Below are 288,358 nucleotides of genomic sequence, written 5' to 3'. Positions count from 1 at the left end.
TTTTGCATTTGTTTTACTTGTTTTTAGATGCTATAAAAATGGAATCATGCTGTTTGTACTCTTCTGAAATTTTATTTTTCACTAAAATTTTATTTCAAAACTTTTCAAAGTTTATTTGCTTTATTACTATGCAGTAATCCATTGTGTGAATACACCACAATTTACGTATCCATTCTAGTGTTGGTAAATATATTTTAATCATTTCCCATTTTTAATTAAGAATAATTTTGCAACGAATTTTAATGTTTCAGTAAATACTAGAGCAGTGGTTCTCAACCCAGGGCAATTTTCCCACTTGGGAAACTTTTGACAATATCCAGACATGATTTGGGTCATCATCCTTAGGGCGCCACTGGAGAAGGGGAGCAAAGGGCTGTTACTGGCAAGGGGCTAGCAGGCAGTGTGCTGCCAGTCTACAATACACAGGAAGACCCTACATAGGCCAGAATTATCCAGCCAAACCGTCAAGAGTGCTGAGCTTATGAAACCATGCTCAAGAGCATAATCAGGTGAAATTGCTGAGTTATAAGCACATCCAGTTTCAAATTTATAAGATGGAGTCAAATTGCCAAGTTGATTGTACCAATTTCCACACTGCTCAGCATTTTGTCTCGTTTTTACATATTTTATCCACTTTTTAAATATCTTACCGGCTAATCCAACTGGAACAAAATGGGTAGACTATACTGTTGACTACCAATGATACTGAACTACTGTCATATGAATGTTGGCCATCTGTGTTTCCTCTTTTGTGAATTGCCTGTTCATGTCATTCCCTTATTTTTTTTAACTCTTCACATCTGTAATTCCGTTAGTTTGTTGATGTAGTTCATATAAATTTTAGGGGTTACTTTTCTACTTTGTATATTAATCACAATTTCTTGTGTCATAAATATATTCTCCCTGATATTACTCTTATCTTTTTGAGGGTACCTTTTGAAGAAGAGATTGTTAATTTTAATAGTAATGTGATTCAATTTATCTCTTCATTTTAAGTACTTTGTGACTCTTGTTTAATAAACCCCTTCAGACCTTGAAATCACATGGATCTTCTTCCATATTTTATTCTTAAAGTTTTAAGGTTTTTGCCTTTCACGTTTAATGCTACCTGGAATTGATATAAACTATGGCCCGAAGTAGAATGGAATCTTTCAAAGCTGTCCTGAAACAACTTCTCAAGGCCAATTGAAAGCTCTTTCCCCTAGGACAGATAAGCCATGGGCTTTACTCAAGGACATCAGGGTAAAGAGAATCTGTGATCTCCTCTGCTGGCTCTGTCAGAGGGCTCACTAAATTGCAGATTGTAAGAAATGAAAACACTGACCCCAGATCATCTCTCCAACCTTCTATAACCACGTTAGTGCCTTGGCCCCTCTCTAGACCCTGCCAACTCAGGACCTCTCTCTCCAGTCTAGAAAATGAGCCCACAGGAAAGTACTAGAAACTTACCACTCCCAACCCAACAGCTCCCACTTTCTTAAAGGACTCCAGACAGAGAAGAAAGAATCATTTGTTAGTGGTAAAACTCCAGGCATGGATAAGGGGAGTTGAGAAGGACTGCCCAGACGTACTTCAGAAAGAACAGGAAGCAGCTGCCTATGTGTAAGAAGGGAGGCCCAGCTCACTATAGGTCCTGTGGCTGTAAAGGAGAATGTGACAGCTCAGCCTGGTTCCATTCCACTGTCCCCTGTGGCTCCCGCAGCCCAGTTTTCAATAGCTGGCATGGTAGCCAGAACCAGTGGTGAATATAAGATCAATGGTGTGCTTTGCTGGTAGCACAGGCTCTAAGGAGCCAGTTGTATGCATCCCTTCCCTACTTCACAGCTTGAAATCAGCCATCATTCTATCATTTGCAGCACAGAATGGGCAAACATCACAAATGCAGCCTTATCCCTCCTCCCAGAGCCTGCTGTTAAACATTTACCAGCACACCACTGAAAACCCTCTAATCCTACCTATCCAGCACCTCCAATTGCCATGTTTGCTCAGATAATCTCTGTTCATGGGACTACCTCAAGTCCAAATGTGGTTTGTGTCTCCTTATTTAGCCTTAGATCCTTCAAGGCACAAACTGAAGTTATTTTCCCCCCTTGAATAGGTAGAATATAGCTCCCAAGCCTTATGTTTTCTTCTACTTACATAGAAGGAGTGGCCTTTCCATTGAATTCTGCCCTGGACCTTGCCTCCTTTATCTCTGGGACACCAAGACTAGTGTACCTAGGAGCTTGGAATAATTAACTCTGAAGAGGAAGTGATTATCTGAGGGGCTGTTATCCTCCTCCCAGAATAAATCTGAACTGTATTATAATAGGTGATATATGATATGTTTTTGCTTTTTCTTTTTTTTTTTTTTTGTTGGTTGGTTGTTTTGTTCATGCTATGTTTTATGGTTGTTTGCTTATTTTTAAGGTAATTTATTCAAACATCTGTATTTTGGTGAAAAGAACATCTAAGACAGATGTGATTCTCATCCTTAACCACTAACTCATTCTGCAGTCTTGAAACCCCTTTCTGTCTGTCTCTCAATTTCCTTAATTATCAAGTGAGAAGTTAGTTTAAACCAATGGTTTTGCCCTGATTTTGGACAGTAAAACCCTTTTATAGAATGCCAACTTGTGCCCAATTCCAACAATTGAAAGAGAAAAATGGATAATGCTAGGGCTAAAGGAAAAGCTGAGCTAAGCATTTGAAAAGGAAATCAAAAAAGTTTACTGAAAACACTGGGAATGTAACAAGATGTTTAAAAAAAATGTATTTTCCAGAATTCTTTCTAGCAATACAGCACGTTATTGAAAGGAACAGTATTCGTAATTATAAGGGAAGGAGGTGAGCTCTGGATTTCTCCAGTACACATTAACAGCCAACATTGCTAAACTACTTTCTAAGTTTGCATGAGGCCTATGACATAGAGTTTTCTTTGACTAAACCAGTTTGCAAGTGTGAGGCCAGAGCAGAATCACTCATGAAAACAGAGGAAAGGCTAAACATCGTGTCTAGGGCTTTCTTCCCCAAAGACAAGGTCCTCTCTCATCTCTGAATGATGAATGAAAATGTAAAAATATTTTATTTTTTCAAGAGATGTAACATTATGAGCCTATCTAAGATGCTCCAGACCTCGATCTGGTTGAATGGAGGCCATAAAGGTAGGTACTTTACCTCTTCAGTTCTCTGCTTCCCTGACCACCCTTGATGTACTTCTTCTGATCCTTAGGGCTTCACACTACCCAGGTTGAAAAATACCAAGTTTCCCCAGATTCTCTATTGCAACTTCTTCTTAGCCTAAAACACCATAGTTTCTTTCTTGCCTGAACCACTATTGTAATGGCTTTGTAATGCATCTACCTGTTCAATCTTTGTGCCTTTCAGTCTATTCTCCACATTCTCCTCAGTCTGTCTCTTTGAATCTTGATCACAATATTTTTTTTATTTAAACCCTCCAAGGGCTTCTTATTGCGCTTGAAACAAAATCCAAGGCCCTTATTATCAGTCCCCAACCCTCTAATTGATCTACCCTTTCCTATTTCTTCTAACAAATTATCTACCATTCTCTTCCCCTCTGTAAGTTCAACCACAAGGACTTTCTTTCCCTTTCTTAAACTCTCTGTGGTCTTTGTGTTGCAGTTTCCTGAGCCAGGTACATTACCCCAGATCTGGATGTGGCTGACTCCCTCCCTCTTATCTCAGTATAAAGGTCTTCAATCCCCACGCCCACAAGGCATTCTCTATCAAGCACTCTGTTTTATTTTCTCCCCATTCCTAATCACTAACTGAAGTTATATTATTAATTGCCATTCACTTGTTTCTTGTCTGCATTTTCCTCTAAGAATTAAGTGTTATAAGGTCAGAGACCCTGTCTGTTTTGTTCTAATCTGTGTCTCCAGCATCTAGTACAATGCTTGGCACATGATAGATGCTCAATAAATATTTGTTGAGCAAATGAATGAATTTAATGTTGTTGATATAGTATCTTGCTGTGAATGGAGGCACCAGAGCTCAATCATGATTATCAGGGATTTTCATATTTCTTATTGCTGTTATCCTCCCACTGAGAGGGTTCTTCTTGGTATTTATATTTCTATCCCCTGAAAGAAATGTTAATGGCACCCTAGACTGACTTTAAAAATTCAGAGAAACTCAATTTACCTTACACTGCAAATAAAACTCATTTGCCTTTTTTTTTTCCCCTTCCTTTTTAGGACACCAAAAGGATCTGAGATCTAATCAAAGACAATGATTTATTCTCCATAAATGAAGCTCCTCTGCTCAGAGAGCTCCAACCTATATTCTTTTCTCCACAACATATTCTCCCACTTCAGAGCTGCAAGCTTCTCTCTGTGTGACCTGTGCTGTGTTCTCCTTCTACTTCTCAAACTATGCATATGTGTCCCTAGCATTCTGCAGCAATTGCCAGAAATCTTTTAATCTTCTTTGGATATCAACTCCTGTTCTATTTTAGTCCTCAGCTTCCCGCCACCCCAATTTCAGAAGAAGCCTAAATTGAGCAAAGCAGGTTTGGTTTGTATATTTTCAAGTTCACCTAAAAGGAAATCTTGGTGCAAATCAGATTAGAAGATGATAATCTTCTTTCCTCATTCTAAAAGAAAACCCCAGTGCCTGGTTGTGACTCCAAGAGCAAGATCTGGCTTTTAAGCCTAATACAACCTTTAGTCCCCTGAAGATCTCTTTGTTGATCAGCTTTTAAAACACATTGTTAAAATGGAATGAATCTAACCTAACATTCCGATTTACATATACGAATATGCCACAGTGAATTTCACCATCATGTGTATCCACAGATGCTAATTTAAAAAAAAAATTTAAAAACTAGAAGTAAATAGCAGAAAGATCAGTAGATGGAAGGGAACAGTGGATGGGAGGAAAGGAAGAGAAGGAGAAGTGCTGGGAATTGTATTAGAACAAATTATATTCCATACTTTTGTAATTATGTCAAAATGAATTCTATTGTCATGTATAACTAAAAAGAAACAAAAAAAATTAAAAAAAACACAAATAAATAAGAAAGAAAGTGCCATAAAACTTTGCTGTGACTATAAGGACAATATACTCTGCCCAATGCACATTGTTCTTGATTATGCAAAAAAAGTTTCCTGAATTTTTTCTCTTCCTCAATTATGAAGCACTTTGATAAGAACATTGTGTTCTGTGTAAAAGGGCCATTAGGGGATCTTGGCAGTCCCAACATTGCCCCAAGTCTCTCCCCACTACACTAATAACCTTGATAGGTTGGAAAGTGCTTTGAAACAGACCTTAACCTGGGTGTGGTGGCTCATACCTATAATCCCAGCAGCTCTGGAGGCTGAAGCAGGAGGATCATGAGTTCAAAGCCAGCCTCAGCAACTTAACAAGGCCCTAAGCAACTTGGCAAGAGACCCATCTTAAAATAAAATACAAAGTGGGCTGGAGATGTGGCACAGTGGTTAAGTGTCCCTGGATTTGATCCCTGGTACCAAAACAAAAGCAAAACAAAAAACAAAGAATAAAACCCAGCCTCCTACACTAAAAACCTACATTACACCCTTAATATTTGCCTAAATATGCCCTAAAACGTTTGCAATTCCTTAACTTTGAGACTATCCATGGCAGAGAAGTGTATATTTAACCTTGCAATGCAATCCTCGTCTTACTTCATCTCCAAAGTTGTAATGGACCACTCCTTTCTCTTTGAAATATTTTCCCTTTGGTTTCCATGTTGGTGGCTTTCACTTAGTTTGTTTTAATCGGCTCCACCTCATCCCCCATACTGATAAATATTGAAATCTTCAAAGCATGACGCTGAGCATTTTTTCTTCTCACTGGACATTTTCGACCTGCAAAACCCAAAGGTACTTCAAAGACCATCCATTTGTCAATGACTCTAATAATTATATCTCTATTCCAGATAGTTCATTTGATCTTTTTTTTTTAATTTGTATTTATTTATTTATTTTAAGTTATACAAGACAGTAGAATGTATTTTGACATATCATACATATAATGAAGAATAACTTCCCATTTTGGGGGTTGTATATGATGCTGAGCTACACTGATCATGTATTCATATAAGAACGTAAGAAAGTTATGGTTGATTCATCCTATTCTTTCCTATTCCTATCTCCCCTCCCTTCCCTTCACTCCCTTTGTCTAATCCAGTGAACTTCTCTTCTTTCCTCCCCCCACCCCACTTATTGTGAGTTAACATTCACATATCAGAAAGAACACTCAGCCTTTGATTTGGGGGGATTACCTTATTTCACTTAGCATGATAGTTTCCAGTTCCAGCCATTTGCTAACCATAATTTCATTCTTCTGAATAAATAATGACTTGAGTAATATTCCTTTGTGTATATGTACCACATTTTCTTTATCCATTCATCTGTTGAAGAGCACCTAGGTTGGTTCCATAGTTTAGCTATTGTGAATTAAGCTGCTATAAAAGTTGATATGGCCATGTCACTATAGTATGCTGATTTTAAGTCCTTTGAGTATATGCTGAGAAGTGAGGTTAACTGGGTGAAATGGTGCTCATTCCAAGTTTTCCGAGAAATCTCCATACTGCTTTCTAGAGTGGTTGCACCATTTTGCAGTCCCACCAGCAACGTATGAGTGTATCTTTTCCCCTACATCCTTGCCAACATTTATTGCTATTTATATTCTTCACAATTGCCATTCTGACTGGAGTGAGATGAAATCTCAGTGTAGTTTTAATTTTCATTTCTCTAATTGCTAGAGATATTGAACATTTTTTCATATATTTGTTGATCAATTGTATTTCCTCTGTGAAATTCAGCTCCGTAGCACATTATTGATGAGGTTATTTTTTTGTGTTGTTGTTGTTATTGTTGTTTGTTTGTTTGTTTGTTTCTTGGTGTTAAGTTTTTTTGAGTTCTTTATATATCCTGAGATTAATGTTCTATCTGACATGCAGGTGGCAAACATTTTCTCCAATTCTGTGGGCTACCTCTTCATGTTTTTGATTACTTCCTTTTCTGTGAAGAAGCTTTTTGGTTTGATACCATCCCATTTATTGATTATTGATTTTACTTCTTGTTCTTCATTTTAGAAATCCTCATTGGCTTGTACACACAGTTCAATTCCATTTAGCCAAAGTACCTTATCCATATAGGTATGTGTATTTGTATATGCAGTTTTGTGCCATGGGCAAGCTATTTAAATTCATGACCCTGAGTTTTCTCATCTGAAATAGTCTTTGTGAAGCATTTGGTATAGAAAGCCCTTAAGTTGATAGTCATTATTAGGAAAAAGGAAGATAAGATTCATAACTAAATCTCCCTCTTTATATTTTACCTACTTTCTCCACATTCAAGAAGATCTCACTTTGCTATTACTAACAGTCAAGATTTTGGGTTTGTGAGTACTGTATAAATCTCCTTTTCCCACTCACAACTTTGTTCTCTCCAAAACAGGCATTCAGGGTTGGGCAGTGGTTAAGAAGTCACCTGGTCACGGTAGCGTACACCCAAAATCCCAGCTCAAGAGGCTGAGATAGAAGGACCATAGGTTCAAGGCCAGATTCAGCAATTTAGCGAAGCCCTAAGCAACTTGGTGAGAATTTGTCTCAAAATAAAAAGGGCTGGGAATGTGGCTCAGGGCAAAGCATGCCTGGGTTCAATCCCTGGTACCAAAAGAAGAAGAAAACTACTCATTCTGCTATAAGACCATGCTTTGATGCCTTGCAAAAGTCCTCTTTTGGGACATAAATGCTTTTAAAACCACATGTTGTTATCTCAAGGCCTGGCTCCTGAGTTTTAGATAAGCAGGGACTTTTCATCAGTCTCCATTCTGCTCATGGTAAACATCACTTCTTTCAAAGGGTGCCCTGTTTCTCTTGCAGTGCTCCATACAAGTCAGGTATTCAATCAGAAGGCCCTGACACTGCCACAAAGAAGGATGGCTCTGGAAGGGATTTTCCACATTACATCAGATTTGAAGGTCAAAGGTCAACTCGGACAACTGAGACCCTCCATCAATAATTTCATCCAGGACAGAATCATCAATTCCCTTCATCTCAACCAAGACCTCTGTTCACTATGTTGGAGACTGAGCCAATGCCCTTGGTTGATCCGACATTCTTTCCTTTACTAGGTTACCCTCAACACATCATGGGCCAGTAGGATTTAAGGAAAGTTGGGGAGTTTCCAGCTATATGTACAAAACAATTTCTTTACAGTATGAGAGATAAAAATGCAGGGGAGAGGTAGGACTCTGTGGAAAAATTTATTGAGCATTTTTAAGGAGTCATGGTTAAGAGGTTCAAATGTCTCAAGCAGGAGCCCAGGGGGAAAAAATCACCTGGATATTCCTTGGTGTTCCGTAATTAACTTAAGCGGCAGATCTGTGTAAACAAATCAGTCATAAAACAACAAAAGGTAAAGAATAACCCTTCCATTTTTAGCAACATGAGAAATTTATGCTCGCAGATTATGGTCCATTGGCCAAACAACATAACCCTATCAGAAAATTTTTAATATAATGATTATGTCACTCCTGTCTTTATTGCTCATTTTAAAACAGCAGAGTTTATAAAACACCTGGTCAATATGTAAAATGCTGCAAAACCAGTCAATAAAAACTCTGTACCAAAAGAATCTCGGGTAAATCTGGTTTCAGTTATTGGGGAGCAACAGGTGCACACATGTGAAATGAAACAAATGTAGTCTGTGACTTTGGAGGAATTGAAATCAGAGATATTTAGGGAAAACCATTTGTCATCTGCACAGCAAGACTGGTGCAACACATGCCACTTGGGATTCATTCTGTGTTGGTGACAACATGAGAGAGATGGGGAGAGTTACCAGGAGATTTCTGTCCTAACAAGATTACTGCTTCCCTGAGTCTTGTGTGTGTGTTCATGTGTTGTTTTAAATTGATCTAAGGAAAATAAAAATGATTTTTTAAATGCTTTTATTTGTTAAAAAAAAAGAAAGAAAAAAAAATTTACTTTACAGAGCTCTTCCATATCTCTTCTTGTTTCATCTCCTTTCCAAGACCTAGCTGAAGACCTGTTTGTGAACTGAAAGATCTAAAAAGCAAGTAAGGCTCCTGGTTTGGGATGGGCCCAATATGGCCACCTGTCATAACTAGAGTTTTATGTCTCTTCAGTTACCTTCTACATGATCCCAAAGAAAGGAAAACAAAGTTACAAACAGAATTTAATGTTTTTATGAGGTTGCTATAAGTAACATTTTGTTTCTAATAGATTATGCAGAGAGATAGAAAATATTCTCAAAAAATATTCTGAAATAGAGCTAGAGGTTTAGCTCAGTGTTAGAGCACTTGCCTAACATTTAGGAGGCCCTAGGTTCAAATGCCCAACATCACAAAGAAAAACAATAATAAAGTCAAAAATGTTCTCAAATATTCTCAAAATGTTTTTCTGAATACTGAAAATTTGTCTCAATTATTCTGAAGCAAGAAGCCTTTGCTTCAGAAGAGGAGTTGGAGAAACACGTTCAAATTTTCAATTTCCCTTATTTATTCCTTCACCTCTTCCCCTTTGATTTGTCCTTTATTTTGTAATAGCCAAATCTCTAAGTTGTTAGATTTTTAACTATAATATATTTTTTCAGAACTGTACTGTTAGTTTATCTTTATGCATAACATTTAATTTCTGAAAAATATATTCACATTATTATTTATTTAATATTCTAAATAATACTTTTTAATGCAAATAGGAAAATGTGAATCATTTTGTAAAAAGCTATTTTTTTTCCAAATCAATCTTCATTTTTTTATATTCCAGAGCAGAAAAGATGAAATATGCTATTAATTTTGCATTATGAGATGATTAGCATTATTGGTTAACTCTTTGTTTTATTCTTAACTCCCCAGTTTCCACATGAACCCTCACACAATAAGATAAATCTGTATCCTCAATTTTACCTTTAAGAAGTAAATAATGGGGCTGGAGGTATAGCTTAGTTTGGTAGAGTGCTTGCCTCTCATGCACAGGCTCTGAGTTCAATCCCCAGCACCCAAAAAAAAAAAAAGATGAAGAAGAAGTAAATAATGCAGACACAGGCAACCAAGTTTTATCTCAACCCTCTTTTCTTGCTTTCCAAAGGCAGCAGAAACAGATAATAAAGAGGAGAGGGCAATAGAAACCTTTCCATAAAATCAGATGTGCTCACAATGTTCCCCCTTCAAAACCCCCATCTCTATCCACAGCCAAGAAAACAGCCAACCCTTTAAAGAAGAATTCAGAAGCTCCACACTCTCTCTTCTTTCTCTGTTCCATTGCCCATCCTGCGTTTTGCTCCAGCCACACCAGGCTGCTAGTGCCTCTCCAGACACATTCAGCTTTTTCATGGCCAATTCTCTCACCACTCAGTAGGCTTCTTGTGGACAATGGCTGGTTTTGTTAGCACAGTCATTATTGCAGGATATGTGAATTTAATCAACCTCAAATTGAAAATATTTAGAAAAAAATATCACATCAGTACTGAACATACATAGAATTTTTTCTTTTCATTATTCCCTAAATATGCAGTATAACATGCAATCATGAAGCATTTACATTGCATTAGGATTAGAATTAATTGAAAGTACACAGGATGATTACATGGTTACCTGCAAATGCTGCACCATTTTGTGCAAGTGACTCGAGCTTATGCACATTTTAGTCTCCAAGTGGGTCCTGGAAACATACCCTGTGGATAACAAATGGTGACTGCATTACTATTCTCACCAGCTTGCACAACACCTTACTCAATCTCATATGAATGTTTACCAAAATGAAATTCCTGAACAGTATTCAAAGTCTCCAAATTTGTCAGTTTTTTCAACCTACTTCCTATTAGAAAGTTAAGAACTCTCTGTGCCGGTTGAAGTATGGAGAAATGCCCACTGGAGAAAGTGTAAGTTAGTATAACTTTTCTAAAGAGGAACTTAAGGATATATTTTCAGAAGTGACCTGGAAGTTCTACTTCTGAAAACTCATCCTGGGGAAATAATCCTTATACAAATTAAGCAACTTTACCACAGCAATGTTTACAATATCAAATCATAAAAAACAATCAAAATTCTCAACAACAGGGGACTCATTAAGAGATAACAACTCATCTGTCCAATGGAATGAGAGCACATACTCAATAAATGTGGAACCAGGAAAGGACAAGTAAAGTAGAAGTACTCACAGCCTTGGAAAAATGATGAGGTTATATTAAGAAGTAAAAACCTCAGTCTGCATATTATCCACCATTTTTTGAAACAAAAGAAATGTGTTTTATTCATAGAAAATATTCAAAAGAACATGTGATTACATTTAATTACTTGAGTCACTATGAAATTTAAAAAAAGTAATAAGATACTGTAAAGTCAGATAAACACTAGATTGTAATAGGAGCATATCAAACAGCCCTGGGCAAGCTTCCCTCCTCTGAGCAAAGCAATCAGGAAAAAGACCAATAGCCTCATGTGTCATAGTTTGCAAACCATTGAAAATTCTTGGCCATGTCAGTGGGCCACCACAGGCACATGCTAGAAGACTTCCCACCATGTACAACTGAGATATCTCCATTGCATAAGCAATAATTGTCCTTATATCAACTAATGCATTTTTTTAGAGAACTGAAATTTTATTGCCTCTTTTTTTCAGAACTTTTCTGACTGCACCCATCTCACCACCCACATTCTCAGCTCATTCTATTCCATCAAAGGGAGAATCAACTGTTTTCTGATATCCTATCCCCCATTCTCATCTCAACAGAGTTAGTTTGAAACCCATTCATCAACCAGAAAAATCTCAACTGGAACATCTTAAAAACATACAGAGAAAGATAAACAGAAAACTTAATTACAATTTCTTGGACATTTCAACCCCCAGTGAGCTTTCAAAGTCCATTTTCGGTCGTTATTGGGTAGCTTCATTGATTCACTAGGACATGGCTGAAAACAGAGCTATGGTCTTGAAGAATGAAGATTTTATCACTGAGAAGGTGAAGGGGCTGGAAGACAGCTGGTTGCTTTTACAGGGACTGATGTATCTGGAAGGAAAATCAGCCTGGCTTCTGAATGTAAACAGGAATTAGTAAAGTAGAAGTAGAACAAATAAGCACAGTGATTGAGAGACCTTTCTCAAAGAGCAGGGCCCTGTGAAAGAGCGGGGTAAACACTCTCAGTCCTCCCTGAGCTTTCCAAAGACTCGGAGTCAGAAGGAGGGCGGGCTTTGGAGCTGACAAACCCAATTTAGAATACTGGTTCGGCCACCCATAATGGAATGTGCTAGGCAAGTTACAATATTCTCTGTAGATCTTTTTTTTTTTTTTTAATTTTTCCTGCTGGGAAAATGGGTGCAATAATGTCTACCTCCTAGAATCGTTAGGAATAATTAAAGCTAATACAGAAAGTTAAAATGCCCAGCCCACTGTGAACACTAAATAAATGACGATGTCATTATTTCAGGAAAGGAACAGAAGTCAGGTGGGATGTAGGGAACATTTTTAAAGAAAAAGATTTCTCAATATTCTTTTAACTCCAGCAGAACAGCCAGCATCCAACAGACAAAATAGGAAGGGCCAGTTAAGCTCACTCTGTCTTCACCCAGCTAGAGAGGTCAATGTTAATCCAATCTTTCTGGGGAAGAAAACAGGGTCCTATTTTTAGAGACTCTGTCTGCCTCTCTAGTCTCACGCTCTTTGTTGTCTTTTCTTACAATTTCCAGAATGGATTCACCATCATGGGTAAGTATCCTCCATGTCCCCAGAAAATTTAATCAAACCCCCACTCGTAGCTGTGGTTTGAGGGATTTTGAGGCCTAGATTTAAAAAATAAAGGAGGAGGGGATTGAAGAGAACAAGAATTACCAGTTAGAACTGGCATTCTTCACGGATGGTGCATTTGAGTTACTGGCGTTTAATCATAAACCCATCATTTGGAGATGCAAAACTCATTGATGTTCATGGGCTTGACAGTTTTCATCGGACCCACTCACTCCCTGACAAATGAGGGCTCACTTGCTTGAATGAGGCAAGCAGGGAACCAAGGATGTTTCCAGGACCCTCCCTCGTTTCCCATCATCTTGCATACCAGAAAACTCTCTCTCTCTCTCTGTGTGTGTGTGTGTGTGTGTGTGTGTGTGTGTGTGTGTGTCAATCTCTCTCTTCCCTCTCCTCTCTCTCCCTCTCTTTCTCTCTCTCTTCACTTTCTTCTCTGCCCCTCTGTCTCTATCTCTGTCCCTCTACCCTCTCTGTTGTCTCTCTCTGTTCTCTCTCTCTCTCTCCCTTCCTCTCTCTCTTTCTCCCCCTCTCTCTTACACACACACACACACACACACACACACACACACACAGCCACAGTTCCCCCATGAGAATGATAAAAGCAATGGTTAAAGCAAAGTGACAAACAGCCTTCCTGAAGCAAAAGGCTCATTGGCCTGGAAGGAATCACAGACATCATGTCCCCTATCTGTCTGATAAGATTTCATCTAAAATCCTTCCCGGCTGAGTGGAGATCAGGCCAGTCCAAAGGATCACCAGAAAATCGATCCCCACACACTCACTCATTCACTCACAGCAAAGGATAATAATAGTAGAAGCCAATATTTATTTAGCCCCTGCTATGCTTAATAAAACAGCAGAGCAAAATAAAACCGCTTGGACAAAGCAGGCAAGGTGCATAGAACTGAAGGCTTTCCATAGGAAGAAGACATCAAAGAAATAACTAGAAAGAAAAGTACATAATCCATTCTCTTGGAAGGTGAAGGAGAGATTCAGAGAGCTCTTTGAGTGTCCCACATGGAAACCCAACTGCACCCAAGGAAGACGCATATGTTCAAGAACTAAAGGAAGCCAGGGTGCTCAGAGCGGGTAGTGCAAGAATCTAGAAAGGTGGGTAGGGCTGACCACACGGGTCTTACAGAGCATATAGGACTTTAGCCTTGATCTTGGAAACGTGGGGAACATATCTTAATAATATCTTAAAATAAGTCAGACAGCACAGGATTCATACATATCTACTTCACCAGAACATAAGCCTCTAGGGTCTACTGAGTCTCCCTTAAAGCTAAATAGTGTCACCTGGAGATTACATTCTATATGCATCCCCATGCCAGACACTCTTTCTCAGAGGCCCTATTAGTCTACAACCATTTGAATCTGTCACATTTATTAAATCCTCCCCACCACCACTTTCACCACACGCTTGGTACTTTGTTGGCAGCTGGGGAAAGGCAAGTAGTCAAACGAGACATGGATGAATAAGCAAATCCAACGCAAAATAATATGGGTGCTACAAAGAGGTACTGCAATGCAGTCATGAAGGACAGTAGGGTTTGACAGAGACAGGACTTGGACCCTGGGTGAAGTGGTCACTGTGCCACTTACCAGCCTTGTGACCTTGGGAAGACACCTCTGTGGATCTGTAGTGTTGAGTGCTAGAAAGACTTTTGAGAAATTTATCTTGGATTTTTAAATTAATAACCAATTTATTAAAGTTATAAAGTTAAAATCATTTTCTCCCTGGGTTTTAAATTTAGCTTACAAATCTTACTCTTTTATCTAAAACTAGAGCAAATTTTAACCATCCTTGTTAATCACTTTTAAAGGAATCTCAGCCAGTGTCTGGCTACACTGTCTACATTAAATTTTAAAATGCATTTATAAATTAAATTTTGTTTTAAGGACGTTTACTGTCTGTTCAACAAACATCTCCAAACACTTAATCTAATAAATTATGTTTATAAATATGATCAACACGAATTTCCAGTTAGAGTTTTGTCTCAGTAGTTTGTTAGTTACACATTTTGTAGAGTAACACAAATATCATCTTAAGAGGTCAGGTTCCCTTAAGTGTTACAAATATATAGAAATACAAAATATGGCCTAATTCTTAATACAAAAATATTTACATTATGGTTTTGATTATTTTAAACATTTGTATATATAATCTAATATTTAAAATTTATATCTTAAGAAATTTAAAATGTTTACTAAGGGGGAAAAAAGGACAATCATTGTTTACAGAAATGACGATGCAAAGAATTATTTGATTGAGGCTTCCTGGGCGATGCTTTCTAAAAAAACTAAGATAACTATTAAATCATCCAAACAGATGTGGGAAGTTGTCATCTCATCATTCTTGGTGTTTCTAATTATCAAAGATTTTAATGACTTTGACGTGACACACCAAGCTCTCTTTTAGAAGTTACATAAATGATTCTGTAACTTCAAAAGGGGAATGTAAGTTATGTAAAACCCTTTATTGTTCTGTCTTCTTCCTAATGTCTGAAACTACAGCCCAGCTTGATCTCTGAATTAGACTACATATTTTCTTTGGTTCCTAAGATCTCTGCATGTCTCTTCCATCGAAGTTTATAGATTTTGAATGTAATACAATCCAAAAATAGATGAATGTCTTTTCAGTGTAACTCTCAATAACTTTGGCCTTAATGGAACTCCACCTTGTGTGGCTACTGAATTTTGGATATTAAACGTGACTTTAACTTGTAATCACAATTTATGAAGTCAATCTACATACAACCTCTTGTCTCTGAAGCCCTATATTTAGTGCCATTGCTGAGAATTGAGAAAATGCACACAAAAGTCACTTGTGAGCCATAAAACACCATAAAAATAATGGGGCTGGGGTTGTGGCTCAGTGGTAGAGCACTTGCCTGGCATGTGTGAGGCACTGGGTTCAATTCTCAGCACCACATATCAATAAATGAATAAAATAAAGGTCCAACAACAACTAAAAAATACATATATAAAAAAACAAATATTAGTGTCTGTCAGACAGTAAAGCACGGAATAGGCATTTAGATAGACAGACAGATAGATAGATAGATAGATAATAGGCAGTCATTAAAGAGAGAAGGATGATATGATTTGAGTGTACTATGAGAACAAGTGAAAATTAGTGATTAACTCTAGCTGGGCATACAAGGAAATAGTAACTGAATATGGAGCATTTGGACGAAACTTGACAAAGGTGTAGGATTTTAATTGACAGGCAGTAATGCTGGGGAAGCCGGCAAAAGTCCATTTGGAAATATTTACAGACGGCATTCAGCATAAAGCTAGTATTCACTTTCAGGAAAGTGTCAGGGTTTCTCATAGCATGCAATATTCTTCCATCCACCACCTTTCTGGCTCTCCTACACGTCTCATTTCCTACATTTTTTTTAAAAAAAAAAATTTTTAGTTGTAAATGGACACAATCTCTTTATTTTATTTATTTATTTTTATGCGGTGCTGAGGATCGATCCCAGTGCCTCATGCATGTGAGGCAAGAGCTCTGTCACTGAGCCCCAACCCCAGCCCCTCATTTCCTACATGTTAATACAGTTTTATTTCCATGTCTTTACAGCCTAGGAATTCTTCTACCAAGTAGAAAACTCTGACAGCAAGACTGCCATAGGTCAGCAACTTACTAAGTGGAAATATTCTGCATTCATTTATATCATAGGTGGTGTTAATAGGTCTAAGGAAGCTCAATTGCCTACATTTACAAAAAAAGACAAAAAAAAAATGGGCACTTGGGAGCTCCGAGTACACTGGCAAGTACGGGACTCACTGTAGGCTTCTTTTTAGAGTGATCAGGCAAGGAGCTGCCATTGTTCTGGGGGATCCCCTAAATTCCTCAACAGGAAAGTCATTTCTCTAGGCTATCCAATTTCCTTAGAGAACAAGACTTCAATTGGCTTGCCTTGGGGATAGACACCGAGCTGCCCCGAATTCCAGTGTAAGGCGGAGATCACCTGTTCCAAACAGACTTTCCATTAAAACCTTTTTTTTCAACACCACTTCTTAGGTCTACTCCTTATCTACCTATCTCAATTTTTTTTCTTTTTTTTAATTTTTTTTTTAGTTGTAGCTGGACACAATACTTTTATTCTATGTATTTTTATGTGGTACTAAGGAACGAACCTAGGGCCTTACATGTGCAAGGTGAGCGCTCTACCGCTGAGCCACCACCCCAGCCCTCTGTATTTTTTTCATTTCCTGATCTTTGCCCAGGTTCTGCATGAGCCCCCTCCTCAGCTGAGGGGTCTGTGTTTTGGCTTCTTCCCTTGAATCTTGATCTGTCTTACACCTTCCAGAAGCATGTTCTCATTCTGCCCAGAGATTGCCTGTCAGATGCTTTCCCCTCCCTCAACTCTTAGCTCAAATACCACCCGCTCAGGACAGTTTCCACATCTAAAGTAGCTCCATCCTCGACCCCCTACCCACCATCTTCTTCATATGGCATTTACCATGGTCATTTTATATCTCATCATTCATTTGGTTATCTTTATCCCCTCAGCAGAATTCAAGTTCCAGGAGAGTACAGATCTTGTCTGTCAAATTCTATATTGTGTCATCAGACATTAGGCATTTGGCAAACAGTGGGGCTTTCAATAAATATTGGTTGAATGCATAAAACCAGCCATTTATTTATTTAACAACTATTTATCAGAAGTGTATTAGGTGCCAGGAATTGATTGTGCCTATAAAGAATTTCAGTTACTTATGAAAAATACCATATGAATAAAGTAGGCCAAAGTGAAAAGTGCCTTCCTGCTCCTCTACCACTTCCTGCCTCCACTGCCTACACACACACACACACACACACACACACACACACACAGGCAGGCTCTGCCTTTGCTGCCTTATGGCTGTTCCAAAAAAACAAAGATGGAGTGACCCTGTGCCCATAGCCAACTGCAGTCCAGAGCAGATCCTGGCCTCCAGCCACACAATGGAAGCCGCAGGCTTCCTGGGCCCAACCTCGTAAATATTCAGCTGTAATAAAAGCCACGGTCCAGTGAGCAATTAGAGAAAAAGACCCAGGTGTCACTGGAGAGGGAGGTTCTTATTTACAGGAACACATGGGGCCTGGCAAGGATGCAGCCCTCCTCCTTGGCCTTGACTTTATCACAGCAAACAGGCCTGACCCAGAGCTTTCCTTCAGACACTTGCAGCTGGCTGGAAAATGAGCATGATAGTAAACACATGTTTCTTCGCTTGTGACCTGACAAATCAGATTACCTGCCTCAGACACACGCAGGGGCTTTATGGTGAGGCAATTTGGAAATTAAGCTCTGAATGTACAACTGGCTTATTGTTGTTGTTTGTTGGGGTCTAAAATTACTCAGAATGCCTCGCAGTCACGTGGAACAGAATGTCTCTTATTTTATTGTCCCCTTTTCCAAAGGAGCTAACACCAGCCTTGTTCTTGTCAAAGAGCCCAAACATTATCATTCAAAGGCTGTATTTACAAACGGAGTGGGGTGGCCATAAAACTGATGACCTTGCTGCTTCTGGAATCTCATAAAAAGTTTCCAAGCTGCTCCTCCCCAGAGCAAATAAGGGTGTTGCAGTTGCTGGTCCCCTGGCAGGGTTCCAGCTGGGGCTATTACATTCCTCCCTCATAAACTTTCCTCTGAGCTCCAAATACAGACTTGTCTGCTTGTCCGGGTGGTTAACATGGGAGGTGCTGCTGCATTTCGAGCATTTAAACCCAGAGGCAGGGTCTATACAGAAGGAAAAACGGGGAGAGAGAAAAGACACAACCTTGATTGAGACGCTGTTATGTGCCAGGCTCTATGCAAAAAATTTTTCATCGATTTCTAATTCAAGCTCAGTGACTGATTCATAGGCTAGTTCTCAGTGGAAGCTTTAACCTACATTCCATGCATTGAAGGGTGAAAAATATATGCCAGCTAAGTGCAGAATTTTTCTTGGAGCCACAGCAAACATTATTTATTAAGTGTGTGCATGCTTGCTTGTGTGCGTGCATGTGTATGTGTGTGTGTGTGTGTGTGTGTGTGTGTGTGTGTGGTTTCCCAACAGCCTTGGAAATAGAGGTGACCAGGTGATACAGAGGAGGGTGATGAGAGGCAGTGGCACAAAAATATGGGTAGGGCTTCCAGGAATCTATTGTTTTACTGATAAAAAGAATCAGGCTTAGCTGGCAGGTGTCTTTTACCCTTTCCCCTCTTGACTCTTTGGATGCAGATGTGGAGCTTAGAAAGGCAGTACCTATCCTATGATCAAAAGGGTGAAAGGTGGTAAAACAGGAAGCATATCACATGGAGGCCTCCTGGAGATGCTCCCTCAAGCCCGTTCTGTCTGAGACAGCCTTCTTGTTACCATGAAAACTAAGCCCCTTCTTTGTAGTAGAAAGAGACTAAAGGCACTGCCATGGTCCCCACCTACTGGTGGTCATGTCTTTGTGTGCACCACTTCCTTTGAATACAGGTGGGCCCTGTGACTGGCTTTTAACAATAGAAATAGCAAAGGTGATGGAAGATCACAGCTGTGATGACATCATGCCATATAAGTCCTCATCTGAGAGCAGAATTATCCTAGAAATTCTCCTTGCTGATGAGAAGGGAGGCTTCTAGGTGCTGAGAGTGGCCTTTGGGAGCTGAGGATGAGCCTGCAGTCATCAGGAAGCTGTGGTTCTCCATCTCACGGCTGTAAGGAAATACGTTCTGCCAACAACCTGCACCAGCCTGGAAGATAATTCTTCCCCATCCAGGCCTCCAGATGACAATGCAGCCCTGCTGACACATTCATTGTGCTGAGCCTGTGAGACCCAGAGCAGAGGAATCCATTAAACCATGCTCAGACTCTTGATGCACAGAAATCTTGACATAATCAATGCACGATGCTTTAAGCCACTAAGTCTGGGGCAGTTTACAATGAAGCAATAAGACACTAATATACTCCTTCACACCACTCTAGTCATCTTTCTGTTATGTGTAGCCAAAATGATACATAGTTGGTGGATACACAGGTGACCATCTAGGAAGACCTCAAAAAAAAGTGTTGGGGGATGGGAATTGATATCCAGAGCAGGTGAAAAAGAACAGGGATCGTTAGCTGTTGAAGAGGAAGTTGCAGGATTGGGTTTTTCTCCAAGTAGAAATGAGTATTTTTATTTGAAAGGCTTTTAGCTGCTTCCCAAAAATATCATAGGTGATTAAAGAGTGGAATAGAGAATAATTTGTTAAATAACGGTTTGGGGTACGTCTTTGACCTAAGGCAGTAGAGCAGACTATATATTCCTCTTTTTAAATTTTTAAGTTTTGCTAGATATAGTTTTTAATCTGAAAATAAAAATACCAGCTGGCATCTCTTTGCACCCTGTGCAAAGTACTGCATCAAGTCCTTCACTCTGATTGTCTCTTTAAGCTCCTACAAGGCAGGAAGGATTATTACTCCCACATGATAGATGAGAAAACTGAGATTCTGAGAAGTTCAGTGCAGGCCAGTAGGGGGCAGAATTCAAATGCAGGTAGTCTGTCTCCTTTTCCTAGGTGTTTCAACACTATGTTGCTCATTCAGTTATAAAAGATAGAAAATAGTCATAAGAAAGGGGGAGGAAACTCTTTCCCAGACTGCAAGCACCTAGAAACAACCACAAATAACCTTTTGATACATTTCCCAGCAAGAGAGATTAGACTAAATATACAAATGTGTGTCTTGCACGTTTGTTCAGTTAACATACCATAAACGTTTATTGTGTTGTTCAAAGTTCCTGCAAGCACTGGCAGTCTTACAGTTCATTGTCTGGATGTACCATAATTTAGTAAGTTCTTCCCCTAATACCAGACAATTTGAGATGCTGTCCATTTAGGACTATTATAAATAAAGCTGCACTTAGTGTCTTTGTGCATAAAGTGCTCGGTTTGGTTTGGTTTCCCGCATTTTGAGTTTCCACCTTAGGACAGAATCCCCCAGGTGGTATGATTGAATCATAAAGGATCTGTACACTTAAGGGTACTGACACTCCATGCCTTGCTTGGCTGTAGTTCAAAGATGTCACCATGAGACTCTGGAGACAAAGAACAAAGACCTTTATCTCGTGAACAGGAAAGAACTTTTCCATGAACATTCCTGTGGATTAGTCTCTTCCAAAGAGACCTGAGGTGCTATTTACCTTTAGAGGGTCAGATTTTTATTGTCGTGTAGAATATAGTGCTTCTTCCAGAGACTATAAAATTCAAGCCTAGTATTTGGTAAACTTCCTTCGTGTTTGTGTGTCATGAACTGTCTCACAGCCATAGCCTCAGCCCTTTTCATATGTTTCTAAATAAACCTGGGACCTACACATTGCCTTCCTGAGTGAGTAGACCCATCCTGCTCACCTAGCCTGCTGGTTCTCATTGGTACCCACCACAAGCCCCATTTTTTTCCTCAAATGCTCAAAAGAACAAAAAAGTATTTAACCTCATAAACACAAAAATATGATATGTGTTTTTTTAAGAGAGAAAATAACTTTGAAAATATTTTCATTATGATGGCTAAATGTCCCAGGAAAACCAGTTCCATTTTCTGCTGATCTGTTTTAAGTTAAGATAGTAGCCCAGATATTAAAATGAAAAGAGACTTTAGGACATTTGACAATAAAATAACTAGCATTTGCTGAACCCTGACTGGGTGCCAGGATCTAAGCTAAGTACTTCACAAGACTTGTCCCCATTTTACAAGTGGGGGAAATGGAAGGAGAGAGAAATAAGAAGTCATACAGCCTTTTGATTCTATCATTAAAATTGAAAGAGGGGATTGGGGAATATAGCTCAGTTGGTAGAGTACCTGCCTCACATGCACAAGGCTCTGGGTTCAATGCCCAGCACCAAAGGAAAAAAAAAAAAAACACTGAAAGAAATTTGAGGTTTTAAACTCTGCTCCAGAAATACAGAGACCATTGTGGGGACAAGGGCTGCCCAATAAAGAAAACCAGGGTGAAAAGCTGTTATGCACTAACTTTTCTTCTTCTATATAAGTAAGCAGAACAGTGTTGCTCCAATAATGTCCATGTTCTAACCCCTGGGGTCTGAGGTGTGTTAATTTACAAGACAAAAGAGACTTCGAGGATATAATTAAATTAAGGGCAATGAGGCTGGGTATGGTGGTGCATGCCCATAATCCCACTGGCTCAGGAGGCTGAGGTAGGAGGATCTAGAGTTCAAAGCCAGCCTCAACAATTTAGGGAAGCCCTAAACAAGTCAGTGAGACCCTGTCTCTAAATGAAATTTTAAAAGGGGGGGTGGGGGCTAGGGATGTGGCTCGGTGGTAAATCATCTGTAGGTTCAATCCCTAGTACCAAAAAATTAAATTAAATTAAGGACCCTGAGATGGGGAGATTACCCAGAATTATCCATGTGAGTCCTATGTAATCACACAGGTCCTTAAAAGTAGGAACACCCACCTGTTGGGCTGATGTGATCTGCAGTCCCAGCTACATGGGAGGCTGAGACGGGAGGATTGTTTGAGCCTAGGCTTTTAAGGCCAGCCTGGGCAACATAGGAGACGGGTCTTATAAAAAGTGAAGAGAGCGTTTCCCAGCTATGGGCTGAGGAACATGTGATGATTGAGAGATGCACCTTTCCAACTTTGGAGATGGAGGGAAGGTCATGGGCCAAAGCATGTAGCCTCTGGAAATTAAAAAAGACAAAGAAATGGATGATACCATAGAGCCTCCAGCAAGGAATCTTGGTGAATCTTCCCTGCCAACATCATGATTCTCACCCAACAAGACTCATTTGTCCTCTAACCTACAAGACTATAATGTAATAAATCTGTGTTGTTTTAAGCCACTAAAATTGCAGTGGCTTGTTATTATAGCAATAGCAAACTAGTATACCCCTGCCTCAGTCCAAAGACCTCCACAATTATATGTTTGAGATTGTCCTTTAGTGTGATGTTTCAACTGAGAAAGAACCAAAGGGGACTTTTCCTTAAAAAAAAAAAAGTTGGAAACTATTTCTTCTATCTTTTTTTTTTCATTCCTAAAGAAAAACATTTTTGCTCCAAGAGAGGATGTGTTTTCCCATCATCAAAGAGTGACAGGGCAACCTGCCTAGTGTTTTCTCCAGTGTAGCCCATAGAGTGCCCAGAAATCTCCTCTAAACCAGGTCTATAACTCTGGGCTATGCCACGTGATCCAGCACAAAATATTTGACAGAAAATTTTGTCACTTAGTCATTCAACAATATCCACCGTGATCGATTAGATGCTACAGCAAGTATTAGACTTGAAGGAGTGAATGCAACCTGGGCTCACTGGTGGTGGGGGGGTGGGGGATTCTGATAGACACTTCAGAGAAATTCGAGCTATTATATGCAGGATGGGAATGATCACAGAGAGTCCTGGTGTCAAAGAGAGGTTTTCTAGAGCAAATGACATCTAGGCCTAAGGGTAGGTGAAAGTTGACCAGACATGGAAGAGAAAGAAGAATGTTTTGTGCAGTAAGAATAGCAATGCAAGGATATAAGAAAAGAAAGAGATGACTTCCACAAGTTGAGAATGGAGGGAAGGATGGGTTCAAATGGAAGGTGGTGGGGAAAGGTCAGACTGGAGAAGTAAGCTATGGTGGACACCAGGGGCCTGGCCAGCTAAGTTTAAAATTCACCCGAGTTTACCATCTGCAAATACCAATGACAGTGAGAAGCCATGGGTGGTCTTCCTACACGAGGACAGAAGATGGACACAATAAATATCAGCTGATTTTGAATTTATTTAATTTATGTAGTTAAAATGTATACAAAATGCAGTGGGAAGCAAGGAGGAGGGACTGGTCCTCTCTGCTTGAAAGGGATGGGAAAGTCCACAGAGAGGGTAAGGTTGACCTGGCCCTTGAAGAATCAGCACAGCAAAGGGCATGTTAAATAATTCCATTTCCTCTGCAATCTTCTATTAGCCTACAGGAGAGTTTTTAGAATGGTCACATCCCTAAAGAGCTTCCCACCTTGGAAATCCTGCAAATTCACACCTCTATCCCTGGGTTTATATATTAGTGATATGTCCTAGAACTATGCTGGATGCACTTCCTAAAGGTATGTGGTAGAGACCACCCCTCTGCTCCCCCAAACCTTTTCTTCCTTAACAATAGAATATCAGTCTACTCAAGACGACAAGGTACATAGATCTGCAGGAGCCGAAGCATGCTTGGTCTAAGTCAGTCATGGCTGTTTCATTCACATTTGCCAGACACACTGTCCCAGGCTTCCTTGCAGCTAATGATGGCCATGTGGCCCAGTTCTGATCAATAGTATTCTGATCAATTAGATGTAAGTCAGCTAGGAAGGCTGTGTGTCTTCATCGACTACATGATAGTCATTCCAGGAAAGGGACATTTGCCACTCTACATCCACATGCCCTGCCACCTTCCTACCTTTGAATACTATTGTGGTATCTGAAGATGCAGCAGGCATTTTGTAGTCATGAGGCAAGCAACCAAGGGATCAATGACCTATATAAATACAGAGAATAGGAAAGTGCCTAAGGAGTCAATGATACTTGAGCTGCTCTTCTCACTTTTTTACCTGCAGATTTCCTGTTTTATAACATAACCATCTTGATGACATAGGCCACTATTAGGTTTGGGGGTATTTATTTACTTGTGGCTAAATAAATCCTAAATTATATAGGTGTTTTCAAAAAGAAGACAATTTTCTTTCTCATCATAATTATGAAACTCTTGGATTAACTAGTCATAAAAAGATCCAAGATCATGTTCCCCCAATTATGAAAGCCTAAAACTCTCTTCCTTCAATCTTCTCTTCCCAGTGATGATTTTTCCTTGTCTGGGAGGAAAGATTTGGTCCTCTGATTTCATGCCCCCAAACATCACCCATTGCTTCAATACCCTGTGCTTTGGGGCAGGTTCTTGTTCTTGGTGGTCTTGCTAGAGGGCCAGGCTGGTTAGGAAGGTTAAACTTGTCAAAAATCAGAGTCAGATATTTCTTGGCAACTGCAAAGGTAAGCTGTCACCAGCCCTGTCAACAGTCACAGCAGAAATAGAGCTATTTACGCATCTAAGACCTTCATGAGTCACAGTCTAAACATTCTGCAAACCCTCCCCTGGCAAGTCGTACCCTGCCCTGGTCTCTGGGGAAAGTGCTTCCCACCCAGCACCACTTCAACACAACAGACTCTTGGCTTTTGGCTGTCTAATCTTTGGGCTGCACAAGTGGTCATGTTATTAATGACTCTGAGTCACCACATAGGGCATTCCATCTGGAGTGTATGTGTAAAGAGGAGAATGTTGGAGGCCTACTGTGTACCGGATAAAAAGTGGGCCTTCCTGGCCAATGCCTCTGCTTTAATGTACAACTTTTAAACTATAACCATTTCTTGCATGACACAGTCTCAAATCTCTCTCTCTGCCTCTAGGCCATCCCTTCTTTTAAGACCCTCTTGTTTGTCAGTGTCAATCAAGGCTCAGATAACTGACCCATAACCAGGTGGGTCTTCCCAGTGCTGAGAGTGAAGAAGGTAGAAGAGCAGGGCTCTGATTTGTTTTAAATTTTGAACGTGAGTTCTCCACTGGCCATTTTCAACATTGTTTTAAATTTCTGCTCATTCCTAACATATACAGCAAAAGTCACTGTCTCCTCTGGAGTAAGGAAATTCCTAAGCCTTTCTGGTACAATTCATCGAAAGCGGTACTCCTCACCAACTCCTCACAAGTGTGGACATAGTCTAGTTGCTACTTCTTTCAGGAAGTCTTCCCTGATTACATCAAATGGTGATCCATTTATGAGTACTATCACACCTGCTACTTCCTCAAAGAGAGTGCATATCATACTGGTAGTTCAGTCACCCCGATGAGATTGCAGGTCAATGAAAGGAGGGTCCATTTCTTGTCAGCAATGTCTACAGTATATAGTAGGCAGTTCTTTGAGTGAATGAGATAGAAGGAAGAGCTCACCCTTTACAATCTTCTACAACTGGAAAGATCTCAAAAAAAAAAAAAAAAAGCCTCAGGCCCCTAGAAAAGATGGGGACAGAACTGATCAAAGGGATATTTCTCATGTTCCATTATTCTGTGGCCTTGACAATAGCAATATCTTAAGGACATGGATCAAGTCTTACACTTGTCTATCCAATAACAGGGAATCTAACCATCCTACTACCTCTAAGTGGCCTTGACAGCAGAGTTTGACATGTTCTTTTGAGATGACAACTCACAAGACCTTAAGTAAAATGTTGAAGAGGACGTTTGGACAGACAGCCTTCCTCCACAGTGCTGGAATAAATGTCATAGAACATGGGTAGGTGAGTATTAAAAGGAAGACTTCTTGATTCAAAAGAAGAAGAGAGTTAAAGCCTTAAGGTTCTGTCCTAAAATGCCATTAGTTGTCCTTAGATGTCCTGTGTGTGAGAGACCCTGAATGGTGCTAATCTAGGATCATATAGCCTTACCCCAAGAAATCTGTGCCCTCTTGAAATCCTAACACTAGTTGGGGAAACCTTCCCCAGGGGCAGGTGACCAAAGTTGGCAGATGGAGAGGAGGCACACCAGCCATGTGTAAGGACCTCCAAGCAGACAGGAGGCAAGAGCAAATTGTTACACTTAGATCATCAGAGCCTTCCAGGACCCCACCAGGGGAAAGTCAGACATGGATGTAGGAAGCTTAGGAGCCCAAAAACATGCTGAGAGAGGAAGCCAAGATGTCAAGCATAAATGGTCCAGACCTCCTGTTTTCTGGCTATTTGACCATCAATTAATCATTCCCAAATCCTGAACCACAGCTGCTTCATTGAGAAGGTGAAAAAATAGGCCCCAATATTATAGGCTTGCTATAAGCGTATAGGAGATCATACGATCTTACTGTTTATGAGCAATACAAGTCACAGTGTGTCTACAATACATGCAACAACTTTTTATCCCAAGCTAAGTAGGGATGAAGAACCAAAGTCAGTTTCCCTTCCTGTAAACTATTATCCTCTTACCTGAGTGTTTGCTACCAGTTTGGTGTGGCCAGGGAATTCCAGATTTTGTCTGACTATCCTCCAAGGCCTAAAATGCCATCTGACTTTAAATCAACTTTGCACTCTTATACACCATGTATCTATCCTCTTGCCCACAAATAGGTTATACATATCTACTACCTGGGGTATCTAGAACTTGGATCTTGACCATCTCAACATCTAATCTAGCTTTTAAGATTTTATATACAATCCCAATCCCTCCTGACTTCACTGGACTTTGCATTTGGACTCTCAAATATATGACTCCAAACAGCCCCCATGGACCTCCTGAGTTTATTTGCTGATGTCCCTGGGTTTAAGCTTCCTTCAAAGGAAGCCTTTGTCGGATCCTCAAATCCTCAACCGAGGCCACCAAACACCCCAAGTTCAGACACCCAGCATGAAAAATGGCACCCAGGAAAGTGTCCCAAATCCAGTGGCCTCTTGTTTCAGGTTTACTTCAGCTCACCACTTGAATGGGCTGGGACTCTAAGCCTACCATAGGTAACAGCCATCTGTCCTTTGACCAAAGGACAAAAAAATTGCTCATTGCTAATTGGCAAATGCATGTGGAAATGAACTGTTAACACTATCAACCACGCTGACCTGAAAACCCTTTCAACATAAAATGCAGCCTATCAGAAGAATCCAGAGGATAAACATATCCCAATCCAGTTTCAGGATGTGATTGACCCCAAATAAACTAATTTTCTTAGGTTCCTGATAAAAAGGGAGAAAGTTGTCCTATGCCAGACATTTTCTCATGTAATCCACACAACATCCTGTGACCTTCAAGGTCCCATTTTTGAGGTGAGTTGTGAAACTCGCAGATTAGCAAGTTTGTCCTCACAGTTAACATTAAATGGTCAGATGGATTCAAGTCCATCTCTGCCTCCAGGCCCAGAGTCTCTCTGCATTATCTATTCTAATAAGAACCATCAAAATGTAAAGCTGACTTTCTTGGGGACAGTTACCATAGACATAAGACATCGCCCTTGTAGCTGTTCTCCCCTTTTCTCCCCACTGAAGACTGCAGTGGTTCTGGCCAGCTATCAAGCAACTGAGATTTATTCTTTTGACAGCAAAAGGCAACACAACACACACAGCACATTAAATCTGCCTCCAAAGCCAGGCAGACTGTGTTCAAATCCTGGCTCCACCACTGGCCAGGCTGTATGACCTTGGGCAAGGTGTTTAGATTTTCTATGCCTCAGCATCCTCATCTATAAAGTGGGGGAAATAATAGTAATCCATCTCAGGTGTGGCTATGAAGATTGACAGTGTTCATGAAGGGCTGACACATGTCAAGGCCTCCATAAGTTTTAGCTACCAATGATACAAGTCAATTTGATAACAACTTGACAGGGGCTTTTTTTCTGTCTCATTAAGCAGAGGGCACTGAGACAGAACAGTTAATATCTTGACCACCATCACACTGTTCTCCAGAGGCAAGGCCAGGATTAGAACAAAAGTCTCCCTACTCCTCATCCGGGGCTCTAGCCTCCAGCTCACTGATCCACGAGGCAGAAGAAGCAATTAAACTGTTGATGCAACGCGTAATCTCCTCTCCCTGAAGTTCACCCTGTCACATGAACCACAAAGAAGTCACCGCAAACATCCATTTATTTATAAACCCACAATGTTAACCTCTTCACTTAAAAGCCATTTGGAAACTTGCTGGTTAAAAGCATTTCAGATTCTGTCAGAGAAACAAGTCCACACTGACATCTTGTCTCCATATGCCTTTGAAAACCTGTTCAGAGTCCCCTAATCCCTCACCCAGGAACGTTCCTGGGCACTCCATTCTTCTAAGGCTTCCACTGCTGGGTGTGGGTACTCTCTGAAAGCTCTCTCCTTTGCAAAAATTCTCGTGCTTTGAGTCATGCCAAAACCAGAGGGAAAGGAATGCTGCCAACAGCTTCAACATTTACATAAGCTCTTAATCAGCCCTCCAGTTCATTACAGTGGGACATATCAGTTTCACTGCTGTCCAGGCAAAGGAATGGGATCTCCCTCCGAGTCTGCTGTTTCGCCTTAGAGAATGTACAGGGACCTTTGAAAAGCATGCTCTCCAAGTCTTACTTAATTCTAAGAAACAGGTTCCAGCTTCTCCCTCTCTAGGAGTTTGATCAAGGGCTGTGCCTGGGTTTAGTCATTCATTTATCAAACGTTTATTGGCTTCTGATCATCACGATAAGTACTGGGGATCAAATAACAAGTAAAAAAGATGTGACCCCTAACTTCATGGAGCTTATAGTCTAGATGACTGACAGATAAAAATCAAAATAAAGGTTGCTGTTGGTAGGGTATAGAAGAGGGAAATAAGTTGGACATTGTCTGAGGTTGAGGAAAGCCTTGCCCTAGTAAATGATGATTCATCTGTGATCTGTAAGTTTGCAGGCAGAAACCTCTAGGCAGTGCGTTGTGCAAACCAGGCTCAATGATGCACGGAGAAGACACCAGGAGCCAATCACATCTTTATTGTAAAGCAACAGAAAACTGCAGAGCAGTTGGGGTCACAGTATCTAAGGGCATCATCTTCCAGGTTATTATAAAATATTTTCCCTTGTATTATGTTTATTTCTCTTTAATCTCTTACCAACTGTATAATAGCTGCCATTTTTTCTAGCATTATGTCTTTTATGCTGTTTACTCTCCATATATTATCTCAGTCAATCCTCAACCAACCCTATAAAAAATGTGCCATCATTATACTCATTTTACAGATTAGGAGAGTGAAACTCAAAAAAGGCACATAATTTTCCCAAGAACACAGTCATGAGATGAGATTGGAATCCACACATCTCTGATTCTAAAGTCCAATTTTTTTTAATTTGTTCTAATTAGTTATACACAACAGCAGAGTACATTTTGATACATTGTACACAAATGAAGTACAAATTCTTATTCCTCTGGCTGTACAAAATGCAGAAGCTCACTGTTCATGCAATCATGCATGTACATAGGGTAATAACAATGTCCAACTCATTCCAACAACATCTTTTTACCTCCACACCCTCTCCCCTCCCCTCATTTCCCTCTGTCCAATCCAAAGTTCCTCCATTCTTCCCTACCCCCCCCCCCACAATTATGAATAAGCATCCACTTATCAGAGACAACACTTGGCCTTTGGTTTTTGAGGATTGACTTATTTTGATTAGCATTATATTCTCCAGCTCCATCCATTTACCTGCAAATACCATAATTTCATGCTTCTTTAAGGCTGAGTAATATTCCATTGTGTATAGATACCATGTTTTCTTTATCCTTTCATCTGTTGAAGGGCATATGGGTTGGTTCCACAGCTTAGCTATTGTGAATTGAGCTGCTATAAATATTGATGTGGCAGTGTCACTATAGTTTGCTGATTTTAAGTCCTTTAGGTATAAACCAAGGAGTGGGATAGCTGGGTCTAATGGTGGTTCCATTCCAAGTTTTCTGAGGAATCTCCATACTACTTTCCAGAGTGCTGCACTAATTTGCAGTCCCACCAGCAATGAATGAGTGTATTAGGTCCAAATTTTTAATAATTCAATGTTAAAAGCTTCTTGCAGGCAGGAGGGGACATTTCTGATTTTGTTTGAATAGCTAGTGCCCTGGCCCATGGTGACTAGAGGTGTCTGTACCAGACTTGCCCGCTTCTCCAAACCTCCTGCCCCCACCCCACTCCCTACCTATTCATAGGTGACACCTCTTAGGCACTTACTGAATACCAGGTAGGGTCTCAGCCCTTCACACGCATGAGCCCATTTGAATTTTTAACCAACCTATGAGGTAACAACTGTTACTTTCAGTCTTTCCATTTTATGAGAAGGAAACTGAATTATAGAAAGGTTTATGGTTTGGCTGAGGATACAAAGTAATAAGTGGCGCAGCAAGGACAGAACCCGGGCAGGCTGGATGCACAGCTCAGACTCGACCACTAGAGGTGTTTTTTGACCCAGCCACTTGGGCCTCTTTATATTTCTTGGAAAACATGCCTGCTTTTTCACCTCCAGCCTTTGTGAATGCCAGTGTTTCTCCCTACACATTCTCCCACCCCCATCATCCATCCTCATCCTCCAGGACCCTTGGTGAAGATCAACTGCCCATCCTAAGTGTGTCCTATCACCTGGCTTCCCCTTCCTGGCATTCTGCATATAAATCACCAATTTCACGAGCTGGGTTGCTGCTGCCTCTCAGGCTTGACTGGAAACTGCCAGGGCAGGGTCCAAGCTGCCCAGGCCCTGTCGCCTCCATGGTGCCTGGAACTTGGCAGGGTTCAATCATTATGAAACGAGTAGATAATTCTATAAATAAATATTGAATAATTCTTTTTGGCACCCCAATGGGTTTGGCACATAGTAGGTCCCATTCAATGCTTCTAAATGAATAACTGAGAATTATTTTTTTTTCTTTGTGGTCTTTTTTTTTTTTCTCTATGTTTTCAAAGCCCCAAGAAAAATGACAGAAAAACAAAGTTTAAGCACTGATTGGTTTAAAGAAAGGGTAAAGAGCTGAGTATCCAGATTTTTTCCTCCAACTTCAGTTGGGGTGGGTATAGAATAACCTGCTTGGACCTTCAGATCTCTGAGCGGTCTGAGTCATGGCCTCCTGCACGTGTCATCTGCCTGTCCCTCCTAAGCTGGGAACCTACAGCAGCAGATCCACCCGGGGGCTCTGCTGAGAGTGCAGGAGGCCCTGAAACGGAGCACAGCGCGGAAGCTGGTGTGAGCTGTGATTGTTCCTGAGCCGCGGGGACAGTGGCTGCTCTGGGCACTTCAGGAAGTACTTGCTCCAAGAGGCCCTTCCAGCTATTGTTGCCAGGGCCAAGCATGCTGGGCTGGCACTGGTCAGGACAGGCTGCCCTCCCCAGGCCAAGGGTCTGTCCAGGGCACTGAGGGCAGGAAGGTGAAGGGGCCGGGTGGGGGTGAGGGGTGGCAAGGGGGATGTGAACCAGGAAGGAGTCTTGAGTTTTCTCTTTTCTTCAGCCGTTATTGCCAGGAGCTGCCTGCCTCTGGGTTTATTTCTGTCTCCTCAGGCCGCGCATTGCCCTGATGGATGCATCGCCCTGATGGATGGTAACTCAGATGCCGCTGAGGAGATCCCGTCTGGGCCAGCAAGAATTTTCCAATGCCATGAAAGGGACAGAGGCTTTGGAGTTCCAGCCCCTGGGCTTGAATACAGGCTTAGCTTCCATGTGTGCCCTTGGACACCTCTGAATCTGCTCTTCCTCTTCCTCTTCCATAAAAGAGGAATGATAACCAGCTTGAGAAGTTATGAGGATGAGATAAGCTAAGATTGATGAACCTGTCAGGTAGACAATGGCAGTGGGAAAATGCTGGCTTCCGCCCTCCTCCTGAGCAGCTGGACAAGGGAGGGAGCATGCAGGGAGGTGCTGGGGCAGCAGATGTCACATTTCCCAGTGTTCCTCCCCATCTCAGGCTACGTGGCCTGGGCACTGAGCCACTGCAGCCTGAATTCTCCTGACAGCTGCCTTGCTCCTCTGCGTGGCCTTGCCCATGACTCCTGGTTGAACCTAGAAAAGCCTCTGCTTTGCTCTAGTGAGAAAAAAATAAAAATAAAAAGAATGATGTAATACATGTCTTTCAAGGCCACCAGCCGTGGAGCAAGGCCAGGCTTCTAGATTGACACCCCCAGTCCATGCCCAGCTTGCAAACCAATCCCCTCCTGTCCCTTGAATCTTGGCAACCTCAGTGCCACTTCTTTACCTGGCTGAAGCTCTGTCACCCCTTTGTCTCTTAAATGAGGCCAAGCCCTGGCACCAAGGTGCAAAATCAGTCAGGAGCAGTAGAAGAGTTCTTAGATATTTGGTCCTTGCACACCAGCCATTAGTAATAATAATAAACAACTGCTGAGCATAACTTGCCAGAGGCTGTTCTAAGCTCTTTACATGAACTCATTTAATCTTCACAAACACATTTTGAGGGCAATATCATTCATGTCCCCATTTTACAAAAGACTTAACTGAGTCTTAGAGAGTTTAGTCAATGACCAAAGTCACAGAATTGACGAATTGCAGGTAAGATTTAAGCCCATCTCTTATCTAGTGTCTTTGGTTTTCCCACAATGCAATAGGCCCTCGCACCAAAAGAAACTGGCAGCCTGGATTCTGTCCCAGAGACGCTGCAAAGCAGAATTTTCCATTCTAAACACACCTTTTAAAACCCCAAACCAAGTTCAAAGAGCAAAATAAGAATCCGACTGTTCTTCAAAGGGAGAGAAGGCTAGATGTAGTCACCCTTCCCTTCCTGTGCACTACAGGTATTATCCTGGACTCTTCTGTGTCCCTCTCTGGTCCTCATCTATAAAAGGAGAAAATAAAATTAATTTGGCTTCAGATGAGCTCCCTTGCAATCCTGGCATTCCAAGGCCCTATGAAGAAAATACCATTTATGGAGATTCTCCTCGGGTCCAGAGACTGTGCTACATATTTCATATAATCATGGCCAGCATTGGGGAAGCACTGACTCTTTGCCAGACTCCCACCCTATATTATCTCATTTAATCCTCAAAGAGCTCTCAGAGGAAGGTATTATTGTCCTCTTTCCATTATGTTTTGGATCTAAAATGTCCCCCTAAGGCCATGTGTTACAAGCTTGGTTACCAACCTGTGGCATTATTGGGAAGTGAGAGAAACTTTGTAAGGTGGGATCTTGTTGGAGGAGATGGGTCACTGAGAGCATGTCCTTAAAGGGTGTATCTTGTCCCCAGCCTTTCTCCCCCAACCCTATCTTTCTCTCTTTCTTTCTCTCTCTCTGCTTTCCAGCTACCGTGAGGTAAGCAGCTCTGCTCCACCAAGTACTCTCCACCATGATGTTCTTCCTCCTTCAAAGTGATGGGGCCGAATGACCATGGACTGAAACCTCTAAAACCAACCATGAGCCAAAATAAATCTCTCCTCCTTTAAGTTGATTGTCTCTGGTATTTTGTCATAGCAAGGGAACACTGACTAATACTCCCCCTCCCTCACAGCAATTGAAGGCTGAGAATGACAGTATGAGTCCATCCAAAATCATCCTGCCAGTAAGTGATGTTTCTGGGGCTCGAATCCAGATTTGTCTAACTCCATAACCCAGGCTTTTAATCACCGTATCATTTACAGTGCCTCTTCAATGTCAGGCAAGGACCCACGCCAGGAGCAGGCCGTGTTGGTTTTTGTTTGCCCACTGGCCATCCATCTGCAGTTGCTTTTTTTCCATTCCAATAATCAATCACAGTGTGACTTAAATGGGTCAGGGAAAAGGAGTCCCCGGCTGCCAGGCATAGCTGTCGCAGCCCACTGCCCTTCCTGTTGGCCCCGCAACAAGATCAGCAAGAGTCCTACCTTTGAAAATAAACCGATCTGGTTGGGGGCAGCCTCCCTGCCTTATTTATTTAGCCATGGCTCCCCAAGGCTAAACTGCTGGCCTGGCAGCTCTGAGTATTTTCTCTGAACTGAGAAGCCAAACTCCAAGTGCTCAGGGTGAACAGGTTGGGAAATCTGAGAACCACACAGACATCAGGGAAAATTCCGTGAGTGGTTGCCTGCCGTGAAAGGACGATGTGGCCCTTAATTCACTCTCCCCAGGATAATTTGGAAGCTGTTCTTTTTCACCGATTCCTCTCCCTTTCCAAACTAAGAAACCAAGAAATTTTAGGAGGCATCCCAGCCTGAAGGAGCGGGCTCTTCCAGGATGGCGAGTGGAAGGGGATATGCCCAAGGTATATTTGAATCTCAAGGGAGTGGGTCACAGAAGTCACTGACCAGTGTGCCAGGGCCAGTCTTGCTGGCTCAGGAACAGATCCTGCTAATCCTGTGGGCTGAACAGCCCCAGCTGACTGCAGATGGGGTCAGAGATGGAGTTCTTCCCAGTCAGGGGAAAAGGGATCCAGCCTGATGGTCAGGGAGAGCTGTTGAAGCACAGTTCTTGGAAGAGCCATCCAGAAGCAGGCAGTTTGAATCGAAAGAAACTTCCAGGAAAAATACCTTTCTGTGAGGTCACTCACCTTGCGCGTTCACTCCCTGGAAACAATCTCTGCCATTCACTCAGAACCTTCTCAGGCTACCAACTGAATTTTTTAAAATAAATAAATAAATAAACAGCGATTTCTGAATCAAAACCACAAATATATCCACTTTAGAAAGCAGTGTGGGCATGTCAAGCATTCCATGGCTTGCCCACGGGAGGACTAGCCTTGACACCTCAAGTTTTCTTTCAACTGTATCGCAACATATCTATCACTTGGTATGTGTTGACTGGCCTTCACTTGTACTGGTATGGTCTCATTTCTGGGCCCTCGGGGAATCTGGAGTGACAAGGGTCTGATTTCTAACCCTAGCTCAGCCATTTTATTTCTTCGGTACCCTAAACAAATCACTGGTGTTTCCTGGGCCTTGACTTTCCCAACTACAAAATGGGACTGGTAGTAGTACTTACCTCAAGGAACTATTACGGGACTCAAAATTGTGTACAGGAAACATTGGGCTCACAGCGAGGGCAGAAGAAACTTAATTCTCTCCCCACCACCCTTTCTTCTCACACTGGACAAAGGAAATACTACAGTAATGAAAGACAAAAGAGGAAAAAAATCCTTTCTTGCCCAAATCTCATTTCTCGTGAGATTTACTATAATTCCATCAGTTTTGAAGTCCTACCACCTATACCCAAAATACCCATCCACTGGCCCCTATACTAAGAACATGTCTGTAAGTCTTCCCCTCCCAGGGACTCTCAGAGTGGCTCCCTAAATGCACACAAGGGCAAGGATCCACGTTGGGAAATCCCTGCACACAGTGTGTGTGTAGCCTTCACACAGATGCCTCTGTCCATTGCTATCTTAGTGACACCGGGGTCAGTAATGGTGACATCTTACTCCTGGGTGCCACATCCTCTTTGGATGACCATTGCATTCTTTCTCAAAGAACATCCTATCTATTTCTGCCCTACTCCATCTCTTACCCCAAGAAAGACATTAATACCACAAAGAAAGATATCTTTTAGCAAACCTAAGTGAGCATTCAGTCTCTGAAGTGAAGCAGCCTCAGTTTGAAATGTGGCTTCTTGAGAATTTATTAAAATCAGTCATTAAAATATTTAGCACTGAACCTGGAACATAGTAAATACATGGTATACAATTGTGTTTTTATGTCCTGGCCATTAAAGATTTATGCACCATTTACATTTGAAAAAGAAGCATATTTTTACAATCCCTCCACCAAAAAAGAAGAAGAAGAAAAAGAAGGAGGAGGAGGAGGAGGAGGAGGAGGAGGTGGAGGAGGAGAAAGGAAGGAAGGATAGGAATGATAAATTTTAAAAAGGAAAAGTTTCTAACAATTTTTTAAAGAAAAGCACATGGGTCTCTTAGGTTCTTCTCTAGGAGCTGTATATAAATTCTTACTCAACCCTCATCAGACCCTGTAGAGTAAATATTTCCCCACTGGAGGGGCAAAGAGAGTGACCATTTGAGAACAAACTACCTAAGTCTGAACTCCGATTTGGCCACTGAGCTACATGACCTGGGGCAGGTCATTTAACCTGAGCAAATTTCTTTGTCCAATAAAATGAGCACAATGGTAGTCAAAAGGATTAAATTAGTTAATATATACAAAGCAGTAAGAGTGTAATGCAAGCAGTAAAACTTGCATTACACTCTTAGGCAATTATTACCTTTTACAGAAGTTAAAACAGAGGTTCAAAGAGGTCAATTCATCTAAGCTTAGAGGCTGCCTGGTAAATGGCAGGAGCAGAATTTAATTCCAGGTCAATGTGACTCCAAAGTCAAAGAAAGGTTTATTACATTACTCTTTCTCACCTTCCTGGCTAAAATATATATGTGTGTGATGTGTGTGTGTGTGTGTGTGTGTGTGTGTGTGTATAAAATGTATATATATAAATATTTTATTTTATATATATTCACATATTATATATTTTTATATTATTTATATATATATTCCCCCCAGGATTTCTTTTCTAGTCAGAAAATATGAAAGCAAAAAAAAGGGGAATCTAGGCATGAGAGAGAGTAGTGGTATTTCTGCCAGAATTAAGAAACATAGAAAAAGAGAATGGGTTTGGGGGAAAAGGTAGTCAATTACATTATGGCATCAGAAGCCACCTCTGCAAATAAAACACTGTTTTAGGTCATATTGCTGCGTGTGAGTGCAGCTGGCATTCACACTAGCTTGAAAACCCTCTTTTGGGAGAGTTCCAGAGAGTTCTGTGGAGGGAGGGGAGGAGTCGTGGTGGCGTGTGTTTTGTGGAGCTGGTTTTCCTGTACACAGACCCTCCCTGGGGTCCAGCCCTCGGGGAGGCATCGTCCCAAAGTACTAAAGCAAATATGCTGGCACTTCTGCCAGGCGCAGTGCCTTCAGCTCACAGAACACAAGACCCTGGAGCCCAGGAACAATGCAAACCTGAGAGGCAGCAGGCCGCGAGGCCCAGTGTGAGATATTTAGTCAAAGACTTACTTGGGACCATCGTGGGCCGTGGGATCAGCAGGGATTGATTTTTCTCTTTAGTGTTCGCTTGAGCATTGAGCGTATATTGCTTTGGTGATTAGAAATGAAGTTGGAACAACACAGTTGAACAACTGCTTGCGGTCATCTCTGGGGTGTGGGATGATGGGTGATTTGTGTGGCTGCTTTTTTTTTTCTTTGTGTGTTTTCTGTTTTACCACATCTCCTTTGAACATGTAATGCGTTAAGGTTTAAAAGAAAGAAGAACAAACATCATTAAAACCCAAACAAGAGTGATTTCACGTGAGCCTGAGCTTTGGCCTCTCTGGCTCCTGTTACTACATGTCAGAGACAGAATTAGCTAAAGTCCTCCCTCAGCGAAGCGGGAACAGCCTTCCGGGAAGAGTAGCTGCTTTCCTGGGGTGTCGTGCACAGGCAATTCATTCCCCCTGACAACACTGAACTGAGAATCGACAGCATTTTTAAAAATTATTGTCGCTGTTCAACTGACTGACCGGATTATTTTTTACTGCATGAAAAAAAAAAAAAGTGTTTCCACCTGATTCAAATTCATGTTGTGTCAATTAGTTCCATTCTTCAAACCAGGAAGGAAATGTTCAAGTTCCCTGGAGAAATCTTTGAGAGCTATTGATTCAAATGTGTACATATATGAGCTTCTCGGGGGTATAATTTCTGCCAGGAAAGAAGAGACTGGGCCAAAGTCAGTGCTTTCATTTTTGCGTTTTTTTTTTTTTTCTTTTTTTGGTGGGGGTGGGGTGCAGTTGTGAAAATCAAGAAGAACAGTGTGACAATTAGAATCTAATGGTAAAATCCGGCACAAAAAAGGAGCCTAAAAATGGCTCTTTGTACCCCTCTCCTTTTCCACATGAGAAAGCTAAAACCCAGAGAAGTTCTGTAATTTACCCATTTCACATAGTTACAGGAAAAGAGAAACAAGATTAGAAGTCAATTTTCCCAATTCGGGGCCTGGCCCACATTGAGTTCCATCCGCTTTGGCTTTGGGTGCAGGGAGGTATGTGTGTCTTATCCGGTTCATTACAAAGGCCTTGACATTTAAAGGATCAAACATTTCGGTGATGCCCTGGGAGTACGCCTTCAAAGATAGTTCTCTCAAAAGAGGTGGATCAAAGAAGGCCAGTGGCAAGAGGGGTCTGTATCGGTCACAGTGCTTTCAACTGCCCGCAGCAGAGGAGCTGACTCACAGACTGGTGTAAGTCATCAAGGGGATCTTGTTGAAAGTGCAGGGGTATGGCCACCTTCGGGGGACACTGTTCTCAGTATCTAAACTAAACCACCAATAATTCTGTTTCTACCACCTCCTTGCTCTGCCTTGGGTGATGTCGTCTTCCTTCCCCTCTAGCCTGGGCTCAGAAGCTCATAGGACAAATCATGTTCCTTTCCTGAACTCAATTCCCTGGCCTGTAAAATCAAGAGTCAGTACCTACATGAAGCTTTGGAGCTCCTCCATCTCTGACCGTGTTTCTCACAACATGTGGATGTGTGTGGATGGCTGGTGGGTTCTTTGTCTCACAAATTCAAAGAATGAAATCCACAGACACAGGGGCAAAAGCAAAGTAGCAGGATTGATTACAGTAATAGAAAGAAAGAAAGCAGAGTTCCCTAACAGTAAGGGGTCCCAAGAGAGGGTTGCCAAGGGGTATCTGTTGCATAGGGGTTTTCATGGGCTTGATCTGTCCCTATATAGGATAATATCTGTCCCTATATAGGTAAATATAGGATTCAGAAAGGGGACCCAATCAACTCTATTTTTGTCTTCTTAGCAAGTCTAGAAAAAAGTGATTTTTTTAAAGCCTTTATAAGGTTTAAAAAGGGTGGGGGTGAGGATCTATCGACATAAGAGACAGTACTTTTTGTGGTTGGTCTTGTCTAGAGGTTATTAAGGAACTGTCCTTTGGGCTGGGAATAGCTAGAGTCAGAAGCTTGATTTCCCCATCTCTTTTCCTCCCTTCCTTCTCCACAACCCTTTTCCTAGCTGCCTATGGGTGGTCTTCTCTTTTCTGTCTCACCACAGCCATACAGAATGACCACCTAGGATGTGTACTCCAACTGCATTGCACTCCTGGCTCAGCTTCACTAAACCACAATCTCCTGGTAATATAGGAACCTGTAGTTGGAACAAGCAGACCCAGAAGGTCCTCGTACTTAGTGAAGTTTGATAAGCATTTGTTCCCAAGGCAAGGGAGCCCCGAATGGGGGCAAACCACGCCTGCTGAGCCAAGTATTGCTGGAGAGTTAAGAATGGCTTTTAGGTTTTCAAAAGATTATCCAGAAAAGCAAGACAAAACACAAAACACCAAGAAGACTGTGAAGCAGAGACCTTAAATGGCCTGCAAGGCCTCAAATTCTTACTATCAAGTTTTTTTTAACATTTATTTTTTAATTGTAGGTGGACACAATATATTTTATTTTTATGTGGTGCTGAGGATCGGACCCAGTGCCTCATGTGTGCTAGGTGTGCGCTCTACCACTTGAGCCACAACCCCAGCCCCTACTATCAGGTTCTTTAGAGAAAATGTTTGCCAACCTCTTGCCTAGAATAATGGATGGTGAAAGAAAAGCAGAGGGTGGGGGCTGGGGTCGTGGCTCAGTGGTAGAGCATTTGCCTTCCACGTGCGAGGCCTTGGGTTCGATCCACACCACCACATAGAAATAAATAAAATAAAGGTATTGTGTCCTACAACTAAAAAATAATAATAAATATTTTTAAAGAAGAAGAAAAACAGAGGGTAATCTGAACAATTTATAGGCCTGATGAGGCCAAGAATTCCTGGGAACAAGAGTTTTCAATGTTCTATCAGCTCCATGGAGAATCAAACAAACAAAAAAATAAAATGTCTTCAGTCGTGGAATTTTGTTTAAAAGCCATTTTCCCCCCCTAGGGACCTCCTGGGGTCTACCCAATATCTAAGATTAGCATAGAAGCCAGCAGCAAGGCTGGAAAGATTCAGGAAGGACGGGTGGGGTTAGCACTATCTCTTTGCCCTGAAAGCCACCAGCCAGTTCTCATCGGTATCAAGAGCACTTTCAAGGACCAGCCTGTTGTGGCTCTTTTTTAAGCCTTCCCTCCAGCCACACTGGTCAGCTAAAGATAGGGTTCTCAGAAGGCCAAACTGGGCCCAAAGGGTAATTTCCCAGGCATTTGACAGGAAAAGATCACAGTCATTAACAGACCATGAGTGAGAAAAAAATCTATGGTAGAAGCAAGAGTGGGCAAGACTGGCTTTGGGAGTCCTGTTCCCCAGTTCTGACATTAGGCCTGCACTCTCTAAAAAGGTAACCACTACCTTCATGTGGTTATGTATATTTAAATTCACAAAAATTAAGTAAAATTCAAAATTTAATATCTCCATCACAATAGACACCCTAGCTGTCACCAGTTAACTTACTACCTGCACGAGACCTGTGGCCATCACACCAAAATAAGCAGACACAAAATATTTCCAGTAGCAGAGACAACTCTCCTAGACAGCACTGCTCCAGGCAACCGTCTGACCACCTGTTTGGACCCATCCTCTGTCTGTCTTCCCACCATGCAGACTCCAATGATTTGGGAACAATTTTCTCAATTGCAACTGGCCATAATAATTTATCTGTTGACATCGTCAGGATCACAGAAGCTAGTGCAGATAAAACAATTATCACAAAATGTGGTGCATAAAAATTGCTCAGTAAACAGCTCTTTCTGCTATTGTGCACAAAATCTCATAGCCTGTTGTTGCTAATACTCTTATCTTCCTCTAAACAAATGGTTCTCAAACTAGCATGCCTGAGATTCACCTTCAGGGTTGGTTATACCCCAGAAACCTGGGGCCTTCCTCCACATTTTACGAATCAGTAGGTCTTGGGGTGGAGCCTAATAATTTGCATTTCTTCAGGCTCCTAGGTCTTACAGATGAGGCAGTTTCAGGAGACACCTTTAGAGCTGCTTTGCTGGGAGGCTATTCATGAGCCACCACTGTTTCCTTTGCAAATGTGTCCTTTCCTGAACATACCATGTTAACTTATTCCCCCAGCCTCCAAATGAGCAATCTCTCTACTTTTGAGACCCCCCCACCACCTTGCCAATTTTCCAACCCTAACTCAGACTGGTAAGACTGGCCAACAGCATCCTGTGTTGGTTCCTTTCTCTCTGCTGCCTCTGACACTTCACTTGTTGTTTGTTTGCTGTATCATAACAGTCATTTGTTTCCCTGTCTGTGTTTCTCAATCATAGGAGGTGTTCCACTGATGGTACCTGAGGCAATCTTTTGTGGTACATCAATAATTTTTGATGGTACAAAGAGAAACAAGCAACAGTAAACCACATGGCAAGGAAATTATTGTTTTCATTTCTCTCCAGACTCTACTGATTACATCGGGAGAAAACCTCAGTCTAGAGCTAATGTGACTTTACTCCCTTACTCATAACCCACCAGCTCAGAGCCTGAGTCAGGTATCATCATCATCATCATCATCAAAACAGTGGTAGCTTAACTCCACATGGGGTTTTCTTGGTACCTGGCAGTGTTCTCAATGCTTTACGTACATTTACATACATTAATTCACTTAATCCTCATAACCCTATGAAGTAGCAGAATGAGTCATTATTCCAAGTTTATAGATAGAGAAACTGAGGCACAGAGAGGTTTTATAACTTACAGTCAGGTGGCTGGGAAGAATCAGGATTCCAGCTGCGTTTGTCTACTTACTATTGCTGTAACAAAATACCTGAGTAAAGCAACTTAAAGTAGAAAAAGTTCATTTGGTTATATGGTTCCAGAGGTTTCAGTCCACGCTTGGCTAACTCCATTGCTATGGGCCTACGGCCAGGTAGAACATCATGGCAGGGAGCACATGGTAGAACAAAGCTACTCACCTCAGAGTGGCCAGGAAGCAGGGAGAAAGAGAGTCTAGAGAAAAAAAATATACCATTCAAGACCTTGTCCAAATTCTCCAACGAGGCCCTACCTGCTAAAGTTTCCACCACTTCCCAATAAGCCCATTAAGTTATGAATCCATAAAAGGATTAATCCATTTATAAGGTTAGAACCTTCACGATCCAATCATTTCCCAAAGCCTCCAGCTCTCAATCCTGCTGAATTAGGGTCGTCCATACTTTCCACACAGGAGCCTTTGGGGAACATTGCAGACTCAAACCATGACACCAACCTAGCAGAATATTCAAGGATGTGCTCTTCACCACGGTCTAGTGAGCTAGTGTTTAACAACACTGAGCTAGTGTTTAACAACATGATTTTGTTTTCATGTGATTTATTTTTACCCTCGCCTTATATTTTCGGTGTCTTAGTCCATTTGGTCTACTACTGAAAAAAATTCTATAAACTCAGTAGTGATAGAAAACAGGACTTTATTTCTCATAGTTCTGGAGGCTGAAAAGTCCAAGATCAAGGCATTAGCAGATTCAGTGCCTGGTGGAGGCCCAGCGCCGTTCATAAATGGCACCTTCTCACAGTATCCTCATGTGGTGGGAGAGACAAGCCAGCCTGTGAGGTCTCTTTTATAAGGTCATTAATCCCAATCATAAAGGCTCAACCCTTCTGTCCTAATCACCTCCCAAAGGTCCTAATTTCTAATGCCATCACGTGAGGGTTAGGATTCCACATATGAATTTGATAGCGTGGGTTGAGGGGACACAAACATTTAAACCATAGCATGCTTTCTATGTAATTGGTAATAAAAAGTTTATTTTTCTTTTCTATCTTTTTTCTTTTACCTGAATTAATGCATGGTTTTAAAAAAAAATGAAGAGAAATTAAGTACATGATAATTGCAGAGCTTGTTCTTGGACTTAATAGCAGGAGGGAGATATGTACCTGACTTAAATTAAATATTCTAAGCATCAAAGTGGTCCAGAAGCTTCTCGAGGGCAGGTTCTTATTTGAGCCAGTCAGGCTCCAACTAGGGAACAGAGGACCTATTCAAAGTCTTAATTGGGAAGAGCTCAAGGAAGGCAGTATTTACAAAGCTGTGGGCAGGCAAGGCAAGGAAAGGGCTGAGATAGTGATTTGCTAGCAACTAGCTACAGAAGTAGTCTGTTACCATCAGTAAGGGACAAAGGGGAAAAAAATGGTTTCACCAGATCATGAGGAGAGTTATGGCCAGCTGTTATAGCAGAACAGGGATCATTCAACAGAAGCTGCAGCCAGATCAAGCCAGCTACAGAAGGGGAGAGCCAGTCTGTTTCTGTTCCAGTCCTCCATTCTCCTTCCTCCCAGCACCTGCTATGGATGGAGTCCAACCGGAGGTCAGAAGGCAAAAGAGCCTGGGACGCCATCCATAAAGATCAGCCTCAAAGCAGCCCCAAGGAAAACAGGAATGGCTCTGAAGTGGCCAGCAGAGAAAAACCAGCACAATAGCTAAGGCAGCACGGTACACAAGAGGGAGGGTGCTTCTAGTAAGGGCTCAACGCACATTTGTTCCTTGGAATTGAACTGAACCAAATGGAGAAATTGATTGCAAGAAAAGGGTGCTGCATATAAAGACAACTGGACCCTGGACCTCTAGGGTTTCACTTCCAGCTTATCTGAGCCAGTGAATCATCAGATTTCACTGCCCTCTTGGTATTTGAGTCACACATGTGCAGGAGGAGCTGTGTTGCTGGTGCATGTAAAGAGTTTCAAGCTGTAATTATATCCTCCACCTCCTCAGAGTGTCTAGACTAGATTGAAAGAGCTAAAAAAAAAAAGACTGCAGCAGCTTTCAGTGGCCCTTTGAACCAGTAAGAATTCCTTCTGGGGGCCCTTTTCTCAAGTCTACAGAAGAAAATCCCCAGAAACATCAGCAGCCTCTGCTCAAAGGATGAAGATAAAAAGGGAATGAAGGTACCTCCTTTAAAAGTCTCAATAGGAAAGAGTCCTGTCAAGAACTGGCAGTCAAAACATGAAAGAATCCTGCTGGTGATCCCTAGGACAAGTTTTTATGTGACTTAGCATTAGCAATATTATTTTATTTATAACACACATATTGTGTGCTGAACATTAGAGTAAGCACTACACACACACACACACACACACACACACACACACACATATATATATATACACATATATAGTAGCATTGAATCTCTATAATATCCCTATGAAGTATCAATAATCTTATTTTTAAAAAGAAAAATTATTCTTAGAAAAGTAAAGAGAACATAGTTTCAGCTATAGTTGATTAATGATATGTGCCTGGTACCATTTTAGGTAATTTTTTTTTTGGGGGGGTGAGGGTACCAGGTATTGAACTCAGGGGCACTCAACCACCTAAGCCACATCCCTAGCCCTATTTTGTATTTTATTTAGAGACAGTGTCTCATTGAGTTGCTTAGCACCTTGCTTTTGCCGAGGCTGGCTTTGAACTCGTGATCCTCCTGTCTCAGCCTCCCGAGCCGCTGGGATTACAGGCATGCACCACTGCATCTGACCATCTTAGGTGATTTTATTAGGGCTAGGTATCACAGAGATTCGTGAAGTGAAGTTCATGGGTCTCTCTGGGTGCCCAAGATCCTTACTGGGAACCCACAAAGTAAAAAGACTATTTATAGTAACACTAAGCCATCTTTTGCCTTTCCTATTCCGTTTATATTAGGACTGATGGTCTGAAAGAAAAGTTGGAAAAAGCTGTCGGCACTATTGTAGGAAGCAAGATGGCACAAAAAGTACACCAGTGGTCATAGATTTCTTCAATGCCACCCACTTGGAGTAGAAAAAAGTGGCAGTTCACTTATGTACATCTTTGATGAAGAAGAATAATTACTAATTTTATTCCCTCTCAACCCTTGAGCACACCTCTTTGTAAGATTCTGCACGAGGAAATCGGGAAGAACTCACAATGCACTTCTACACATGTCTAAGTGCCACGATTGTCTTGAGGAGAGACCCCTGCATGATTGTTGAGTTGCAATCAAACCAAAGTCTTCATAGATCACCATTGTACTTGACAGAACAAATGAGAAACCATAGCACCTAGATTTGGTGGTTGACAGATTTGATGGTGAGAATTAACTAAGTGAAACTGTTACTTCCAGGAAAAACTACTGACAATGTCTCTTGTTAATCATAACATTTGAGATTTTAAGTAAAAATTACAAATTTGGAAAATATATTTGTCACTGTTAACTTGCTGACTTCCCAATACTTGAAGATTTTCTGAGCTGGATTGTTCAATCCCATTGCCTAGAAAAGGGTGAAGGCAAGACCTGAGTTTGATCTCCAGCACTGAAAAACAAAACAAAACAAACAAACAAAAAAAAAACCCACAGAGACAAAAAAAAAAAAAAATCTGTGACTTGTTGATAATGTATAAAGAAATGTATCAACATTTGGAGGATCTGCACAATTCCATAAACCAGTATTTTCCAAATGTCCAATATATCTTGTTACTAAATCATGCACATATAAATCATGGCTTCAAAGTAAAAAATAGCCCATGGATTTTCAAATAACATAGTATAAATTTTCATTAGAATGATTTCAGATTCCACAATACAAATAACTTTTTAAAAGCTAGTGTGTGATTTCCAATATAGCATCAAGAAGTCTATAAAATATAGTTTCTTTTTTCCAACCACAGATATGAATGAAGCTAACTTGTTTTCTTAACTGCCACCAAAACAATATATGGCAACACATTACATTCCAAAGAGATTATGAGAAATCTGTCTTCTATTAAGTCACACATGAAAAAGATTTACAAAAATGTCACTTTTTTACTATGATTTTTTTAAAAACACATAGTTATTTGACGTGAAAACTGTTAATTATGTAAAATATAGTCAGCTCATTATTATTTTTAAATAAATTTAATAATAAGCTATTTAAAAATTTCTCAGTTGTAATTTCTGGTATAATCATCATTAATTAACAGAGCCTATATTTTAAAATAGAAATCCTTGAGATCCTCAATAACATTTTAAGAGTATAAAAGGGTCTTAGAGCCAAAATCTTTGAGAGACACCATTGTGTCAGAACCTCAGCGGGACAATGAAATTCCAGAGCTAAGAGCTTTTCAGGGACCCAGAAAATATATAATACTCAGGCAGAAAAATAGTTGCTGGCTCCAGAATTACAAAAGAAAACAATAAAAATTAAAATTAATAAATGTCTGATTAAATGTCTACAAAAAAGGCACCAACATGCCTACTTCATTAACTGTTCAAGTTTGTATTCATAGAGATTTCATTACATCTAATGCAGTTTATTGGATCAATTTTCTCAACTTTAATTTCTCACAAATCCCTTAAAGTACACACAGTGATTGTCGGGAACTCCTAGCCAATCATAAACTAAATGAAAGTTACATAGAGCCAAATAATTTCTAAAACACAAACATCAAAATCCTTACAAAAAATTTTAGAATGAAAAAGTATATGTAATGTAGAATATGGGTACAGTTAGTATGCTTGATATGTTTTGTAGAGTTGAGCCTCCAAAAGTTGGAATATGTAGGGGACACGAAGGCCCAGCTTTAAGCACAGCATCTCATTTCCTTTAAATTATTCCCCTCTTGAGAAACATTTTGGTGAAAGGAGATATCTTCACTAGGCTAGGAGATGTCTTCACCAGGCGAAGCATTTCCCCCACCTTTGGCAGGACACGGGGGAAGAGAAACACATAATGAAAATACAATAAGTGGGTCAGAAGAGCAAGAAAAATCATAAGAGAAAGAGAAGCCAGATGCTGTTCTTTGGGTCTCAGCAATGGCACAGATGACCGGGCCTAGGTCTCCTAGACAGAGAGGTTAGCACAGTACTCAAACCCAGATTCTCAGTGTGATGCTTAAGCAAGGCGGGGCTGATAGCTTAGAAGAGCCCTGGGCATCCCAGGAGGGGGAGAAAAAATTTGAAAGCGAGGGCTGGGAGTGCCTTCCAAAGGTGGCTGGCTTGAGGCAGACTCACCCAGCAGAGCTCCCACCTGTTCTGGTCAGCCCTTGCCCTGGCTCCAAGTGCCCAGGATTGCAGAGGCCTCTCTTGACTTCCTTGATGAGGGAGGCCAGATTCACTTTCATTTACTGGAGCTGTCTAGTCTACTAAATAAATAAAACTAGAAAAATGAAAAAAGAAAAAAAAAACAGAATTATAAAGCATTCAATGTATTTGAAACATTTAACAAATCAATGTTTTCAGAACGCACACACACAAAACCACAATACAATAGCATTGCTCAATTGACAATATATTTTCAAGACATATGAAAAGCAAATAGTGCATTGTGAATACACTGTGTACACAATGGCCCGGCAAGGAGTCCAAACTGTAGAGCTCTATGGATGCTCCAGAAACTGGAGTGAATCTGTGCTCTCCTGACAGAGGAGATCTGATTTTGATGCAATAAAAGCTAAAGCAATGTGTGACTAATAAAATGGAAATTATTATTTCTTGAATATTTATCAAGAACTGATAACTTTACTTGTATCTTTTACTTAAAAAAATAAGGTGAATGCATTTATAGCAGAAACTATAGAAAAATCAGATGAGGAAGAAAGTAATTTACCTGTAGCTCTGTGTCTCAATGTTATCATTTTAAGATAAGAACAAAAGTTCAAAAAAAGTATTTTATTGCCAAATTGCCTATCTTAAGACACCTCCTCTTTCTGATACCACCACCAGGTTGATTGCACCATTAGCTTTCATTCCTTGTATTGATACCAGCATGTTTTCATGCAAACGTCTGGCTTCTGAACCAAAATAAAAGAGACTGACACTCTACTATGATTTTTGATTCTTGTAATACTTATTGAATTTGGTGAATATCAAGTTGTTGTTTTAAAAAAAATACTAGCTGATGGAAAAAATGTACTTCTCTCCACTACAAATTCATGTTTTTCCTTTACCCTCCTAATTTATATAATTTATATCAGTCCTGGAGATTTGCCATCTTCTCCAGGTCCACTCTATCATATTGAAGGAGGGATCAAACCAATCTATTTTCTTTGCTTTCTGTCCAACTCCTGTTGAGTAAGGCTACTACCCCTTTCTCCTACACCCTCCCCAGAAGGCAAATATGCATCTCTTGGCAGCTGCTCCTTTTGAAAATGGTTCATGAGGCTGACACCTCTTCGCATTGTTATTTCAGTTGATCCAGTTGTGAATAAGGCATCACATGCTCTTTCTCTGAACATTTAACCTCTGATCACTGAAAACCCCTGATCATGTGGATGATATCTCTGGCAAGAATTCTTTCCCATCTGCTTCTAGTTCAGAGCTGGCCTTTGACAGCCCTGCATCTCACACCATGACTCTAAATGGGTGTGGAAACTGCTTGGGTCTCTAGCAAGTTGAGTAGGTCCAAAGAGAGCTATTTACTATTCCTAGCAAGAATTAGGAGGGATTTTCTGTCTCACCATTGTGTAGACTTAAGCTTATCACCAATTTTTACAGAGCAAGTGTGTCTGGTTTGACATAAAAGAGGCTCTGTTATCAGGAACAAAGGCCTTTTAAAATGATTTTGCTCCAAAGGAACAACAGTAGTTTTAAAGATTGAAGCAGCTGGTGTTTCCATACTTCCTTTGAGGCTATCATAAAAAAAGATGTGTCTTAACCTTACTATTTCTTCATCCACTCTTTTTAGTTGAAGCTATCACTATTTCCACTCTCCTGCTCTATGTTGGGTATTGAATCCAGGCGTGCTGAACAAATGCTTTTTATTTTGAGGCAGGGTCTCATTAAGTTGCTGATGCTGACCTCGAACTTGCGATCCTCCTGCATCAGCCTCCCATATAGCTGGGTTATAGGCATATGCCACCATGCCTGGTGTGCCTTGCTCAAAGCCATCAATTCTTGAATAGAAAACAATAGCTTCCTAATTCATATCCCTTCCTCCACTAGTGTTCCTTGCTGTCTTACCTCTACTTGCTTCCAGACTGATCTTTTGGAAATACAAATCTAAGAACCACCACTGCTTTTGCTCAACTAGCTACATTAGTTCTTTGTTGTTTATAGGAGAAAAGACAAGTTTCTTAACAAATATCCAAGGCTTTCCAGAACCCCCCTTACCCATCAGCCTCCATCCCACCCCTAACCATCTTATACTCTCCATATCATTCTATGCTCTCTGGCCTCCTAAGAAGCCATAGTGGCAAATTCTACAAGGACCAAGCAGATAACCAGTGTGAAAACTGGAGGAGATAAGACAATAGAAACTGATGGAGTAACCAAATTCTCTCCGACCCTGTGGGACAAATCCACCATAGCATGTTATAAATTTACCCTATGGTGACAATTGAAGACTCACCCTACCTTTCCACTCATGCTACTCCATGTACTTGGAAGGGCCTCCTGTGCTCCTCCCCATTCCTACCTCTTCACTCAGGGCATTATTTATCTCACAGAGCTCAGTTCCAGAGCTGTTTCCTTCAAAATTGTTTTTGTGGTAGCGAGAGTGGGTCAGGCATCCTGTAGCTCTCACAGCTGTCTCCAGTCCCTCTGCAGCAGTGGCAATCACCCTGTTGCTTATCTGATGCTGTGCTTGCCTGACTCCTCCATTAGACCAGAATTTCCCTGCTGAAAGTGAACGGCCTACTCCTCCCTGAGTAAGTGCACAGAACATGTGCTTACTGTGGACCTGTGTTCTGTATTTCCAGGACTCCTCTTCCCTTTTCCTGGAAGTAGCCACTGCTACTGTCCTTTTGGAATTGTCCTTCCTGTGCTCTTTGTGGTCTAGGCAAAGCTGAGAACCAGACTACTCCACCTCCACCTAGAGGAGAGCATCTGACCCAAGATGAAGCAATCAAATTATGTTATGCAGGAATGAGCAGAGTTCAAAAAGAGAATGAACTATGTCATCTGGTGGTGCTCTCTAGAGGATTCTACTCTTAAGGTTTTTATACAAGTGCTCTTTTGCTGTGTAACAAATAATCCCAAAATTTAGTGACATAAAATAATATCCACTTATTTATCTCAAAATTCTGAGGGTCCAAAATTTGGACTTTGTTAAGCAGGGCATTTCTCCTGGTCTTAGAGGGATTTACACTTAACATCTGTAATTGGCTATAGGTGAACTGGAGGCTGGCTGGTCTACAGTGGCCTCTGCTAGGATCTGCTGTTTTTCATGATGTCTCATCTTCCAAAATTCTAACCTAAGCTTATTTGCATGCAGCTGGGCAGGGATCCCAGAAAGGGAGTAGAAACACACAAGGCCTGTTGAGGCCTAGGCTTGAACTTGGCCTGTCGTCATTTCCATTGCATTCCATTGGTCAAAGCAAGCCACGGGATCATCCCAGATTCAAGGAGGTGAGAAGTAGGCTTTTCCTCCTTTATGAGAGGAGCTACTACAGTCCTGTCCCAAAGAGTGTGAACATCAAGGGGGTGGAAAAGCACAGTCAAGTCTGCAAACTATCACAGTTTGTTATTCAGTTGCCTTTTCACAATGTATTCCTTTGTAATTAAAAGTTAATCTAAGCTTCTGTTATTTGCATTTTTAAAAAATGTAATGTGCACCTGCTTGGGAACAAATGAATGAATGAATTGATAGATGAATAACAATATGATCCAAAGAGTCAAACTTCATTCAGGGGACAGGGAGGAAGGGAGTCAGATAGAAAGGTGACAGACGTCATCACAGGGTGAAGGAAGTGCAGAGCATGCTACATGCTGACTGCCTGTGAGCATCTCAGAAATTAGGATACCACTTCCCTTCTGGCTTCCTGACTCACCCTATGGTAACTGCCCCCAATAGCTTCAAATTGTTTTAAAAGCCAGACATGGAACAATAAGCCGATCAGTTGGAACTGCTCTCTTGTCACTAGTTAAATGGAATTTGAGACCTTAACTTGTGTTTATATTAGGTGACCATCCTCAGGTGGTATTAATGCAGCCAAATATGATAGTCCAAATTGGCTTAAATTCAAGACTTAACTTTTTAAGAAAAGATATTATAAGCAAGCAAAGGTCTTAAAGCTGAAGAAATTCTAAGATATGGTCTAGCATTTCCCAATTGTGGTACTTCTCACCCCTACTCCAACATCTTTCCAATGAAAGTCTCCATTCCCTAAGGGCCAATTCCCAGAAGAAAAAAGAAATTAAGATACATGATGAAATGAGACTAAAGTAGAAATGAATGATATCTAATATGCTTCATTTTAGAAAATAATTTACAACTTTGGAGAGAAAATTTCTTAACTCAGAAAAATCTTCTGTATTCAGAATCCCAAGAAATATGAAGGTGACATTTCTCGGGAACTACCGGCAATTTCATTTTGTGGAATCGGTGATGCTATATATAATGAAAAATAGTGTCTGATTATAAATATGACTTTACATTTTTGTGATATTTAGAATTTTCATACCCTTGAAAAATATGGTTACCTTGGTTTCCAGAAAGTTCTAGATGCTAATCATTATGATAAGTTATAATAAAGAAATATTGATGAAAATGGAAACTTCTTAAAGTTTTTGTATCTTAAACCCAACATGTGGGTTTTAGGCAGCACCCTCGAATAAAGCAGAGCTCCTTCAGTTCCATGAGCACTTCTCACCATCTGTAAACCACAAAGCCATCACTCATGGTGCTGAGATTCACATCTTTGTGGGTGAGACAAGAAGGAGCCATATCTGCTCTCACCAAGTCTAAGGCTTGGGCATGTGCCAGCATGGCCAGATAGGATCTCCAGGGCTGAGCAAGATGGTGTGATGTTCCCTATGTGGGAGGCCTCCCAGGGAGGAGAGTGGTGACCTCACTGGGAAAATGAAAACGGTTCAATAGAGAACACTTATCTTGGAAATGATCTGCCTGAATTTGAGGCCAGTGGAGGGATTGTATTTCCAACACCCTTTCAAAGAGAAAAGTTATTTTCTGTTAATCTTGTATTGGAGAGAAATCCTACAGCACCACTTCTTGACTGAGAGGTCATGATTCAGAGAAAAAGGATCTCAACTCCAGCTCTTTCTAAAGACACATCAAGGGAATCAGCCCTTAAAAGAACCAGTTATAAAACTTTTTTATTTCCCCCAAAATCAGAGCAGAGTGTACTCCTGGGAAGTACATCTCTGGGGAGGAACCAGCCACACAAATCACCTCAACCTTTGACCTCTGATATTTTCCTCCTGGCTTAGTTTCTTTTACTCTGCTTATGACTAAATACCCCAGAGCAGGTAATGTATAATGAACACAATCTATTTCTCAGGTTTCTGGAGTCTGGGAAGGTTTAAGGGTCTGACATCTGGTGACAGTATTTGCTGCATTACTCCCAGAGCAGAAGACAAAGGGCAAGAGAGATTCGCATGAGGGGAACAAAGTTGAACCCAACTTTTTATTAGAGACCCACTCCCCAAATAATGGAATTAATACATGCATGAGGGAAGAGCCCCCGTGATTTAATCACCTCTCAAAGGTCCCACCTTGCAACACTGTTTTCAACCATGAACTTTGGGGGACACATTCAAACCTTAGAACCTTCCCTTCTGGGATGTCTCTCATGATTATTTCCAGTGCTGCCAGTAGAGTCAATCTATGTCCTTGACACTGCAGCCTAAATGAAGACAAAGAAACTAAGGTTAGACATTTCACAAGAGCCTAAGGTACAGAAACACAATAGGGAGATTAACCCAGAAAGTATGGAAACAAACAGGTTTCCAATTCCTTCGTGATTGATCTTTGATTCTATTCTATCCTGAGCCTTATTCTTGCCTAAAGAGCAAGGAGTTGCTTTTCTTAGTCCCCAGCCTTTGGCTGTATATGTCTCTGGATTAGGAATATTAAATCTAGTGGTAAGCAGGCTGGTGGGAATGTGTTATTCCACCACCATTAATGCAACTTAATCACCTCTTCAAGTGATATTTATGGAAAATTAACATAGCCAGACTCATTATAGTGGGGAACATCAGAGAGCTATCTCTTCTCTGTTTGCTTTTAGCAGGTTTGGCTGCAAGGCCAATTAGCAGAGGGATCTAACTAGGAGGACCCTAGACAATGTTGTTTGACAAAAAAAAAAAAAAAAGAAAGAAAGGAAAAGAAAAAGAAAAAGAAAAAAGAAAGCCAAAGTATTCTTAGACTTTATTTTAAGTCTTCTCTCTTCCCCTAAATTTCTCAGCTGTTGCAGGCTACAGATACTTTTGCCCACAATTTAATCAACAGCATTTTGTCTTCCACAACAGACCCAAGGTCTATGTGTTTCACAAACATCCATGGAGATGACAAACTTTAAAAGTCTCCTAACTCTCTCTCTCTTTGTTTTCAGAGCTAGAAAACTCAGTGCCAAATTTGCCATGGACCTCCCACACACACCCCACCATCGTCTTGGTAGTTGTACAGGCTTTTCAGGTATCAATTTCTGAATTCTAACTTTACCCCTGGCTCTTTTCCATACTTCCTTTCCTCTCTTAATTCTCTTTTACCAAATTTTGTTCTATTCCCAATTAAGTGCTTTTATTACAGCCTCCAATTCAATTTTTTAAACCAATTCAATATCAGAAAAATTATCTAAAGCTTAAATTTACTGGATATTCTCCCAGTGCCGTGCTAGTCTTGGCAATCTATTATCTGGGCTATTTTACACCTCTGTTGGGACAGAGGTTAGCTTAGATAATTTTGTACAGTAGAGTTGGAAATTTTTCATTCCCATGGAACAGATAATCTCATAATTATGGCTTATGGCCCTCTTGGACAATAACCAGTTGGTATCTAACATAGCACTTTTATCCTAATATTGGATACCTACCTTCTCAAATGTTCTTTGGACTGGTTTCAGTATCTTACAATTCCCTTCAGTAATTAATGAGCTAAGTGTAATTTTGATACATCTTATACTTGTATGAATATAATGTATGGAAAAAAATGAAACTTCTGGGAAATGTACCTTAATAGCAGATTCGAAAAATAAATGGGCAACATTACATAGTTGTCAAAAATCCATAAAACTTTTCTTCAGAGAGAATAAACCTGAATGTGTGCAGATTAAAAATAAATCTTTTAGAAGTTAGAGATATCTCAAATGGAATGTAGAAGGTGACAAAATAATTAACTGTACTGCCAAAGCATGAAACAAGACTCCCTGAAGAAGGAAGGGGGGCAGGTAACCCAAGTAACTTTGGAAATGAGCAGAGTCTGAAAGACTAAGGGAAAATGGAACTAACATAGTGCTGGATTCTAATTAACAAAGTTGTTTTCCAAGGGGGGGACAGATTGGCAATTCTACAACCATTGTACATGTAAACCAGGACCCATAATTAAGTAAATGAATGGCAGAGAGTAGGATCCAGGTTTCTTACTTTTGGACACAACCTACAAATAACTAAGAATAAGAGGGCTGAATTAAAATTAGACATGGGGTATTAATTCATATCAGGCTTAATATAAATATAGATGGTTCCATATAGAAATATTAATAAATAAATGGGTTATCATACACATGTGTACTATTTCCTCACCTAGCTTAAAGAGACTAGAAGCAACAATACCCTAGTAGCAATGAGAAACCTTGCACCCAGATCCTAGTTCCTAACACTAATCTCCAATTAAAAGAGCTAAGGTTTCCTACAAAAATGACTGGTTTTAGAATTGGGGCAGAAATTATACAAACTAAGTCTTATAGTTCCAGAAAACCAATTAAATAAATAATACAAAATGATAGGGCTATGTAAAAGGGACACAGGAGCCAAGTGAACTCACAAAATTGAAAAAACTTGAGCAACAGAATAAGTAAAGTAGGATTGGATTATAGCCCAAAGTATAAAATAAATATATAAATGATCAAATAAATAAATGAAAGAAAATAAGACAAATAATGTATGCAAAAGAATTCTAAATAATGCATAGAGATGCTCTGCCTTCAAGGAGGTGGAACATTACTCCCCACTCCTTAAATAATATTCTTAGATATATAACAGTATGGAAAGGGTGGGGAAGTGGCAAGGAACTTTACAGTGGAGGCCAGGGTAAGATGTCAATATCTAAGGTTATAAATTGTGTTGATAATATGCACCCTTTATTTGACATGGTAAGAATGGTACTATGCATCTGTATTCTTCCTACCAAAAAATCATAACCCCAATCTAATCATAAGAAAAATATCAGACAAAAATACCATCTGACAGAAGGAGACATAGCAACTAAAATTGTATTGCATTTGGTTTGTAGCCTGAATGGGATCCCAGAACAGAATAAGGATACTGGATTAAAACTAAGAAAATCTTTATAAATAGCAGAATTTAATTAATAATAACATATCAATGTTGATTCACTAATTGTGACAAATATAATAATGTAAGATGTTAATAATAAGGAAAGCTGGGTGTGTGGTGTGTGGAACTGTGTTCTATCTTTATTATTTTTGTAAAACTTCTTTAAAATACTAAAACTACTATAAAATAAAACACTTAAGTAAATCAATAGATGCATTAAAATAATCAAGTAGAGATTCATTCTACAAAGTGTCTGTCAATGCCACGAAAAACAAAGTAACACTCAGAAACTGTCCCAGATCAGAGAATTAAGGAAACATGACAGCTTAACACCATATGATATTCTGGATTGAACCATGGGACCAAAAAGACACTAGTAGAAAAAGTGGTGAAATACAAATGAAGTCTGTGGTTTAGTTGATAATATTGTACCAATATCTGTTTCTTAGTTCTGACAAATATTCCATGATTTTTTTAAGGTGTTAGGGAAAGCTGGGTGAAGGTATGTGGGAACCCTCATGCTAGCTTTCCAAATTTTCTGCAAATCTGCAATTATTTGGAAGTTAAAAGTTTCAGAACATAATTTTGGCTAGGTACTATGTGGTTCCAACTATATGACATTCTGAAAAAGGCAAAACTAAAGTATAATTTAAAAAATCTGGGAACAGCAGAGAACAGGGAAGAATGAATGAGCAGAGCACAGACCATTTTTAGAGGAGTGAAAATATTCTGTATGATAGTGTAATGATGGATATGTGCCATTATATATTGGTCCAAACCCACAGAATGTATACTACCAAGACTGAACTCTAAGGTACACCATGAACTTTGGGTAGTTATAATGAGTCTATGTAGGGTACCTCTCTGGAGGGGTATAATGATAACAGAGGAGATTCTGCATGCATAGGACCCGTGAGTATATTGGAAATCTGTGTGCTTTCCTTTCAATTTTGCTGTGAACCTAAAACTGCTGTACAAAATGAAATCTATTTTAAAAGTGACATTTTAAAAGATAGATCAACCCAAGGAATAGCAGACATGTATGCACTAAAAGTATAACACAGCCATTTGCCCAGTGGAAATATGAAATTGCCATCATGGAAATGAATGGGTTATTAAGGAAGAAATGACCACTAAGAATTTAAAGAAGACTGCCCAAGTCATAGTGATACCCCAGTGGAAATGGAAAGGTATAAGAATTCAGACAATAAATAATACATTAGCAATTTTTCTGTGCGCACTTCCAGTAAAAGCTCAGAGAATTCTGCTTTTCTTTGAACTCTTAGTGACCAAATATACCCTCCTAACATTCTCAACAAAAGTGATCTATGTGATCTCTTCCAGGCATTGGGTGTCAGAGATAGGAACTTAACCATTGAGATTTCCTTCCTACATGGTCCAGTCATCTGCTCCCTCTATATGCAGGAGGCCTGGGAGCTATTCCCTCATGAGCATAATAAGCTTTATACCCTGGACATTAAGAAGGCCAGTCTCTACTGTGTAGCCATAAATAGCAGAGATTCTGCAGAGGAGGGAAGAGCTTCTGATCCTTGCTGGGCTGAGCTACTCCTCCAGGCTTTTCCCAAGGTAGCTAGAAAGAGATTTCCTGGAATTATTTATGCGGATCCCAGGAGGTCAGCCAGAGTTCTCAGTCCTGATAGTCATTCATTCCTCCTCCAATAACAATGCCATATGCCATTTCAAAAGTACTACTCACACATACTGAAGACCTGTGCCAACTACAAAGGGAGGTGATGAAGAATAGGGAGTAGATTCAGAAAAAATTAATGATGATGATGATGATGATGATGATGATGGGATAATATGCATTTCTAACAGGTCAAGCCCTATGCTACATGCACTCACTCATTTAATCCTTAGAATAACAAAATGAGGTTGATTTTATTTATCTCCACTTTACATGTGAGGAAACGACTTCTCGCTTCAGCAGACTGAAAATCATAATAGTTTGTCTAAGGTCAAACCAGAAACATAAAAATGATCAGGAACATGGCTTTTGAAATCCAGCAGACCTAGAATCAAAGACTTATTTTGTCTCAAATTAGCTAGGTACCCTTGGACAGCTAGTTTCCCCTCTTTATCAAGTGGTCAATAAAATCAGCATGACTTTATTGAGTGTCTTGGTGCATTAATAATGTCTGCCATGAGTGTGGGGATGAGAGCTTCCTTGCATGTTGCCCAGAACCTGCCAGCATGTGCTCAGTATCTTACAGGTATGAACTCATTGTATTCTCACAACACAACATGAAATAAGGACTTATTTTCTCCATTTACCTGATGAGGAAACAGAAGTTCAGAAAAACTTAACCAACTTCTGGAATGTTCCAGCCACAGTTTGAGCCCATTTCTGGCTGTCCTCCTGCCCTGAGTCTTACTCACTCTGCTCCACCCACTTAACATTACAGAAATTACAAAATGAGTTCAATACTTTCCAGATAACATTTTTTTTTCATTTCAATCCAAAAGATTGTCTTAAATTATGCAGATTTCAAGCTGAGGAGTTCCCAGCTAGATTAAAGAGGGCTTTTCATCACTGATAGTGGGATTGCTGGTAGCAGGCACCTTGGACAGCAGAGAACCTTTCACGCAGGCGGCTAGGATACATTTGGGGAGCAAAGGAAGTGTGGAGAGAGATGGGAGAGAAGAAGGAAAGCACCAGAAGCCCGAAGGCCTAGGAAAGAGGTTCTTCGGGATTTGGAAACAAACCTACAATTTACCCAATTAACCTGCCGTTGGCCCAGCCCCTATCAAGAAGGCAATGCCTTCTGAACCTCAGAGAAATTTAGAACAAGGACAAGAAGGCCAAATAGATTCCAGCCCCAGAATCAACACGGATTATTGGTAGTAGCTGCCAAAAGACAGAGTTGTATTAAGAAGAATCATGATTCTTCTGCCCAAGTTTGGCTGGGGGTGGGGGCGGGGGATTCTTGGCCCTTTAGTAATGTCTACCTCAGTTAGGGAATAGGAGGAATCACACACTTAACCAGAATTTGCCACTCCTGCTCAGGGAATGTCACAACCTGAACATACTCTGTGGGACAAGTTAACTGGATTCAGATTGAACTATGGAGCCAAAATATCCCAATGGCACCCTGCTTCCGCCTCCCTCAAAAACAAGGGCAAAACACCATTGACAGCAAAAAAGGACCTAATTTGAATTTATTTGGTTTTAATTTATTTTGAAAAGAGAAGCAGGCCACCAATGCCAAGACCCTTTAAGAAGAACTGAAAACCAAAGAGACTTGGGCCAGCTGGAGGGGGAAGAGGGGTACTTCCAGCCAATTAGCCTTCCTTTGTGACATGGCCACCCTTTATCCCACCCTCCGGAAGCCTTAATAACACTCGTGTCAACAGGACCTCAGAAGAGGGGAAAAAGCGGTGAGCCAAACCTCAAGAGTGAGAAAGGAGAAAAAATGCAAAATGTGGAATTTCAGCCCCAAACTGGACCCCTGACTGGCTTAACTGCGTCATTATTTTTTATAGATCCCTCACTGGGCTTCCCTAACCTCCAGAAATGAGGCCTCAGAGTTCTAGGGGCCTGGTCTTCCCTCTGCACTTCCTCACCCAACGGGCCAGTCACCATCTCAAAGCTTATAGTCTTCTGCCTCCAACTTCCCCAAGTGGGTCAAACTTTCCATGGCTAGACTATTAAAGGGAAAGCAAGCCTACTGTTTCCTTTAATGAGCAGCTTTTATAGGGTGCCAAATGCCCTTTAAGGATCCCAGAAGCCCAAAGCAGTCTCCTGGGTTCCAGAAACCTCAGCCTAACTCAGAGGCAGCAGGAGGCAGAGACATAGACCCAGAACCAGTCAAATTAGTCTTCAGGGAATCTGCTTGATTCAGGCTGTCGAGAGAGCTATGAGGTACTGGCTTTACCATTAATACTGATCCCAGGCTCTGCTAGGTCCTTGCAGGGTTAGACTCCATCTCTCCAGGGCTGTGGCCCCAGAGAAGGTAGAGCAGGAAACCTCTACCACTTTTTTTCTAAACAAGGTGGAATCTATTCAATGGAAAGTCATGTTGTTCTGTTGAGCACCCGAATTGACTTAGATATGTGAAAATGGATAAGAGACAGAGTTTGAAACCAGCGAAAAAGAGAATGGCTCCACCTAATAGAATTATAAAAATGTGGAGTTTGAGGAACCATCCAGGACACAAGGTGAAAGTGATCCAGAGAGGAGAGAACCTGAAGTTAGGGTAAAGCCTTCAATGCAGTGTCTTGAGGCGGTGGGCTCTAGAAACAGGGGTACCTGATGCTCAAGTTCAAGTTCTCTGCTTTTTTGCAACTATTCCCCTACCTCCCAACAATATCTCAGATTTTCAATACAATCTGGTGTGTGTGTGTGTTGTGGTGTGTGTGTGTGTGTGTGTGTGTGTGTGTGTGTAGAGAGAGAGAAAGAGAGAAAGAGAAAGAGCCCAAACTAACTTTATTTGCATAGGGCTCAAGAAATAGGCAAATCCAGAAAAGACCTGAGTTTCACTTCTGGGTCAGTCTGAAAAAGAAAATAATGTGTGCTGGCGAATGCAGATTGCAGGAGTTAGGGACCAGGATGACACTGGGTTCAACCTTTAAGAACTGATCCCATCTCCCAGTGACTTCCCCACTTCATTATAAGTGGAAAGTGAATTGAATTTGGACGTCTCCTTCTCCCTTTCACCTTTTCTGTATGTTGTAGACAAATTAGAATATTACTAAAACAGTGAAGAGTACAAATTTAGAATTTAAACAATATGGGTCTGAATTCCAGATCCATTTTACTGGCTGTGTATTTCTAAACCTGAGTTTCCTGATTCATTCAATGAGAACAAACAACATGTTTCATTTAATGGTCATTCCCTGTAAAGGATTAGTGAGATCCTCCAGGTGATATGTCGGATTGTCATGTAGTAGTGCTCCCTGAGTGGTGTTTGCTTTTGTTCCTCTGTTAGTGGTGACCACGATGGCATGGCAGTGGCCACTCTGAAAATGACAATGCCTAATCGCAGAGCTCCTAAGGTTAGGGAAAAGGAAAAAGGTCTGGTCAAACAGAGTTTGAGACAGAAGGAAATAAATTCTGCAACTCTTCTCTACTGATCTTCATTGGCCTAAGCAGTGAGCTTGTCACTGAGATGTGAAGATTGTTTCTAATCATGATTTGCCTATGTGTTCTAACACAAGCACCATTACACATTGGCCAAGTTTACTCGGACTATGAAGATGAAGGCATTTGGTGAATTGGGTTACTACAAAGAGTAAAGTGAATGATGAACCCTATCTAAAATGTTATCACATCAAAGGTGCTGAGCATGGCTTTAAACTCCCGTGTCACCCAATTCTCTTTTGTTTCAGGTGCATGCTTTTTATTCCACATATATATTCCATGTATACTTTTTTTCCATTTATTCTTTTCAAATTTGAATGCAGTTAGTTTCTACCTTTCTACCCTCAGTGTACCTTTATGGATGAAACAACATTCCTGGTACCTGTGGCCCATCTCCTTCTGACATAACTGCTTTGTATTTCCTCTTCTGGTCCAGCTACCTTAGCAGAGACTTGAATGGAATTTAGCATGCACACATTCCCAGGTTATCTTTGTCTAGGGTCCATCATTTTGTTTTCAGTCTGAAAAATAATACCTCCCCCAAGCTATAGGAGCCAAAAGGAATTTATTTCCTTCAAAGAAGTTTCAGGAGATCCTGTCTTGCTGGCTTAGACAAATCCAGCTTGCTGACATGCATTGTCTCCTTGTCTCCCCTCACACTACAGCAAGGTTTTTAAAAGAGGGTTTAACATGAAACTGAGATGTTCCAGTTTCACTTTTTTCCATCTCACCCTCAGCACAAAAGCCCTACCTTGGAAAATGAGAGTGCAAATTGTTTAGTTAATCATAGGATTTCAGATCTTTACAGGGGGCTATAAGGAAAATGAAAATAAGAATCAAGGCTTAAAGACAACTCTGGATACTAAAAGGGAAAGGCCCTTGAGGCCAAAGGAAAAAACAATTGGCTTTAAAAAAAATAAATAAAATATGAGTGACAAGCTCTTTTGAGAGAGGAAAAAAAAGCACCATATTTCATGGCATGATTGGCATGACATTGATAAATGTTCTTTTTACTGTCTAAAGCCATTTCTAGGAGATTAGTTTCTTTAAAAACAAACCTTCTCAATACTCCATCATCACTAGAGTATTTCAGCATGTTTTTGCTAGCTATTAATCTTACTATTTGTTCTCTCCCTTGAAACTAGGTGGGAAACCTTATTTTACACAATGATGTGGGTAAAAAGGGCTTTCAAATCACCTGGTTTTGGAATCACAACTCTGTTATCCAAACTTTATTATGTTTTATTTTCCCCATATGTAAAATAAGAAAATGCCTACACGTGGAGTTATTTTAAGGATTAAATGAGAAACCATATTTATGATAGTAGCTAACACTTGTTATATGGAAAGTGCTTTAGATATGTTGATTTATTTAATCCCCTTATAATCAATCCCATGTGGCCCATGCTATTGTCAACTTCCTTTTGCAGATTAAAAAAATAGATACAAAATAAGCAACTTGTTCAAGTTTAAACACCAACCGTCAGAGAATGCAATGGAATGAAAGCCCCCAAAAATCATATCTCAAAATCTTAACCCTCAAGGTGGCAGAATGGGGAAATGAGGCCTTTGGAAGGTGGTCAGGTCTTGATGGTACACCCCTCAAGAGATGGAAGAGCGATCCCTCACCTCTCCCGCCACATCAGGACACAGCAAGACAGTGCTCTAAAGGCAGTGGACCCCCTCCAGGCACTGAATCTGCCAGCACCTTGATTTTGGACTTCCTGGGTTTCATACCAGTAAGAAACAAATTTCTGCTATTCATAAGCTGTCCACTTTAAGGTGTATTTATTACAGCAGCTCAAACAAACTAAGACATGGAGGCAGTCATGTTCAAAGGGGAAATTGAGAATGTTCATAAAAGTGTGAACAGAATTAAGGAAACAGGGATAGAGAGAGATCCAGGGACTACACACTAGAGTCTTTATCACCTTTTAGCTGTCAGGGACAAGGGGAAAGACTGAAACCAAGTGACAGCTGAACATATGGGGATAGTGGCTAGATAGAGAAACCCTCTACTGCTCAAACCACAGCTCAACAGGAAAAGAGAAAAATCAAAATCCTAACTCCTCTCCCACCCTATAATCTGCTGCCAGTACTTGCCACTTATCAGACTCAACTAGAAGTCAGAAGTCAAGGGAGCCCAGCTGACAGTGCATATAGTTAGAGGTCAATATCAGAGAGCTCAGACTGAAGCTAAGAACAGACCAGAAAGAGGTCATGGAGAAAATCTAAAAGATGGTAGAGAGAGGATTCAAACGCAGACTTTTGACCACTAGCTCCATTGTCTCTTGAAGGTAAATGAGGTGCTGACTTTTCTCCTTCACATCTGCAAAGCCCAGAGGTCTCAACTCCTTGTCTACCTTGAAAGCTAACCACCCTCTCGCTGAAAGTCATGACTTTCACCAGGAGAATTCAGGACACAAGAAGTACACTTAGGCCACCTAAAAGAGATTTATTCCCAAGAAGCTCCTCCTGTTTCTAGCCACTGAATGCCCGTTCCTCCCCTCCCCTTACCCTCAAACATTCAGAAGTTCTGGGATTTTGTATTATCTCCTTTTTCTCCACTTTCTTTTCCTTTTCTTTCTTCTTCTTCTTCTTTTTTTTTTTTTTTTTGTTTTTGTTTTTGTTTTTACGATCCTGGGGATTAAAATCAGAGCCTCATACATGCCAGGCAAGCACTCCACCACTGAGCTCCATCCCCAATGGCTTTTATTTTATTTATTGAGACATAGTCTACCTTGCTAAATTGCCCAGGTTTACATTGAACTTGTAATCCTCCTGCCTCAGTTTCCTGAGTAGATGGGATTACAGGAGTGCAGCACCACACCTGGCCCTTGCAATGGAACCTAGGGCTTCTTACATGCTGGGCAAGCACTCTAACACTAAGCTATATTCCCAGCCTTTATATTTTTTTTATTTTGAGGTCTCGCTAAATTGCTTAGGCTGGCCTTGAATTTTCAATGCTTCTGTCTCAGCCTTCCAAGTAGTTGGGACTATAGCTGTGCACCACTGGACTCAGCTCCCACTTTCTTTCTTTTCTTTTTTTTTTTTTTTTTTTTGGTGGTACTGGGGATTGAACCCAGGGCCTTGTTCATGCAAGGCAAGCACATTACCAACTGAGCTATATTCCCAGCCCTCAGCCCCCCACTTTCAATACAAAGAATGTTCTTTATTTCTAACCCTGGGCCTGACCTGACCTGCCACTCCCAGGCCCCAGAGGCTTCCTTTCACATAAGAATGGATATAAGAAAGGAAAATTTCAGCAAAGGGTATCTCTCTCCACAGAGAATTCTCACATCATCTACCTAGAAAACGCACATTCTCTATCAATGCCTATCTGTACATGAAAGAGAGCTCATGAAATAGACAATGCATTATTACTGTTATTAGTATTGTTAGTGTTAATTATTATTAATATTATTAGTATTATTATTACTATTATTAGTATCCTTGTCACTTTGTCAAGCTTAGAATCACTGTAAATAATTATGAAATTCCAAAAGGGCAAATCCCAGGCAAGAGAACATGCTTCTATGGGAACATCCAAAATGCTCCCTGGAAGCAGCACAGCCACCTCTGACACCATAAAGCATTTCAGCTCAGCCTCCTCAACACAGCTTTTGCCAACATTCCTTGGACTGCTCTTCTTCAGGATCACTCTCCTAGGCACCTTTGACCACAAGGAGATTTTTTTTCCTTTTCTTTTTGACAAGTTACAGATGTTCTTCCTTTCCTGAGAAACACCCCAATGCATATTATTTTTCATAATGCTGAGTCTCATGCCATGAAAATCGTATTCCTGGCTTTGGGTTAGCATGATATAAGAAACTTGAATAACCATGACCAATGCAGGGATAATCTCTTGTTTTTTAAGTTTTAAACAGACATTTTTGACATTGCCCATAAGTCTCTGACTCTTTCAGACATTTGTCTAAACTGAAATTCATTTTCCTGTCCAAATATATAGCAAGTTCAACTTTATTCCCATTACTTCACCTTCCTTTGCCTCTATAATCTATCAAATGTATTACACAAAGAAGACATCCAAGGCAACAGGGACCTGATTGCAGACCTTTAATTCTTGATCAATTAAGTTATTTTTATTGTATATATTTAAAGTATATACAATGTTTTGGTATACATCTATTACTACAGTCAAGCGAATTAACATATCCATGACCTTACACAGTTACCATTCCCTCTTCTTATTTTATTAAATGGCCGTTCACAATTTTCTTGTTTTAACTAGTAAACTTTGCTGCCTACAAATAGGTAATTGTGTAAGTGGCCATGACAACAGAAAAAGGGAATGAAGATAACATCACAGAGGTGAGGTATCATGAAATTAGTGGCCAAGCCTCACTGTGGAAATATAGACATTGCTTTCCATTTGCAAATTTTCAGTGAGTAACTTTGGGTTAATCCATGGCTCTGTCCAATTGTCCCCTCACCACTGTCATCCAAATTTGAGCTCCCACTATGTCACCCTGAACTATCTCTTATACTGAGACCTCTTAAGTGTGACCTGCCCTTACTATGCCTCCACTCAATGCTCCACAGAACTCCTCCTGCCCTGCTGCTTGGAATATGTGGATTGCTCAGTCACTCTGCCTCATGCACAAACCTGGCAAGGTAAGGGAGCTAGCACTCCAGTAGGGGTGACCTTGGACCAATGAGTGACAGGAATTGAACAATTCAGAGTTATCTTTCCTACCTGACCCCTTAGAGAATCTCCAGATGGCTACAGAATTTATCAGCATCTTCTACATCTTGCCTCTTTTCTTATCTGACATTTCTTAGTTGATCTCTACTTCTGTTCTTTTGATCAACTTTCCCAAACGTACTACTTACCACAAGCCCTCATTTCCATCTTGGATTTGTAGAGGAACCCAGGCTGTCACTGCCTTCTCACTTTCCCCTGCTATCCCTTTTAATCTTCTATAGACTGTTCTACAGAGTCGATTTTCTAAAATATAAACTACACTATGTCATCCTCTTGTTCAAAAAACTTCTAACAACTTTCATAATGCTCATTAAAAATCCAGGCCCTTTCAATAGCTCCCAGGGCTCAGCCAATCTGTCCACCGGTCCTCTCTGACCCTGTTTTAATTTCCTACATATCATGTACCACCACAAGACATTATCTTGTATATTTGTTCATCTCTTTGTGGACCATGGTTGGAAAGCATTCTCCATGACAGCAGAGACTCATCCATGTTAGGTACCATCATATCCCCAGTGATGAAATCAGAGCCTGACCTTAGGTAGGCATCAAGAAATACAGGTTGAATGGGGCACATGATTTTCATTATGCACATGCCAGAACCAACATTATATCAGACAAGAGGAAAGAAAATCTTGTTGTCAGCTTCTTTGTTTGAGTGGCTTTGTGATATGTTTATCCAACAATGGGTGATAAATGTGATAAAAATGGCTAAAAAGTCTGTGCCAATAATGGTCTTGGGGAGGATAGAAAAACAAAAGCCATTCCTCTTGATCAAAAGCTAGATGTAATCAAGGCTGGATTTGCCTGGGGATATTTAGCTTTATGACTCTAGACTTAAAGCTATGAAAACACCAGTATTATTGAAATGTCTGCAGGCAAAATTACTATATTATTGTGAGTAAGTGGTCCAGTCCCAATCCTCTATTTTCTCTTTGAAATAATTATTTTTAGAGTGATTTATATAAAGAGGCTCCTCAGGAATGCAATGATAACACTATAGGACAGTTCACACCCCTGCCCAATGAATGAGCTACATCTCATGTAAAAAGAAAATTTTTCCTTTGCATACAAAGGAAAGAGCACACCATGGTAAAGTCCTCAGAAATCACAACCCTTTTTTTTTTTTTTAAACAGGGTTCTATTTTTAAAAGGAGGTAGAGGACTTTGAAAAATATCCCTGTTGAGGCCATGATTATTAAATAAGAATGGTCAACAACTCCAAAGGGTCATTGGGCATATATTTGGCAACCACTGGGGTGGCCAGCCCCCAGGTGTAGCCCCAGATCTGTCACTGACCAGCTATGTGAGCCCAAATCAGCTCAATCTTTATGTTAAACCCTCTTCAGGGCCAGGGCTGACTCATTCATGTTTACCTTTAACATCCACCACTGCTTGGCACAAAGGAAATGCCTGGTCACAAGCACTGAATGAGTAGGTTGGCAGGACTAGGAGAGGTAAAATTTGTACTCTAAAAAGGCTAGTGAAACTTTTAGAAAGAATCATGATAAATTATTTCACCATTCTTTTTGAAAATACCATTTGTAAGCACCTTGTTTGCCTTCCCTGGCTAGATTATCTTCTGGTTTCAGTGGCCAAAATGATTCTTGTTAGGGTGTTTTGATTATTATTTGAAATTAGAAATGAATCTCATTCAGTCATTTTATATTATATATATATATATATATATATATATATATATATATATTTGTAATGAATTGGATGGACCTTGTGATGTGATTTGGGTTTGACGTCCCCTTGAAAACTAAAGACAGTTTGATGACAATTCATAGAAAAAGAATTGGGTGTTGACTTGGGAGATGTAAACAAATAACTGTGGACAAGTTACTTACTCTTTCTGAGCTTCAGAATTTACATTTCTGAGTTGCAGGCTTTGGGAGGTGGGTGATCTCTTCCTAGTCAAACAAGGGCTGTGACTATCATAAGCACCAGGATGCTTTTGGAGACATCAGGGGATGTGTCCATTTGGTCTGTCTGGGGGTCTTAGAGGAAGCAAGGAAAGAGGTTATATATCTATAAACTATTTCCAAATATACAAAATGTCCCCAAATTCAATGTCTTAAAATAACAATATATTGTTATATTTCCCAGTCTGTGAGTGGATTGGTGTGGTTGGGTGGCTCACTTGCTCCAGGTAGTGGATCTGAGGTCGCTCAAATGCTGCATTCACCTGTGAGCTCAGTTGAGGTAGGAATGTCCAAGTTGGTTCTCATCCTTCTGGGTCTTTCCACATGATCTTGCTTCACTCAGCAGTCTATCTTGAGCTCCTTTTAGCAAGGATCCCAGATTCCAAGAGGAACCTTTTTCCAAGAGGACATGTACCCATGTGCAAGTGCTTATCAAAACTCTGACTGCATCACATCAATATGTTCCCTTCGGCCAAAGCAAGTCCCTTGGCCAAGTTCAGAATCAAGAGAGGGGATGAGGACTACACAAGGGCATAAACATCAGGGAGTATGGCCCCTAGTAAAAGCAAGAAGTGCCAAATAGGCACAGTACTTTGCAGAGTATGATGTTTCCACAAAGCTTGATCATCATCTCCCAAGGAAGGAAACTGCTTCCTAGTTCCCCAGATTCTGCCAGGCCGTTGGAGGTTATTCCAACTGGGTACAACAACTTCTTGAACTCATTAGCATCTCCACCTCCCCAGAAACACACCCATGACATAAATGAAAATTTCTTCATTCCAGGAGTTATCTGGCATTCTTCACACGTGAAACTTTTTGCCACTATGTATCAGATTCACTGCAATAATCTTGTGGACCAACAAGGGAAGCTACATGTCTGAAGGGCTAAAAGAAGACTCAAACAATGAGATTTTAATTCAGCCTCTGGGAAGGTACAACAGCAAACATTTATTGAGTCCCTACAGTGTATCCAGAACTGTACTAAGCAAATAGAATACAAGTATAACAAAACTTCAATACATCAAACTATGACCAAAGAAGTCTTAATTTTTGGCATTACATACTAGTTACAGGAACAGCAATTATTACTGGGATTACTGCTACTATTGGGACTATTTTACTTATGAAAAAACTGTATTGTGTATTTTATTTTTTAAAATTTTTTTTTAAAGAGAGAGAGAGAGAATTTTTTTTAATATTTATTTTTTCATTTTTGGCGGACACAACATCTTTGTATGTGGTGCTGAGGATCGAACCCAGGCCGCACGCATGCCAGGCGAGCATGCTACTGCTTGAGCCACATCCCCTGTGTATTTTATATGTATTAATGCATTTAAGCTCACAGCAATCCTATAAGGAAAATGCTAGCATAGCCATTTTATAAATGAGCAACTAAGCAACTTTTTAAGGTCACTCAAGAAATTAGAGGCAAAGGTAGAATTCAAATGGGTCATAATTTGTCCAGCCAACAAATATTTACTGAAGGCTTTCTATGTGCTAGATTCTGAATTTTAATTTTATATTTTCACCTACTCCATGTTCAACAGCAGCTTCTCAAACACACGCTTAGAGGAGTTCCAAAGAGAGTGAGTGAATAGATGCTGAGGGTCAGGGATGACCACAGTGAAAGTGAGTTTCTACCCTTAATCAAAAGGTGAGTCTCTGGGATCCACCATCACAAAGCACCAGCCTTTGCCTTGTGAAAAGTTACACATGGCCTACTCTCCTCTATGAACACTCAACTCTTGACCTTCCTGGCTTGGGGCTCCTGCTGTCCCTGCTATTGTTGCCAATTATGTGGTTAGGTCCTGCCACGACTTGAGTTTCTTTGGCTTTACTGACATCTTCTTGCATCATCACTTTCACCATCACATTGATTAACTTCAACAACTCCAGCGTTGTTGATGACTATAGGTCAGGTCTTGGGGATAAAGACTGAGAGAGATGCCTAAGGATCCTATATTCAGTTAAGTTTTGGAAATGAGAAACCTTGTCCAGAATTCTGAATCCGTAAGCATTTCAAACACTCTTCACAATATTCTCCTGACTTTATTATGGAGCCATAAATAAACAATCAGTTTATCTTGGATAGAGTATAAAAACATCAGATTAGTCTTGAGTGTATATTCACAGTAAGATGCAACAGCCCTAAGGCCTTCAAGCATTCTCACTAAATGAGATCTTCTTGAGATTTGGCCCTTGGAGTTGTGTCTAGATGAAACACTGGCCATCTTTATAAGAAAAAACTGAGGAAAAATACAAGGCTGGAAAGAGTCATGCAAAAGAGACAATAAAGTCTAATAGGAATTCAGAGGAGACATAGACTAGCTGGGTGGCCTGTCCCTAATAAACATCAGTGGGAGCTGGACAGCTGCCTAGGAGTGGGAAGTGAGGACTGAGATGAATAATTGAATGAAAAAATAGGGGAAGAGTATTAAGTTCTTCTCCACATGGGATCCCCATGAGAAGGGATGCATTTCTAAGATGGAGTAAGTGGCTATTTGCTCGTTTCATTTGAGGAAGACAAACAGACCCTTCTTCCTGGTCTTCCTACAAAAATTCTTGCAAAGCCCTATTACTGTGAATTAAATGTCCACTAATGAGCCACTCCTCGTAATTCAGGAGTTTAAAAAGTTTGAAAACACACACACACACACACACACACACACACACACACTAAGGCACTGACACCCAGAAACTTACCAAATGTCATCCTGATATATGTCTTTTTTAATGGGGCTTTCCTAGATGATTGAGCAATGAGTGATATCTTCCTTCTTCTTTATATTTTTTTTCTGAAATTTATCAACTTTTATGATGATCGATATCACTTTTAGGCCCAGTGCAGTGGCACATGTCTGTAATCCCAGTGGCTCAGGAGGCTGAGTCAGGAAGATCACAAGTTCAAGGCCAGCCTCAGCAACTTAGTGAGGCCCTATGAAACTTAGTGAGATCCTGTCTCAAAATAAAACACTAAAAGGGCTGGGTTTGTGACTCAGTGGTAAAGTGACCATGGGTTAAATCTCCAGTATTTATTTATATATATATATATATATATATATATATATATATATATATATATATACACATACACAGAGAGAGAGAGATAGATATCTATCTATATCTATCTATATATACATACATATATATATATATCAGGGTCTCTTAGTGCATATATAAATATATATGCTTTAGAGTATGAGGAAATGGAAATTAGGGTAGGTTAAGCTTTGCTGAATGATGTGAGAGTTAAAGAGAAGGTAAAGTTAAAAGTTGTAGTGGAAACACCATGAAAACAAGCAAGGTACCCGAGGACCAAAAAAAAAAAAGGTAAAGGCAGAAGGAAATTTTTAAAACAAATAAATAAATAAACAACTTTACAGATTTCACATTTATTTCCCCTAAGAATAATCTTCAGAGAAAAATAGTGCTATTGAAAGAAAGGAAGCATAAACCTAGAAATGGGATCTAAGTATAATTTTAAGTCCTCTGAGAGATTGAGATAGAAGGGGGTTGGGGCAGGGAGAGTCGCTCAGTACTAGAGTGCTTGTCTAGCATGTACAAGGCCCTAGGTTTGATCCTCACCATCACCAAGAAAATGGGGAAAGCAGACAGAAGGAATTGATTCTGCAAATCCCAAAATGATTGTATGTCTCCTACTACCTACAAAGCATCTCTTGATCCCTATTTTTTGGAGAAAACAAAGTTTCTTAATAAAATATACTGATTTTTACCAGAAGAATATAAGTATTCTTTTCTTCTTTTTCTCTTTTGGTGCTGGGGATAGCAAGAATTCTTATAATCGTATGGTTTCCATTATAAATGTGAAAAACACATATTTCAAAAATGGAGAAGAAAATTTGCTCATAATTTGGCATTGTACTTTTTCCATTTACCATAGTACATAGCAGAATCAGTACATTGCTGAATAGTCTTCATGATCACCATTTCAATGTACCATAATTTGCAATTTTCGTTTTTAAAATATTGAGTACATAAAGTAAACATCCACTTGAGAATGTCATCTAAACAATTCCAAAAAACTTTGTTTTCTGGTTGAAGCATTCAACTCTTTGCTCTCTAGTCAATGCGAGGGTCTCTGTAATTTTTACTGTGGGCTCATTCTATCATCAATTTCTGAAGAAAGGAGTCCTTCCAGCTTTCTAGGGGCATCCAACATATTTGTGAATTGAATGAGAGCATTCATTTGCCTATTTATCAAATTTATAAACGACCCACAAGATGAGATGCGTAACCATTATGGTAGATGACAGATTAGGAAAATCAACAATAGCCTGCAAGAACAATAGGATGAATCAAACAATATCTCATTTTAGATGGTAAGAGCTGAGAGAACTGGGATGTTTAGACTCAAGAAAAGAAACCTTAGAAAGGACAAGATAATGCTCTGCAAATATCTGAGGGGTGTTCATTTTGAAAAGCAAATTCCCAAGAGAACTGTAATAAGAAATAACCATGACCGTAACCTTTAAATGAAAAACTTACTTCATAAAAATGAAGCTGTCAGAGTATTTGCCTAGCATCAGCAAGGCCCTGGACTCAAGCCCCATCACACACATTCACACACCAAAAAAAAAAAAAAAAAAAAAAATGACAGATAGTATGTTACAAAGTAAACCATCAAAGGGACTGGAATAAAGGTTAGGAAGAACAACTGCCACATACAGATGGTTAGGAAAATCTTTTCAGAGAGGTGACACTTTAACTGAGACCTAAAGGATGAGAGGGAGCAGGTTATATAAATAATAATGGAGTGTTCCAGGCAAATCTCTGAAGCCAAAAACAAACAAACAAAAAGAACATATATGTGTCCTAAAATCTAAAAGAAGGTGAGTGGTACTGGAGCATGGTGTATGTTGTGTGTGAACAGATTGTGAGAGAGAAAGAATGACAGAGAAAGGGGCAGAAAGTTGAGCCTTGCAGGCACAGTAAGGAGTGTGGATTTTAATCCAAAGGCAACATTAAGCTATAAAAGCTTAGGCAGCAGCTTAGACTTGACGGTTATTGCAGAAAGATCACTCTGGCTTTAGCAGCAGAGAATGGCTTACAGAGAGACTGACACAGAGGCAGAAAGACCAGACAGGAAACAATTCAGTGGTCCAGGTTAGAGAAGATGGCAGTTTGAGCCAGATGGTAGCAGTAGAGATAGAAAGAGATCAGATCCAGGATGGAATCCTGGGAGGGAGTGTGTTCCAAGTGCCCAGCAGAGTTCAGTTAGGGCTGGGACAATCACTTCTCAACAGGACCTATAGGGGGTTCCAATATCTTAAAGCCCTTTCTGATTTCATGACTCTTGGAGAAAGTGAAGAGATTCTAGAAAAGACATAGGTGTGAACAAAACCCCTCGTGGTTTGAGGCATTATTCCCATTGATTCACAAGCACAAGCCCTACTTTTTCTGAACATTTCAGCAATGAAAGACACTAGGTTGGACCAAATTCCTCCAAAGAGTTAATTACTGGCCCGTCCCCAGGAGGACTGGACTAAAACAGGAGCATGTGGAAGGCATCAAGCTTACAACGTGAACATGAGCAGCACTAATGGGAGCAGTCCACTGCCAGGCACCGTCCCCATAATGCTACAAATTAGCCAGAGCCTCAGGAATCTCGGTTCTGCAGCTGCTGAACAGATGTGTGCTCAGCTCTAGGATGGAAGCAGAGAAAGGAGGTCTGAGCATAAAGAAGGTCCCGATCAGACAAGGCATCCTAGCGTTTAAGAAGATGGCCACCATTCCTGTCTCCACAGTAAAACCAGAAAGATCTTTTCAAAATGAAAAATGTGATCACATCCTGATTCTTCTCCCCAACCTTGAACCCTGCAGTGGCTTAGCATTGTTTTTAGGATGAAGACCCAAATCTCTGGGGTCAGGGAGGAGGTTCTGTAAGCAAAGTGAGCATATGTCCTGGTTTGCTCAGGAGAGCTCAAGTTTATGTCTACATTGGTAGTTATTGATAGCCCCTCATTTTACTCTCACAAGTGTCCAAGTTTAGACAATACATTTTGTGGTTGCCTTACCTATCAAGTGGTCTTTCAGTTGCTGATCACTCCAACCTTATCCGTACCATGCTCTGAGCTGCAGCCCTCTAAAGCTTCTTCTGTTTCCTCCAAATCTCCATCATCCTCCTGCTATGGGGGGCTTTACCTAAGTTACCCTCTCTAGCTGCAAAGCGCTTACACAGCCCCTACTTTCACCTCCATTATGCCTCCTTCAGTCCCTCCCCTCAGGAGCTCTCCCTTAGGCTGTCCCTTAGCTCCAAGGATGTTCCTCTCCTCCACAGCATGTGTCTTAGTGGGTTCTGAGATTTTTTTGTTTGTGTTTTGTCTTCACATGTATTTCAGTGGTTCTTTGATTGATGTTGAATTATCCTTCACATTTGAATGAAGGCAGTGACTATCTCTTCTTTACCATGGAAAGTTGGATTACCAAAAAGAATTTGACTTAATGAATGAACAAATTAATGATGGAAAATAAATAACTGATTAATTACTGGCTACTCCTGATTGAAAAAAAATAAACCTACATGTTAGTGAATTAAAGAAATGGTGGGAGGTGACCTGATAGAGATCTTTATAACATACATTTATTTATAACATACATAAAATATATTTGTATTGTAGTCTTGAAGTAAGTATTGATTTCCATAATGGTTACCTCTTAAAACTGGGCTCTTGTCCCAAACACATGGTAAGAATTCGGTGTATTTTTAAAACTTTTTGGAACTTGTCTTAAAAAATCTCAGTAGTTTCTAAATGAATGTTCTCAATAATGGCAAGATTTTAATTTTTTGGAAAAGCAAATGGCATTGGGTGCCATGTCTGATAAATAAGTTTGATACCAGGCCAGAAAGGGTTGGTCATGTCAAAAATAAGGTGAAACTTTAAAGAGAACAGATATTCCTCTTATCTCCTAAACGAAGCAAGTCTAAACACTCTCTGAGCCCTGGCAGGAAATATGGAAGAAAGAGGCAAGTTTTAATGTGACCACTTTGAGAGATAAAGTTTCTCTGGTTGTTAAAAATATGTGAGGAAAATCAACCTCCAGTAACAAATTCCTCTGACTGGCAATCCCACATCCCAGCTGGATGGTGTTTTCCGCCTTGTAAAGTGCTTTCCCAAAATTGATCAGAGACAATCTTTTCCAACAACTGAAACATGAATTCTAAGAGACTTTGCTGTTTTCATTTTGGAGAACAAGGCTAATGGGGTTGAGGAGGTAGAGAAGTAGAATCTGAGCTCACATAGAATCATGGGTCATGAAGCCTTTAGAGAAATCTAACACCATCCAGGACTAAGGATGACAGAAAAAATAAATGCCAGCTCTCCAAGCCAGCACCAAAACAGGTTCTGTATGAGTAGACACCTCTCCAAGAGCCCACTTGTTTGTGCTCCCTCACTCCAAATCTGCCAGGGCTGCCCCAGGATTGACAAACAATAACTGGCTCTGCAATTCCCTTAGAACTACCAAAATACTCACTTTGTGTCTTCCAGGTGGGACAAGAGAATAAAAAGTATTTCCTGAGCTCCATCTTAAATATGCAAGGGCCAAGTACAAGGAGCCACAGAGCCTATGGCTTGGGATCATGTGATCTGCTTCATAGCCTTCAAACATAGTAGGAAGGATAGAGAATGAACATGCTGGGGGCTCTGGTAAGGTTGTACCTCAAGGGGTCCTCACTTTTCCACTTTTAACCATCTTGTGTTGAACTTAATTTCAGAATATTAGTGCAATTCATTGGTCTAAAAAGATTTGCCTCCTTGTTAGCACTCGTATTTGGGTGGGCGGGGGGATGGCAGAGATTAAACTCAGGGGCACTTGACCAATGACCCACATCCCGAGCCCTATTTTGTATTTTACTTAGAGACAGGGTCTCACTGAGTTGCTTAGCACCTCACTTTTGCTGAGGCTGGTTGTAAACTCGTGATCCTCCTGCCTTAGTCTCCCCAGTCACTGAGATTACAGGCAGGCACCACTGCGCTCAGCTCCGTGCTAGTACTGTAAATTGGCTTTCTACTTCCAGCTTAGAACACAAGTCATTTCACCTGTTTGGAGCACTATCAAGGGTGTTGAAAATTCAGTCTGATTGTGGCTGGAGGCAGCATGACCAGAAAGACAACCAAGACTGAGAAGTCAGAGATCAGACCAAGATTGTAGGGCCTGTCTTAGAACCAGCATCAATCTTGGAATTGCTCAAAACATGCCAGGTTTCTTACATATTCTGGAAATTAATCTTGTTGGATGACTAGTTTGCAAATATTTGTAGAGAAAGGGGAACTCTTAAAACATTGTTGGTGAGAATATAAATTGGTTTAGTCATTATGGAAAACAATTTGGGCTCCTCAAAAAACTAAAAGTAGAACTACCATACGACCTAATAGTCCTACTACTGGCTTTCCTCTGGCAATATCCTCTGGATATATATATTCCAGGGAAGTGAAATCAGTATGTTAAAGAGACATCTGATCTTGCGTGTTTATTGTAGCACAATTCACAATAGCCAAAGTATGGTATAAACTACATGTCAATCATTAGATAAGTGGACAATGTATATGTATGTGTGTATATATATTACAAAGAAATATATATAAAATATACATAAATATATATAATGGGTAAAGAATATATATATAATATAAATAAAATGGAACATTACTTAGCCATTAAAAATAATGAAATTCTGTCATTGTAACCATACTGGCTTTATGTTAAGTGAAACAAGTCAGAAACAGAAAGACAAATACACCATATCCTCACTTATATGTGAAAGCTAAAATATTAATCTCAGAGAAGTAGAGAATAGCATAGTGGTTATCAGAGGCTGAGAAGGGTGTGGAGGAGGGAGAAATGATGAGAGGGTGGGATAAATGTTATAGAGGAGCAGTTGTAAAGGAGGAGTAGCTTCTAATCTTCACTAGCATAATAGAATAACTGGAGTTGACAATTAATTTAATATTTTAAAATAGTTAGAAGAGGATAGGAAAGACAGCAGAATACAACAGACACTAGTATGGCGATATGTAAATCAATGGATGTGTAACTGATGTGATTCTGCAATCTGTATATGGGGTAAAAATGGGAGCTCATAACCCACTTGAATCAAATTGTGAAATATGATATATCAAGAACTATGTAATGTTTTGAACAGCCAACAATAAAAACAATAAAAAAAAAATAAAATAAAAAAAATAAAATAGTTAGAAGAGAGGATTTGAATGTTTTCAATACAAAGAACTAATAAATATCTTCATTGACAGATATGCCCATGACCAGGTTCTGATCACACATTTTATATATATATATTTTTTTTAATATATTTATTTTAATTGTACATATTCATGAGATGTATTACATCTCATGAATATGTACAATTAAAATAAATATGTACAATTAAAATAAATATATTAAAATTCCTGCTGATCAAAATGTTCCCAGATATCTAGTATTAGGGCCATGGATTGTGCAGGAATCTTTTTCCTAGTTCTGGACAGTGGCATCGTATAAAGGCAAGTGATATTTATTGCTCCAGCTTGTGGATTCATTTTTGTTCCATCTCTAAAAAAGACCAGCATCCCCCATGGCATTGATCAAACTCAGGACCGACACAAGTTACTATCCACACTGAGACAGTTTGGAAAGTGAAATTGACACTGTTAATCATTTTTCTGGGAAATGGATATTAATTTATTTCCTGTCCCAGGTAATACAGGACTGGGTCACCCTTCTTTGTAACAGATGTATTCCTAGTTGATGACCTCCAGCTTATTCTGTGTTTCCCAGAGAAGGAAAACAAGCAGAAAGATGCCCCTGTCTGAGCCAACTGAAACTGACATGTCCTCAGGCTGGCGTCTGGCAACATGCAACTGGTTCTGAAACCACACACCACATCACCTACTATTATTTGATAAACAAGAAGAGACCTGATATTTATCAAGACAGCCAGACATTTGCCTCCGTGACTCAACATCTTAAGGAAAGCCACCACCTCCCCATCTAGTTATCCAAACCCCACTTCTCCACCCCTCACTGCATCTATTTTCTAAAGGAGTGGAAAGGCTTCTATAACCATGCTGAAGGGAAGTATCTGTAGATACATGGGCTTAAAGGTTTAATGACAGATTTTCAAAGGATTGTTTTTAAGATGATCAATGCTTTAGTGGTGCTTCTCACACTTGACTGTCCATAAGAATCAAGCAGGATCTTGTTAACATGCAAATTGTGTTTCAGGAGGTCTGGGGCAGGGCTTGTGCTTCTCTCTTCTAACAAGCTCCCATGATGATCAATGGGCCACCTTTCAAGTAGAAAGGTCTCAAGCGTTTAGTTGAAAGGCTAATGATAGTTTAGATAACTAGGGTGCTAATGAAATGAGGGAAATTATGCTGGCTGACTCCGCTCCCCAAAGACAAGGTGGTGGGAGGAAAAAGAATAGAGGGGAGGAATATAGAGGAAAGAGATCAAAAGGAAAGTGGGAAGGGAAAGAAAACAAGAAAGGGAAGAGGAGGAAAGCCAAGAGAGAAGCAAGGAGGAGAAAATAAAAATACACTAATTATGGATTGAAGAAAATAAATAAGGGTCAAGTGGTTTCTCTGGCTCAGTGGGACAAGCCAGTTCCATCTTCATTGCCATTAGCACAGGAATAAGGTATTTCCATTTCTAAAGGTCCATTGCAAAACAAAAACTCAAGTTCCTTCATTTTTACAATTGTTGACCAAACACTTAGACCCATAAAATGCCATGAAGGTCTATAAAGATTATTGAGTCTTCTGTTCCAGTGACTTTCAAACTTTTTGCCCATAACTCACCTGAGAAATACACTTTACACTGTCACTCCATATGCACACACACTCTCGCCTCAAATGTGCAAAAAGATATTTCCAGTTAAATTCAGTGTCATACTCTAACCTACTCATTTTTTAATTCATCAAACTACAGTTCCAACTAGTGCAGGCTGGAGGCTGGTTGGTACCCAGATAACCTCAACTCCTATCCACTCCACCACTATTTGAAAACACAAATGCCATAAATGAACTTAAAGACAAGATATCAAACAATTTGGATTATGTTGAGGGGTAAGATTTTTCAAAATATTAATAGTTTCCCTGTCTTATTTTATGCTTCATCATCTCCAGCCCCCACCATCCAAGCAATCGAGATATCCATGTTTATTATCTTTGAGAAGGGATGAGACTGTGCAGAAAAGTAGAAATCACCTCTGGGTACTTCCCTAACTCTGATTTCCAAAGGCCCAAACCATTAAGGGAATATATAGAGTTTAACCACAAAGGTTAACTGTGTTGGAAGACAGACATCTCAACCCCCAGGTGAGGGTGAAGTGAGGAGATGAGAAACAAGAAGGAGTGAATGGCAGGAGGGGTACAGAGGGTTCCAGAAGGAAGAGTCCCGTGCCTTCTTTCCTATATAGGATCTCAAGGAAACACCTGAACCCAGAGACTACAAGGAATACCCCCCAAAGAGAATAGCAACAGGGTGCAAGATGGGTGCAGACAGGTGGGTCCCTTCTATCCTTGCCCTATGACCCAGAGAAGTATGTAAGAGGTGGCAAATAGCTCTGAACCTAAGGGCAAGACAGATAGGAAGAGAGGATGTCTCTGCAACAGTCAAGGTACATGGAAAACCAGGCAAGGCCCAGATGGCTCCAGATGAAGGTCCCAGTGACTTGGCTAGTTGTAAGCTCACTCATAATTTAGACACAATGTTGAAGAAAGTGAGGGATACCCACAACAGCTCAGATTTAGTTTCTATCCCACAAACAAATCAATAACCCAGAAAACATTAAGTTAACATGTAACCGTGCTCGCCTGGCATGCGTGAGGCCCGGGTTCGATCCTCAGCACCACATACAAACAAAGATGTTGTGTCTGCCGAAAACTTAAAAATAAATAAATATTTAAAAATTCTCTCTCTTTCTTAAAAAAAAAATATGTGAAAGTTAACATGTATCCATCAAGAAAGTGTTATTTCCCCTACTTTGGGGGGACACAAACATTCATTCCATTAGTAGTACTTAACAAATCATCCCCAAACCTAGTGCTTCGAGGCACTTTTTACTAACGCTGTCGGTTCTGTGGTCTGAGATTTGCCCGTGGTTCTCATGCAGTTGCAGTGCTGTGTCAGCTGGAGGTCCAAATGGTTCATTCATTTGCCAACAGCTGACTGTCAGCTGGAACCTCAGCTGGGACTGTCAACTGGATTGCTTACATGTAGCTTCTTCAGTGACCGGGGCTTTGCACAGTGTAGCAGACATGGCAATTATGGCACTTGTATTCCAAGGTAAAATGGCCTTAGAACAAGTGTTCCAGAGGGCCCAGGTGACATTTCCTGTATTAGATGCAGATCCTTGATGAGATTCAGACTCTTGTTTTTTGTTTGTTTTTGTTTTGCTTTTGCTTTTTCAGTACCGGCGATGAAGCTCAGGGCTTCACACATGCTAGGCAATCACTCTACCACTGAGGTACATCCCTAGCCCTTTTAATTTTCTTTTGAGACAGAGTCTGATCAACTTGTTCAGGCTGACCTTGAATTTGTGATTTTCCTGCTTCAGCCTCTCAAGTTGCTTGGGTTGCATTTATGCGTCACTATGCCCAACTTGGCATCCTCTTTGGCTGATATTATTTTATGATGTCAGAAAGATTTCCATTTCAAAAAAAAAAACAATGGAAATAAATAGCCCTTAAGGATTAACAAAAATTTCATTTACTCCAAAACCAGGATAGGTAACTGGAGTACAAAAATAAATATTTGATTTGCTCAAATGCTTGCTTTTTCTTTTCTTTCCTCCTTTTTTTTCCTTCTCTTTTCTTCCTCCACTCTCTCCCTTTCTTTTTCCTAGAATATAAGAAAATATCTTTTGCTTTTTTAAAGTATAGGCAGCACATAAAATGTAACAAAATTACAAGCACTCTAATAAAAGAAAAGCACTATATTCTTGTTCAGAAGTTTCCTGAGCTGAGGAGTAGGTACCCATTGCAGTAGCATGATCAGACTCCTGCAGGAAGGTCAGATTGTATCTCAATGATGACTCAAACCCCTTAGGAAGCAAAGCAGCAAGAAGGCCAGAACCGGGGATTTGAAGTCTGACACACCCCCGAGTGGGTTCCTGTGCCATTCACCTGTTAAGGTTCCAATCAGAGGGTTGCTCCTCAGGCTTTAATGGGAAAACCGAACTCCTATGAAGGCTGTTAGTCTGCAGAGTCTGATTCTGTAGTTTGGGGGTGAAGCCTGAGAACCTGCATTCTGACAGGCTCCCAGGTGATAACCAATGCCGCTGGACTATGAACCATACCTGGAGAGTGAGCCTCTAACATGCACAGGGGCCACTGTTTCTAGCCTTTAAAAAGAGTCAATCCTCTGTAAGTTTTTCCTATATGGAATGTGTTCTCCCTATTCAACCATTAGTACATCGAGTGATACTGTCACTGCCTTACGGATCCTTTTGAGTTGAAATTGTTTCCCGGTAACTTTATAATACATGGCATCAGTGACTTCCTTGGCCACAGGGTATTTATGGTAACTCACTCTAAGTAATGCTGTGTGTGAAAAAAGAGACCTGGCACTGCCCAGTGCAAAGAGCAGGCAGCACGAGTGTTTGGAATCCCACCAAGAAGCAATATTCTTGTCTCTGTCCAAGAGAAGCCAAGCTTTTACCACAGAGCAGAAGCCTGGGTGGCCTTTTAGGTTTCTAGTCTGCATCAGAGGCGAAAAAAAAAATTATGCTAATTAGCCCCCACAATATGCTTTCAAGGGAGGAATTATTAGACCCATGTTATAGGTGGAGAAACTAGAGACATGGGGAAGTTATTTTGCTCATCCAAGGCCACCCAAGGTGCCAGGGATGAAAATGAGGTTAAGAACCAAAAATATGGGGCAATCTGTCCCCAGCCTTGAGACATTTTCTATGAGGAATGTGTATACACTAGTAGAAAAGTCTGTATTAAAAGTGAAGGGTAGAAAAGCACAGAAGAGCTCTCAGTAAACTATTTTGTTATTGATTTTACTTTGCTGCAATTTTTGAACTTACTCATTTAACATAAGTCCTTTTCACAGGTCTTCTTTCTTTTTTTTTTTTTTTTTGCAAGGAGGGATACTGGGAATTGAACTCAGGGGTACTCGACCACTGAGCCACACCCCAGCCCTATTTTGTATTTTATTTAGAGACAGGGTCTCACTGAGTTGCTTAGCACTTGCTGTTGCTGAGGTTGGCTTTGAAATCAAAATACTTCTGTCTCAGCCTCCCAAACTGCTGGGATTACAGGCGTGTGCCACCGCACCCGGCTAGGGCTTATTTCTTGAGTGCCTTTTATTGTTATGTATAGACACATTATTTAACTTCCTTGTGCCTCAGTTTCCTCACCTACAGGAACTTCAGCAGAGGCCAGTGTGTGGCAGCATTATAGAAGCATTAGTTGTTATTTTCCATGCAGACAGTGAGAACCATCTCTCAATCATGACCCAAATTTGTACTTGGCAGGAGCCACAAGTTTCTTCTGTTTTCTGTGATACTGAGTGGTGCTGAACTCAAGAGTAGGCTTAAAAAGTGATTTCCTGTCTGAAACCCAAAATTCTCTGAACCGCAACTCCCTTCCCAAGTTTCTTACTGTGTAGGCATACCCCTCTAACTTTTCCAGAATGAATATTCATCCTTAAATACATGAGGTGCCTAGTAGTAGGAATATTTTCTGATTATCATGATATCCTCATATTTTGTCATCTTCAAAATGACTTCATAAACATCATCTCATGTAAATCTTACAGCAAGCCATTAGATGAAGAAGGCAGAATACTTTTTTGAGATGGGGTCTTGCTACATTGCCCAGGCTGGCCTGGAACTCCTTCACTGGCTCAAGTGATTCTCTAGCCTCAGCCTCCCTCATAGTGGGCCTACAGGCATGTGACACAGTGCCACACCTGAAGGCAGAATCTATTATATGAATGGAGAAACTGAGATCCTCTGAAATAAAGTAATTCCCTTGAGGTCATACTGATGAATAATAATAGTTAATACTATTAACATTTTAAAGACTTAGTATGAGGTTGACCGCGTGAAATGGTTGATAATCTACCATTTTTAACCTATCAAAGAAAAGTAATTTCATATTGTTCAACCAAAATGCTAAGTGTATGTCATTTAATCTTCATATCAATCCATCCATTTTATCAGGGGGGGACAAAGACTCAGAATTGAAGACATGGGCCCATGGTCAATCAGTGGAGCCAAGATTCAAGTCCAGGCTCATGTGACTCCAAAATCCACACTTGTAACAACTCTAGATTACATGGTCTTTTTATCATATGGCCAGAGTTTGTTCTGCTACCTGACTCCCTGATTGTTGATGCAACATTTTTAGAATTAAAATTATGGAATTTTTACACTCCCTTGACATAATAACCACCTAAGGAAGAACAGATTATTGCCATATTAAATATGAAAAAGTTGAGGCCAGGAAAGGTTTAATGACTTGATCCAAGTCACATAGCTAGTAAGTGTTGGAGTTGGGATTCAAACCAGGTCTGTACACCTTCAGTTTGGGCTCTTGACCATTACACCACTATCCCCAAATCTCCTGGGAATTTCTTAAAACTTTCAAAGCTCATGTGCTTTCCCAAACCAAATCACAATCACTCATAGAGGAACACAGAAATGGGGAGTTTCTCAAACTGCAGGCAATCCCACGGGCAAAGGAGCTTGGGAACCACTGTTCTCACTACATCCCTTCACACTCCAACCTACCACCTCTTCTACCACTTCCCACTTATGACGTCTGGCCTAAGGTCTCTGCTGAAGGTTAAACCCCACAGTAGTTACCCTAATCATGTTTTATGCAGTGAATTCTTATTTCCCAGACATAAATTCTGCAGAAAACTCACAGCAGCAAGCAAAATAAGCCACAGCAGTAGGACAATCACAGTATCTTCCAATTGAGAACAGTCAGGTATAAGTGAGGCTGATATGGAAAACATCTTATCAAAGGAGACCCTCAGCTCTCCCAGGTGTGGGCCTTAGTAGGTAGCCTTACTAGGTAGCCCAGCGGAGTCTAGCTGGGGAGAAGGCAGAAGGCTCTAGCCAGCCTTGCTGAGTGGGGTGGCCTTGATTACCATTCACATTGGCCATGTCAGGGTCAGAACTGTGCTACTTAAGGTAAGCAGGGAGGTGTGCATTCCCTCCAACTGTGTCCAGGCACCCACCAGCTTGGAATACTTCTTCATCTTTATAGACTTTACTTATTTTTGAAAATATGTTTCTTTGATTCCTGCAAGCCAAACTCATGGAAAAATAACGGAAACCAAATGCCAGGGAAATGGAGCCAAGGCAAACACGTTGAGCCCTGAAATAACAGGAGATACTGTGGTCACGTCTGACCTTCTGAACTGTGCTATGGGTTGAAGCAAAAACAGCTCTCCCTGCCACTTAAGGGGTGCAGGGTAATAGTTTATTTGTAATGTGGAAGAGTTTGGGTTTAGAGAGATTGCCTTGTAAAACTGTAGGGACTCAGCCCAAGGGCCAGAAATAATATAATTTTGAGGTATGTTTTTGAAAAAAAAAATGAGCACCCTTCACCTCTGTGATCTATATAAACCCAGAATCATCTGATCTTTATCTGTTAAATGATGAATATCTAAGACCTCTAGAGTTCCTACAAATGTTTCTTTTCTAATCACATCATGTTTCAGAGCCGTCTCATGTTAAGAGGTCCACAGTCTGCAACATGTAAACACAGAAAGGCCCAGATAAAAAAGTAAAATGATGACCCAGGGTCTAAAGGGAGTATGGAACAGGCTCCTGGTTTTCATACTAACCAGTTCAACCCCCAGCAATGTGGCAGCGTCAGACCCCCTGGGGTTTGCCAGCACTTAAATTCCTATGAGACACCAGTAGCTGAATTCTTGGACACACAAAGCAAGTCACCAAGAGGAATTTGTTTCATGTTAACATTACCAAGAAAAGACCACAAGCTACAAAGTTCACACAAATGAAGACTGGTTCCCATAGAAGAGATGCTTATATTAAAATAACTGCCAACTTGTTCTAAGAATGAAATTCTCATTTTCATGTTGTGTTTTTCAGATAATAACCTTCTCCTTCAATTGCATTATTTAATGCATACCTAGAAGACGTTCTTTTTCTTTCTGAAAGAGAAAAAAACACACCATAAAATTAGTTTTGTTGTAGTTATTGAGGGGGAAAGTACTCTATATATGAAATAATAGCATAAGCCTAGTAGATTTACTATGTGTTGCAACACAGTAAAGCTTAGCTGTCTTTCATGTATAAACATATGTAGTCCTCACAAACAGTAATTGCCATTATTATCCAGAGATTTTATTTTTTAATGGAGTTATATTTATCAATCTTTTTGTCTATGCTTTCTTTGGTTTAAGAATTTTTTTAACTCCTCCAAATAATAAAAATCTCTGGTAGTATGTTTTTCCTGCCAGGTTTACATATTCAATTTTCAAACTAAGGTTTATAATTTATTTGGAACTTACTTTGGATTGGTATGTGAGGTCATGGTCTAATGTATGTTTTTCCAATGAATAACCAATTTTTCTAGTATTGCTTGTTCCCAAGACCACCATCCTTTCCAGAGTGGTTGTGTCATACCTATCATCTGTCATGTTTGGTTATCATGTGGATTATCTTCTGGGCTCTGTTCTGTCTATTCTGGTCCTAACACCCACAATCTTAATTATGAGAGTTTTATAGTAACTTCATATTTAGTAAGACAATTCCAACACCCAACTTCTCTTTTTTTTTTTAATTAATCTATACCCTTTCATAGCAATTTTAGGTTCATCTGGTTAAGTTCCATGAAAACTATTGAGAATTTTTTGTAGGTAACTGGAGGAATCGATATCTTCTTAATAACAAGTCACAACATCATTGAACATGGTATATTCCTCCATTTCTTTAGCCTTTCTTTAGTAATTCATTTAGAAATGATTTTTATAAAGGTCTAGTACATTATTTCATACGTATTCCTAAATGCATTGATTTTTATGCTTATGTGATGGTATGTGTTTAAATTTTATTTTATTTTTCCAGTTGTTGAATTTTGTTCATTAATAATTTTTCCAGAAATCTTGCTGAACTTTATTAGTCCTAATAAATCATCTTGGGTTTTCTATGGACATAGTCATATTGCCTGTGAATGAAAAATGATAGGTTTGTCTTCTTAAATTATCTTATGTTTTCTTTTTTCCTTTGACAGAAGGAATCTTTGTTTTGTTCTTGATTTTAAAGAAAAAAGTTTTAACATCATATCGTTTAAAATGTTTGTAGTAGGTTTTCAATAGATATAATTATCTTTCTATTCCTATTTTGCTCAGAGCTTGCTCAAAAAAGCTTTAATCATAAGTAGTTACTGAGTTTGATCACTTGCTGTTGAGAAAATTCAATGGCTTTTCTTTAATAGTTTTAATGTCCAACTATCCTTACTTTTTTATGTTAATTCAAAATTTAATACATTTATTAATTTTCTAATCTTTGGTTTACTTATGCATTTGTAATAAGTAAGGTTGGTTTGTAATATTTCTTTCTGAGTTAGAGAATATTCCTTTATTTTCTATCCTTCAGTAAAGTTGGCACCAGCATGGCATTTAGCTGTTCTTTGAATGTTCAGCCAAATTCATCTGGGCCTGGGTTGGAGGGAAGGGGTGAGGGTAAGTTTTTAATGGTTGTTTCCTTTTTTGTAATTGATTAGAGTTCTATTCTTGTTTCTATTATTTCCTTTATTTTAATCATTTAGTTGTAGATGAACACAATACCTTTATTTTACTTATTTATTTTTATGTGGTGCTGAGGATCTAACGCAGTGCCTCACAGATACTAGGCAAGCACTCTACCACTGAGCCACATCCCCTACCCTCTATTACTTCTTGAGATAGTTTTGATAAGTCACATTTTGCTGTGACATTGATCATTTCTGCTTTTTTCAAATATATTGCCATATTATCTGTATGGCACCATAGCTATGACCCCTTTTTCATATGTTATATGATTTGAGATTACTGACGCTTCTTTCAGAATGTTTGGCTACACATTTGTCTACCTTATTCATTTCTTCAAAGAATAAATTCCAGTGGACACTGTTTGTGCTGCATTCAGCTTCTCTGGGGCCCTTGTTCTCTTCTTGCAAATTCAGGGTAGTTTTGCTTCCAATCAACAGCATGTAAAACTCAGCTTCAGAGGACTGACCTCAGGCTACTGGAGCCACTTTGCCCACCTATGCAGATAACTTACATCTGTGGGAATATGGAAGTCCCTGAGTGGAATGTGTCTCATGTGTACCTCTTATTTCAGAAATCCACTGTAGAATAAGGATCAAACTGTTATCTGTGGGACCTGGTCTGGAAGGGCACCCTTGCTGTACTTCTTTTGCCCTGACCACCTTTGACTATCCCCTTCCATGCTTCTCCAGGGAACATTTTCTTGTTGAGTACTTACTCATTTTCATCTCAGAGTCTCACTCTGAGAAACCCAACAAAATAGCAGGTTTATTTCTTATTTTTATTCTCTATATTGTGTTTTGTTTTCTATTACTGTTTTATTAATGCATCTCTTTATTCTTTTTCCCACTATTTCCCACTATTGGGGGATATTTTCTAGAATGAGATAGTTAGCTTCTTACTTTTCTGTCTCTTTTTCCTAATATAATCATTTTTAACAGCATAATTATTTTAAAATACAAGCTGTGACATGTTAAATTTTCATTATTTTAAATGTAAATATTTCCTCATTTTCACAACATTTTTTCTTTAATTTTCTTTAGTGCTGGTCACTAACATGTCCAGTGTTTTTTAGTCATGTCTCTATCATCTTAAAGTCAGCCATGGGAATGGATGTGTTTGAGCCAATAGAACATGAGTGGGATATGATATGTAGGACAGAAAACGTAAGAGCCACATGCCATCTCTTCACCACTGCAACTTTTTAATATGCAAGAAGGCCTTATCCAACCAGTGTGGGGCCCAACAGGAAGAAAACATGGGATGGATTTCCAAATGGCTTAGACTGGAATTATACTATGAATGGGAAATAAACCTTCATTGCTTTAAGATGGCCAAGATATTTCAGGCCTATATGTAATTGCAGTATAACTTATCCTGACAGTTGTACTGACCAAATAATGTTTAGAAGTATCTTTCCTTTTTAATCTTTAAGTGTAGAGAGTAATTTCAAGCATTTTTTCAAGTTCACATTTATTGGAGTGTAGTCAGGGAATATATCCTATATGTTACTGAGTGTTTGGTATCTGATGAGATTTCCTTTGTATTATGACAAGCAATCAGGTTTTTTTTTTTTATTCCATATGTGTAAACTAGATTAAGCTATTTAACTGATTAATTCAAACTTTCATATCCTTATTACCTTTTTAAATTTGTTCTAATTAGTTATACATGACAGTAGAATGCATTTTGACACATCATACATTAATGGACATGTAGATCAATGGTACAGAATAGAAGACACAGAGACAAACCCACATAAATACAGTTATCTCATATTAGACAAAGATAGTAAAAACATACATTGAAGAAAAGATAGCCTCTTCAACAAATGGTGCTGGGAAAACTGGAAATCCATATGTAGCAAAATGAAATTAAACCCCTAACTCTCACCCTGCATAAAAATCAACTCAAAGTGGATCAAAGACTTAGGCACTAAAACAGAGACCTGCACCTAATAGAAGAAAATGTAGGCCCAAACCTCCACCATGTTGGCTTAGGAACTGACTTCCTTAACAAGACTGCTTATTAACTTTTTATGTTTTAATCTATATTTGCAAAGAGAGTTTTTTTTAAACCCATTATGTATAGATTTTTAAATATCTCTTTATAGTCCAATTGATTCCTGTTTTAAGTATATTTGAAGTCATAATATTAAGTACATGCTAGTGGCAAATTGCTTATAGTAAATGGCCTTCATTATCCCTAAGAATGCATTTTTATCTTAAACTCTATTGGTCAGAGTGGTTACTTCTGTAAGGTGCTCCAAAGTTATCACTCCCTGGGATATCACTGGCCTAAAGTAAATTTTTAATATTAATTTCTCAGCTCGGGAGTTGTAGCAGCTAGTGGTTCCAGGGCCATGCACATGATTTAAAATCAAGTTCCAAAAATATGTAAGATATAACTAACTTCCTTTTCATTTCATTTTCATGGATGGTAGATTTTCTTTCTAGTCACCTTTTAGTGGATGCCTAACCTGCTGACAGTTTCAGCTCATGAAGGGATCTCAGTTTCAACTCTTCCCCTCAGGGCGGTCCACAGCCTCACCTCCCACCCCTACTCCTAGCCAGAGCATAAGCTCAGCTCACTTTCTTTCTCCTTTGGTTTTCAAGGCCTCCTCCATCTCCTTCTTCTCTTTCTCCTTTTCCTTCTCCTCCTTTTCTCTGCTCCTGAGGATTGTATTAGTACTTTTTAAAAGGAGTTTCACAGTAAGAGGATTTTACATTATCTGGTACCAGCATCCCTGGAAGTTGTCTTAATTATCTTTTTATAACTGCATGTCACTAATGCTTTTGTCTTTCTGAGCAAAAAGATCAGCAGGGTGAAAGCAGGATTTGGATAGGAAGTAGGAAGCAGATAAGGGCACTATGTTCTTGTTCTTGGGAAGATATTCTTTAGTCTGCCTACTCTAATTAAGATGATAATCACCATTACACACACACACACACACACACTTAGTTTTATTTTGTCCTTATTTCTCTATTTATCTTCTTCAGGGAGAGAAAACTCAGGGAGCTTAGAAGGTTAATCATAAATGATATGATAATAATAACAGCATTATGATAAGAGCTGACATTTATTAACATTTAAATAAGCCAGGGCCTAAGCAAAGATCTTTGCACATATTCTTTCATTGAAGCCTAAAGACCCTGTGAGGTTCTGGATCTGACAAATGCTAAGCAACTTACTCAGGTTCATACACCTAGGAAGTGGCAGAGATCCAACCTCTGTCAACTGAAGCCAGAGCCTGCACTGGCCTGTACTCTCTCTTGAATATTCCAGTTTAAATATTTAGGTTCTCATTCTTTACTTACCACCCCAATGTCTCCATCCCCACACATAATATCCACTTAGTTGTTTAGTCTCTTCTCTTGTTACAAAGCAGAGGGATATTATGTAAATACAAATTTCTGGAGACTAACTCCTGATTCTGCTGCAGAGCCCAGCTCAAAGGACACCTCCCCCAGGAGGCTTTCCCGGATGCCTGCAGGCTGGTTAGGTGTTGCTTCTCATGGCTCCTAGAAGTGCACTATGCCACAATTACTTAATTCTATGAATCTCTCCTTGTCTTTGAGCTATATCTGAGGGTGGATTCTGTCTGTCTCTTGTTCTTCTCTGTTGTTTCAGTCAGCTTTGTGCTGCCATGACCAAAAGACCTGACAAAAACAATGAAGAGGAGGAAGTGTTTATTTTGGCTTACAGTTTCAGAGGTCTCAGTTCTTAGATGGCCAGCTCCGTTGCTCTTCCACCATAGAGTGTCATGGTGGAAGGGCATGGAGGAGGAAAGCAGTTCAGAACCTGGCTAACAGGAAAGGGGTGGTGGGGTGTGCATGCTCTGCTCACTAGGGCAAAATAAAAAAACTCAAACACACCCCCCCCCCCCCCGCCCACGATCCACCTCCTGCATCCACTCCCCACCCACTTACATTTACCACCCAATCTTCATTACTGGATTAATACACAGATTAGATTACGCCTCTCATAACTTACTGTTTACCTCTAGACTTTCTTGTATTGTCTTACACGTGAGCTTTTGGTGGACACCTCATATCTAAACCACAGTATTTGAGTCCCAAACATGTATCACAAATCCTGATACATGGGGGGCCTGTGTCACACTTTTTTTTTCTTTTTGGTACCGAGGATTGAACCCAGAGACACTATCACTGAGCCACTTCCCCAGACTTTTTTATTTTTTTATTTTGAGACAGGGCCTCCTGTTGCCCAGGTTGACCTCCAACTTGTAATCCTCCTGCCTCAGCCTCCCAAATTGCTGGGATTACGTGTGTCTGCACCCAGCTCACATGGTTAACCTTTGATGAATAAATGAATGCATGAGTGAATAAATTGATAAATATTATCTTTCATGGATAATAGAGAACAACTAAATGTATTTCCAAGAATAGAGTTTCTTTATTAGTCTTAAAACATACTAATTTATTCTACTTGTGATCTGAAAATATGCAACAAATCTCTGTAGAGATTCATATTTTTCTGATAATGTGCCTGTTTCAAAATTGCTAAAGTGTCACAGAACAAGAACAAGTACACCTAGGGCCCTGCATAAAACCAGCTCACATATTCCTAGGCCTGAGGAGATCTATCGCTAGTGAGTCCAGTCTAACTCTGTACCTTCCCTCTAGGCATAAGGAACATTCTGTTTGCCTGGTGCTCAAGCACTGTGCTCTCCCGTTGTGACAGCGGGACAAGATGTTGCTTCCTCTGTGGGTGGCCACTCTTGGAAACCCTGTAAATTTATTGCAAACTGATGCATTTATTCCCAAAGCAGTAATTTGGGTGTCTTTTTATTCCCTCTGTTCCAAAAGGATATTTTCATTGGGAATGTCCATTTTAAAAAAAGTGTGACAAATCTAGGCACAGGTACAAATCCACGCACCAGGGCTAATGCTAGAAGGAAACTTCATTTCTCCTGCATTAAAGGTGATGGACCAGCTTGCTTTCTCAGAAATAGCACAGAGATGTCTCAGTCACCTGGCTCCTATTAAACCGTGCCATGTTCATGAGCCAAAGTGTTGCTGGATCTGTTCCCCTCTTGAAAAAAAGAAAAACCACATATACTCAGGAACACAGTTCTTTTTAATTAGCCCCAGATGGGATTTGTTAGTATGCCTCCTCCCATTCCATAATAAATCCTTATAATTAAATAACAGATACTTGTTATTCTTGTGCATGCAGAAGCCAGAAGCAGCTTTTCTCGGCATAGAAAAGTGGGGAATTGGAGAGCTGAGAGGAAAGAGACCAGCCAGGTGGTCGGGTTTTATACTTAGAGGAAGTAGGGAGGCTGTGTGCAAGGTGGACACAGCAATGCCCATCTGGGGAGTCTCCCTGATCCTAGATGTCTACTCTGCTGGTTGATGGGAGATAAGAAGGCTATGTAGGCTTCAGTTATACCCACTTACCTCACTTTGAACCCTGTCTTTCCAACGAAGTAGTTATGTGATGCTAAACCAATTATCCAACCTCTCTGAACTTCAGTTTGCTCATCTGTAAAATAAGAAGAATTCTTCCTACATCACAGGATTGTTATGTTGAATTAGAAATCTGTTAAGCCCTAGGTATGGTACCTGGAACATAGTACATAGATATAATAATCACATGTAATAAGACTGATTATTATTGTTATTAACAGAGAACAGTACTAGTATTATATAATGAGGAAGATGTGTGATGTGAAGTTGTGTTAAGGGACCCACAGACCAAAGCAGTTTTCTTATCCATGATCTTATCATGATGCCTATCCTCTCCCACCCCTCACTATAAAACCATTACCTAAGGGCCACCTGGAAACACGTATTTAACAGAATTTTAAAATAATGGTGCAGAGGCAGGCAGATAAAACAAGGGCTATCTATACATTATGAAAGATTTACTAAGGAGACCAGAACCTATTAGCAGCCATGGTCACATTGGATAAAACCAGCTGCTGAGAGAACTCTATTATCCAAACTTGAATGAGGGAAGAGGCAATGTATGGCCTGAGGCATAGAGATATACTGCACAGGGTAGCCTGAAGGGTAAGATCACCTATGGCTTAGCACAGGAAGGGTAGAGAGATTTAAATGGGGGATAGAAAAAGGAGGAATAAAGTCCAACTTGGCCAGTTTTTAATTTTTGCATTAGTTAAGAACTAAAGAAAGAAAAGAAATATTTTAGAAATTGGAGCTATTACTAAAATTGCTATTGAATAATCTGGTTGTGTGAAAAATTCATGAGTAATCACGAATCCTTATCCTGCATTTCGCTTAAGGATTAAGTAAGAAAGAAATGCAGGAAATCGTAAACCCCTGTAATCAAGCAGGGTAGTCTTTATGAGCAGCGACTGCCCTACTTCATCTTGGCTCATAGAATTTCTGGCAATGCAGCTTTGAACCTGGCACCAAGTTTATTCTTCAAGTCAGGAGTTAAAGGCTTACTCTGCTGCAGGAGGCAATGCCACAACACAGAGAACCCCATGTCCTGGGCTTGAATAAGTCATTTACCCAACAGTGTGTATTGTCTACAGTCTATTTGAGACAAGGGAATTGCCTCTCATGAATAAAACTGGGCTAGTGGACACAACACCAGAGAGACAACTCCAACTCAGTATTAGGAAAGACATTCTAACACTCAAAGCTGTTCTATGAGAAAATATATAAGTACAAAATCCAAATCACCAAATGTATGTCAAGCAAAGGCAACTTACAGAAACACAAATACTAAAGAGGAAATGTGACTCATTGAGTTTAAAGTTCACTTTCAATTTTTCAGTCCTGTAAAGGAGAACATGTAACCTTCAACTACAATGAACTTAAAGTTTAACCAAGAAAACAAACTGTGGACATAATGACGGATCCAAAGCTACAGAAAATGAGCCAAATCAATGGTCTAAAAACAGTACAGAAATTCCAAAAGGCAGCTGTCCAAAAAATATTTGATAAAAACCTGAAATTTCTCCACACTTAAAGAAGATTCACTCTTTTGCAAAAGCAATTGGATTGGGTTCCTGGAGGTGAGAAGAAAGATTAAATAAATTTGGAGCCAAAATATGGGGGATGGGGTGTGAAGTTCGATGGTAGAGAGCTTGCCTTGTATGCATGAGGCCTTAGGTTCAATAACCAGCACTGGAAAAAAAAAAAAAAAGGCAGGGTGGGAGGAGAGAAAGAAGAAGAAAAGAAAAATTGGCACACAGACTCTCATGCAGTCCCCATAATGTTCCTGCTTAAATGTAATACAGAGCATAATGCTTGCCAACAATAAATAACCACGAATAAACAGTTGCTTGGCAATTTCATGAGAAAAACCAGATCTGTTTAATTCTGTTCTCTGTATGTCTGTGCTCTAGAGATCTAGTCTCAATATTTTGATTTGCAATACATTAGAATTCATTTGCAATAACTTAGAATTCAAAGACACGGCTCACCAATTAATTATTAATTCAAAAGACACAATCTGTGACCTCATGATTTTCTATGGGCTTTGAAATCATTACTTATTCATTCTTCATTTCTGAAGAGTGTTAGAGGATCAGATTAGAAAAGGAATTCTTCATCCAACTAACATTATGCATCAGCCTGAAATGGGAAATAGAGATACATTACGTAGGGCCTGCCACTCGGTGTAGTCTAAAGACCAGCTGCAACGGGCATCATCTGGGAGAGCCTCAGCAATGCAGAATCTCAGCTCCTCCATCTCCAACCTCACTCCCAGACCTACTGAATCAGAATCTGCATTTTAACTAGATCCCCAGTGATCCCTGTGCGTATTCAAATTTGAGAAGTTCAAAACTAAGCAACTGTGACTCTGTTGCCCACCTTCAAACCTTCACCACCTGAAAGCCTTTAAGAAGCAGCAGCAGTTTCTGGGGGGAAAAAAAAAGAAGAGAAAATTACTCAGATTGTAATCATTCATGGAATCACTGATTAAGGTGTTTGTCTTAATCAGTGTCCTGTTTGTCCTGTTGCTAACATGGTACAGCCATGTTTAACATGGGCTGGCAGAGCCTTCTGCTGTTGTGACCCAAATCAGCTGATTAGTCTCAGTTAGTTACTAGACTTTGGGGGAATGGAGAGTAGAGCCTTAGACCCAAGTCTGGGCAAGGAAAAGCAGCTGTTTCTCATAAACTGCAATGAACAAGCCTAGGAGGGCTTCAGCATTTGTAACCTGAAAACTCCTGCCTTTCTGTCAACAGAGAGAAATCCCTTCCTGCTGTGGTGATGTTGGAGATACCAAAAGCTGCAGTGGAAGCTCAAGCCTGAATTTAGCCACGAAGGGGAACTTTAGGGGCATCCAGGTTTGAGAAATATACCAAACAAAGTATTTCCTAGAATACTTTCTCAATTCAAAAAGACCATTGATTGCAGGAAATGACATGGATTTCACAACAGGTTTTCAGGAGGGGTGGGCAATGCTTCTTTAAATGCAATGCAGATATATATCCCTATTTTCCAAAAAGTTAAATAAAGTGAGGGCAAGGTTTGTGGGAGTATATCTTAAAATCAGGAAAACTTGGTAGATTAATGCTTTTGACAATTTCACTGGCCAGTTTGCTAATGTATATTAGCAATTTAGTTTTTACATGGCTTCCTGCAAATGCGTGTTAAAAAAAAAATGATGTTCACTGTTTTCTGCAGACATTTCTTTGACTACAGGACTGAAACACAACCCTAAAAGCTATATGGAAGAGAAACATCAAGGCTCCAATTTTTCCTAATAAACTTGGGTCGAAAATTGGATAAATGTAAGAATTTGTGAGCCTACAGAATTTTGCCTTTCATGATGTAGGTCCTGAGTCTAAGCACCGAATGTTCCACACTTAATGAAGAAAGCCCAACAAGACCATGGGTTTGTATGTGAAACAGGATGTTGTTCAGAATCAGAGAGAGAAACCAAAACCCAAGTGCTACCAATACTGTTCTCAAAATACACAATGAATCCATAACATTCTGATTGCCTGACATACAAATTAAGAACATTTCACCCTGTTACACCACCTCCTTGGGACCATTCTGGCGTCCCTGGTATTAAGTCACAATTCCTTTCACTCTAACCCTAGCATGAGAAAAGCACACCAGTTAAGAACTTCAGACTGCACCATTAGGAAACCTAAAGCCAACATTAGATAATGTTCTTCTCCACCCTGCCTGGGTACAAAAATCTTCAAACAACATTGCCATGGGTCAGATTTTATAATGAATTGTTTTTGTTACAGGAAAAGTAGTTTCTTCCTAGAAAGCCCTTATGGATAGTTGAGTTTTCTCCTCCCCCTGCACCCCACCCCCCACGTTAAAATTGATTTAACATAAACATTAAGATTTCCTATGAACTAAATTTACCATAGAGAAAATGATAAAGAGGAATCCTGTGGGTTAATTAGTGGAAAAATCTGCCACAAGGAACTGTGATCATATTTTCTTTTTTTATACGTTTATATAAATTTTAAAAATTCTAAATGGGTATTTATAAAATGCAATTTTTTAAAGAAGTAATTCTTTTTTATTTATTTCTTACATACATGACAATAGTGGAATCCATTACATTCATAATTATCCATTCACAGCACAGTTTTTCGTAACTCTGTATATAAAGTAGGTTCATGCCAAATTATGCCATGAGCGCTCTTTTTTTTTTTTGCATTACAATTCTTAATACACCTTTATACCACGATTTGTCATATCTCTATTTGTATATAAGGTATGTTGACACCAAATTCACATCTTCATACATGTATTTTGTATAATGATGACCATCACCTTCTTTCATTGAGGCCTCAAGCTTTCAAGAATAGACATCTTTGACTTCTCTTTCCCCTGAGTCCTAAAGCTCCCTCTAGTGGCCAAGAATATACACCAAGTACAGGTATGGAGAGCACACATGTTCTAAAGCCTCTTGTTTTTAGGTAACACCTTGTTTCTACAGCATTTGCACATAGATCTGACTTTTTAATTCAAAACTTTATGAACTATGGTTTCCTCCCATTTCAAAGTTAAATAAACTGAGGCTGAGATGAGGTCGAGTCTTGTACAAGGTCATGTAGTTGGTGACAAGAAACTAGGGCTGGAGACCAGACTTCGTGATTCCCACACCCAGGAAGGTGTTCTGCACTGTCTCATGTCCTACAGTAACTATGCAAAGCTGTACATGAATATTCTCATTGATGCTACTACTCTTTTCACCTTCATAGAAGCACTTTCAAGATGAGAATTATGAAGCCATATTTAGCAAATGTTTCCATACAATATTAAGGAAATTCATGCACCACCTTAAAAGATAGCTACTGACTGCCCCACCCACACCCTGCCACCAGGACACATCAACATTTACTAGATACAATCTTCACACACCAAGAACCCAAAGAAGATGAACTTTGAAGTTCTTTACTCTTTCCCTTAATTACAATGCTTTCCATGCCTATGTAGTTATTCCTTCAGCCCATTATCCAGAGTATTTAAAAGGATTAAACAAATTAGTATATATTTGCTAACATTTAAGAAAAAGCTAGTGGATATTGCCACCAAGGCATTCTAGCATTCCCACAGGCATGCCTAGGATTAGTGGCAAACTGGGATGTTTCTAGGAAAGTAGCAATTTGGAAGCTTTTTTTTCCAAATGTAAGAGCACACCACAGTCTAACTGGCTGGCTCAGTGAAATGCCTAAAGAAGCAACATAGTGAATACAGAAGAGGTTTTCTCAGTGAACAAAAGCCAGTACTGTCTCTAAATTCTTACCTCTTTTCATTCTGGCATTTCCAATGGCTTTGGAAAAGCCACAATGAACAGCCATGGCTTACTAATTCACATAAGCCTCTTTCACAACAGTTCCATGAGGATTGGGACCACATCTACATTGTTCAGTCAACATTTCAAACACCCAACACTGCCTCTGGCAGTAGCGTACATTCCAAATGTTTAAAGAATGACTGTGCCAATGGTCTTTATTGAGCCAGCCCTTCTGGGAACCTGCTCATCCCTGCCCCCAAATAATCAGTGGCCTCTGGTTACCTGGGACATTTTCCTCCAGTCCTCCACAGGCAACCTCAGGTTCTGGATACTTGGCCAACCTGATGAAAAGCCCTGTTCTCTATTCTGAGACCCATTCCTAAGTCTCGGTTAGGTGCCAAACACACATAAGCAATCATAAAAGCTTCCTGCCTTAAACCTCCCAGGAAGTGTATCATAGTGCAAAAGGGCTATTTTTAAGTGTGTAAAAATGCCAGACTCTGATGACTAAAAGAACATTTCAGCATTGAGACAGAATGCTGAGGGTTCCCCAGAGCTAGGAGAGCCATTTTTAATTACCTAACACCCATTTTACTCAGTTTGCCTTTCTGTGTCTGAGCTTTGATCAGATCACTTCTCTCAGGCTTCTGACAGACACTGCCCACCTAGTGAAATGTCACCTCAGAAATGTCTTCTCCAGCTCCCACCTGTTTCTATAGCAGAGCTCACACCTTTATGACTGTGCTGACATGATCGTGATTATTTATGTCTTTCCCCCCTACTTCCGCATATTGCAGTAAGTCCAATAAGAGAAGTCGAAGATGCTGAATTAAAAAATGAACTATAGTGGCACATGCTACTCAGGAGGCTGAGGCAGGAGGACCACCTGAGCCCAAGAGTTCAAGACCAGCCTGGACAGCATAGTAAGACTTCATCTCAAAAAGAGGAAAGGAAAGGGGATGGGAGGGGAGGAAAAAGGAAAGTATCAACCATGAGGTTTAAGCCATGATACCATTATAAGATGAACACTATCTTAGGTTGAAAATGCATTAACTACACCTACCAACATCATAGCTTCACAACCCAGTCTACCATAGTGGCTGACTGTGAGAGAGCACTGTACCTATATTGCTAGCTTGGGAAAAGATCAAAATTCAAAATATGGATGCTCATTATCTTCTCACCATCATAAAGTCAAACAATCTAAGTCAAACTATAGTAAGTCAGGACCCTTTATATGCCTCTCACTCTTCAGTTTATTTTTCTCTTCTTAATTCTGGCCAAAAGCCATACTTTTTCTTGATTTTGTCAAATCCAGTTTTTTTTTTCAGTAGTTACCACCGTCAACATCCTTAGGAAGCATAGAGGTTTCTCCATGAACAGGAAGGTCTGAGCTATAAGACAGCTGGGGTTCAAATACCATTCACCAGACCTTACACCCAAAGTGCTCCTCTTCCCCCAGTCATCCTGTTGGATATCTTATTTAAATCAAATTTTTCCAAAGTTTAGGTGCTTGGGTACCATCTTCATGATTTTTGCCACAGCTAAGTAGCAACTGAGTTAATATTTACTGAATATATTTCTTTACATTAACTCAGTTTTTAAAAATATTTTTTTGTAGTTGTACATGGACAGCATGCCTTTATTTGATTTATTTTTATGTGGTGCTGAGGATCAAACCCAGAGCCTCATACATGCAAGGCAAGTGCTCTGCCACTGAGCTACAACCCCGGCCCTAAAGTAACTCAGTTTTTTAAAAAAATATCACTTTCGTAAATAATATTCATAAAATATTAAGTTGGAGATGTTATTTTTTCCCAATATGTACTAAATACAAAACTATTAAAATGAAAAAAATGCATTGAAATAAATTCATAACTTAAAATTTTTGAAAACAACTCTTGTCTACACGGCCATGAAAATCACCCCCAAGTAACATCCATAGCATAATAGCCTCACTTTGCAAAATACTCTTCTAAGCCTCAACACCCTCTTCATGCCTTCTAACCACTCCTTCATTCTCAGAAGACTACCTCACTTCCACCTGACTTGGATTCCCTCAACTTGCCCCTCACCAAATCTCCCATCCCATAAACACACCTCAGAACATTCCTTCACATGTTCCCAAACTTGTGTCTTTCTCTTCTGCTCTGAGGTGGAGTAGCCCTTCTTTTTGTCCAAGAAATGTAATTCCCTTGTATTCTCCAGCCTATTCCAAGGTATTGCCCTAAGGATCCTACTCTACAAATTAACTTCCCTCTTGCTTGTATTTATCTTAATTTGAATTGTGAAATATATAATGAAAAACATATCAACATATCTGTCGAATTAAATAATAAGAAAAATATAAGAGCATGTATGTCCATCACCTTATAAAACACTCTTGATATCTTCATTTACTTTTGCTTAGTCTTAAATTTTATATAAATTGAATAATATTGATTATATTTTGGAATTTGTTTCTTTTTCTCAATATTGTGCTATTTCATTTTAGTGTTTAGCAAGTTTACTTCTGTTGAGTATTTCATGACTAATTCACAATGTTCCTTCATTTTCATTTATGTAGACCATTTCATTACATGATTAATCCACAATTTATCATGTTACTGCTGTTGGATATTTGAGCTGTTTTGGGCTTTTTGTTATTAAAAGCAATACTATAATAGACATTCTTGTAATTGTGTCCTGGTGCATATGAGCATTTCTCTTGGGAGGTGGCTTTCAAAAATTGTTGAATACAACTCACAATAAAAAATACATTTTATACTATAGTAACACAACCACATCGATGTTCATAACAGCTCAATTCACAATAGATAAATTGTGGAACCAACCTAGATGCCCTTCAACAGATGAATGGATAAAGAAACTGTAGTATATATACACAATGGAATTTTACTCAGCATTAAAAGAGGCATTTGCAGGTCAATGAATGGAGTTGGAGAAGAATATTACGCTAAGCAAAGTAAACCAATCTCAAAAAATCAAAGGCCGTTCTCTCTGATTAATGTATGCTGATCCATAATGGGAGCAGGACATGGGGAGAATGGAGGAACTCTGATTGGGCAAAGGGGAGGGAAAGAAGGGGATGGAGCATGAGGGCAGGAAAGATGGTGGAATGAGATGAATATCATTACCCTAGGTATATGTATGAATGCACATGAGGCGTGACTCTACATCGTGTATAACCAGAGAAATGAAAAGTTGTTCTCCATTTGTAGAGACTGAATCAAAATGCATTCTGCTATCATGTATTAGAACGAATAAAAAAAAGAAATACATTTTATATGTAACAACAAATCCCATTAATATGTACAACTGTAATGCATCAATTTTAAAAATGTGGGAAAAAATTCCCACTTAAAACTAAAAAACAAAACAAAACAAAAAAATTAGCCAGACATGGTGACACACATCTGTAGTAACCCCAATGAGTTGGGGGCTGAGGCCGGAAGATTGCAAGTTCAAAGCCTGCTGGGGCAACTAAGTAAGGCCCTAAACAGTTTAGCAAGACCCTGTCTCAAAAAATAAAAAATAAAAAGGGCTGGGAATTTAGTTCAGTGGTAAAGTGCCCCTGGGTTCAATCCCTGATACAAAAAAAAAAAAAAAAAATATATATATATATATATATATATATATATATATATATATACATTTTAAACACAACCCAAAAAGATTAATAAAGCAATTAAAAACCTTACTATTAGCAACCCAAAAGATTAACAAAATAATGCACATACTTATTAACAATTCATTATGATATTTTCCATTTCTATTCTATTCAATTTAGGCCTTTCAATATTCTGTTCTAGTTCTTTTTTTTTTTTTATTGCTGGTTCACTCACCTAACCTGATTTTAAAAACTTTTTTTACATACCCAGGATAGTGATATTGCTGGTCTGCAAAACACTTTCATGTTTTAGCTTTCCTAGGTAATGACAAACTGTTCCAATGGCAAACTCTAAATCTATATTCCCACCAACAGAAAATGTAAGATACATTGTTCCAGAGACATGGTAACTTGATGACAAATGAATTTTTAAATTTCTTTCCTATTGGTTGGTATTATATTTTTCATTGTGGTTTTAATTTGCACTTCTCTGACTACTAATGAGGTGGAGCATTTGCTGTGTTATGGGCTGTTTGTGTTTCCTTTTCCGAGAAATGTCTGTTCATATATTTTGACCACTTTTCTATATCTTATATATTTATAAAAGTCCTTAATATTTTCTGACTGCTAAAGAGGATCATTGGCTAAGTTATAAATGGGGATTACTGAAGGGACACCTCTTTGTGATTGTCTCTTCCATGTATCTTCCATCCTGCAACGTGGACATGATGACCAGAGCTTCAGCATCTGTACTGGAACAAGAGATGGCTTTGGGGTTGAAAGTTCTGCACCAAAGGGATAAGGCAGGAAGACAGGAGCATAGGCCCTTACTGACCCTTGGAGCCAAATCAGCCAGAACTATTGCCTTCTGGACTCTTCAGGAATGAGAAGTAAACCTCAGTGTTTAACTCTCTTTTTCTGAAGAAGAGGGGAAATATTGGAAACAAGAAGTCAAGGCCCAATTAGCACATCTCTCAATTCTGAAACCTCAGTCATCCTATACTCTTTACTCTTCCCTGATCCCAACACCAAACAAATACTGCTGAATTTGACTCCTAAATGTCTCTCAAATTTTCCCTTATCTCTAATTTCATGCTTCCTGAATTTAAATTTCCAGCTTTATTTCTTGCTTAGAGTAACAGAGTAGCTGCTAAAGTGAGTTTTCTAAAAATAGGCTTTTCTTTTCTCCTTAAAACTCCAATCTCACCACCTATGGAATATAGTCTATGTATCTTAGTACTGCATCCTTGGCAATTCACAACAAGATACCTATTTTCTTTGCTTTCCCTTGCACACAACACACACACACACACACACACACACACACACAGGTGTATATATGTGTGTATATGTATATACACTTGTGTATACACACACATACACATATATACACACACATCCGAAGTGGTTTCACGCCCACATACCTTCACACAAATTGCTTGCTCTTTTGTTTATCTGTGTGAATCTTGTCATTTAAATTCCAATTCATGTTATTAGCTCATCCAGCCAGTTTGCCTTGATACCTTTCATCCCTCCCTACGTTTCTTCCTAAAACCATGTGAATAAGTGAAAATACATTTTAAGGAAATTAGTAAGTGAAGCATAATAATTCAAATGACTCTCAAGAAAGAATATTCCTCTAAAACTGAAGAGCTGTTTGATAGTGTTTAAACAAATTTGACATGGGAGTGGGGAGAAATCACCAGAAAGAAAATTTAAAAATTAGAACCCCACCCTCAAACAGTGGTAAGGATGAATTATGTGAGCTATGCATAACCTTGCTAAGGATTTAGCAAGGTGCCTGGAACATAGTAAATATCCCACTAATTTTAGCTATCACAATAATCACTACTATTAATTTGTGTAATTATATTATGAAACACCACAAAAGCTTGTGAAGGTTACAGAACTCCTCGAGTGGTAGGAGGAAACCTGAGACAGCCTTAAGACAACGTGCTGCAAGGAAGTTCATTTCACAAATGTGAAAAAAGGGGATTTCCTTCCTAAAAGTGAGATAACCATACGGCTTTCCTAGGTAGCAGATGTTGCTTGGGAGTGGAAGGTAGCCATTCATTTGCATGAGACCATTTGACTGTTGAAATTGGAGCCATGAGCTATGTGACCTTCCTTGTTTACCTGGATAAGGAGCCAAAACTCTGAAACTATTTCAAGAACTCAAACCCCTACAAGTTGAGCTTGGATGTTTATATACACTTTGTATGAATATATGTATAAGCAAGGCACTGTCTTAGCAGGATATGGTAGGAGTATGCGTGGAAATTGAAACAACAGACACATTGTCTAGATTTCTCTTTGTTATGAGAGTTTAAAGGACTGATCATAGCTTCACACATACTGTGTGTTTATGCAGTAATTATGTTTTACAACTCGTTTTGGTTTCTTCATTAATGCCAAAGATTCTTTTTTCGAATGTGATAAACCTTTTTGGCTCCAACATACTGGTTCCAAACATTCCTTGGCCTCTTTGTGCTTAATGGTGGAGTTTTAAAAGCCTACTTTTGTGTATCGTGTATGGGGGAGTCATAGGTAGGGCTGAGGACAAAGGAGAGGAAAAGAGAAAGTGGATCTTAGAGGACTGGCTATATTTTTAAAGTAAACGCACATGGCAATCATTTATCATCAGAAAAGATAGTAAAACATGCAAAAGAAAAACAGCCCTAAAACATAATTTTAGGATTCTAAATTCATTTAGATGACAACAAAACCTGATTACACACAAACATGTGGATACATATCCAGAAATATTTGTATATCATTCCCCATACTTTGCTGAGATATGTCCATTTGACTTGTTCCATTGATAAAAAGTAGCAATAACTATTTGAATGTATCATTGCAACAGGGTTAAAATCAAATGTGCCAAAAATTAGTTTATTCCTTTCTGATTTCACTCTTATGCATAGTTTAGATGACCCCAAATAGGCCCTATGAACCCATATATATTTTGTACCCTTATCCTTTTCCAATATTTATTTGTAAAGGTATCATGAGAAAAGTAAAGAATTATGAAAGATTGTCATTCTGTATAATACATGTAATATATATCTAATATGATATATATATATATATATAATAACATATATCTAATTTATGTACTATGTTAGGTATTTTGCTATTACTAGTAAGTTAGCTTCTCTATGTAAATGTTTTCTTCTTGGTAAAAATACAGATAATAAGAATATCTGAAAAATATGGTTATTGTTAAAATTTATATTAAATTCTTAGAACAATGCTTGATACATAGTAAATAATAAGTATCCAGAACTATTATTAATTTCTATTATTTAAATTAATCCTCAAAACCACTATTTGAAGCTGACATATTCATTTTACAGATGAGGACATTGAGATTTAGAGTATAAGGACTGTGCTTACTTATTGAGCAGATAAGGGTCAGAGTCAGACTTGGTACCCATTTCTGCATACTTTGAAGCTCATGCTCCCAATTCCATTGCATTGTCTCCCCAATCTGATAGATTTCATTCTTACTTTGGACAGGGAGTCTTTATTTCTGTGCTTCTATCTCCTCATCTATAAAACAGAGATAGCACTGCCTACCTCCCAAGGCCATTAGAGAAAGCACTCACTATATTATTATTATTCTGAGGTTTGTCCTAATGGCATTCCTTTGTAGAACTTAGGGCTATTTTAAGACTGTCTATACAAATTAAAAAAAAAAAAAAAGGTCACACAGTCAAGTGATGACCAATTTTAACCTCATCTTTCACCCAGTGACATGATCATTATGCTAAAGGTCCTTTTAATGTGTTTAACATTTCATTTCTAAATTTTTCTTTGAACCTATCTTGGAAGAATCTTAACATCTTTATGTAAAAATAACAGACTCAAACCACCTGAAATAACAAAAGTAGGGATTTTTTAAAGGAGATCTGTTTGTTCTGGAATACCATGAAAGAAGTCAGCTAATTCAGCAGATTACTAGCTTCAAAGTAGCTCAACTTGACCAACTTGGAAGCCAAGACAGTATTCATAGTTAGCATACAAATGTGAATTTAACGACTGGCCTGACAAGTGCATTGTAAAATTTGAATGTAAGAGAAAAAAATAAAGTGGGGGCCAGAAAGAGAGTGACTGCTTCGTTCTTAATAGGAGTCCCATTTATGAATGCTAACTTGTTATTTCAACAGTTATAATTAATACTTTATGAAACCCAGTCAGGCTTAAGCTGTTACTCCCAGTAGGACTCCTCCCTCCACCCCAAATATGACTTCACCTTCCATGTCTTAAATGGCTAAGAATTTCAAATGACATTCTAAAACCCAAAAGACTGAACAGGGCATTCTGTAAAAACAGTTCTTGTTAAAACACAAAATTCTACACTCTTAAGAGAATTTAAGTATCCAGACTTTCACCAAAGGATTGCTTATCATACATGGCATCATCACCTCTTGACTATAAACACTAGCAGAGGCAACCAGTGGCCCAGATAATCCAAAAATCATTTATTCAATTTTGGAATGTGTTTTCATATTTGCATTTGATCTTGGGTGTTATCTGGAGTTTTTGGAATTGGAAATTGAAACAAAATAATGAGGTCACACTATTTGACTTAAAGAACCAAGGAAAGCAGTTCATATTTTCTACCTTGAACTTGTCCTCAGCTCTTTCGGTTTCATCAAAAGTTGAGACTTCATATGCCAGTCCACCAAACTTTTTCAGCCTGCAACCTTTGTGGCTTACATCTGCCATTAAGTGAGGGAGAAAATTGCAATTGGGAGTGGAGGAATCTTCTTTACTGGTGCCTGCCAGCAGGGCCACACAATGTCAAAATATGAACAAACGGATTTTGGATGATCTGTAGTGGATTACTCCCTCTCCACCCTCAGTTTCTTTTCCATACAAGCAGGTCAAGGTGAGGGTTAAATGAGATGGTATGACAAAGCACTCAGCCTAGGGCTTGGCTTGTATTTAATTTTGTATAATTGCTTGATTACACAAGCTTGAGGTTGAAAGAAATGCTTCCTCTGCCAAGTCAATTGGTAAATCATTTTATATAAGAATTAAATATTATCCCATAGGATAAATATTTTTAACATCTTTGCAGAATAAAGAAAAAACATCAGTGCTCTACCACCCAATGACAACCTATATAAAGTAACATGTTGAAGAAGTGCAAAATATCACAAGGTCAAGAGCAAGGAAAACAAGTACATGAGGATACAACAGCCAGAAAACTCTTTGATTTTTCTAACCAAAAGCTCTTCTTCAATAGTCTGCAACTTATTGTCTTATATTATGGCAAGTTATAACAACCGGGTTTCATTTCAATTACTTACTACCAGCATTCAATGTACTATGGCACTTTTGATTCATGATAATTTCATTATACTGCTGGATTACTTATTAATGGTTTGCTTAACTCCTAATACACTAAAGTCTGCAATACCTGAATCAATGCCTTGAAAAGCCTATTCAACCCAGTGCAGAACTTTTTTATAATAGCAACAAATAATATAGAGTATTTTTTTAACTTTAGTAAACACTAACTCAGAAGGTATTAGGCAGTAATTGTTTTTCAATTACACCTTCAGCTTTGAAAGAGAAAGTAATATTTTGTTATCTACTCTCTATGTTCTTAGAAGTAACTTACATGTTAATTATATACAAATGCTTTTCAGTGGTTTTATTGTTTCATATCTCAGTGATTCTCAGCTTAGGTGGGATTTGTCAAATTTCTAGGATTTTAACTCTACATCATTAAAACTATATAACATCAGTGAAGTTCATTTGTAGATTAATAAAGATATTAACTTCCCAAACATCAAACTGAAATTATTATTCATTAATAATTTATACTGTTTATTTTCCCCTGTACAACTTAAGTTGAAATTCTAATGTACTTGAATCATTCCAAATTAAGGTATAATTTCTTCAACAATCCCAGTGATTCTCAAAATTTAGAATACATAAAGGCTCCACTCCAGTGTTTTAAAATACAGATTTCTGGGCTCAACCAATAATACAGATTCTTGTATTAGAGTATAAATTCAAAGTTGAAATTCAAGATCCCACATTTTTAAACAATGCCAAGGCAATACAGATGCAGATGAGTTGTAAGAAAGATTTTTAGAATCATCAACATACACGAATAAATTTGATTATATTTGAAAAATAATTTAGTTGCCTTAACATAACAGTTTATTTTTTCAATTTACTGTTTATTGATCCTAATTGTGAGTATTATACTAGAAAAATAAATTAAAGACTTTAAAACTTGTTCAACTTTTTAATACTGCGGAATTAGGCACAATGTAAAGGGCCATATTTTGGTTTGGTGAGTCACTAATTCAAATATTTGCACACATTCTATTTTTCTGCACTAAAACATTTAAAAAATAAACAAAAAAGTAGGCCTTTACAATCTAATAAGGGAGGTAAGATACAACCATGCAGAAGTTAAGTCGTGTTACTTAGAGTAAATGATTAAATGGTAAGTAATGAGAAATCAGAGGGGGTACTAGGAGTATGGGGGCAGAGAGGGGGAGGTAAGGCAGACCTTAAGACCAGGTTACAAAAAAGCTGGAGGAGTCAATATGTATTTGAGTGATTATACTTTTGGACTGCCAGAAAGACATGACATCTTAGCAATGCATATTTTGTCTCAGAATCCAGAGATGCCAACTATAATCAAACCCAGACATATATACAGTCACTGATTAGTATAAAGGGGACAAAGCTTTATCTCTAGTTTTAGATCTGAAACTGTACAACTTTTTAAATTCAAAAATTTAAACAAAGCTCATCTGTTCTCAGTATTTATCAGAAAATTACCACTTCTAGGGAGGAAAAAAAACAAATCTATTATAGAGTTAAAATAAAGTTACAGTAAATTAAGTTTTATACTGAACAAAATTGCAGGAATTGAAGGGAAACAGTTATGCCCATTCCCATTATGTAGGTGTGTTGGTCAGCTTTTCATTCCCAAGATCAAAATACCTGACAAGAACAACTTGGAGGAGGAAAGATTTTGGCTCATGGTTTCTGAGGTTCAGCCCACAGCTCCAAGGCAGAAACATCAGGTGGAGAGTATATTGGAGAAAAACTGCTCAGTTCAAGGAGGTGGCGGGAGTGGAGAAGTGGGGGAGGAGGAAGAGACCAGGGCCAGATAGTTTTTTAATCTTTTTTTTTGCTTAAAAAACCCTTCCCTGAACCTTGCTGCATGGGGGATCATGCTTTTACCACAAAAGCTTTTGGGGTACATTCCAGATCCAAACCATAACAGCAGACCAGATAATGTAAATGTATAAGCTTACAGGGGCAGGATGATAAAGTAATTATCACTGCCTGGATGGGAGGCAACAGGCAGTGTTAAGAACTGTGTGTCTGTGTTTGTGTGGGGGGCTGGGGATGGAACCTCTGGCCTTGTGCACATTAGGTCAGCACTCTACCACTGAACTATATCACCAGCCCTGTGTTTTTTAAAATAGAAGATACCATGACATAAACAATAGGCTGTTTTTTTCCCTCACTGACACCATGAAATTATAGTTTCTTTTCATGCATTTAAGGTGAAATCATGCATTGTTCTCTATGAATAATATTCTATTGGAAATATTTCAAACACTAGTTCTGTTTGGCAAAAGCATTAGGCTGGATGAAACATAGTCACCCATGCACATTAATAACCTGTGTTAGCCTTGATAAATTATTCAGTTTGGTTTTAGTTCTATTTAAGACCTAAAAATAAAGTTCTTTCTTTAAATAAATTCCATTTATATCTATGTGTAAATGGTCTTCTACCAAATGACAACTTATCATATTAAAATAAAAGAATACCAAAATATCCAGTATTTACTAGAATCAACAAAGCCTAACTTCTAAATTTATAGATTTTGAGGCAGCACTTTTTAACTTTTTATATGAAAATAAATTTGATCTTACAACAGTTGAGCACATACTATTATTGAGTTTCCCTGCACTTTCACCCATATTCCTCTTAGTTATAACCATGGTACATTAACACATAACCATGTATAAACATTTATATAACCAAGGTACATTTATCAAAACTAAGAAACTAACATGGCACAACACTGTTAACTCAACTACAGACTTCCACCAATGGCCTTTTTCTACTCCAGGACCCAGCCCAGGATACTACACTGCCTTTATCTTCCTCCTAAGTCTCCTTTGATCTGCGATGGTTTCTTAGTCTTACTTCTGGATTCTTTGTACTATCTAGATGAAACATTGTTTCCCTAAGTTATTTAGCTTAAGTCCTTTCTTCCATGCCCCTTCCAGAGAGGTTATTTTTGTAATACAGTTAGATCCATTTGTTAGTCTGCTTTCCATCCTGGTTAATTTTTAAAATTTTCATGCAAGAAAAAGTACTTTTGGGGTATAAAGTTCTATGTGTTTTGCAAAATGCAGAGTCATGTAATTCAACAGCATGGCACCAGACTAGCACATCACCCACAAGCCCCCTTATACAATGGGGCAGGATTTTTATGTAAACAATTTATCTCTTTAAAAATCAAATATAAAATTGACTATAATAATTATTTCTAGACTAATATTCTTTCACATTCACTACATTTAGTTTTTTTCACAAAATATCATATCCCACTTAAAGGAATCTCCATTTATCAAATTCTAAAATTCTCTCTTGAAGAGATATCAAGACTTAATGAATCCAACATGGCGGCGAGAGGGGAGGCAGCGCTTTCAGTACCTCCTCAACAACGGGGTCAGAGAGACGCATGGATACGCTTAGATTCGACCTGCTGAGAAACGCCTAGCAAAATTCCACTAAAGAGAGACCGGCCGGGAATCGGTAGGATTTTTGGAGGTGACAGTTTGCGCTAGACGAGTGAATCTCCGCCATGCAGCGCAGAGGTCCAGACCCGCCAGCCGCTGCTCGCGCGACTCAGCGACTGCCGGCTGCCTGCACACGGCCCCCGCGTCAGGGCGGATAGCCTCCGAGGCGCAGCGCAGCAGGAGCGGAGCAGGGACTCTAGGAAGAGGTCTCTCGCCAAGCCTTCATAAAATAGCGAACCGGGAGCTGAAACCAACCAGAGACAGACCAGTCCCACCCCTCCCTTCGGACACTCCGGCAAGGAGCCTGGGGCCCGCCATAGCAGAGAGGTGACATCACCAGAGTTCCGCCGACAGAATTCCTTCCCAGCGGAATCCACGTTAGCAGGTGTGTGACTCCCACCCCCTCCAGATACAAGCAGCCAGGAAACCTGGGGAATCTCTCCAGGGGCGTGTCTGTAGGGAAGCAGAGGGGATTCCAGATCCCCACCTCCCCTTAACACCAGCAGCGACACCCAAGATCTTAGCCGCCAGTTTCTGGGGGCGTGCCCACCAAAGGGGTCCGGAAAAATTAAACTGTTGGTTCCCAGATCACCCCACCACAGCACTGGGGCTTAGATGTGTTGAGAGCCACAGCCAAAGGGGCCCCAGCAAACTTCCAGCTGCCAGCAATCCAGCTGCCGGCTGATGATTGGCTCACAGCGGCCCCAGCAACATCTAGCTGATTGGCTCCTCGGCCCCAGCAACATCTAGCTGATTGGCTCCTCTGCGGTGATGCTCATTGGACTGTTTCCCTGCCCTTTCAGACCACGGAGCTGCTCATTGGGGGACTTTTTGGCTCTGCCCACGTGACCCAGCCAATCGGCCTCAAGAGCAGGAGGATTGTGGGAGGTGGAGAGAAGCTTGTGGGGGGGAGAGACAGGCTTGTGGAAAGCCGGTGGTGGCAGTTGAGGCTCTGAGGGGTTTTTCCTGAGAGGCTGTTTGTTTGGCGTGTTTGGTTCTAAAAATAAAGTTAGTTTCTTTTGACAAGTGGCTCCTGATTGTGCCCAGCCAGACTGCGGCATAGATGAATGACAGAGAGGGTGTTCGTCGTTCGGGATATAGGACACGCGGTGGGGCTGCAAGTGTAATCAGATCCTTGGGGAACCGTCTCTGGTGAACAGGACCTGGCTGGCTGGCTGGGAGGAGGAACAGGGGGAGGGGCCGGATAAGTGAAAGGGCTCTGGACTAATAGGATTGAGAGACTCCCAGGAGCCACCGTACAGGGATTTCTGTCAGCACATAGAGGGAAGAAGCTTGGCTCAGAGGGCACAGCTCTGCCTATTGGAAGAGAAGAAAATGGGATTCAGCCATAGAACAGGGGATGCCAGCATGGCAGAGATCTGATGTCATCGGAGAGCTGCCGAGGAGAGAACTTAATCGGTGCCAGCGGCGACAGAAACAGTTGGTCCCCTGGTAGGGAGGGTGAGTCACAGATACCCGAGTCTCTCTCGCTTTGTCATCGAGCCAGAGGGGAGGAGCGGGGCCGCCACCCGTGCCCGCAAGGTAGGCAGACCTGCGACAGACCGGCGGATCAGGCCCAGCAGCCTGCCAGCGTGGTACACACTTCACCCCAACTGGAGTAGGGGCAGAGCAGAGCCTTTGCCCGCACCCAGATCAGGCCAAGTGGCCCGCCTGTGTGGTGGTCAAGTGACCCCAATTGGAGTGGGGGCGGAGCGGAACTGACACCCGTGCCCGCAAGGTGGGCAGACCGGCGACCAACCTGCAGATCAGGCCTAGCGGTCCCCGGGCGTGGTAGGAGGGGCAGGGCAGAGCCTTCGCCCCCACCTGCAAGGTAGGCAGACCTGCGACAGAACAGCGGATCAGGCCCAGGGGTCCGCGGGCATGGTAGACACCTCACACCAATTGGAGGAGAGGCAGAGCAGAGCCGCCGCCCACACCTGCAAGGGAGACTTTTCAACTATACAAGAGCAATATAAATATATAGGGGGGGGAAAAATTTCAAAAACACAACAGTTTCACCAAGAAGAAAGAAACGCAAGCAGTATGAAAAGACAAGGAAAGAAAGGACTACAAGCAATGCAGGTCAACTCAACTTTAGAAGAGGTAACAGCTGCAGCAGATGGAATGTCAGATAAAGAATTCAGGATATATATGCTTCAGATGATCTGGAGTATCAAGGAAGACATTAGACAGCAAAATCAGACAATGAAAGATCACTTCGACAAGGAATTACACAAACAAATCCAGGAAGCAAAGGATCAACTATACAGGGAGATAGAGGTTATAAAAAACAAACAAACAGAAATCCTAGAAATGCAGGAAGCAATAAACCAACTTAAAAACTCAATTGAGAATACTACCAGCAGAGTAGAACACTTAGAAGATAGAACATCAGACAATGAAGACAAAGTATTTCAACTTGAAAAGAACATAGACAGCTCAGCAAGACTGTTAAGAAACCATGAGCAGAACATCCAAGAAATATGGGATAACATTAAGAGACCAAACTTAAGAGTCATTGGGATACAGGAAGGTATAGAACTCCATACCAAAGGAATGAGCAATTTATTCAATGAAATAATACGAGAAAACTTCCCAGACTTGAAGAATGAGACAGAATCCCAAATTCTAGAAGCCTACAGGACGCCGAATGTGCAAAATTATAAGAGATGAACACCTAGACACATTATAATGAAGATGCCCAACATACAGAATAAGGAGAGAATTTTAAAAGCTACAAGAGAAAGGAAGCAGATTACATTTAGGGGCAAGCCAATCAGGATAACAGCTGATCTTTCAACACAGACTCTGAAAGCTAGAAGATCCTGGAATAACATATTTCAAACACTGAAAGAAAATGTGTTCCAACCAAGAATTGTGTATCCAGCGAAATTAAGCTTCAGGATGGAAGACGAAATTAAAACCTTCCACGACAAACAAAAGTTAAAAGAATATGCAGCTAGAAAACCATCTCTTCAAAACATCCTCGGCAAAACATTACAGGAAGAGGAAATGGAAAATAACAATGAAAACCAACAGTGGGAGGTAGGACAGTAAAGGGGGGGGGAATAATCAAAGAGGAAAACAAACCATGTTTAGTAACATAAATAAACAAATATGGCTGGAAGAACAACCCATATCTCAATAATAACCCTAAATGTTAATGGCTTAAACTCACCAATTAAGAGACACAGGCTAGTAGAATGGATCACAAAACAAGACCCAACAATATGCTGCCTACAGGAGACGCATTTGATAGGAAAAGACATACATAGGCTGAAGGTGAAAGGTTGGGAAAATCATATCACTCATATGGACTTCGGAAACAAGCAGGAGTGTCCATACTCATATCAAATAAAATAGATTTCAAGCCAAAGTTAATCAAAAGGGATAAAGAGGGACACTACATACTGCTTAAGGGAACCATACACCAACAAGACATAACAATCATAAATATATATGCCCCAAACAATGGTGCAGCTATGTTCATCAAACAAACTCTTCTCAAGTTCAAGAGTCTAATAGACCACCATACAATAATCATGGGAGACTTCAACACACCTCTCTCGCCACTGGACAGATCTTCCAAACAAAAGTTGAATAAGGAAACTATAGAACTCAATAACACAATTAATAACCTAGACTTAATTGACATACATAGAATATACCACCCAACATCAAGCAGTTACACTTTTTTCTCAGCAGCACATGGATCCTTCTCAAAAATAGATCATATATTATGTCACAGGGCAACTCTTAGACAATATAAAGGAGTAGAGATAATACCATGCATCCTATCTGATCATAATGGAATGAAACTGAAAATCAACGATAAAAGAAGGAAGGAAAAAGCATACATCACTTAGAGAATGAACAATAGGTTACTGAATGATCAATGGGTTATAGAAGACATCAACGAGGAAATTAAAAAATTCTTAGAGATTAAGGAAAACACAGACACAACATATTGGAATCTATGGGACACATTGAAAGCAGTTCTAAGAGGAAAATTCATTGCTTGGAGTTCATTCCTTAAAAAAAGAAAAAACCAACAAACAAATGATCTCATACTTCATCTCAAAATCCTAGAAAAAGAAGAGCAAAACAACAGCAAAAGAAGTAGAAGGCAAGAAATAATTAAAATCAGAGCTGAAATTAATGAAATCAAAACAAAAGAAACAATTGAAAAAATTGACAAAACTAAAAGTTGGTTCTTTGAAAAAATAAACAAAATCGACAGACCCTTAGCCATGCTAGCGAAGAGAAGAAGAGAGAGAACTCAAATTACTAACATACGGGATGAAAAAGGCAATATCACAACAGACACTTCAGAAATACAGAAGATAATCAAAAATTATTTTGAATCCTTATACTCCAATAAATTAGAAGATAGTGAAGGCATAGATAAATTTCTTAAGTCATATGATCTGCCCAGATTGAGTCAGGAGGATATAGACAACCTAAACAGACCAATATCAATCGAGGAAATAGAAGAAACCATCAAAAGACTACCAACTAAGAAAAGCCCAGGACCGGATGGGTATACAGCAGAATTTTACAAAACCTTTAAAGAGGAACTAATACCAATAATTTTCAAGCTACTTCAGGAAATAGAAAAAGAGGGAGAACTTCCAAATTCATTCTACGAGGCCAACATCACCCTGATACCTAAACCAGACAAAGACACTTCAAAGAAAGAAAACTTCAGACCAATATCTCTAATGAACCTAGATGCAAAAATCCTCAATAAAATTCTGGCGAATCGGATACAAAAACATATCAAAAAAATTGTGCACCATGATCAAGTAGGATTCATCCCTGGGATGCAAGGCTGGTTCAATATACGGAAATCAATAAATGTTATTCACCACATCAATAGACTTAAAAATAAGAACCATATGATCATCTCGATAGATGCGGAAAAAGCATTCGACAAAGTACAGCATCCCTTTATGTTCAAAACTCTAGAAAAACTAGGGATAACAGGAACATACCTCAATATTGTAAAAGCAATCTATGCTAAGCCTCAGGCTAGCATCATTCTGAATGGAGAAAAATCGAAGGCATTCCCTCTAAAATCTGGAACAAGACAGGGATGCCCTCTCTCACCACTTCTGTTCAACATAGTTCTCGAAACACTGGCCAGAGCAATTAGACAGACGAAAGAAATTAAAGGCATCAAAATAGGAAAAGAAGAACTTAAATTATCACTATTTGCAGATGATATGATTCTATACCTAGCAGACCCAAAAGGCTCTACAAAGAAACTATTAGAGCTAATAAATGAATTCAGCAAAGTGGCAGGATATAAAATCAACACGCATAAATCAAAGGCATTCCGGTATATCAGCGACAAATCCTCTGAAATGGAAATGAGGACAACCACTCCATTCACAATATCTTCAAAAAAAATAAAATACTTGGGAATCAACCTAACAAAAGAGGTGAAAGACTTATACAATGAAAACTACAGAACCCTAAAGAGAGAAATAGAAGAAGATCTTAGAAGATGGAAAAATATACCCTGTTCATGGATAGGCAGAAATAACATCATCTAAATGGCGATATTACCAAAAGTTCTCTATAGGTTTAATGCAATGCCAATCAAAATCCCAACGGCATTTCTTGTAGAAATAGAGAAAGCAATCATGAAATTCATATGGAAAAATAAAAGACCCAGAATAGCAAAAACAATGCTAAGCAGGAAATGTGAATCAGGCGGTATAGCGATACCAGACTTCAAACTATATTACAGAGCAATAGTAACAAAAACAGCATGGTACTGGTACCAAAACAGGCGGGTGGACCAATGGTACAGAATAGAGGACACAGAAACCAATCCACAAAACTACAACTATCTTATATTTGATAAAGGGGCTAAAAGCATGCAATGGAGGAAGGATAGCATCTTCAACAAATGGTGCTGGGAAAACTGGAAATCCATATGCAACAAAATGAAACTGAATCCCTTTCTCTCGCCATGCACAAAAGTGAATTCAAAATGGATCAAGGAGCTTGATATCAAATCAGAGACACGCCGTCTGATAGAAGAAAAAGTTGGCTACGATCTACATACTGTGGGGTCGGGCTCCAAATTCCTCAATAGGACACCCATAGCACAAAAGTTAATAACTAGAATCAACAAATGGGACTTACTCAAACTAAAAAGTTTTTTCTCAGCAAAAGATACAATAAGAGAGGTAAATAGAGAGCCTACATCCTGGGAACAAATCTTTACTCCTCACACTTCAGATAGAGCCCTAATATCCAGAGTATACAAAGAACTCAAAAAATTAGACAATAAGAGAACAAACAACCCAATCAACAAATGGGCCAAGGACCTGAACAGACACTTCTCAGAGGAGGACATACAATCAATCAACAAGTACATGAAAAAATGCTCACCATCTCTAGCAGTCAGAGAAATGCAAATCAAAACCACCCTAAGATACCATCTCACTCCAGTTAGATTGGCAGCCATTATGAAGTCAAACAACAACAAGTGCTGGCGAGGATGTGGGGAAAAGGGTACACTTGTACATTGCTGGTGGGACTGCAAACTGGTGCAGCCAATTTGGAAAGCAGTATGGAGATTCCTTGGAAAGCTGGGAATGGAGCCACCATTTGACCCAGCTATTCCCCTTCTCGGTCTATTCCCTAAAGACCTAAAAAGAGCATGCTACAGGGACACTGCTACATCGATGTTCATAGCAGCACAATTCACAATAGCTAGACTGTGGAACCAACCTAGATGCCCTTCAATGGATGAATGGATAAAAAAAATGTGGCATTTATACACAATGGAGTATTACTCTGCATTAAAAAATGACAAAATCATAGAATTTACAGGGAAATGGATGGCATTAGAGCAGATTATGCTAAGTGAAGCTAGCCAATCCCTAAAAAACAAATGCCAAATGTCTTCTTTGATATAAGGAGAGTAACTAAGAACAGAGTAGGGTCGAAGAGCATGAGAAGAAGATTAACATTAAACAGGGATGAGAGGTGGGAGGGAAAGGGAGAGAGAAGGGAAAAAGCATGGAAACGGAAGGAGACCCTCAGAGTTATACAAAAGTACATACAAGAGGAAGTGAGGGGAAGGGGAAAAATAATACAAGGGGGACAAACGAATGTCAGTAGAGGGGGTAGAGAGAGAAGAGGGGAGGGGAGGGGAGGGGAGGGGGGATAGTAGAGGATAGGAAAGGCAGCAGAATACAACAGACACTAGTATGGCAATATGTAAATCAATGGATGTGTAACTGATGTGATTCTGCAATCTGTATATGGGGTAAAAATGGGAGCTCATAACCCACTTGAATCAAATTGTGAAATATGATATATCAAGAACTATGTAATGTTTTGAACAGCCATCAATAAAAAATTAAAAAGATTAAAAAAAAAAAAAAAAGAACCATATGATCATCTCGATAGATGCGGAAAAAGCATTCGACAAAGTACAGCATCCCTTTATGTTCAAAACTCTAGAAAAACTAGGGATAACAGGAACATACCTCAATATTGTAAAAGCAATCTATGCTAAGCCTCAGGCTAGCATCATTCTGAATGGAGAAAAATTGAAAGCATTCCCTCTAAAATCTGGAACAAGACAGGGATGCCCTCTTTCACCACTTCTGTTCAACATAGTTCTCGAAACGCTGGCCAGAGCAATTAGACAGACGAAAGAAATTAAAGGCATCAAAATAGGAAAAGAAGAACTTAAATTATCACTATTTGCAGATGATATGATTCTATACCTAGCAGACCCAAAAGGCTCTACAAAGAAACTATTAGAGCTAATAAATGAATTCAGCAAAGTGGCAGGATATAAAATCAACACGCATAAATCAAAGGCATTCCGGTATATCAGCGACAAATCCTCTGAAATGGAAATGAGGACAACCACTCCATTCACAATATCTTCAAAAAAAATAAAATACTTGGGAATCAACCTAACAAAAGAGGTGAAAGTCTTATACAATGAAAACTACAGAACCCTAAAGAGAGAAATAGAAGAAGATCTTAGAAGATGGAAAAATATACCCTGTTCATGGATAGGCAGAACTAACATCATCAAAATGGCGATATTACCAAAAGTTCTCTATAGGTTTAATGCAATGCCAATCAAAATCCCAACGGCATTTCTTGTAGAAATAAAGAAAGCAATCATGAAATTCATATGGAAAAATAAAAGACCCAGAATAGCAAAAAACAATGCTAAGCAGGAAGTGTGAATCAGGCGGTATAGCGATACCAGACTTCAAACTATACTACAGAGCAATAGTAACAAAAACAGCATGGTACTAGTACCAAAACAGGCGGGTGGACCAATGGTACAGAATAGAGGACACAGAAACCAATCCACAAAACTACAACTATCTTATATTTGATAAAGGGGCTAAAAGCATGCAATGGAGGAAGGATAGCATCTTCAACAAATGGTGCTGGGAAAACTGGAAATCCATATGCAACAAAATGAAACTGAATCCCTTTCTCTCGCCATGCACAAAAGTTAATTCAAAATGGATCAAGGAGCTTGATATCAAATCAGAGACACGCCGTCTGATAGAAGAAAAAGTTGGCTATGATCTACATACTGTGGGGTCGGGCTCCAAATTCCTCAATAGGACACCCATAGCACAAAAGTTAATAACTAGAATCAACAAATGGGACTTACTCAAACTAAAAAGTTTTTTCTCAGCTAAAGAAACAATAAGAGAGGTAAATAGAGAGCCTACATCCTAGGAACAAATTTTTACTCCTCACACTTCAGATAGAGCCCTAATATCCAGAGTATACAAAGAACTCAAAAAATTAGACAATAAGAGAACAAACAACCCAATCAACAAATGGGCCAAGGACCTGAACAGACACTTCTCAGAGGAGGACATACAATCAATCAACAAGTACATGAAAAAATGCTCACCATCTCTAGCAATCAGAGAAATGCAAATCAAAACCACCCTAAGATACCATCTCACTCCAGTAAGATTGGCAGCCATTATGAAGTCAAACAACAACAAGTGCTGGAGAGGATGTGGGGAAAAGGGTACACTTGTACATTGCTGGTGGGACTGCAAATTGGTGCAGCCAATTTGGAAAGCAGTATGGAGATTTCTTGGAAAGCTGGGAATGGAGCCACCATTTGACCCAGCTATTCCCCTTCTTGGTCTATTCCCTAAAGACCTAAAAAGAGCATGCTACAGGGACACTGCTACATCGATGTTCATAGCAGCTCAGTTCACAATAGCTAGACTGTGGAACCAACCCAGATGCCCTTCAATAGACGAATGGATTAAAAAAATGTGGCATTTATACACAATGGAGTATTACTCTGCATTAAAAAATGACAAAATCATAGAATTTGCAGGGAAATGGATGGTCCTAGAGCAGATTATGCTAAGTGAAGCTAGCCAATCCCTAAAAAACAAATGCCAAATGTCTTCTTTGATATAAGGAGAGTAACTAAGAACAGAGTAGGGACGAAGAGCATGAGAAGAAGACTAACATTAAACAGAGATGAGAGGTGTTAGGGAAAGGGAGAGAAAAGGGAAATTGCATGGAAATGGAAGGAGACCCTCAGGGTTATACAAAAGAACATACAAGAGGAAATGAGGGGAAAGGGAAAAATAATACAAGGGGGAGAAATGAAGGTCAGTAGAGGGGGTAGAGAGAGAAGAGGGGAGGGGAGGGGAGGGGAGGGGGGATAGTAGAGGATAGGAAAGGTAGCAGAACACGACAGTCACTAGTATGGCAATATGTAAATCTATGGATGTGGTAATTGATGTGATTCTGCAATCTGTATATGGGCTAAAAATGGGAGTTCATAACCCACTTGAAGCAAAGTGTGAAAGATGATATATCAAGAACTATGTAATGTTTTGAACAACCAACAATAAAAAAAAAAGACTTAATCACTAATGACACATATAGATCAAATAAACACTTAGAATCCCAAAACAATTTCCCAACACATCTGATTTCACTCTAAAAATAGTTATTGCAAAAATATTTTTATGCTAATCAGAGAAAATAAAATCAGAAAATACATACTAAAACAACTTCATAATATAAATCACAAAGATAATATTTTTTATTGTCCAGTTCTTTGAATTTCCCACATCACTGCTCTTTCCTTGAGCTAAGATTGACAAAAGTTGACTATGACTCTGCTCCCCTTTCCTTTAAAAATTTAAACAACTATTTTTCTATTTCTGGAAGCCAGAATGTTTCACCGCTTTCCTAAATTCTTTAATTCAAAAAGGGAATAAATGAAGGTGAGTCATTTAAAAGAAGGGGTGTCAAAAGCCAGACATGGATGAGGTAAATTATTTGCTGGTTAAAATTCTAAAGGAGACCTCTTAGGAAGCCAAGGCTTGCAGAACCACAGTAGCTAGATGCCTAAGTTAGTGACTTGGTTAGTCAATAGTTAGAAATCCAGAAAATGCTCAATCGGCTGGCTGCAAAGACTAGCAGGTACCAAGGGATACTTTTTCTCAGTCCATTGCTCCTTAGAAGGGTAAGGCAAAAGAGGATTTCTCCTGAGGCCTCCATGAGTTTAAACCTATTAAGGGTTGAACAGAGATAATAGTTCTTAATCCTCAAGCATATCACCTGTCCTCAGAATCCAAGCATTGTTTGTGATCTGATGGTGGAACCATGCTTGTAATGTGGAAGTCCATTTAAAACCTTGAGTGGGGGTGGTTTAGGGGTAGTGGTAGAGTAAACCATGAGAAATTATAAGTGAAATTGCATATGTATGTGTACCCAGGTGAATTTTCCTAAGGATAGATAGTCATTAGATTTCATGAGATTTTCAAAAGGTTGTGTGTCTCAAAAAGGCCAAGAACTACTTGGGTTTAGATTATGGCATAAATTTATCCAGTTTGATTCCTGGAGATGTTGGTTCCTGCTCTGTGGATGCTGCTTCCCAGAGTAGGTGTCACCAGAGAGAAACTTCACAAGACCCCTTGTCACCTGGAATACTAGTTCCATCACACCTCTGCTTCTCAAAACACTCCTTTTTCTGGTTTTTATACATTATGCTGGCTCTCCTTCTACAAATCTTTTGTCTACTTAACTCCTTAATCCCTGCTTTTTGAAGGCAGATGTTGCCCTAATGATTAGTCTTCAGTCCTTTGTTCTTCCTATACATACTTTATTTTTGGAGTTTCACCTACCTTTTTTTTTTTTTATTAAGTTCTCCAGCATGTAGTGTAATTTCATATTTTTAAAACATGTTGCAATGTTTCCATTTGGATAGATGGCACCCTCCCCAAATTCAGCAAGTATAAAACACACTTTTGTGATTGAACAAAACAAATTACTTTTGTGTTAGGTCTGTCCAACCTAAAACAGCTAATCTCATAGAAGTTGATAGTAGGATGGTGGTTACCAGAGGCCAGGGAGAGTAGAGGAGAGGAAAGGATGGGGAAAGTTTCAGATATTAAGTGCCATTTGACTTAAGAGAAACATATTCTCATGTGCTGTTGTATAGTTGTGTGACTATACAATAATGTACTATACATTTTAAAAAGCTAGAAGATTTAAATGTTGTCACTATAAAGGAATAGTAAATGTTTGAAGAATAGATATGTTTACCTCCATTTGAACATGACACAAAGAGAGAGAGAGAGAGTGTGTGTGTGTGTGTGTATGAAAACATCACATGGTACCCCATAAATATATATGGTTTTATGTAGCAGTTATAATTTCTTTAAAAATATATGAAATTCTTTTCAATATTGACATATTTTGATGTTAGCTTCTGTTAAGAATAATTCTCTGAATTTCTTGAGGTCAAAAGACTAAATGAAATCAAAGTACTATAAAATTTTCAAATCTAGAGGACACAGGTAAAAATTATAGACCTATTAAAACAATTAATTATAGTATAACACAGCAAGCTTAGTAAGAAAAATACATAGGAACCTTGATGATAATAGAAGAGTCCTAACCCAGCAGAGTAAGGAGTCAGAGAAATCTCCAAATAGATAATCCCCACATTGAGAGATTTGCTGATTGCTTTCAAAACTTCAAGTTTTTTTGTTTGTTTGTTTTTAAGAGAGCACTGGAATGGGCTGGGTTGTGGCTCAGTAGTAGAACACTAGCCTAGCATGTTTGAGACCTTGGGTTCAATTCTCAGCACCACATATAAATAAAAGGTCCATTTACAACTAAGAGAGAGAGAGAGAGAGAGAGCGCTAGCGAGCACTAGAGAAGCTAAAAAGGTAGGTGAGGCATTCTAAAAAGACAGGAGAGAACTAATAAGCATAGGCACACAATTTAGGAATAATTGGTCTCTTCTGGAAATTTTCAGAAGTTTGGAGTATGAGAAGTTAAAGTAACAAAATAGACCTTAGTGAAAGATGAGATTAGATAAACAGAGCTACTTCATAAAGTGGCTTTGTATTCCATACTAAGGGTCAAGCCTTTTGGTAGAAGAATATGTCTCAGAATGGAGAAAAGGGGACAGGGAAAAAAAGAAATGGTGGAGAGAACAAAGAGTTTCTTTCCCAAGATTCTAAACACTGTACCAAGGGGTATACATCCAAGTAGGCTGAAAATCACCACGTACAATACTCATCGAAGGACCTGCCTGTGTTATACTGGTAAATGTTTTGGAGCCAGGAGGTAAAAAAGGATTGAAGATGTTGGAAAAGATAGAGGCAGAAGCATTTGACATGGTCATATTTGTATTGCTGAGAGATCACCAGGTTGCTGTGGGGAGGATAACTATGAGGGGTAATTAGAAGCACAGTGACTGAACAGGAAGTAATTCAAGTGACCTGTGACTAGTGTCATAGTAGTGGGTATGGAGAGAAGTCATATTTGAAAAATTCTAAGACAGTGGTTTCTAAACTTGTCTGCACATACTACTCAAACTGGCATTCAAAAATCTTAACATTCTGATTCCAACTTACTTTTCTAGTCCTACTTTCTATTCATACCCAGTATGACACCAATTTTTTTTGATAATTTTCCAAATATATTTTATACTTCCTTATCCTCTGAGCCCTGAATACTCTACCTATAACCTGCAAGCCTACCATGTGCCTTTTTCTGCTAAGCCAAAATCTACCATCTTTCAAAATCTAGGCCTGGCGCCTGAGGGCTTCCTTGGCCACTCTTTAAGAAAGTAATGTCTTGGGGTTGGGGTTGTGGCTCAGCGATAAAAGCCCTCACCTAGCTGGGTTTGATTCTCAGCACCACATAAAAATAAATAAATAAATAAAGGTATTGTGTCTAACTATAACTATAAATAAATAAATAAATAAAATAAAGTAATGTCTTCACTTTTTGAAACCATATAGTACTGCAACATTAAAGCCCTTCAGTATCTAGCATTCCAAAAGATGCTCTTAAGTACATTCCTCTCAGGAATCTAGAAAAACTGTACAACTTATTTTGTTGCACTTTCATGGCTGGAAAGAAAAAGAAGAGAAAAAGGAAGCCTGGCAGTGACATTAAAGGTTGGGGGCATGGTGGCTGGAGTCGTCTGTCCTGATGGGGTGAAGTATTTATCAGTGACATCACTTAGAATTGCCAGCACATGGTGATAATAAAAAGACCAGAATATTTTAGTCAGCTTTATTACTTTCAAATTCTCCACACAGAAATTGCCCCTTTATTTCCTGATCCCAGAGTGGACCCAGCCTCAGTTTGCAATCACAAGTGCTTTTGAAATACTGCAAGTATCTCAATAATTTTGTGAACCAGTAGCTAAGAAAATATTAATTACACAGAACATAAGACTGTAACATAGGCTATTGGAATCAATAAAAGTGTAGTGGCCATGGAAATAGGAGTCTCATATCTACTGAAGAAGCATAACTGTCCAAAGGCCCCAAATGACGTGCGGTGAATCCACTACTGTATTTGATCTGAGGCCACCCTGCCAGTGGCCTACTTCTAGCTTGTGGTTCAGCACAGAAGGGATTCTAAAGAAGGCCCATAACTGCAAGTGGACACTTCTGCAATTTTGGTTGGAAAACTCATCAGACTGGTGGAACTTTTCTTAGAACTGCACTGTAATAAGACTCTTCTTACCCAACTGTAATCCTTCTCTTCTCTCCTCCACAGGGGCCAGACTTGCATCATGGTCTCTTGGCATTCACTGGCTTCATTCCCATTTACCCCCAGGCGATGATCCAAATAACCTCTTACATGATTAATATTATTTTAGTGTCTGTTTCTTAGAGGATCGAATCATACATAATAAAGTGATAACTTTTGAGAAATTTTTCTAATTCATTCTTATGAAATGTGAGAAATAATTTTCCATCATTTCCACCAAAGACAACTTACATGAGTTTCCAAGAAACATATTAACCAAGCATCAAATTTAATGAGGTAAAACAACCTAGCCAGAGAAAACCAAAATGTGCCTGAATTCCCTCATGGAATTCAAATGGAAGAGTTCTACAAAATAAAAACAAAGAAACTGGTTATACTAAATGTTCTATCTACATCATTAAAAGATAGTCAATCCTTAAAGCATCACCTATTTTTCAGATAGATATCTGATCATGCAACTTCCAAAGACCCAATGTTTTACAAAACAACAGCAAAATGATACTAGAAATGAGTGAAGAAAATGTCAGTGTCATTCAATGGCGAATTCTCTGTAACTGTACAAAATATTGGGAAAATTGTACGTGGGTATAGTCTGGTGAGCATTTTACTAAAAGATACTTTCTCTGATTCATCTTTCAGATTTACCTGTGTGGGCACTTTGCATCTCAGCCTATACCAGGGAGGAAAGCCTTTGGCTGAGGGAGTGGGAGCTACAGACAGGTAGGTGTTAGGTGGTTGTTTTGGTAAATTTATTAAAACTAAGAAGGGCATATACTACTTCCATTATTAATAAGTACAGTCAAATGACATAATAAGCAATTCCATGTGCCAAATATTGTATTAGGTACTTTATATGATTAATCTTTGCATCCACTTATGGACTAAGCTTTATTGGGCCCATTTTTTTAGAAGAATTAACTGAGGCTTAAGGGGGTTAAGACTTGTCTAAGTCCCCACAAAACATGTACTCAAACTCTGGTGAGTCGCTACTGCTCTTCTGAGTCCTGCTACCTCCTAGCAGGAGCTGGGCATGGCCCATCGGAAGACTCCCTGAAGGAAGCTGTTTTTATTTCAGATACCCTTCTACAAAGGAAATGATGCTGCTCTCACTGTCCTTAGTAGAGATTAGTAACCAACATCTGCACCCTAAAATTACAAAAATTAATCACTCAGAATAATAAAGTGTTAGCATACAAAAGAGGTTTTGAGATCAACCAGGATAGGGTCTTTATTGAACAGATAAAACTGGTGAGCATTTTACTAAGAGACACTTTCTGTGATTCACCTTTTAGATTTATCTGTGTGAGCACTTTGCATCTCAGCCTACACCAAGGGAGGAAAGCCTTTTGCTGAGGGAGTGGGAGCTGTAGACAGGTAGGTGTTAGGTGGTTGTTTTGGTAAATTTATTCAAACTAAGAAAACATTCCGCTCCTACACCACCCTGTGTTGCCACTAAAAAGGAACAATGAGAGATTCCATCTCCCTCTGGCCCTCAGGTGTTTCCCAGGGCCATAAAAGGTAGGCTGGAGAGGCTTCTCCTTTTTCTTTTCTTTTTTTTTTTTTGAAAATGCAGCTTTCTTTTCTTTTATTTTTTTATTGGTTGTTCAAAACATTACAAAGCTCATGACATATCATCTTTCATACATTTGATTCAAGTTCTGTGCTGATTCTATCAGCTAGAAGAACATGAAGGAGAAAAGGGAAACAGGGTGGGTGGAAGGGCTCTGCAGTTTCTAGGAAAAAAAAGGGTAGTGTTCCTTGCCAACTTTTGCCCCTGCACATACAGCACAGCTTTCTTATGGTTGACAGATAATTGAATGTATTCTCAGTTTTAAGAAGAAATCCATGACACTGCTATCCTTTCTGAAAAAATATTTTCTCTCAGGCAGACTGCCATTATTTTTTTTTTTTTAAGCTTTGGGGTGGGGGCATGTTTTTCTCAAGCCAATATTCAATTTAATTTAGGATATTAATGGGCAATAGTAAGAACACAAATATTGTTTTCTGATTGAATAAAGAAAATTTAGTTTTTAGTTATAGAGTGTAATTGGTGTAAACTACTCCATACTTTTGTTATTCACCTGGGCCATGGGTATCATAATAAGCAAGTCGATTAGAGTGTAAACACTGAATTGCCAATTAGTTCACTGGCAATTTGTTTTTCAAATAAATAGCCCATTTTTGTTACCTCAGACTTTGAGGTCAAAGAAATATACTATTTATATTTACAAAATATACTATTTTTAACATCAAAAGCCTCAAAGTATATTTTCCCATGAAATGCTTAAGATTTTCTTTACAAGTGACTAAGAATTTTCAAATTTCCTTTGTAATTTTGTATTAATGTGTCAATGTGTGCAAACTCTCTGAAAATCCCTTTGTTGTTCAAAAGCTAACATATCATCTCTGATTGCTCTTTGAAAGAAAAAAAAGGTTATATGTGGAAATACACCTGAGTTCTGAGTCTATTCCTAATTCTTCGAAGTTCTGTTTAGTTGGGTGGCTCATCCCGAGTCTGTTTAATCACTCTGAGGGCCACCTTTCTCATAGGACAAGTATAAGATTAATTGTTGTTATCTCTGCTGGCATGTAATAAGCTCTTTTACAGTTTTCAGATTAGGACAGTCTTGTTCACCCAGAATCTAGCACCATGTTAGGGATTCAGTAAATAGTAGAAGTTCTCACTCACTCATTTTCCCTGAACTTTACTTGATGCTACAGAACACCTTCTGCTCACCCTTTCTGAAAGTACCCATTCTCATTATAGAAGAACTCTCTTCATGTCCTCCTCCCACCACTTTTGGTGCTCTTCAATGGCTTTTTTTCCCTCTGCCTTACCTCTATGCTACTTCCTCACATTCCATCCTAGTCCGTCATCTTCTTGCCAGCTCACAGTGGATGCTTGATAGTTACATGTTGAGTGAATAAATGAAATAATGTCATGCTTCAGACTCCTTGGGATATGCTTCAATAATTATATTAATCTGATTAGGTCTAAATATCTATCACTAAGTGAAATTTCTCAACTCTGGCAACGAACCTCTATCTTCACACAAGCATATCTACAGCAATATGTTCAAAATGAAACTTAAGAAGTCCAATTAAACATAGCAGATTAATCACACACAAGTATCTCCTTTGTGTCCCATTCCTTAGGATGATAGCTAAGAAATTTCCTGAAGGAAAAATATACAAATTTACAAGGATAAAGAGTACAGAAGAGAGTACAGTGGTTAACTAAAAATTCCAACAAACTTTTGTAAGAAAGCAGATAGAGGTGAAATGTCTGAATTAGAAGTTAGTATGAATGCAGTATTTTTTTCTCATCTTTAAGGACATTACAATAGTTGATTTTTTTTTCTTCTTTTTAATTAGTTGTTTCCACTGGGTGCCTTTTTCCTTGCTTTTCTCATTAACCATCTAAAGTTTTCTAAGCATTGATTACTAAAGGAAAGAAACTTCTGAATATGATAAAATGAAAGGGCAAAAGGTATCCAGAGCAAACAGAGCCAATTAAAATAGAAGAAAAATTGTAATTAATGTCTTTAGAAATGAGAAGATGTTATATCCATAAATAAGTATAGGATGCTATGAAAAAGGAATAAACAAAAGAACACTTGGAATTTAAAAATAAGGTACCATAAAAAGTTATCTAAGAATTTGAAGATAATATATAATATCCTCCTGAGAGAAGCACTAAGAGATAGTGAGAAGTGAAACAAAATACTGTTTTCCTAACAAAAAAATGTTAGTAATATTTGACTTTAAAAAAAAAAAAAAAGCTGGGCACGGTGGTGCACACCTGTAATCCCAGCAGCTGAGGAGGCTCAGATAGGAGAATCAAGAGTTCAAAGCCAGCTTCAACAACACCGAGGCTCTAAGCAACTCAGTGAGACCCTGTCTCTAAATAAAATACAAAATAGGGCTAGGGATGTGGCTCATTGGCCGAGTGCCCCTGAGTTCAGTCCCTAGTACCCTCCCCCCAAAAGACCTTCAGTTTCCTCCCCCCAAATCTGTCCTTCATTTCCATATTCTCTTTCTCTGCCAATATTATTACCAATTATTTTACCAATTTGTTCTAAACAGCCCTGCAAGTTCTGCTTCTGATGGATCTTTCAAACATCTCCTTCCAACCCTATTAGCCTTGTCTGATCCTCACTCACCTCTCCCTGAAATAGTTCCACAGTCTTATTACTGGTGGCTCTGCCTTTGGTCTCTACCCATCCAAACCATCCTACTACAGGCATACTTTTGAAAGTTGTTCATGCCTGTAGTAACCTCCTGAAAATACTGTTTTCCCTCTGAAACTTTGAGGCTTGATACTGGTAGATAGGTATCTTCCCCACCTACCTTATTTCCAAACAACTTCATCCCCACTTCTTCCTGAAAACTGCCAGATATTTTGAAGATTATTTCATCTGACCATACTAGCCCATACTGTTCCTCTTGACTGTCATTTGGCTAAGACATGACCTCAATTCACTGAAATTCTAGTATCTGGCTTACTGTCTTCCTCTTTTCCACTACTTGTGCCACATTTTCGGCAATTTTAGTACCCATCTTTAAAAATAATAATCTTCTTCCTCATACTGTGGCATCCCAAATTCTTAATTTCCTCATCTCTCTCTCTCTCTCTCTCTCTCTCTCTCTCTCTCTATATATATATATATATATATATATATATATATATATTTATATCTGGACCACCCACTGCCATGGTTATACTCTGGATATCGTCACTGCCACTCTCTACCACAAGCTCCTATCTCTCCAGCCTCCTTCCAGTTCACCAACCTTTGTGACATCTTAACAAACACTTTTCTATTAAAGATCTCCTCCTCTTTTTCACCCCTCTTTACCCATCCTTTGTGAAACATCATGTTCCAGAACTATAATCACTCCCTGAAAACTCTTTAACTGCTTTGTTCCTCTTTCTCTCCATCCAACTGTCTACTTGTCTAATCCTGAATAAACCTTACTCTGGGCCTAAATCCACATAGCTAAACTCTTCTCCAGAAATGGAGAAAAACATGATAGAACAATGCTAATTGGTTTTACCCTATAACCAAAAATATCAAATGGAAAGCACCATTGCCAATTAGCTCTTCTGATATCTCTAAAAATTCTGTTTTTCCCTCTCCAAAATGCTTATTTCTCTATTACTTTTCCTCCAACTTATAATAGCCTATTCAATTTTTCTGCAGATGATCTTGCCTTTCCTTCATACCTCACAGAGAAGCAAGAAACCACATGACAAGAATTACCTACTTCAACTTCCTATAATACTCTCAATCCGGCTACATTTGAATCCATGAACAATGTGCTCTTTATTAAAATAGAAGAAATTTCCTTACTTTTATATAGGCCACCATTTTTGCTATTTAAGAACTGCATTTCTCAAATCATCCCTAATCTCTCCTAAATCTTCAAGTCGCCTTTCAACTATAGCATTACCATCAGCAGAAACACACTTAATATCACCCATCTAATACAAAACAAACAAAGTGACCTTGACCTTACATTCCCTTCCAGCTCATATCCCATTTAGCTTTTCCTTTCACTATAAAACTTTTGGAAAAAGTGGCTTTAACTTATGGGCTCTGCTTTCTTACCTCCGATTCTCTATGAAGTCTATTTCATTATAGTTTCATTCCAGTTTTTTTTTCATATTTATTATATAGGAAAGGAAACAAATCTGATTGTAAAGCTTGAACCTTAATCTCTTGGGCTCTGATCCATATTCTGTGATTTACTATCAATAAATGCAATATAACATCTCTGTATCTCAGTTTCCTCAAGTATAAAATGAAAATAATGAAAGTAACTATTTGTGAGGATTAAATAACACATATGAAAGCATAAGAATACCAGGACTATAGAAATAATTCAATACATGTTCACTATTGTGTTCAACAAGAACCTTCCTTCATCTTACCAAATCCAATAATGAAGGCTTTTCCTTGTCTTAGTTCTCAAGAGGCAGTAGAGAGAGTTCACAACTCACTTCTATTCATGGCTCCTGTGACATCACACTCTACTGTGTTTCTTCTAGTCTACTGGCTGCTGATTCAGGATTTGGTGACTGTCTAAAAATTGGAATATTCAACCCACCCTTCTTACTATCTAAACTCTTCCTAGGTATTCTGATCAAGTTTCATGTTTTTAAATACTATCTATGTGCTGATGTTGCTCAAATTATATCTCCAATCCTGGCTTTCTTCTGAGCATCAGACACATATTTAACTACCATCTCCACTAGGATATTAAGTTGGTACTGAAAACCTAACAAATCCAGAACTGAATTCTTAAAGACCTCCCTCTTTCTTCATCTCAGCCCATAAATCTGCTCTATAAATCTTTCTATTTCTGTTATAATTATCATTATTTACATAGTTATCAGGCCAAATAACTAGAAGTCATATCTGATTCTTCCTCCTTCTCAGTCTTCCAAATAATAGCAGCCCTGTTTGCTCCATCTCAAAAATATAACTCAAATACATCTCTATTTCTTATTACTGCTGCCATCTTAATCCAAGTTATCATGATCTCTTTGCTAGATGATAAAAAATCTTCTAAACATTTCCCTCCTCCCATTCTCCCCTCCCCCCAATTAAGTAATTTTCTTCAGAGCAGCCAGTGTAATTTCAAAGAATAAACCAGACCTTATCAATTCCCTGTTTAAAATCTTCAGAGGCAATTACAATTAAATCCAGGCGCAGTGGTGGACAGCTATAATTCCAGCAACAAGGGAGGCTGAGGCAGGAAATCACAAGTTTGAGGCTAGCCTCTGCAAGTTAGTGAGGCCCTAAGCAACTTAGTGAGACAATGTCTCAAAATAAAAATATAAAAAGGGCTGTGGATGTGTCTTAGTAGTAAAGCACCTGTAGGTTCAATCCCCAGGACTAAAAAAAGAGAAAGAATAAAATTCAAACTATTGATATCTATTGAACTCAGGATACTACACTGAAATGATTAATGACTGAAAAGTCTTGCTAGAATACTTATAGTTAACAGTTAATCTCAGCTGTGAAATAGAATGTTTATTAGATATAACAACTACATGTGAAACCCTCAGAAATTCAGATACTTCAGATACACATCTCTCTCTCTCACACCCACCCACACACAGAGTTATATAAAGCCAAAATTGCTTTTATAGAGAAAATGCACTTATATTTTTTAACAGAAAAATATTGCTACCCTGAAAAATTCTACATTTTCTCTATAAAGGCAAATTTACTCAAATAGAACGATTATCTAGAAGTTTTACTATTTCAGGAGTTCTAAGAAATATGGTCAAGGGTCACAAGGGCCAGAAACATAGCTCAGCATAGCTCAGTGAGTATGAGGCTCTAGGTTCAATCCTTAGTACTGCATAAAAACAAACAAACAAACAAACTAAACCTAAATCTCAGCAACATTTTGACTAAACAAACCCTATTGATTGCTAACAAATTATTCTATGTTTAGAAGTGCATTTTTCTAAAGTCGTGATTACATGATTACACTTTAAAAATTCTGTTATCCTTGCATTGTCCAACATATTACCTGATCACCAGAAACTTGGCCAGTGACTAATCTGGCAAAAATATGGAATATATTCTAAATAGAAATCACTTTAAAGTGAATAAATTTTCATTTCTTTCTCAGGCCCTAAAAAAGATAACAGGCTTTTCCTAAAAAGCATATTTAATAAAATTTAATACAAATTGTGTGCTATTTTAGTAATCATTTCAACTTTTATCCTTAAAATGTGTTTATTAATAAGATCTGTGATTTCAACCTCAGCAACATAAAACTTAACAATTAACATTTCAATATTAAAAAATAATGTAATGACAATCCTAATTTCAAAGCTAACAAAGAAGTACAATTAATGTGTAAGTATTTTTACAAAATAAAGCACAATATTACTAAGGTCTCAAGATTATGACACATCAATCTAAGATGCAGAGCGTAAAACAATGTATTTAGATTTTCCTTTGAAAGTCCCAACTCTTATTTCTGTAACAAAATAAACTTTTACTCAGTTATTTTTAAAATATCTAAATGGGAAAAGTATACTAAAAGCCATCAACAAAGACTGTTTTTGATTATTCTTGGTTTCTAACCCATTTAGAAAAGCATGCAGTTTAGAAATGCATATTTGGACAAATTAATCTTAATGTTATGTTCTTGAACATAAACATCAGCAAACAATATAGAGTATGAAATAATACAGGAAAAATTTTTGGTTTTATGGGTATTACAGTGTGGTTTTAATACAAGCTAAACATAAGCACAATTGTTAGATTTATCATGCAAAACAATATGCCAAGATCAATCTTAAAAGAAAAACCAAAACATAAAAAATACCATTCTCAATTAATCCTTCAGACTCCATATAAAATACAAAAATTAGTATGTCAATAATCACATCAAGTACTAATTTGCTGATTGAGAGGTAAAAAATCTTTTTGATTTCAAAATTAAATAGCTTCGGGTAAAAAGCATAGTATTTTCCACATATACTATCTTTCCATTTTGCACAGAGTTCCAAGGCAAAGATTGCTTCTGGCTTTATGAATTACCAGAGATGACCTGTGTGGCTGACTTATCACAGGTCTTTTATTCTTCTTTCCTGATAGTTCCTTAGCTTCTTTGGGAGGGGGCATATGAATTGGTTTCCATGGAATTGGATTACAAAAGGCTGGTTCTGGATAGGAAGTTCCACTGTAAAAACCTACAATCATTGAAAAATCAGAACAAAACAAAACAACTAAACTTCTTGAGAACAATTACTTATTTTAAAATTTAAAATAGTTTTTTTTTTAAAAACTAACACTTTCAAATATAGTAATGTAGTAAGAGATAATTCTGAGAAGCCAAGCAATATTATTAAAACATACAAAAAATAATGCTGAGAACCCAAATAATATTGTTAAAATCTATGCAAATAATAATACCTGCAAAGGTTTTACTATGGAATTAATTTCAGAACCATAAAAATTGAATAAAACCTTCATTTTCTTAACCCTATCTAGGAAATGACTTATTTGTGAACTAGTTTCCCCTTGTCAGAGACTAAAATTTACAGAAAAATTTATTTTGCTTATACAGCTAAAGTGAATCAAGATTTTTGTTTAGAACCAGGGAATTTTGATTTATTGTTATTCAAGTTAATAAGATTTCACAGAATCAGTGTAATTTTATTACTAATTAGAGAGCAACTTTTGATGAACATACTGTTTAAAAATTGTGATGCCTGACAATAATAACTATGTGAAGGAAGAACATTCTGTAAATTATCTTCAAATCCTTTGGTCATTATAGGCACACAAATTCCTTTATTTCATAATTTATAAAAATGATAGGATAAAGAATAAAGACTTAAGGGAAGTACAGCATGCAGACAAATATGGATGCTTATTAGAATGAAGGGAAGGGATGGGGATAGGAAAAGAAAAGAGTGAAATGAATTCAAAATAATTTTCATATAAATGTATATAAATACACCATCATGTACATCCATAAGAATTGGGTTCTAATTAGAATAAGATATGTCCCATATTTGTATAGTTATATCAAAATGAATTCTACTGTCATGTATAACTAAAGAGAACCAATAAAATTAAAAAAGAATTAAACTCATTTAAAAAGCAAAGTAATTTAATAAAATAGTCCCTTGTTTTAGCAATTAATTTCTAGTCAATATGTATATTCTCACCTAAAGTCTTAGCTTTACTATCTAATCTTTAGGTTAAAATCACTGCTTATTGACCTTTTCTTAAGCAAGAAAGAAAGAGAGGGAGGGAGGGTGGCAGGGAGGAAGGTGGGGGGAGGAGGAGGAGGAGAAGGAGGAGGAAGAAGCCATCCTCAGTAGCTAAAATGGATTAATGGATATAATGGATGACCTCTATGACATATAAGAGAGGCCTAATCCTGACAGCAGGAATGTGTCTTTCAGACTCTGGCAGCCCACTTTGACTGCATAATATGTCAACACACACTTCACCAAGATGGTCAAAACAAAGTCTGGAATATGTTCCATTGTGTGAACAAAACAGAATGGGAGTATTTTTAATAATAAATCATTTAAACAAGTGAAGGCAGCTGTCATCAAGGTATGAGCTTTCAACATAAAGCACAAAGAAAAACAGGCAATGCCATTTATCATCAGACCAAGCCTAAAGGCCAATTGGTTCTGTTTGGTCATGTGCTATCTATATCCCACCCTGTAAAAAGAATGTGCCAAAGACACTGGAAGCTCTGCCTTAGAGAAGGTTAGAAAAAGGGTAGGCAAGATGAACCCTTAAACACATCCTGAGTAAGGCTTTTTCATCCAAGAATGTAAGAGCACTACCAGGGATGCTAGCAATTGAACCCAGGGCCGTATGCATGCTAAGGACATGCTCCGTGACTGAACTACAACTCCATCCCTGAGAATTTAACTTATTTCCTAATGTTAGAAATCATTGCTTAAAAGTGTAAGTTTGCAGTTTTACAACCATTACCTTTATATATCATTTATGGAGAATGAATAAATTCCTACCAACATAGTATTATTTTCTAAAAGATAGTAATTTGAAAGAAAAATAAATTTTATAAGTTTCTATTTCTGTGAAAAAGAAACAAAATGTATAAAATTTGCTTCTGCAAACCATACTTATGTAAGCCACATAACATAAAAACTAACCTGTAAGTTTTCCATTGGCATAACCATAGCTCTTTACAGCTGGACGAGGTTTACTTTTTGCATTTTCCAACCATTCCTTAAACTTTTTATCTGCTATTTCCTTTTTCTCTTGTAATTCGGCTTGCCGTTGTTTTTCTTTTTCCTTAAAATGACAAGACCAAAGCATTTCCAAGGATATTCTATAACTAAACATTCCATTCAAATTCTACTGAGTCTTTTCTCCCAGTTGCTTCCTCTCTCAATGGCTTACTGGCCACAATATTGAATTATATTTCTATAATTTGAGAGTAAAACTGAACATGATCAGGGATGTGATATTAATGTGTCTTCCTCTAAACAATAAGATATCAAATCCAAGAAAAAAGAAAGCAATCCGCCTTCTTTTTAAAGTAATTTATTATACAGTAATATGACTAGATAAAAGTATATCGAAAAATATTTAAAACAACTAACAACAATTTTGAATATGACTGAAAAATATATAGGCTTATTGAAATTACTCAATGTAAGGAAACCAAAAATACATATTCATTTTGAAGCTTAAAGACAGCATAATATAAGTAAGGATAGTTTCATATCTTTATGCTATGATACGGTCAATTTTCTAATCATATACTTTTTTCTAAAATATAGTTGGCACCTAGGAACACCAAAAACATATATTCTAACTGGCTACTTTAATAAAAATACCTTTTCTTTCTTCTTCTTCTCACATTCTTCAGCAATTTTTTTCTTTAACCATTCTTGATATTTTTGTTTTGCTTTTTCTTGCAAATGTTCTTTCTCTAGTTCTTTTGCTGCTTTCTCCTCCATTTCCTTATTCATTTTTTGTTCTCTTTCTTTCCTTTTCTTAAATAAAAATAGAAATTTTCATTGAAATACCTGTAATTATTCTGACATAAGGAAGGATTGTTATATGCAATAATTTTCTAAACTTCTATTATTCTTAAAATAAGTGGTGTAACAGTGGTTGGCACATGTGGTTTATGAGAATATATAACATACTGCAATTACTTGTTCAATGTCAATAACAGGTAGTTACTGCTTGGCTGTAAGTTTCATTAGGACACTGACAAAGATCTTGCTCATCAACGTATACCTGCGACTGGGATAGTGCTGAGTAAACAATAGGTGCTCAATAAATATTCTTTAAATAAATTAGTGAATAAATATTACTATCTGTTAGACTGCTGAATCCTAGTATTTTTAATGGATGTTTACCCTCATGTATATAAACATTTCCTAGATAGACAACTTGTCAATACAAATACTTGGATAAGTATTCACCAAAAGTGAGTTATAGAGTTCAAATGAATAATGCCTGCTGAAGATTGCATATAAGGACATAATTGGGCAAATCTTTAGGTATACTGTTTTATATAGATCAGAGGCTTGCAAACAAGGCTAAATGTCAAATTCGGCCCACAGGCCACCTATTTGTAAACAACATTTTATATAAGTATGGCCAACTCATTTTGCTTATATATTTGCATATGGTTTCTTTTACTCTACAATAGCAAATTTGAATAATTGCCACAGAGACTGCATAGCATAGGCAGAAAACCTGAGATGTTTAAGATCTGGCCCTTTTCAGAAAAAAAAATTATTTTTTGACATAGACTATAACTCAATGCTTTTCTTCTCCTTACTCAAATGATAACCTACCAACTGTAGTTAAATTCTAAATAAATAATGGCATGGATAGTTCTCTTTATCAAAGTTTTATAAATTAATCTGAAAGGTATAAAAGGAATATGGAATACAAATATATATACATGTCAGTTTTCATGGAGCAAAGAAAGATGATCCAAAAAGAGAAATTCCTTCCCTGAAAGTATCTTGTAAAATACTGTATTATAAATTAACACCCAATTAACAAACATCAGTTATATACAATATATGTCCTTTTCAGTGCTGTGCAGCACAAGCAAGTCTTGAAAATCAGGGCTTGCACCATTCTTCAAGTTGATATATTTCTTTCTTGCTGAGCAGCCAATAGCTGTGAAAAGGAATCTTTTCATAACAAAACCTCAATAGCTGGAACAATAATGGATTTTAATTACTCCTCACTGGCAGAAAATCTACAAACTGAAAATGGTCTTGGAATATATCTCTTTTAATCTGTGTGATTTATGACTCTCCTGCCTAACCTCACCAACAAGAAATCATCTAGTCCCTACTATGTTTTCAATGACAAAAACTAACACTTCATTGGTATCTATACCTCACACTATTCTACATACTTTATTATACATATGGACCATCAGTTAATTCTTACAATCCCAGTATGGGGTAGGTACTATTATTATCCTATTTACAAAGGAGGAAAGGAAGGCACAAGAGGGTAAGTAATTTGCTTAAGATCACACAGTAAGTAGTAGATCACTATAGATCACAAAGACTTCAAAATGGAAGAATGCTAAAAATAATGTTATGCCAAAAAATTTAAACTGAAGTGAAATGTCAAACCTCCTTAAAACATACTTCTTCTCAAAATTAATTCAAGAAGAAATAGTAGTATATAACCATTTATTATAAAACAATTCAAAATTTAAAAATTTACCACAAAGTACTCTAGCTTCTGATAGCTTCATTGGTAGTTTGCAATGTACATTTAAGGAAGAAATAATACCAAATGACTACACAAATTAATTTTATGTTTCAAGATAATATCAGAAACAAGGCAAGATACAAGGCAAGATAATTGCTCTATAGCCCAAAATGTGAAATAATTAAACATACATGTAACAAATGATGCATAATACCATCATTAAAAACTAAATAAAACTGATGAGAAATAAGACAAATAAATGGAAAGAAAAAGCATATTCATAGATTTTAAATTTGATATTACTAAGAGACATTTTCTCCAAAACGATCTACACATTTAACAAAATCCCAATAGTGCCAGGTACTATTCAAGCAGGCATAATTAGCAAATCTGATAAGCAGATGCTGAATTACATATAGAAAGGTGCAAAGGAACTAAAATGAGTTTGGAAAAGAAGACAAAAGTTGATTTATATTATCTATTTTTTTTAAAAAACTATAAGTTCAAGAATTATAGAGCTGTAGTAACAAGTTAGTACTGCTGACACAGGATATAAATCAATAGAAGAGAATAGAATTCAGAAATAGATGTGTGTGTGTGTGTGTGTGTGTGTGTATGGTCAACTGATTTTAAACACAGTGCCAAGGTAATTTGATAGGGAAAGGATTATCTATTCAATTAACAGTGGAACAATTGAATATATGTATGCAAATGAATGAACCCCAACCTTTAACTCAACCAGATATTAAAATGAACTCAAAATAAACATATAGGTAAAGCTGAAGTTATAAAACTTCTAGAAGAAAACAATAGATAATTTATACTCTTGAACTATACAATGTTTCTTAAATAAAGACATACAAACCATAACCATAAAAGAAAAAACTGAAATATGGAATATCGACAAAATTTAAAACTTATGCTCTTTAAGTTGGACACAGAGGTGTGTGCCTATAATCCCAGTGAATAGGGAGGCTGAAGCAGGAGGATAGAAAGTTCAAGGCCAGCCTCAGCAACTTAGGGAGGCCCTACACAATTTAGCAAGATTGTGTCTCAAAAAAAAAAAAAAAGGATGGGGATATATCTAAGTGGTAAAGTCTAATGGGTTAAATCCACAGGGAAGGAAGGAAGGAAGATCATTCTGCTTTTTAAAATATAGTATTCAGAAAAATTAAATGGGCCACGAGTGATGGCACACACCTCTAATCCCAATGACTCAGCAGACTGAGGCAGGAGGATCTCAATTTCAAAGTCAGGCTCAGCAACTTAGCAAGGTCCTCCTAAGCCACTTAGTAAGACCTTGTCTCAAAACAAAAAATAAAAAACTGGCTGGAGATGTGACTCAGTAGTTAAACATCCCTGGATTTAGTCCTTGGCACAAAAAAAAATTAAATGGGAGGAAATATTTGCAATGCATTTATCTGACATTGGATTTGTGGTCTGGATATATAAAGAATTCTAGGACTGGGGATTAGCTCATTGGTAGGTGCTAGACTAGCCTGAGTGAGGCCCTGAGTTCAATCCCCAGCACCACATTAAAAAAAGAAGATCTGAAAAAGCGAAGAGAAATGTACAAAATTCACCCAGTGTCACATGTACCTATATTCCCAGCTACTTGGGAGGCTCAGACAAGAGGATCACCTGACAAGCCCAGGAATTTGAGGCCAACCTGAGTAACAAAGTGATATCACCAAGATCCCCATCTCAAAAAAAAAGAAAGAAAGAAAGAATAATTCCTACATGTCTTTTGATGGAGAGAGGAGGCTGGTTGAGGACTGAACCCAGAGCCTGCTAAGCATGCTCTCTGCCACTAAGTTTTACTCAACCGTGAATTCTTATATCTTAATAAGAAGTCATATAACCCCTTCAAAAAATGGGCAAAAGACTTAAACCGACACAAAACAAATCCAAAAGAAGCTAACAACAAATGTAGCTCAGTTGTAGAGCGCTTGCCTACCATGGTCAATAAGTGTAATAAACTGAATTGTGTCCCTTCAACTCCTATGTTGAAGGCCTATCTCCCAGTGTGAGGAGATAAAACCTTCCGAGAGTAAATCAAACTTAAATGAGGTCTTAATCCAATAAGACTGATGTCCTTTAAAGAGGCCAGAAAACAAGCCATCTGCAGGCCAGAGGCCTAAAGAGAATACAAATCTGCAGACACCTTCATCTTGATTTCCAGTCTCTGGGATGTGAGAAAATTTTCTGTTGTTTAAACCACCCAAGTCTGTGGTATTTGGTTATGGCATCTCTGAAAGACTAATACAATGAGCTTATAAAAAGATGCGAAACAGCATTAGATCTCAGGGAAATGAAAATTAAAATAATGGTATATACTATACACACACTGGAAGAACTAAAATGAAAGACTGACAATATAAGGTTTGCCAAAGATGTAAAATATTTGGAACTTTTATACAATAGTCATAAGAATATAAATTGGTATAAGCACCTTAGAAAATACTTTGGCAATTTCTCATAAACACATTCTTACCACATAGCCCAGCAATTCAGCTCCTAAACATTTACCCCAAACAAATGAAAACAAATGTCCACAAAAGACTTGTATATAAATGGTCATAGGATTTTATTCATAATATCTCCTAATGGAAAACAATCCACTGACCATCAACTAGTGAATGGATAAACAATTTGTGCTATTCCATGGGAGACTACTCATCAATAAAAATGAATTAACAATATATGAAATATCAGGATATATTTAAAAACAAAAGAAGTCCAACACAAAGAAGTCCAACACATTCTTTCATGCTGCTTTTAAGAAAGTATAGAAAGTACAATCTTATATACAGAATAGAAAGATTACCAGGATATTTGGAGCTGGGGCTGGCTATGGGAAGGGAATGGGGGTTGGATGCGAAGGGAACTTTCCGGAGTGATGAAAACGTTCTTGACTGTGGTGCTTATTAATTATACAGGTACGTACATCTGTCAAACTCATAAACTTAAAATAGGTGTATTTTATTGCACAGCAGGCAGTCAGAATAGTCACTGCTACTGAGAGAGCAGTCAGCCATTAAGTGGCTTCGGATTTTCTAGCACACTGGTTCTATATCGCAGAGGACAATAATTAATCTTCCTTTTCTAAAATGGTGCCCTGAAAGAACCTTTGTTTCTTACAAGTAAAAGAAATGAACAACTGGCTACTTAAAGTTTTTGATTTTCTATTTTAATTCCTCTAATAGGGCCTACTTGGCACATAGAAAAAGCTAAGTAAACATTTGTTGAAAGCATGAATGATACACTGATAACAGTGTTATCAATCATACACCTTGTTGATTTGAATTAAGTCTTTCAAATAAAATATCAGTGTGTTTTGAGAATTAAAAACAATTTTATGGGGCTGGGGATGTGGCTCAAGTGGTAGCGCGCTCGCCTAGCATGCGTGCAGCCCGGGTTCGATCCTCAGCACCACATACAAACAAAGATGTTTATCCGCCGAAAACTAGAAAATGAATATTAAAAAATATTCTCTCTCTCTCTCTCTCTCTCTCCCTCTCCCCCCCCCCTTTAAAAAAAAATTTTTATTTTTTTTTTAAACACTGAAAGTAGAGGCCTTTTTCAAAATTTGTATTAATGTGTAAAAAAATTAATCTGGAAAATAAATAGCATAGCAACACAAATATTAAGTGTACTCAATGAGATAAGCCATTTGATTTAAAAGGATTTTACAATTTACAGTCATATTAGAAGAAAGCAATCTTACTAATGTATACATAAATTCTTTTGTCTGATTTTTTGATAAAACACAGTGAAAATGACTTAGAGAAAATAGCAGCCCAAGATAACAACTAAAATGAAGCTGGAGGCAGCAGAGGACCACACACCATGAAATGTAAACAGAAAGCTAGATGCCAGACAGGAAGAGAAGAACCAGGAGAGCAGTCTTTACAAATACAGGTAAATGTAACTAAGGCTGAATAAGAAATCTGATAGTTTTTAAGAAAAAAAAAAATAAAGGAGGGATCAATTATTCTTTAACATGCACAAGAATGCTGCAGAATAGGTAAATTAATTTTTTAGGGTTCATCTCTGAATCATTTTCTACCTTATGGAATCTTGCTTTCAATAATTAGTGATTTATGTCATGACAAGCCACCTACTCCAAAAGAATTTTTTCCTCAAAAATAATTGGATTAGGTCTACTACCACTAACTAAAACAGTGAATATATATCATGTATCCCTCAGCAGTATCTTACATTCTTAGAAAAACAACAATTATGTTTGATTGGCATGGTAAAAATTAGCTTAATGAAGTTAGAAGATAAGAGAAAGCTTCTAGAGGAGAGAGCACACCATACATGGAGAACTATTTTCATATAAACTTCAAAAAGGTGTCAACCAAAATTTTGTAATGGTCATATAGACTTATTTTGATTGTGACATTTATTCAAAGTACTCTTTTGGGGATGAAGTAAACAAACACAATCCATAGTAATTGATTTCTAAACAAACACAATCCAAGTAAGGATCAAATACTTCTATGGTTATAATACACACACACACATACACACAGACACCTCTCTAACCAATTTCCTTCTTCTAATGCCTGGATGATGACGATTATGTTATCTTCAACTTACTGAAATTATTTGATACTCATAATAATATCACTTGGCATCAGATTCAACAATAGGTAAGGACAAAAACTATAATTAAAAATTTAAAACTTTTTCCTATAATTTGAGCATTTATCTAAATTCATAGTTATATTTTAATAATAAAATCAGTATCATTCTAAACATACAAAATCACAATAAAAAAAAAGTGATAGCAGAGTAAATTTTTTTTAAATGGGGGTTGGGGGGCAGTATTAGGGATTCCACTCAAGCCCTCGTGCATGCTAGATAAGCAGTCTATCACAGAGCTACACCCTCCCCTAGACCTTTTTTCATTTCATTTTGAGTCAGGGTCTCAGAAAATTGCCCAGACTGGCCTCAACTTTGTGATTCTCCCATCTCAGCTTCTGAAGTAGTTGGAGTCAACAGGCATGTGCCACCATACCCAGCTATTTTAAAATTTCTAATGTATCAGGCTGGGGTTGTGGCTCAGTGGCGGAGCACTTGCCTTGTACATGTGAGGCACTGAGTTCGATCCTCAGCACCATATAAAAATAAACAAACAAAATAAAGACCTTTTTAAAAAAAATTTCTAATGTGTGATCCAACATAAGAATGTATTAAAATTGAAAGTAGGGATATGAAGGAGAGCTCAATGGTTGCATGCTAGCCTAACATGCTTAAGGCCATGGGTTCAATTAGCACCACAAATTAAAAAGTAATAATAATAATAATAACAACAACAACAAGAAGAAAATTGAAAGGAAGAATAGGAATATAGCTCAGTGGTAAAACCCAGCATGAGTGAAAACCTAGTTTTGATCCCCAGCACTGCAAAAAAAAAAAAAAAAAAAAAAAAGAAAAAAGAAAATTCATTCACTCATTCAATTAACAAATGCTTACTATATGCAAAGAATTATAAACCTTGTAATGGATAAAAAATAATATAAAAAAGAATTCTTGTTCTTAAGGATCTTAAAATTACCGGAAAGCAAAGGGATATACATACTACAAAACAGCCATTTTTTTCTTTTTTATAAAACATACACAAAATACAAAGCATCATATGATAAAGTGCTATAAAAGTTAATATAAATTGAACAAAAATTCACAGGAAAGAATCTTTAACATGTGAACAGCCAATCTGCATGAAGGAAATAATCTGAGTTGGATGACAAATGGAAAAGTAGAACAGAGGATATGATGAGATCCCATCCTGATAAAATATCATATGTAAAAATTAGGAAATGAAAAATAGTAAGAAGATAAGTATTCTCAGAATTTCTCAAGAATACATACTCTTGAGGCCTGGGCAGTACAGCCGAAAGCTCAAGATTTCTAGGAAATTTATTTGTATCTTAAAAATAATGTAAAAAAATTTAGTGCTCTCTTAGTATATGCAAGGCCCTGGGTTTGATCATCAACACTTTGAAAAATAAAATAAAAATAAAACTTACAGTCTACTTCTTTATATACCTATGTTTGCTTTACTATAAAAATATAACATTTTCCTCTCAAAAAATTTCCAGTAAAACTAATACTCCAAGAAGATGGGGGGCGGCTGTGATTATCTTGTGTGTGCTCCCTAAATAATCCCAGTAAAAAGAAACAGCATAGAATAAAGAGAAAACAGATGGCAGACGTGGCTGAAATGCTACTTTGGCTCAGGGAATAGAGTGGAGGCTCCTTAACCAGTCAGTCTAGAGTTGTTAAAATCTCAGTCAGAAGACAGTACAGGTGTGGAACATGAAAAAAATTTTTTAGACTTAAGGAATGACAGTCAGATCTATTCAACAAAGATTAATCTGGCAGAGACATACAGGAAGGGTTTATTCATTTGACAAATATTCCTGGGTACCTCTAATGTATTGTAATGGATAAGCTATTGGAGAACTGAAAAAAAGAAGCAAAATTCCTGATCTTGTAAGAACTTATATCCTAGTGTGGAGAAGTAAACAATAAAGTTGAAGGAAGTAATGAGACCATTCAGAAAATAAAAGAGAAGCAGCAATTATATATAGTAAAGGAGGGGATGTTTTGGAGCAACAGATTTCTTATTATTCTTAGGTGACTGAAGACACAGTAGAAGTAATAGAAATAAAGGAATAATAGGAAAGAGTCTATGAAGAGGAATGGGGCAAAGGTACTTTTTTTTAGGTGTACACATTTGGAGTTGCCTGCTGACCTAATGGATAGAAATCCAAGACTCAAAAAATTCAAGTCTAAAGATTCAGACTTGGTAGGGCTCGTGTCGTAGCTCAGTGGCAGAGCACTTGCCTAGCACATGTGAGGTGCTGGGTTCCATCTTCAGCACCACATAAAAATAAATAAATACAATAAAGGTACTGTGTCCATATACAACTAAAAAAATATATTAAAAAATATTTAGAATTGCTGAATGCAGGCAGACACTAGTAGAGGTCACAGGGACAGAAAAGAACAAAATTAGAGGGCATCCAGGCTCTGTAGTGCATGCCTTTAATCCCAGTGACTCAAGGGGACTAAGGCAGGAGGATGGCAAGTTAGAGGCAGTCTCAGCAACTTAGTGAGACCCTGTTTCAAAACAAAATAAAAAGGGCAGAGATGTAGTTCAGTGGTAAAGTATGCCTGGGCTCAATCCTTAGTACCAAAAACAAAAGAGTAAAGGGCAAAGGGCAGAAGACAGAGACTTGATAAATATTCATGAGGGTAGGGGTAAAAAACAAAAGCAAAACCCCAAAGAAGAAAGAACCTAAGAGAAATATAAGAAAAACCTAGCTAAGGACTAATTGGAAGAAAGACTTTGAAAAGAGATGTTAGGATATGTGCATGCATTTTTTTTCCTTTTTACCTGTTCATTCTTTTTCTGAACCCATTCCTTGTGCTTTTCTTCAGCAATTATCTTTCTTTTTTCACGTTCTTCCATTTTTTTTCTTTTTTCTAGTTGTTGATTTAATTCCTGTGGATTTCATTTAAACAAAAGGCAATGTTTAATGGAAGTACCCAAATCACATATTTTTAAAAAGGCTGAGCTTAACCAAATTAAACAAGAATATAGTTTCCATTATAGAATATATACCACTACTGATAATAACTTACTTAAGTAACTAGTCTACAATGAAAGAAAGCATTGGTAAAAAGTATAAGTCATTTTTTAGAAATGCAAATAATTGCTTGGCAGCAAAACACTAGTTTCTTAGACTAAACTTCAACTAAATTACCCTCATTGAAATCAACTTTCCCACACATAAATTTTGGCACCACTGTAAGCTATTGGCAGTAGCTCAAGAGAATTGCAACTTTTTTTTTTACAGTTATAAAAAGCTTCAAGATTCTTGCTGAAGATAAAGAATAGGAATTAAGTAATCCCTAAATTAAAATTTTAATTCAGAGTTACACCAAAGAAGAAATGTAAAGAAGGTAATCAGTTTTCCATAGAGAAAAAAAGAATCAGAGTTTTCTTCACAGATTTTATAGCTGCTGGGATATAAAACAAAACCACATTCATACCCCAGATTATTTAACTGCCTTGCTGTCACCAGAATCTACAGGTCTGGGCATTTCCTCAGGAGAAAGAATGTGGAAGGTATGGCCAAATAAAACTACAAGTTGAATGCCACCACTCTGTCACTCATCAGCTAAATTATGGCATTAGTTGAGAAAGCTGTTCAAACTAGACTTCTCTAGGACTCTACAATCATAATTACTGGTTAGTTTTCTTCCTTCCTTAGATACTAATAATCAGATACATTTATGAATCTTCCATTGGTCCCCCTTTCTCCTTCCCATCTTTCCTTTCTCCCCAAACACTTACCTCAATGGGCAATTTTCCAACTCTCAGGTTAATTCCAGGGTCTTAAATGAAGATAAAACTTTACACCAAGAACATATTTTTTTTACACTTTAGAAAAACTAATCAAAAGATACTTGTTTACCATGACTTCTGATCTTAAAATTCCACTGCAAAGAAAATAGTTGCCCTATCTCGCTTAGAAAATCTTCAAACTTTGAAATACCCTATTCCACAAAACAAATATCCACCTTGATAGGATTCTTCACTACCTCATAGCTATTATTCCTTCATTACTCACTCAATACACTTTAATTGAGTGCCTGCTATTGATCTAACAAGAACTGTGCGTGTGTACACACACACACACACACACACACACACACACACACATACACACAGAAAGATGAAATCCTAGAAGTCTCTCATCTAATCTTTTCTCTGTATACCAAAGAATAAAGTGCTACACTGTGAGTTACTGGGTATAAAAACAGGAATTTGGAGAAAAGAACGAAAAGGGAAGACAAAGAGAAATGGTTTGAACCAGGATAGTCAGAAATGAGCACTTTCTTAAAATAGTGAGAGAAGATGACTTTAAAAGAAGTGCAAGATGTGGGTGGGGATGATAATTAATTTAAAGTGTGGTACTAATTTCCTCTTTAGATAGAAAGAGGTTTTTTGAAGACAGAATAAATTGAACACTATGATGAAGAATACAAGTCAAAAGGGATGATTTAGAGCTCTTATTAAGACTGAAGGCTGAGTTTGAAATGATCAGTACTATTCTGAGGGAGATTAACTAGAAGGTTACTACAATATACTCTATAAGGGGAAGACAGTCTGGATTTGTGCCAGAAAACAAGTAAAAGGAGAAACACACAGAGTGTGTGGGGGTGTGCAGATACGCATGTGTATTATATGTATATACATGTGTATAAATATACATATAGTAAAAGGCTAGATATAAATCTGACAACTATACATTCGAAATTTTCCAAACTAGTTCTAAATTTTCTTTTAAAGAAAAGTTTAAATGTATGATTAAGCATAATTGATTATATTTATATACTTTTTAAGAGTCTTCCGGTAACTCAAAAGGTGGAAAATTAAGATGTTGCATTACTATTTTATGAATGCCAAATTTTAGTTAATGTTGATATAGGGGATAATAAAGAAAAGATCCAAAAGAACCTAGAAAATGTTACCACTGACCTGAATAGTACTGTATTCTTAGAATGTCTAAGTATTTGCCTACCTAGAATATACATCACATTCTCAGACACTACCCTCTCTTTCAAGGCTAGCTCCTCTTAGAATTTCCCATGCTGAATGGCTCCATCTGTTCACCACCGGGGCAGGCCTCCTCCAGGATACAGCAGGAGTCTTCTTTCCAAAAGCCCCTGCGTGGTCTTCTGGTACACCACTGAATTTCAATAGGATTTTAGCTATTTTCCCATAGAGTAAACATTTGGTTACGGAAAACCAAACTCCAAAGAGGGTCCTAAACATGCATCATTATTTCAATACATTTGCCTATTTTCAAATAATATTTTACTATTGAAGGTAACAAAAACAAAAAAACAAACTGACAATTTTGAGTTTCACCAACTCTATATCCTACCCTATTCCTTCCTTAAGGGCTGATAAATTAAATAGCTGAAGATTAAATGGTGAGGTTAAAAAAAAAAAAAAAACAGGAAAAAAGTACCTGGACTAGTCACAAAATAAATAATTTTTATAATTTTGAACAGATTATATTAAGACAAATGTTAAAAATTAGAATTAGCCAAAGACCACAGAGAACTTAGAAGAATTAAAGAATTATTTTAAATAATAAAAATGTAAATATATTTAATAACCTACAAAACAAATATGCTAGTTTGTATAATGTCAATGTTAATTTTCAGTGTTTACCATGTTTATCATTTCAACAATATTACAAATGTATAACATTTTTAATAGGGTAACTATAAAGGGTTAAAACAATTTTTTAACTCAATCTCACAGAGATGTCTAAAACAAATTTAAATGTCTGTTACTGAAATCAAATTTATAAATGATATGAGCTTTTTAATGATTCAACTATCCTTTAAGTTTTCCTTTAAGTGGGGCATGGTGGCACTCGCCAGTAATCCCAGCAGCTCGAGAGGCTGAGGCAGGAGGATTACTAGTTCAAAGCAATCAGCAACTTAGTGAGGCCCCCAGTAATTTAGTGAGACCCTGTTTCTAAATAAACTACAAAAAAGGACTGGAGATGTGACTCAGTGGTTAAGTGCCACTGCGTGGTACTGAAAAAAAAAATTCCTTTAAATGTTAAAGGAAAAAAATAAGAAAGCAAGAATAAGTTCAAAAGCAAATACTAAGTCTGATCTATTTATTTCTAAAATATTTCTTGATATCGTGGAAAAAGCACATAAATTGGAAATCTAAAGAACTTAATACCAGTTCCAGCTCTGCCACTAACCGAAACCTTGGCAAAGTTACTTCTCTGGCCTTCATGCTTCTTAGCTTTTATAAGGATCTAAAATGAACCATTCCTTATGGTCAAAAATCTGTGCTTTTAATGACATGGTTTGAAAGCAAATTAGGGAATAGAGTAAATAAGGACAGAAAAATAAGGGAAAGCATGACTTAGGAAATAAAGAGAAAGGCATGAAAATCCAAATAGATTTTGGCTAAAGTTTATATGATAAGCCATCTTCTAATTCTGTATTGTTTTCTACCAATATCATCAGTCCCCCAACACGAAATGTCTCTTGTAGATCCTGCAAAAACAAATTGATCCTACTTCCAATGGAAGTACCTCCAATTTAAACTTTCTGGATGACAGAAGTTAAACATTATTTCTGCAGAAAGCTATGATAGTTTTTAGCAGTATTCTTTAAAAGAAAAAAATAAATAAATAAAGTTTTCACTCAAAAGAAATAAAATATAAAGACCATAACAGCTCAAAATAAGCTAACAAAATATTGAGTAGATGACCCATATGTTATGATTGATAGGTACAATTCCTTGATGACTGATAGGCAAGATTCATTCAAAAATATCTTAAATTGCTTCAAAGTTAAGTAATGAAGTAGTCCTAAGAAATGTCAAATTACTCAAAACATGAAAAGGCTTTAATCCATACAAATAATTATACCCTTCTATATGCTTAATGGTTGTGGTAAGGGCTTTATATTTATTATTTTAATCTGTTCTTGAAACAAATCTTCAGAGTAGTTATTATATACTTTCATATGTAATAACTAACTCGTATTGAGTTCTTTCTATATAGTAGGCCATATCCTGATATTCATTTAGACCTCATAATTTATAACACTAAGAGGTAAATATTATTCTCCCCCTTTCACTGATAAAGTGACTCTCCTTACAAGTGACTTCTATAGTAGCTAGAAAAAATGCAAATGAACTCTGCTTTACCACTAACTTACTCTACCAGTGTTTTCCAAGTTGTGAGTCTAAAATCAATTTAACAGATTATAATTGACTTTCATAAAAAAGAATACCATGTTTTGAATAAATTAAGATACTTTTTCAAATATATATGTATATATACATCTATGCATAGGTTTCTATTTATGTTCAACATGAAAAAAATAGATTTCTCACTGTGAACAAATATTTTTCAAAAACACTACACAAGGTCTGATGAACATTGGTAGAACCCTTGCCTAGCATGTGCAGGGCTCTGGGTTTGATCCCTAGCACTCCAAGAAAAAAAGAAGCAGGAAAAATAAAAGCCACACTAAACATTGGAACTAGTAATGTTAAAAGAATTAGTAATGTTAAAATCTAAAGTTGAGGTAAAGGGAAGAGTCTGGGATCTCAAAAATAAACATTAATTCTGAAAACAAATTAAAAAAAAAAAAAAAAAAAAAAAAACCTTTTCCAAAGGCTACGACTAGCAATGATAGAAATGCCAATACCAATAAAAAACAAAATCAGCTATCTTTATACTTTGTTTCATTTAATCCTCACAAAAATCCTATGACAGGTACTATTTTTCCCACCTTGTCCAGATGGGGAAACTGAAGTATAAAAGTCTAAATAACTTGGCTAAGATCACCCAGCAAGTAAAAAGACTAGAACTAGAGCTTTTATTAAGCCTGGCTGAAACCAAACCACAAAGTCTTTTTCAAGCCCTGTGCTTGCTAAGAGGAAATAAGTACTACTCTCACAGTGTACATTTCCAGGAATAAATCTGTATTCTAGAATACAAAGTATCATGTAAAAGGGAAATGCTAGAATATACTAATTTACACAATCATTTTAATCATTCCAAGTCTCCTGAACAGATGTTTGCCTACCTGGTAGAAACCCATCACAAAAATAACAACTAGTTTCAAAAGCAATATGAAAAATTTAAAGGAAGATCATAAAGGGCAAAGAAAGTACAGAGCTTTAGTCCCCATGATTTTTTATAATAACATGGTTACTAACAGACTAGAATAAACTAAAATATCCAACCATAGTGTACCAGTTTACTATATTTTAATATATATTAATACATTTTAAATATACTTTAATAATAAGCAATCTTTTTCTTTTTTTTTTTTTTTTTTTTTGTGGTGCTGGGGATTGAACCCAGAGGATTGTGCATGCGAGGCAAGCACTCTACCAAATGAGCTATATCCCCAGCCAATAATAAGCAATCATTTTAAAGTGATGTTGAAAAATATTTAATGAGGGCTGGGGTATAGCTCAGTGGTAGCGTGTTTTCCTAGCAAGCACAAAGCCTTGGGTTAGATCCCCAATGCCACTCCAAAAAATAAAAAATGAAAAATAAAATGACATGGAAATATATTAATAATATAACAGGCAAAAAAAACAGATTGAAAAAGATTGAAACTATTTCATTAAAAACAAGAAGTATCTTTCACCATTTCTGTGATGAAAAGAAATCAGAGAGTGAGTCTGGATAGGGAGCTTAGGAGATGGCAAGTTATACAAATCTATTTACTTGCTAGGGCACATGCTCTTTGGTAGGTAGAATAGATTCCTGTCTCTATTTCAATTTTTCTCTTCTTTCTTAAAACTTTTCCTGAGTATATAGTTGAATTTACCTAAGTTAAGTGCAAAATTCTATTGTATACATTCTAGATATACATTTGTACATATAATCAGCCCTCTGTATCCATGGGTTCTGCAACCATGGATTTAATCAAGCATAGATTGAAAATATGCCAAAAAAAATTACTGTGCCTATACTGAGCAGGGACACATTGTTTTCTTGTCATTATTCTGTGAGCAATACAGTATAATAACTACTTAGGTAGTGTTCACATTGTATTAGGTGATATAAGTAATCTAGAAAAGATTAAAAGTAGATGGGGAGATATATATATATATATATATATATATATATATATATACGTTAAATGCCTTTATATAGAAAGACTTGAGCATTGAGTATTTTGGAATCCAAGAAAGTCCTGGAACCAAACCTCTTGGATACTTAGGATGACTGTTTTTATTTTAAAAAAATTTACATAGAAGAAAGTCTAGAAGGCTATATTCCATAATATTAACAAAGATTATTATTAGGTGGTGAAATTAAAAGAGCTTTTCATTTTCTTAATTATATTTAGCTATATTTTCTGAATGTTCTTCTAATGAACATACTGCTTCTATAATTAGATTTATTAAAATTGATATAGTAAACAAATACAAACAAATGCACACACATTGTTCTCAGGAACAATAAGATTAACATTTTAATTTACAACAGCAACTCTACTCTGTGAGCTCAGAATCAAATAGAAAGAATACTGTCTAGTCGTACCTCTAGAGCTTTCTGTTGCAGCCGGTCACGTTCTTCTTTTTCTTTGCCAACAAACCACACCTCCCATGGTGTCAGGCTGCTTTCTCCTAAGTGCACCTGTTTCTGTTCTTCTTGGTTATCTTCTGATTCAACTTTACTGCTATGAAAGAAAGGATACTGTAGAACTTGTACACGAAATACTTCTCTTACTAGTCAAAAATCATTTAACTATACAATGAAAACAAAATCTAACATCATATTTTCGATACTGTTATTTTAAAAACATGAATCAATTATATAAAGCAAAAATATGAAAAATCAGGAAAAGGAAATCTAATTTTGAATGACTTTACTCATTTAGTTATGCCACTCCCTTCAAAAAACAAATTATTTAAAAACCCAATGGAATAACTTGAGCCCAACCTATGTGCCTCAAGGTCACTTGAGGAAATTATTTATTTCTAAAATTTTATTTTTTTTATTCCTAAAAATTCTATCTATACAAGTAATCACTAATTACTACTAGTACACATAATCTTTTGTAGGTGTGTGTGTGGTACCAGGGGTTGAACCCAGGGCCTTGGACATGCCCCTGAACTATATCTCCAGCCCCACTACCACATACACACATATACACATAACTTTAATCAGATCCTGGGGCAGACCTTTCCCTTTCCCTCCCTTATATAGCATAGAAAAAAAAGTAATGTGTACATATATACCGAGAAAATGATAAAAAGCAAATAATTTAATAATTAGGAATTCTGGGTAAAGGATGAACAGAAGTTTTTTATATTCTTTTTTCTTTAAATTTGAAATTATTTTGAAATAGAAAGCTATAGAAAAAATATACCCTTCTCTTTTTCAGTGCTGGCAATCGAAGCCAGAGCCTCATGCATGTTAAGTATACTCTGTACCAATTGAGCTACACCCACAACTGCTGTGGCCCTTCTTTCCTTCAACATTTAATATTTTGTTTGACGACCTTTTGCCAGTTCTTAGAGTATACAAGACTCTCCAATCTGGTTATCTCTTATTGTCCTCATTTCCACTTTGTACCTTCTGTCAGTCTGACTCTTCCGGGTATACAGAAAATTAACTATATGAGTAAATAAAGAACAGAAGGACTTGGCTGGATACATAAGCCTCACAAAACTTATGGAAAACTTAACAATCAGCACTCACGGATAGGAAGATTGTTCAGTACCCAACATAGCTCCAGGGGCGAGTTTATTATATAGACTCAGGTGTGTTTATCTTCAACATTGTTCCTTCTAACAAACAATTGCCTTACAACTGCTTTGTACCACTTTTTCTATCTCATAGATTCAGGTTCCCTAATTTTTTTTGGGGGGGGTTATGTTATTTAATCATCCATTCATGTCTTTACAGAACTTGTATTCTAAGTGGAAAAGAGACATTGTTAATATATTATTTCTTAGGCACATCTTTCCTTTTCAGTCTTGCATTATGATCTCATCTGTTCTCAGCTTCAACTATCACTATATGCTGGTGATATCTGGATCAGCTATTCTGGGCCAGATCTCTATCTTAAGTTCCAGACTTATTTCCAACCATTTGATAGACAGATCCATGATATTGAACTCAGTCAGTTGAAAAAAAAAAATCTAAGCATTTTCCAGCATCCACCCCCCTCTTTCTTCCCCACTAAGAAAAAGTTTACTCCTCTTATAATCCTAAGTGAATGTTACCACCATCCACCCAGTTACCTAATCCAGAAATCCAGATCTGACTCCACCCGCTCCCCACTCCATGTCTGACTCCCCCTACCCTCATGCCCATATAATCACTAGTCATGTCAATTCTACATCCTTCAATTTTCTCAAGTGATTCTCTTCTCCAACCTTTCAATCACTCCAAACATAAACAGTCTCTAGCCTTCCCTTTTAAATCATTCTCTAAACCTATTGCCAGATTTGCCCCTCCAATGCATCCTTTTATCATGTAACTTCTCATCTCAAAGTTCTTCAGGGGCCCATTTGCGCACAGGATGAAATCCAAACTCCTTAGCCTGATATCCATAAATTGACTCCTGTCTTTCTTTTCATAAATGGGTGATCCAGACTCTACATTTCAGTCATGTTGAACTTCTGTGGGTTGGTAAATGCATTATGGTGTTGTGCTCTGCAGCTTTTGCCTAAAACTGAAATGCCTTTCCTCACCTCCACATATGGCCAGATTAAGAGCTTACTTTTGTGAGTAAAACAGCCTGGGGATAAAATCTGTATCTGCTTCTTCCTAGCTTGTGCACATACTTAAATTTCTTTAAAAAAGAGATCTCATCTGTAAAATGAAGATGACAGTAGTAGCTGCATGAAGAAGCTAAAGCATTTAGTATAGTTCTGGGTCCTCAGTAAGTATATGGTATGCCATTTATTATAATTATTACTATAACTCCTATTCTTCCTTCAAGATTTTATTCTGATACTATATTGTCTGGGAAACTTTCTAAAAACTTCTGGATTAACTGCCTTGGGTTTCCTGTCACTGATCTCCCTCTGCCACAGGCCATGAGTTCCTTAAAGAAAAGAACATGAATAAATAAATAAATAAATAAGAACATGGCTGGTTGTGATAGCTTAGACCTGTAATCCCAGCAATGTAGGAGGCTGAGACAGGAGGATTGTAAGCTTGAGGCCAGCCTGGAAAAATTAAAAGGTTTAGGGCTGTAGATTAGTAGGCTATAGATTAAAGCACCTTGGATTCAATCCCCAGTACTGGAAAAAAAAAAAAAAAGGAAAGAAGAAAACCAAATAGGTCTTGACTGAGGGTCTAGATTATGAAACACTGTTGAAAGAAGAAATTAGTCAAATCAGGTTTTTTTTTTTTTTTTTAGATAACACTTTAAATACTTCCTGCCTTAACATTTTTAGCAAACATGTTCAAAATGTATAGCATATAAACTACAGGTATACCCATAATAAAGAAAGGCTTCATAATTAGCTATTTATGACAAGAAACTTATTAAGGCACAACTTTCCTAACTGTAGTTATATGAAAGTCAGAAAAGAACTAAATAGATAAGCAGTAGGCCCAAAGCATATTATAAAAGACTCCAGAAAAATACTTTTCATTATCTTGTCTTGAGGTCATCTTTGATCATCTTCTCAATTCCAGCCAATACACTTGAAGGTCAATCCATCTTTTAAGCATAAGTCTATTTGTACTGAAAATTATCTTGAGGGATTGGGGTGTGGCTGAGTGGCATAATGCTTGCCTAGCATGTATGAGGCCTAGCACACACACAAATCTGAGCACATAGAGATATGTGCAGCCAATGCCTGAGTCTATCTCAAAGAAGCCTTACTCTACTGGTATGCCATAATTAGATGTAGCTGGTAAGGGACAGAGAGAGGCATAAAATCCCAGAGCTCTTGGTTCCTCTTTACAGAGGATGCTGATAGCCCAAAACAATGGCTGGGCTATGACTCAGGCTGCCTTCCCTCATCTCATCCCATACAAGCTATCCAGAACAACAACTAAAGGAACACAGTAATCTTCTAAAAAAAAAAAAAAGAAGAAGAAGTGCTAGTTTTTCTGAACCATTTGAAAATAATCATGGTATCTAACTATTCTCCAAGAAGGAGAAACAGGAATTCATTCAACACATATTTATTGAGTACCTAATAAGAATCTGACACTTGCCACACACAAGACCTAACAAATTCTCTTTCTAGACCCACATCCTCAGTATTCTTTTGACTCATGGGGAATGAAATGTGCTTAGGCAGCCTTAGCCCTATTAGCTCATTCAGGCTTTGGGTGAGACATAGATAGGTCTGGCTCCTCCCTTGGCAGGTTCAGTTTGATTAGCATTTTGGCTTGTGGAAGCTAATGCAGGGTGTCAGTAGTTGAGCTGCAGTTTTTCATGGCATTTATTCCTCAGGCTGATAAACTATGTCTACATTGTTTAGTCCTGTTAATTATGCTCAGAAGGTATTTCACACATCTTTAAAATTCATTTTAAAAATATCTAATACCCACTAAGTCCTAAAGAGTCCCTACAAAGCATAGATGAAAATGGTCTCCTAAAACCCTAACTCTTACCACTGAGTCTATGGGGTTAATACGAGATGGCCTCTTTCTTGTTTTTTCAAGCAGCCTGGACAGCCTGCGTGGTTACTCTTCCTGGTTTCCATTCCCACCAACATACCTCTCATCTTTAAAAGAATAACTTTTGTAACCATGTATGGATCATTTCATATGGTTCCACATTCTATTCATTCATTCCTTATATAGAGAGGGGCCATCTTGTCACTTACACATAAAGTATGGGTTCTCTGGTCTGCATTTTTTAGGTCTCCTGTATTGTTCCTTATATAGTTTGATGATCAGAAACTTGTAAATTGGCTTCTGAAGATGACGTTTACCCCCAAACAGACCTACAATATTACATATTCCTGCAGTGATAGGTCTTTTGCTTCTATTTCTGTACTCCCCAAAATAGTCATGCTGTATAAGAGGAAACCCTGATCAGTTTACCTCACTACTAGGCCCAGGTCTGCTAATAAGTTGGTGTATGCCTTTGAGTCAGACTTTTTATTTGTGTTTTGTGATACAGTTTTATCACCTGTAAAATGAGTGGACCGAGATGGGCTTTAATTTAATAAAATCTCGTATATTTTATTTATGGTCCCCAGTACCTAAACTAATATGTGACAAAACATAGATGTTTGCTGACTGAATCAATGTAGAAATAAACATTATGATGGTTTTTAATAATCCCTTTGCTTCAAATATTCTTTGATACAACAATAACTATTCCACTGAAAGTTCGTCCTCAGATCAGACACAACCCTGCCTCTGCATGCTGTCGTGGACTAATCTCTGTGCTTCAGCTCTTTACACTATTACAACCTACTACATAAAACACATTTTGGAACTAAGATTATGGACAAGAGTTCTTCAGTTCACCACCTGCATTTCTGAGGATTCGTAAAACTCCTGAAATAGAAGCAGTTTTGTGTGTTCGAGACTATATACGGGCCATTTTTAAAGGAAACTGAGATAGCAGCAATTAAAGGGCTAAGAATCAGAAAACACGTCATCTTCAAGAAATGGCCCAGGACTCTCTGCAGAAAGGGCTGCACTTAAGGATGCAGGAGCCTGCTCAGCCTCTAAGGTGGAAGACAGCAGATTGTTTTGGTTTGCTGAAGGTACTTGGAAGGGTCCAAGGAACCTTGGGACCGGTAGTATCGGTCGGGCAGCCTCAGGTTTACCTGGCGCGCCCCGGTAACTCCGTTCCTCTCAGGCTCAACACCTCGGCCTCTACGTCATGGGCATCTTCGTCCACATCTTCCTCATCCTCTCCGTCACCATGTTCATCGTCAAACGAGAAGCTCTGGTGGCCGAGGGGAGACAACAGTGACATGGTGGAATTGCTGCAGCTCTGAGGCGGCGGCGACGAACAGATAGACGTCGCCACCGCCCCCAGCCTCTGCCCCCTGGGACCCGTCATGAGGACGGAGAAGGAGGCCACGGAGGGCTGAGACTCGGAACTGCAGTCCGCGGAGAACAGGATGCCGGGAGGGGAAGAAGCAACACTCCACCGCCCCACAGCCCGCATCTGGCCCGCCAAGTTCAAACCGGCCGAGCTGCGACGAGGACGTGCTCTCCCAGCAGGCCCCGCGCGCGCTGGGCCCGGCCAATCCGGGTCGGCCCCGATGCCGCGTTGCCATGGCGACCCGAGGAGGACGCGAGGGCTTTGTCCGGGCCTGTAGAGCGTGGCTTCCTCTCCGTCTGCCCTTCTTCCTGTGTCTGGAAGGTGCCTGTTGCTTGTGAACTTGTTCAACTCTGCGTCTCTTCCAGCTGACACCTTCGGAGGCCTGGCCTTTTTTTGAGGTGTTGTTGCAGACCATTTGGTATTTGAAATAACGTTATTACTGAATACAGCAACTCCTTTTAAAGGGAAAGAGGCAGAATTAAGGACTAACGTCCATCTCTCGCCCCCACCCCCCACCCCAACACACACACCTAAGGTCTGGATTATACGCACCAATCTTGATTTCCTTGAACAGGTCATGTTTTTTTGAGGGCGGGGTAACTTTAACTTTACAAGTGTATCCAAGAAAGCGGGTTTAGGTGGCCTGGGGATATAGCTCAGTGGTAAAGTGCTTGCCTAGTATGTATGAAGCCCCGGGTTCCATCCCTGCTACCAAAAAATAATGCAGGTTTAGGACCATGTTTTAGTGTTTTGATACATCTTGTTTGCCTGGCGTCTTAAAGGCAACTAGTCTGTCTACACCTGTGAATTGTTTTTACTTTTTAAGCCTCTATTATGTGCTAAGCCTCTAGCCTTTGCTAAGCACTGGGGTAAACGATGCTGTTACTCTAAATTCCTCATCTTTTGGTGGCGACAAATATAATTAAAATATGCTGTGGTGTGTATTTTATGAGGAAAGAATATTTTGTGGGAACTCAGGGATTGGAGATGGGGATAAAGGTAGCAAGAAAGATGACAGACATTATAAAACTGGATGCTTTATTTATACTGACAAAACTGCATACACTGGTGAAAATTTAGCTCTGTCCAGTTCATAATTTGTATAACTGGTAAAAGTATCATGTGAAAACGGACGGTGGCTAAAAATAGCACATAAAGTTGTTACTGATCAAAGAGTAATACAGAATCCTTGATGAAGTTTAGATCTACAAAATTTGACACAGGACAATGAGATATGATAAAAATATTAACAATCAAAGACATTTCTGGAAGCAGAAGCTATAATAAAATGATATGCCAGCTAGGGGCATAGAGCATGTGAGACCCTAATTTTGATTCCCCTACCACAAAAAAAAAATATATATATATATATATATATATATATATATATATATATATATATATATATGCATGCTTAAAACTTCTTAAATGGAATATCTTTAAATTTTAGTAACAACAGTGAAATGAAGAAAATCAGAGCAATCCAAATGAGTAATAAATTGATCAAGGAATAAAACGTATTTAGTAGCGTTTTTTTATTCTCTACCTCAATAATTCAATATTGGCATGTCTGGCTAAAACCTTTCATTAGAACATTTTTAGAATCAGTAATATCAAAAGACCCTAAACTGTTTTAGGACTTCACAAGGAAGAAAGCTTTAGAAGCAATTTCCCAATAGACATAATCTAATGCAAGCACAGTGGAAAACTCACAGGTTTTATCTATGAAAGAAAAATAATTTTAATCAATAGTTTAATCAATAATTTCTCTTAATAAATTTCCATAAATAAGCTGTTGACCTTTCTGATCCTAATTTACTCCTCTATAATATTAAGGAAATAATCTATCTCACAGTCATATTATCTAATTAGTCCTCAAAATTTCTAGTTCAGGATCTGACAGATATAAGAGTAAATTGTATCACTTGAATGCCAAAGCTTTTCCACTGTAACTTTTTGGTATTGGAATCTAAAATGTCATATACTTCCCTTCCTCCTTTAGATGTTTTATTTTTTTAAAAAATGCTTTATAAAAGAAAGTCCTTTCCTTCATGCTTCAGGGTCATCATTATGACAATTACATTATATGTTAACAATACTGGAGACCCAAAGACTTTGGGGCAGTTCCATGCTGTGGGTACACGTATTTGAATGTAGTCAAGTCCTGTGGTATCTTATACTGCCTTTACATTATTGGGGCCAAGAAGTCATAAAGAAGGGTATAAAAAGCATTAAAAGATGTTTTTTTTCCCATAAGTTTTAGGATATTACTTAGTAATGTCTTTTCTTCCTACTCATTTATTTTCACTTTCATGGTATATTTGAGATTTTTTTTTTTTTTTTTTTTTTGCTGGTTCTGTAACCTATAAGTGAAGAATGACTTTTCCTTACAAATTCCTGTATGACATTGTTACAAAAATCATGCCATTTTTAGTTAGCTTTAAAAATAATTATTCCTAGACATTTACAGATGAAACAATGTGTCTGGATTGCTTCAAAATAATCTAAGAGGCAGAAGGATTGAGGGGGCTAGTGAATAAGGTGAAGATGAAACAGGGTTTACTGTGTGTTGTGGTTTTGGGGGTGGGCATGGGAAGGGGAGAGGGAGAGGGGTACCTAAACCATTCTTTTTGTTGTGAAAATTTCAAACACATATGAAGTTTAAAACAGGAAGAGGCATACACATTTACTAACACATACAAACACATAAAGTATGTCCAAAATTAAGAGGAACTAAGTTTTGATTGGGATCTAATTTGCTGTGGTTCAGGGATTCACTTAAATTTCATTAAACCCTTTGTTTTCTCATTTGTCCAAAGAGAGCTTGGAGATTGTGATACTACGTATCTAGGCAACTGACTACAATTAATATCATGTAGATATTTTTAATCACTTGTTTTTAAATAAAGATTGAATTGGTGGTATTCACTTACATTTCACAATATGTTTTCCATGATATAGTTCAGATTTAAGACAGGATAAAAGTTTTAAGTTTCAGCCAAGTGTTCTTAAATATTTACAGATAACTATCAAACAATATTTTCTAATGGTTACTTTCAACATTTTTTCTAATACTGTCTTTTCTATTTAAAACTTTTTAAATTTGTCTCCATAATAGTAAGTAAATACATTAACATACTTAGTTACAAATTAAGGCAAAATAGATTGCTTTCTAGAAACTTTAATAATTCAAAACATAGAGTACAATATTGTATTTCATACAATATATAGCACAGTTTACCACAGATTTTATATATCTGCTATTCTATTTTTAAATGAATGAAAAGTTTTCAATAACTTGAATTTTGAGAAAACAAGTTTAATTAAGATTCTTACCAAGTTATGATTTAACATTTATCAGATGTGTAAATATACAAACCATGATAGCAATTTTTAAAACTTGTAAATAGTTGGCCTTACAAAATTACAACACACTGTAAATAAATCCCTCCCACATTTTATACAAACTACATGATTTTGATATACAAAGATTCTGTTTTTACACTGACAATGTACAACCGAGACTATTTACAATGAAAAAAGTATATAACCACAATTAAACATTCTGCTACTGGCAGCCACTATAGGAGGTAGCTTTAATTAAACGAAATGAACAGAAGCCATGTTTCCCAACTTGTGTTCTAAAAATAATTTACATAAGATAAAAATTCATTATATGCACAGTATGTACAGTTTAATTATTAAACTGCAATCTAGCTTAATTTTTTTTAGTATATCCAGGATAATAATATGGCAGTGGGTTTGCTATTTAGTACATTGTTCAAAAAACATATAGAGCAATTATAACTTTAAGACTCCACAAAAAAACATGGCAGAAGACCCTAGATGAGAATCAGGTAAAATTTTTAATTTTCAAAGACATAGAACTAAGCCTTATCCTTCCCCCCCCCTTAATGATATGTTTGTCTAGTCTAACCAGAGCTCAGCATATGAGCTATTGAATAGTTTTTTTTGTAAGTCATGGTATGGGAAAATTTTATAGAAGCTTCTAAGTAATAACATAAGTTTAGGAGAATCCAGTTCACTAAGAAATAAATTTAAGTGCTTGGTGTCATAATTATTTTCAGCTTCCTCCAATTACAAAAAAGAAAAAAATGACCCCAGTTTACTTTCTGTATAATCCAAACTATAAATAGATGACATACCAACAAAACTGGAAAATATCAGTAGAACCAATGATATTAAGAAGCATTTATTAATGGGAACGTTACATGGAGCCATCAAATCCCTTAGGTATTATTAAAATCTCATTAGTAAGTAGTGTAGCCAAATCTACTTAAACTCACACATCAATTAGCCATTTATTTTGTACTAGTAGTATAATTGCAAAACACTGAAAATCATGGTGAGCGTAACAAAGCAATGTAAAATGACCCCAAACAAATGTACTGATTTTTTTTATTCTAACAGCTGTTAATATGGTTTTTAAAACATCTTCAGGTTTATATAGATTTATAAATCAATTGAACGAAATTTATGATTCTCATGTAAAAGTGGAAATAGAAAACAATGACACCTATGTGTACTCTCACAGTTCTAGTTGGGAGACAATCCCTTTTTTGGCCCTGTAGTAAGTTGTCCTGAGATTAATGATCAAATATTAGGTAAAATTAGCAAGACTTTGTCAGTTATATATATAAAGTCACATTTTGAACTACCTTTTTAAAAAAATATTAACAGCTGTCCTTTATCTTGTGCTTAATTCAGAAATAGGTATAAATTTGCTCCTGATGGATCTGAAAAATCTAAAAGTTATATTGCTATACCACACCCAAAATCCTTTTCAAGTTCTGTTTCAAATAGACCACACATTCCTTGGACATTGCATTTTCACCAATTAATAATTTAGGCACCTGTTCTTTGAAAAATGTCAGGTTTAAGAAATAAACTGCCACCTTCCCCTTCTATGTGACACCAGGCAGTGATTACAGAAGTGCTTCCCAGATGAAAGAACAGAATAGGGTTCACTCTATAAACACTGTGAATTTGGTTGATGGGGGAAACAGTTACAAACACAGTAGTTCAGTCTTTAACTCTTGGTAGATTGTAAGCGTAGCGCACCAAGGGGAATCCTCGACTCTGATAGAAGCAGGCTCGTCCACACGCCTGCACTTGGTCAGAACTGTCTGAGACAAAGGAGTCTTCTTCATCTGCATAGTCAGAGTGGGCTGACTGTGTGCCACAATCAGACCAATATCCCTCTGGTCTTTGGCAAGAAGCCACTGCCAATGCAGGACAGCTGTGTGATTTTATTAAGTGTTTGCATGATACTGGCTTTGTCAAAAGAAAAGATTCGCAGCAGTCACATACAGTCAGGTTACCCTGCAAGTGTGAGTACATGCCACAGTCATAGTAGAAATCCTGTTCCACACAACCACCTTGGCTACTGATGGAAACTGAAACTGATCCACTTTTCTTGGTAATGCGTCGCTTCAGTAACTTCCAGTCTTCTTTAAATTTTGGATTGAAGAAAACATACAGGACCGGATTTAGGCAAGCAGGCAATGGGAAAAATATCAGAGTAACAGACTTCATTATTTCAGGACTGATAGAAATTGCAGTAATCAATGGTGCAAATGAGAAAAATGCAACAGGGCAAAAAAAGATGCAATTGGTGAAAATTAGCCAAGCAACATGCTTAATCATGCTAGATTGTGAGTTTTCTGAGAGGTCTTCTTTTTCCAAGTTGCAGTAAAGTTTAGTGTAGATGACGGCCATTAATAAAAATGCTAGTGAGTTTAACAGCACTAAGGTCACAGTAAATCCTAATGATGGTGTCTCTCCTGTGGGAAATGGCAAGCACAAGGGTGATGCAGAATATTCCCCTCTATGGAAAAGGGGAAAACAGCCTGCTACTGCAGCACCCAGAAAAGCAAAAAGGGCCGCAATCCGGAACTGCTTGAGATGATTGCTTTTCCCATTTTTCATGATATTTTTTGCAGATAAGCTTCTTTCAACAGCTGCTAACATTAATAAAAATATGGCACTTTCTGAGGAAAAAACTGCAAGGAACCCAGCTGCTTTGCAGCCACTGCCAGTCTCCCACCAAATGCCAAATTCAGCAAATCTGCCCCAGGATACGGCATCAAGAAAAGTTAAGATGCCAGTATAGATTCCCATGAATAAGTTAGACACAGAAATCAAGCCTATGAACAACTTGGAGGAAGGCAGTGATGTACAAGATGCGAAGGTTGTTAAAATGACTAGCAGGTTGAAAAACAATGCAACCAAGAAAATGAACCACACGGTGAGACGTATCATCCAGCTTCCCAGTAAATATTCACAGGGCTTAAAAGCACCTAACATGAAAAAGAAACAGAAACATGAAAGACAATTTAGAAAATACCATATTTCATATAATATGCTTGATAGAATGACTAATGATGGTTGAATCTAGAATAAATCAGCTACCTAATTGAATTGAACCAAACTGAAAAAAAATATTGCTTTTAAGATATTTCAGTCACAGACTAGGCTATTTTAAAAATTAAGCAGCTTAATATCTGGGTGTAGCTGGCACACACCTATAATCCCAGAGACTCAAGAGGTTGAAGCAAGAGGATGACAAGTTCAAGGCCAGCCTCATCAACTAAGCAATATCCTGTGTCAAACTAAAAACATAAAAAGGGCTCAAGGGAGGGTACTCAGTAGTAAAGCTCCCCAGGGTTCAATCTCCAGTACTGAAACAAAACATAACCAGGATTAGTTTCTTTTATTATTTGGTAAGGCCATATAGAGATATTTCCAAGAAAATTTGTACTTTTTCTTTATTCTTTTTTTTTTAAATATTTTTTTAGTTGTAGATGGACACAATATCTTTATTTTTTATGTGGTGCTGAGGATTGAACCCAGTGCCTCACACATGCCAGGCAAGACTCAACCACTGAGCTACAAACCCAGCCCTCTACTTTTTCTTATACCAAATAAACAAAGCACAGTCTCTAGCACATAAAAGGTACTTAAAATATTGAGGGTCTGGAATCAGATGGTTCATAACTTGCTACTCTTACCTTAAAAAAGCCACTTAAGCCTAATAAGTTGCATTTTCTGATATGTAGATAAAAATGCCTACTTAATACAGTTGACAGCTTAAGTAAATTTACATACATAAGTACTTAAGCAGGCTGCTGGGCACATAGTAGAAGTTTAGTAAATATTAGCTTTCTTTTTTTCTTCCTTCCTTATCCCTATGTATTTTTTTTTTAAATATTTGTATTAAGTTGTTGATGAACATTTGTTTGTTTGTTTATATGTGGTGCTGAGAATCGAACCCAGTGCCTCAAACGTGGCAAAAGCTTTACCATTTACCACTGAGCCATAACCCCAGCTGTCTATATATTTTATAATTGTATATGTATGTATATACACAGATTTGTAACATTTTAAATCCAATTTCTTACGGCATTCAACAGCAACCTGCTGAAGTTGGTTATGGTAGATAATCATGTTAACTATTCATACAAAGCTTGGCACAAAACAAAACCCCTATATAATAATAAAACCCCTATATGTATAGGATTGCAAGAATGCACTTAGTAGCTGAAATTGCTGGTTCTAATATATGACTTTGACATGCTAGTAATGTCACAAGTGAAAAATATTTCATTTATAATTAAGGAGTGAAAATGTTTGACTATAAAGAACAAGAAAACTATGTATTACAATTGCCTAAAAGATATGTTTTAACTTTCTGAACTGTCATGAAATTTGACATATACAGTGAAACTCCAGTTCTGTACCATTTATCTGATTTTCAATGAACACAAATTTTTTAAATCAAATTTCTTTTCACTCCGAACCCTCAGGAAGTGCTAAAATGGAAGTTCTTTCTCACATTTTATTTGCCGGGAGGGTAGTACAGGGACTAAACCCAGGGGTGTTCTACCACTAAAATATATACCCAGCCTTTTTCATTTTTTTATTTGGAGACAGGATCTCTCTAAATTGGCGAGGGTCTCATTAAGTGGCTGACACTGGCCCTGCACTTGCAGTCCTCCTGCCTCAGCCTCCAGAATGGATCCAATTACAGGTGTGTCCAGTACTGCAAAAGAATGCTGTTTCCCACCAGGTGACGTGGCACACACCTATAATCCCAGAGGCTCTGGAGGCTGAGGCAGGAGGATCATGGGTTTAAAGCCAGCCTCAGCAACTTAGCAAGGCCTTAAGCAACTCAGTGGGACCCTGCCTCTATAAATAATATATAAAAAAGGGTTGAGACTGTGGCTCAATGGTTAAGCACCCCTGGGTTCAATCCCCAGTACCACCACCCCCTCCAAAAAAGAATGTTTCCTTCTCACTGGATCATCAGTTCTGTGTACAATCTCCAACACTTGAATCCTTCATGGGCAAGAGAGTGAACTGCATTCCTAACTGTCAAAAATTAATATCTACACAATAAAATAAATTACATAAATGATTCTTGCTAGTTGCACTTACTCATCTGTTAAAATTAAGTTTGTTCTCCACACAAGGAAATGGGTTAAATATTCAAAGCATACATACATAGGCCCTTAAGAAGCTCACAATTCAGCATCAATCATTAGTGATTCACAGCACTGATGATTCTAGGTTATAAAATTAATGGCCAACCCAGGCATGGTGGCACACACCTGCAATCCCAGTGGCTCTGAGACTGGGGGATCGTGAGTTCGAAGCCAGCCTCGGCAACACTGAGCTGCTAAGCAACTCAGTGAGACCCTGTCTCTAAATAAAATATAAAATAGGGCTGGGGATGTGGCTCAGTGGCCGAGTGTCCCTGGTACCCCCTCACCCCCCTGCCCCCAAAATTAATGGCCAGTTCAGCCTATGACATCATACTAATAGGAATCTATTTGGTAGATGATTTAACAAAAAATATTTAAAATCTTGCCTTTATAGTAAAAGTATAAATCCCAAGTTCTCTGGTAGGCAAGGCAGAATATGACATTACAATCAAATAAATATTGGCATCATTTAATAACTTTCCTAAAACTACAACTTCAATGAAGTAAATCAGAAAGAGTAGACAAGATTGCATTTAAAAAAATAAATTGTAGGTGCATGCTTATAATCCCAGTGGCACAGGAGGCTAAGGCAGGAGGATCACAAGTTCAAAACTAGCTTCAGCAACTTAGTGAGGCCCAAAGCAACTTAATGAGACCCTGCCTCAAAATGAAAAAGTAAAACAGGTTGGTGACGTGTCTCAGTGGTTAAGCAACCCTGGATTCAATCCTGGTACCATGAAATAAAATAAATAATAATAATAATAATAAGGCTGGGGACAAAGCTCAGTAATAAAGCACAAGCTTTGCATTCTGGAGGCCCCTGGGTTCAATCTCTGGCACCACAATAAATAAAGAATAATATAAAAACAAAAAAAAACCTTTATGGACCAGTGACTTATTTCAGAACTAGTTCTAGACCTAAAGGGCCATCAAGAAATTCCTTCTCCAACTTGATGTACATGACCCTCACCTGGAAGAGCTTGTTAATATGCAGATTCTGATTCAGTGGTATGAGCCTGAGATTCTGCAAGAGATGCTGGTACACTGAACACATGAATCAGAAGGCCTTACAGGATCATCTAGTCCCACCCTTGTAAAATAGAAATAACATCCATCGCCAGGAAGATTAGATATATTTGCCCAATGTTTACTTAAAGTAAAAAATTACAGCCAAATGGATTGAGCATTACCTGTTGAGGGTGTACAATGGATAATTATTTGACTGTGCTCTTCATTTTCAGCACTGCTGGTGACATTTGCTGCATCAGTGGTACCTGAATATACAACAAAGTATGTTGAATAAAAATGGGCAGTTCAAAAGAACCAGATGTTCCTGCAATTTTCTCTCCCCTGCATGATGTTAAAGTTCAGTGTATACAAATGTGGCTTGATAACACATTAAATATGCCAGTAACACAGGAAAGGCTGTTTTTCTCACAGACTTCATATTGATCCTTCCCAAACTGATTACAACACATACATTTTGATTAATGCCTTAGGGAGTGTTCTGTTTCTAAAGGTTCATGTACTTGCCTTTCTCCTTTGTCACACTATGGTCTTGAAGGCTGTTATCTTCTATGTTTAAATTTGCATAAGAGTCACAGCCCCAAAATGCACAGCACTGATAAGCATATGGTACTGATAAAGACCTGGAGAAAAAATTGTAAAATACATTCAGAGTAGCAACTTCATAGAATAATTTTGTTTTGTAAAAAGCATTTTAATCTTTGAAAACCCCAACCTACGGGTCAGAAAAGTCTTAAGTATCATACACTTTAGTCTTGACCATTTATCCTCTAGGAAACTTATCTATGTTAAACACTCTGGTAAAGCTCATAAAAATGATCATAAAGATACACCACAAAGTTTCTCCATTTCTATGAGGTGTCTCTTAAGAAAGGTGGATGCAAATCAAGTATATATAAAGTTTCATAATAATACTGAAATTTAAAGTAAAACTGTTGCCACGTGCAATGGCACAGGCCTATAATCCAAACTACTCCAGAAGCTGAGGCAAGAGGATCCTGAGTTCAAAGTCAGTCTCAGTCTCAGCAACTTAGCAAGATCCTGCCTCGAAAAAAAAAAGAAAAAGAAAAAGAAAAAAACAGGCTGAGGTTATGACTCTGTGGTAAAGGGCCCCTAGGCTCAATCCCCAGTGTTATGACTTCTTTTATAGGTCCTAACCAGTCAAATTTATCATAAATTTCACTATGAAACTGATAGTTTCACTTAAAATGAATACCCTAGATAACCTGTAACTTTACACCATGAAATGAATTTACCTGGTTCATATAAATATGGTAAAAGTGTTTATTCTCTTATCTCACAATAACATTCCTTTTTCTACTACATTTAATAAAGGACCCCCATAAGTCTCTGAAGTATTAAAGGATTGTATAAATTTTTCTGTAGGTTCACACTTAAGTGGCTTCTGGCACCTTGTTGCTCATGACAAGTCCATTATATTACAGAAAAAAAAAAAAAAAAGTTCTGATGAACATTTACCTGATACTAACTATTTGAGAGCAATGAGAGCTTTAGGTCATGTTCTCAACAACTACGAAACAATGCTCATGTTCTATTTTTCACCAATTTTGCAAGAACAGAGTTAGAAAACTCTTTTAAATTATAGCACACCAGAAAAATCTAGGAACCACAGCATAAAACCAGGACAATGTATAATTTGGGAGCCTACCATAACTCCAGTGAAAAAGAAAAATAAGCAAAAACATACCTGAGATTAACAAAATCTTTTGCTGCTAAGGCTTCTTTCAGCTTGAAGTTGCCCACAAGTTTCAGCTGATTTAGCCCATTCAGGCCTTCCGTAGGGAATGAAGTTAATTCATTGAAACTTACATCTCTAAAATGTGAATAAGAGTTCAAGTTAACTCCCTAAGATGCAATCAAATAAAAACATCCGTACCTATATTAACATCCTAAATATTAGACTCCTAAAATGAAGTTCATGGATGCTAAAATGATAGATCTAGAATGTGTCTTTTCATCCAAAAAACAGTTACTGCATCAATGCAGCTTAGCATTTATGAAAAGGGAACCACTAAACAGAAAACAACAACAACAACAACAAAACATTTGACCATGTTAAAACAAATTTCTATAACACTGTTTACTGTTTTCATGATATTATTGAATATAATCATTTGTCTACTTACAGGTTAGTTATTGGCCCAAGCTTCGCAAAAGCTCTGTTGTGAATTTCATGGATCTGGTTTCTACTCAGATCTCTGAAATTATAAAAGTAACACATTAATCTTTTCAAATAAACACTCAAATGCCAGTTAGTGACTTAGACCACACTTTAGAATCTGAGGTACTAACACCATATTGCTGATATGATAACAAAGATTCTCAACCATTTGTCATGTTTATGTTGACTGCCTCTCCGTTACAACAATCTAGTTCTTAGAATACACTGTTGCACCTGTAATTCTTGCTGGCACCTATTTCCAATCAGTTGTGAATTTTTGACACTTTATCATTTTTGACCAGTTCAAAATTAGAAATGAAATGATATAATCCTTGGCAGTATTAACCAGGGAAGGAAAAGCCCAACTCTTGACAAAGCTGAAAATAAAAACTGCTTCCTTATTATTTGCCTTCTCAAAGGTTAGTGATAAGGCCCTGAGGGAAGACAAATAATCAATAAGCAAACAAAAGCATTCCAGGAGGCTTCAGATACCATTCTTTCCCTAAGCAGGAAATAAAAATCATTATCAATAGCAGAGATAGCTCTACCTTTAAGAACACACCCTGAAGAATTCTGATATTACAGAATTAACAAAGCAAAGAAACAATCTGTAACCACACTTAAATTGGGCCTGAATGGACATTTAAAGATTGGATAAATTTATTCCATAACACATCTCAGGGATAACAGAAAAACTTGATTGCAAATCGTGAAAAAAAAAGTTTTTCATTGTTTTATCTTATCAGTGCTCTAGAAGTGATGGCAGTTAGGAGCCAGCTGGTTCTCATGCCTGCCCAGGCCCACAGAAAAACTGACCACAACAAAGAAAAGTCCAGAAAAAACCCAACCACCAATTAAATGTTTTTCAGCAGAACTCATGTTTTTCTTTCTTTCTTTCTTTCTTTTTTTTTCCTTTTCGATTGTTTGTTTCTTTGCTATAGTGCTGGGATGCAACACAGGGCTTGTGCATACTAGGCAAGAGCTCTACCACTGAGCTACACCCCTAGTCTCTTATCTCTTAAATGGGATCCACTGGGAAAACAGACAATATATATAAATTTCTTCACTTTCAATTTTTCATAGTTTTTTCTATTTTACAAAGTAATATAGTGTATGGTTTTCTGCACTGAAGTTCTATAAAGGCTGTTAGTGACAAGTTTTGTCTTAGTTACTTCTATATTACCAGGCTTAGAAGAGTGCCAGGCACAAATATGTACTCAAAAGCAAATAATTTTCTTAAATTAGTACTTCTGCTGTTTATGAGCTTTATTTATCATGAAAGAATTCCTGGCAAAGGGGTCTGTGAACATTGGGGTCTAGCCCTGTGGAGGGCCAGAGAGTAAATATTTTTACTACTCAACTTTGCCACAACATGACAAAAGCAGCTTTTGATAACACTTCAACAAAAAGCCTGCATGAGTTCCAGTGAAACTTAATGTATAAAAATGGGAGGCAGGGTCTAGGGTTGTAGCATAGTGATACGGCTCTTGCCTGGCACGTGTGAGGCACTGGGTTTGAAATAAAATAAAGGTATTGTGTCCATCTATAAAAAAACACAAAAAAATTTTTTTAAATGGGAGGCAGGCTGGATTTGGCACACAGGCTGTAATTTGCCTATCCTTATCCTAACGAATTGATAGACCTCACTAATATAACTTGAAAACAAATAAGCAACATCGCTTAGGTTACATACACTGTACTTTTTTCACTCACTAATGTACAATATCATCAATTTGCTAGAGTAAGGACTACTGAAAGTAGATATTTATAAAGTACCAAGTGGTAGAGTTTGAAAAATACTATTTAGGTAATATAAATCATATCTTTACATATAGCTATTAAAATGGGATATTCCATTAACATGGAAATCATGATATATTAACTTGTAGCTTGATAAAAATTTTGTGTTTAATAATCATAGAAAAACTTACAGAATCCTTAGGGATACCAGGCCTTGAAAAGTACCTTCCCTTATTTGGTAGATTTGATTACGTTGCAACGAACTGAAGAGGCAGAAAAAGAAAAAATTTTAAAACAGAGAGAAAAAAATAATTTCTATTTTGAAAAATAATAACCTTAGTTAATCTTTTTCTAAGTTTAAAGAACCATTCATATGTAATATATATTAATCTTGTTTCAAGTTAAGAGAACTTCTCTTTCCTCATTTGTAAAATGAAAAGGTTAGACTAATTGACATTCTGTCCCAAATTATACTGAATAAACTGATTCACTATTTAAATTTCTTAGGAAGCCTACTCAAGTATGAGAGAAGGAAGATGACACAGTGAGAAACATCCAAGACAAGACCATAACAAGTTGCACAGGAAGTTGAAGAAGATTAGAAGGGGAGAATAAATGCCTTCCTCTCCCTCATCTTTCAACCCAACTTCCTCCAGAGCTGTCACTCTCTCTTACACACACACACACACAGTACCAGTATTCATGTACAATTGCCCTCAATAGCCAGGATAAGTTTTTCTGAGTTTGTTTTGTTTTTTAAGTATGACCACTCTCCTCCTAGAGCACTTAATAGAATACTTGATAAATTCTGGCTCTATGCAAGCAACTGGTACAATTTGACATTTTACATATGGGAACACCTCACTATATAAATTTCTAATTTCTTATTAAAACCATTTATTTAAAATAGGAAATGTTCAACAAACTAAGAATACATCACAGTAAAAAGTCAGAGGCCAACTTACATTTCTTCCAGGGCATGGCAACCATTAAAACTTGGGAGATCTCTTATGTTATTGTAAGACAAGTCCCTTAAAACAATAGAAATTAACAATTAATGTAATATTATCAGAATACTCTTTCAAAAGTCCTTAAAGCAGCATTAAGATGTCTAAAAAACAATATGACTAACAACAAAATCCCATCATTATATATAACTATAATGTACCAATAAAAAATGTGGAAGGAGAAAGAAAAAATATGACTGAGGAAGAAAAGCAAACTATGCTGGGCATGGTGGTGTACACCATGTAACTCAGCAACTTGGTAGCTTAGAAGAATTCCAAGTTCAAGTCCAGTTTTAACAACTTAGGGAGACACTCAGCAGTTAGTTAGACCCAGTCTCAAAATAAAAGTAAAAAAATAAAAAAGAACTGGGAATGTAGCTCAGTGGTAGAGTATATGTGGGTTAAATGCCCAGTACCAAAAGAAAAATGAAAAAAAAAAAAAAAGAAGAAGAAAGAAAATCATCTGTTGTTCTCTAAGACATAAGTTTCTAGAAAAATTCAGTTACAATAGGCTTAAGATTTATAAGTTCAAGTATATACTGTAGAATATAGACAATATAAACAGGTTAAAATATATTATATAAAAACATATAGGGGAGGAGGGGGGATAGGGAGGGCAGCAGAATACAACTGACACTAGGATTGCTGTATGTATACACATGGATGTATAACCAATGTGATCCTGCAATCTGTACACATGGAAAAATGAGAATTCATACCCTATTTGAATCAAATGTATGATATGTCAAGATCATTGTATTGTCTTGAGCAACTAATAAAAAAATCATAATTTTGTTTTTCTATAAATAACACAGAATACATGCATATACAGTCAATGTACATATATGTATGTCTTTGAAATGGCTAAAGATCTTTTCTTCAAGAAGCTTAGATTTATTATAAGAGAAAGAAAGCCTCCTCAGAAACATCCAGAAAGTAGAATTAAATAAAGGAAATGGAAAATAAAGAGTTAACATTAAAAAATTCATTTTAAAAGTTATAGCCTCTAATTAATAGATAGGCAAGGGAAGGAGAAAATGAAGTGGGAAAGAAAAACAAAACAGGAAAAGTGTCCAGAACTGAAGGGCATGAGATTTTAGATTGAAAGAGCATCCAGGTGTTCAGGACTATGAGTGAGAAATAAATCTATATCAAGGTACATTATTGTCAAAATCTAAAAGAACATGGGTAAAAATAAAATCCCAAAAGCTTGGAGAGAGGGAGGGAGGAAAAAAAAAAAAAAAAAAAAAAAAATATATATATATATATATATATATATATATATATACATACATAAAATATACAAGCATAAAAATTTTAAGTGGCAAATTGCAAGTTTTTAAAAAATTTTGTATTTTTCTAAAGTTATTTATGCCCATAAATAATTTCTATGTTGTTCTTTAATTTAAAAGCTATAAGAGGAATGGTATGCTTACTCACATTTTTAAAAAATCATATTAAATGAAATGCCAGAATAGCTAATGCTCAATCCCACTGCAGCTCTCCCTCATGCTCATGGCAAGTCTGAGACTCCATTACAGCACTTAACTACTTGCTTAATCCAATCCGTCACTTGCCTTGTTATTATCTCCTACCACTGAATACTTATTAACAACTTGGTAACTAATCATGTGTCCTGGTGAAACTTTCACATTACTTATTTATTTTTACTTTCAAGGTCAGCTTAAAAGTTTTTTAGAAAGTTGCATATTCAATTCATTTCAAATTTAAGAAAGCTTTAGGCTCTGCTTAGGTTACTGATGAAAAACAGGAAGCTATGAAGAGAGGACACCCATAGGGAAATTAGAATAAGGACAAGGAGTCAGGATATGGCAGGGATAAAAAAAAAAAAAAAAAAAAAAAATCAAGGGAGAAATTAGCTTGGTTTTACTTTGTTCAAAATAAAGCCACAAGATATATGATATATACATAATCCCAAAAGCAAATTCAAATGCACATTACCTCCCTGATTACCAAAATGCCTGCTCATTTATACAAAAGGAACAAACAAGAAATATACCTCAAAACCTTGACAAAAGAGTTCATTTAAAAAAAAACAAAAAAACCCTAAACATTTGTAAAGTACATAAAAGAAAGGTGGGGAGAGGGATATAACTTACAAAGTCCTAAGCATCTTTTGTTCTTGGCACAAATTATCAGGTATGCTGCTTATCTTTGTACCTGTCAAGGTCCTGTGGAAAAACATTGTTCATCTAAGAAATAATCCAAGTCAGGATAATAAGCAAAATAAATACCTACATATTCACATATGGATAGAGTCTTTGCATTCCACTGCCTAATTAATTACCTCTTAAAATTAGGCAGATGGGAAGGTGAATTAACCCTCAATACTGACATCATCTTCACAAAAAAATTAAAAAAAAAAAAAAAAAAAAAGCTTGTGACACATGATGTTAATATTGTCCAGATGATGGGCTTGATTTCCCAGATAGACCAAGAGAAAAACTTGAACTCACAGTCACAGCCTGGCCTCAATCACCTGTAAGCTTTGTCACCTTCTCATAACCAACACATTTAAAATCAACTTAATATCCTACCCCAAATGTTGTTTCTATTGAGTCAACCTGGCTCAGCATTCTGAAGTAGTCTCTTACTTTCCTCCCTTTCTATGCTACCTTTTGCAATCAACAGTTCCTGTTGATTCTTGGTAGTGTTCTAGAATCTGACCTTTTCTCTCCATTTTTACTGCTACTATGTAGATCAATGGTGAAATATTGCTGAGAGGGATGAAGGAATCTGATAAACCATACTATATATCCTGGGGCAACTCCAGTGACTGAAGACCTGGAGTCTCACAGTTGCACATGTGTATCTCTTTGTGTTACTTGAAAGTACGATAATTTGGTCAAATGTTCACATCAATAAGAAGCACTATAAATTTTCAGAGTCATTTTTTGGACTTCTGCCCAAGAGGGGAAAAAATAAAAGATTTTCTTTTTTGAAGCTACAATAATAAATTCTTTTTTTTTTTTCCCATTAAAAGAACTGTTCTATCTCTAGTCTTTTCTCCTTGCCCTGCTCAAACCACCTGCTCAAACCTTCTCAATACCAGCAAACTGCATTATGGGTCAAGTTAAAACTCCTTATCTCAGGGCTACCCAACTTTCTTTTATTTTTATTTTTTGTCTGGGCACATGTGAAAATCATAATGTTCATATGGCAACCATGGTAAGACACTCATAGTTAGAGAGCCTAGCTACTTCAGCTGCCCCACCCCAACCCCACCACTCATCTGAAGGGCTGAGACCAAGATTTAGATGACCTTGTAACCTTACATTCACAGACACTCACAGGGAAACTCTGCCATAAACAAATGTTCAGTGTTCAAGGTCTGTCATGTAAAAATCCGATCCAACACAATTTTCCAAATCTCTCTATAACATACTTCATCACATTATAAACATGTAATTCTTAGCCATGTTTGATCATCTGCGTGCCATTCCTGAAAATATCCTTGGTACTCCCAGTTTTACTGAATTCTGTCTTTCGAAATAAAAGACCCAGCTCTGAGAAATCTGACATATTTAATTTTCAAACACTTTACCTCCCCCATGAAACCTTCTTGGATGGTGTACAACAATTGATCCCATTTATGAATTTCTAAAGCACTGCTTCTACTTTGGCACCTTATAACTGTCTTATATATTCAGTGAGACTTTCAGATCTTCTGTCCACATAGTAGGCTTATTCTCTTATTCTCCTTCCTTTAAATGCTCCCATTTGCAATCACCAGTTCCTGTTATTTCTTCTTCTGTAATGTTCTAACATCTGATCTTTTCTCTTCATTTCTGTTGCTACTATTGCAGGTCAGGGGTGAAATGGTGCTGAGATGAATGGAATCTGACAGGCCATGCTATATGTCCTAGAGCTGAATTCTGTCTGAGCTGACTGACCCCAAACCCAAAACATCCATCTCTGTGCATGATAGTCACAAAGGGAATCTGGAGAATGAGCACAAACCCATCATGGTCACTAAAAAGCAATGGCACTCTGCTAGCCACCTTGCAGTATTATCTTGGCACAAACCCCTCTTCAAAGAACCAAACTTACAGACTCTCCAGATGGACAGTTCCAGTCAGATTGGGGAACCACTGCACCTTGCTTGCACCACGAATGACTCTGAGAAATCGGGAGGGGAGAAAGTAATTCAAAATAAAATAGTTTTCATCACAATATTTTCATTATATCTTTTTAAAGAGTTTAAAATTAAAGTACTAACTAAAAACAAGTTACTTTCATCTCTTTATGTAACTTGAAAGTACGATAATTTGGTCAAGCGTTCACATCAATAAGAAGCACTATAAATTTTCAAAGTCATTCTTTGGACTTCTGCCCAAGAGGGGAAAAAACAAAAGATTTTCTTTTTTGAAGCTACAATAATAAAGTATTTTTTCCATTAAAAGAACTGTACAAATATTCAGGTATGTTTTAAACTTGCATAATACTTACAAGGAATGCAGATCAGATAGATTGTGAAATGCTGAGTTCCCCACAAAAGACAGAGGATTATCATACAAGTGTCTGTAACAAAATCCCAGAAAAAGTCAAGTTTTCATATGTTCACCAGCATTCTAATACTAAATCTATGTTCACAATGTATGTGTATCTAAAAGCCTGAATTTTCATTCTTCATCTAGATGTTTGATGAGGTACAGACAAAGCTTCACATGATTTTATTCTAAAAGAAACTTTCAAAAATACTTACATAGTTCTTAAGAGTGGATTACCACCAAATGCTCCATCAGGGATAACAGAAATAGAGTTACTATGAAATCCCCTAAAAAGATAAGAGAAAAACATTTGAAATCCGTATCTCCTGTGAAGTAAGTTAAAACTTGAGTATCTACTGCTGCTCAGCATTACATAAAATACTACTGATAACAACTACTTAAACATTTTCAAAAATGTGGGAAATCTGAATTAATTCCACCTCATCTATTACCTAATTCCTCTTAAACCCCCTGCTTGCCTAAAATCTATCCGGTCCCTCATATACATTTTTATATTTTTTCATCATTAAAGAACATCATGCTATAAGAATCATAAGACATTCTAGTCCCCAAATCTTTCTTATTATAGCCTGCAATATCAATATGTCTTTAGGCAATGCATGTTAGGCTATTAGCTATCAACTCATGACACACAATCTCTATTATGATATCTATATACATTATTTCTATTTCTGCTCATGACAAGCCCAACATCCAAAATTCTCCTTTATGCCTTTCATTTATTTAAATATTTTCATTATTTCAAGTCTGGTCAAATTTCTTTGCTTTAGTGATGCCTTTTCCAATGACCCCAAGCCTCACTGAGGTCTTTTTCTAGAATGATTTATTTATCCTACTCATTCAATACTCATTTCTACCTAGAAACAGATATCTGTCTGTCTTCCATGGTCTGCCTTCCTAATGAGACTAAGACTCCAAGCTTCCGAAAAGGCAGAGATCATACTGTTTTGTTTCAGCAACAGAATCTAAACTGATATAGCAATCTGCTCAAAACAGTTATACCAGCCAACATAATCTGATCTGTATGAGTATGCATGTGCTTGGATGTGTGTTACGAATATATGTAATAAGACAAAGACATTCTAAAATCTCATTGTTAGAATATTAAACGGCAAGTTCTAGAGATATTAAGACATAAAATAAACAAAGCAATACTCACAGTTCTTTTAGGCTAGGAAGTGCTTTAATAGCCTGGGGAAATTCCTCCAAGTTATTATAATTCAAGTCCCTAAAAAAAAAAAAAAGGTAGAAAATACGTAGCAATAATGAAAATAATGAACAATGGTCACAATTTATAAGAAAGTTTGGCACAAATCTACGTTAAAAAAAAAAAAAATCACAACCTCTGGGGCTGGGGTTGTGGCTCAGCAGTATAGCACTTGCCTGGCATGTGTAAGGCTCTGGGTCTAATTCTTAGCACTGCATATAAATAAATAAAATAAAGGTCTGTCAACAACTAAAAATGTGTGTGTGTGTGTGTGTGTGTGTGTGTGTATATAAAAGATCACAACCTCCGATTAATAATATTTCTTCACCAACCATATTATCATTCGAAACCCCATAGAACCTTAACTACGTCTACACCTTAATGTAAAATTTTAACTAGAAAAAAAACAAATGCTTCTTCTATGACGTTTATAAGAAGAATTCTTAGAATCATGTAACACTGGAGGATTAAAAAGCAAATCATACAAATGGTACTTTTCAGAAAATTCACTATACAATAGAATTTACAAAGTATCCATTTGTAGATGAAAGATAGGAGCATGGAAGTGAGGCTTCCATTTGGAGTTGAGGGGCTTCCTGAAATTCCGGTTTCTGGGAGCTGATTTCAGCCCCATTGTCAAAACGAGGACTTAAGAGAAGAATAGCCAGAAGGACCAGGGTACATTGATTCACATTATTATTATCCTTACGCAGGTTATAAATTATTTTAAAATGTTATATTAATTAGTAGCAAGATACACCATAGTAGTCTATAATAAAAGGTCTACTCCTTAGCATGTTTACATTTCAATTTCTCTTAACATAAAGAGCAGGTAGGCATGACTCACATGGTTGATTGCAGGATGAGAGCAAAATAAAATTCAAAGCCCAGTTCCTTGGAGAACTATTTTGTTTTCCTTCACAGAAGGAAAATAGCAAGTAAAAATTAAACTAACTGGGAAGAAGAGATTTAATTTTAATATAATTTGAATAGCACACATGGTCTACACATTATCCTTTCAAGCTTTTATCTGTCACACCAAAAATTACACTTAGCAAAGGAGGCTTGAATTTGGATCTATCTTCTTGAGAATGCTGAACTTTAAAATATCCATTGATGTCTTATCTTTTCAATGTTTAGAGAATAAGGTAGATTAATAGGATCCTATAAGATCTGAAGTCTTCTCAGCCACTGACACTTAACCAGAAATTCTGGTTAAACAAAACACTACAAACCTAAACATTTCAATCAGGCTTCACTCGCCCATCCAATTGAGATATTTCCTGAATCAATTTACTACATCACAGTGGCAAATATTATGTTATCTGTGAATAGGAAATAAATGTACTCATATATACAAAAATAAACATTCTACTCTCAATTACACATAGCAGCACAACGTCTGTTAGATAAGTAGTGGTATGATGCACAGCTAAAACAGCCACAGTCCTGAACACTAGACAGCTAGTGGAAACAACAAGAATATGGTATGCAAAATACAAAACCTTAACTTGTTACACTGTAGTATGTGAAAGCAGATGCAATATTCAAATCCACTGTAAACAACTAGGAAGGCAACTGAGATTATGGGGAAAAACAACAACAAAACTATCTAGAATTCATTTTAGAAGCCTCAGAGTTCCAAAACCATAATAAATTTAACAAAATCAACATTTTTGGAAAGATAGAAATCTCTCCATATCGAGCTGCTTTTAATACATATTTTGGGAATAGAGGCATGAAGTACACATGTAATTATACTTCTAATCATAAATGTAGATTCATAACCAGGTTACTTGATGGCAAGAATTTAGTCATGTATTAAAACAAATTGATAATGGATTGACTCAAGAACAGCATCGTTTTTCTGTAGTGAAACATAAAATTGCACTGTTGATATCACAGTGTGACTCCCCAATATGCGAATATACTTACAAAGTCTCCAGGTTATCTAGTCCATCAAAACAGTGTTGACTCAAGCTTTTAATTTTATTGTTATGAAGATGCCTATAGGAAAAAAAAAGCATCAAAATGACTTTCACATCTCCCAGTAGCAACTATTATAACTGTTTCATTAGTCTAAATTGGGATGACTTAAAGGAATCATATAGCTAAATATTTCAACACTTGTCTATGGAAAACATATTGGTTATGTATCTTTTTATCTACATTGCATGTATTCACTGAACACAGAACACCAATAGAAAAGGAAAATGTCTCTAATGGAAAAATGATACACATACTAAATATTATTTAATATTAACATCAAAATAACAGTCTTGATTAGCTCAATTTGCAGGAAGCAAATTTTGATGATATGGAAGAAGCATATAAGTTTATATCAGTGAGGTCTGTAAACAGATTTTTTTTAAATGCCACTTTATTATATCTGAGTATTCAAAGATTAGAAACACAGAAAATCACATACTCTATGAATATAAAAGCTGGGAAATATGAAATAAATAACCTTGGAACTTATTTCTGTGAACATCACATAATGATTTCACTTCTTTTAAGAAGAATGAATAAATTCACTTTGCGGAGCACAAACAAAAGCTGTATGAGTGTTTGCTAAGTGACCTAATTTTTTCTCTCATGATTACAAAGGACCATTTCTATCAGGAATATTCAATAGCCATTACCAGATATTAATACTCTGAATTCTCCTATTTTATATTTCAGAAAGTCATCACCTTTTAACAAAACAACAGCTGGTCCAAACACTGACTATTCAGAAGCAGAATCCGTGAGTACTTTCATAATAACTTTTCACAAGGAACTTGTTTGAAATTAACAAAACATATGGTATTAAAAGGAATGAAACAGGGCTGGGGCTACAGCTCAGTGGCAGAGCATTTGCCCAGCATGTGTGAGGCACTGGGTTCAATTCTTAGCATCACATGAAAATAAACAAATAAAATAAAAGCATTATGTCCATTTACAACTACAAAAAAAAGAAAAAAAAAAAAATGAACACTTACAGAACCACCAAGCTTGACAGGTTGGTAAAGGCAAAGTCAGGGATGCTCGAGATTCTGTTGAGGGCCAAGGTCAGCGCCTGCAGGGTGGGCAGGTTGCTGAGGGGACGCACAGGTACTTCTGTCAAGCTGTTGTCATCTAGCCACAGATGCCGTAACTGAACAAGTCCTTCAAAACTGTCTTCGGGGACTGAGGTAATATGGTTGGCATCTAAACGCCTGATAGAAACAAACAACCACCATGTTCAGTAACAAATTCTAGTGAAATGGAGTTGATCTGATTCAGACAATTCTCAGAGCTTTCAAAATGAAAAGGAGTAATCAAAATGACCGAAGACATAAAATCCCTTACTTCTTCACTGTCACTAGAAGACCTCAATAGAATCTGATACCTTTTCCAAGACCATGTATAAAAGTCAGTTCTTTCCCTTTCTTGGTGAGAGAGTGATGTATCCAAATGGAAATGTTTCAACTCTCTTTGGCTAAGAAGCCACTTTTTAAGAGAAAGATACACTTTGAAAAAGAAAGAAAGAAAACTCTCACAAGCTCAAGTTGGAACTTGAATTTCAGAGTATACAATATCAAGATACAGGAAACCAAGAATAAAAACTAAGCCAGCAAATAAGTTACTTTACATTCAATGTTACATTGTAAATAATATTATAAACTTTAGTTGCTACTCTGATTTGGGAATCAAAGGGGAAAAATTAGAAAATATTTATAATTTTTTAAATAGCAATAAACCACCTCAACAGATTCTCAATTACCCTTACTTATTACCACCAGACAAGTTAAAAATGTGTCACATTTTAGCAAAGCAACTTCTCTTCTTCTCTTAGCACTAAATCCTTTTGAAAAATTAGTTTGCCAAAATTAACAGTTACTTTAAAAAAGGTCAAATTGTCCACAGGAAAAAATTAAGCAGCTCCTCCAATTTATGTTACGATGACTTTAAAACTCCAGTTTTTCCAAAAATTTTGGAATTAAGGAACACCTTACTAATAGGATTACTCATACTTAAAATTAAGTCCCCATCTGCAAATTTCTGGAAAGTAGGTCCTAAGTGGTGTTGTTGGCACAACCAGCTATAATTGGTGGAATAATCACTTTTCAACACAAAAACAACCTGGTATTAATATTAATATGATGAGGGGCAGTCTGTGCCAGGCAGATCACAACTTTTCTCACAAATCCCTTGTTGATGTTCATCACTTACATTCATGCTTCACAGCTTTGGATTTTTCTGTCAAAATTAGGGAACAGAAAAAACTGATGAAAACTCAAACTGATAGTATATTTCTAAAAAGATGGAGGCTGGCAACTGAAATTGTAAATTCCAAGTTTTAGAGAGGATTTTTGTGTCTCCTATTGTCATCCTACTCCAACTTCTGTTCCTGCCATAATTGTCCCTTTTTCCTGTGGCCAGTTCTGGGATCCTGCATCCTACTACTGCCCTAAACCCCAGATTCATTCTCTCTCCCAGAGGTAGGAAGTAGCAGGAATTAGTAATCACTGGTCCTGGTGAGTATCTGAAAGACACTTTCCTTCTGATAGAGTCAAGAGAACTAAAGAACACTAGAGGGGTGGGGGGTGGCATAGGAAACTGAGTAGCTGCCTTAAGAATCTGTCTAGCAACAAAGATTTTTAGACTGGTATATTCCTTGGGCTTTCTAGAACTTAGCCCTGAAAAGGAACCCGTATCCTCTATATAACAAACTGGCAAAGTAATGGTTACAGAGTTGTTTAGGAGATATGCTTTAATGAATAGATAGGAATGTGTTCAAACACACTGATGTAATTTGCAACCTCCTGGCAGCTTCCATTCTTAAGAAGAGACACTAAACATATAATCACACAAATTAATCATATAATGTAACTAAATTATACTTGTAGCTAATTTGATTATCTGCAACTCAACATATTTAAATTGAGCATCTTGTTAGACACAAAGGATAAAATGGTGAACACATAGGTCAGAGGCCTGTCCCCATGAGACCAACAAGGAGTGTTTACAAAGTGCCATGAAATAAACAGGGAACAGAGATAAAGATGGGTGGATGCTAATGAGGAGAGAAGCTACTTAAAATGTACTTTGTCAGGCTAGGGTTGTGGCTCAGTGGCAGAGTACTTGCCTAGCACATGTGAGACACTTGGTTCACCTACAACTTAAAAAAATAAAATAAAAGTACTTTGTCAGGAAAAGCAACTTTAAGAGACCTAAAAAACACAAAAACAAGTGGAAGCAGGAACTGGAATGGAGAATATTAGGTAAAAGGCAAAGGCAGAAACCAGCTTGGTGACATCCAGTAACTCCCAGGTCAGAGAGATTAGAGGCAGGAACAAGGGAGTAGAGGGCCTGTGGAACAGTGCTGGGGACACAAGTAGGTTCCAGATTATGCAGGTCCCTATAGGTCAGGCAATGGGATTGGACTGTCTTTTAATTACAATTTTTTAGTGTTATAGCAGTTTAAAAGTTTAAATTGCTTATTTTAATCATACTGATGATTATATATATATACATACATACATACACACACAACACACACACACACACACACACACACACACACACACACAGTCCTATCAGTAAAACAACAAGCAAAGTACCCCAGAATACATACATTAAAGTCCAAGAAATTAAGTCTTTTCTAGAAAAGTGTTTCATTAAGATATGGTAAAACACTCTAATAAAGAAAGTTGTCCATACCTTTCTAACATAAATCCAGTACTACATACATTATGCTTCCTGTGAATTCTGTGCCATACTATCAAAGAAAAGGGATAGCTTTAACTTATAGTAAGATAATGAAGTGAATTTTGAGCTAAGATAGAGATGACACTATTTTTGGTGGGGGGAGGAGGTTACTGGGGATTGAACTCAGGGGCACTTGCCCCCTGAGCCACATCCCCACCCCTATTTCTATTTTATTTAGAGACAGGGTCCCACTAAATTGGTTAGGGCCTCACTAAATTGCCGAGGCTGGCTTTGAACCCAAGATCCTCCTGCCTCAGCCTCCAGAGTGGTTGGGATTACAGGTGTGTACCACCACATTCAGCTGAGATGACACTATTTTCTATATAAAATAATAACACAACAGTAAGAAAAAAGACACAGTTTCCCCTGTATCAAAATTTTTCCCAAACTGTAAACTTGCACATAAGTTAAAATAAAAAATGATGGAAAATTTTAAATAAGAAAAAGGATTTGTGGAGATGATTCAAAAGGTTAAAACATGCACTTCAATTCACATGTGGGCATTGGAGACACACCCATAAATGTTAAGAACCCATGTTTACACTGAGATCAATGCTTCAGAGAAAAACTGTCTTGGAATCCTGGCTTGGTACCAATGATCTGCACTATTAATATTCATCCTAACAGACCAAAATAATATTATAATCAATTCCTTTAGAAGGTGCTAAATAGCATTATATCTCATAAACTGGAGATATTACAGGAGCTTCTTTAGTGTATTCTACTACTCACACTCTATACAGTAAGAGACAACTATTGCTTTTAAGAACAATTTTATTATGAGAAGGATGACATCATATTAACCCTGACTTATTTTTATCTGGAAAATATGTTCCTATTTCCTATTCTCAAAAGCCTATTTTACATTTCAAACAAACATTTAAAAAAAAAAAAATCTTGTCTCGGGCTGTGGCTGTGGCTCAGTGGTAGCACACTTGCCTGGCATATGTGAGACATTGGGTTCAATTCTCAGTACCATGTATAAATAAATAAAGGTCTATCAACAACTAAAAAAATTATAAAAAAATCTTGTCTCAGATGAAATTACGGTAAAAAAAATCCTATATACATATATTTAGGTTGAAAGGCTATGTTATCAATAAATACTGTGTAATCAAAGGTTTCTTTTTCTCTCTACTTCTAATTTAACAATAATTTAAATATAGTTTAAAACACTTTAAAATTATTAAGGAAAATCCAAGAAATTTAATCTTTGAGATGCTTTAATATTCAATATAAATGTGATCTAATATAAAGAAAAACTGGTGGAACTAATTCTGATATGTCATTTTAATATCCTGTTCAGGTAATTCTACAGCTATGTGGCTTTAGTATAGCTGTTATGCTCTCTTTTTATTAATACCAACAATTCACTATCAGATTTTATAGAAATCACAAGCACATAGTTTGTATCAAACCACTTCTGTTCAATTTCAACCCCTAATGAACTTTGTTCTTTTTAAGCACTATTCAAAACCACAAGGAAATCTTTCATGTAATTCAGGTCTGAAGATCAGATTTTCAAACTGACTCAAGTGCTGATAAGATGGTTTTACACCACAACAGAATTTCAATTATATCTAACTTGACCACTGTGACCACTATGCTAACAAATCCACGAACACTTCCTTCTTATATAAAACAGTACTGACATATAGCAGTAGCTCCTTCAGTTTCTACCACACATGAAAACAGACTGGTGCCTTTAATAACAAAAAGTTTGTTTTGAGTTCACTCCTTACCCCCATTGCAATTTTGGAGATTATTTTATTTTGGGGTACTAGAGATTTAATCTAGAGGGCAATTTACCTCTGAGCTACATCCCCAGTCCTTTTTATTTTTTTATTTTGAGACAGGTGTTACTAAGTTGCTTAGGACCTTGCTAAATTGCTAAAGTTGGCCTTGAACTTTGATTGTCCTGCCTCAGCCTCCTGAGGCACTGGGATTACAGGCATGTACCATTGGCTGGAAAGGAGATAATTTAAACTAAGCAAGCCACTCAATAAATGATGAGCACATTATGCTGTTTTAAAATGTTGTTTTAAATGGGGAAACCTTCTGTGGAAAAATAACACTTTAAGTCATCTATATTATTAATAAATGTCACATACATTTTAATATACTTATTGGTCATTAATTAGAATCTATTTGTATGTTTTCAGTTTCAGTGGGATTTTTTTGGTTTTGTTTTGGTAATTTTTCTGTTCCAAAATGGAAAATGAGATTTTAGTTCTATTTTTGCTTTCAAATTAGATCAAATATTGAGAATTGGATCATTAAGTACTGGGAAATTATAATTCCATGCAAAGTTTTCAAATAAAATGAATTTAAGGAGCCAGGCACAGTGGCACACGCCATAAACCCAGCAGCCTGGGAGGCTGAGGCAGGAGGATCACACATTCAAAGCCAGTCTCAGCAATGGCAAGGCTCCTCTATAAATAAAATACAAAAAAAAAAAAAGTGTGGGGGATGGGGGGGCGGGTAGCTGGGGATGTGGTTCAGTGGTTGGGTGACCCTGAGTTCAAACCCCAGTACTCCAACCCCCAATGAATTTTTAAAAGCAAAGGAAAACAAAAACTATTTAAAATGCTTAAATTCAGGTCTGTGGGAGATCAGATAGCTCCCTCTCTGTATATCTGCCTGAGGTAAAAGAGAGCATAGACTCAGCAAAATAATTATTCTGTAAAGAAACTCACTTTAAGAGTCCATTTGGAACTTACCCTCTTGCCTTTTTTGTAAAGTGAACTACTTAATATACTCTATCTTAAACTTCTATTTCAGCTAGAAATTACATGGCCAATACCCTGGATATTCCTTGTTTATGACAGATACTATTTAAAGTTTAACTTTTACAACATATATTTTATTAGTACATATTTTTATTTTCATATTCACCTCCCATTAGCTACTAGAATATCTCAAAAGTTCATATTAATTAGAATTCTGAAACAGGTTTATCTGGTTTTGAACCCCTACTCCATCCCTAAAAGCTATGTGATGCTGGACAAGTTATTTAAAGTTCTCCCTATAGTCATTTGCTCATTACTGGTCATGCAAGAAAAGCACTTACAATTTATATTAAAAAATAAATGTTTTATGTATAAAGAATGAAAAAAAATAACAAAGTGCTATTTGAAAACGCTTTTAAAATTTGTACCTGTACAAGGAAAAACAAGACTTAAAACCTAGAACATGCCACATAAACACTGAACTTTTTTTTTTTTTTTTTTCAAAAAAGAAAAACCTGGAAAGGAGGCAGCTCAGGCAATTAAGTGACATCAACATGGATTTGGTATGTTCACAGGAAAGAACTATGATTAATTTGTTCTGATGATCATTACCACCTGGGACAGAAATGTCACTGTGACTATCAGGATACAAAACACTAGACACACTTAATTCTGGTTCCAAAGAGATGCAACCACTAGCCATGCACACAGTTCATGGAAGGAAACCCAGCAGCTTTCTCTCAGTCTCTGTGAGAAGAAAGGAGGTAAACCACACCACCTCCTTTTCCCTCACCAAGGATGTTATAAAAACATCATAACAGCAACTGGTCATACCCATTTTTATCCCAGAGGAGAGGATAAATCTCCCCTTTCCTTGGGATTCCAGTTCTTCACACATTTAACAACCAGAGTGGTTTCCTAATAATTCAGGAATGCAGAAAACCAAAATATTACTTACAAAGACTGCAAAGCACTCAGTCCTCGAATGGCTTCACTAGGTACTGTTTTCAACTGGTTATTCTGGAGAGTTCTGGAAGAAAATTTTTAGTTAGAATGAGAAAAATTGGAGCCATTTTTTTCTCAAAAATATTTCCAACGGCACCAAATGGAGCAGGGTGGAGGTAGAAAGCACCCAGTATAAGAGAAGTGCAAAATTTCAAGAAGCATTTGTTGTAAAGCCAGAAATGAAACTTAATGCTGCTTTCCCAAGCCACCTCCTACCTAACATAGTCCTTGCAGGGTAATCCACATTTCCAGAGATTTTTTTTTTTCCTTTCTGATAATAAAGGCACCCTAGTTAATAGTTCATCATCCTAGGTATGGTTAATGTTAATTGGGAGGTATAACAAGTTAATTGGGAGGTGTAATAAGCAAACCCAATGGTATCCCTAATGCCTTTCAAACTGGAATAAAGCAGAGCCCAGAAACATGAGCATTAGGAAAAGCCAATTTTGCCAGGACAGGAGCAAAACCTGATGTAGGGACTACCAAAGATGTTATCAGTGCCACAGGGGTCGGGCAGAAATAGAGCCTTAATCAGGGCCTGGAGATCAGAGGCATTTATCCATACTGAAAACAAAATCCTTTTTAATTTTTGCCTAAAACCATTCCTGTCACATGAATAAAATGACTGCCTGACATGAATCACAACCACAGAAGAGAAGAGAGAAAGGACCCTCCTAGCTCACAGGACCAGGGGCCTGGTGACCTTGACCAGCAAGGTTGTAGGGAAAATGGGAGAAGTGGGGGTAGTCAGTTCACCTGTTTCTCAATCTGCCATACTCCAAGCTCCTGACCACTGTAAGGAATTTATTTCCTAATCCCCTTCCTGGCTCAATAAATCATGGGTATCTCAACTCCTTCAGCTCTAAAATGATTTTAACATTTGAAATTCTTATAAATCCCTTTCCCTTTAAGGTTGGCTAATTCAGAAATCTTGTAGCTATAAAGTAAGTAGAAATGAAGCCTACCCATAAATTTTGATTCAATACATCAGCAGCACAAAAAGTCAAATATTCAACTGTAATATACTAGAGGTCAGAATACCTATTGTTTGGAGTTTTAACTTTCTCGTTATCTAGACTCAAACTTGCCTAAATCAATCTCTAGCCTCCCATACTAACCATTGGCCACACTTAAATCTTTTAATCCTGAACTAAAAGAAACTGTGCTTAACCTAGCTCCAAGCATGTTGACTATGCAGAAAGAAAATACACAGCCAGCTGTGAAACTCTAAAATTGCATTACTTACAGAACTTTGAGTTCTTTCAACCCAGACAAGGCCTTTGGGTGGATAAAAGAAAGGTCGTTGCCAGCCAATTGTCTAGAAAAAAAAAAAAAAAGTGGCAAAAGAAAAAAATAGTAATTCAGACTTAAAATTCAGAAACCACAATAACCTAATCTGCGATTAAAGCTCTATGTTAAACATTTCTCAAGTCATCTGACATTAAACATGGACTTAAACCTTTGCTAAAATGATCCCAAGATTCTTCCAATGAGATGAGTGTCTCTAGAATTCTTTTTTTAAACTTCCAATGCAATAATTTAAGCAGGCACATTTTTATTCTGGTGAGGTCAAGCAAGCCAAAACACATTAAGCCAAATTAAGTTTGCTATTCACGGTCACTCTCTGCAGCTCACAGTGTTTTCCAAGGGCCTCATAAATACAGACTACTAGTCAGCAGGCAGTAGTGTTTATACAGATCAGAGCAAACCAGTCTGTCAAGGAAGAATGCCTTCGGGAGGCAAAGTCAGCCTGTTATCTCAGCATAACGAAGGAGCAGGTTCTGTGCAAAATGTGAGTTTGTTGGAAGCTTGGCTTTCCAAATAAAGGCTTATATGTATATTTTTCAAGTAAATATTTTCTTAAAAAATTTTTTTGAAATGGCAAATTTCAGTGGAGGTAAGGGTAGAGTAAGGAAAGACAGGAATTCTTTGGGTCCTTTTGTAAGAAATCTGAGCACATAATTCACAGAGACTCACTTTTCCTCTCATTGCCACAGACAGAGAAATAGGAAGAAAAGTTGAACAGAAGGCCTTAGGAAGAAAATGCCAGAAACAGTGCAGCAACTCACTTAAGTCACTTATAAACAGGTTAAATGAAAAAAAAAAAAAAAAATGGTTTCCAAGCATGTACTTAAAAGGGATAGTTGAATGTCCCTATAATCAAAAACAGGATTCTCAGTTTCTTAGTTCTGTCAGGATAGTTTCTCAAACAGGTAGATTCAGTAACAGCAACTTTAAAACAAAACAAAACAAAACAAAAAACTCTCTCCTTTCATATCTTGGGACCACACAGTCACAAAGTACTCCTTTAAAATCCCTCCTTTGGGCAGGGCATGATGATGCCTGCCTGTAATCCCCACTACTTGGGAGGCTGAGGCAGGAGAATTTCAAATTCGAGGCCAGGCATACAACATCGTCTCCTTAGACTTCAGGTTCCCTTTTCCAATCTGTTGCACTCACACACCCTTGTACTACGAACACAAGGAAGGATCCTCTGCCAGTCCTAAAACTTGAAGTGGATGAAGTCTGAAACTCTCTTTGTCTTGAATCTTTGACCCAGTAAAAACTCAAATAGCCTCAGGAAGGATAAAAACTGCTTTTTCCCTAGCATTAACAAAGTCGTTAGCATAGATGTATATACTGAAGATGGGAGATGGAGTGAAGCAACTTAGAAATCAAAAATGTAAACATGTTGAATGATTTCTTCAAGAACAAGGATAACAATGCCGAATTCTCAGGCAACACTGCAAGTTAAGCACAGGGTTCACTACCTAGACTCACCATGCACTTTGTCTCTCATAGGACATTCTAGCATCTGAGTGCTATATTTCATACCCTCATACTGGTGTGTGTGTGTGTGTGTGTGTGTGTAAGAATACTAATTATATAGAGTGGTAAATTTCATTGTGGCATACATGTCTGTAACACAGTTTGATCAGTCTTGCTCCCCAATACCTTTCAAGGCTTCTCATAATTGAGGTTTCACAATACGTTTCTTCATACCATCTGCCATGTTAATGAAATTAAAAAGGAGAGTGGGCCCAAGGAATCAGCAAATAAAGTCAGTTAGCCTTCCTAAGTGACAAAAACCTTCCTCAGTTTGCAAACATAAGCAAAACTTGAACTATTTCTTGTAAATGCCTACATTAAAACGAAACAAAACAAATAAACAAAACCCCAAAAAACAGTCCTGAAGTCCAACCAATCAAGAGCAGCCAACAAACTTATAAGGCAACTACCTAACCAAAACCCATCAAATATTTTCTCATGAATTATTGATTGCTCAAACTACTGTGCCTCAGTTGACTTTTTTGGGGGGGATGGTGGACCAGGGATTAAACTCAGGGGTACTGGACCACCGAGCCACATCCCCAGCCCTATTTTATATTTTATAGAGAGACAGGGTCTCACTGAGTTGCTCGGTGCCTCACTTTTGCTGAGGCTAGCTTTGAACTAGTGATCCTCCTGCCTCAGCTTCCAGAGCCACTAGGATTACAGGTATGCACCATTGAGCCCGCTTCAGTTGACTTTTTAAAAAGTCTCTTGGCCTTGTATCTCCCAGAGTTCACTGTATATAAAACAAGAGATTGAAGAAACTGTTCAGTGCTTCCATGTAAAAAGTTCTCCTTGGAAAATCCTTTTGGTTCTAAACCAGCCAGCTTTACCTCCATACCTCTTAACGACTTCACCTAGCAACTTCATTTTTCACCTTTAAATCCCCAACTGCAATGCTACTTTGCTTGAAAATGTCAGTTCTTACAAGCATGCCTTATTTGTAAATACTTAGGAGTGCATAAATGAACCCGGTGGTAGGCTACTTTCTACTGGTTGTTCCTTGCATATATTAGTCTTGAAGGCCAAGTACAAAGGCTTCCATGAACAGGGCATGGATCTCACACATTTGCTACACCCATCAATGTCAACTCATCAGCAAAAACCACTTTCTCAGAAGTTCTTCCTAGAAAATGTTCACTATGTTAATGCCACAGAATCCTGCAGTCTACCTTAGTGCATGCCCAGTACAAGCATTCTCAAGATTTCTACACCCCAAGCTCACTCATCAAATTCAAATGATAATGCTTCCAGCTATAACACAGAGGTCTCATTTTAAAAGACCAAACCACAACATAAGGGGCTTAGGAGGCAGTAGTCATCTTCTCTCAGGGCCCTAAGTAGTCATGTGACTCTGCTGCTCCTAGTTGTCAGAAAGACCAGTGTTAAAATGTTAGAGTCCAGCCAAAAGGAAATACTATAAACAGACTGAGGCTTTCCAGGATTCTTATCTTTTTGTCTCTAATAGTTTTTAATGTCTGCAGGCTTTCCTTGAGGATTCAGCATATTGTGCTGAGCTCATGAAAAAGAGTATTTTATAAAGTAAGAAAGGAAGTGGCAAAATGCAGAACACCTGATTATCTAAACTTGTCAACAAAAAAGACTGTTTAACCACATTAGCCAAAATATTTGCTTCCTTTCTCCAAATCTCTGCCCCCTTGTAAACCATGGGAAAACTAAAGTAACTTCAAAAAGCATTCTCTTTCTCTTCTACTTATCGTTAATATAAATGACAAAATGAGCTCTCTGCATGAGGCTTATCCTGAAATGCAAGCCAACTCTAATGCTCCACAAGAGGACACGCTACTTTGATTACTTTCTTATGAGGGTAAACATAACATGCTGGAGCCTTCGGACTTTATCTACCTAAGCTTACCAAACTGCTGTGTTTCATGAATAATAAACAGCAGTTTGGTAAGGGTTCCGCAGCTTCAGCAACTGCAACCTCCAGAGCCTTGTTAATATTTTGTTTGTTTTATGAGCCAGTACTTCTTATAGTAGACCGTGGGGATGTTTCATGTCTAAAAGGTTGGATCCAGGAAAGAGCAAAGTGAATAAATAGCAGCATTAGGGACAAAGTCATAAAATCTTTGGAAGGGGGAAAAAAACACACACAAAAAAATAACTATGAGCCCACAGTAGGTTACAGACACAATAAGGCACAGAAGGTACATAGACTTTCTCTCATTCTAATCATCTCATGACAACAACCATGCTTCCTTAGTATCCAAGAGTCTAGGTGACTTAGCAAGTGTCACACAGGGGAAGAGTAGGAGAGCCAGCACTCCAGTTCTTTTCTGGAGAGTGACTGTCTGTCAACTTCCTCCTGAACTGAGATGCCTCTGGGGTGTCTCTAAGAGATTGGGAAATTAATTCCCAGAGAGAAGAGGTGGAGCAGAGTGAACTTGGGCAAGTTAATAGCCTTGTTTGAGTAACAATAGCCCTCACCCCACAGACCTAAGCCAACAAAACACGCCCATGCTTTAGGACCTTTGACCTGCAATTATGAAGAAATTCCCAACAGACCAACAGTGCCATCCTTCCCATTGCCAAAGACAACTGGTGCCAGGAGGGTGAGAACAGGATCGCTGATGTCCAGGCATAGCAACTCTCACTAGGACTCTGCTTAGGACTAGATTTTAAAGTATCAAATGCTAGAGCAACAACTTTCCCTCAGCATATGCTGGAAGGATTTTTTTTTTTTTTTTTTTTTTAAAGGAGAGGTAAGGAAGGAATTAAACATGGAAACACCAGTCTACATCCAACAGTAATATCTCAAAACACTTGGTACTCTGCACATGATCATGCAGAACTGAAACAACTCTAATGGGACTTCAGATGGTGACACAGTCTACTTGAACACAAATCCTTTTTACTCTGCTTGTTACAATAGTCCCAGAAGCAAAGAGGGCAATGATAGAGAAAGAAGAGAGAAGGCAAGGGTGGAGGAAAGGGGAGTAGAATCCACTAGATTACCACTGGCCCACTAGATTGGGAACCATAATAGGATACAAGCAGCTCTGTGTATAATGTCTGTATGAAACTGAACGTTTATTATTCATAAGAACTATGGATTCACATTAGGGATTCCTTCTAGGGTAAGCTCTTTGAGGAGCAAGAATTTTCAATTATATCCTCAGGTAGTATAAGGTATACACTACATGAAATGCTCTATGGGTCATCCCTCCTGTAGGAAAAAAGCAGAAGCTGTGCTGGTTAAACACAGGACACTGGTCACTGGTGGATATGAGTGAGTAAGCCACATTTCAGAAGATAATCTGGGTCAGAGAGCTAATACCTTCATGAAATGCACACAACAGGGCTGTGATTTCTTCACCATGGAGTGACTGAAAGAAGAGGCAAGGGTAAAACAGAGAATAAACCAACTGGTTACTAGTCTGAGACATATCTGAATTTGGTTGTTTTTTCTTTCTTTTTTCCTGGTCTGTTACATAAATTTCATTGAAGCCTTTTGTTTGGAATTCTAGCCAAGAATTAGGGGAGTGAGGAAGACAATATAAGTACTGACTAGATGTATGCACTGAGTTGGGAAAAGGCAGATGGGAGCTCAGTAGCTCCCAGCAGCTGTTGTGAGAAGACATGGGGAGGAGAGGCAAAGGCAGGCCACAGGAAGGCAGGAGACATGCCTTGCACACAAACAATAGAGAGCTTTACTAGGCTGACAACTTCCCTATCACATTATGGAGAGGCTGGCAGTAGGTTATACAGTTTCCCATCCACCCTGCGTGCTCACCTTCATTTTGCAGAGGTGACTACAAGATGGATTGGCATTGTGCTATTTTGTCAAATCCTGACTGAAAAGAACTCTGGGCACCGCCCTTCTCTCTAATCAACATTTATCTACCCCTCAGCAATGTCCTCTTCTCCTCCCTGGCTGTTTCTTTCTACAGTTACTTTGAAGCCATGCATATGAAAGTATCATATCATACCCAAACACGTCTGGGCTGCCTCTTCTGTGATGCCATTAAATTCCCTCAAGTGGGTGGATCGCCACAGCGTCATGCTACCTGCAAAGCATAACAGGCACAACCACCAGCCCGTGACGATGCTTCCCTCAGAGAAGGCAGTTCCCAAACTGAACCTGACAAGTAGGGCTACAGGAAAGCATTTAACAGGAGGTGAGTGACGTAATTTTGCTAAATATACTTTGAAATCATCAGGATCCAAAAATTTGGTAACTGTTTTCAAGAGCAAAATGCATGACAACATGTACTTCTATTATAAATCCTAAGCCATATGCTAATTTACATGGGAAGGCCTACTGTGTGCTCAGAACTATACCAAAAACAAAGACTTCAAGAGGTATACTGCTTCCCATTTAGAGTTATTTGTATTAATACAGATAATAAAAATATGAATATTTGCCTAGCATCTGCATTTTCATTATCCTATTATATTGACCCTTAAAACAATCCTGTTGCCCTAGCCTGGCAAGCTTATCATCATACATTCTTTGTATGTACATGTGCGTGTGTGTGTGTGTGTGTGTGTGTAAGTATGTGTGTTGGTTTTGGGTTTTCCTCTTGTTTTTTAACAGATAAGGAAAAAGAATATAGTTTCTCTATTTTAAGTGCTTACCCAAAGTTCTAATGTAAATCCTAGAAATAAAATAATGTAAGTCCTAGAAGTAGAACAACATTGTTTTGTGTTATTTTTTCTACCACTGATTTTTTAAGAGGCACAAAGAATGTGGTTATTTTCTTAGTGAATAAAGAAGGCCAAAAACTAAATAGCATCCATCCTAGTTCCCTTTGGACATTCTTCCTACTGGGGTGAAATCTCATCTGATACAGTAGATCAAAGTGGACCTGGATTAACTAGCAACATCTTTCTTTCTTACCCTATTTCTTTGCATATCAAGAAAACCTTTTCATCTCCATACAACTCTTAAGAAAACATATGTGAAAACGAAATATGTTTTTAAAATATACATGTATTAACAAACCCTTATCAAGGAAATTTATTTCCAAGGTAGTCTTTCTTTGCAGAAAAGGGGGAGATTATTTCATATATGTACCATATTATATATTTCTATTTAAATGCACAGAAACTAAAGTATTCATGCTAAACAAACAAACAAAAAAAATGTTCCTGCCAAAATTTGGTATACAGGCCATCTAGAACTCTTCTATATATTAAAGAGCCTTACTTAATTCAAAGAAATATAAAGTTCCACCTGTACCAACTGGCCTTTGTGTCTCCCACTTCCTATTATGGTAAGCCATAGAAGACTTTATTTTAGAAGTGAATGAAAAAAAAAAAAAAAAAAAAAACCCTGGCAATAGTTAAAATTCCTGAGCAAAGTCATCCTAACAATCTAATCATTTCCCTCTGGCAATAAGCACATGCAATATCCACCCATAGGAGGAAATGATATATCACAGCTTTAAAACACTTTACAACTAACATCAACTAACAAATATTTATTGAGCTTCTACCATAGGCCAAGTGTTACAGGCATGAAAAAGGAAGTACTGAGCTTACCCAGGATATTTCTCATTCATTCATTCATTCATTTTATGGTACTGGGGACTAAATCTAGGGGTATTCTGCCGTATCTCCAGTAGCCCCCCAACCCCACTGCCCTTTCTTAAAAGTTTTATTTTCAGACAGTCTCACTAAGTTGCTGAGGCTGGCCTGGAATTTGCAATCCTCCCGCCACAGCCTCCAGATCCCTGGGATTAACAGTGTGAGCCACCACTCCCAGCTCCTTTCTCCTATATAACGACAATCCATTAATCATAAACTTCAATGGAATTTAGTTTTTATATAGGCTGATAAGGTTTCTTGCATCAATAAATTCAAAATGAAAAGAAATCCTTTGTCTTAACCCCTCCTTCCATTTCAAGTTAAAAAATGTAACCATACAAAAATGTACTGTCACTCAAGGTCATATAGAACTGTGACAATAGGCATTGCATTTAGAGAAAAGTCAATGAACTCAAGAAGCCAAGTCCACACTGGGGCACAAAATAACAAGGCAAACAATCCAGTGAGAAGGAATAAGGACTAAAGAGACTACAAGATGAATTTGGAAAAGAAAGACCAAAGAAGAGTGTATAAAATGGGTAAGCTGTGAACAGTATAAAGAAAATGTGGCACACAGGATTGGTTACCTACTAATCACTCATTCACACCTTTCTGGAAGACTTGAGTCTGTTCAAATATCCCTCCTCCTCATGACTCAGCTCCATGAATAAATACCAACTGGCTTTAAACAATCATGGTGGTCTCACTACAGTAACTGGTTTCTGGGTAGACCTATGATCCTAGAGAAGTCTTCTGGGGATTTTGGGGAAAGATCAGAGTTTCCTCCTAAATGAGGAGACATGATTTTCTTTGAAATATGTATACAGCCTAAACTAGCTAACTCCCCTCTTCTGGATATCATCCTGTCTGAAAACACTATGAGAAATGACACTAGACATGATACAGCACTTACTGGGGACAGCAGAAAAGGAAGAAGGAGAAAACTTGGGTTCTAGATGATGTGGCTAAGCCATTCCATGAATAAGCCTTAGAAAAGTTCAACTACTTTGTTATGCAAGATGATACATTTCCTACTATTCAAGTCACTTTGAACTGCATTTTGTTACTTGAAGCTAAAAGTTCCTTAATTATTTGCCTAACCAATAAACATTCTTCTTTTCTTACCTAGCAATAGAACCTTAATTTCAGTACAGACAACAATATGCCCACTCAATGGTCCTATTTCCCAGCATCCCCTGTTAATTATGCCATGTGACTGTTCTATCAATGAGATGTAAGCACAAGTATTATATGGTACGTTCAAGATGGGTTCTTTAAAGCTAGCTGCTGGGAAATATTCCCTACCCCCCTTTCTTCCCTTCGTTATCCCTCTTATTGCTGAGAATTGGGTTTTGACAGCTACAGCTGCAATGGACAGTGATATAGTGATCTGGACATGGAAGCTCTACATAAAGAACTGCAGAGCAGAATATCAAAATCTACATCTCTGCTGACTTTGTGACACACAATAGTAGTTCCTGGTCACCAAGCTGCAGATTTCATATATGTATGCAAATAAAACAAACCTTTGTGTGTTTAAGCCACTGTTATTTGGAATTTTCCACCATAAAGGGTCAAATCTAATCCTAATGAACAATTTAGGAGAAGAGCACTTCAGCTGTTAACCAAAACTACACAATATGAATACAAAAAGACTAGTAGGTTAAAAATATTTGTAAAAGTGCTGTTTATAATTACAAAATAAACATCACTTCTTAGCCTTTTGGCTAAGATCAAGTGTATAATAATAAACAAATATTGATCAGTAAGAAATTGGTTATGTAAAATGTGAAGCATCCAAATGATAAAATACCACATATTCATTAAATGATGATAAAACTTAGATCTACCAATATGGAAACATTATAATATGACAAACAAACCATAAGTGGTATATGTGAGAAGATTCTATTTTTAAAATTGTACATGTACTCAGACTGTCTGGAAGAATATTCAACAAAATGCCATCCTTGGTTCTCTTTCAGTGGTGAGATAAGGGGTGGTTATCTTTCTTCTCTTTTCCATATCTTTCTACATTCATATTTTTAAAACTAAGCATCCATTAACTTTATAATATTGAGAAATAAGCCAAGCTTTTATAAAGCACTTTTGCATTTTATTATTATTTTTTGAAAGCCAAGTGTGTCTGTGATACAAACATTTCTCGCACCATCTCCAACATGATTTTCTTTGAAATATGTATACAGCCTAAACTAATAAGTAGTAAACAGAGGAAAATGATGAACAAACCCTAAGTCAAAGATAAACTATTGTGTAGAATAAGCACAGCCTGAGAAAGAATGGACAATATATGAGAAAAAATGACTTGACCTATTTCCTTGCTGGAAAACCTAATCATGCTAGTAGAAAATCAAGTACATTGTCATTAACTTATAACAACAATTATATTTAGCCAAAGAACAAATAATCAGCCTTGATTAAATAAATAACTGAACCAACAAACTGTGGTTTTATTTGCCTCTCTACACTTTCTGAATACCATGTCAAAAACTTTAACAGTGAACTGCTTGATTCTCCTGCTTGATTTGCCCCAGTCCCTTATTAAATTCTGATTTATCAAGCCTAAATTCTGAGTACATCACATCTTTCATTAACCTCCACTGTTGGGCTGAGCACTATAGGACAAAATTATGTATCCAGTTGGGTACCATTATTTACAATTTGTATTATCTAGTCTTTTAATGAAACTTAACTATTCTTCAACAAGTCTTTGTTCATTTCAGAATGACCCAATTTAAAAAACATTTTTCACAGTTGTGCACAGTCAATAGCGTCTGGTGGGCTTTCTTTCTGCACAACATGTCTTCTTGTTTCTTTTGCTCTCTTAGTGGTCAAGGACAGGCAGAGGGGGCAAACTTGGCCAACATGAGTCTGACAAGGAGTTTTCTGCTAAAAGCAGGGAGGAATATTTAAGGTATGAATTTTGGGTCTCAAGATGCAAGGATGTACTTGGTACTTCTAAATGTTATATTTCCTACTATGAGGAGACAAACTATTTGCAACAGAAGGGAATAAAGCAAAAAGACAATCAAAGTAAAGAAACAAAGAGCATGAGAAAACTCCCCTAACTTTTTTAAACCCTGAGATCCAGTATCATTTGAACTCAACTCCACCTCTGGACCTTATACGTCTATAAGAAATAAGAAATCCTCTATTATGCCTCAGCTGTGTTTCTGTCTCTTAAACTCAGTGAATTCCTAAAGCTTTCTCCACTCTCCAAATAACAGTATTTAAATATCTGTTTCTTGACAAATTTCTTCCCCCTACCAAGTTACTCACACAACCCTACTGAAATGATCCTAAAAATATTTAAAGAAGTCAAGACCTTTTTTTCAATGCCTGGCCATAGGCATCTTTCTCCAGCATGTCACTTTAGATTCCTCAGTCCTCTGTGAAACAAAGCTCTTCTCCCAGAGCTCCTGGGGCAGAGTTCTGCCCTAGTTCTCCTCTGGCACTTGGTCTTCTTCCCACACCCTGATTCAAGTGCTTCCCAAGGAGTTGTCTTTGGCCTTCGTCCCTTTTCTTCTACCCTCTCTCCCTTGGCAAGCTTTGTCAATTTAATGTTTCCAGTAATCACCTCAAAATAAAAGACTCCCAAATCCATGCCCATGATACTTAATTCTAAAATCTATGTTCATTAATCTTTCTTCTGGATTCTATTCCTATATTTCCAGAAGTCCCTGCCCATATGGCACTCAAACTTAGCAAATCTACTTAAAACCACATTTGGTCTCTTCTTTTCTGGAAAAAAAATTCCTCTTTCTGTATTGTCTCTAATCTTGTCAAGGCTTCACCAAACTCCTAGTAGTCTCTAAGTGTTACTGAGGTCACAATCCTATTTCCTATTTAGATAGGTTCTCAATCCTATTTCCATATACTCTTTGGCATTCTTTCCTCCCGCTCATTGCCTCTCATCTGCCCTAATTCAGACTCTCATAATTCTCCCTTGCACTACAGCTATTAGCTTCTTCATTTATCTGTTGGCCCTCTTTCAACGCCAAGCTCCTATGAGATTGCATTTATTGAAGGCCATATCTGATCAAGTTATCTCCTACCTCAAGAAACTTCAACCGTCACTCAAGAGTTTAAAGTCCATTATTCTGCCAAGAAAGGTCCTGAGTCTGGGCCCCAATTCCTTTTCCAGGTCTTTCCCATAGCTTGCTTTCAAAGACTCAACACAGCAAACCAAATCTAATATTTTGACTACCCAGATGGTCTCCCTATCTTTGCTCATGCCCCTTTGCACATCTTTGCACATTTCCTTATGAATAACTCCTACCACCCCTCAAGGCTCTCCAGAAATGCCAACTCTTTGATGAGGTCTTCTTTAATCTTTCTTGCTAGAAGTAATTTCCCCGTCTCCTTTGAACTCCCTTAGCTGGAATATACTGTTCCTCTCCCTTGAAGGCAAGAACCTCATTTAATTCAACACTGAATACAGTGCTTTACCTGACAGGTTTGTCAAATTAATGAATGGTCTAGTTAGACTTTCCTCAATCTCTACATGCACAGGAACACAGTCAGACCCAGGATGAACACCAGGCCCCATTATTAATGAACTCTGTGACTTTGGGCAAGCAATTTAACTTTAGTGAGGAAAAACTCGGGCTCTCCTCATCAGTAAAATGGGAATAAGGACAGCTTAAGGAGTTTTATGGGCTAAAACCAAACCAACAAAACAATGTTTTAGGAGGGTCTATCCAGCACCCAATTAGTACAAGCTGCCTTCCCATTTCTCCCTTACTCTAATCTGAGAGCTCTCCAATGGCTCACTATAGGGAAATGAGTGAATCAGACAAGGAACATCTTTCCATGACCTCACTATGCACATCCCAACAGCAAGGGCAGAGATATCCAATACCGGGTCACCCTACCAAAGGGCTACAAAGTGAAACCAGAGAATGCTTCCAAAGAATACTTTTAACTGTCAAACATCACCAGGGCAACTGAGGAACTATTTAGCTTTTTCTTAGAAATTTAAGCAGTCAACAGGAGTTTATCTAGAAGGCTTCACCAAGGGAGTAGAGGTTAAGTCAGTCAAACTAGTTTGGATGCAAAGACAATTGCTTGGTGGTACAATATTAGAAGAGAACATGAGTCAGCTACTTCTCCATCTCTAAACTGACCCAGTAAGGCTATTTGACAATAATTAATTTTAAATTCATAAAACTTTTTTTTCATAGTCTTTACCTGAACTAATGCTAAGAGTTAACATTGTTCAAATCTGGCAGAGAAATTACTTCAGGGTAAAATAGGTATAATGGCAGCCAACATTTATTAAGAGTTTATTAGTGCTTTATGTGCTAAAAACTTATCATAGTACTTTTAATGCTCACAAAGCTCCTATGAAATAGACTTTATTATTATGGATTTACAAATGTGAACATGAAAATCCTCTCTGTGGTCATATATCTTGTATTTGATTTTAAACCTCCCTGATCAAGACTGCGGATATAGCTCAATGGTAAAGCACTGGCCTGGCATAAGGCCCTGGGTTCAATCTCCAATATCACAAAAACAAAAAATAACTTCCATGTTCGAATTATTTACGAGCTCCCTTTTGTACTGCTTAGAACTGTCCTGAAGATTATCCAAAATGAAAAGTAATCTTGACTCTGTGCTCAGAGACCCAAGTTTCACTTCAGCATTGTTAAGTCTTCCAAAGTCAAATTATGTTTTGAAACAAATGGAATTATCCCAGTCATAGAGTGTATTAAACAATCACTGACCGAGTGCCAAACTGACGATGGTTTCTACTGCTATTGCCACATCCCAGTAGTATCTACAGGGCTTTTCAGGACAGCCTAGGGAAAACTGGTTTGTATTCCTTCCTCTGTTTCTAACTAAATCACTTTTACAATTATATTTCAGCCATGCCCCTTTAAATGGGTACCAAAGCCCTTAAAAGTCTAAAGGAGAGACCAAAACACTTGTGGTCGAAGCATATCATGCAACACATATTGCCAGTGCAAAATGAATATCTTCCAAAAATCCTGGCTTTCCTTTCACATTACCATAAGAGATACCTATATTGACCTACTCTGAGGCAAAACCACCTCTCCTCCAAATGTTTCAAGAAGAAGAAAGATAGCCATGTCTGTAATAATTAGTGAAAGTTCCCTTCCCTCACATGAAAATTTTTAAGGTCACAAAGCATTTTTACATATATCATTCCATACCTTCTTTAAAGTAGTCCTGTGAGGAGTCTCATTATAAAAACTAGTGAAGTGAGGTACAAAAATCCAGAGACTTTCCCAAGACTTTAGAACTTTGCATGTATTGCATTTATAGCCAGAATCTATTGTTTTTATATTCCCAGAGAGAGAAGGCAGGGTGGGGGGGGGGATCACTGGATAATATTTGTGAGCTACAAAACTTTCAAAAATAAATGTGAAAATAAAACTGACAACAATATTATCTAATATATCTCATATACATTGAAAAAGTTGGATGAAATATTTCCCTAAGAATAAATACACATCTCTAAAAATAAATGCATTTCTCTCAGAGCATTGTTCCAGCAAAATGAAATATCAGGCACATGAACTTAAAACAGTTCAGCTCTGTCTTTGCAAAAGCAACTTTCCTCATGGTTGTGAAAAAGGACTTTCATGTACTAAAGCTCTACACCCTTACTACTAACCACCATGTTTTCATAAAATTGAATTCTTTGGGCTCCAAATAGATTGGCTCTCTCTGTTCCCAGTCTCAGTAAATGGCATTCAGTCATTCAAGGCAAAAATTGTAGTCTCATCCTATCAAATTAAATTCCTTCAGGTTAGAGTTTAAACTTTTCAGCTCCTTCATGATCTGCCTCGTCTCCTGACACTTCTCTAGATTTGCCTGTCAGTCCTGCCCTAACAAGCCACTTCATATGTCCTTATACTTCTACCTCCATGCCTTTGCACATGCTAGAGCTCTTCCCAGGGCAGCCTTACCACCACACTCATCTGGCTAATTCCTGTGTCTACAAGACTCAGCGGAAGCTATTCTGGGAAGCCTTTCCCAAATCCTACAGTCTCAAGTAAACATAGTGCTTTAGGCTTCTGCTTGCCCTGCAACACCTCCTCACCATGATGCACAAAGTGTTAGTTTCATCTTGCCCTTAACATTAGATCAAGGTTATCCAATAGAACTTTCTGCCATGATGGAAATTATCTGTATCTGTGCTAATATAGTAGCCACTAACCACAGGTTGCTATTGACCACTTGAAATGTGGCTAGTTTGAGGCTGGGGAATGTGGCTCATTAGTAGAATGCTTGCCTAGAACATGCAAGGCCCTAGGTTACCTCCTCAGAACCAAAAAAACAAAACAAACAAACAAACAAAAACAGAAAACAAAACCTTGTAAAATGTGGCTGGTTCAACTAAGGAACTGTGTGTGTGTGTGTGTGTGTGTGCGTGTGTGTTTTAAACTAGAGATTTAACCTAGGGACCCTTTACCATTGAGCTACCTCCCGGACCTTTTTAATTTTTTTGTATTTTTGAGATAGGGTCTCACTAAGTTACTTAAGAGCTCGCTAAACTGCTCTTAAGGCCTTGAGGTTGGCTTTGAATTTGTGATTCTCCTGCCCCAGCCTCTCCAGTTGCTGGGATTACAGGCATGTACCAACATACCCAGCTTGGTAGAAGTATAATTTTATTTGATCTTAATTATCCTAAACCTAAATTTGAATAGTGATCTGTAGCCAGTGGCCATGGTATTGGACAATGCCACTCTAGGAAGGCTGTCAACTCTTCAGATAGGTATGATGGATACAGACACAAGCATGGTCCTATCACAAGACCTGCCAGAAAGTAGGATTCACTGTTTATTGAAAGTATACATATACACACACACGCATACACACACACACACACACACTTCTTATATACTGATAGAAGTGATTCCATCCCAAACACCAAGCATTCTAGGTCCCTATATCCAATTTGTCCAAATTCAGTCACATTTTATAAAAAAAAAACACCTCATTAACTAACATGGAAAAAAGCCCTCAGCAAATCACTCATTTTTCAGGACATTCATCTTCACAATCACTCTTAAATGATTTCCAGATGACTTCTGGATGAAATGGTTATGCTGTTTATGAAATTTTACAATAGTCATGGCAGCATCATCTGGGAAAGTCAAAATCAACTACACTGTTTTATAAAGAAAAAAAACAGACTTTTACCATGTGTATATTAATATGGAAAATAAATTATTTTGAATGCCTAAAGTTTTGCCAGAGTATTAAAAATTATTTTGGATTTTTAAAAAATATTACTCAGCTTTCCTAACTAAATTTATTTTGGAAATTCAATACCATATTTGGAGAAGGTGTACCAACTTGGCTTAATGGACTTTGTTACTGTGATAGGATAGAGAGAGAACATGACCTAGCTACAAAGAACTAGTAATCCAACTCAATTTGGTTCCAATTAAAAGTCTCGGTTGACAGAATTCATGAGGTTGACATATGCTTGGTCATTTGAGATCTTATGAAATTCAAGATGTGAACTTCACAATGCAGAGATTAGCCAGGTCTGACTCCATATCCAAGTCCCCACTGCAAATCCCTTAAAGGATAACCAGCAATCAAAGGTATCAACAAAGGTGGTCTGCACATAGTGAACCCCATCCAGAACAAGAGGAACTTCTCTATTCCCTGTCTGGTCCATCACACATCCCACAGAGTTTTTACAATGGCTGAATAACCAATTGTTAGTGCCCTTTTACTACATAATTACTTCTGTAAAAAGAGACTAATCCTAAAGCCTAAAAATATATGTGAAATAGAATGGAAGAGAGAAAGCATCATAAAGCTTGATTAGGGGGTGAAAGTGGAGGCTTCAAATGACAGGTCACTCCTTTTTAACTTTATTCAAAAATTTAACCAAGAATAACATTATTACAAAGCAATTAATGTTCACTATAGAAGGCAAAAATACAAAATACGTCTAATTCTGTTGCCCAAAGATGGCATTTCATATATATTCCACTGTTTTTCTTAATGCATTTCTAAAATGATAAAATAAATATTAGCTAGCATTTACACAACATTCTGTATCATGTACTGTCCTAAATAATTAACATACATTAATTCATTCTGTCTTCACCAGAATACTATAAGGGAGGGATTATTATTATCATCCACACCTTATAAACAAAGAAACTCGGCAGAGACAGGCTAAGTAATTTGACCCAGCTCACAAACCTGTAAGTAACAAATAATCTCTGTTCCAATTTTTCCTATGGAAGCATTACGTTCAACTAAGTAGTGTGGGAAGAAAAAATTCTCCTTAACTTTTTAAAATCCTTAACTGCTATTTCAATACTCTGTGAGAAACAGGGAGTACAATCTATGTATCTTATTTGGTTCCTATTGTCAGTTCTAAGGGAGAAGCCAAGATAAGACAGGAGACATTCACTAACTTGGATCTGATACTCAATAGCCGGACTGTATGATGCAATCTGAATATGAATTTAGATTCCTTCAGGGCTACATCTTTCTGATGTTCTTAGTACCAAACTGTCACCTTACTACCTCCATTAACTTGGTCTCTAAAACCTATATCAATTTGATCCAAGTCTGATTTTGTTTTTTCACCAGGATTCTTAAAGTCTAATACATACTTTCCAACTTTTTTGAAAATCAGAAGTGTGTCTTTTGATTATTGACTTCAAAAACATGTTCAGAAAGCAACAAAATGGAGATTAGAACAAGCCAATTTTTTTTTTCCATAATGAAAACTGTTAAAAATGTGAAGTGTAACTGACAAGTTCAGAAACCTACTTAAAGGTACTCCCAGGGAGCTGGCCAATGTCCCATGCCTTCAACCTCGTCCCCAAAGGTCACCTGCAAATGACCAAGGGGCTCTATAATCAGTTTCCTGCTCTCTGCTTGCATGCTGTCAGAGCTGTCTGTTGCATCATGACCCTGAAACACCTTTTGTTATTTTTTATGGTTCTGTTACCCATACAGCAATGCCTTTGGCAGCAATGGTAATTATGCATCAGCCTTGTTATCTCAGGATAACACTATAATTAACTTGTGTCACTGCAGCACTCGTGGTTATAATAATTGTAGCCAAAAAGGTCCTATAGAAATAGCAGTTTTTGGTTCTGGCTTTTAAAAATAACTTCACTAATTATACTGCTTTAAAAAAATCAAGTTTGTTTCCCCCCAGAAAAATTGATTTCCTTTGCAAAAAAAAGCCCACTGAAACTAAGCTATGTGAATGTTCCCAACAGGAAATCTTAGTATCTCTGTAGTGAAAGCTCCCAAAGAGAATAGTGGTGAAAATATTCACAAACAGTTCTCAAAGTAATACTTACAGCTCTTCTAGAAAAGGAAAGTTCTTAAATGCATCTTCTGGTAATTGTGTGATGTTGTTCATACTGATATCCCTGAAAAACATAAAGTTAAGAATATTGTTAACTAAGTGGTTAAATAATTTAACCCGATAGAAAACTAATTCCATGCTGAAATTTTGTAAAGAAGCAAAAGGGGGAGGGATGGTCATAATTTGGCTTTAGAATGCAAAGCTCAGGAAAAAAAAACAAAAACAGAAAGTTAAGTCTTTTATTATAATTTATGTCTAAATTATAATTTAGAAAAATACCCAGATACTGGAATTTCCCTCTTCAAATGTCCTTAGAAAAAAAATGTCTCAAACTATTAGTGAGCCAGTGTAGCTTATCAAAGTATTGAACCTAATCAAATAAGCAATAGATACTGTAGGACTTGATCTAATAGATTTGCAGTCCTGGGTTGCTGCTGGGTTTACTGTGTCAAAGATAAAAAAAAGCATGTCCTAGCTGTCACCCAGTTACATTTTTTTAAAAACCTATGAAAGACCTCAGGTAAGAGTTGTAAGTACATTTCATTTTTAGCCTATGAACAGATGCAGGCTAAAGACAAGTGCATACATGATAGGTATGCAGTCCATTTCCAGTTTTCCCTCCGAGTGTCAGCAGAAAAGAGGGAACTCGCTCAACAATATAACTTAACAATTAACTAGTTCAAACAGCTAAAACATATTTTATTAACCATCCTTCTCCTCCCTGGCAGCTGCTTTTGAATTGACTTTCTCTTGCATATGCCACTTCCTATCAAGACCATGAAAGACAGGTTAAAGGAGTCTCAAAAAGGAAGATCCCAGAATGTACTGGGTCAGCTGAGCAGCCTTCTTTGGCTTCTGCTGCATCTTATTTGGGATCCGTCCTGTGGCTGAGCCCTTAGGCCCCAATATTATTTTGAATAAATCACCATGAAAGTTCACATGTACAATGTTTCCATTACTAGATTATATGAACTGATAAAAGGAGGCAGAAGTCAGCTAACAACAGTAACACATTTATTTTCATCAATTCGGTCAGGTAAAATCATTCTTCTCTTTTTTCTTTCTTTCTTTTTTTTACCTGGGATTGAACCCAGTGGCATTTAACTACTGAACCATATCCCCAACCCATTTTTTATATTTTATTTTGAGAAAGGGTCTCACTAAGTTGCTGAGGCTGGCTCCGAACTTGTGATCCTCCTGCAATCAGCCTCCTGAGCCGCTGGGATTTCAGGCGTATGCCACCGTGCCTGGCAGGTAAAATCTTTTTGAGAAGGAAAAAGCTTCAGTACTTCAACAGATGAGTAATTTAGAAGTGGAATGTGCTTCCCTTCTTATATCCTTTCCCAAAGAGGTCTGGAAAACTTCTTTGCTTGGTAATAACAGGAACGAAATCAGCAGGAGCAGCAGGCAGTAACATGGAGCAAATCCTCCAAGATAAGACTGCACAAAAAAATCTCACTTTACCAATGGGGAAACTGAGGCTCACTGCAGCAAAATAACCTCCCCACGGCCATTCAACAAGTGATATAACAGGAAATAAGAACTCCAGAGACCATGATCTTAACTGCAAACTAAGAGCCTTTACTAAGTCCTGAGTTCAAACCCTAGTACCAAAAAAAAAAAAAAAAATCAGGAGGAATAGTGTCCCCAAGACCTTGGCATAATCATCAATGAATCTCAGGAAGTGTACTTTTTGCTTGACAGATGAGAAAAAGGGAAGAAAGAAAGAAAAGAAGGAAGGCTGGCCATTTGTTTTTACCAATTAAGGAACCCAAGTTCATAAAATTTCTCTGAGCAAGAAACTTCCCTTTAGATAAATCTTATGACCACATAGATCCACAAGCATTCCAAAATTTTATATCCTGAAAAACAACTCAAGTTCTTCAAATAACTTAAAGGAAGAATAAAATTAATATGCTCCTCCAGGTTGTTTGTTTGTTTTGGTATCAGGGATTGAGCCCAGGGGTGCTTAACCACTGAGCCACATCCCCAGCCCTTTTTATTTTTTATTTTGAGACAAGGTCTTGCTAAGTTGCTTAGGGCCTCACTAAGTTGCTGAAGCTGACTTTGAACTTGGGATCTTCCTGCCTCAGCCCCTGGAGCCACTGGGATTATAGACATGTGCCACTACACCCAGCAGGATTTGTTATTTTTAAATAACAGGCCCCAATATTATTTTAGCCAGCAACATCTAGGGAAGGGAAGAAGGACTTCTTTATTTATCATAAGTACTTGGGCAAGATACAGGAGAAATAGCAAAAATAGGGATCAGAAAAAGCAGGGCAGCTCATACCACTGAACACAGTGGGTTCCTGGGCCTCAGTTGCTCATCTGTAAAATGAAGGAACTGAGCTGGTGGGTTAGTTGGGCTTTCTGGCCTGACATTACATTCTTCTATGATTCACCTTTTTCTGAAGTTTTTTTCATAAAAGGGCACACCCTTTCTGATGAAATATATGAAGTTCATTTTATGGAATGTTTCTGAACAATTTATTATAATGCAAAATGTAGAGACTATTAGTTTTCCTTTATAAAACTACTGAGTCACTCCTGCTGGAAACACATTTGGCCTTCACCAATAAAATCATTCGTATGTATATAACAAAACTTTTAATTATATTGAAAGGCAAAGCAATAATCTGATATGAGCAAACAATGATTCTGCAAAATATCACACAATATTGGTGCTTTTTAGTCATTCCAATAAAGGAAGGAGAAAAAAAATCCAACAATAATTTATTGCTTTACAAAATGAGGCACTCCATGTAGTTTCCTCTAAGCTTGGCACACTTCAGTTCAGGTATCACAGCAACAGAAAAACTGATTAACTGCTTCATAAGGAAAAAGGTCTAGGGAGAACTGATTAATTGCCTCACCAGAAAAAGACACATAATTAGAGACAATTTACACCACACTATTCTCTGCATTCCAATTTTTAAAAACACACTTACACATATATAACTCTCATTTTTTTCTCCTCAGAGAAACAAGACATAACAGGTAGTTTTGCTGTGAACTCTAAATGCAATTAGTGGGATTCCATATTTACAAACTAATACATGTTAAACATTCAGATTTTGTTTCAAAACTGCAGCAATACTTATTTTCAAAATTTTCTACATTTCATACACTCAAGAGGTTATCTCTCTGTAGCTATTTCCCTTCATACCTTCTGGGCTTCAATTACAACACATTTATGAATAAACTAAAAAATACGTATGTGCTGTGGGGGGTGGTATGCTACAAGATATTATCTCCAGAGAAGCTCTGGAAACATGTGGTTACAGAGTATAAGGTGGGTGGGTACTCATTTAAAATAATGAGGGCTAATGGTGATAAACAACCTACAGACAGTCTTAAGAGTATATTCTAGACCTGACATCACCAACACCCGCAAGAGAAGCCAAGGTACTCAGACTTCATAGATAAAAAGTTAGAAAGGGTGCTGGGAGTGATGAGTTAAACTGTAAGAGTTTACAAATGGAAGCCCTGTGCCAGCAATTACAAATGGAGGAGACTTAGGAGCCACAAAAATTGTTAAAACACACAAGCAAAAGAAAGCTGCTTAGGAAATTTTCAGCTCGAAGATGGTTCTACAAATCAGTACCTTCAAATTCACATGAGCAATGTGATCTCACTAGCAACATCAGTAATTAAACCCAGTAATTCGCCTTTCTGGATTCCTACCAAGAAATAAATATAACAGAAAACAAAACAAAAATCATACAAGGTCAGAGCACGACCAACTCATAAACAACTCTGAAGGGCAATTTCAAAAGAGTTGATGGCCTTCCTCCGAGCTGGACTTGCACAATTAGTACAGGCTTTAGAGCCAGACAGGTATGGATTCACTTCACCAGTGTGAACTGGCATTCTGTTCATCTTTCCTGAGCCCTGACTTCTCCATTTGTAAAGTGGCAGCACTAGTACCTGAATATTGTAATTTGCTATGAAGATCAGAAAATGTCAAGTCACATATAATAAGATCCCAAGTAGTAGATATTTACTTATTTTGCTATTATTCCTAGAAGTCATCTGAATTCAGTAGTCAGACAGGACCAAGAGGAAGCTCAGGAGCATACTGCTTTGGTGACCTTCCCAGAAAGAAATTACTTTTATAAAAGAGAAATTATAAATGTTGCACAAGAACTACAGCAAAGAATTGTTCCTAAATACTAAAGGAAACTCTAGAGCTAAAAGAGTTTAAGTTGGAAGAGCCCTTCAAGAAGCCCAGTTATTGATAGAGTCATGCACTCTTAAAAAGAAATTACATTTTTACAGGAAATTTTTAGAAGGATGAGGAAAGACAGAATCCATAGAATCCGGTCTCAAAAAGATAGGATGATTTCAAGCAATTTAATGATAATCCTGGGAATAAAAACTAGAACTTTTGCTTAGTGGGGTGGGGTAGAGGGAAATCTTTTCTATACAAATTTATTTTCATAACTGATTTCTTTAGTTAGATCTCAAGATACACCAATGAGGACAGAGCATGGGTCCGCATTTCATACTTACACAGCATACTACTCTCATCTTTACTACAGAGATCAAAAATAAGAGAGTACAGATGTGAATGCCCAAATACCAGCCGTCACTGATTTCAACACGAAGATTTAAAGGATCCAATTGTTTAATTAAAACTGACAAATCTCCCCAGTGGTTAAACTCTCATCTTTTTGCCCCATAAAATCCACTAATGCTGAAGTATCTACAGAGAAAAGATCATGTTTCAACAAGGCACCTTTTAAAATCCCTGTAAAACGCTTGCTAAGGGAGCCTAACCTGTTTGCAGACAGCCCAGAGTGTACCATGGCAGACTCTGTCACTGCATCCTCTCAGGGTCTGGGCCTTCTGCCACAGAATTATTTCATTTTTTATCTTGTGACTGGCCCAGTGTTATCTTAATTTGAATAAGCCCTGTTATTTGTGTTAGATAAAACTGTACTACTAATGCCATATTGCTGATTATATCTCAAATATTACCTGGCAGATTAAAAAGTCACTCTTTACATATAGGTTTTAGGGAACATGGGGTTCTCTAGGAGAAGAAAATGGTTATGGTGTCCTTAAACTCAAAAAAACACATGCTGATAATGACCAAAAACTAATCCTTTCCCAATGACTTTTCCAGGGTCTTTGGTAATAAACCAGAAATTTCAGGCCAGTCTCCAGCTAACAGATGTCTACAGTGTGACCAAAAACAAAACAAAACAAAACAAAAAACTAAAACTAATTTTGAAAAATGCCTCTAATGGAACAAATCTGAAGGGAAAATCTCTCTTATCACCAAATTTCTAGCCAAAGCTTATTAAGAGTTTAATTTCTAACACTATTCTATACCTTTAAGCAAGTCATCTTTTTCTCTCCATAATTTATAATTGCAAAAGTAACCTATATTTATTGCTTTTTAAAAAACTGATATATGGAGGAAACCATCCACTATTATCCATACCCATAGACAATCATTGCCATATTTTATGGGTATCCTTACAGATGATTTTTCTATAAGTATGAAATCATAAATCTGAAGATTCCTAAGATTATTCATGTGCAAAACATTTTTTTTTTAACCCAGTACTGAGGATTGAATCCAGGGCATCACATATGCTAGGCAAATGCTCTGCCATAAACTATACCTACAGTCCTTCTCATTTTGAAGAAATTAGAAAGGGTCTCACTAAAGTGCCCAGGTTTGCCTTGAACTTGGTGATCTTTCAGCCATAGCCCCCTTCCCAAGTAGCTGGACTCACAGGCATGCTTCCCCATGCCTAGCTTAAAAAAATTTTTTTAAATAAAAGTATAAATATTAAAGTGTAATGTACAACAATGTTATCATGGGGTGGAAACATTTTGCTATTGAAGGCAAAAAACAAGTAAGATTGTATGCAACATTCATTAAATTTAACTTTTGAAAACTGTACTATTTCATTATTAAAACAATAACTGCCACATATCCAAGAAGATACTTCCCACTACAAAAATGGGCCCCAAATAGTACATATGTCATTTTAATCAGACACTGCTCCACAGATATTTTTATGACATTTAGCACTCCTAGAATCCAGCTAGATGTCACAAAAGACAGCATTCTAACATCTTGCGTAACATTTCTACTATGAACAGTTTGGGGCAGCTGTATCAACTGGCTCCATGCTATCTGGCATCTTCCCTGGTGTTTCAAGTACCAAGGCTCAGTGCTTCCCACTGAAAGGAATCCAAATCTTGCTTCTTTGCAGCCTCTGAATCCTTACAAGGACAGCTACCAAAAGCACCATATTGACACTTAAAAATAAATATAATTACTGCAGAGAAAGTTATCAACTTATAAAGCCCTTGTGTGAGATTACTTGAATACACTAAATATATAATTTTTCTTATAACTCAGAAAGGCTAGAAAATATGTCAGCTTCAAACCTTGAAAAAATAAAAAATTTCTGCTATCAGGGATAAAGAATATTTAATTCACTTCATGATTATCTACTTTTATGGATTAAAATCTCCATTTAAACACTAGAATTTTTCCATTGAAGACTTTCAAAATTGAATTCTTTGTTAGATACTTCACCAAACAATATAAACAAATGTCAAACAAGTACATAATATATTTAATTAGTAATTAAGAAAATACAAATTAAATCACAACTATTAGAATGGCTGGAAATTTTTAAAACAATAACTGACAATACCAAGTGCTAATGAGAATGTGGAACTTCTCAAACTCTCATTCACTGTTGGAGACAAAGCAAAATGGTGAAACCACTTTAAAACAGTTTATTAGTTTTTCATGAAATGAAATATACAGGGCTGGGGATATACTCAGTTGTTAGAGTGCTTGCCCAGCATTCACAAGGCCCTGGGTTCAATCCCCACACCACAAAAAAAAAAAAAAAAGAAAGAAAGAAAAAGAAAAGAGACACACACTTATGACCATATCACCCAGCAATCCTAAGTCTAAATAGTTATAATTGCCAAAACCTAGAAACAATCTAAAAACCCTCCCACTGGTGAATGGATAAAGAAATTCCGGTGTGTCTATTTAATGGGATATTATCCAGCAATCAAAAGGACCAGGCTACTGTTATAAACAATGTGAATGAATCTTGAAGCAGCCATATCCAAAAAAATGAACCTATAGACAGAAACCAGATCAGCAGTGGCCAATAGCTAGAGAGTGGTTTTAGGAAAGGCTAGCTACAAAAAGACATAGTAACTTTTTCTGGGGTGGTAAAATTATTTTATATCTTGAATTTGGTAGCAATTATATGATTGTGCAGTTTTTCCAAAGTCTTAAAATTACATATTTAAAAGTGAAAATTTTACTGTAGAATTTAAGCCTCAATACCTCTTTTGTCTTTTTGTAAATGAGAGTGTGTACAATAGTCTGTCCTTACAGACCCCACCCAGGAAAAAATAATTCATCCTATGTGTAGAGGTCCTCTCTCCAAGACCTACCTAAAACCAAAAGTGCGATGACGGCAAAAGCCTGAGAATCAGGAAAGCTGAGGCTTTTTGTTGGCAAGCGCTCACGGGTTGGGGTGGGGGGAGTGGATTTCTATTAACCTGCAGCAGGACATTGGGCCCAACTTCTTCATTCTTTCCCTATTGAGCTTCTCTTAGGTTTGTGCCTCTGAGTCCTGGGGTATATGAAACACAGCCTTTGCCCTCAAGAATTTTAAATGGAAGTGGAGAGATAATGACAAAACAAGTAAATGTCATGAAACACGTGGCCCAGCAAGAGAAGATGATCCCAGCAGACCTGAAGCTCAGGAAAGGCTTCCAGCTGGATACAGGAGCACAAGCCTGTAATCCCAGCTACTGGGAAGGCTGAGGCAGGAGGATCACAAGTTCAAGGACATCCGGGCAAATTAGTGAGATCCTGTCTCAAATTAAAATAGGTTGTGTGCATGTATGACTATGTAACAAGACTGCATCATTATGTACAACTATACTGAACCAATAAAAAAATGTAGAAAAAAATTTTAATAACAGTCTGAAGGATGTAGCTCAGCAGCAGAGCACCTGAGTTCAATCCCCAATATCAGAAAGAAAGAGAAAGTCTTCCAGTAGGGCTCTTGTATGTATTAGAAAGGATAGATATTACTTTATAGAGAGCTTTATTTTGATCTGTGGCCTCACTCACTTCATTGGCAATGTTTCTCAATAAATATAAATAATATTATAATAAAGATATAATAAAAAATAAAGATACAATTAACATGTGAAACAAGAAAATTCTTTGTTATTTATGACCATCCTGCGCACTAGGGTGTTTGGCATCCATGTTCCCAGCACACAAATCTAGTGCAACTGAAAGCATTCCATAATGCTTAGCTTGGTAGCATGGAGAAGTACATGAAATCTATCTAGCATGTGGCAAACCACATTTTTTAAAAGAATACAATGAACAGCTAGTATCAAAGTTAAGTGCATCCCATATAAGTATTGTTTCATGACAATTTAGATTTCTATGTCATAAATTATATATTTTGTATATGGTTTGCACACACTTATATAAATGTGTATAGTCATGAAGTAAAAATACAGTCCACACTTATGGTTAAAAAGGAAAGCCTCTGAACTAGACAGCTGGTATCCTGGGAGGAGAGGAGGTTCTAGAAAGAGGGACTATCTTGTGTGAAAGCGTGGCCAAGGAGATAAAACTATCACAGAATTAGAGAAGTACAAGTAATATGGCCAAAAAAGATAAGACCCTGAAGGAATCCAAGCACTGTATACAGTATGGTTGCAAATGACCCAAGGAACTACCTGGAGGAGCAGAAAGTGCACCCCCAAGGCATCCTATCTTGCCTTCAGGAATGGAACTTCCTCTGAGAGCACCAAGGGTTTCCAGTGTTTAAACAGGTCAGGTCTGCTATAGGAATATCATTCTGGAAGTCATAGGACAACGGGGCAAAAGCTCAGAAGAAACCCAGCCCCTCGGAATTTCAGCTTTCTCTAGCGTAAAACATTTTATACTCACTAACTTGTAAGGCCCCTTCCAAATCTATCACTATGAGTCCTATTTTGGCATTCTTGATTCTGCACATTCCTTGCATAATTAACAGAAAATAAGAAACCCTCAGATTCATGTTTTTCCCCTCTGTGTAGGCATCCTGCTGGTGTTAGCAAGTGTGTGAATGAGTGCAGACTTAAACACACACCCCTTCAGAATTACAGGAGTTCAGCAATTAACAAGAACGCATGACTTCACTTTTAAAGGTAATATTTTATGCTGTCATTGTTTATGCTCTTGATGAAGCAATACGGTCTATGAGACACTGAAGGGTGTGTTCTTTAGGGAGATGCAAAACCCTATAAGTGAGAGAAGAGAAAGAATAAAACACCAGTATGTAAATACCTCACCACAAGGAAATCACATGTGGCTTAAACGCCACAATCTTCAAAGGGTAATTTTAAGAAATCAAACTAGTTAGTCTAATTCAGCATTTTTTGATAGTGAAACAAATTCAGCTTCTTTTTTGTTTGTTTTCTTTTTGTCTTTTTAAACGGAAAGCAGTCTTCAAGTGTGAGATGTGTTCTAAAGAGAAAAACAAAAAGCTCCAATTCTGGAGCAATGTTTATTAAATGGCAAAGAAAAAAGAATGTCAAAGACACAAAGAACATTACTTTCTACAATCTGATCAAGTATCATACCATCTGGCATCACATGGAGCAGATAAGGGGTCGACTATAATATTCCTTGTTTTCTTCCTATCTAACGGGTGTTCTCAGGCATTCTTTGGGTGTCAACAGCTGTTCTGGTAACCCTATGATGACAAAACAGTGTTCACTACCAGCCAAGACACACAGACAAAATGCTATTTCAATAGGCAATTTAACATCAACAAGAAGTATTGTAAGGATTATCGTCTGGACAGATTGGAAACACTCAATTACTTCATCCTAGCAGACAAAATGCACTATTCATAAAGAAACCAACCCAGCAGCATGTATTATGGTAAATATTCTAATTAACTAAATGGTCTATGTTTTATTATGGCTACACTTATTAACAGGACTGATAGGAAAACATTACTTCATGGTCCTTGCCTTCAAACATGCACACCCACAAAAACTTCTGTTTAGACGTGTATTTTTTAAACTTCAGCTCACAACCAATTAATGGGTTGTGAAATCATTTTAATAGGTCACAGCCAATTAAAAAAAATAAGATAGGAAAGAACAGAAGAGTAAAATGTCAGAATGTACCAAATGTAGCAAAGGTAATGAGCATTTCAGGAAATTTTGTTTCAGCACGTGTGCATTTCTCGATTCTGATTATGAACTCTGAAAGTCCTGGTTAGCCTCAAGCTCACAGAAGTTTGTGAAACAGAGCCAGGAGTTTAAGCAATTGGTTAGTCAAACCAAGGACTTCATTTTCCTTTATCTAAACTGAATCAAAACTACAGCTTTCCCAGCACCCTGGGCTTGTCCCAATCAATTTCGTAACCATCAATGTCTCCCTTTTCCTTTGTCTGTACCCCAGTACTTCCTTATTTTAGTGACATTAGCTCTCTGAAACAGACAGGAGCAGTATGAAAGAATGCCACTGAGATCCATGGGGTATTTAAAATACTTTGGTATATTATTACTTCCAACTGTTTCAACAGAACTGGTGTTAGCTGAGCGAGCTAAATTTCTACTCGGCTATGCTGGGCTCTGTTGAGGTTTTTAGAAGTATATAAAAACATCATGACATTTTTTTCACTTGTTGCCTATAAATGTTTGTAAATAACCTTGACAAAGCCATGCCTAGATAATAAAATGACTTTAAGATTAAAAACAAGCAAAACACACACACACAAAAAAAATCTATGCTCGCGGGCTGGGATTGTGGCTCAGAGGTAGAGTGCTTGCCTCACAGGTATGAGGCACTGGGTTCGATTCTGAGCATCGCATATAGATAAATAATTAAAATAAAGGTCCATCAACAACTAAAAAAATATTTTTAAAAAAATTATGCTCAAGTAAATCACTTTTATTATCCCAAATCCACAAGGAGCCTCCCAATAAGCAATATTTGTACATCCAATACTCGGCCTAGGCAAGAGCAGCTCTAATTTCCAAGACACTGAGCCAATGACCTCATTATGTTGAGGCAAGAGGAAAATTCTAAATGATGAGGCCATCGATACCCTGAAGGCCAGCTGCCAACGGTCCAGGCCTGAACCCAAAGGCAGGCACAGTCTCTGGGATTTCACCATCCCCATAATGCAGGCTTGTGGGGCAATCACTTCAGGCCAGGAAGCATGCAAGACACCTCTCCCAGACACATACACACAGGCACACACACACACACACACATGCACACATACACCTAGCACATTCTCCCTTCTCTCCGCTGCTCTGATGGCTGTTTTTTAAAAAGCTTATAAAATGTATTCTATCCTTAAAGTAATGACTCAAAAATTGTAACTGGGATGACTCAATCATTTCTGTTAACTCTTATGACAACAGACATTGATGATGATGGTTTATAAAAAGTCATTCAAGATATTCCCTTGGGAAAGACCTACGACTCATTAAAATCATTAATAATTTATTCAGCATAGAAGAGGCTATGTAATCAAATCACAAGGTCCTGAATCTAGGGAAGCAAAAATTCTCAACCCCGGTTTATAAAACTCCTGGACAGCTCCATTTGTGACATGTCTTTAAGTTCTAAGAAGTCCCAGAAAACAAAACCTTTTAATTCCTTCTAATTTTTGCAACCAATATGGGTCACATGGTTATTTGTTTCTTGCTCTAGAAAGAATACCATGCGTTACCATGAAATTTGCATAATAAGAAAAAAAACGAGATACACACAAATTTCAAGGTGGCACATTGTTTTCTGTCTAGGGAAAGAATACTGGCATGATATTCATCTAAGAAACTCCCAAATCTGTAGTTGACTTGATGTTTTATTGAAGCAGTTTTTGTTACTAAATTGCTAATCAGAGGAGAAATGTACCCAGCAAAACTAAGTATATACCTCTGAATCTCCCTCCCTCTCTCTCTCTCTCTCTCTCTCTCTCTCTCACACACACACACACACACACACACACACACACAAAGACCTTAATCATAATGAAAGAATGTTAAGATTAGAAGCACATTTAGATACCAATAAGTAAGGCAACCATACAATTCCAGTCAGCCTGGTACAATACCAGTTTATACTTATTGTCCCAGCATAAATATTAATAGTGTGCCCGTTCACTCTCAGAGCTCTATCAGTTTGGAGGATAAAAGAGCCAATCATTCCATTAATGGCAATAGGTATGGCTGAATAATGTTGGAGGGGGTTGTGATGGGAAGTGATGGATGTTTTAGTTTGGATTACCTTGGGAAAAGGCTTAAATAAAAGACTAGTTCCTCCTCTGTATGAAGTTTTGATGGTAATAATAATATAATAGACCAACATTTATAGAGCATTCAAAGAATTTGTCAACTTCTCTTGGATCAATTTCCAGCTCATTTGCCTGGACTCTATGCTCCATTAGGGTAGGGTCTGTGTTTTGCTCACTGCTGTATGTCAAGCCTTGAGCACAATCTTTGGTCATAGCATTTGATGAGGAATGATCCAGGCACTGCATTAAATGTTTAACATAGCAATTATAGTATAGGCTTAGTACTTCCAAAAAAAAAAAAACCAACAAAACCAGACTTGGCAATTTTCCAACTCTCCAAAGGAAGTCAAAGGCCTGGTTGCAAAAGGAAAAATAGGAGGAAGGACATATAAAATATCTTTTTGCAAGTGACACCTGATCTGCTTCTTAGATAGACACTCAAGAAAACATTTCTCAAGGACAGCAGAGAATATCAATGACACAGATTTTCTCCCCAAGTCTATCACTATAACCAAATAATAACCTTACATGCAAACACATTTGGGGAAAAGCAAGAAAAGAGACAAAGGTTTTCATTTAAAAACAAGTTACTGGATTTAAAATAGCTTGGGAGGAATGATGTAAAATTGGATTTCAGTAAAACTAATTTTTCTCCCTCAAAATTTCAAAATACAGGCTATGTCCTATAAATAGCACCTCACAGAACCACTGAACTAGAAAGCATAGTGGTTAAGAGTTTCCTGCAAAAGCCAGACCCACAGCCTACTTACTCACTCACTAGCTGTATAACCCTGGGCAAGTCCCTCAGTCACCCTGTGCCTCAGTTCCTACAAGTATAAACAGAGGTAACAATCTGATTTCAGAAATTCGCTGCAAAGATTAGATGACACGACCTCTGGCCAGTGTCTGGCCACAGCCCTCATAGCACAAAGTTAGCTACTAAAATTTTGTTCTATTATCATCATCACCCAATCACCATCTAATCTAATCAACCATTTCATTTCAATAATGAGGCAACTAACACCCAGCAAACTTAAGTAATTAATAAATTAAACAACCAAGATCAGAATCCAAACGATTACACATAGAGAGCACAACTTTTCATATCTCTGGTTGCACAGTCTGGGGTTCTTTCTACTACCTCAAGCTGTAGTGTATTGCAGTTATGTTTTAGAAACATGTTCAGAACTTGAGAAAACAATTCCCCCAGAAAGAATGGGTCACATGGTGCTTAGACTCTGAGGCTTAGGATAGAGTTAGCTGAACTTCTCACTGTAGCTAAATGAATGAATTGTTAACAAACAAACAATACTATCTGCACTTAACCAAGTAATTACATGGAGTCTCTTCTAACTTACGAAGAATATTGGTCCTTGAAGAAGCTTAATGAGTTTAAAGTGAGATAAAATTTCTAATGTGGGATTCTGGATACCTTTAAAAGGGGTGAATGTATTAATATATTCAGTTTTCTAAAAGAATTCACAGTTTTCATGATTGTTTTGTCTTTTGTTGTTGTTTTAGGGTTTCGTTTTATGTGGTTTGGTTTGAATCAAACCCCAGGGTCTCCCATATACTAGATAAGTGTCCTACCGGTGAGCTACTTCTCCAGATCTTTTTGAGGTTATTAATCAATGAATCTTTATTGGCATGATGAGTAAAATATTCTCTCTGATCTTGAGGGGAGAAATAAATAGCTGTGTTCAAGTGGAAGAGACAGTCACGAAAAAGGGCAGAGGGAAGATCCTCCAGAGCTAGAGGACAGCTTGCATGAAGGTATATCCAGGGGACAGAGCCATCAAGGGAAGAGCAATAGACAAGTCTAACTGGGATGGGAGGCACACATGGACACATGGAGGCTGGGATTGTGAACAACTTGGAAACATACCAAGGATATTGAACATTCATAATAAAGGGTTTGAGGGGTAGAACAAGAAGCTACAGATGATTTTTTGGGGGGAGGGGTACTGGGGATTGAACTCAGGAGCACTTAACCACTGAGCCATGAGTCATATCCCCAGCCCTTTTTACTTTTTTTTTTTTTTTGAGATAGGGTCTCCCTAAGTTGCTGAGGGCCTTGCTATGTTGCGAAAGCTACAGATGATTTTTAAAGGGACATAAACAAGGCTATTTTACAAAGAAGTACTGGTGAATGGGCACAATTTTCCATTCCCTACCACTTCTTTACAACTATGTTTACTAAAATGTATACATTGGCACTCGTTGGTCTACACTGAGTGATACTGAAGCAGCAGCCCCATGAAACTAATTGCTCTGAATATTAGAAGAATGCAAATGAGATTATTATTCATGAAGTTACACAGAATTCCCTTTATCAGAGCCCTCAGGGAGAAAGTCCTCTCTGACCTCAATTCCAAGAATAGCTGTTTCTCCTGCACAACTCGTCCTCTTTATCTCATGGATGGCATGGAATCACAGAAGTGGCTCTTCTTTCCCTCTTCTATCAGCTACCAAGATTCTCTGAGCAAAACTTGGAACCCACTGTTTACAAACACATTTGTTCTGTGGGTAGTTTTAGTAATTCCTGTCTTCAGTTTATCTTTCCTTACCCAGTTTGAAGCAGGTGGTGTCTCTGGTCTTGTCATCTAATTCATATTTTATCTCATGCATTTTTTTTTTGTAAGCTATCTTGAATTCTCTTTGGAACCAAGTAGACTTCACTAGTGTCTTGCAAGCACTCTCTATGTGCCCAGAATATGCAAACCAATAAATGCACATGCATATATATTTTGCTTAGTAGTAAAAGAATGATTGCGGATTAGGAAGGTTGAAGTAGAAAGGTCACTTAGAAGAGATAATGAGGTCCTGAACCAAAACAGCCACACAGGGGACAGAAAAGATAGATAGATAAAAGCTCCTACAGAGGCAGAGCCAGCAAACTTTGTGATTAGAAGTTGGGGTGGGGGGAGTGAAAGTGTCGATGACACAGTGACTTTGTGTCTCTGGAGTTCATAGAGTGAAGCTGCCATCACTTACAGACACAACAGGAGGGAAAGTGTTGGGGGGTGTTGGGGTGTGTTGGGTCATATGATATTATTATCCAGCAAAGAGTTGTCAACTCAAGCCCTGAGCCAAGGCAAAATCTCAGAGGGGGTAAGGTGTGGGAGAGGGTGACAAGGAAAACTGAAATTGCTGAAGCAATGGCATTGCCTAGAGAGGAGGTAGAGAGAAGGGGAAAAAATGGCGGAGAAAAAATCTCTAGAAATAACTAAGAACAGAAAAGGAAGGGCAGGAGGGAAGCAGGGATAATGGGGGAGACAGGGAAGGACCTGAAGGAAGGGGTACTAGGAGAGAATGTGCTCTGCTGCCCAGGAATCAGTGAGTAGAGGAGCCTGGTGCCTGGATCACCCGTCAATACATTTATCACAGCTTGAATCTCCCATGACGAGAATATTTTTCCTCTTATTTTGGCACCATAATAGAACAAAGAAAAGGAGAGAATTTCCTGAGGTAACTGGGCAAGATTTAAAAGAGCAAAGGAAAAGAAACACAGGTTTTAAAAAGGATGTGTGTAAACATGAGAAAGAGACCGCCTGAGGTGGAATTGCCAGGCGGGAATCCTGGGAGATAGGAAGAGGAGAGCCCTGAGACTGTCCCCTTGCAGGGGACAGGCAGGGCAGGAAGGAAGCCACCAGGCCTGCACAGATGGGGCTCCCACACCTCAGCTGGTAGACAGGGCCTAAGACGTGTGGATACAAGCATCTGTGCCCTCATCCTGAGTCCAGGATAATTTATTCTAGGCTCTCTCATGTTGAATGTATTTCTCTCACTCCTACATCACAACTATCTATTTTTTTCCTAGTGTGTTTTCCCAGCTCTTTGTCAGCTACAGTAATTAATTCAAATACACCATCACTTAAGTGCCAATCAAAGCTCCATCAAGATCTAAGAAGAACAATAGTACGCTTATATGCACAGTCTATTAATTTAAATTACCAACCAGTTGAGTCACTACATGCCAAAAATTAAGCAATGACACACACACACAGATTATATTCCACATTAATATACTAAAGCAGAGGACTCAGAGAACAAGTTGTCTTAAGACACCCAAGCTTTCCAGACAGCTAGAGGCTCACCCTTAGGGGAACCGAGCAGGGGAAGGCCACACTCAAATAACTTTTGATAATGACAATTTTTTATAAAATGTTCTTTGTAACTTCTCTACGTCCTAAAACAGCACATATAAAAAATACAATTTCACCTTTTCATGGGCCTCCATGATGAACATTTGCTGCTGTGATAAATTACTAGATATAAAATCAGAAGCACCCCCCATTTCCACTTCTCCACATCCTCTGCCCCCACCCTGATCCTCACCATCCCTGGCTCTCCCTGAACCACTATAGCAGCCTCCTCACAAGTCCCTCTGCTTCCATGCTTGCCCTCTCTGATTCAACCTACGCATGGCAGCCAAAGCAATCTTTTTAAAATTAAAAACAAAACAAAAGTTCCTGTCACTCCTACCCTTGGCTCTATATGCTCTACTTCAAGGCCATACCTGAACTCACCCCTGCATCCTTCCCAGCCTCATCTCACTCCATCCCTCCCTACCCCCCAGGGGCTTCCCTTCCATTTAACACTGGGATCCTTCCCTTCTCTAGGTCTTTGCTCTTGTTTTCTGCCTGGATTGCTCTTCCCTGGCTCTTTGCAGCTTCATGCTTGCCTCCAGTTTCATTTAAATATCACCCCTTCAGATGGTCTTTCCTTAGCCCCTTTAAAGCAGCCTCCAGTAAACTCCATCTTACCATTCAGTTTATTTCTGCCTTGTTGCTCTTGTCCTCTGAATTATCTTTGTTTCCTTTTACTTTATTAGAAAACCACTTTCACACAGCACCTACTGCCAGCCAACACTAATTACTCAAACAGGGCTTCTCAAAGAGTGGTCCAGTGTCACCAGGGAATTTGACCATACTCCAGGATCTACTAATCAGGTACTCTGAGTGGTGTTAACAAGGGCTCCAGGTAATTCTGACGCATGCTCAAATGTGATGCTGCTCTCTTATGTGCTAATGGTCTTCCCCATTGACAAGGGCAAAGATCTAGTGTGGCCTTTTGTACATTTCTTCTTTTGTGACTCTTGGGTCACTGTTTTTTATTCCATATATCTCAATATTCAGGACAAAAGGATTATCTATGCAAGATGACAAATCCTCAGAGTACCCCATCCTTACTGGCAGCATTCCGGTCTCAAGCACAACAGAATGAGTGACAGCACTGGCTTTACAGCAAGGCTGCCCAGGGTCAAATCCACTACATGCTAGCTGTGTAATCTTCAACAAATTAACTTCTGTATTTTATCATCCTTATCTAAAAATAATAAATAATGGAACCTACCTCATGAGATTGCTCTGAGAATTAAATAAGGTAATTCATGTTGAGTTCCTGGATCATACCTGTCATACAGAAAGCACTTCATGCACACTGGCTATTGTAGGTCATACTCTGCTGGTTATTATCTTTAGATCTTAGGCAGGTTTTTGACCCTCGTGGCTCAGGACTGAAATGCTGGTCTATACCACTCACTCCTAGGCAAAGAATTTAAAAAAAAACAAAAAAACTCCACATACTAGGAGCACCATCTAGGAGCACTAGGACTAGTTTTACAGTTCCCTAAATCCTCCTTCCCAATGTTTTCCTACTGTATTCCAGTAGACTTGTCCACCTAAACACCCTCTCTCTCCAATCTTGTCTTTGGTCCTGCTTTCAAAATGCTCAGAAACAAAACAATATTTGTTTCACAAATGAGTCAGTTTCGGGGACAGGAATGCAGTTGAATGCAACTACACAGATGTGGTAAAGCTATCAGAGGAGAGCAGGAAACTGGCTGACCTACTCTGAAAAGAGTCCATCCTAGAGAAGGCCCAATGGCAAAATTCAAAGAGAAGAATACAGCAAAAGCAGTCATTTCCGCTCTATGAATGGCATACAAGGAGGAAACTGAAAAAAAAGAAATCATGGAAGGACAACTGACATAAACACAAAATTTTCAGATGTACACAGAGCTTAGAGATAGAAGCAAATATATTAAGAGTTATCAGAAGTGCCCAGGAGTTATCATATAAACCTGAGAACTTGTAGAAGCTCCCCAAGTTTTACTTGGCTCCTGGAGTCAAGCAAAAACTCCTTCCCACTCCCTTGGAAGGACTCAAGACTCTCCATCAGATAAGATGATTTTTCTTAGCTGTCTCTTTCTTCCATGCCGTCACCTGTACTCACTCATCTGCTCTGGTTGGCTCCTCCTCCCACCACCAAAGCTGGCTACTTCCGACTTCTGTGCATACTAGACCAGCATTACTCAAAACAAGGGGCTGGTCTGTAAACTGTTTCCAGTCAACAATGAGACAATCAGAGATGGTGAAAAGTTCACATCATGGAAACTTGACAGGAATTTTTTTTTCACATCTTAAAATCAAAGAATAAAAGTCTGAGGTTTATATTAGTATATTTTCTTTCTTTTTCATTGTTTTCTCAAAATTAACCTTGATTATATTTTACAAAAATAATTGGTCATGCTGGATCAGAAATTTTTAGCAACCTCCCCCGCAAATTGGCCCATTACCACAGGTATTTTAAGAAGCACTACCCTAGATAACTCATATGGAACACTCTTCTATTCTTCCACAACCTAATCTAATTTTCTTTAAGGATTCCTCTAAAATATCCTCTCTGAACAATCCCACTCGGTAGGATTTTTTTTTTTTTTTTTAGTTTATATCCCCATCAGTCAAGATGCTGAAATTTGTTTTATGGAACTAAACTGAAAAACAAAACAAATCATTCACTCTAATCCTGTGCAAATTCCTTACACAAGGAGCCATGTCTTATTTGTTCATACCTCTCTTCATCTGCTGCACGATGAAGAGGCAGTACAGAACCATGGTTCAAATTCCGAGTTAGAGTGGGTCTTAAAAAACTCCCTAGGGCCATAGCCAAACTGTGGCCATATGACCTAAATAAGAAAGTCCCTTAACTCTTTTGAGATTTGAATTTCTCTTCTGTGATGTGAGGCCAAAACAGTATGCAAACTTTTCCCAACTCTAAAATTAAATGATGTCTATGAGTTCTTAGAAAGGCTCTCAGGTTACTCATGGGCCAATGGGGAAACATCTTCCCTACCATGAGGCTGACGAAGCAGAAGAGCACTTTCTCAACTAGAGAGTCCTCTGTGAACTTGAAGGTGTCATTATTACTTTTCTGCATGCCCATGGAGGAGGCATGATTAAGTCGACCTGGAATAGCATCCAGAAACATCATGTATTCTGCCTTTAGAAACAGAAGTCCTGGACAGTGAGAGACCTCCATGCTCAAGGTAGGGGAGCCACTGCAAATAAAGGACAACTCGTCCTGGAGAAGCTGAAGAACTCTCCTGTAGATAAGAGAAGATTGTTATAGAAGAGCAAATTAGGTATACTGAATACACTGTAGATGGGACAGAAACTAACAATTCCTAAGTGTCTAATATGTGTTTAGTGTTTACATCTATAGCTCCTTTTAATATTCATAACTCTGGCTTTACTCACCCAAAGTAAAATAATATTAGGTGGAGTAAAAGCCTATGATCTTTTCCACTACACCGAGCTGAGAAGTCAGTTATATCACCAACAGTAACAAGAAAAAACACTGTTGTACGGCCTTAGAGCTGTGCCGTATTAAGAAGCTGTGCCCTTGTCACTGGAGATCCTTAGATCTCTAAAGACCAGAGTTATGCCAGGCACTGTGACAAATGACTCACATACCTTATCCTCCTTATCCTCACAATAATCATAAGAAGTAGGTTCCACACCATCATGTACATCCATAAGAACAGGATTCTAACTAGAATAAATATTCCATGCTTGTATAATTATATCAAAATTGATTCTTCTGTCCTGTATAACTAAAAACAACAACAACAAAAAACAGAAGTAAAGTAAGTTCCATTGCTATTCCCATGTATCAGAAGTGAAAATGGAATAGCCCAAAGGTTCCTAGCAGAAATATCAAGCAGAATCCTCACACCCAGGCAGACATTTCCAAAACTGTCTCCTGGATCACTACCCATAATGCTTAACAGCAACCGTGTCAGACACTAACGGAGATTTCAATTATTGTTCTAAAACCACTTACTTGCTCTGAAAATTTGTTCTGTAACCATGTGAGTTTCATTTGGTTGGGAGAAGTGGGGAAGCAGAAGAGAGTCCTCTGTATGTCTTTTATGTAACTAAAACATACATTTAACAGTTTTTCCAACCTATTTTTTCATCATGTATGAGGAGGGAAGGAAAAAAAAAAAACTTGGGAAAATAATCCATGATTCTGCAATCTGTATTTGGGGTAAAAATGGGAGTTAATAACCCACTTGAATCTAATGTTTGAAATATGATATGTTAAGAGCTTTGTAATGTTTTGAACAACCAATAAAAAAATAAAAATAAAAATAAATAAATAAAAGAAAGAAAATAAACCATGATAATAGTAGCAATGTCTTCTTGTAAGAGTTCTGCAATTTTTATAATTATAGTTTACAATATGATGGCAAAAATAGGTAAAGAAGCATTTGCTCTAGTTGTAATGTTATTTACAAGTATCACACATATGTACATATTTCAAACTTGTATATTCTGGGATAGGCCTCTCCCTTAGCCACACCTTACCCAGTCTTTGCCATTGCAAAGGGGAGAGGCTGAAGGAGTCTGAGGAAGTAGGGATGAAAAACCTGCATCTGTCTATTTAGTACCAACTAGTTTTAATTTCTAATAGCCCCCTCCCCATTTTACTTTGGTTTTCCTGTTGTTTCCACCCACTATTTAGATAGCAACATGAGCCATAAAAGTTGAAATGGGTCTAAAATTTGGGAGAAGGCAAGCTAAAAAGCTTGGCCCAGAACACAAACTGCCACTTATGTGGCCGGACCAGAACAACCAACGTAAACATGTAAGTTAGTCCAAATATACACACATCATTTTTATTTTAAAACTTATTTTGCATCTCAGTAATTTTTTCCTTAAAAATAGCCAAGAAACCCTACTGTTTTGGTCTCTCTCTCTCTCTTTTTTTTTTTTTTTATAAATTGCTATTTTGAAAAGAAATCATAATTATCCATGTGTGGTAGATAGACCAATGATATGCTATTTCCTAGTGTTGAAAAAATGTTTTTAAATGCTACCTACAAGTAATCATTGAAAGTAATGTATCTCCATAAAATATACTTGTTTTCCAAAATGCTTTATAAATAGTGAGTTAAAATTAAGAGAGAGAGAGGCTATTTTTACTGAGGGCCACCAGGTCAGGTATTTTCTGCAGGAATGAGAAATACACTTGTCTTCCAATTCTTGCCATGCTGAACACAGAAAAAAAAGGGGGGATTCTACTTTTTTTTTTTGACAGCACTGGGGATTAAACTGGGCAAAGGCTCTACCACTGAACTATATTTCCAGCCCAAAGGTGATTCTACTTCTAAAGTCTTTGTGGATTTTTAACTGAGTCTGCATTAGAATTATGTGTATGTTTGTGTGTGAATATTTGTAGTAAAAAAAAAAAGCTACAGAGATGATATAGTTGATATTAGCCCCACCTACATGGGCCAATTCTTTTAATTAATCTCAGTAAACACACACACACACACACACACACACACACACACACACACACAGCCTACTAGTTCGGCTAGTAGAAAACCCAGACTAATATGAGTCCCTACAACAGGGAATTATCCCACCCAAAATGTTAATGCCAAGGCTAAGAAACTGAGAATATAAGTATACTGATATTTTCATTAAAAAGTGTTATGTTGTATATAAGATTTTCCATTTTAAGTGTACAGTTCAGGGGTATTAAGTATATTCATACTGTCATACAACTATCACCACTATCTATCCACAGAACTTTTTTCACTTTACAAAACTGAAACCTTTATCCCCACTAAATAATTCACTCCCATTCCCCACTCCTGCCAGCCCTTGGCATCCAACATCTAACTTTGTTTCTATGAATTAGACTACTCTAGATGCTTCATATAAATGAAATCACACAACACTTATCCTTTTGTAACTGGCACATTTCACTTAGATAATATTTAAGGTTCATCCATTTTATAGTATATGTCAGTATTCCTTCCTTTTCAAAGCTGAATTATATTCCATTGTATATGCATACAGCACATTTATTTATCCATTCATCCTTCTGTCATGGACATTCGGGGTTCTTCTATGTTCTGATTACCGTCAGTAACTCACTATGAGGAAGGTGTGTGAGTATTTCTTCTAGATACTGCTTTCAATTCTTTTGGGTATAAACCCAGAGGTAGAATTACTGGATTATATGATAATCCTGTTTTTAATTTTTTGAGGAAGCACTTTGCTGTTTTTCATAGCCCTCTGGTACATTTTTGATGGAAGAGACTCCAAATAACAGATTTTTCTTCTGTCTACTGATCTACATTCCTCCATTCATGAAGTAAGTAATGAGCCAATAGTTTAAAAATTGGTGCACCCTTAAAGGAGCCCTAGAAAAATAATATTTTAATATGAATAGTCACTCTAATTTACCTTGAAGTGTAATTTCTGTAATGCATCTTACCCAGGGTGAAAAGGTATGGAGAGGCATGTAGGAGGAAAAACGCCTGCCTGCCCAGCAAATGACCCTTCTTCAAACCAACCCTGAAAGCTACCCCTGACTCCCATCCACAAAATCAGATAGAAATAATCTCCACATCATCTTGAATTTTCTATGTGGTTACGGTTGGTATTCTTTGAGAAGGAAGGTCTTTTTGCTTTTGAGATCTCTTTATTTACATGCACCTTGTGGGAAAAGAGTCTGGTTTTACAGAGTAAGTATCACCATCAAAGACCTTCAAAACAGGTTTCTATGAATTAATATTGGGGGCAATATAGTTTTACATACTTATACATAGGACAAAAGTAGATCCAGATGTTCCAGATGAGTTTGAATTCAATATATTTGCAACTTTCTTCCCACAACTTTATTCCCTTAGGCTTATCTTTATTTTTTTAAAAAAACTATAAAGTATGATTGCCATATTTGCATGAAACTATTTGAAAGAGAAGAAGGTAATATCTCATATGTCTAAAAATTCTTAAAGCAGTGGCTCTCAAAAGGTAACCCCCAGGATTAGCAGCATCCATATTACCTGGTAATTAATTAGAAATACAAGTTACTGAGCCCTATCCTAGATCTACTTATGTAGCAAGTATCCTCAAAGTGCAGGATGAGGCAACTAGAGCCTAGAAAAGGCCAAGTGATCTGAGCAAGATCATACATATTATCATAATAGAAAAAGGCCTTCAATCCTCATTCTCCATCAAGCCATTAGATCCAAGCAGGCAGCCTCTGCCAGTTAATTATCTCCTCAAGTGATAAGTTGCCCATGGTAAAAACTTAGCTTGGGACCCACTAGGGTATTTCACCAATAAAGTGGCACAGTTAACCAAAGAGACTGACCTCAATGGGGTAATAGGGTAAGGATATTGGTGGGAGAGGATGAAGGAATGGAAAGCAGAAATTAATCCAACCAAATAAAGCAATGAATACATAATGGAGAGAAAATAAAAGGACTTAACAAAGGCTTAAGAAGGTTGAAAATTTTCTGCAGTAATAGAGAAATGAAGCTAGAAAGAGAGGAAAAAAAAGAAAACAGAGGTTGTGGTCAAAGGTATTTAGCAATGACGGGTGTTCACAAGATTTAAATGTGACCATGAGGGGAAACAGCTAAAGTGGAGTTGAAACCTGGCTCACTAGTGCGATAGAGATAAATGAATTGAGAGACAAAGATGTTGGAAGGACTGTCCATGTGAGGTAATTGATAGGACTGATAGGGACAAGGTGGAAAAAGTGAGAGGACCATCAGCCTGTTCCTTAATTCTTCTCTAAAATGGACCAACAGAGAAGGCAGTAGATAACGGATTTGTGAGGGGTCAGAATGCACAGTCATGGACCATGAAAAAAGCAGGGGCTGTGCGAGAAGAAGGAAGCCCAGGGACCTACAGGCAGCACAAAGGGTGGTAAGAATTTCAAAACTATATCCTGGAGAGCACAGCGAGATGAGCAGCCTCTAACCAAAAGCCTGCAGGGAGAGAAATTCCCCTGGAGAGAGACACTGAAGAGGCTGAAGTTGTAGGAAGGTGTAGCAGCCCTGAAGGAAGGGTTTCAGAGAACAAGGAGCAAGCAAGTGTTGGGAATGGAGGAGAGAGGAAATCAAATCTGGGAAGAAAAGACACACAACTCAACTCCAGTAGCATATTTTTTGGGAAGGCCACAGATAGTGGGCTTACTTTCTCTAGGGATAGGGTTAGAGCTAAATGAACTTCAATATAAAACAGCTTCTTCAACTGATAATTGAGGTCTATGTAGCTACAAAACTACACTTGTCACAACATTTTGTCTCACAATTTTAAGAAATTGTGAAATCTACAGAGGGCTTAGAAACTACTCGGGACGTAATCATCTTCAAAAGATAACTGAATTAAGTGCTACCAGTATGCTGCTGCCTGAGAAGACTCTGAAGTGAGTATATGCTTCCCTGTGTAGAAGAGCACCATGTTGGTTCTGTTCTAGGATAATGAAGGAGAGAGGGCTGCCGAGAGAAACCATTTATTCTCACTAAATGCAACCCTCTGTTACTTGAAAACATGGTAAGAACAAAACTTAATGGGTTATGAAGCAAAGCGCCTGGACTCATTTAGGTAGGAATCCCTGCTCATAGCAAGAGAGAGAGGAAGGGAATCAGCACTCACCAAACACTTCCTCTGTCCCAGGGACTGTATGCTCACTTCATGTAAATTTGTCACAATTACTCTGAATGATAGATATCATTAATTCCACCCAGAGAATTAAACAGAAGCTCAAAAAGGTTAAGAAACTTGCCCAAGGGGACAGCAGGCAGGGCCCCTTGTTCATTGTACCAGGATGCCTGGAAAGATTATGAAGGAAGGCCTCATCTTGCTGAAGGAAATCATGGCTAACTCCAGCTCCCCAGTTTCACCTTCTGCCCACAGTCCAAGAACACATCTGGGTAGAGTGGACCCTGTAAATGGAATCTTGTGCCCTCCCACAGCCACACCCATTCTTACAGATTCATGATATGAAGACACAAGGGAGATCTTCCCAAGTTCATTCTCACCACTGAACTCCAGAGAGACCAGAAGTCTGCACTAATGGGTAGGTAGCCTCTGAGCCTCATTTGTTCCACAGAAATAGTCTGTATATCAAAATAGCTTGAGATTCAGGCTGGATCATTCTGCCTTTCATTCATTAATTTGCAATCTTAATAAGTTACTAGAGGTTTTCTATAAAATTAAAATAAGGACAAGTTGAAACAGCTTGCAAATGGACAGTCAAAAATAGAACTTAAATGTGGAACTCAGAAATACATGTTATAATATGTACATATGCATTAAATACATACACAATTTTAAAAAGAGAGAGAGAGTTATAAAACAGCTAGAACATAAAAATCACCCTTTTCATGATAAATTCCAGGGCATATTCATAACAAGAGTCAGACAGATTTTGTTTTCTACCACATAGTTCTATAAAAATAAACTGTCATCACAACATCCTTGCGGTAGTAAAAGGCCATATTTGCCTGCAGTTAAATCCAACAGCAGCTGCTCTATGGAAAAAGACTGCCCAATAATTGGCTTCTTTCACCTCTGTTAATCACGAACAAAAGTGTCATTCAGTTTCAAAATGAACAAAATGCTCCAATGGATGGTCAGCTAGCTGAGCCAATGGGGTGGAATAACAATAACCCTGTAGCATTTTCCTTTTTCCTTTTGTTTGGTCTTTCAAAGCCCTTAATTAAGACCTGCACAAAGCACCCCTACAGGCTTTTTTCAATGAGGCATTACACGCCTGTTTTCTTGTATTTAAAGAAAAAAAATAGCAGGGATTTTCTGAAACACATTAAACAGAATACACAATTTCCATTTATTTGCAACTGAAATACTGTTAAAATTTTAAAGCTTAAATATTATCATCAGTAACAAAGCAAGTTCTTTCCATCTCAGGCTTGGGGAGTGGAGGGTGAATGAAGGGTTGGTTGGAAGGAGGTGGGAAAGCAGGAGCTGGGGCAGGGGAGGGGACTGCCAACTCACAAGTGTTGTTAAACCATTTCTCCAGAAATAAAACCATGAGCAGCGTAATTTAGAAAGACCTAGATTGGTCTTCTCAACCTTTCAATCACTTAATACATACAAACTGAAAAAAACAGCAAAACACGTGAGATTCTTAAAGCAAAGGACGGCACAACTGAAACAAAGGTCAATACAAGTTAGAACTGAACCTGCTCCTTAGAAACCGACATTGAAAATCCCAAAATCACACTGAAAAAGATAACGTATTGTTACAATTAAACTGTCTCTGTAAGAACTTTGTATAGTTCTATAATTAATTTCTCCTTCTATCCTGTCCTGAACAAAGCTTCATATAATGATGGTGGATAAGAATCAGAATGTCTAAGCTTTAAAAATATCCATAGCCTAATTAACTTTTCATTATTCAATTTTCTTTTTGCCCAACTTAAAAAAAGGCTGTTGTGTTCACTTTTAAATGCTATGAAATATAATCTTTCCGGGTTTTAGACTGCTCTGAAAATACCTACTTCTGCCTATAATTTGTTCTTCCCTCCCCCCTCTCACAAATATCCTGAGTGACAGCTTAATGTGACAGCTTTCTTGCCACAATTCACCAAAGGGGAGTGGCAGGTAGGGTTCTCAGAGAACAAATACCTAACAAAGCCATCATTCTGGGGAGTTACTTTCAATCTGTCAATCCAATCCATCAAGTGGAATGTGCCCCACTATTCTCTTGTAAATGTGCTTATTTCAAACAAGGCAGAACCTGGCAGCTGCCCGCAGAAGACTAAATGACCCAGCTCAAATGTCACCTCGGCTGTGAAGCCTTCCCACTCCCCAAAGCAAAGTTCCCTTCCTTCCTCTAGCTCCCACACCCCTTTGTGTTCATTCCCCCTGTATGGCACTCTCATACTGTATTCAGTTTGTGCTTATGTTATCTTCTCCAGCAAACCATATCACCTATGGACACTTGTGAGCCAGAATGACTGCAAGGCCCTAAAGGCTCTGGGGTCAGACTAACTAGGTTCAAACCTGGTTAGAAGTTATAAACCACGATCCTGGATGTATTTCCAATATATTCAACTTATGGGCATTTAAACATTTTGTGCCTTGGTTTTCTCAGCTTAAAATGGGGATAATCAAGTCATCTAGCAAATGGAAAACTCTTAGCACAATGCCTGGCACACATGAAGAAGCTGGAAAGTGTTAAAACAAGAAGCACAGTCTCTAAAATTCCATCCAGTCCACCCTAAATAGCTAACACACCAGTAAATATGGTAGGCGTGTACTAAGCAGTTATGGTATAAACTCTTGTTAAGCAACTTAACTAATATACAGAATATCTCTATAGTGTCATTTCCAAAGGCAATTTCCCCATGTCCTTCTATTTATTAACATCTAAGAGTGCATATGTTACATGCAAAGGAAAATAAAGGCAAGGGAAAGACTTAAGAGATGCAGAGTGAGACCTGATTCTTGCCCTCAGGGATCTTATAAGTAGTGATGTGCTGAGGGTCTATAATGATCTGCTGATTGTTTGGATGCTGGATGTTACAATATACTTGACTAGTATGTAGTTTCTCAAAAGTGTATCAAATCTTCAAATATTTTTAAAATATACCGACAACCAAGGGTCTTATTTCACTAAAAGAAGACAAAGAAAGAGGGTTTAAAGATGTTGTTTTACTTTTTTTGTGTGTGTGGTACTGAGGATTGAACCCAAGGCCTCCAGTATGCTAGGCAAGTGCTCTTACACTGAACTACCCAGGATGTTATTTTTAATATAATTCACTGAACCTTTAATTCTCACTAATGTTCCACATTAATATAGGACCATGCATGTGTTCCATATTCTGTGGTTCTACAGTTATAGTTATTGCTCTCTGTAGCACTGTAAGATTCAAAACTACTAGGTCATGAAAGAATTTAAGTCATGAAGAAATGTGTAGTAAGATCACTTTGCTTTCAATAATGCTCCTTCCAAGAACTTTACCATGAAATGCAGGAATATTTGATTAAATATAACTATTATAGTAAACCCTAATTTAATGACATAATTACTAAAATAAAACCCTTATTCTTTTAAAATAAGTCATCCCAAGTTTTAGTTGTTCTTTAGTTGAAAACAATATTATAGAAACAAAATTATTTTGCTGCAAATTTTTTCACTATCCAAATTATTTTTGTCCAAATTATTTTGTCATGAAACACTAATTTTATGAGAGTCTGCATTATGCATTAAAGCTGCAAATATACATATTTGCATTTGAAAATGTCCCAGCAGATTTACTGCATCCTATTTTCTTTCAAAGAGAATGACAGAATAACATAACTCAGCCATTATAGCAACCCCCCTGAGGACAGGGTGCTTGCTGCATTCTGCCTGTATGCTAGACCACCAACACATGACATTTCTCACTTGTGCACTGATAGTAACAAGTCAAACTATGTTTAGAGTCTCATTACATTCAAAGATGAATGTAGATGGTAGTGTCCATCATCTACACACTGTCCAGAGTTATTAGCTGGCTGTGAAATAATCAATGCTCACTTAAATATAATGAATCCTCAAAACCTCCCTGAGTTTCAAAAGGATAATAGAGAATTTAATGTAGTACCAGAATAAAGCTTGGCAAAAATTTATATCAATCAGTGTGTAAAATGCTAAAAATGGAATTATTTGTGAGGAAATCTCTGTTGCTAGAGATACTACTTCAGAAAAACAAATGACACATATCTATACTAGGCTGAATGCCTTAATGTCTTTTAAAAGTACCCCAGGTAATAGAGAGTAGTCTCCCCTTGACTATCTTCAATTTCCATTGTCCACAGTTTCAGTTATCTGTGGTCACCCATGGTCCAAAAATGTTACAAGGAAAACTCCAGAAGTAAAATTCTTAAGTTTTACATACTATTCTGGGTTGTGTGGTGAAATCTCATGTCACCCTGCTCCATCTCACCCAGAATGTAAAGCATCCCTCTTATCCATGCCACTACTATCATGGTATCACAGTGACTGTGTTAAGTAACCCTAATTTTAATTGATGACAGCCCCAAAGCATGAAAGTAGTGATGCTGGCAATTCTGAAAAGTAAAAGTCATATGGCTAAGAAAAGCCATAACGTCCTTCCTTTAAGTGAAAAGCTGAAAGTTCCTGACTTCATAAGAAAAGAAGGAAAATCATACACTGAGGATGATACAGTCTGTGATAAGAATGAATCTTCTATCCTTGAAATTGTAAAGAAGAGAAAAGAAATGCATGGTAACGTGGCTGGTCATACCACAGTCTGCAAAAGTGAAGACCACTGTGTATACAAGTGCTTAGGAAGGAAGAAGTGTTGAAGTCATGTAAATACGTACAGGAGGAAACAGTATTACACAAGTTTTAGAACTTCAAGCATCCACTGGGGGGTCTCGGACTGCTGTATCTCAGGGAGGGCTTCAATTGTTTCTGGTGGTCAAACCTTAAATGACTGGAACTGTTCTATTACCTACATCTCTTCACTAAGTGTTCTGACATTTCTAAGGTGAACAAAATGAGTTGATTCCCCTAAAAACTGATGATTTAAGGTAATAATGTCCTATACATATGGAAATTAAAATGTGGAACCCAGCTACATAAAACATCTCCCTCAAAAACACCTTCAATTAAGTCTAATAAATCCGATATTCTGCTTTCTAATGGTATAGCTGTGCTCCAACAACAGATTGGCTTACAAGTATTTTTATTGTATTCAATTACCTTAGCATGCCATTGTTATTCCAGACTCCCTTCTAACAGCAATGGAGTCATTAATATTGTTCGAGGAAATGAAAAGGACAGAATTTTGAAGATGGATGACAGGAGCCTTACAACTAAAGCTCTAGAGCTAGGCACAGTGGCACATGTCTGTAATCCCAGGGGCTCTGGAGGCTGAGGAAAGAGGATAGCAAGTTCAAGCCAGCCTCAGCAACTTAGCAAGGCCCTAAGCAATGTAGCAAGACCCTGTCTCAAAATAAAAAACAAAAAGGGGGGAGGATATAGCTCAGTAGTTAAGGGTTTCTGGCTTCAATCCCAGGGGCCAAAAATAAACAAAACAACAGAACAATTAAGCTCTAAAATTATGCTGTCAAAAAGGTTAAAAAACAATATTCAATAAGCCTTATAAATTGTCTATAAATTCCTGGGCATATAACTACTTGAAACAAAGCCCTGGTAGAATTAAATACTTTTAATTCCTCCTGGCAGAATACTTCTCTCCTGACAGAAAATAAACACTTTAAATTCCACAAACTTCCACTGGGAAAATGAAAAAAGCAGAACTTACTATAATGTTGTGGCTTTAAAATAAAAAAAAAAAAATACTCTCAAAATTTTACTCTCATCTCCATTCCTTGCTCTGAGGTTCTAAATGCAATGACAACTACATTTTAAAACTAAACAAACAAAAACATCTTTTTGTCACCCCTGCATAGAAACCTCTCTACCTCATCCAACAAGTCTAATCTTTCTGTTTGCAGAGTAATGTGCAAAGGCATAACACCTAACAATCTAGTCCATGCTATATAACTAGGGTTTCATGGGATTGCCCTACAAAAACACTTAAATACTGAAGTCTGTACTATTCAAAACTAATTTTTAAGACCTTAAACTAAAATTTAAAGAGTCTATTCTTATTTCCAAAGTTGGCATACTTTTTCACCTAAAATAAGAAAATGTTAAATTTTAAAATCGAGACCACCAGAGAACTGTTTAGTACCATTTAGTCAAGAATGGCAACTCCAGACCAATGCTTTACACTACTCCTCTAACGAAGAACACCCACCAGTCATCACTTAAAAACTGAGGCCTAAGCCACTGTGTCAAAGGTATAAATTATGTTCCAAAGACAGCTCCAGGCACTACTGAGCTTGGAATTGCTTACTGAGCAACCATGTTGTTCCAAACAAACTAAATGTTTAAGAGGCTAAAGGGCAGTGGAGGCAATTATTGGAAGGAAATTTCTCACTAGGCCAGAAAGGAATAATTAAGTCTTTGCATGCTAAATCACATCACTGGAGTTAACAATGAAGTAATCAAGTGTAAATGGTGACAAAGCCCATCTATAGGACTCATGAAAGGAAATTAAGGTTGTGGGTAATCTAGACTATTGTTGCTTAAATACCACAAAAATTAGTCCCTAAAACTTCATTCATTCATCCTCTCTTTATACAAATGTGTGTACTTTTTGTGGGAGGCAAGAAATTGGTTAATCTAGCAATTAAGGCAAATATACTGAATCATCAGAAGTAAAACACCACTCAGCTACTAATTCACAGGCAGAGATCCAACATCATTCCCCATACTACTTAGGCTGTACCAAGTGCTCAGTAATGAAATACTTCCATGATAAGAGGTGCATGTGTATTCCATTCAAAAATATGACTAGAACCATTTAAAACTATACATCTAATATATACTTTGGATGTTGAACTTCCTGTACTTCAGAACACAGAATTCACACACACACACACACACACACATGCATACACATACACTCTTCTAGTTGTGGGAGTGTGTGGATAGGAAGCTGAGGAGAAAGATACAGAAGTTGAGATTGTGGCACCTCACAGTCTTCTCTATTTCAGGGTAAATTCAAGACTAGAACTTGAACTCAGGACTCTAAGCTGACCTGGTAAGTTTGTTATTATTGTTGCTGTCTGAAATAATTTAATAAGACTCACGAGAAGTTGCAAAAATAGCACAGTGAGTTCCTGCCCACCTTTTATTCAGCTTTTCCTAATGGCAACATCTTACATAATCATAATACACTAGCTAAACTAAGAAATTCACTTTGGTATAGCGTATTTATTAAACTTGAAACCCTGACCAGATTTTACTACTTTTTAATGTGCACTCATTTTTTTAAAATCCCATAGATGGCTTCAGGTACTACCACTATAACAATAAGAAACTGCTCTGTCACCATAAAGTGCTACCCCTTTATAGTCACATAGTCACACCATCTTTGCACCTCTAATCCTAGCCACCACTGATCTGTTCTCCATCACTACAGTTTTGCCATTTCTAGAGTAATATACCTAGAATCACAACGTATTTCTCCCCTAGTAAATGGAAAACCGGAGCCAGATCAATTATATTCTATCAGTTCTTAATAGAAGTTCAGTGAGAAGGGAGGCAAGATCTGAAAAATATCAACACAAATTTGGTGTTAAAATTTATGTAATTGAAAGGTTTAGCAAATATCTGTAAACATACAAGCGTAATATAGGCCCTTGGGGAACAAGGACTTTTTGTATCCTCCATGGAAAACCTTCACATCATTAAATATGTTTTTCTGTGTCCTCTTTAATGGATGGTCCATAACACACTAGAGTTTTAGGTCTACTATATGAGGTGACCTTTAAGATCCCCTCCAAATCTATATCCTAAGGAGCTAAGAATAGTTTTAAGCAAAGGACAAAAAACTTCTCCAGAACTAATTCCTCATCATAAAATAAGCAGTTCCTACATCGATGGATTAAGGTAGCCTACATCAAGGAAGAACAATGAAGGATACTTGTTGTACAACTCACTCAACCAAGTAACACTAGTCTAAGAACACAAAGACAGAACCCCCATCTGCAAAACCCTACTTTTTATCTCTGGTAATTAGACTTTATTCCCCATGGTTTCTCTCTCTCTAAAATGGGAATAATAACAGCATGTGCTTTAGAGAGTAGCTGGGAGGCTTAAATAGAGACCACATGTAAAGCATGTTGCTTGGTGTGTGGCACTGAATAACATTATTAGCAACTAAGTTAATAACAGGATGATGGGGATGATTTGTCTAAAACAGCAAGACAGACCATAAAGCTCTTCATGACTAACACTGCAACATAAGTGAAATGAAACAGCAAAACACTTCCAGGAGAAGACAACTTTTAGAATCACCTAGCAAATGACTGTCCAGGATGGGGCTGGCTATCACCAGCACATTGAAACTATGCCATAGATTCAATCATGAATAGCCCTACTGCTAAAGGAAAAAGCACACAGATCCAATAGGAACTCATGAAGTCTGTAAAATATTAACAACTTAATAAACATCAGCTCACACTATCAACAAACACAGTGTTCAAGTCAACTGAAGAGTACCAACTAAATTAATACCAAGTTGACTAAATGAAATGCCTCAGGGGGAAAAAAAGGCTCATGGGTGATTCACTTTTATGCTGACTTCCCTATAAAAACATCTTCAACAGGAGAGGCAGGAAATTCCAGTGAGTGAAGGGGCAGCTATATAGAAACCATCATACTGCACACTTGCCTTTTTTAATCTGCACGTTTGGGTTTAAAGAAGAACACTTAGAAATTTGCTCCTAAAGAAACAGAAAAGTGAGTCTACTAATAGGTCTGATCATCAAATACCACATAAATGAATTCCACAAACGGAAGAAAAAGAAAGCCAAAAAGAATATGACTGATACTTCCCTGACACAGAAATAACACTATTTAATGATGTGAAGGCTTTTAAATGAAGAGGAACAAAAAGCAGAACTCAAAGGTGAAAGAGAGAGAGAGAGAGAGAGAGAGAGAGAGAAAGAAAGAAAGAAAGAGGCAGGGAGTCTGGGAGACTAAGAGATATTTTTCTTGAAAAAAAGCACTATAAATACTAAAAATAAAACTTCATTTTACACCTTGCACAGGCTTTTGGACATTAGTCTATACTAAACCAAGTCATAGTTTCCCACAGAATGTGCATATGTAGATGTGTGTATGCTTATGGGTATGTTTTAATTTTCTGTTCTGATTTTTTTCTTTTCCTACAGTTTCGCATAATGTTGTTTATTTCACGTCTTCTGTTTATTAAGCCAACTGTAGGAATGGACAAACTTAAATATAGAACACCTGAGCTTCCATGACAAACTGCCATCCACTAACTGTGGGATGTTTGAGCAAGTTCCTTAATCTTTTCAAATCTGAATTTGCTCAACTATTAATGGGAACATGCCACAGATCTACAGTGGTTTATTTTGGAAACTCTAGGTAGCACAAGTAACATATGTAATACACCAATGAATCCAGCAATTCCTTAACAAATATCCATGTTTTTAAATCAGCCTTTCTAAACACAATATACTAAAATTTGAAGAAGTATTTAGAGAGTTGCTGGGAGGTGTTTTCACCATAACCAAAATGTCTCACACTGGGACCATTTCTACAGGACTCTTTAGGGGTATAATAATAACTTCTGGGAACCAAAAAGAAATCTAAGAATTCTACTCTTTTAAAAGTACAGACTTTTAGCTGGGAGAGGTGGCTAACACCTGTAATCCCAGCAGCTCGGGAGACTGAGGCAGGAGGATCACAAGTTCAAAGCCAGCTTCAGCAAAAGCAAGTTGCTAAGCAACTCAGTGACACCCTGTCTCTAAATTTAAAAAATAGAAAATAGGGCTGGGGATGTGGCTCAGTGATGCAGTGCCACTGAGTTCAATCCCTAGCATCCCCCCCCCCAAAAAAAAGTACAGATTTTTAAACAAAATCAATTTTTAACAGGTTTGTTAGTACTACATTTTATGCTAACCATATACAAAAGTTGTGAGTAACTGGTGATAACAAATCTCACTACAGTTCTAAGACATGAAATCAAGACCAACATTTTCTTACACACATGTAGTTAGCACAAGCCCCAGGATAGAGGCATTTATGCACATGAAATAAAAATCTGTACTTGTACAAAAAACTCTATGCGACCTCTATAGTAGCTTTCCTGATAACTGCCCCAAACTGGAAAGAAGGCATAAGTTCCTCAACTGGGGATTGGACAAGTTGTAGTACACCCATGCAATGAAATACTCCTTGGCAATGAAATGAATATAGCATACTGACACAGGCCAGCAACACGGTAGAATCTCAAGTGCAGTGTCATGATTAGAAGCCAGACACAAAAGACTGCATTCGGCTTCATTCAGTTTAAAAGACTTTCTGGTAAAAGCAAAACTACATGAAGTAAGAGACTCAGGGTAGAAACAGTTCAAGAGGTGTGGGCAGCCCAGGGTGGGGAAGGGGGTTAAATACAAAGGGCACAAGGAAATGTGGGGGAGTGATGAAAATATTCTAAATCTTGACAGTGGTGGTGGTCACACAACTGTATACATTTCAAAACTCTCAGAACTGTACATTAAAAAAATAAGTTTTAACATGGGGGAGGCTTAAGGCATTTTCCCTATGAACATACAGCTGTGAAAGTCAGTTAAAGTAGGGAAGATGTACATTCCAGGATGAAACCATTTATTTTAGGATAAAAAGATGGAGGCACTAAAAACAGGGGTAAAGTCAACAAAATTTATTTGTGAAGAACCCTAAAATAGAAACTTTTCAAAAATTAAGTCATCTTAGAATCAGCAAATTTAAAAAAAAAAAATCATTATCACCAAGAATTACAAAAGGGTTTTACTTTTACAAGAGAAAATGTGAAAGGCAATAATTTCTATGAGCATATTATTACATGGCTTATGTTCATTAATGATATAAGAACCAACAGAAATATCTTTTAGATAAGATGCATACAACAGTTTAATTAGACATTTGGTTATATTTAGGATTAAAGATTACCTCCTTTAGATGACTCAATCCCTGTCAATGCCAGTTCACATATCTGAGAAACAATGAAACCATAAGTTCAGGCTGGGATAACTTTACGGTTGGAAAGGACCCTGAGATATAGATGCCATATTCCCTCTTTGAATATCGTAACGTTTTTTTCTTCTTACTAAAGGGTACCCCAGCTAAGTGGTGCCAAGGACAAATTCTTTTTTTTTTTAATATCTTTTTAAAATTGTTGATGGACCTTTATTTATTAATTTATTTATAAGTGGTACTGAGAATCAAACCCAGTGCCTCACACGTGCTAGGCAAGTGCTCTAGCCACAACCCCAGCCCAAGGAAAAATTCTTTTAACACAGAATAAACCTGAGAAAGATGGGAATTAACTTACACCTCCTTTCCACTTTCTTGGTCACCTCCTGTCATACCTGACATCAAACCTCCACACTATCGATTGAGATGGTACAAAGCGAATCCTTATTGCTAGCAGAAGGCTGGTACTACACAACAAGAATCTGTCTAAGCAGCAGGGTTTGGCTGACATGAGAATGATCAATTGACTGCTTTCTGTAGACTAACAAAAAGAAGATAAACATAAAGGCAGACAGTCCTCCAGGCTTGTTGTACTTGGAAGCTAGCATCTGCATTCCCAATACATACCACATATCAAATCTAGAACAGCAGCAACCAAATGCCCTGCATACACATATGCATCTAAATGAGTGCACACACTAATACATGTACACACATGTCTGCAAATCCCCTTTGGTGAAATACATGACTCAGAAACCCACCCCCCCACACACGTAAACAGACCACACAGACTTCATTTAAACTGATATTAGAAACTGGCTTATCCAAAACACAGGATTTCCTTTCCACAGAAAGTACCCAGGCTTTGGAAAACACAGTTTGATTCCTAGCAGCAGAGCCTGTGGTTAGTGCACAAATTTGCCAACCTACCATGAAGTATGAAACCTTCTGCTGCCTGCCCTCACAGCCCCAGACTCTGTTTGCAAGGGATAGGAATGAAATATTCCATATGTTTTCTTTGTCAGTGACATGGCTATTGAAAGCAAGGCCACGGTGGTTTCCCTGCTGAGGGACTGGGTCAAGCTATTCATGTGTAACCAGGCAGATGTCAAGATGGTAATGGGAAAAACATCTCAAACTTTTTTTTTTTTTTTTTTTAAAGAAAGAGACCCTGGATAGAAAATGTACAAGTGTACTTGAACCACTAGGCCAGTCTAAATAGGTTACCAGTACTACTGCCACTGTTCCACTGTTTTCTGGTTTTCCAGGACATTTTAAAATCAGGTCTGAGTCAAAACCCAGAAAAGTTTTTAAAGTTTCTGGAAAAAAAAAAATAATAACTTTGCTTAACAAGAATGGCAGGGGCTGGGACTGTAGTTTAGTTATACAAGGTCCTGGGTTCCATCACCAGCACCAAAAAATAAATAAGAATGTTATGTAAATTTTCAGAACTATAACAAATTTTCAAGAAAGGATTTTAGTTCTAAAATTACTTTCAAGAGAATAAGTTTTTCTTTATCCACAAAACATGAGCATTAGACTCAAATGTAAAATACATATGTGTGTATATCTAATAACTAGTTATATATCACTTTCATAGTACTTATAAGAAAAATCTCTCTCATACTCTGAATATTTCTAGAACAGAAGGATGTGAAGAAATAGCAGCTAAACTGTCAATCCTGAGAAAATTCTTTCTATGCTCAGGTCTATCCATGGAAAGAGACCTGAGGAATTCTAAAGGGTGCTCACTAGCTTGAGAAGAGTGTGCCTGGCTTAATGAAAATCTTCAGTGTCGCAAAGTCCAACTGTAATGAGGAAAGTCACATGCCATTTGCTCTGAGGAGAAACACTGTGTCCCCCTCTCAGGACTGTACCCTGTTACTTGACCAACCATCTGAGGAAAGCAACACCAAGACACAGAGACAAAGGTAAAAACGTCTAATCTCCCCTGGGCTTTCTCTGCCAGATTCTATACATTCCCACCATCAGGCTTTCTTGTTAGAAAGGCAAGGAACACCAACTACAAGAAGGTATCTTCATAAACCCATTAGCACTCCTGTTTCTCCATCAAGATCTTTATGGATTTCTGCATGGATTTTATGGATCTGCCAGTTGAGTGGTCTTTTTCCATTAGTAGCTCACCTGTGAAGTCCAGAATAGGTTTGGAAACTGATATACATTCACAGAACCAAAGAAGTAGAGTTCAGAACTTTAAATCACAACTAACATACATGTAAAGCTGCTTAATCACTCCCCAAAGAAATAACAACAAATAGGGTCCTCACTGTGTGTCAGTAAAAGAAGCCATGATGAAGAGAGCTCCTAGGTGAGACATGGACATAAAGCAAGATCCCTCTTTTTGCAGATGGGAAATCTGATATCCAATGTGTCTGTCTTTCCCAAGTTCAAGAACACTTCCTAAACTCAGGGGTCTTGATTCCTTGTGCCAGACCCTCAAAACACAAAATATTATTTTTTTTGAAAGTCAGTTAATAAAAATATTCCTATAAAGGAAGACTCGAGCATCAATAGGGACATAAAATGCTGGGATTCAAAATGACCTTGGAGAACTGAAGGCCAATAAGAAAATTTTTCTTCATAGGAAACTATTAAGATTAGAGAAAACTAATCAAATAAGATGAAGTAATAGAAATAGCACGGAAAGGATGATAACCAGGATAACATTAAACTGCTAAGTAAATATGTTAGTAAACTCCAAATGTGTAATTTTTAAAAGATGATACTAAAATATTTGAAAGAAATTATATTCATTTAAAGTTACCTTATATACTCAGGTCTAATTACAAGAGAATTCTGTGAATATTTCAATTTAATATGAGAAAAGGAGGGCTTGAAGAAGCCTAAGGGGCAATTATGACATTTAGAAAATGCGAGTATTAAGTTAGCACCTAAAACAGAAGACTGAAAAGCACATGGACAGTCTTTGAGAAACTCGAAGGTCCATAGTTGATACTATTTGTTTTCTAGAGGCTAATAAACTTCAGGGCAGAGTTGCTAAGTGTTAAGTTATCCCAGAGATAGGCTTCTCTCATTCTCTGGACAATTCTCTTGCAAAAAAGCAGCTCTCTCAGCCAGTTTGCACACATGGGAAAGATGACAACCAAGAACAGAGTGGCAACTGTGCCATCACCCCTCTCCTGAAAATATCTGGTCTACCAACATGTGATACACATATAGTTTCCTCAAGGGCTCCCAGGCACAAGTATATTCCTTAGCAAAATGGGGGGTTGGGGGGGGCAATAAGTTAACCAAGGTCATAGCCCAACTATGGCATTTCAGAAGACACTACCAACTTGGATGCTCACCTTCCTCTCCACACCTCCAACGCCAGAAACCTGAAGTTGGTGAGAATGATAAAATTCATCTCCGTTTCACATGAAAACAGCACTAACCATGCTCTTTATGTGAGTTTCAATGTCACCACTTGTACTAAATTACTCTGTGGTTTACACCAAGAGCTACACCAGGGAACCTCAAAGCCTAAGGGGAGTGGAGAAAAGAGACCTGAAGCAATTCTAGGCACATTCCTTAGCCAAGCCTAGAATAGCTCCAAGGTAAAGGAGTCATCTCCCTGCCAAATTTATGTCACTCTTCTGAGGAAGGAAAATTTCCCCAAATAGAACTTTAAAAATATAAGGGAATGATTTTTCTGGATACTTGGTTCTACATTCTGATTCGAATACAATACCATTGTGTCATCAGGGTGCAAGGAGACTTTCATTCTCTCAGTGGTTGACTTTGTTTTTTAAAGCCCTGTATCAACAACAACAACAACAAGTAGCTATATTCTTCTAGTATAAAAACAAAACAATCTTATAAGGGGGCTTTCACAGGCTTTTATTTATATTGATTTATAATACTCAACTAAAAATTAAATATGAAGGATAAAGGGTCACTAAATATATTGTATATATTAAACGTTCCTCCACATATTTTCTCACCAGCAGACAGTCTAGCCCAGGATCTAACCATACACTCAGCTGCCTCCCAAAATATCTATGGTTTTCATTTCCTTACAAAGGATATTCTTATATTGTATGGGACAACATGCTGTCACAAGAATGTAGTTCAAGGTTTTATTCCTAAGACCTTTTAGTACAGAAAGCTAAAAAATGTATTTAAAAATATTTTTTTAATGTTCATTTCCTGGGCCTAGAACATCAGAAAGTATTTCCCAAATCTTAACCACTTACATCTAAAATAAAAGATGCATAATTCCAAGTCTTGTGGTGGGAGAGGACCTGACTACAGCACTTGACAATTAAAATAAGTCATGGTACAAAAACACATTTTATAGACTAAAAATAATGAACCCAAACATTTGTAGTTTTAATTACCTGGACACAGTACACAATACTTCAGGACACTTTCAAGAATCTTGCTAAAAACAGTCCAACCATATACAAAGTTTAATAGCAAATATTACCCATGAGTCAATATGGAATATAATACTACCAAAAAAGGGGGTATTTGAGTACCAACTTGCTAAAGTTGTTAGAAAGTTGAGAAGTTATTGAGCCTACATAAACTATAAAATCATGATCTGCTTCACGCTGAGACTGATTTCTAAAAATTTATGAACTCACCTAGTTTCCGACAGTAGAACTGACACCTGGCATACAGTGTGACCATCAGGTGCTTGAAGGCACAAAAGAAGTGTCAAGAGGGCAGACAAATTAGCCATTGTACAAGAATACTGATTTGCTAAGTGCCCTAGATTTCTTCCCCTCACTGACAGGATTTAAAATTAGAGCATTTTATCATCTTCAATCAAGCTTCATAAAAAATATCACACTTTGAACAGAGTTGGGGGAAAAAGGGGAAAAGTTATCTATTCATATAGGAAAACAAGCCTTTAGCATTGCCCAAATTGGGTCACACAGGACAGTTAAAGAGCAAGCTGAACAGAATATTTCGAAACCTGAAACCTTGAGATCTAATTTTAAAAATGAAAAGACAAAGCCATCTTATCAAGAACACTCTAAGTTGGATTTGTTACATTTTGCAGACCTAATGGCACATTTGGCAAGGTTTAGCTTTTAACCCAGGTATACCATCAAATATTGTGATTTTATGAATATCTCAAAAAGTGGGAGAAGTCTTAGAAAGATTTGAATGAACCCTTAAACTATTCTTACAATTTTATTTAATATTTTATACAGAGTCATAGAAATTCAAAACAAAGAGACATTGACCACCATCTAATCCAAGATCCATCATTATTGAAAACAAAAATGAGAATAAAAGAGACCAGAAACCAAAAATCTAAACTTGCAGACTTTCAGTACTTTCCACTATTATAAAGATGACTAAAATAAAAATCTAAGAGACAGACAGATTGACAGAGACAGAGGCCAAGAAAATGCCTAAACTTGCCTGGATCCACCTACTAGTACAGATCTTTGATCTTTCCTGGGAGATTAAGCTGTCAAATGTTGCCTTACAATTCTCATGTGAAGAGCCAAGTACCTGGACATTAAACATGCAATACCATAACTGGCATAAGCATTGAGTTCAAGTGGAAACCATAAAATATTATTGGTTACTGCAAACCTTAAGGAGCACAGAATAAGAGAATTACTAATTCAAATCCTAAGTACTGTTCCAGCCACATCTAGCATGTTGCTTTGTGAGAAACTGAGCTTCCCATTCAATGGAAATATTCTAGTTGAACTAAATACCTGGGAAGGGTCTCCTAGGAGAGCGAGAGTTTCCAAGGTTTATACACCTATGCTTCACTGAGCACAACAGAGAAGGCTCAGAAGTACATGAAAATGAAAAATTGGGCTGGAGGTATAGCTCAGTGGTAGAGTGCTTACCTAGCATGTGTGAAGCCTCAGGTTCCATCCCCAGCACTATAAAATACATATATACAATTAATTAAATAAAAAAATCAAACTAAATAGAAAGTTCTTGTTATAAGAGTTGTTATGGGGCTGAGGTTGTGGCTCAGTGGTAGCCTGCCTTGCAAATGTGAGGCACTGGGTTCGATCCTCAGCACCACATAAAAATAAATAAATAAAATAAAGGTATTGTGTCCATCTACAACTAAAACATTAATTTTTTTTAACAGATGAGGAAACAAAGGCCCCTGAAGATTAAGGCACACCATTGCCTCAAGGTCACTCCTGTGAATTATTGACAGATCTGGACTGAGCTCCCATATTCCCAGCAGACTGCCCTTTCCTCTCGAGCATTTAAAGAGAACCAGTAGTTCACCAGTGTGTAAGATAAAAGATCTATATTGAAAAAGGATCACATATTGTCCTTTTTTTGAACAAAGTTCACTTGTATATAAAACAAACACATCTCTAAAAAGACACATTGGGCTAAACACTGAAATTACAAAAAATTCAGAAATAAAATGACATCAAAACTCTTCTCTCAATAAGGTATATTTAGCCACTGATTTCTGATCTGACCTGCCAGGGAACATATACAGTAGATGTTGGAAAATGTTTAAGAAAAAACTTTAAAATGATACCAGTGAAAGAAAGGTATTTGGTGTACTGAAAAAAAAAAAAAATACACCTCAGAGAAGAATCTGGGATGATGCATCCAAATGGAGAAGGAGAAGCAACAGATTCTTTTAAAAAAAACACCTCAAAGCCTTTCAGGTAACCATCAATTCTATACAAAAATCTCAGCAGCCTGCTTATGTACAGGATACACACACTGTGAAGGTTTGAGCGATTATGACTAATTACATGGAAGTAAGGAGGTTGAGTAATTTTTTGTACAGTATCCAAATTACTGAAACAGAGTGATTTTATTTTGCAAGTGTTAAGCCATACCCACAGGAAACAAGCAAGGCTTTTCTACCCTAGCAAAGCTCCTTAGCTACCATGCATTCTGCAACAAGTCTCCATGGCAAATTTCCTAACACACACTTGTAAACACAAAGAACTCCTCCAAGTGCATGTTAAAAAACAGGCTTGTGTAACTTCAACTAGAAGAATATTCTGCTACTCATGGGATCTTTTCATGAAAGGAGCATAACATTATCATCACCTTGCCATCCTTAAATTGTGTAAGAATTACAAAATCATAGAATCCTCTAGAAGCAAGACGCAGCCTTAGAGATAATCTGAGGAATCCAATTGCTTTATTGTTACGATAAGGAAATTGTCACCCTCCACACACATACAAAAAAAAAAAGTGGAATGACTTGCCCAAGGCCACACAATTACTCAGTGGTGAAGTAAGGACTATGATCACAGGCTCAGATCTACCACTCTCTTACAAAGCCACAGAAACAGACTTTATAATCTTAAAATTACGTGCCAGGCATAATCTAGGATATGAAAATTTGTGCTCTGGGTCTATAGGTCTCAAACTTTATAGTTGTGACACATACACCAGATGACACATGTACACAATCCCCTCCTTAATATCATTGCAACTTCCTCTCTGTCTCCCCTAATCTTGGAATGTAGCTGATACCACTAACATAGGAATGGCCTTGAATCCTTTTGATAAAATAAACGTTGGAATTTTAATATTAATAAAATCACTTCCTTTAACACACCTCAGGGTGAATTTGTGACACGGGATTCAAAATTGCTGCTTGGAAACATAAATAATCACTACAGGTGCAGCAAATGGTGTGAACACAGGAATCCCATCAGCAGTACTATGGATTATATCTGACTGTCCCCAGACTCTGTTACAGCAGCTTTCAGCAGGAAATAGACAGTTTGACTAAACAAGTTCAAACGAGCCTAGAGAAGTAGGTATCCTCTCTCTGGGGCCTTCTCAAATCTGGGCAAAAGGGTAAATGCTAAGAATGCTGAATTGGACAAACCTGTGGGAATGGTATCTGAATTCCAAGTTCCAACTCTGCTTTTCAGTGTGGCCTTGTATCTTTATTTATTCACTCCAAGATTTTAAGAGCCTCCTGTGTATTATGTTTGTGGACTCAAGATTTGAGTAAAATAAAATCCCTGGTCACTCTGTCCTCTAAAGTGGGATGAATACCTCCCTCTCCACAGGAGGTAAAAATACTATCACTTGGAAGAGCCATTGAGGAATAAGAAAAAAATAAAGAACTTTGATTAATAATTATAGTCTCATCTTTTTAACTTCTATTTTTGAGTTTGTAATTAAGAAATTAAGAATACGTGAATGAATGCTTTGGGACCAGGGACCTAATCCCTTGATATGTGTGTGTCACTGTGGCTCACCAAAGCTTCGATGGGGCAGCAGACTAGAAGTAGTTGGAAAGCTACCCCAGATAATCCCAAGTATTTTGTAAAATGAGCAGCATGCATAGCAGACCTGTAGCACCTGACCCTTCTCATGCAAGACTTCTGAGCATTAGCTGGGTTGCTCCTGAGTCAAAAATGCAAACATACTGCCTTTAAAACCTCCTTTAGAGAAGAAAAATAGTAAATACTATATACTTTCTGAGGATGAAATGAGGAGTACTAGGGGGAAATAGGAGGCATCCGAATGTACCTATAGGTCACAAATCACGGAAGGAAATACAACAACACATTTGCTCACCACCACAGCCCAGAAAGGGCTGTCATGATGCTGGTTTAGGCACTCTAATATGGACTGGAGCCAGTTATTTTCTGTTTCCCAAGCCAAGAAAGTAACTTTCCTAAGGCTCAAATTGAAGATACAGCATTTCACTGCCTCCAGTGAGTTGAACAGGAAGATGCCTGACGCTCTCTAGAGAGAAACATACTCTCATAAAAATGTGACGTTTCTTTCTGACTTTAGATACTAATGTAAAACAGGTATTTTTTCTTATAGGGCAAGTTTGCTCATTAAAATTCAAAGAAGTCTGCAAAACAAGATCTTCACAACTTGTCTAAATAGTAAATCATGCTTTTCTATACATGGAGAGACTTGGAAGAAGTTTGGAGAAGGCACCTCTCTGCCTCAATTCTCCGAGTTTATCTAAAGGCTTTGGAGATTTTTAAGAACGCCCATTTCTTCTACCCATATCTTCTTTTTCTGCTCAAACGTTGCCACAGCACCTTTGTGAACAAAATGTTCCATGATACAAAGTTAACTTTTTTTTTATGAAAAGTTAAACTTCACCATGCTGCAGGCAAATGATTTCAAATAACCAACAGCTAACACCTGAGTCAAGGAGTGGTGGTGTAATGGGGGACCAAGCCTACTGGACAGAGTAAGGTGAAGTAGAAGAATGAAACAAGTTTCAAGGCATGGGCCCTTGGTGCTCACTAAACCCTATCCTGAGAGGACAAGCAGAACAGTTTGTCACCACCCACCTGGAAATGAAGCAATGCTCTGGCCTGCCTAAAAGGGATTTCTTAATAGGATCTGCTATTCCTTTAAAACTGTCTATTTCTAAGAGGTCCCTTTCAGTAGCTATAAGGTAAAAGGAAATTCCCTTCATCCAAGGGCCACTCAACCCCTTCCTCTCTCAAACAGTTCTTTCACTACTCTTGATTTAATCATTCAACCAGCCACACAACACAAGAACAAGAGCACGCAACAAGCCCAGCACTCAATTACCCTATTCATTCTCTATCAGTGGCATTTGCCAACACCACCTCCAACACCTATTTCGGATTCCTCCTTTTCTAAAAGGAGTGTTTAATGCTCTCGGGGCTCAATTTGAGGAGGGAGGTTTTGGAAGTCAGAACTATTTGAGTGACTTTCCCGTCATGTACCTTGTGGACTGGGCTTACCATATATACTAGAACTTTGTTTCCCTTTTAACATCTGTACCTCTGGCCAACATTCCTTCTTTAAAAGCTTTGTTGGGTCAGAAGAGTATTTTCACCAAGAGATTCCTGTAATTTCTCCTGTCTCTCTTGTTTTCTGCGGCTCCCTTCGTGCTCCAGAACCCTGGCATGTGTGGATGAGTTCAGAGCAAATCTGGGCGGAGGAGCCAGGACTCACTACTCTAAACTGGACGGCAACTTGCCCCGACTGAGGTACAGGTGTTTCTTCTCCTCGCATGCTGGAACCCAGGGGGACTCCAGTACTGCCCCACAGAACAAGTCTTGTTCTGCAGTCAATAGCCAAGTTCTCAGATCCCTTACCCACGCCAACAGCGAAAGTTCCGCCAAGAGAGCAGGGGCCCGCGTGAGAAGGGGAAGTCGCGGCAAAAGGGTGCCAGGCGCAAGCATATCCAGATTCCTCTTTCTTGACCCAAGATACATTTGAGATTTGGTTGGGGGAGGGGATGGTTGTGTCCGAAAACTCTGGTAAAGAGCCTCTTGGTGCTTGGACCCGGACTGGTAAAGTTTGGAAAGCACGCGGCGCAGCTTTCCAAGCACCCCACGCACAGGTGATCTGCGTACCCGCCACACTGGGGGATGGGGATGGGGTGGGATCGACCACCGGCCCCGCCCCGCAGCACTCCCCGCCAGCCCCCCACCCCGGAGCCCCACCACCCGCACTCACAGCGCTTGGGTGAAGGCACTGAGCCCCTCGGGTACAGCCGTCAGCCCCTTCCCGGAGCAGTCCACCCGACGGTCGCCGTCGCAGCTGCAGGGCGCTGCGCAGAGAGGCGGCGCCGCGCCGCTGGGCCCGGCCGAGCCTAGCAGCCCCAGGGCGAGGAAGCAGAGCAGCCCCAGCGGGCCCGGCATTGCTGCGGCCGCCTCCCGCGCCGGCCTCTCCCGCGGCGCTGCTCGCTTGGCGCGCCTCTGCTGCCCTCCGACGCCCCCCGCCGACCCCGGGCAGCCGGCCTGCGGGCTGGGGCGGGGGCTGTCTCCTTTGGAGGTCCGCGTGGGCTCGGCCCCTTCAGCAGTCCGCCGCAGCAGCGCAGGGACTCAGCGCTCTTAAGTTTCGCCTTTCCCGCTGCTCCATGGAAGAGCTGAGGCAGCCCCGCTCCTCCGGCGGCTCAGGCCAGCCGGCCCGGCCCGGCACAGCTGCCGGGGCCGCGCTCTGCCATCGCACCCGCCTCCCTGCCCCCGGCCTCCAGCCGCAGCCGCTCTTCAAGGTTGCGGAGCGCAGCCTTCAGCCATGCCGGCCCCTCGCCCCTGCCCCCGCCCCGGCTCTCGCACAAACACCAAGACTCTCGGTCTCTCCCCGCCGCTGCTCTAGCTCTTCCCGTCCTTTTCCCTTCTAGGGTTGCACGCTCCGGTTCCCAAGCCCCCGGCCGCTGGGTTATGCAAATCACTTAGGTACATGCAAAACTAACCCTTCTCCCGGAGCGCCATTGGTCCGTGGAGGTCTCGAGCTTATTACTATGCAGGCAGGGGAGCTTCCATTGGCCAGGAGTAGGACAAGAGGGGCGTGTCTCTCGGGCGTGAGTGACAAGGTGGTGGTGGTGGTGGTTCCAGGCAAAATCCCTTACTTGGCTCGATTTGCGTGGCAGGTTGTGGATTGAAGGTAAAAGGATCGGAAGGCGAGGAGCCTGGTTTTTCCCTCCCCCACTCCGTCTTTTTCTTCCACTGCGGAGAAATTGGATCTCCTAAATTGGATGACCTGAAAAGTAAAACTCGCCTCCAGCGTTCAGTTAAGTTTCAAATGACTCTTCGCTGTTCCAAAAGGCGAGGACATTGGGAGCTATGCAAACGGAAAACCGATTTGAGGGGACAAGGGAAAACGTTTCCTTTATTCTGACCCAAATCTTTGGGTTTTAGCTATGTATTAAAACACTGTACTCACTCCAGCATCCGAGTTCAACTGGGATCTTTATACCCTTCTTCATGTACACGTGGTATCTAAGTCTTAGCAACTAATCATCCACAATACAAATCAAACTGCTTTCTCACACACTTTAAAATCCTAAAACTTAGTGATGTTGTAAAGATCAACAGGTGATGCTTCTCAACACTGGACAATTTCTCCAGACAACAAAACAATCATTTAAGTGATACCTGACTACCCTTGAGAAGCCAGAGGAAACCTTGGTGTTAGGTAATTCTTAGCATTGCCTCCTTTTCTGGACTTGGATTCCCCATGGCCTAGCAGAATCCACAGAATCATTATCTGTACGAAATACAAGTTTATGGGTACCTCCCTTCCTGATTTCCACTTTGTCTTTGGGTTGCTTTACTCCATATTGGAGACACATTTTATGAATCCATTAAATTAAAGCAAAAAGGGTTTAAAATGTCACCATCATATAAAGTTAACTAGTCATCTCATGTAGGTAAAATTAAAGACAATGGAAACAAGTTGGCGCAGACCTATAAGTTGTTTTAAAATGAAAAATTTCTATTATCTTTGTGTTCAAGAGTTTACCATAAAAATAATGCCAGGTTGGGCAAATGACTAACATACTATAAATTTATTCTAGAGAGTCAATAAATACAGACATGATTTCACAGTTTTAGGAATGACATATTTCTGCTGACTGTAGGGCTGAAAGAGAACTTACAGCAACCCTCTGAACTCTCAGATACTGTGCTCTGCCCAAGATCATCACAGGCAGCTCCTGACTCCTTGTCTGGTGTTCTAGGATCCTTCTCTTGATTTGTCTAAGTCATTTCTATTATTTTCGGGAACATTCATGAGTAAATGAAGTGAGGAGAAAATTCTGAAATTTCTTTTATTTAAGTCCTCTCTTTTCTGTTTTCTTTTTCATTACACACACACACACACACACACGTACACACTTTTTTGTGTGTATGTTGTTCTAGGGATTGAACACAGGGGCACTCAACCACTGAGCCACATCCCTAGCCTTATTGTATTTTATTTACAGACAGGATCTCACTGAGTTGCTTAGCACCTCACCTTTGCGGAGGCTGGCTTTGAACTCTTGATCCTCCTGTCTCAGCCTCCCAATCCCAAGGGATTCACAGGAGTGTTCCACCACACCCGATCCAGTCCTTTTTATATCCATTTTGGGACAGGTTCTCACTAAGTTGCCCTGGCTGACCTCACACATGAAATCCTTCTGCCTTAGGCTCCCCAGTAGCTGGGATGGCAGGCCCTTTTTCCTCTTGTCCTTAATAATGCTGAAAGATGACAGAATTTCTCTTGCAAAGATATCACTTCTCTCTGCTATTTTAAAATTAACAATTATAGTCTATACTGATTAACTTTATTTCTACCAAAAAATTCTTTTTTTTTTTTTTTTTTAGGTAGTGTTTTGGGGCTAGGGATGTAGCTCAGTGGTAGACACTTGCCTAGCAAGAAAGAGGCCCTGAGTTTAATCCCCAGAACCACAAAAAATTAAAAATAAAAAAGTAATGTTTTTTCAAATTTTAGTGATCATAAGAATAATATGCGAAGTTTAATTTAAAAAAATACAGAATGATTTAGTAGGCCTGGGTGGGGCTCAGGAATCCACATTTTGAAGCACATCAAGTTAAAGTGCTACAGGTGGTCTACAATCCACGTTTGGAGAATGTTATTCTTTCCTTTCCAGGAATAAAATTTTATGCCTGGAAACTTGGATGAAAGGAGACATTCAGATTTTGAAAAAAAAGAGATGTAGATTTTGTTAAAGAATAAATTCCTATTGTTTGTCAGATGAAAAAGTTAAGAAAAAAAGGGATATAAATCTGTGGCTTAGCCAAAAAGACAAAATATTGGAAACCAAGAACTTTTCAAGAGAAGAAAAATGTTAAGCTTTATTAAAGAGTTATTATTTCTTACAGTTGCTACATTATGTAAGCTTCACATTAATGATAAATTGACCTATTAGTCTTCATCTCTTAAATAAGATGTTCCAAGACAGCATAAAAACAAAAAACAAAACCAAATGAAACAAAAGTTCACCTTAATCTTTCATAAATTATAAGGAGTAGAAAGATTTGAGGATGACCAAAATGTTAAAAAAAAAAAAAATCAATACTGGGAATTGAACTGAAGCGTGCTCTACCACTGAGTACATTCTCAGCCCATTATATTTTTATTTGAGACAGAGTCTCAATGAATTGCCAAGACTGGCCTCAAACTTGCCATGCTCCTGCAAGTCACTGGGATTATGGGTGTGCACCACTGCATCTGGCTGCTATTGTTAATTAATATTTATTACTATATTGGATTCCATTTATAAAATATGCCCAGGTTTTACCAGAGAACAGAATCAACAGGACATGTAGAGATATATGCAAAGAGATTTATTAGGAAGCATTGGCTCAGGCAATTAATGAAGCAAGGTCACAAGATCTGCCATCTGTCTGCTGAAGGTCAGTAATCTAAACCCAATAATCTAGTGCTAATCTAAACCCAAGAGAACCAGAACTTATAGCTGAGTTATAAGTTCCAGACTGAGGGAGAAGGCTTGAGAACCAGGACTGCAGAAATCCACAGGCAGGAGAAGATGGGTGTCCCAACTAAAACAGAAAGAACAAATTCACTCTTCCTCCAACTTTTCGGTCTACTCAAACCCGCAATGGATGGGATGTCTACCTGCTCAACGAAGGCATCTTTACTCAGTCTGCATAGTCAAATCCTGATTTCTTTTAGAAACACCTTCACAAACATACAGTGATACATAATCTTTTACCAGTTATCTGGGCATCCTTTCCCAGTCAAATGGACATAATAAATCTTCACCACTATTTATTTATCAATCCTCTTGGTTAATAGTGTTTGTTTTATTTTATTTTTTCTAACAATACAAGTAGGAATAATCCTGTGTATATTTCATTGCTCACATGATCATATATGAAGAACTTTTTCTAAAATATCTATATTTCCTTTATATCATACCATATTGTGTGTGTGCGCACGCACGCACACACACACACACACACACACACACCCATGAATGTATGTATGTCTGCTAAGGGGATTTTCTCTATCATAGATTATATACATTAACCATTACTAGATGTTTCTAAATTACCCTAAAAAAATGACTGTACTTATTGATACTTTCCTCAGCAGAGAATAAGAATCTCCATTACTCTACATCTTACCACCACTTGGTATTGCAAGATTTAAAATATTTGCAAATCTATCACATATAAAATGAAATCTCTGTGTGGTCTAAATTTGAATCTCCTGGATTACAAGTGCATCTTTTCCGTATATTTGTTGGACATTCCAGTGTGCTCTTCTCTGCATTGCCTATTCATTTTCTTTGCCTGTTTCCTTTTGGACTGTTCCTATTTGTTTTTATTGTTTTATAGTAGAGGTCAGCAAATGTTTTCTGTTAAGGTCCAGATAGTAAATATTTGGGGCTTTGTGGGCCATATGGTTTGTGCCAGAACTTTTCAACTCTGCCATTGTAGCATGAAAGCAACAATATAAAATGTAAAAGCAAATAGATGTGATGTGTTTGTTCTAATAAGATTTTTTTTTCCATAAAAACAAGTGTTGGACTAGTCATTGATCATAGGCTTTGTCTGCCAACTGTGCTTGCAATAAAGGATGCTAATTCTTTATTGAACTCTCCTGATTATTTTTGAAAATCTTTTACAAATTATGTAAAATTCAAAATGACACACTTCAAAGGTGACCATCTTTTCTGACAACTTGAGATCAAGCAATTTTAAACTTTTGATGTCCATGGTGAGCTGATACTTGAAGATACTATTATAGGATGCACCAAGAAAAACCCGTGATGAGTTTTATTTTTATAAGACTTTTTTTTTTAGTTGTAGATAGACACAATACTTTTATTTTACATATTTATTTTTATGTTGTGCTGAGGATTGAAGTACCTCACACAGGCTAGGCAAGCACTCTACCACTGAGCCACAACCCCAGCCCTGCCCCACCCCCATGAGTTTTAAAATACCTCTATTTCCAAAACAAATGTGCTCAGAGGAAGTCCTGGGCACTTAGAATTTACCTTTCTCTTTATCCAAAAGTCATACCAAATATATTTAACATAATTGTTCTTGATATAATTAGATAACCTGTTGAGAAATGACTGTTGAGTTTAAACAAAAACACAGGTGCCAAACTGCCATCTGAAATTAGAAGCTGAATATGTAGAGTAAATATACGCATATATACACAAACACACGTACAAAAACATTTCAAACTAGGATAGATTCAAAGAATAAAGAAAGACTATTGGGTCTAGTCCCCACTGACCAAACATAGACTCTAATAATTGAATATTCAAGATAAGAACTATTTCCCTCATCAATTGCCATTGGATTGTCTCCATGCTGTGAGTCTCTGCACTTGTATCCAGGACTCTGGAATAGTGACACTCTCACATTAGGCCCCCAAAGCTAGCACTCATCCTCTCAAGTCTTAAGTAAGGTGCTTTTTCTCACTTGTCTTCTCCTTCTGTGTCTCAACCTCTCTTATTGTTCATAGGAAACAGCATTTAATTTTTTAAGGCTAATTTAAAACTAATTATTTTGAAGGACAAAAATATTCAGTAACAATGTAAAATTGCTGTCAAATTTAAAACATCCTTTTAAGCTACACACTTGGCTGAATTTGGGCTTCTCTTTATTCTAAGCTTGGGCAAGGGTTGAGGGTGACTGGCAGCCACACATACCACCTGTGCATAGCTTATGAACCTTTTGGGATAAGAGGGCTAGTAGTGAGGCTTACGGCAGGACTGGCTTGAAGCCAGCTCTTTTTCAAAACATCACCAAAAAAGCTTCTTACTCTCTGGACCTGGTTGAATATCCTGAGGTCAGATATCCTTTTCAGTTCTTCTAAAGACCCATATTGACCCCAGATTTCAAAACAGTTGGTTAAATATCAGAAGCATTTTCCTATTCTCGCCTAATCCTTTCTAAATCTGATTTTCTTTTCTTGATCTTTCCTTTTCAGTTTTAACACAAGAGGAAAATGCAACCCTAAGGAACAGCTTCTGAATTGCAGAACCACACGTGGGCTCCAACATCTGAGTGTGTCAACTACTGGGGAGGAAAAAAACTAGGTAAAAAATTCAATGAGTGTTAAAGAAATCAGATATTGTTGAGAAAGAGTAAAGGCAGGAAACATCAGAGTAAAACCCAAAACAATTACTACATGGTCTTGCTAAGAATTTGTTAAAACCAAAATGCCAACACAAAGTTCAGTCATGGAATCAAGGACATTTTCATTCCTCTGGAATTCCAAAGAAAACTTTAAACACTTTGGAAAAACAATTATTTTAAGGAGCTATGTGCAAAATCCATGCATACCACAATGTGCATACTGAAAACCAGCGCTTGGGGTGGAGCATTCTGGAAAGCTCTTCCTTATCTGCATATTTGGAAAATCTAGAAAAGAAGTAGGTAACAAGATATTTAAGAGAGAAATCTTTTGGTAAGATGTGGAGGGAAGACTTCACATTCTGTCTCTCTTTTTCTATACTGGACATAATACAGTCTCAAAATGACACTCCCAAATACTTCTTGGGTAATTCCCAAGCAATTAGTTATTTTTAATTTTTTTTTTGTCTAATGTCTGCTTACTATGATTTTTCAAAATAAGAGAAGTGACAGAATGGAAAATCTAACATTCCTAATGTTTTTGAAAATGTCTTTCAAGAACTAAAGATTCAAGGGTGGGCAGCTGGGGATGTGGCTCAATGGTAGGGTACTTGCCTGGTATACACAAGGCCCTGTGTTCACTCCCCAGCACCACAGTAAGTGAGTAAATAAATAAATAATCATGAGGTAATTCTTGTAAAAACACAGCAAACTACCAATTATGTGTAATTTTCAGATTACTTTGGAAAGGAATAAAACCAAACCAAAAAACACGGCATAGAACAGGTCAGTGGTGCTAGACAGTGGTGCCCAAAATGCTATATTACAGGTCTGGTAATATTTACTAATATTTCTCTCACACACACTCATCTTATATTGAGTTTAAAATATATGAATCTAGGTTATAGAAGTTTTAAAAATTTAATATGAAAGGTTAAACGGAAGATCTTGAAGTGATAGGGAAAAATTATAGGAATTCTTCCAGTGTATTCCTTTTATTATAAAATATCATAAAGCTGTGAAGTTTTTCGATGTTTTTTAATTTCAATTTTGCAAGAAGGATTTACCACATACCTACTCAGAAGCTACTCTGCTAGGAACTGAATAACTTTGATTAATGCAGAAATGTCTACACTTTAACTATGTGGAGAAGTTTTTAAAAATAGAAACCCCAGGTTCCACCTCCCTTGATTCTATTAGAGTAGGTCTCACATGAGACCCTGGATTACCAATATTTAAAAGTTCCTGATTCTGCTGGGCATGTGGCGCACACACCTGTAATATCAGTGGCTGGGGAGGCTGAGACAGGAGGATCGTGAGTTCAAAGCCAGCCTCAGCAACATTGAGGTGCTAAGCAACTCAGTGAGATGCTGTCTCTAAATAAAATGCAAAATAGGGCTAGGGATGTGGCTCAATGTTTAAGTGCCCTTGGGTTCAATCCTCAACTACCAAACAAAATTTCCTGATTTTGATATAGCCCCACACTCATGTTTATGACTCTCTGCTAGACAACTATGAAAATTTAGGTCCTCAGAGAAGCAGACACCAATAAAAGATTACTCATGTGAGAGATTTATTAGGGGAAACCTTCATGAGGGGAAATGAAGAATGAGCTGAGGAAGACTGGCAGAGCCAACAGACTAGGATGGAGGTCTGGAAAGAGTTGCTTCTCCACATTTAACAAGATTTTAATTTTGTAAATTGCATTTCAATTTTAATTTTGAATTCAAAAGAAAAGATCAAGTGTATTTCTAAACTTAGACCGGGTCTTTAGCTAGCAAGAACTGCCAGAAAATTCTAAAATAGAAACCATAGCACTTTGGCGCCACCTTGTGGCAAAAGTAAACTGAGAACGATTATCCGCAGGCGGTGTAATAAATCATTTCATTTACACAAAGTAGTAGGGAAAATTCTGTGTGTATGCACACACACTATCGATTTCTTTTTCCTTACTTCAAATTAAAGTATTAATATTATAAATAATCACACACTTGGGGCTTTAAAGCTATTTTGCCAGTATTTGCAACCAAATTGATTTAAAAATGTGAATTTTGTTTTCAGTTATTCTACTCACAAAATTTTGTGCTCATGTTTTTACTTGACTGCTGGAATACCATACTTGATAGGTTTCACTTCCACCTCAGTGGTCGATCCTAACTGCTTCCATTCTTGGAAGACAGAATGAGGATCCTTTGGTAAATCTGGGAAGAGGAGGCAGGGCCTTATCTGTCTGGCAAGTGAGCAAGATACACGTTGGGAGTGGTCAGACTTCAATCCTGGTTGAGAAGCCTGTGCTGGATGGGTCAGTCTGGCGAATTTTGAGGAAGCCTGTTTTAGTACCTGTCAAAAACCCTTATTCCCCAGACATTAGACTCAGTAGTTTCAAATCACACCATTCCAGTCTTTATTAAAAAGTCATCTCCTCAGAGCTTTTTCCTGTCCTCAGTAAAATAGCATGACTGCATTCTTTCAAATTGTTTGTTGTCTCAATAAATATTTTCTGCTATGTGCCAGGCATGGTTTTCAGTTCTGGTGAGAATGAATGAATGAAAGAATGAATAAGGGTCCAGGCTGCCCTTCAAGTTTATAGTCTTGAGAGGTGGGGGAGCTGCAAAAATATGTATACAAGCAAATAAATACATACAAGCAGAAATTGAAGGAGATTTCAGGCAGAGGGATCAGCAAGTATAAAGGTCTTGTCATCTTGGAGACTAAAGAACAGTAGAGCAGGAGGCAGAAGCTGGGTTTTGCAGGGTTCAGAGGATCATATTTAGATTTTGAGAAATTTAGGATTTTATTCTCACTGGAGTGGGGAGCATCATCAGAACATGACAGGTGCTTTAAAAAATAGTGTTAGTACTTAATGATTTCAAGCATTATAGGAGTGCCATTGGTGCTGTTAAGAGTTCTGATAAAAACTCTTGAGCTAGCTGCTCAGACCTATTGAGCCCTGTCCCTGAACCACCCCAGTCACAGCCCAGCATGGAATCACAGGTTGTGAATCTTGAGATTTACTATTGAGTCATTTTTCTTATTGCTCTTTAGCCCTCCCATCCTGCTGGATTTATGATGCTCATCACCAGATAAATTTACATTACTTGTTTTCTCATTCGTCTGTCTCTCCCACTATAACATAAGCCCCTTCTCAGCTGTCTTCTTTACTGCTGAATCCTAAGCACACTGTCCAGTACATGATAGTTGTTGAGTAGATGCACACTGAATGAGTAAACAATGATTTTTATAGTTCTACCCACTGAGACTCAAATATAAAGCTCATTTTATTGAAATGTATTGTTATGGTTTGGCTCTGGAATATACCCCCAAAGGCTCACGTATTGAAGGCTTGATTCCTAGTGCTTCAGTGTTCAGAGATGGGACTTTTGGTTTTCATGAGGGCTCTGACCTCATCAGTGTATTAATCCCTAGATGGGTTCATAGCTGAAGGACTATTATTAGGAGGTAGTGGAAACTGTACAAGGTGGAATCCGTTTGAATGGAGTGAGTCCTTGGAGCATGCCTTTGGGAATATCCTGTCCCTAGCTCTTTTCTCTTTCTTTGTTGCCCAGTTGCCATGAGGTAAACAGCTTTCCTCTGTCACATCCTTCCACAATGTTGTTCTGTACAAAGAAATGGAGCAAACCATGGACTGAAACCTCTATTATGGACTGAAACCTCTATCATGAGCCAAATAAATCTTTCATCCTTTTCCTCAGGTATTTTGTTACAGCAATGAAAAGCTAATGTGAATGAAACCATTGCTGGTAAATTTCTTCTTCCAACTTTCTATATTGTTGTCTCTTCAGTTAGTTCCTTCTGACATCCTTAAATAATTATTAAAACGGTTTTAAAACCAGATATTAGTGAGTGCACAAATTTCAGCTATTGGGCTGGGGATGTACGTTTGGGGTACAGCACTTGCCTAGCATATGTGAGGCCCTGAGTTTGACTGCCAGCACCACAAAATAATATATATATATATATTATTTTATATATATATATATATATATATATATATATATATATATATGCTTTTATATATATATAAAAGCAACTAAGATTTGGAGTTTATTATAAAAGACTAAAATAACCTTCATTGTTGTTCTCCATAAATTGTACATGACATTTTAATGGAATGAGGTGATAAGATTGACAAAGGTATTATCCTTTGTATTTAGGTTCTTGGCTAGGCCATTTATTTTAATATCAGAATCAGCTGACAAATCTGTATCATATGCATGAATGTTTTTGTTTCCAATATAAGTTCTTGATCTAACCATAAACTTATAAAAAGTAAGCCAATTCAACAAGCTATAACGAATCATCATACTATGTTTCAGGCACTATATGTCCAAGTGATGGACATATAGCTATGATCCTTCTTGCTGTTGCAGAACTTAAATTCTAATGGAGAAAGTGAAATTAAAATGTTAAAAAATATCTTAACCATATTAACAAAATGATGAGGAACTCAAATTTAGAGGAAGTGGACAGAAGGTTTAATGGAAGTGGTGACTTCTACTGACAACCGAGTGAGCAGTGAGAGTCGAAGAACCAGAGGGAAAGTTTTCCAGTAAGGGGAACTGTACTCCACAGTATAACAAATGGGGCAATGAAATGAGAACTTAGAGGAAGTAGGAAATGGATTATGCAGAACCTTTTAGGTCACGGCAAGGTATTTTGATTTTATCCTAAGTACAAGGAAGTTTTAAGGAGTGAGCAATTTAATCAGTTCTGGTTGAATTAATGCTTTGCATAAAGTACATGGATCATAAGAAGCCTGCACAAAACTTTACTGGGTTTAATACTTCTGGCCAAAAACAGTCTCATCACAGTCCAACTGGGGCCACAGCTGCTGCAGAAATTCCTCTCCTCAGTGTTTAAGGAGACATTGCCAGAGCCTAGAGTTGAGATGAGAGCTATTAATAGCTAACATAAAGTGAGGAAAAAGCTACATTGTGTGGGGCTGAGACTAGGTGGGACAAGCTCAGGAGTCCCAGAAAAGTCCCAGGAGGAACAAGCTCACAGCTGCACAGGTGTGTAGCATCCTCCTTACTCTCAAAGATCAGGAATCTCATCCTTCCTTAGTCAAGACTAATTCCATGGGAACCTTTTTATTGAACATGGAAGGAACCACATTTTATTCCAGTACCCATTTTTGATAGTGGTGCCACCAAAAGGTGGATTATCACATATTCATTTTTTTAGAGATGCATTAACAAAACACTACAAATTAGGTATCTAAAAGAAAGCTATCGTCTCAAAGTTCCAGAAGCTAGAAGTCCAAGATCTAGAAATCAGCAATAGGTCTGAGAGATGCGAGGGGCATCTGCTCCACATCACTTCCCTTTTTCCTGGTGATTTGTTGGCAAGCTTTAGCATCCCTTGACATGTAGAGAAACATCTCTAACAATTCTTCATGGTCTCCCTATGTTATCCCTGTGTCCAAATTCTCTTTATTTAGTAAGGACACCAGCCATATTGGATTAGGGTCCGCTCTAACAAATTTGCGCCCCTCTTAAACAAATGTAGCAATCTTTCCTTTTGCTCTTTTTAAAAAAAATTATTGGCTCTTTTTAGTTATACATGACAATAGAATCTATTTTGATATAATTATAGAAGCATGGAATATAATTTATTCTAGTTAGGACCCCATTCTTGTGAAGGTACATGATGGTGGGATTCACTGATATTTTCATATATCATTTTTCTATATATAGAAAAATTATATCAGATTCATCTGTTTTTTCCTTCCTATCCCTGCCTCCCTTCCCTTCATTCCTAAGTTGCTGCACTTCTATCCCTTTTTTCCCCTTATTGTAGGTTAGCTTCTACATATCAGAGAAAACATTTGACTTTTGGGAACTGGCTTATTTAACTTAGCATGATAATCTCCAGATCTGTCCATTTACTGTCAAATGATTCAAGTAACAATGAATGTTGGCAAGAATGTCAGGAAAGAGATACATTAATATATTGCTGGTAGGACTGCAAATTGCTGCAACTGCTTTGAAGTATGAAGACTCTTCAAAAAAAAAAAAAAAAAACCTAGGGACAGAACCACCATTTGACCCAGTCATCCCACTCCTTAGTATATATACAAAGGATTTAAAATCGGCATACCACACTGACAATCACATCAATTTCTATAGCAACTCAATTCAAAATAGCTAAGCTATCACATCAATTTCTATAGCAACTCAATTCAAAATAGCTAACCAATCTAGGTGCCCTTCAACAGATGAATGGATGTGATGTATGTACACAATGGAGTACTACTCAGCCATAAAGAATGACTTTAATGAACTCATTTTAACTTGATTACCTTTGAAATAGCCTATCCCCAAATAAGGTCATAATATGAGGTACTGGGGATTAGGATTCCAATCTCTCTTTTTATGCTTTGGAGACGGTTCATCTGTAACACCTTAAAACAGTTACCAGTTAGGTAGCATCTAAATTCAGGGCTCAAGACTGTCAAAGAAGAGATACCAGAAATAGATGAATGAATAAAGAAAAATGTGGTGTTTACACAATAGAATATTACTCAGCAATGAATAATGAAACTATGGCATCTGCCAGTAAGTGAATAGAAATGGAGACTATCATGCTAAGTGAAATAAGCCAGTCCTCCAAAAACTAAGGCAGAATGTTCTGATATGCACATGCTAACACATAATGGGGGGGAGGGGGGGAGAACAGAAGTTCATTGGATTAGATAAAGGGGAATGAAGGGAAGGGACGTGGGGTAAGGATGGGAAAGGTAGGATAATGAATCAGACATAACTTTTCTATATTCATATATGATTACATGACCAGTATAAGTTCATATAATGTACAACCACAAGAATGGGAAGTTATAGATGTTTTATGTCAAAATACACTCATCATGTACAACTACAAAAGAATTTAAAAAATAAAATTTTTCACTTGGGTATAGAATTTTTTTGCCCTCTGATGAATTACTTAAAACAAAACAAAAAAACCCTAACACATACTTAGAACTTATGTGCTTCCAATGCCATTTTTAAAAAATCTAATTGGTTAGAACAGTTTTAGAGACTTTAACAAATTCAATTCAAAATTTTCTACTTCCTTCCCTTACAAAAATTTTTGAAGGACAATATCTTCCTTAATGGGTGTCCAAAATACACTTCTGTACTGGATAAAAATTAGGTCTTACACATACTTTGTTACTGATGTGGCACAGCTGTTTTTTTATTGTTCTCATTTGTTTATTGAGATGTACGTATCCTGCTACGTTGTTCAAGAGAGTCTCAAAACTGGGATCAAGCAATCCTTCTGCCTCAGCCTCCAAGTAGCTGGGACTAGAGGCATATACCATTACTCTAGGTTTGTCCCTTTCTTAAAATGTAAAATCCAAGGAAGAAAACTGACAAATGGGTTCTGTATGAGTTTTACCTCTTGCTTTGTATATAAAGCTTAAAAATTCCATCAATTGAAGATTATTTGCCACTGAAGAAATAAATGTATAAAAAACCTGGGTCACTTCATTGTATTAAAATCACAGCAATCAACAATACTGAACATGACAAAATAATTTAAAGATTTAGGGAACTGTCTGGCTTACTGAAATTTTGAAGAAAGAAGGCCTAACAAATGTTTTTTTTCTTTTATTAAACCCTGGTTGCCTGGTACGTTATCATGTATTTTTATGTCTTTTTGTTTTTTGCAGTGCTGGGGATGGAACCTACACCTAGCCATATGCAATGCTAGGCAAATAATATGCCACTGAACTACACCTCCAGCATCACCCCTGTCCATCCATGCTTTTTAGAAGTTCAGGGGGCTGGGGGTGTAGCTCAGTGGTAGGGCACCTGCTTAGCATACATGAGGCCCTAAATCCAATCCCACCCACTGCCAAAATATATATATATCATGATGATGAATTATGCCTTATAACACATGACACCAGCAGTTAACTATTTCCATCTAGATCATCTTCTTACAAACTGCTTTTCTATTTAACAAATCCCTTACCTGCACCTATCTTCCAATGATTTTCAGTCTGAGTGTGGTCCACATCTTCCACTTCTCAAAAACTGCACTAACGTTAGAATTCCATGAGCTTCTTTGGACAGAAATGTGTAATTTCTTTATGGTATTCTTCCTAAAATTTTTAAGCATAGCTTAAAGATCCCATTTTCTGGACTTCAAAATACGAACTTGCTAATTTTAATTACTGGACTATGATTATTTCCTTTTTGCTAATAAGGTCCTAAAGCTATTTTACATGGGGGAGAAGATAAAAGCAAATACAAAGAGTACGTATTTTGCCATGCATCTTTCTAACGGCTTTAAGATAATGGCAATAATGGCATAACACTTATAGGCACACTTATTATAGATGACAGATGAGGGAACTAAGGAATGAAGAACTTAGTAACTTATCTAACATTCACAGTAATGTCAGAACTGGGATTAAAATCATTGAAGCTGGTGCCCACAATCTGTGCTGTCAATCACACACCACACTGCCTCTCTTGAAAAAACAGAAATTTTCCTTTAGTTACATTTTATGAAAGACAAAGCAAAATATAGAAACTTGAAGTTTCATTTAGGCAATCACCATGAACTGTATTTTTACCTTATGCAAAATTATTTGATAACAGAGTTCAGAAACACATCTATTTCTAATTGTATCATTTTTTTCAACTCCAAAGAACAAGGACATAACACATACAAATTTATTTTAAATAAGCTTTAGAATCAGAATTAAATTGATAAATGAAGTCATCTGCTGAAAAATTATTATTTTACATCCATTTTGGAGAAATATTATCTTGAACTAAAAAAGTAGAAGCATATCATATCATTTGCCAGTATTTTTAAAAACCATGTCCAGATACAAATTAGTTTTAAAGTTCTTGAAAAGCAATGAGAAAGCAAGTGAATTGTTTTTCTCCATTATTTAACTATTACTATAATAACCTTTAAAGAAACAACAGTAATGAATTTTGGACAATAAAAACTATAAAACCAGACTGCTGGCAGAGGAAACAACAAACTGTAAGTTAAAAAAAATTCATAAACATACATTTATTCAGGAAATACAATTACTAGAGTCCTTAATATTTCAATGATCATTCCACATTATAAAATATTCACAACATGTATTAAGTCTATACCAAGTCATGCTGACATTCTTTCCAGATAAGCCAAACTATTTCTTCTACTAAATGCTATAATATCCATTTTAATTGTAAACAAACTATTTGAGCCAAACTATTTAAATACTTGACAAGAAAAACTAAAACATAAACTAAAAATTTAGAAGAGGAGGAAAATGACAACAAAACAAAATAACTCCCTACATATCTGAATCATCAAACTTTTAAAGAACTAGGCCACTATAATCTAGCATTACAGTAAAAGATAAAGTGACCGTATTAAGCAGCATGTAATTATCAATGACAACATTTCTTATCTGTAATTTTTAAGCTGCTTTTTCAAAGAATAAACACTATCTTTGTAAGTTTTAAAGCAAAAGGGGCAGAAAGATGAACATTAAAAGTTTATATTTAAACTACTAGTTTTTTAATAAAAGAAAAAAGGTAGACTATTATTACTTTCCAAATAAGAAATGCCAAGTACGTTTTATGCCTAAATAAATAATACTGATACTTGCAAACAGAATTAGCGGTTCTCAACCCTGGATGTCCCTTAGAACCATCTGGTATGTTTTTTTTTAAAAGATAAGTGACCCTGATTTAGTTGTATGGGAGGGGACCCAAGTGTTAATAATTTTTGAGCTCTGCAGGGCTTTCTAATATGCAACTAAGGTTGAGAAACACTGAGTCAACTCATTTTGAAGTAATAAGAAAATTAAAGAAAAAAATGGAGGGGGGGTTAACATTTGTAATTTACAAATCAAGCACTGATTATATATTTACTTTATGCCTAGCTTTATTCACAAACCATCCATTTACAAGATGAAAATTCCTTCATTTCCTCATCATACTAGACCACCTTTGTGTATCTTTGCTATTAACTGAACCATTCTATAATAAGATTTAAAATTCTGAGATATACTATGAAAATTGCATTAATGAAAACAAACTACTGCTACTCATGCTCAACAGTACCAAGCAAAACTACTGTATTTGGCTCGTTAAGCTATCTTTATTTTAAGAATTATAAATAGGTGCCAACCCACACAAAGACAGATTGTGGATTACTGCGAAAGAAAAAAAAAAAACAAAAAAAAAACCCAGCTTACTTAATTTACTGAGATTCAACACCAAAAAAGATTTAACTTGGCTTAAAGTTCGGATACAGCTGAGACATTGAACCAGGAAGCTATAATTTATAAGGAAATGTTGATATATCCTACAAGCTACTATAGCTGTAGCTATATTAAAATAAGATTTCTTCAGAGTTTATTTACCCTGTAATGCAAGAATACAAGCATAACAATAACATTAATGTTTTTATATGCACCAATACTTCTCTTTAATATATAAAGCTCTACAACAAATACCTCTAATAATTTTACAATTAAATTAAGTCCATAATTCTTCTATACTACTTTGGTCCCAACATTTTAAAAACACACCAATTAATTTTGAAAATATACAATTTAACAACATGATCCTATCAATAACAAGCATGTTTTGTAGTGGACTACAGACACATTCAACCATGCAATCCAGTGTTCAATACCTAAATGATAAATAACAATGCTGATTGACTTATATTCTGAGAAATCACTGAAAACTGGAATAATCTTTTAAGACTCACAGTGCTCACAAACATGCAGAAAAAGGTATACAAATTTCTATTCTTCCTGAAGGAATGTTACAATGCCCACTTTTTTAAATACAGGATTGATAATTATGCCACATTCTTATTTTTTTAAATCTATCTTCTTTTAGCATGTCATTCACAATTTTTAAAAAAGTACAAATGTTCCTATGAATTGTGACTGAAAATTAACTCTTTAATTTCAGCTTTTATGAAGAACTCAGTCACAGTCATATACTAATAGCTGCCGTTTAGTAAAAGAGTGACATCCAGTGGACAAATGACAAAGTAACTTTCAAAATTCCCATTATATTTGAATCGTAAACAAAGATTGCATCCCTAAACCAACCGTTTTAATATAAATGAGTTCCTACTCAATGTGACAATCTACAGATTCTTATCAAATCACCTCATAGTTTTTACAGATCTTAAACATATCTTCCTTTTCCTATTTAACATTGATTCTTTAAAATTACCTAGTAAGATGTGTAACTCAAGACTAGTGAGGTTAAATTTTTCTTCTTTCTTTCTGTTATTTCCCACCACAAACTAACTGGCTCATCTCTAGGCATGGAAAGACCAAACCATGAGAAATGTACTTAAATAAAAATCAATAGCCTTAAAAAAATTTGCAAGATGAGATCTGAACCTGTTTTGCATTTATACTTTTTGATACATTGTTGACTACAATTAGAAAGGGATATAATCATTAATGCTAATAGTCAAATTACATCCTCTTGCCTCACTGCTTAAATATTATGAAATACATATTTTAAGCGATGATTGTTTCAGTGTTTAAAACTCACTTTTATAAATCAGTATAAACGAATACTCATTATACATGTTCAAATAAAAGTAAAAAACTTCCAATATGCTGCGTTATTATCTACCATTGATTATATATATTATGTGTATGTTCAAAGTACAAAATGCAGCAATGATGTTAACAACGACAGGGTAATGAAGTGCTGTAGGTGAGACTGCCATACTTAATTCTTGGAAATCTGTAAAGAAATTTCAGAGGTTAAAAGAAAATATAGTAAGCAAAAAAAAAAAAAAAAAAAAAAAAAAAAAAGTTGGAGAACTGTTAATTTTAAATAAGTAGCCAGATGAAGAAAACATTCTTCTTAAAAAAAGATTAAGAATGTAAAAGTACATTTTAATATTAAAAAAGCATTTTTAAAAATCTATAACAACTTTATGACAAAATCTGCATTTGAAAAAGGTCTGTAAAAACAGCAGGACAGAATTGCCCTCAACACCTTTTACTTTTTCTTGTCAGAAAAAAGTGTATGCATCTCTAGAACCATAAATGATGTTAAAATAGGCATTTATAAAATGGCAAGGAGGATTTCAAGGGAAGTTTGTATTTTTTTTTTTTTTTTTACAATCATTGGCATTGTGGCCATCAGTAGGTCACAAGTAAAACTTCTCTAGCTAAAAAGCAAAATTGAATATAAAGTTTTAAATGTATTAGGTCTGTTGCCTGCGTTTTGCAGATCTCATTTTTTCAAAGCGTGACTCCATTTCTTCTAAGACTTTGGGTGTATACCGTACTACCAATTTAACCTTTCCTTGGGCTGCTTTCAGCAGTTCTACAGCTTTTTCGTGATGTTCTCCTTCAACGCTCTGGAAAAAATGCACACACACAATTAATACTTAGGTTTTGAGAGTAACGACAACTATAAAGATTTAAAATTAAGTAAAGAGAGTCTTCATTGCATCAATTCACACAAGATTCGGCACATTCAGGGTGGTATAGCTATAGAGATACTGCATCCTTTCAATGCTAATCTTGTTTTATCCGTGTGAAATCCAGTGATACATCAATTCTGCTTACAGTCTTGAAATCATTTTTTAAGTTCCAAGTAATTAGCATTTCAATATACATGTCTTATTACTGCACTATGTCAGAATTTAATCAAGCAACTGCCATTCTATAAAAGTAAAAATGACGGTACATTTCTAATTTAGTATACTGTTTTAGCTACTGAAGAGTTTAATTATGTAATAAAAATCCCACTAAGCACTGTTAATTTACATTGAAGGGATGCAAACACTTTTCTAGTGCCTTAAAAAGATCACTGGGCTGGGGACAGAGCTCAATGATAAAGCACTTGACCAGTATGAGCAAAGCCTCTGGTTCAATCCCCAGAGCTGCATTTAAAAAGAAAGAAAGAAACAAAAAACAACTACTGTCCTAAACAGTACTGCCTAGCAAGGCATTCCTAAACTACAAAGTTTATTAATCCCTTGCACTGGCATCTGCTATTTCTACAATCCACAGGCACCCCCAAGTGGTCACAGCACAGTACTGCAAATATAAATAGAATTCATCCTTACCACTCCATTAACAGAAAGAAGTTGATCTCCTCGTTTGAGGCCCCCATGCCTATCAGCTATTCCACCTGGAATTATTCTAGATATATAGATTGGAGAGTTTTGTTCTTTGCCTCCCATAATATTGAACCCAAGACCCTCTTCTGTTTTGGGTAGCTCAACAACTCGAGGATGAGAATGTCCTTCACTGGCAGCAAAAGCAGCGACAGTAGCCTGAAAGAAAATTTTACATATTTAAAATATATGACTTTTGTTTACTTCAGTTCTTTCATCTCTTTTTAAAAAATACTTTTTTTGTTTTATTTTTTGGCATTGCTGGGGATTAAACCCAGGGACTCATACACATTAATAAACATGTACTCTACACTGAGATATATCCCTGACCTATCAAACTACTTTTGAGGCATGCGTAAACACACACAAACACACACACACTTAATCAGAGCTTTACAGTTATAAATAGTAGCTGGATTCATCTTGATGAACTCATGCTGCATGAAATTCAAATTCAGTTCATAAGCCCCCCTTCCCCACCCCTCCCCAATCTCCTTGACTTCCTCTGGCTAGTCCATTCATTTATATTTGACTGGTTCTTTTTATTTATACATAAAGATGAAATTCTTGTGGTATATTTATGAATGCATGTAACATGATTTTTAAAGAATTCATTCTGCATTGTGAGGCACATTTTTGATGTATGAGTATTCACAAATTCATTGGTTATTCTGAGAAGCTAAGCAGAGGTTTTTAAGAAATGGTAAGGGGAGACTGAGACACGAGGATTGTGAGTTCGAAGCCAGCCTCAGCAACAGCAAGGCTCTAAATAAAATACAAAATAGGGCTGGGGATGTGGCTCAGTGGTTGAATGCCCCTGAGTTTAATCCCTGATACTCCCAACCCCAAAAACAGAAATGGTAACTGAAAAGAATACATACTCCAGGACTATGTATGAAACAGAATTTTTTAGCACACTCTCATCCACTGTCTAAAACTTTTGTGTAGTTCCATGTGTGCAGGGCTTGACAAGCAGGCTTGCTGGGCACATAACATTCCGTGTATTAAAGAGGAATATTCTACCCTAATAAACTAACAGTCCGGAGCTTCAAGGCCAGATAGCCTGACATTTGTGTAAAATACACCATACCTATAACAACCCACATAGAGTTGTCCTTATATACAGTCATTTTGGCTGCTATATTCTTTGTATACTCTTTGTACTATACACAAAATAAATAATACATCAAGAATTGTCTTTATATTAAGAAAAGTAGGCACACATATAGCCAACATGAATATTTTTTGTTGCTCTAGCAAACTATCTAATTACAAGTAAAAAACCCCACAGAAGATTTAATAGAGCCATATCCTCTTTGAATTCTAACACAAAATTAAGATTTTCCTGTTTCATTATGTTTTTAAAGTTAATCAAGGAATCTGGTTCCATTTTTCATGATGGATCAGGGTACATGAACAAAAGTGCAAGGAGTAAGAAGAAAATCAAGACTTATTTGAAGATGCAAAAAAGCTCTCATTTCCTACCTAACAGAACTAAGGCTCAAAAACTAAATAAGCTGTGAATGTTATACAACTCAGGTATAAAAACTAAATTTCTATTTTCTACTCTGATAAACCATATCCACAAGTTTAAGTATTTGTATTCAATAGAGAATCCAATCTCACCTTTTGGAAACCAGGAACTCAATCAAAAATAATCTGCAATGATTAAGTCTAGTATGTCATCTACTACTCCAATTAACATATCTAACCAAGTAATACACAATGAATATGAGGAAAAAATCTGATATGGAAAAGCACACAAACTCCATCTTCAGTCCTGAAGAGGTAGCCTACTACTGACATTATACCATATTTGCAGAGCTAGAGTAATGGACAAATCAAATAACCCTATTCTACCATTTACTATTTGCGCTGTGGTTTGACACAAATAATCTAATCTTGATACTTCCTCATCAATGAGAAATTCATCCTCAATTATAAAATTGATGCTATTTTACATGTAAATATATTGTATATAACACAATTAGGTATTTCATATGTATATAATTACTGTATGTGATAGCATTTTCGATGCCTTATCTAAACTACACATAGTAATAAAAATGATCTATTCTTAGCACTTGGGAAGCTTGGTATAATTTGAAAGATATTATGCTAGCTTCTAAAATAAGCTTATTATGAACCTAATAATTGTATATTTTCAACCTCTAATTTATGAAGAATTCTCACTTTTGGTAAATAAACAAATTTACCTTTGCAGTTGCATTAGCCCTCACTTCAGGACTGCTACTGATATCCACAGTTTCATAGACATGTTCATATACCTGTAAAACATAAAAGTTGTTATATTTTAAATCTTGGAATATATCATGTTTGATTTCTCTGTGAAGTTAAATGTATTAAAATTTCAGGCAAAATTATGTTTCCTTGTAAATTATTTTTCTATTAGAAATTCCAAAAATTAAAAGACAGGCTCAAATGTTTTTCTAAATCTTATTTTCTTAAGACTTTCTAAGTCTAAATTTCATAGTATTATCTTAGCTAGATAACTAAACTTTTTAGTACATTTTAATCATATTTACTCACCTCTCTTACAGCATTGCAGAACTCACTTTGAAGGACTCTTTGTAAAGCCTGAAGTTTCTGTGGTGGTACCTCTCCACTCCTTTGTAGTTTTTCCAACAATTCAATTGCTCTACAAATATCTAGAGTTAAACAAACACATACTGATAGATAACTTTCTCTAAGGATTCTTGAAATGCCTATGTAACATTGTAGGAATTAGAATTAATTCCCCAAGGACTAACAGTATGCAGAAAATAGAGGGGGTAAAACAAAGCATCTGCGTTTTTGTATGAGAAAGAGGAGATTATTCATGTACACATTGAGAACAGGAATGTAAAATCTGAGCACATTAAATTTTACAGATTTAAAAATTTCTCAGGTTGCAGAAATATAGTTTAAAAAATAATTGAGAGACAGGCAAACTGAATATAAACTACTAAATGTCACAGGAAAGGACTGGGGCTCAGATGTGACAGACATGTTAACTGCACTGCTTCAGAAAAGCCAGTAGTAATATTGGGAACTATTTAGTCAATAAAAATTTACTTAATTATCATATTAGTAACCAAAGCACTGAATAGCAGACCACATGCTAGTGAAATCACTGTTCGTTTCCTAAAGATAAACACGATACATGCATAGATATGAACTATTTAATAACAGATGGAGTTAGTGGCTGGGACACATTTAAATTAATAGTAAACCTGAATAAAATTAACTGATTTGTTTTCAACTTAGGATTGTTAACACAATGTTTTAATTCAGACAATTTCAATCGAATACGTAGTTTTAAAAATAAAAAATAAAAACTAGCTGTGTAATTCTGTTCTTCATACTAGTTGTGAGACCTTGAACAAATTACTTAACCTCCTTGTGTCTCAGTGCCTTTCAATGTAAAATAGAAATAATACACCTTCTTCATAAAAGGCGTTTGATGACCAAATCAAATCTTTAAAGAGGCTTAGCAAACATAAATATTATGTTACACTGGCATCAGTCTTAAGAAATATTAAGGGGTTGCATACATTTATACAAATCCATTAAGCATGTTAGTCAATTGTCATTGAGAAGTGTGGGGATGTGTTTTATTAATTAAGAAACTCTACAAGATTCAAAGTCATGTTCAACAATGAATGACAATGTCTGTTTGATTTTTTTCTTACCTGTTTTTGTACCTTTGTGAATTAAGTTTTGATGATTTAGAAGGCACTATCTCCCCACTGCCTCCCATTGCCATTACCAGGGATTGAACACAGAGCCTTATACATTCGAGGCAAACACTCTACCAATAAACTACACCCCCAACCCTTTTTGTTGTATTTTGAGAAAGGGTCTCACTAAGTTGCCAAAGCCGGCTTTGAACTTAGGATCCTCCTGCCTCAGTCTCTGCAGTAGCTGAGATTATAGACATACACTACTGTGCCCAACTGGCACTCAGGATCTTGATTACATATACTGATATTGTACTGTAGGATTACTGGGAGTTATTTGTTAACAGAGTTCTGAGATAATTTAACTTTCCTATGCTGCTGAATAGAACCACTTATAATTCATCCCTACCAAGGTGCTGAAGATTCTACTGAAGAACTTAAAAAAAAAAAAAAATCAACAACAAAAAGCAAAGACAACTACCAAAACTAAATGCTAGGGGATGAAGTTCCACATTTTGTACTGCATTTAAAAATACAAGACTTCCAACATGTTAGAATTCTACAACTAACTAGCTTTAAAAAAAAAAAAACACCTACTCTTGTTAGCACCAACCGATTTGTTCCTTTCTGCAAAGCACATCGCCACTGTGCTCAGGAGGAAGATGTCACCTTTGTCTTAAGCCTGTCTTACAAAGTCTACTCAGAGAAACTACTCTTCTGTTATAAAACTATGCTTCAATAAATGGCCTGGTGGGCTGTAGAGAAACAACCTTATTTATAAAAAAGACTTCCAAATGAGGAACACCATAAGGAGCAAACTAACAATCTTATGTGCACATTTGTTTGTGGGAAGGGATAAGGAAAGAGGCTTTTCTAAATACAATTCTAAAAATGTATCTTCTTCTTAAAGAATATTGAGACTGTAATTTCAAATGATAATATGTGCAAAATAACTTTAATCTACATTTTATGCTGTTTACCAACAGTGCCAAAATTTTTTTGTGGTACTTCTTGACTGATAATTTTTAAGTCAGGCAAGTGATACACACCTGTGATACAGTCCTGACTACTTGGGAAGCTGAGGCAGGAGGATCTCAATTTCAAGGCCAGCCTGAGCTGAGACCTTATCTCAATAAAAAATAAGGAGGGCTGGGGATAGCTCACTGGTAAAGTATCTCTGGGTTCAATCCCCAGAATGGTAACAAAACAGAACAAAAGAAAAAAAAAAAAAAAAAAAAAAAAACCTTCAAATGCTTATGTGTCAAAAGCATGTTTGAATTGTCTGAAATAAAGGATTTGGGGAAGACAATGGAGCGTTCAAAATCTTAATATCTGTATTTTCACGGATTCCCTGGTCTGTAACTACACAGCAAATTAGGTTTTTATCTTTGTTAACAGTTTGCTTCAAGAAGCAATCAACTAATCACGGTTTGCAATTGTAGGGTGTGTAAAAAAAAAAAATGATCGCACCTGCCAAGTGTTTTACAATCTATCACTACTTCACATAAGTTACATAACAACCTTTCCAAGATCAAGTCAGTAGGATTGTTTTGAAAAGCACCCTCGTGCCTGGGAGGGGTACCAAAGCTAGGAAATACCAAATTACGAATGCAAGGGAGGCTGTGGTAAAAGTAACGGAGAAGGGAGGGCGAGTTCTTGTGGAAATGTGCCGTGTGTCCGGTATTGTGCGATATGTGGGTGAAGGCAAGCCCATTAGGTTTGTGCAAGTGTATGTACAACGAGTTAGACGACCCGAACAGGGTGTGTGACATATGTTGTTCTGGTTTACAGATCCCTGAACGCCGCATCTGCTGTGCCCACCCAGAGGGTGCGTGTGCGGCGTATGTCCGCAAACGTGAGCAGATTGTAATTAACTGAGCTATGCCCCGGGACAGTGCGTGTGAACACAGAGGGGGTCTAGCTAACAGTCCAAAAATCGTAAGCGCTCTCCACCGTGCGGATGACAGCGACGTCGGCGGACGCCACGCAAGGGGCAGGCAGGTTCCGAGTCTGAGCCTGGGAAGCCGCTCCTTCCCTCCAGTGACACTGCACTTCCTCATCCCTTCCACCCGCCTCGGTCCGGGCATCGGCCGCACTCACCCCTCTCCAGGCGTACAGGTTCTCCCAGCGCCGCCATCTTCTCCCTTAGCAATACAGAACGACAGGAAATGACGACAGAGAAGCTGCGGTAGGCGGAGCCTAGCGAGAGCCGGAAGGGCGAGGATCGACCGGTATCGCGAGATCAGAAAGGACAAATGCTCACTCCGCGAAGTACTTTACGGGGTAGCGTTTCCTAGTGTGGGGTTCAGACAATTGTTCTTGCTGACGCCAGAATCTCGGATTCCCAGGCCTCCCGGATTGAAAAGAACCTTTTCCCCTGCATCCTGCTCCCTGCCCTGGCTTCGCGCCTTTCCCACCGCTTGGAGCCGTTTGTAGATGAGTCACACTGTGTGGATTCTACTTCCATGATTCTGGACTGCTCACTTACCCTTTTTTGGCCTCAGTTTCTCCATCTGTGAGACAAGAGTTCCTATCTCCAAAGTCTTTTAAAATTCCTGAATGCCAAGATTAGGTGACAGTTAAGTGTGTACATGACATTATGAATTCTTGGTTCTGGAAGCCTTACTTGAATTTTTAATTTTAAAAAGCTAAAGCTTGAATCTTACCCTCATATCTGCAAGTACAAAGAAAATGGGCCATAACTGGGTGAGATAGGAAGAAAGGCTTTAGTGTGCTATACAGTAACAGTCTTAAGAAACTAATTCAGAATCTTATGTAAATATAAAAGAAATATCATATAATAATACTATTTAGGGCCACTTTTGAAATTTTCATGAGCCAAGAAAAATTGCTTTTTTGCCCCATATTTGGATTCTACTAACCTATCCAAGCCCTTAGTTTGTGTTGATGTTGTTAGATTCTTTCACATTTAAGTTTTAAAAACTTCATAACCATGTCATTTTAATAATCTGGTTGCTTCTGGCCTGCCCTTGACATTCAACTTAAACACTTTGTTCTAATCCATTTAATGTCACCACCAGAAACTTTGGTTTCTCTATTCCCTATTTCTCAAGTCTTATGTACTCTGACCCTAACTCCTCCAGCTACCCTCATTTCTAATTATTCCTAAGGCTAACCACGACTCCAGTCAAGATGGTATATTCAAAACCATGTTTATCCTAGTTTCCAAGTCTTTCTCTGTGTTCTTGTAGGAATGCTCATTTTCATCGCCTACTCTCCAAATATCATACACATTCAACTGAACTCATTTTCCAAGTTCCTGCTCAAGATGTGTCGCTTCTGCTAAGTCTTCCCTTTTTCTATATTATTTCAACTCCTAACACCCTATTGATTCTAACACCCTGCAATAACACCCATGTACTTATTTTTTATTCATTTTATCATTTTTTTCTGCCACAAATGTGTTCAAGAAGTATTTATTAAATGCCCAATGCCCACCAGGTGCTTTGTTAGAAATACTGTGTGGAACAAGAAATATGCAAACATTACCCTTATTTCTTCAAATATTTTTCCTTCCTAGTCTTTCTGCTCTCCTTGGGTGGAGTCAGGTACATGTATACTTAACCATGTGACATTGTCTCAAAAGTTAATTTTCACTGTGTTAATTTTGTTTTTTTCAAGTTTTCTCTGTCTCCTCGCAGACAATTCCCATGTCTTTGTGTTGACTAATTTGCTTTTTTAATATCATACATTCCTTTAATCCCACGTGTTTCACTTTTCATCTCAGATATTATGGTTTTCTCTCTAGTCATTTGATGTGTATGTGTGTGTGTGTCTTCCATGTCTTTTTATTTAACATGCCAAATCTTTCCTATAGCTTCTTCTATAAAATTATAATGATAACCTTGGTGTCTTTTTCTACTAATTCTATCATCTATGCTGTTTCTGTCATTGTCTTATGTTAATTGAGTTTTCTGTGTATTATGGCTTACAATTTTTTGCTTCTTGCATACCTGATAATTTTTTTAATAGGATGTCAGGCATTATAAAACTTACTTATTTGAAAACAGTTTTGTCCTTTTGACACTTAATTTTTGCTAGGTGGTACAAATTCCGCCTTTAGTGGAGGGCTAATTGAACCTCATTACTAAGGCAGTATCCTTCTAAGTTTTTAACCCCATGATCCATGTAAATTATGTGGATTTTCTACTCTTGTCAGGAACAGGAACTATTTTCATGAATTGGGATTATGGATTGTTTACTTTGCACCTTTTGTATAGTCTTTTCCATGTCTCTGGTAATTAACACATAATCATCATTACATTTCATAATACCAGGGATAAGTAGAAATAATAAAAAGTCACATTCTAAGGATTGGGAACCCAAATAGCGTGTATTTCTCATTAGCAGCACTGGAAGCTAGGACACAGCTATTAGATTTTTAGGAAAAATAATTCCCAATCTTTAATTCTATATTCAACTGTATTAGCTTTCTAGGACAGCCATAATAAAGAATGACAAATTGGTTGGCTTAAAACAAGAGATATTTATTGTCTCAAATTTCTAGTAGCAAGAAGTCAGAAATCAAGGTAGTATACTCTAAAGCTGTAAAAGAATCCTTTTTTTTTTTTTGTCTTTTCCTAGCTTTCTAGTAGATTCCTGGCAATCTTTGATGATCCCTGACTTGAAGCTACATTATTTCAATATTTGCTTTCACTGTCCCTTGACATTCCCCGTGGACATCTTATAAGGATATGACCTACTCCAGTATGACTTAATCTTAATTAATTACATCATTAGTTACATCAATGGCCCCATTTCCAAATATGTTCACCCTCTGAGGTACAGGGATTGATTTCAATGTATCTTTTTTTGAGGGGGAGAGACACAAATAAACCCATAAAACCAAATTGTCAATGAAAAGTGAAGGTATAATAAAAATGTTTTAGGGCTGTAGGTATAGCATAGTGGTAAAGCATTTATCTAGTATATACAATGACCTAGGTTTGATCCCCAGCACCACCAAATTTATCCATCCATCTATCTATCTAATCTATCTACCTATATATCTGTTACATAAGTTCTAGAAAAAAATTGTGCTTTCCATATATACTTTCTCAAGAGCTACTAGAAAATGTGTTCCATCAAAATTAGGAAGTTAGCTGAGAAAGAGTTAGGTTATATCAAGGAAACAGAATCCAGCATAGACAAGATTAATAGTTATTGGTTTATTAGAGCTCTACAGAGAAACAGAGTCATTAGCATGTACACCCACTCACAGGGATTTATTATGAGGGATTGGTTTAGGTGACTATGGAGGCTAAGAATTCTCATGATCTGCTGTCTGCAAGATGGAAACCCAGGAAAGATGGGTAGTATATTTCCAGTTCAAACCCAAAGACCTGAGACCCAGAGAAGCCAATTTTCTGTCGTAGTCCAAGTAAGAACCTGGAGCATCAAAGTCCAAGGCAAAAGATGGATATACTAGTTTAAGCAGAAAGAGCAAATTTCCACTTTTTCTTCCATTCAGGCTCTTCATGGATTGAATGAGCCTACCCACATTAATGAAGTTGATCTTTACTCAGTTTACCAATTCAAATGCTAAACTAGAAGCCAACACACAGAGAAATAATGTTTTACCAGCTCTTCGAGCCTCCCTTAGCCCAGCCAAGTTGGCACATTAAATTAATCCTCGTAATCATGAAGGAAAGCCCAAGATAATAGCCATGGAGCTTGCCTGCAGAGCAACTCATCCACACTAGAGGAGGGAAGAGGATTAGTGGAGCTATCATCAAGGAAAAAAAAAGAAATTTGTCATTCACTAATGGAATGACAATATTAATAAAACTTTTTTTTTTTTGTACCAGGGATTGAACCCAGGGTCACTTAACAACTGAGCCATATCCCCAGCCTTTTTAATTCTATTTTTATTTTTTATTTTGAGACAGTGTCTCGCTGAGTTGTACAGGGTCTCACTAAGTTGCTGAGGCCAGCTTTGAACTTGCAATCCTCCTGCCTCAGCCTCCTGAGCTGCTAGGATTATAGGAGTGTGCTCCCATGCTGGGCAATAACATAAACCTTTCTGTGGAGAATTTGAGGATGAATTGGTGACAGGTACATATAAAATGAAGCAAACATGGGTAGGGGAGTGAAGTAATTACAAAATCAAAAAATGGAAATATAGTGGTAAGATACAAGATGGATCAGCTGCATATAACATATCTATAGCAAGTAAAGAGTGTGCTCAAAAATGGGACTCTTGTGATCCAGAAGTGATTGAATCACAGGGCTCTGACCTCATCAATGGATTGGTTCATTCATGCTTTCCATTGGAGGTGATAGAAACTGGAAGTGAAACCTTGTTGGAAGGAGTGGGTCCTCAGGGGCATGCCCTTGGGGATTATATCTTTCCCTGGCCCCAACCTCTTTCTCTTCCTATGCTTCCTGCTGCCATAACTTGAGCAGCTTTTCACTGCCATCCCTTCCATCATAATGTTCTGCCTTACTTCAGGCCCAAAGCAGAGGCTAAAGTGTTTTAGAAACTGCTTTGGAGAGGGATAAATAATTTTCAAATTAACAATCTTATTTGTCTTCAACATAACAATATAAACACAAGAATGAAATATTGTGTAAGGAAAGAGTTCTAAAATGCTCCTGTGTAATTGATCAATCCTACTAGGAAGAGACTTAGAGAGTTCAGCTCCTTCACTTTACAGAAGAGAAGATAGATAAGAGTACTGTATCTCAAAGGAGGGGATTCTGAGCATGAATAAGGGAGAGTCACTTTTTCTTTTCTAACTCTGCCAGGTTATTAACGCACCTGGCTTCCTATTCAAGAATTGTCCTCCCTGTGTAAAAACTCCTTTCCTCTGTTGCTGTGTCCTGTTACTTCCTGCCACAGAAATGAAAAGAACCTTTAAAATCAGAAAAGGAAGTTTGAGTCTAGACAAATCCCAGGGAAAGCTAAATCATGCAAACTTAGTTTTTTTGTATAACAAATGAGAGTCCCAAGTAGGTTGCTAGCATACTGAAAGCTTAACCTAAGACACTGCAAATACATATACTAGGATAGCATTAATAAAGAGAAAAAGGGAGTGGGTGTAGCCTGTTGAGGGAAGGAGGCTGTTTCTCAGGAAATTAGGCAAATGGAAACCAAGGTGAGGTGCTACAAATGGAATGTTCTAGTGTTTTTCTTGCCTGTTGACCATACACAAATAGGCACTGCTACATGAAATAGGTGTTTACAACAGTAGAAAGCTGCTTTTAAGAAAAGGGATATATTCAGGCTTTTGACAGTATAATCTTTTGTGGGTTTTGGCAGAGTTAATATGATATATACTCAGAAAAGTAAAATTTTGGATAAATGCCTTTTTTATTTACCTTTAAATGGTAAAATAGCCTTCATTTTAAGCAAATTAAACATTATGTAAAAGTACTTGGTCTAATCAATTAAACATAGCAATATGAGGAAATCTCTTCATGAACACCCTTTGAAGGGAAATTTTATCATAGATCTCAATTCAGATCATAAAACCCTGTGTTAGAGTTTCAAAGATCTAAAGTAAATCCTAATTCCTGTTAGGATGAGTTTCAGATTATATTAAAGTGTAAAGTTGACTTTTTTAATGTCAATTGTTTCATCATCACTCCATAGTACATGGAAAGGCACAGATTGATGTATTTTTCTGGCATCTTCCTGACGCACCCTTGCCCTAAATAAATCTGTTTGCCAGGATCTTGTCGCTTAAATTAGCCATCTCAAACTCTTGGTCCTGCCAACACAGTCAGTCGTGCCAGTGTTCTCAGCATCTACTGGCACATGAGCTATTGCCTTTTTCTTTGGCTTTCTACAAGTACCTGGGGCCATCATACTTCCTTTACAATACAGCAGTCTGGCCTAGGTGTCCCTGAGAAAGACTTCAGGATTGGTTGGACTCACTCTGGTTATCTCCAGGGTGTGCATCCTTCACAATGTATTTTCAGCTACACAATATATTGTTCAAAATTTGTCGTGCACATACTTGCAGATTGGCAGAGCCACCTGCCAGAGATGAGAACCTTTTAAGTTGTTGTCAAACGTCATAAAATATGTTCCATGATTAATTTTGTGGGCACAGATTGGTTTTTGCACAGAGTCCAAAATTTGGGATATGTCACAGTGACTAAATGGCACCGGCATGCTGAATGAATTTGGAATTTGTTTTGTCAAGTGTGGGAGCAGGCACACAGATGGGCTTTGATCCAGTGGTGCTGCTTGGAATTCTCATTATAGCAATGGTGTCACTTGTCACGTGGAGTTGGTGATAATGCTGCCAAGTTATGGAAAAAGCACGGCAAATAGGAAAGTACAAAGGCCAAGCAAAAGGGCTTAGATAGCACAGAAAGCTTTCACTATTAGCTGACTTTTGTTTAAAGGACATAAACATTATTTCAGACCTGTCAAAAACAGGCATAGTAGATAGATATACAGGCAGAAAAGAAAACTTCCAATTGACAGGGCCCTTTAAGAATGGTTCTTGTTAACCTAGGTTGAGAAGATGAAGTAAAACAAACATGTCCTTGATTTTTCTATTAGGCTATGAAAGAAACCTTTGAGCTACAAAAGAATCTTTCTGCAATATGTAGCAATACCCAAGGTATTTTACTTTATAAGAAAAGCTTTGTCTATTCAAAATGTCAGCAACCAATCTGGGAAGTAGACACACACATACACACACACACTTACAATGGCAAAGAAGTACAGCATAATTTTCACCAAATCTGCACATCAGAATTCTCCACAGGACTTTGCGAATGTATTTATGAGGCAGCTAAAGCAGTGCTTAGAGGGAAATTTATAGCTATATATGCCTTATTTAAAAAGAAACAAGATCTCCAACCTCCAAGGAGGAAAAAATTAAATACAAAACTAAATAAAAGGGAGGAAACACAAAGGCTACAGCAGAAATAAAATATGGAGTAGAAAAAAGTAAAATAATTGAGGGAATCGGTGAAAACAAAATTTGGTTTCTTGGAAAAGGACCACAAAATGTCAATATTTTAGCTAGACTGAGAAAGAAAAAAGATATTACTAACATCAGGAAGGTATACCAAATTTAAGAGAATAAAAAGGAATATAGTGAATATTATGAAACCCTCCCCCACATGTGTGCAAACATATACACATTGATACGTGCAAACTATATACTATTTATGTATATGCCATCTAAGTTATCTAGTTTGCTGACACACATAATGGTGTGTATGTATGTGTATATATATGTATTTATACATGTATTTATGTACATATGTATGTATACATACACACATATTCATTATGTAATTGTGATTCTGAAACCCTCCAGTATGGGTATAAATCTTTGTATTTCTAAAAACTTCAAAAATTTTTGTGACATTCATTCTTTGTTGAGAACTACTGGCCTAGCACATAGTAAGCATTAAAAAATGTTGACTAACAAATACTTTCTGTATCATTCAGGATCAGGTAAAGTTGTATATAACACAAAAGTCCAAAATAATAGTACAGTTTGTGTAGGAAAAGGAAATCCAGAGATAAGTAATTTGGAACAAGTATGATAGCTCCACAGTAACATCAGAGATCCTGGTTTTTGTTATTTTGTACCATTATTCCAGGACATGGCTTCGATAGTCAAATTTACTCATGAGCTGGGAAGTTTGCAGGTGTTGCAGTCATTACATGTAAATTATACACCAGAAAAAAAGAATAAGGATTTGCAGAAGGGTAAAAATTGCCCTTCCCAGTTGAGTTAGCCTTTATGAAGCTCCTTTCTAGAGGTTCCACGTAATATTTTTACCTTTATGTCAATAGCCAGAATTTAGTTACATGACTCCATCTGCTGCAAAATAACCAGAAAATAGAGTCTTTATTTTTGTCTTACCTTATTTTATTTTATTTTTGGTTCTGGGGATAGAATTCAGGGCTTGCATGCATAATAAGCTACACTCTACCACTTCCAGCCCTGAAGTCATTTGTTTATTTGATTTTTGGCACTAAGGATTAAACCCAGGGCCTCACACATGCAAGGAAACCACTCTGCCACAGGGTTATACCTCAGGCCCCTGGAAGTCTTTTGTTTCAAATGACAATGGATGCAGCTATGAAACCTCAACTCTGTCCCTCAGGAACAAGGGGGAAATGGGCACTAGGATAAATTCTTCCCAGCTTTGCCATATCATAACTTCTAAAACTCACCTATAAACTTGGTTTCTAGAGCAATCTAAGTCAATGAATTGATTTTCCCTTACTGGAGTTTTTCAAAAAATTATCTCAAGAGTACTTACTAAGTGGATGCTGTTTGAGAGAGGAGAAATAGCATGTTCCTGCTCCGGGGAACTTTTAAACAATTTGGGCAAAAGAAACCCGTATAAAAGGAACAATCCAGAACGCTATGTACCAGTATGTGCTGGAGAACTGTTTTGTGGTTTGAACCACTACCTTGAGCTTAAAAACTTGTTTGATCTAAAAACGAACTCAAACTAACTTTAAATGAACCACATTACTATGTTGACCTATACTGAGGAGGAAAATTAATATTTGTCAACAATAAAGCATTCCAAAGTGTGAAGGTTAAAACAAACCAATAAAAAATGCTCTTCAGATCTGTTGTTCTTAATGCTTCCTGTAACTTTTCAGGTATAGATAAAACCTTGCAAAACGATATTAGAATAATTTTTAGCTTCTTAATCTTTCCACTGATATGATCATCAAATGACTGGTTGGAGGAAAACCAGACCTAGACTATAACCTTATCAAATCAATTTAGCAAATATGTTCTTATTACCCACTATAGCAAGGCACTACACTGGGCCCTAGAGATACTAAAAGACACTCTGTCAAGGAGCTCACAAACCCAGGGGAGGAGACAGGTATACAAGGAGAGATGGTGCTAAAGGTTTTTCAAATTATTGCTGTTCATCTTGTTGCTTTAGTCATAGGGATTTTAAGAGAGGTGTGATGCATGGTAAAATAAAGAGTGGGAAGAAATGATTCCTCACTGGAAGCAACTAGAAAACACCACAGAGCAGTGGTTCCCAACCAGAGGCAATTATGGAGCCCAGAGGACATCTGGCAATATTTGGACATATTTTTAATTGTCAGGACTGTGGACAGTGGGCAGAGGTGAGGATTGCTATGAGCTCTAGGGAGCAGAGGCCAGGGATGTTGTTAAACATTTTACAATGCACAAGACAACTACTCACAACAAAGAAAATACAAGATGCTTGTAGTAGCAAGGTCAAGAAATCCACTTTAGTAAGAAGGAGACATTGTACAGGGATGATTAGAATTTTCTCAAGCAGAGAACAGGAATTCCAGAGAGAAGGCTGTGTGAGCAAAGCCATGTGGGAAAAAGGAAAAAATCATGTACTGTTTAGGAAATGGGGAAGGGTTCCATGGAGGTGTAGGGTACCAACTGGGGTACGGTACGGTAGGGAGAAAGAACGGTCACCTTTGAGGTTCAGGCAAATTGTGGAGCCTCCTGCATGCTTGGGTTTCATTTTCTGGACTGGAGTAAGCCACTAAGGGTTAAAAAAGTTGAAGCATTTAAATTAAAACTGTGTTTTAGAGATATAATCAGAGGGAGAAGAAGCTTTGATTCTTAGCATATAGTAAGAAAATTATTTTTGAGGAAGAGAATCACCTTCATTTAGAAGTTGTCTGTTGTTAAGCACTGGTTGTTGCAAAGTCCCAAGGAGAAAGAAGGAGGATTCTATGTCATTGGACTGGGGTGAAATGGGAAGTGAGGAGGTAAGGAAGGACAGTGGGTAAAAGAGGTACAACCCTAGGATTTGCACCACCACCTTCAGATCTTCAGTAAAGTTTACAAAAATCACATGTTCACTGTTTGGAATTCTTTGGGGGAAATGATTGCATTTGGCTTGACTAAGGATTGGCAGGGAGGGTGGTGATAATGGGGCAATGGCGACTGGAGATAGGACACTGAATTGGAATGTTTCTGTAATAGGCAGTTTCACCTCCCTCTACTTCCATCTAGATCTTGTTGTCCTGCTCCAGGAAGCTGCTGATGCTCCTCTGATGTGCCGTGCTTATGCACACCTTCTGCCTTCTGTCATGCCTTTCTCTGGGTTTGGTATACTTTTCTCCTCTTTCCTGCAAACTTGTGTTCACCCTTCAATACCCACTTCAAATGTTCCATTCTCCATGCTGTATTTTATACCAATTCTCAGTATTCTATTGTGTTTATTAAAGTGTTTATTTTCCTTAACCAGAGAACAAAACACTCAGGGGTAAGAATGCATTTTATGGATTGGGGTTGTAGCTCAGTGGTAGAGTGCTTGCCTTGCACGTGTGAGGCCCTGGGTTCGATCCTCGGCATTGCATAAAAATAAATAAATAAACAAAAATAAAGATATTGTGTTCATCTACAACTAAAAATAATGCATTTTACTCATTTCTGACTCCCCAGCAGAGTGTCTAGCATAATACCCCTGCTCAGTGATCACTGAACAAAGCATGGGCAACATCAGCAAGTGGCAGAAAGAGCAGCTCCAGGACCATTGTCTGACTATTAAAACTGCATTTTCCCTCCTTATTAATTTCATGTTTTAAATTTCATCCCCTTGTTTAAATATTTCCCTCCGATAGATGATATGCTATGAGGAACGGAAAAACCAGAATATAGCTTTAAGCTCTGAATGAATGGGCCAAAATCATATTTTAGTATGCTTTTTAGAGTACTTCCATGTTATTAATTTAACATTGACCATCTTATTAAGATTCCATTATTAAGGAAACAATTATAAAAATCATTAAGAACATTTTTATAGATTTTAGCCTCTGACTCATCTTGCTAGTTTTTCAATTAATTTGACCTAAACTTCCCTCATTTGGAGTATCAGGTAAAATTGTATTTTCCTAATCATTAGTAAACACTTATCTTTGGGCTGATTTTTGTCTTTTTACTATTGTTGTTAATGTGAGTTCTATACAGGAACAGGTGCACATGTGGGATGATGCACAGGTATGATTTAAAATCACCTTTCCAAAACCTTCCCCACGTTATGCACTGTCTTTGTTTAGCACTTCCAAAGTATTTCCTTTAAGTTAACCAAGAATACATATATCCATTTTAGCTTCTCTTGAGCTAGGGAAAGATTCTTCTGGCCTCAGAAACCTGTATTTGGAATGTGGATCATTTGTCCAGTTCATCATTTTTTTTTTTTTTTGGTGCTGAGTATTGAACCCAGGGCCTTATGCATGTGAGGCAAGCACTCTACCAACTGAACTATATCCCAGCCCTCTGTCATTTCATCTTACATTCCCCTTCAGAATTTAGTCAATCGTTTTATGAAAGTATAAGATGGCTCAGGTTGGGGGGGGGGGTTCAAATATTTTAGGCTAAGATTTAACGGAGGAGTCACTCACCTGTGTCTGGGGAAGTAGTGAAGGTAATACCACACTTTCGAGGACTCCCAGAGCCCTGGCAAATTTCTCGTATGACTCTCATTTTTCTTCTTTCCTCAACACTCTCACAGCTTCCTCATCTCAATGTGCATACGAGATGATTAAGAACAATCTCATTACTTCCCTTATCCTTTATCCCATGCTACCAGGCCATTCCTAATAACCTGCCCTATATTCCTTTCTGTTTATTCCCTTTTCTTACTCTATTCCTGTTTCTCACTTCTATTCCTGTTTTGTGCTCTGTAATCCATCACCAGCAAAAACTTCTTCTCTGATTGTCCCCTACACGTTATTGTTCTGACTGAAACTTGGACCTCACAGAATCTTGCTTTCTTGCACCCTGGTCAAGTGGTGCTTGTTTAAAAGTCCACTCTCCTTTGAGTGAAAGTGAGAAAACTGTAACCATTCCAGCCTTTGGGGGATAGAGTATGATTCTTGTGGGATCAGCACCATATCGACATATATGGAGTATGAACTTGGAATAGAATTATGGACTTAGAGGGAAAGAAGGTGTCTCTCTGGTTTTCATTACTCCTACTAGACCGAGTTCTCATCTCCCTTGAGGAGCTTCAATGTGAAACTTATGACATCCTTACCAGTTACTCTCATTGTTAAAGTCACCTGCTAAGGTTGGGTCACTCCTTCACGTTCTTTGAACACTTAAGCCACCAACTGCCCTCTTTCTTATATGACCGCCACTATCCATAGTGATTTCAATGTACATGTGGATGATCATTTTAATATTCTGACCTCTGACTCCCTTGATCTCTTTTATAATGATCTCATTCTTTCCCAGCCTCAACCATACATTCTCATGGAATGGGCCACTTATACTCTACTTTCAACCTTGTCTTTATCAAGGAGAAGCTTACCTTCCATAATCCCAATCTTCAGCATTCCCCTCTAGGACCACCGCCTCATATCTTTCCAGCTCACTGTACCTAGCACCCTAACTAAAAAATTATATGACTCCATAATGCATTTGTATCACCATCTTTTCACTGTCTTTCATACCCCACATGTTCTCATTACTTCCTTATCCATCCTAGGTAGGTCTTGTAGTCCCTCATAATAATCACCCATATGAAGGA

At 37.8% G+C, this 288,358-nt stretch overlaps 3 protein-coding genes across 5 annotated transcripts; all 3 read right to left on the bottom strand.

Annotated features, from left to right (window-relative positions):
• Nucleotides 1-130,735: 130,735 nt before the first annotated feature.
• On the bottom strand, nucleotides 130,736-155,951 carry Ccdc34 (coiled-coil domain containing 34). 2 transcript variants are annotated; one of them, XM_027924892.2, is made up of 6 exons: nucleotides 155,578-155,951; nucleotides 150,359-150,497; nucleotides 143,635-143,742; nucleotides 134,363-134,521; nucleotides 133,673-133,814; nucleotides 130,736-131,719 (listed from the first exon to the last, which is right to left on the bottom strand). In XM_027924892.2, the coding sequence occupies exons 1-6, from the start codon at nucleotides 155,922-155,924 to the stop codon at nucleotides 131,508-131,510; spliced, it is 1,107 nt and encodes a 368-aa protein (XP_027780693.2). In that variant the 5' UTR covers nucleotides 155,925-155,951; the 3' UTR covers nucleotides 130,736-131,507. The 2 variants fall into 2 exon arrangements, with proteins under 2 accessions (XP_027780693.2, XP_071473224.1); XM_071617123.1 differs by having other exon boundaries at nucleotides 150,359-150,494.
• A 3,397-nt stretch (nucleotides 155,952-159,348) lies between these two features.
• Nucleotides 159,349-251,326, bottom strand: Lgr4 (leucine rich repeat containing G protein-coupled receptor 4). Of its 2 annotated transcripts, none has more exons than XM_071616323.1 (18): nucleotides 250,636-251,326; nucleotides 204,189-204,260; nucleotides 186,713-186,784; nucleotides 185,420-185,491; nucleotides 178,981-179,196; nucleotides 177,935-178,006; nucleotides 175,952-176,020; nucleotides 174,987-175,058; nucleotides 174,731-174,802; nucleotides 174,332-174,400; nucleotides 172,381-172,452; nucleotides 170,219-170,284; nucleotides 169,445-169,516; nucleotides 167,479-167,550; nucleotides 167,040-167,165; nucleotides 165,839-165,954; nucleotides 165,496-165,579; nucleotides 159,349-162,121 (listed from the first exon to the last, which is right to left on the bottom strand). In XM_071616323.1, the coding sequence occupies exons 1-18, from the start codon at nucleotides 250,818-250,820 to the stop codon at nucleotides 160,845-160,847; spliced, it is 2,856 nt and encodes a 951-aa protein (XP_071472424.1). In that variant the 5' UTR covers nucleotides 250,821-251,326; the 3' UTR covers nucleotides 159,349-160,844. The 2 variants fall into 2 exon arrangements, with proteins under 2 accessions (XP_071472424.1, XP_071472425.1); XM_071616324.1 differs by lacking the exon at nucleotides 250,636-251,326 and adding an exon at nucleotides 205,358-205,407.
• Nucleotides 251,327-266,059: 14,733 nt separating this feature from the next.
• On the bottom strand, nucleotides 266,060-276,021 carry Lin7c (lin-7 homolog C, crumbs cell polarity complex component). Its single transcript, XM_027936688.2, has 5 exons — nucleotides 275,963-276,021; nucleotides 272,733-272,851; nucleotides 272,399-272,470; nucleotides 270,132-270,341; nucleotides 266,060-269,417 (listed from the first exon to the last, which is right to left on the bottom strand). The coding sequence occupies exons 1-5, from the start codon at nucleotides 275,997-275,999 to the stop codon at nucleotides 269,262-269,264; spliced, it is 594 nt and encodes a 197-aa protein (XP_027792489.1). The 5' UTR covers nucleotides 276,000-276,021; the 3' UTR covers nucleotides 266,060-269,261.
• Between the last annotated feature and the right edge of the window lie 12,337 nt (nucleotides 276,022-288,358).

Source organism: Marmota flaviventris, chromosome 9, assembly GCF_047511675.1.
Source record: "Marmota flaviventris isolate mMarFla1 chromosome 9, mMarFla1.hap1, whole genome shotgun sequence".
Lineage (NCBI taxonomy): Eukaryota > Metazoa > Chordata > Mammalia > Rodentia > Sciuridae > Marmota > Marmota flaviventris.
This window is presented reverse-complemented; position numbering and strand designations above follow the sequence as displayed.

Bases quoted from the DNA above. Each gene is read 5' to 3' on its own strand.
- Ccdc34 (XM_027924892.2), bottom strand. From the start codon at position 155,924: ATGCGGGCTGTGGGGCGGTGGAGTGTTGCTTCTTCCCCTCCCGGCATC. The intron at 143,743-150,358 runs GTACGACTAGAC...TGAAATCCACAG, and splicing joins TGCAACAGAAAGCTCTAGAG to GAATTAAATCAACAACTAGA. The intron at 134,522-143,634 runs GTAAAAAGGAAA...TTTTTATTTAAG, and splicing joins TTCAGAAAAAGAATGAACAG to AAAAGGAAAGAAAGAGAACA.
- Lin7c (XM_027936688.2), bottom strand. From the start codon at position 275,999: ATGGCGGCGCTGGGAGAACCTGTACGCCTGGAGAGGG. The intron at 272,471-272,732 runs GTGAGTAAATAT...TATGTTTTACAG, and splicing joins TCTGCAATGCTGTAAGAGAG to GTATATGAACATGTCTATGA. The intron at 270,342-272,398 runs GTAAATTTGTTT...ATTTTCTTTCAG, and splicing joins GGGCTAATGCAACTGCAAAG to GCTACTGTCGCTGCTTTTGC.
- Lgr4 (XM_071616323.1), bottom strand. From the start codon at position 250,820: ATGCCGGGCCCGCTGGGGCTGCTCTGCTTCCTCGCCCTGGGGCTGCTA. The intron at 185,492-186,712 runs GTAAGTAATGCA...ATTTTCTTCCAG, and splicing joins TTGAAAGAACTCAAAGTTCT to AACTCTCCAGAATAACCAGT. The intron at 167,166-167,478 runs GTAAGTAGACAA...TTCACATTTTAG, and splicing joins CTTGGGCCAATAACTAACCT to AGATGTAAGTTTCAATGAAT.